General features: G+C 43.8%; 2 protein-coding genes and 1 long non-coding RNA gene across 3 annotated transcripts; 2 read left to right on the forward strand and 1 right to left on the reverse strand.

The window, feature by feature from the left end:
• Nucleotides 1-2657: 2657 nt before the first annotated feature.
• PAMR1 (peptidase domain containing associated with muscle regeneration 1) lies at nucleotides 2658-83384 on the forward strand. The gene is made up of 11 exons (XM_037522460.2): nucleotides 2658-2909; nucleotides 22212-22388; nucleotides 27703-27831; nucleotides 42950-43064; nucleotides 43543-43760; nucleotides 51307-51414; nucleotides 69846-70058; nucleotides 72031-72097; nucleotides 76005-76237; nucleotides 77219-77511; nucleotides 78651-83384. Exons 1-11 carry the CDS (start codon nucleotides 2837-2839, stop codon nucleotides 79185-79187), a joined length of 2163 nt encoding a protein of 720 aa, XP_037378357.1. The 5' UTR covers nucleotides 2658-2836; the 3' UTR covers nucleotides 79188-83384.
• Nucleotides 57834-80537, reverse strand: LOC119255363 (uncharacterized). Its single transcript, XR_005127449.1, has 4 exons — nucleotides 80299-80537; nucleotides 64374-64434; nucleotides 58525-58624; nucleotides 57834-58022 (listed from the first exon to the last, which is right to left on the reverse strand). It is a non-coding gene; the product is annotated as an uncharacterized LOC119255363 (long non-coding RNA).
• A 13028-nt stretch (nucleotides 83385-96412) lies between the features above and the next one.
• SLC1A2 (solute carrier family 1 member 2) lies at nucleotides 96413-235461 on the forward strand. Its single transcript, XM_037522462.2, has 11 exons — nucleotides 96413-96500; nucleotides 183533-183672; nucleotides 185275-185427; nucleotides 187321-187571; nucleotides 190376-190541; nucleotides 194500-194626; nucleotides 203721-203954; nucleotides 208489-208683; nucleotides 212587-212721; nucleotides 221664-221895; nucleotides 226421-235461. The coding sequence occupies exons 1-11, from the start codon at nucleotides 96484-96486 to the stop codon at nucleotides 226490-226492; spliced, it is 1722 nt and encodes a 573-aa protein (XP_037378359.1). The 5' UTR covers nucleotides 96413-96483; the 3' UTR covers nucleotides 226493-235461.
• The last annotated feature ends 16552 nt before the right edge of the window (nucleotides 235462-252013 follow it).

Genomic DNA, 252013 nt, shown 5'->3' on the forward strand with positions numbered 1-252013 from the left:
GCATTCTAGGATGGGGACTAAGGTCCTGACCCACTCCCCTGAGGCTGGAGAAGCAAAGATGTGACACCTTCGGGAGCAGCCAGTCAGGTCCATCACCCTGTCGGGCATACAGTTGCTATAGGGATATGGCTGACTCTGGGAGGTCAGGGTGGGTGGGATGCAGGACGTGGTACTGTCCCCTGGTGTTAGAAAGACTCATGAGAGGCTCTAACACCCACAGTTATTTGGAAACTCAGTTCCCTCTTCCCCACATACCTCCCAACAGAAGAGGGTTGGCTGACGGGCAACAAAGTGAACCTCCCTCTTCGAACCTCTGCCCTCCACCCCTTAGATATGCTGCTTTTGGGTCTTCCCCCCCTTTTAAAGGCTGCTCTTTTTTTTTCAAAGATTTATTTATTTATGCATACAAGAACTGGGGTACAGGCCAGAGGTGTGGGGAAGTGGGGAACAGAACAGGCAGACTGACTGAAATACACTGCTGAGGGGAGCAGCAGGCAAGACAGGCGAGGTCTGCAGCACCATGTGTGTTGCTCCCTGGCTGGGGATGGAACTCATGCTGCAGTGGCTGGCCATAGCTTGATAGCACTATCTCTAACCCCTGCACCACCTGGGAGGCCCTACAAAGCTACTCTTGATGATTGTTATAAAGAAATTCCACCTGAAAAGAGAGGTCAAGGGTGAGGAAGAAGGCCTACAGTGTGGGGTTTCCTTGATGACAGTTCAGATAGATACTTAATTTTTGAGCATAAAATTTATTGAGCATAGTATGAGCTAGGGGCTGTGCTAGTTCGATCCCCGGCCACCAGGCGAGGGTCCCACATGGTGTACAGACCTCTCCTGCCGCCCGCTGCTCCCCTCAGCAGTGTATTTTGTCCATCTGCCTGTTCAGCTCCCTGCTCTGGCTCTGGTGAATTCTCTCACCCTCCCACACTTCTGACTGTACCCAGTGCTTGTATAAATAAATAAATAAATAAATAAATAAATAAATAAATAAATAAATAAATAAATAAATAGTTAAAAAAAAAGAAAAAGAAAAAGAATAAAAATACAATATAAACATATAAAGACTCATTTTTGCCCCGTGGCACTAGCGCTAGCAGTGGTACTGCTCCTAGGAAGCTCTCCCACCCTTTCGAGGATTGAGATCCTACCTCTCAGGTCACAGGTCAAGCTCTCCCAACTCAGGGAACCTGCCCCACTGTGCCAGCCCTGGATAATCCCTTGTTTTTCCCAACTTTGCTTTTTCATCTAGGGGTCTCAACTGAGACCGAGTTAAACCTGGAAGTGAGTCACACTCTGCCATTTTCAGTTGTGTGACCTTGAGCAAGTCACTTAATCTCTGACTCTTGGTTTCTGCATCCATACTGTGTGGGCAATACTGCCTATTCTACAGCATGACTATAGTGGTTAAATAAAATCTGTATACACAGCCTCCTAGGAGGCTGTATAGCCTGGTGGCCAGGACTATAGACTCTGTGGGTTCGAGCCCTAGTTCTGTCACTTACCCACTGTGTGACCCTGGATGAGTTGCTGAACCTTTCAGTGACTCAGTCTCCCTATCTGTAAGATTGGGGATGATAGGTGTTTTATGAGAAATGAGTCAATATATGTAAAGTACCTGGATTTCTGGGCCAGAGAAATTGATTAAAAAAGAAAAAAAATCAGCTATTATCCAGTCAGTTGTCCAGGACTGACAGCCCTCATGGTGCAGGTCATGTCCTGTATGATTTTAAAACCCTGAGCCTAGGGCCTCCCTGGTGGCGCAAGGGGTTAAGCACTGCACTATAAAGCAATGCACAGCCTCTGCAGTACGAGTTCAATTCCCGGCCAGCATGGGAGAAACCCACATAGCTCAGCAGACCTCTCCTCTCTCACCTGCTGCTCCCCTCAGCAGTGTATTTCAGTCAGTCTGCCTGTTCTGCTCCCCACTCTGTCTCTGGTGAGTCCTCTCACCCCCTGCATCTCTAGCCTATACCCCAGCTCTTATATGCATAAATAAATAAATCTTTAAAAAAATAAAAAATAAAACCCTGAGCCTAATACCCTGCCAGCCATATTCCTATTTATGCTGCTAAACTTACCATAATGGGCGTCATGGGAAGATGAAGACGTTTTCCAGCAGCCTAGAGTACAAAGGATAAGAATTCCAAACAGGGATGACCTGTTTGGAACTCCACTCCAGCACAACTGCTGAGCTCCAAGATTATCCCTAGAAGAAGCACCTCAAGGATCCAGGCCAGAGGAGAGCTTGAGAATTGAGGGGGAGAACTTGAAGGTTGGCTCTCCCTCCCACCAGTACTTTGCTTCTGATCAGGTTATGTTGCAGTCCCGGTAGGCAGAGGGTCTTCCACCCCAGGCTCTTGATGTGGGTGGTGCCAATGTATAAGGGGTTGCAGGTACACCTGAGCGGTCCCCACAGCCCTGCCTACTTCTGTCTCACCCCCGCCCCCATCTGAGCCATCCTGGGACTACCAGACACCCGCACCGCATCCCCAGCCTGGCGTGGCTGGAGGGATCCCAGCCTGGCTGGCCTCCTACCCCACAGTGTCCCTTCGGGCCACAGCCCGGGCCTTCCCACCCCGGCTCCGCGTGGCCACACCTCCCGGGCTGCGCAAGGGTTAAGGCAGCAGTGAGAGGAGAGGTTTGGGCTGACGTCGCTCTGGCTGAAGGTGGTTCCCCTCCGATGAGGAGAGGAGAGCTTGGCGAGCTGAAACCCGAGCTCCTGCTCCGCTGGGGCTTGGGGAGGTCCCTGTAAGAGCCGCCTGCCCGCTGGCCTGCCTTGGTCCCTGGTCTCGCCCCAGCAGTTACTCCGCCACCGGCACTGGCTGCGGGAGCAATGGAGCTGGGCTGGTGCGCGAAATTGGGGCTCACTTTCCTGCAGCTCCTTCTCATCTCATCTCTGCCGAGAGGTACTGTGAGTAGCCTTCAGGGTCCCCCCTCTCCCCAGGAGGAGGCATTTCCCTCCTGGGGTCTGGTTGGGAGCAGGGCTGGGGAGTCACAAGAAGTGGGTGCATGGGGGAGTGGGGGGGGTTGGTGCTGCTTCTAGAGATAATCTTGGGGCTCGGCTGGTGTGCTGGAGTGGAGTGCCTGTCACCTTCCCTGAAAACGTGACTTTGTTTTATCATCCCAACTGGTGGGTGGAACTGCCTCAGGAAGGGATACCGGTTCTAATTTATTGGCTCATTTTATTTTATCCTTTTAAAACATAACAAACCCTGCCCATCACCTCCCCTCCCTACCCATCTCTCCAGTCTGTCATACCCACTTTGACTTTCAAAAGCTCAGTTTCCCTGGAAAGAGCCCACTTAGAGGTGAGCAGGAGGGAAGGAAGGGCTGGTGTCCGGGGTGTCCCTCCTGGTGACTCGTGTGCTAAAATCTTACAGTCGCGGTCTTTAGAACGGATTCCCAGCAGCGGAGGTTGACTTCCTGGGCACATATACACTTTCTCGGTAAGAAGGAGAAAGAAGAATAAGCCGAGGTTAAAAGTGCAAGTTGTTTCTCGGGGATGCGCAGTGTTTGTTTAGAAAGAGCTCTGCTCTGTGCCTTTCACTTGTCACTTCTGAGGCTCCGCTCCCGGGTGCCCCGGGCTCCCAGGGGCAGGAGGCTGAAAGGAGACACACAGCCCCTGGGAGCCCCTCGACTCCCTGGAGGCAGAGACAGGGGAGCCAGGCAAGGCAACAGGGGCTTCTTGGGAGTCTGTCTTTAGGAGGGGTCAGGAGCTGAGGTGAGAGCTTGGCAGGTAAGGGCAGGCTGGGGTGGGCAGATATGACAAAACAGAACAGCTGAGGAGAGGAAGCATGTGTGACTTTGTGCTGCTTCCCTGTCACCTGTGCTCTGCCTGAAAGGTGGCACTCGGTTGCTGCAATTAGCTGGCAACTGCCTGAACAGAGCTGGGTAAATGCTAAACCCAACAGTCCACATGTGGATGGGCATCAGGCACATAAGGCACATCCCTTCACGATGGACAAAAAAGCCAACACAGGGGCCTCCCTGGTGGTGCAAGGGGTTAAGCACAGCACAAGGAAGCTATCCACAACTACTGCAGCATGAGTTTGATCCCTGGCCAGGGAGGTGACCCACATGGCGCTGCAGACCTCTTCTGACTAGCCTGCTGCTCCCCTCAGCAGTGTATTTCAGTAGATCTGCATGTTCTGTTCCCCACTGTCTCTGGTGAATCCTCTCACCACCCTCCACCCCCACCCCGCCAACACCTCTGGCCTCTACATCCTTAAAAAAAATAAGCAAACACTCACATAACCCCCCATCTCACCTCCCCCATTTTGGGCAATATTTTCCAACTACCTGCCTGCCTCAGGCAGAATCTTCCATGGTGGTTGACTCTCCAACTAGAGTTTCATTTGAATTTTGCCACACCCCAGCCATCCAGAGAGCAATAAAGAAGGAGCCCATGAGTGGGTGGCCATCTATAAGGGCAGTCACTGGCCCCAGGTGAGCAAAAATGACTTTGCATTAGATTACTTGCTCTGTCTCTGCCCTTGGAACCAACTGAAACTCCAGGAGCCCAACTTCAGGGGAACCTGGTTCCTTCCCGCAGCGCCTGGCCCCCAAGGCTAGAGTCTCCTGCTGGATCCACGCACCCCTGCGGTTTTCTTAATACCCTGTCAGGTGAGCTGACTCTAACCCATAAACCTTAAAAAATAAAACTCAGCTTTTTTTTCTTGCCCAGGATCTGAAAAACCCTTTTATTCCTGACCTGAGAATCTATTTTACCTTTTGCTGTGAAAAAAGCTTCAGGCAGGGTGCGTGGTTTCCTGGCAGCCAAGCTGCTGACTGAACCAGGGAGCAACTTCACGTGTCTAGTGAGGGTATTTCAGTTGCTGAGCATTCACATTTGCAGGGAAGATGGAGGGAAAGTGTGGAGAAGGAAAATATTTCCTCAACGAGTTCACTCCCTGCTGGAATTCTGAATCTGGCCTTGTCAAAAAAAAGTTTGGAAACATATTTCCTCTAATTACTTACTTTGCTAGGGAAGAGCATTTGATGAAATGTTAAGCACCCACCGGAGTGGAACAGACATTGTTGCTCATCCGCATGGGGCACATGTTGGATGACAAGACTCCAAACATTCGGCCAAATGATAACACAGCATAAACAGCATGGGAGGGGAGAGACCCTGCTCCACTAGCTCCACCAAATAGCAGTCATTCTGCCAGCAGGGTTCTGCCTAAGAGAAAAAAAAAATTTATTTAAAATATGTGACTCTTGGGAACAAAACCTTAATATGGATAACTTCACGAGCGTTGCTTCCCACAGACATTAGCTGGTGGGGTGAGCAGAAAGGCAACTGGGGCAGATGATTGGAAGTACAGCTCTTTAGTGGGTAGGAGCCACTCGCTGAGAAAGCGAATGTGGAAAGAAAGCAAGGAAGAGGAGTGGCAAGAAAAATTAGATGTTGGTTTATAATGCGTTGTGTTAGCAAATTCCAGGGAGAAAGCTATGGAAATTGGGCCTTCTTGGCAGAGGCAGATTTTTGTGGGGATCGTGAAGAGGGTGTTCCCTGATACACACACTGAGAGCTCCTGGCTTCTCCAACAGGAAAATAATTTAATGGTGGGATCATGGATTGTTGGAGCTGGGAGTGATTTCAGAGATCATTTAGTTTGAGAGCCTCAATTCAGAGGACAATGAGATTAAATTTATGAGATTAAATTTGAATTGAGAAAAATTAGATTAAATTTATCTATGACTGTTTATGATGGGTCAAATCCTTGAGCCAAATGCTTTCTTTGCATTAATTCTCAGAACATGCTAATAAGGGAGGTGCTTTTAATCTCCCAGTTTTACACATGAGGTTTAGAGAGGTCCATGACCTGTTCAAGGATACACAAGCATGGTTCCTCAAGAAATTCAGCATTTGACCTAGCAGTTCCATTTCTGGGTATATACACAAAAGAACTGAAAGCAAGGACTCAAACAGGTATTAGTACACCAATGTTCATAGCAGCATTATTATTTTGGCCTCATAGCCACAAAAAAAAAGTTGGAAACCCAAAATGTCCATTCATGGCTGAATGAAATGGGACACACGCACACCACTTCCACCACCACCACACACAATGGAATATTATTCAGCCTTAAAAAGGAACAGTATTCTGACACATGCTAAAATATGGATAAATCCTGATGACATGCTAAGTGAAATAAGAAGACATGGTTGCCCAAAGACAGAGATGACCTAGAGAATGCAAATTCCTTAGAAATACCCAGCAGTCATTGGAAGGGCTTTGGTATGCCACAGGCATGGACTGTGGATTGGGCTTAATATTATCTATGTCTGGGTTACACTGGCCAGACAGAAATGGCCAACATAGTGGTGTCTGGGCGACCTAATCATTGGCATTAAGTCAGAAAAATATTTCCATCTGCCCCACTGGGGGTGGTCAATCCTGATAGAAGAGAAAAGCTCTCCATACCTTTCTGACACCAGCCTAGAAGCCGAGATTGGTTTGGGAAAACTGAGATTGTGCCAATTGGGAAAAGTTCCCTTCCAGGGGTGAAGGAGGTCAGGTTGTGCCCCACCCCCACACATGTGCTAGGACCCATCTCCTCACTCTGTGGTTATTTGAAAATCACGAGAGCCCAGCTCCCTCTACTCTGATTTCATTTTACAATAAATAGGGAGGGACATGCAGTGTTTACCCTGTCTGGTTCCTGGGCTCTAGGCTAGAGGACCCAGAGGCCAGTGGAGTCCTGAAAGCAAGCAGATCAGCAGCAGAAAGTCTATCGGATTCCCAGCCTGGTTTATGTTTAAGGAATCTGTTTATCAGTCAAAATCCAGGCCAAAGCAGTAGATTTACAGTGGAGCGAGTAAGATGTAAAAATGTAGGGACAAAATGGACATTATATCTGTAAACAAAACTGTTATGACAGGAACTTACCGGGACAGGAGTTACTCAGAGACCCCCATGGAGACAGTCAGGTAATCAGGTCAACAGCGTACTAGGCATGCCAGGGGCCTGCCTGGTGATACAAGCTATACTCCGTAGGGAGTCAAGGAATGCTCTGCCGGGATTTGTAGATAGCAAATAGGTCACAGTTGCCCATGAGTGGCCAGCTAGTGGCCAGCACCTAGGAACCCACACAAATCCAGTGAAGGTGGGTAGAAAATTAGAGGCTGCTGAATTAGAGGCTGATATTCCATCCTCTTAGTGAATGGGATGTGTTACAACTTCCTGCCCAACTCTATCTTTTTACTGTTCTAGGTTGCAGCGATCTGGGAAATAGGTGCAGCGCCCATGTGGGGTGAGAGTGGAGTAGATGGGTGGGGTGAGTATGGGGTATGTCGGGTTGTATCTCAAATTCTTCACCCTTGATGCTGGCAACACCAACAGTGGAATCCTCTTTGAAGGGAGCCCTCATCCTGTCCCACATAAGGAGCCTTATCCCTAATAATTTCTCTCCTTTATGGTAAATACCACACGCACTCCTACATGTTTACATATATCTACTTAATCCCCTTAACAAGCCCAGGAGGTTAGAAGGAACTTGAGGGGATTAGCCAAGCAAAGTAAGTCAGCAAGTCAGCAAGTAAGATAAAGACAAAGACTGGACAATTTCCCATCTGTGAGTAATATATGGACACAAAGTGAATGAAATGATAATGCAAAATAATTATAAAGTAGTGGACTTTGATAACAGCACTGAAGTTTCTGAGGTTAGAGGGAGCCAAGAAGGAGAAGGGTCACACATGGAGGCACCCAGGCAGCGAGAGGTGTTTTCTGGCCCAAGATGCCTTGCTGGTCATCCGCATTGTGAACCCAGATAGTCTGACTCTCTCAGGCGTGCCCTGAAGCATACCGTGACTCTGCGTCAGCAGTGGGTCCCACTGTGGTACATATGCCGGCTGTTTTGGCTGAAACCAAAGACCATGGTGTTAGTGGAAAAATCTGGTTTCCCCTGGAGCAGTCCCCATGGGCAAAATGGCCTTAGCAAGGTCATGTGGAGGCAGCTTGAATGCAGGAGAAAGTCATTAGGGACCCCCAAGAGAGCACATGGTCTCATTTCCTAAGGGAAGCATGAGTGCTAAGCAGTCATCCAGTCGGGGGGATGCCTGTCCACAGGGTCATGCAGCTCACTTTGATTAGACATGGAAAGTAAGACTTTCTCTGTCTCACGGTCAGCTTTTTTATTATCAAAATCATGTGTCTGTTTGCTAAGGGACAGAATTAAGGATGAGGCACGTTTCAAATCTGGCCCTGACACGAGGCAGCCTTGCTTCTTTATGGACATATTCGGTCAAGATCATCAATGTGAAAACTCTCAGGCTAGGGGAAGGGAGGAGCAGGCCTGGCATGAATCAGGGGAGGCATTTTTTCCCCTTTGACATAATGCAGTTGATGGCTATTGCAGGGGATGGAGAGGCAATCCCCTTCCATGCGGACTAAGATGGGTTTTTGCAAATTCATGTCAGCCTCTAATAAGCATCTTGTCTTCCAGGCACTGGTGTCCTGAGTCTTAGGTCAAATGTTAAGAGAAGTGCCCCCCTTGACAGAGCAGCCAATGAAGACACCTATTTCTGTCCCCCTTCTGCCTCTGGACTGGCAGAGCCTTTCTTCCTCAGTGCGGCCTCTTTCTCGCTGCCTTCTCTGAGGTTCTGGCTGTCTCCAAGAGTTGAGTTAGTGGTTTGGCAGCAAGTATCTCTGTAAGGAGAAGTCTGGTCAGTTGGTGTGATGATTGTAAAACCAGGACTGAGCTGCTCGAACAGAGGGAGCCACACATTCAGGCAAGTCGAACTCATGGGGAGATACAGCGGTGTCCTCATGTGCTGACTCCAGGGTTGGTTACAAAGACCCCAGCTGGTTTAGGGAAAGTCCTAGGTGGGAGGGAGAGGATGGGCTGCTTTGCTTTAAAGTGAAGTCATTTGACTAAAGTACCAATATTTTTAAACCCAGTTTCACGTCTATTTACTTCCTGAGATCCACTCAGGTGATCAGTAAGTCTCCTGTGTTCATAGGATCCCATCTCAGAAGTGAACAGCCATGGAGGAGAAGAGCCGAGATGTTTTAAGACAGTTGCCTGAGTTTGCTTCTAGTTGGGACTTCTCCAGTGTTTTCCAGCAGACCCTGGGCTCACCTGGACACACGCTGCAGGGAGGGCTGGGCTGGAGTAAAGAGCCTTCATGGCAGTGATTCTTGGCCTGGCTTTCTGTCTCCCAGTGGGTGGTTAACTGCCAACTTCTCAATGGTGCTCAGTCTCCCTTCTGTGCAAGCCTGGCTTCCCTGACCAACCCATGGGCAGAACAGAACAAGTGAGCATCCCAGGTCTCTGTGAAAATATTCAGCAATAATGGACCCAATGATCTCCCCATACTATAAAACAGAGACTCCAGAAAGGTCACAGCAAGAGATATTTTTAATATCACAAATGACTTTACCCCAGGAAACCACATGCACCTCACTTCTCCACATTGGAGCATGTGTTCAGCAAACTTTACATGCACCCAGCAGGTGCCAGGCATGATCCCAGCTGCTGAGGAGGCCATGATGAATAAGTGTCTGTTCCTTAAGGCACTTACTGTCTATTGAAATAACTTATGGTCCCGTTGGCATTTCTCAGCAAGGGTTTCATGAAGTACTAATCCTGGGAGATATTCAGCAAAAATTAAAAATGAAGCCTACCATGTTATGCTGTAAGTCTGGGGGAAAAAGCCATGATGCTCAAGCACATTATAGATTCTGCAAAGTCCTGCAAGAAATAAAGCTGTTGTTAGCATTTTACAAATTTGTTTGACCACAGAATCTTTTTTCACATAATACCTTATACCATCCGGTGGATTCTGTGCTCCATGGAATAGCTTGAAAAACTCTGGTCTCTTGCCCATAATGAATAAAACATTGAAGAAAATTTTACTGTTACAGAGGATAGGGCAAAAAGGGAATTTAAAAGTCTGCAAAATATGGGCTTCTCTTCAAACTTCTGCTGAAGTTTGAGCAGAAAGTCTGACATCCTTGTCTCTTAGCATTTGCTGAGTTGTTGAGAGACCCAGCATGGACCTGTATGGTTTATTAAGAAAATTCATTTCTTGTAGTCAAGTCCCTTACAAACAGTATGGTTGATCTGAAGTCATTGGATAGACTCAGATGTGGATTCACTTTTGAGTGTCCATGGTGATGTGGCAGTTCTGGGGTGTGATAAGTGCTGTGACTTCACACTAGATTGTATCCTATCTCCCCTTCAAAATTAAAAAGAACATGTGAGCACCCTTCTAACCCCCAGGAACTCCAAGGCCCATTCCAAGGTCCGTTCATCAGTTCATCGCCAATTCCCCTCTCCCCTCCTGCTCTTCCTCAAACACACACAAATCTCATCTCTTGTTCTTTACCCTGTGTTTGCCAATCCTAGTGTAGTTCACGCACTTTGACCTGATTTGCAGAACCCGGAGGTGGTCTGAACTGTTTATACTGGGGTTGTCTCCATAGAAACAGCATGTGAGTTTGAACTGTTCATCAACCCCTTGTTTGCTGCTTCTGGGAGCTATTTTATTCCTGATTTTGCTAAATATTGTTCTTGTTGTCATGCAACACAGTTTTTCCCTTGGCCATAGCATTGCCTCCCTCCTCCCTCTGCCCAGATTTGTTTCATGTTGGATGACTGCAGTGGCAATGGCTGGAGAGTCAAACCTGCTGTGCCTGTAATGGGCATCCTGCCTGAGTCAACTTGAGTAGCCCATGACCATCTCAGGAGAGTCAGCCCTGGCAATATTTTATACTCTGCTATATCTTTGATATAGATGTTTTGGTATGGATGTGTTCCAGTTTGAATACATATGTACACAGAAGAATGAAAGTACAGATGTGAATGTATATATATATTTATATGTGTGTGTATGTATGTTATACATATATAGTGTTGAATATTATGTTTTAAAATATGATCCAGGGGCCTCCCTGATGGCCTAGGGGTTAAGTTTCAGAGCTATTACCATGATGGCCTGAGTTCAATCTCTGACCAGGGAGCATTGGTGCAGCAAACTTCTCCTGTCTCACCTGCTGCTCCTCTCAGCAGTGTATTTCATTAAATCTGCCTGTTCTGTTCTGCTCCCCACTCTGTCTCTGATGAATCCTCTCACCCCTGCCCACGCACACCTCTAGCCTACACCCCAATTCTTCTGTGCAAAAATAAATAAAATCTTTAAAATATATATGATCCAGGGTTTGAGTCCTGCCTCTGTCATTTATGGCTTGTTTTCCAGGGCAAGTGACTTAACCTCCTTAATATGGCCTCACATCTTCCAACCTGTAGACTGAGGATAACAGTGTCTTTATTGTAGGTTTACTGCGGGTGTTAAGTGAAATAATCTGTTTTAAGTGCTTAGTAGAATGCCTTGCCCAAAGAGTAGAATGGAAATCATCTTCTCTCCTTTCTATGATTTTCCTCGCTAGCACATATTTCAGAAGATACCAAGAAAGAGAAATACTGGGTGTTCTATCTCTGGTAGGAAGGAGATTACGTGGTCTTCTTGAAAACCGTTCACCTTGATGCACAGCCCTATCCTATTCAAATTCCTTTCAGAATTTGAGTACAGCTACCTTTTTTGAAACTTGCCTTTAAATACACTTTCCAACTTTAGGAGAAATGCCTTCCATGGCCTATGCTTAATTTCTCTCATGTTTGAAATAGGGCTGGTGGTAGATCCTCGCGGGGGTGAAGGACGGTGTGTTGCAGAATACGTGATTTTTGAGTCAGTAATGAATCCCAGACATGACTTCTTGCTCGTGACCCCCTGCTGTGATTCCATGATGGCGCCAGCCAGGAATCTTCAGCAAATCAAGTGCCCCTTCATCTTGTTCTAGCTTGCGAAGCTGGGGGAGGTAACTGTAACGAGGTTCCATTTGGCCCAAAACTGCTGCCGGATTAAGGTTTAGGGAGCTGTCGGACATACCATTATAGATGCATCACCCTCGATAAACAGGCCCCCACACTTGACATCTGTTGTAGTCAGCTGCCTTTGGTAGAAGAAAATCTGGCTGCTGCCTCGCATCTGTGAACCTGTATGTACAGACAATCACTAATTAATTAATTCTGGAAGCTCTTGACAAAACAGGTACATGTGATACCTGTGTAGTCCTGACATGCTCTGACTCAGGTTTGAGAAGTATTGGAAGACTGGGAGCAGGTGGAGTACTTTGTAGAATTCTTGGGTCCAGGGAAATCCAGGTTGGAGTTTTAGGGTACAGCTTAAGTTTTATTGTTTTTGACTTAGCCATTTTCATGTCTTGGCTGATATATTTGCTGAGTTCTATTGCCAAGTTCTCTTGGATGCATTGTTAAATTATTTTTAAGTAGTCAATGCTCATAAAAACATCGGATCTATTCAGCTTCTACTCCAGCATTTGAAACAACCCAGAAGCAGCTGTCCTTTGAGGATTTCCAATACCACAGTTGTTGAAGATATTGGCTGGTGTGTCCCAGATGCTAGATTTTGGGTTCTTTTTCCTTTGGTTCTGCCTGTAGAATTTTTATTTCTTATGAAAAGCAGCAAGAGATGAGGTCTGTCTGACTTAAATAGGTGTCTGGGAAGGTTTATTAGAGGTAAGAGACTAGGAATTCTAGCAAAAAGGGGAAGGAACCCTGAATGCCTTGATATAAAAGTGCTTGAGGAGTGCTTGTGTGGGTCTCTGGAGAAGTTATTACTCACCCCTTTCACTCCCTTAACCATCTGTGTCTTAACCAAACATGTGATTTTTTTATTCTACAGAGAATAATGGTGATGTCTTGACAAATATATTTTTCTTCCAAAGTCCTTTATAGCCATTGCCTTCTTCAACTGCAATAGCTTCAACAACCCCATCAATCTATGTCCACTCCCTTGAGACGTGGGGGAAATACTGTGACAAGGTGTCGTGTCTTAGTTGTTCACTGACAAAAGACTAATTAATTGATTGATTGAAAGGGATTGATTCAGGATTCAAATGTGATGTTCTGATTCCCAATACCTCCACTTTACCAGTATTACATTTTTCTTGATCTGTAAGGTCAGAGGTGTGGACAGTGCAGGTAGTGTATTGGAAAAAATAAGACTCTGACCCCAGAAAGAACTGGGTTCTATATGTCTTCTTCCACTTGAAAGCTGTGCCGCCTGGGGCAATGTATCCTCTGTTCTTCAGTTTATTCATCTGTTAAGTAATGAAAATATTATCTATAGGGATGGGTGGTCATGAGGATTTAATGGGTTGATATATGCCAAGGGCTCAGATATATAACGTGGGTGCTGGGACCCCAGGAAGAGAGGAGAATAAAGGAAGAGCCACAGTGGGCTTAATAAAGAATGAGGAGGGAAAGGAAGTGATAAACTAATATATTCCCCTCTCCCCTCCCCATAGAACAGTTCTTAGAAACCAGATTTCTGAGGAGCCCCGTGAAGTCTTGTTTTTTCATTTGTCATATCCCAAGGGGGGGGAGGGGAAGCGTAATAAAGGCCTTGACTCTCCAGCTATCCTTATCTCTTGAACAAGAAGAGCATGACAATTTGCAGCAACATGGATGGCGCTGGAAGGGATCATGCTCAGCAAAATAAGCCAGAAAGAAAAAGAAAAATACCGATGGTCTCACTCATAGCAGGAATCTAGAAAACTTAAATAAGGGACCAGGAAAATGAATAACTATAAGAAAGTGAAAATCAAAATCAACAAAAAACTATGAACCAGAGACACTCTATGGGAGGTAGGGGGTGGAGAGGGGAGGGATTGGGGTTGCAATTGTATGGGGAATATAAAAATAAAATTAATTAAAAAAAAAAAAAGAAGAGCATGAGACGGGGAAGCTGGAGGTCACTGAGGCTGGGAGTCCAGCCAGGCTGGGACTGAGAGTCACATGGTGACTCAGGAGGAGACATAGAGTCACAGGGACCCAGTAAACATTCCATCCACCTCTGACTCAAAGTCATTCCCGCCTGGGATCTGCCTGCCTGTCATCGGCCTGTGGAGCAGGCGGTCAGGAGCATAACATGTGGGGTGGAGTTAACATGGGGGAATTCAGCTAGCATGGGAGGAGCTGGGGGAATGTGTGGGCTGAGAGATGAGCCCCGGCTACCTAATTATATATCTCTGCGATTCATGTGTCTTTTTCCCCCTCCCTCTGGTTTCAGAAGGGTTTCTAAAATGCAAGATGGTAAAACTTCAGTAGAAATTGTAATTAAATGTGGTTAGCTGGGAAAGCTGTGGGGCGTTTGGTGAGTGCAGAGGCAGATTCTAACATCAGGGAGGAAGAGGCACATCATAAATGTGTCTTTCTACGACTTCTGGGGTGGTCTGGGCCTGGGATCAATTTAGCCTGACAACTGATGTCTCCATCATATGTAGAACAGGCTGGGCCTTGTTTCATAAATAATCCTTTGAGTTTTTTCAGTTGACCTTAACAGCCATCGTGTCAGCATCTTTCCTTAAAATCTAGGGCTGCAAACATGGCACTTGGCAGCTCTCCTAAGGGGACACAGTTGCTCCTGTGGCCATTTTGCTGAGACAAGCCCCTGCTGTTGGGGGGATCAGATCTTCTCCATCTTGGAAGCGGCAAAAATCTCAGTATAAATAGTTTTAAAGCAAACTGCTAGATTGATGAGGGGGTATGGATATAATGAGGATGGCAATGATGAGGGTCAACTTTCTTTTACTCATTCGCTCATTTGTTCGCCACATAGGTCAAGAGAACTGGTGTGAACTGACCAGTATTATTATCATTGCCTTGGGATACTTACTGATACAACAGAACCAAGAGTCAAGTGTCTTATATTTGCCAAAGTGAATTCTGGAAAAGCCAGAACTGAATCAATAGAACTGGACTTGCCACTGTAGCTAGGAGATGCCAGGAGGACTGCCCTCTGCTATTGCCCTAAGCCTGGTGGCTGAGGGAAGGGATTTGGCAAAGCTTTGATACCCAGGTATGCTTGCGTGCACGCTTGTTTACCTCCTCCTGGGCCTGGAATTCTGTGGACCTTCCTCCCCCATCCCTCTACACTCCCACCCCCTGAATTAATTCTCTAAAATAGCTTCTTGGGCATTTCCTTTACTTGTCTACTTAGCCCTTTTCCTTACTGATAAAGTGAAGGGGCCGGACTAAATGATTTTAATTTAAGAGAAAGTGTGTTTTACCTATCTGACTGTCATTTGGAAGATTAAATTGCCTAAAGAGTATAAAAACATTTTAGCTAAAAAATGATAAAAGTGCTGTAGCCCACGTGTATGAACACGTTCATTTACTTCTGTTATCAGTGTTTGCCTAAATTGTAGTTTCTTGCATTGGCCTTTAGCACCATATTGACATGCCTTGAAATGTGTGCAACTGCAGCCAAATGACCTGTGTACCCGTTCCACAAATGTAATTCTAATAAGTGGAGGGAAAAAAAAATCCAAGAGATTGCTTTTGTCTGATCATTGCATTTTAAAATCTCTGGCTGGCCAACTTTAAATATTTCTCATAGGCTATTTCACTTATCTTTTTATTTCTTGCACATATATTTGGGGGGCACTTTCCTGTCTCTGTTTAAGCTGCAGGAGAAAAAAGATTGATGGATTTGCCAGATGAGAGGGTGAAGGGCCATATGATAAAACCAACAAAACCATCACCTCCTACATCCTTCCATATCCCTAGGAAATGGTGTTGTCTTGGCAAATGACTTTATTTCTGTGATTTTATTTAAACCTTTCTGACCTGTGAGTCCTATCGATTTGGTCCTAATGTCCCTTTGGGCGTTCATTCATTCTCAAAGCATCCTAAATTTGCTTTATCATAGTTAGTGATTATGATGGATGTTAAGAGTAGAAAAGTTGGAAAGGAGGCACCACGAGACCAGAAACTTGGCTCACACAATGCTGGGAGCAGGAGGTAAGGGTGGAATGGATTAACATAGCCATTAACCCAGCTATAGAAATTAAAAATCCTTAGCCTAGATTACAAGGCCACTGGGGCGCAGACCAGAGGTGAGGATATGGAAATTGAGGGGGTGTTGTGGAATCTCTGATCCATTTTAAATTCTACATAGTTATTCAAAATCAACAAAAAGGAACCACTTCATAAAGAAATGAGTCCCTCCCAAAGAGAAGTATCAGTGCAATTTCTGCACTGGCAGGGGGTAGCGGTCCTTCTGCCCACCTGTGCCTATGCAGGTGCTCCTCGCTGCTAACTCTGTCCCTTTGCAGGTCAGCGGCCTTCCTGCCAATCTGTGACCTGTGACTTGTGACCATGCCCATATTTCTCTTCATTGATCTTCTCCCTCTGCAAAGCAGCAGAGGCAGCTCTTCTCCCAAGACTGCCCACCTGTGACCATGCAGGCCTTTTTTTAGCAAACCAGTCTCTTTCAGGCGCAGCTCTTTCTGCCTGCTTGTGTCTATGCAAGTGTCCTTTTATTCTTCTCTCCCTTTTTCATAATAAACCTGCCCTTTTGGATAACTAACGGCTCTGTCTCAAGGAGAAACTCACCTGGGAAACTTGCCAGTGCCACTGTAAGGACATCTCTGGTGAAACTTCTCCCAGAGTTAACCCAAGGACTTCACTCTCTGAATCCAGCACAACTCCAAAAACTAACTCAAATATGTGACTATAGGATGATTTATCCAAGTCTTCTCTGCAGCTGTGAGTCCCATGAAGCCAGAGTTGGCCTGTTTTTCCTCTCCATTGTATACCAGCCCCCAACCTCCTGTTATAGGACAGGGAGAGGGGCAGCCCAAACCCTGCAAACCTGCCTATTCTAAATGGGTTCTGCCATCCGCCGCATCAACACAAAACATAGGAGACTTTAATGGGAAGGAACTTTAATAAAACTAGGAAACAATACAGGTAAGGCAAAGAGTCTAGTTTCTAAATCAAGCACCCAAAGTTACCCATCCCCTCGTGGGTAAAAGTCCATCCAAATGGGATTGGCCCAGAGCAAGGCCCCAAGGCCTGCCACAAGTCTAAAGCATCTTCCACTGGAGGAAGCAGGATGGAGCCAGGAGACCTGGAGGAGGCGCATGGAGCCTAAAGACACGTGAAGAAACTGCGCTTGTCTTTTGGTCGTGGACTGGGTGACCACGACCATGGGTGAGACCCATGGGGAGGTGACAATGGCAGTTTTTATCTTGATGTTGATTTTGCTCTTTTCCTTCCGGGCTTGTCTGGTTATTTCTGACCCTTTGCTGTGGGTCCCCACTGGAAGATGCTTTAGACTTGTGGCAGGCTTTGAGGCTTTGCTCTGGGCCAATCCCATTTGGATGGACTTTTACCCACGAGGGGACAGGTAACTTTGGGTGCTTCATTTAGAAACTAGACTCTTTGCCTTACCTGTATTGTTTCCTAGTTTTATTAAAGTTCCTTCCCATTAAAGTCTTATATGTTTTGTGCTGATGCGGCAGATGGCAGAACCCATTTAGAATAGGCAGGTTTGCAGGGTTTGGGCTGACCCTCTCCCTGTCCTATAACACTCCTACCTGGGAGATGATGGACATTTAGTAAATACTTGTGAAACGAAAGATGAATCATCCACTCAGGTACATTCTAATGTTGTGCTTAGTGGGGGAACTGAGGAACAGAATGGCTAAACTGTTACAGGGCAACCCTAATATGAAATGGGTTGTCCTGTGGGACCTCACCCATATGCTTAAAAGGAATTTATTTTTTTTAATTTAATATATTTTCTTTTATGTAATTCTTACATCATTTTTCATTTTTGCACAATGTATGCATTTTCATTTTGGTTATATTCCCCATACAATTCCCACCTCCCTTATTTTGACCCTAATCCCTCCTCTTCTCCCCCCCACCCCAGTGTGTCTCTCTGGTTTATAGTTGCTTGTTGATTTTGATTTTTTTCTTTATTATAATTAGTCTTTTTTCTGGTCCCTTATTTAAGTTTTCTAAATTCCTGCTATGAGTGAAACCATCTGGTATTTTTCTTTTTCTTTCTGGCTTATTTTGCTGAGCATGATCCCTTCCAGCTACATCCATGTTGCTGCAAATTGCATGAGTTTATCTTTTTTGATTGCTGAGTAATATTCCATGGTGTATATGTACTACATCTTCTTGATCCAGTCATCTATTTTTGGGCATTTGGGTTGTTTCCAAAGCTTAGCTATTGTAAATAGTGCTGCTATAAACATAGGGGTGCAGGTGTTCTTTGGAATTGATGTTTCTGTGTCCTTTGGGTAAATACCTAGGAGTGGAATTGCTGATCATATGGAAGCTCCATCTTTAGTAGTTTGAGGAATCTCCACACAGCTCTCCATAGTGGTTGGATCATTTTGCACTCCCACCAGCAGTGCAAGAGAGTTCTTAAAAGGAATTTATGATGAGACCAACTGCAGGCACACACAAAAAGGTTTAAAAGGGTTTATTTACAAAAAGGGGAAATGAAGAAATGAATACTCAGGGAGAAAGAGATAAATTGGTGAATGTGCCCTACTAGTTCCACTGAGCTGGAACCCCAATAGCACGCTGAAAGTCAGTGAAAAACCAAGGACTCCCAAGGCCCACATGTCTGGTTATATACCAAGCCTGGCTGCTTAACTCCACCCTCAGTTCCCAGCAAGCCTCCCTTCAGTGGTGATTACATTGTGGGAGTTGTAGTCCTTGGTGTCTTGGATCTCTTTGGTCTGGGTTGGGGGGTGTTTGCAAGCTCAAAGCTGTTTTATCTGTGCCCTTCCAGTGGGAGGGATGGGGGGTGGGTGGCATCTCCGTGATTCAATTGTCCACAGAGAAGCTCAGCAGGAAATGCTGGAGATTTGCTTAAGACCTTTTAAGGGAAGTTATATGTTAATGTGTTCATGATCTAAAGAACACAACTGAGTATTCTAAAGGTTGTGCTAGGAGGCAGAGGCCTTCTTCCCAGTTTGTATTTGTTTTGGCACCTTCAGGCTGGGGGATACATCTGACTACTGAAGGGGGAGTAACCTGGAGTTAAAGTCACATTCAGTGAGGGTTCATGGAGGGTCTCCTCTGTGCCAGGCCCTCTCCTAGGAGCAGCGCCTGGTTAGATATGGGGCCTGCCAGCTGTGGTCCTGTAAGGGAGACGGACAATAGGATTAAATGGAAGCATGGACTAGGATTACTTGTGATGGGAAGGGCTATGAAAGGAAACAAGTGAAATTGTTCATCGTTATGCAAAATGGTCCTTTCTGTGAAGCTATAATATTCTTGTAACCTGAGATGGAGGGTAAATGGTGATAGTTCCTTCCAATATCTATACTTGGCAAATTAAAAATGATCTATTCTAATTTTCTAATCAAACCTAATTTAATCTAGAATTAAAAAGTCTAGATTTAGGGGAAGAAAACAAGAAACGAAACTATGAAATTGAAGATGTTAGTAGATGCTGGAGTCATTGTTTGTGGGCCGACAAAGCATGTTGGGGATCCCTGCTGGGGATTTTTAGTGAAACCAGATTCTCTTTCTCTTTCTGATATCTGACCTATTTCTACTTCAATCATCATCTCTGCAAAAATTTTTAGAAATGGTGGGTGCAAAAGAGAGCAAATCTGTTTTCTAACCTGAGTTCCTCTGGGCAATTATTGACTGATTCCTTTTGTAGGTTTTGCCAGATGATTTTTCTTTTTTATTTACTTAAGGTATATTTTTTAAAAAGAAAAAAAAAAAGAACTCCTACCCCACAAGGAGTATTTTTTTCTCATGGGAAAGAACCCTCAGTTGTATTTGAGGACCGAATGAAGTTCTGCCAATGACTTCACCCTTGTGAAACATTGAAATTCTCCCAAACATACTAATTAAGATACTTTTGTTTTTTCTGTTAGTTTTAGCTTTGAAGATACCATAAAAATAGTGTGCTGCAGAACCAAGGAGCCTAGTTTGGAGGAAATGACATGGTCTCTCTACTTGGCAATCGGCCTTACTCTTGAACAGCCTGGTCGAGAGAGACCACTCTTTCCATGACCCAGATCATGGGTTGCGCTATAAGGTCATGCAGCTGAAAGGCTTCTACCGGGGTTGTGCAGTGCATAACCTACAGCACTGGCCTGCTGCACCTCTAAGCACTGGCCTGCTGCACCCCAGCAAAAACAGGAGCGAGCAAGCATCGATACTTAGGGACATATACTTGCTTATCAACTCTGTAGGCATCTGTGTATCAGTCCATGGAAATCATTCTTGAGAGAACATGGTTTCTTTTCTTTCTTTCCTATTTAAAAGTTAGCAATTCTTTTTTTTTTTTTAAAGATTTATTCCTGCATACAAGAACTGGGGTGCTGGCCACAGGTGCGGGGGTTGAGCGTGATACCTTTTTTGGAGTCAGTGGGTTTGGTGTGCAGGGTCCTTGGGTTCACCCTGGGAAAGGTTTCACCAGAGCTTCCCTTTCAGCAGCACGTGGTGAGTTTCCCAGGTGGGTTTCTCCATGAGACAGAGACGTAAGTTATATTTAAAGGGCAGGTTTATTAGGGAAAAGGATGGAAGAATAAAGGACACTTGCATAGACACAAGCGGGCAGGAAGAGCTGCCCGAAAAGGGACAGGTTTGCTAAGAGAGGTCTGCATGGTTGCAGGCGGATGGCCTTCAGGAGAGCGGCCTCCTCTGACGGAGATCAGTGAAGAGAAGTCCTGGCATGGTACAGGTCACGGGCAGGCAAGGAGCTGCTGCCCTGCAGAGAAAGAGAGTTGGTGAAAAGAAGCACCTGCATAGTCAAGGTGGGCAGATGGATTGCTGCCCTGAGCCTGTGCAGAGAGCCTGCACTCATAGAGTCTTCTGTTTGGGAGGAGTCACTCCTTGTGAGCCTTTGGGTTAGTCTCCGATTTTGGATAATTATGCAGCATCTGAAAGGGACTGGAGATTCCACAATGGGCTCAATCTCCATATCTTTTCCTTGGGCTTATGCTCTAGACACTCCCTACAGCAGTCTGATACCTGCTTGGGTCTTATGCTTTGTAATCTAGGCATTGGAGCCTAAGGGTCTTGGTTTCCATAGCTGTGTCAATGGCTATGTTAATCCCTTCTACCCACCCCCCACCTCCTTGTGTGAGCCAGGTTTCTGGTCTTATGGCACCTCATTTCAGTTCTTTCTATTTCTGTCCTCCATCAGGAGGATACACCAGAGACTGAGTGGGGAACAGAACAGGCAGTGATTGATGTACACTGCTGAGGGGAGCAGCGGGTGAGACTGGAGAGGTCTGTTGCGCCATGGGTCATCTCGCGCTGCAGAGGCTGCAGAGAGCTTCATAGTGCTACATCTTAACCCCTTGCGCCACCAGGGAGGCTCTAAAAATTAACAATTCTATCAAATTTTATCTGTGCCCCAGTGAATGGTTTGGAATACCCCTTGTGGGAGGCTACCCTGCTTTGGAGACATTGAAAGGAACTGAGACCAGTAGAACTTGGGGAACAGGAAAGGCTGAAACAAGGGACAGTGACTTTAAACAATATAGGAACAGAAGGAACAAAACAGCTCCCAGGAAAACAGAAGTGTTTTACTGACATGTTGCTGAGCCAGCCACCACCTAAAGTAAGATCCGGTTACAGGATAATTAGGGAATAGAAAACAACCACCATGAAACTTCCTGACCACCTAGTGACTAATCAATAGTCTGGCTCATTGGACAGCAGGAAGTCTGACAGTTTATAGTCATAGACAGGACTGGAGTACACGGGCATCCTCCTTGGGACCCTTCCTACTGTCAGCTCTTTGCTCTTGCTGCAATACATCCACACTTGCTTGCTCTCACGTTTGGCATGGCGGCTGTTATTCTTCAACTGGTGTGCACATCCGGACCCACAGCATCCACTCTCCTACCAATGCTGGCCTAGGAGGAATTCACAGGGTCTTCTTTATCAACAGCAGGGCACGTGGAGGTCAAGGTTGCTTCATAGCAGCAGCATACTTCTGGGTCTCCGCACAGAAGGTTAACAAAAAGTTTATTTACAAGGGAAAGGGAAATGAGGAAATGAACAACTCAGGGAGAAAAAGAGGGAGATAAATTCTTAAATGCATCCTACCTGTTCTGCAACCTGGAATCCCAAATGACCCACCGAGACCAAACCTGGCTGGCCAAGAGCATGAGCCAAGAGAGTGTGAGACCCCATTAACATGGCTGGTTATAGTCACAAGCCCCAAAAAAGGGCTGCTTAACTCTACCCTTAGGTCCTCACAACCTCCCCTTGAGGATCATGGGATTGTAGTTCCCAGTGTCCTGTTGGAGTGGGGGTGGCATCCACAAAGCCTGTCTGGAGTTTGCACAGGACATCCTTTCCCCCTGATACTTACCTGCTGGTTTCCATTTCAGAGTACACAGTCATTAATGAAGGCTGCCCTGGAGCTGAGTGGAATATCATGTGTCGGGAGTGCTGTGAATATGACCAGATCGAATGCGTCTGTCCTGGGAGGAAGGAAGTCGTGGGCTACACCATCCCGTGCTGCAGGAATGAAGAGAATGAGTGTGATTCCTGCCTCATCCACCCGGGTGAGTGCAGAATGGGCACCCCTGGGGCGGGTTGGGGGGGGCGTGCAGTGCATTTTCTGAGGTCATGAGTGGGAATGTTATAGGACAGGGAGAGGGGCAGCCCAAACCCCGCAAACCTGCCTATTCTAAATGGGTTCTGCCATCCGCCGCATCAACACAAAACATATGACACTTTAATGTGAAGGAACTTTAATAAAACTAGGAAACAATACAGGTAAGGCAAAGAGTCTAATTTCTAAATGAAGCACCCAAAGTTACCCGTCCCCTCGTGGGTAAAAGTCCATCCATATGGGATTGGCCCAGAACAAGGCCCCAAAGCCTGCCACAAGTCTAAAGCATCTTCCTGTGGGGACCCACAGAAAAGGGTCAGAAACAACCAGACAAGCCCGGAAGGAAAAGAGCAAAATCAACATCAAGATAAAAACTGCCATTGTCACCTCCCCATGGGTCTCACCCACGTCTGTGTCACCCAGTCCACGACCAAAAGACAAGCGCAGTTTCTTCACGTGTCTCTAGGCTCCATGCGCCTCCTCCAGGTCTCCTGGCTCCATCCTGCTTCCTTCCTTCCTCAGTCTCTTCTGCAGCTTCTCCTCTTCCTGCTCAGTTCCACCCTTCCTTGGGTGGGGCAGGGAACCTGGAACCTCCCCCTTTCCTGGGGACCACCCTGTTACAGGAACAGGGTGAACACTTGAATTCTGGCAGGTGGCCAGCAGGTGGCTGTGATACCATGACTCTTATAAGTGATATCATTCAGTCCCTTCTGCTGGTAGGCTAAGGAATTGGAGGAATTGTTAGGGGGAAATGATGTCCTGAGCTAATCCCATACAGGTTTTGTGGACCCCACCTCCACTCCAGACTAAAGCCATCAAGACATTGGGAAAGAAAAATCCCGTCACCACCAAAGGGAGGGTGGCTGGGACCTGAGGGTGGAGTTGGGCAGCCAGGATGGATATAAAAAACCAAACACGTGGGCCTTGGGGGTGCTCGCTGTCACTCGCCTCCTGGCTTCACGGCTCCTGGCTTGCAGCCAGCTCTCAGAGCACCATTTGGGATTCCAGATCAGCAGATCGGGTAGGACTCATTGAAAACTTTGTCTCCCACTTTTCTCCCTGAGCTGTACATTTCCTCATTTCCCCTTCCCTTGTAAATAAACCTTTTATTAACCTTTCGCGTGTGCCTGCAGTAGAGCATTGATAAGTCCTTTTAAGTGCGCAGGTGAGGACCCACAGTCAGGCACCCCGTTTTGTATCGGGGTTGCTCTACAACAGAGTGAGTACCTTTTTTAGTGTTAAGCATGTGAAGCTGTGGATTTATACACTTGTTTTGTCACTTCACAGTCTGGGCAGTTCTATGTACTGGGTCAGGTGCTGGGAATGCAGAGGTTAAATAAAAATCATTGACCACATTCCTGGCATTGTCGGCACTTGCAGCCCAGCCCAGCCGGTAGGGCAGATGGAGGAGTAAACAGTTCACTGCAGAGAGCATGGTGAGAGTTGTCAGAGAGAGAGATGGTAGGGCTATGGACACAGGAGTTGCTGGAGGGAAGGTCAGAGAAGGCAGAGGTGGTGATGTGTGTGCTGAGGATGCAAGCAGCAAACTATGAAAAGGGTAAAGAGGGTCTGGTGGAAAATTCTAGTGATAGCAGCATGTGCTAAGGCCCTGGGGCAAGAGAAAGCACAGAGTTTAGAGTATTGCAAATAGCTTTGTCTGGTAGGAGGTGTGTGGGGGCAGGGGGTATAGGAGAAGGAGGCAGAGAGGGAAAAGGAAAGAGAAGGAAAGAGGAGAGACATGGAGAGAAATAGGCAGATAGACAAAGAGAAAAGATTAAGAGAACAGGGCCTCCCCGGTGGCGCAGCGGTTGAGCGCTGGGTTGCAAAGCTGCCCGCAGCCTCTGCAGCACCGGTTCAATCCCCGGCTGCTCCCCGGCCACCGAGGAGGGTCCCACATGGCGCACAGACCTCTCCTGCCGCCCGCTGCTACCCTCCGCAGTGTACTTCGGTCCTTCTGCCTGCTCTGCTCCCCGCTCTGGCTCTGGTGAATTCTCTCACCCTCCCGCGCTTCTGACTGTACCCCGTGCTTGTATAAATAAATAAATAAATCTTTAAAAAAAAGATTAAGAGAGCAATCTGAGACTCTGAAGGGGGAAAACAGGGCTGGACTTTAAGGGCTTTGAAGCTGTGCTGTGAGGTTAGGCTATGTCCTGAAGATGTTTTAGTATCCTTGGAGATCTTTTAATAAAGAGGTGGAGGCTGATGTCTTCTTTAGATGTGCTGTGGGGAGAAGATTAGAGTAACGGCACAGCTGGAGGCTGAAGAAGTAATGGAGACTTTGTTGAATAAAGTTCTGCAGATGGAGAGGTCAAGGGATTTGAGAGATGCTGGAGATTGGGACTGACAGCAACCTGGGAGTAATTGGATGGGGAAAGTGAGTGGAGGGAAGAGCAGAAGTCAAGGATGATGCTTGGCTTCCATTTGGACACTGAACCTCAGACATAAGAAAATGTTTCCAGTGTAATAAGCAACTCAAAGAATGAGGCATACTGCAACCCAGAGCTTTCTTTGGTTCATGGGAAACTATAAAAATGGAGTAAAGAAAGTGGGACTCAGGTACATATGCAATGCTTCTAAGTCTTCCTGTGTTCTCCTGACATGACCACGCTTGTTTTTGAAAGCTTCCTTGACCTCTCACACATTAACATGCTGCAGGTTCCTTTTGCACATTTTCTGCCCCAGATCTGTGGTCACCTGTGTCTCCAAGGGACTCTGGTCCAAGGCCATGATAGGCATCCAAGCTGTTCTTCGGACTGTCATTGTGACTAGGTTTTTGTTTTTAAAATCTTTCTTTTTAGTGGATGAAACTGTTTTTTTTTAAAAAAAAAAAATGAAAATATGAGCTTATGTTGATATGCAAATTCAAATATAGTATCATCAGGTTGTTTACTGCCTTGATTTTTTTATTTCTATCTTTTTCCCTCTGATGGTGAAAATTCTGTTTCATAGTACTGTTAATGTGCTCAGTTATTTGCTTTATCTTATAAATTAGTTGTGCAGAATAACAATAGTACCATTAGTACTGACAGTAAGACCGGCGGATAAAAGTTACGATTTCTCTGTGGTGAGTGTTGAGCTTAGAATATATTCCTTTAAGTATATGTAGTCAAAAAACTGTTTTAAAGTCAGCTGAGATAGTCCTTTTCTTTGTAGTGTCTGCACCTATTTGATATACAGATAGGCTTATTATTTCCGTCTGTTTTCTATATTTGACATTACAAGCAAATATGTATATGCATTTATATGTCTTTTCCCTTCTTGCACAAAATATAGGCTACCATAAACATTGCTAACTACCTTGCTTTTTCCTCTTAACAACTTATGCTGGAGATCACTCACTGACAGAATAAGGCCATTGTTTTCAATTTTTATAGTTGCACATATCTACATTGTGTGGATTAGCCTAGTTTATGAGTATTTGGGTTGTTTCAGCCTTTTGCTATTACAAATAATGCTATAGTGAATCACCCTAGGCATACATCATTTAGTGCTTTTGTTACAGGGCAGGGAGAGGGCCCCTCCCAAAACCCCCAAACCTGCCCACTCTAAATAGATTCTGCTATCTGCCACGTCAAGACAAAACATACTCTAGTCCATAGGACTTTTAATGGAAAGGAACTTTGATACAATTAGTGTGCAATAAAGAGAAGAGAAGGGAAAGAATAGATAAAATAGTTTGCAAATCAGGCACCCAAAGTTACCCATGTGCTCATGGGTAAATGCCCAGCCAAATAGGGTTGGCCTAAAGAGGGGCCACTGAGGCCCGAAAGCCTGCCACAAGTCTAAAACACCTCCTGGTGGGGACCCATAGAAGCGAGCAAGAATGTGCCCATCATTCCTGGGACAGATGGAGCTATATCAAAATCAAGATGTCGTTCTTGACTTTGGCCTTTTACAACAAAACAGATAACAGGCAGTTAAAATTGAGTGTGATGCATGCAGTGGTAAGGATCAGCTAAATAAGGGTGAGGAAATACAAAATAGCAATAATGGTTCATCTTTTAGGAGTATTTACTTGGTGTCACATCCTATAAATGTGTTAATTTAATTTTTAAAACAACCCTATGGAGTAGATGCAATACCGAACTCCCGTACAGATGAGGGCACTGAGGCAGAGAGTTTCAGCAGTTTGCTCAAGGACACACAGCAGGACACCAGTAGAGCCAGAACATTGCTCTCCATTTTAATAAGTGGGGTTGAATGATGTCCCCCTTCCCTCACTATCCCACTGCCCATCAACAGACCATGTTTTACAAAAAATCCTTTCCTGGGAGCTGCTATCCCTATTTGAAACCATTAGAGTGAGCCCCCTAGAAATCAAGATTGTTGCCAATGGCATACTTTGGTTAAGGAAGTATATGGCATGGAAGAGTAAAGAAATGGGTGGCGATTTAGCACTATTAAATAAAAAAGTAAGTTACAAAAGCAGAATGTACAGTATATGGTGTAAGTCTAATTTTAAAAAAGTGTATATATGTGTATGTATACACGTGCTTGTGTACATATGTATGTGTGTGTATAAAGAGAGAGCAAGAGAGAGAGAGATTTACCAGTAGTTTTCACTGGCTGACGGAATTTTAGATGTTTTTAATTCTTTTTGCTTGTCTGAATTCTCAAAATAGTTCACTATAGGGCCTCCCTGGTGGCGGAGTGGGTTGAGCGCCGCACTGTGAAGCTCTCTGCAGCCTCTGCAGCACAGGTTCGACTCCTGACTGGCCGCGAGAATCCCACATGGCACAGCAGACCTCTCCTGTCTTGCCAACTGCTCCCCTCACCAGCATATTTCAGTCGTCTGCCTGTTCTGTTCCCCACTCTGTCTCTGGTGAATCCTCTTACCCTACCATGCCTCTGGCCTGTACCCCAGCTCTTGTATAAAAATAAATAAAAAAATTTAAAAAAATAGTTCACACTAACTGTGATATGATTATAAAGAGAAAAAAGTATACTATATTGGCAGATTCTCACTTTCACTGCAGGTTATCTCATGTTGCTTTAGATCATCAACCACTAACTAGAAGATGGTTCAAACCACTCTCCAAAACTCCTTAGCCTGAATCCTGGTGACTCTAGCATTTTCCTTGGAACGACTATTTTTTTCCTAAGGACTTCTATACCTTCCTCTGGCCAGGTGCCCTTAGTTGACACAAGATCCTGAGAAGGTGCAAAATGTCTCTCTCTCTCTCTCTCTCTCTCTCTCTCTCTCTCATAGCCGATTAGCACCTGCAAATGCTTACACTAATGCTCTCCTCTTGGAAATGCTGCAGGCTGTACCATCTTTGAAAACTGCAAGACCTGCCGGAATGGCTCCTGGGGAGGAACCCTGGATGACTTCTACGTGAAGGGGATCTACTGTGCAGAGTGCCGGGCGGGCTGGTACGGAGGAGACTGCATGCGTGAGTAGACCCTGAAGTAGCCCCAACGCTTGTGTTGTGCATAGTTTTCATGTCTCAGCTTGCACCTGACTAAGGTTTGCCTTGTAAGAACCTGAGTTCTGGAAATCTGACAGCCAGAGGAGTTTCTAGGTAAGACTATAGAAAACAAAGATGTGTTTCCATGTGCTGGGTGTGGATTATGGACATCTGCTTGGAACTGGCCACAGGAGGTTTATATCTGCTCTTCAATCTTCCCTTTCTCTTAAATGAAGCCAAGGCATTATGCACACAGCACGCCTGAAGTCCATTCCAGAAGTAATTGCACATTAGCATGGGTCAGCAAACAGTGAACAAGGCTTCCAACATGCTAAGTTTGTAGTGTGTTTTAAAAAAAACTGCTTATTGAGGTCACAGTTTACCACACTGTATGTTTCCAGGGTACACAGTCACAACTCTATGATGCTGTCAACCACACTCACCACCAAGCCCCAGCTTTTTAAATGGAAATGGAAATGGAAAAACTTGAATCTGAGTTAAATTCCTAGAACAGAACCCATATCAAGTGTCAGCCTGCTAATTGTCCGGGAAAGGAATTCTTTCTGAATTCCACTTGATCTCCAAGAATTGCTTCATCTTTATTAGGACTCTCTTCTGAGACTCTACATCCTTTGAAAGTGGAGTGGAAATCTAACTTTTTCCCTCAGTTTGAGATTCCCCTCGGCTGTGCCTCGGTGATATCTTCCTGAGAGTCTGGCTCTGCAGCTGTGTATGAATTTGTTAATCCTATTTTACACCCCTCCCTGAATCAGAAGCAATTGGGATGACCTGAGAGGCTGAGCAAGTTTATTGCTTATGGATGATATCCCCAGTTTGCAGGTACGGAGAATGGCCTGCTGTTGTAGCATTCCTTGTCTGTTCCCACCTTACAAAAAGCCATGATAGTCATGAGTCTAGGGCATAGGGCGAGGTGTATGCCGAGGAATTCAGCTGTACTTGGAGGAGGAGGAGCACTTTGTTGCCTAAATATCATCCTCAGAATTAAACTATCCAGAAGACAGAGATTTTAAAAAGTGCTGGGCTTGCCTGCTGATTTAAAACTTTAATGCTGTCTTAGGTGGTTTTGGGGAAATTGAATTTAGTCCTAGGTAGATTACTGTAGGACTTAGCCCTGATCTATCTTGGCAGCTGAAGACAGTAGAGCACCGTGATCAGGACCATGAGTTCTGGAATGACACAAGACCTGGCGTTAGGGGAGGCGCCATGTTCCCACATCCACGTACATGCACCGAACTCCAAATCCCAGTATGCCTGTGGACTTGCTGAGCAGGGGAGCTTCTGGGAATGAGGGGTGGCACTGAGTGGCCAGTTAAAGCTATAGATTGATAACACGAAGGCAGGTGGGCTTGGAAAGCTCTCTTGTTTCTGCTGCCTGACTTGTACCCAGGGACTTAGGTGGACATGAGAAGGAGACTCGTCTGTGAGAGACACAGGGGGCACCTGACAATGGCAGCTGTTATCTTGATGTGGCATCTCCTTCTGTCCCAGCTCTTTGGGCTCTTTGCTTCAGAACCCCTTTCCTACTATTCCCCACCAGGAGGTGCCATAGACTTGTGGCAAACTTTCAGGCCTCAGTCGCCCTGCTTTCGGCCAACCCTGTTTGGCTGGGCATTTGCTCATGAGGGGATGGGTAATTTGGATGTTTTAATGGGAAACTTTTATTAGGAATAGCCTCTCTTGGTTTCCCTCTCTATGTACAGTAATCCTTTTAAAGATCTATCAAGCAATCTGCTCCCTTTGTCTTTATTTGGCAGTTGGCAGGACCACACTTTATTTATTTATTTTTTAAAGATTTATTTTTATTTATTTATTTTATTTATTTATACAAGCACTGGGTACAGTCAGAAGTGCGGGAGGGTGAGAGAATTCACCAGAGCCAGAGCGGGGAGCAGAGCAGGCAGAAGGACTGAAGTACACCGCCGAAGGGAGCAGCGGGAGGCAGGAGAGGTCTGCGCGCCATGTGGGACCCTCCTCTGGTGGCCAGGGAGCAGCGGGGGATCGAACTGGTGCTGCAGAGGCTGCGGGCAGCTTCGCAACCCAGCGCTCAACCGCTGCGCCACCGGGGAGGCCCAGGACCCCACTTTAGAGCATGCACACTGTTTGTTTGGGATCCCTGGGTGCCCCTCAGTCACTTACTAACACTGGGCTTTGCCAGTCACTGGGATTGTGACCATGACCAAGTCATTTCAACTTGCTAATCTCAGCTTCCTCTTTTTTAAAATGGGAGGAATATTCTCTTCTGGTAGAGCTGTTTAGAGAATTAAATGAGATAATACATGAGAAGCACTTCCCACTCTGCTTGGCATTTAGCAAAAACTCAAGTAATACAATAAATAGCATTGGCCCTTGAGCTGTGTGGGCTTGAACCATGTGGGGCCACTTATATGTACATTTTTTCTAATATGCTCAACACATAAATAAATATGAGCTTCTTTTCATATTATCTCTTCATTTTTATGTCTAGTGTTAGTAATATTTGTGGCATTTATAGTGTCTTATATCATATAATATTGATGTAGGTATTTACAGATGATTCATCTTATAAACATATGATATAAACTTACAGTATTGATAAATACAGAACTGTAGATGCATTTCTCTTATCATTTTCTTAACATTTTTTCTTTAGCTTGCTTTATTGTAAGAATATGTTTTATAATACAGCTGCATGCAAAATATGTGTTAGTGATTGTTTATGTTATTATTTAGACCTCCAGTTAATAGCTGTGGGTCTCTTAGACTTAAGTGGGCTGTTTGGCCACCATTTTTTTGTAACCTGCAGTTCTGCAATCCTATACAAGGTCAGAACTTCCCAGTCAATCAGTTATAGGAGCCAAACCTTATAAGGTTCTTTCAAATCAACCAAGATCAGAAAGCTTGATCAGCCCTGGGAAGGGTGTGCATCATGAGGTATGACCTGCACTGTGCAGCCTCCTCCACAACTCCCGTTTATCAGTGTGGTGTTGTCGATGCTACAAACAGCAAAAGTTATCCTTGGATCTTTGATTATGCAAGGGTTTTGGTGCTTCTAATACCTGCATTGTTCAAGGGCCAGCTGTATATTATTATTATTATTATTATTATTATTATTATTATTCAATATATTCCTTAATTGCCATGCTGGTAAGTGGTCCAGAGGAAAAAAACTGCTTTCCATGAAAGTTTAAGAAAGGCATAATTAGAAATATGTTGCTGCAGGAACTTTGTTGTCACTTTGCAGCAGGAACGTGATGAGAGGCACAGCAGTCATGGAGCAGGTTTGCAAGGCAAGACTCTGCTACTTGAGCAGAAGTTCTTGTGCCATTTATTGAAAGCACACAGGCTGGTAAAAGCTGATCATGCAACAGTTGTATGAGGAATAAGGTCTGGAGGGTGGGATAGGAGTGGGAGACAAAGTTTTACGAGGGACAGAGAAGGGGACATCGTGACCATCTGTCAAGAGCCATTTGCGTCAGCAAAGTATGATGTTATCACAGGCAGAGTTATCCCGAGACCCCCACGGAAATAGTTATGTAATCAGGTCCACAGCAGCCTCGGCATTCCCGGGCCTGCCTCATGATACAAGCTATACTCTATAAGGAGTCAAGGAATGCTCTGCTGGGATTTGTAGATAGCAAATAGGTCCCAGTTGCCCACGAGTGGCCAGCTAGTAGCCAGCTCATAGAAACCCACAGAAATACAATGCACAGTTTTAGATTTCTCATTGACCTCTGAGGTAGATAAGTTAACTTTGGAGTTTTCTCCTCTTTGGAGAGAGGTGGCACTTTGTGGCTGAATGGAAAGGGTTTGTGGCAGGATGGAATAATAGGCAAGAGCCAGTACACTAGATTAAGAGTTCTAGATGCAGTGGGAAGTCCAGGGGAGGCTGTGAACTGGGGTGCAGCTAAGTGCCCTGAGAGCAATTAATTACAGGAAGTTGGGGGTAGGAGAGGTTCTAGATGGAGGTGATGGCTGAGCTGTTTTTTTGCTCAGGTGTGAGCAAACAAGAAGATTGCTAATCTGTGATTGCAGACCCCTGTTCTTAACCACAGAACTCTCCTACCTCCACCGGTGCGTTCCCTTTGAACATCTCGATTTTCATTGAAAAGTGAGCGGTGAGATCTCTGCTTAGAACAGAGGAAACAGGAGCCTGGGACTTGAGAGTTCCAGTGGCTTGGGACCATCACCTGAGGAGGAAGGAATGGCTCCCACATGTTCTAGAAGACCAAGGACCCAGTTGAAGCCGCAGCTCCTGTTGGTCCAGATCGACCTGCTCTCCAGCAGTGCTAAATTGGTAACAAAAATGAATTCAACCAATCAGTTGGTTGATCCAGGAGTTGGCAAAGACATGATTGTCCAGGTTGGGTAGGACATGAAACCACATGAGCCTGGTAGAGAAATAAGAGGGACTGGATGTCTCTGTGAGAAGCAGGCTCGGTGGTGACGCAACAGTGGAACAAGTACTGTGGCCACAGAACAGAACAGCAGTGGAACCTTTCAGGGTGCTAATGTGTTCATTTTTGCTACACAGTTTTGCTATGTTACAAACAGTCTCAAAACAGCAGATGTTTATTTTGTGACTTGGCTGGGTTTCATTGGTTCAGCTGAACTGGCCTGAGTTGAACTCCATGCTTCAGGGGTCAGGCTAAAGGGTCAGCCAGTTCTTGGGGTGTGCTCTTGTTGGGGTGCTTGCAGAGGCTTATATAAGAGGTCAAAACAGACACATTTAAGGTCTCTACGCATATCACATACATTCTTATTTCAAAAAAAGTCACATGACTAAGCCCCGAATCCGTTAGCTGGGGAAGTATACTGCATCCAGAGTATACTTGTGGAGGGGCACAATTCCTAAACAATCCTCCTAGCTCTCTGATGTGTAAGTGGGGGACAGGGTAGAAAGGGAGGAAGAATATTTGTGTGCAGGAGTTCAGTAAAGCAAAGAATCACAGACAGGATAGCAGTTGCCCACAGAAATCCCATGTGTATGTCTTTCCAAATAGCACCTATTGGCTGAGTCTTGGGGTTAGCCTCATTGTAAGAGCTGGCTGTAGGTAGGGTCTGATTGTTGGACTGGTGTTGGTATCCGTGTGTAGGATAAGTGGTAGCTTTCTCTGGGAAAGCAGAACTGACTCGGAACAACTTGTCATCACCATTAGGCAAGAAGAGTAGAGAGGCCAAGCCTTCATTCTTTAATCTACCCTTCTATGCAAAAAACATTCCTTGAATGGATGCTTTTAGGTGCTGGAGATTTATAATGATGACAAAGACAGATATAGTTCCTACCATCTTGGTCTTTGTAATTTAGAGAGGAGAGACCAGAAAAAAAAAAAAGAAATTGAAAAAATTGGAATGAAGCAAACAGGGTAATGGTCATATTCCTATCTCATTCTGTTCTGGTTCAGTTATACTTGTTCAATTCCGTTTTGCTTGTTCTGAAAGCTTCATTCCACACAGTGTACGTTATCTGGTTATAGCCACGAGTCTTTATGGAGTATTGGACTGGTCACGTGGGAAAGCAATGAGCCCTCAATGAGTTTACAATCCATTTATGGAAGCAGGGCTTGACCATCAGAAACATCAATTTGATGTTATTAGGTACCTCTCACCTATACCATATATTGGCACTCAAAAAACGTGAAGGGAATTCATAGGTGGAAGTAATTCTTCTCACTCGTGGTTGATTGCCTGTCCAGCATTGGGTGCTATGCTGTCTACCTCTTTTAAGGGGGAGAAGGGCACTTGGGTGGCCAGTTCCTGGCTGGGGCGCTGTGCTAGAGCCCCATGGCAGTGCAAGCATTTACCCAGTAGATGGCACCCAAGTGATCTGTTAAGGCTTGAAAGCTGAAGGAAAGGGCTTCCTGCTGAGTACCATTTGTAGAGGGCTGGCATTTTTTCCGGAGTGCCATATAGGACCTTAAGAAGAAGTGATGATAGGCAGAGAGCAGAAAGAGTCAGATTGTTTTACATGTGTGCTGTGGGACGTTCAATAGTGAAAAGATATAGGAGCACCTTCATTTGCTCACTGCCCTGCCAATGTTTGTGATAATTAGTATTAAACTAACTCATGACTGTCTTAAATTCTATTATGTGATGAATTCTTTCATAACCATTGGCAGGTTGTATTAACCAAGATAATAAGGAGAAGAATCTGAAGCCCCTGAGTCCAGGAGAGGGCTTTATTTACATCCTCTGTCCTGGAAAGATTGGTTTAGTAAGCTCAGAGTATCCAGACTTGGAAAAGGAGCTGATTCTTTTTCCTTTCCCCAAATTTTTATTTTGAAAAATTTCAAATCTCCAAAGAGTTGAAAGTATAGTACTTTCATATACCCTTCACCTAGATCCACCAATGATCATTTCCCTACATCTGACTTTCACTGCACTATGGACTCATGAATCAAATTTCCCCCAGGTTTCGTCATGTTACCATTTTTCTTTTTGGTACGCAAGTTGTCCCAGGATTGGCCAGTGAAAACCCTTTGTGCTGGCTCCATTGTGTCATTCTTTCCACAATTCCTGGCTCTCTGGGGGCAGCACTGTGTCAGGTTCACCTGCATTGTGTGTGTCCAGGTGCTGGGAGCAGCTCCTTCCCCATGCATCCTGCTTCTCCTGTGGGGAATGGCATCCAGGAGCTGCGTCTGGATACTGGCTTCCTCTCAACACTTCTTAAACAGGAAAGTTGAGTTCTTAGTGGAATCACTCTGCTGACCTCAAGGTTTTTATTTAACTTGGCCCTCGACTGAGTTCCTTAGTCACCAAATGAAATGAACAATGAGAGTGCCTGAAAACCACCCAAGATGCAACCCATGTAGCTGATGTTACAGAGATCCCAACCTTTCAGGGAAGATGTAGGAGATCAAAGAAGGTTAGGAAAGCAATCCAGAGAAGAGAGGACTTCTGGGATGAGATTATGGATGCTTGTTAATGTTATCTTAGTTATATTTTGGGTAGAGGCAGAGGAGCAAAAAGTGACCATAAGCTGCACCCCAGAATGAGGGTCTAGAATATAAAAAAGGGGATGATTTGTGCAGACTGATCCTTGAGCCATAACAACTGATCCTTGATCCAAAGCAAATGAGGAGAGAGGAGAGAATGAGAAAGAGAGAGAGAGAGAGAGAGAGAGAGAGAGAGAGAGAGAGAGAGAGAGAGAGAGAGAGAGAAAGAGAAAAGAAGAGTGAAAGGTCGAGAAAAGATCCATTAAGCAGGCATGACTGATACTTGGCACTGTCTTGTTCTGGGAAACCCTGGAATCACCTGGGAGGAGTTACTGAAATCTGGTTCCTCTTGCTGTAGCCTTTAGTGTCCTACCACTTCAGGAAAGGAACAGTGTCCCATTAAGTTCAAATTTGTGTCGGTGTTTTGTGATAGTTAACAGCTGGGCTAGGAATCAGTAGGACCTGAATTTGAATTCTATTCCTTCCATGACTTTAGGCAAAGTTATTCAATCTTTGTAAATCTCAGTTTCCTCATTTACCAAGTGGGGTTAATAATAGTCACCGTTGGAGGGTTTTTGTGAGGGTTAAAGGAAGTTCTGTCTCTAAGTCCATTAATATGGAGCCTGATACATAGTAAAGCTTACATAGGAAGGGTCAATAAGTGGTAGCAGCTACCCAGATGGCTACTAAACCAGCGTCATGAAGTGAGATCCTGCCAATGTTTTCCTTTCTCAGTGTGTGTGGTGGGAGGGAGGTGAGAGGGTGAGAGGAAGAATCAGTATAGGGGCAGAGAGGAAAAAAAATTAATCAGAGTTCCCTAAGGACAAGAGACTATCCACTGGACATGAGGATGTAATCTTACCTGGACAAGTATTATATGGTACATAGCATTTTACATTTTATATGCTAAAGCTCTTTGACTCCAGGGAATTCATGTTTGAACCTTTGCAGAAGATTTTATGTTGTCAAAGAACTCATAAGTCATTGTTTAGCTTCTGGTTAGGGGATAAAAAGATGTTAAAAAGACTTTCCTTCCTGCTCACACAGAAAGAAATCACTAGATAAACCACAGAAAATGCATGACTTTCTTTAAAGCCAGCAATTATCTGTGAACACAAAAGCTAAAAGAATCTAAACACCAGAGGGATGAGTACGTCCCAGGAGAGCACGTGATACAGGATGCTTCGTACCTGGGCCAGTCACTGTGGTCGGGGCAGGGCAGGTGAAGGAGGAGGAAGCTTTGTGATAACCTGTGGGTTGACCTGTTGAACTTAATTTGAGACCACAAAGCAAAGACAATCCTTTCCACTAAGTATTTTCTTTCTTTTTTTAAAAAAAGATTTATTTTTATTTAGAACTGGGACACAGGCCTGTGGTACAGGGGTGAGAGGACACACCAGAGACAGAGTGGGGAGCAGATCAGGCAGAAGTACTGAAATACACTGCTCAGGGGAGCAGCGGGCAAGACAGGAGAGGTCTGCTGTGCCATGTGGGTCACTTCCCTGGCTGGGGATTGAACTCTTGCCTGGTGATAGCTTGAGAGCGCTGAGACTTTAACCCCTATGCTACCAGGGAGGCCCACACTAAGTATTTTCTTAAATGTAGTTTTTCTGATCAAGCAGAAGCCAAGCTTCAGCTTGGATGCAGAGAGTCAAGGGATATTGTGGTTTTGCAACTTCAAAAACTTGTAATTCCAGTCTTATGGTGTCATAGGCTCATGGTTTTCCAGTCATGGAGGGATAGGAAGTTGAATGGAACAGGGGATAAGGGTTGGGAGCATTTGAAAATCAGAGACACATTTCCTTAGGATCCTGGTGCTTGAATTTAAAGACCTTTCAAAAAGGAATTATAGTCTCTCCCTTGCCTCACATCAGTTTAGTTTCTGTCTTGGATCAAAGTGATCAATCCCTCATCCTACTTGCCTAACAAAGAAAAATTAATCAAAAGGAAAATATGTATTTTCTGTTATGCAGAAGCAAGAGAATATGGTCTACAGTCAAGAGAATCAGTCAACAGAAACACATCCTGCATGATCAAATATTGGAATTTTCAAATAAGGACTTTAAAATAATTTTAAAATAAATTTATTCTATTTAATTTAGAAAAGATCTATAGGACAAAATGTATATAATGGATAAAGAGATGAAAAATTTCAGGAGAGGTTTGGAAAACTTTTAAAGTAAAAATAAAAATCCAAGAACTGAAAACTACAGAGAGCAAGTGGCACTTAACAGTGGGAATACCTTCTGAGGAATGGGAGATATTGTCCAAATGTCCTTGGGTGTAGTTGTGCAAACCTAGATGGTGTGGCCTACTCCATACCTACGTTGTGTGGTGTAGCTTACTAGGACCACTGTTGTATGTGAGGCTTATTGTTGACTGAAATGTTGTTAAGCTACACATGACTATACTTGAAATTAAAAAAAAAATAATAAGAAAGAAAGAAAAGAAATCATTGGAGGAGCTAAACGGCCAATTGGTTATAAGAGAAAAAAGGAGCAGGGAATATTAACACTGGTTCATAATAATCACTCAAACTGAAGCACAGAGAAAAAGACCTGCAAGCATTCAAATATCTAAATTCTTTGTACCCTAAGCTAGACCCTGTCTTATGGATATCTGAGTGTGCACTTCTGGAAGACCCAGGTAACTTTGTGGGGGACAGACTTTCTGCAGCAAGATGTTGTTCTTGCTAGAAAAATGTTTCAATTGAATGGACAGTCTCTTAGAGGAGGGGTTTTCAGGATGGTTTGATTAGGTAAACAGATGTTTGACTTAGTTTGACTTTGTCTTTCATTTACTTAATTAATTGAGCAGCTACTTGATGCATGTGAAGGTGTAAACAAGACAGACGAGGGCCCTGCTCTCACAGAACTGTGTGTCACAGGAGAGACAAACAATCAAGTAGCAATTATTATAAAGTGTCAAATTGAGGTTCACAGACCAAACAACAGGGTGAGACTCAGAGTCACTTCTTAAGCTCTAATTGTTCCTGAAAAGACCCAAACCCCTGATAAAAGCCCTCACTTAACGTTTTTCATGAAGCAGACATGGTTCTAAGTACCATCCTCTACTCATTAATCCTCATCACCATCACTACACACAGTTGGGGACACTGAGGCACCAAGATCAGTAACTTTCCTGCTGTCATGCAGCTAGTAAATGGCAGAGCCAAGGCACCAGTTCAGAAGCCAGGCCCCCAGAGTCCACCCTCTCATCCCTGCACTATACTGCTGTGCAAGGTGAGAGGCACTTGAGTCCTTACTCTGACTACCTGTCTGAGAACCAAGGAGGTCCTGGTGGGGTGAACCCAACCACAAGGAAATTTGAATCTCCTCCCAGGTCCTGGCACATATGTCATTCCCCTCGTCACCATCCAGGCCTCTGCTCTGCCGTCAACATCTGAGCTCCAGGACCTGATGGGCTTAGAGTGCAAGCCAGTGATGATAACATGAGGCTCTATGAGCCCTGGAGCAGGGGGCCAGCACTGGAGCCTCCTCTTAGTCCTGTGCCAAAGCAGGCAGTGTCTCAGGTCCAGGCAGGATGGAGAGACAAACAGTATTTGTTGTCATTTATTGAGAATTTCCTGTATCAGCACTGTGCTAAGTGCTTTGCATACAATATCTGTCTCATTTAACCCTTAAAACAAATAAGCAACAACAACATCAACAGCATATTACTATCATTCTCCTTTTCAACTCAGGAAAGCTCAGCTGAGAGCTCCTGGAGATTGTTTGGGGTCCCAAAACTAGCAAAGGGCTGAACAGTGATTCACCAGGTCTGGTTGCCTATGTGCCTTTAACCACGGGGAGGCCCCTGCCTCCTGAGTCATCTTTGAAAGAGGAAAAGACCAGGCAGACGCCTCTCTCTGCCTGCATGCTTTTTGTCCTTTTTTTCCCTCAGAGGAAGGATGAAAAGAAATAAACACCCCAGTCACTTCTCAGAAGAATGTTGTGTCTCTCTCCTGCTTCTCTGTCCCTTCCCCCAAGACTGGAGATAACAAGACTTTTGTCTGAATGCTGGGGGTGTTCATTTTTGTTGGGAACCTTCCAGTTCTCTTACTAGTTTGGAAATTAATGAAGATTTCCCTCCAGCTCTGCAGGATCCAGTGATTTCTCCTGCTTTTGGCTGATTGCAGTGGGGGCGGGTAGCATGACACAGTGTAGCTTCCCTGGCAGATCCCCCTGCTTACACACACACTCACACACTCAGCAAGACCCTTCAGGGAATCTGAGCACGTTTTCCGGGCCTTTTGCCGCCTCTGGTCTTTCAGTCTAAGGACCACCTGCTTGGTTGGCCGGCAGCACTTCCTTGGCGGGGACACTCAGCTGTGTTCACTGTTCTGGCCTGGACAGAGAGGTGCAGTTGGGCTGCCCTGCACCCAGGTCCCCCAATCCGGAGTAGAGGCGGGAGTGGGGGGAACTGAAGGAGGGCCTTGATGCTGGGAGGGGGCTGGACTCCCTGTCGTACCTCTCCCCTAAGGCATTTCTGAGAAGTGGCCTCTTTATCTCTGGTTGGTTGGAAGTTGTCCCCATCACGGGGCCAACTCTGCCCTTCCCTCAAGAGTGAAAGGAACAGCACCCTGTAGAAGCAAGCCATGTGTCTGGACTCCTGGCTCCAGCTGAAGGACAGCCCCGCAGCTTGCAGGAGCAAGTGGTCTAGCATTTGCCAGAGTAGGGGGCTGTGACTGGGTGGGGATGGAGGCTCTGAGCCCTCCAGAGGCTGGGTGGAGTCCCAGACTTGGCCAGAGACTGAATGATCTTGCAGAGAACTGATGGGGATGGGGGATGGGGAGGTGGTTCAGCTCCCCCTGAACATGGGAGGGGCCCAGTGACAATGTGGTTTGATTCCAGCTGCAGAGGCAGAGAGGGACCTAGAAGCAGGCTGGCAGCATTTGCTGCTAGTTCTGATTTGGGGTCCCCACAGGAGGTTTGCTCAGGAAGCTGGGATTTAACACCTGCCGGCTGGGAAGCTGCCAGTCCCCCAGGGGTGGAGGCTGTGCAGGAGGATTTCTTTTTTTGTCTCTCACAAGACTACGATCACTTCCCCAGCCCTGCAGCAGATGGGCAGATGAGATGGGGGCGATGAGGACTGTGATGTGTGCAGGAAGGAAAAACGTGCATTTCAAAAAGAGGGTGGGGGCAAAGATTCCATGTATTTCTTTGGGAGGGTCAGAAAAATCCTGCTGCTTCAAAATGGAGTGGGAGGGGGGTTAATTTTCCAACTGCGAACCAGTGTGGGTCCTAGACAGATTCAAGTTCAGATCCCTGCTCTCTCACAGACTCACAACAGCTAACACTGATTTTTCTGCAAAGGGCTTTCCATGCATAATCTGATTTAAGCCTCCCCAAACTATATAAAGTAAGTGCCACTTTTATTCCCGTTTGCTTCAGATTTACTGAGGTTCTAAGAGATGAAGTAACTTACCCAAGACCACACAGTCTGTGAGGGGTAAGCTGAACCTCCCACCCAGGGACATTGGGCTCTGAAGTCTTCATTCTTAACCCCTGGGCTGTCTGACCTTGGGGAATTTACCTTACTGTTCCCATCCTTCGTGTGCCACATCTGGGAAAAGGAGAGTTGAATTTTATGCTCCCAGGTACCTTCTGAGGATTAAAGGAGAGAAGGTTGTAAAGCTTTTAGCCAATACCTCACCTATAATATCATTCATTCAACCAATAGCTACTTAATGAGCACCTACTATATGCTGGGTGCCTTTATAGGTAGACAAGCTAGAAAATGTCCTGACTCTACCAAAGGGAATGAGCAAATAAACTAAGTAATTTCAGGTTGTGATTTGTATTCTGAATAAAACAAAGCAAAGGATGTTGATGGTAGAAATGTGAAGGTTCATTTTAACATGGTGGACAAGGCAGGCGTCGTTGAAGAAGTGAGAGTTGAGCATAATTCCCAAAGGCAGCAGAAGGCAGCCTGCTCAGTTCAGGGAACTGCAAGTGCAAGGCAAGGACTTGGGCACAGAAAGGTCAGTGTGTCTAGAGCTGTGTGAGCCTGGGCAGAAGCCTGGGGTGGGCAGTCAGTGGGGCGGGCTGTGCTCACACAGTGGACAGCTGTAGGAGGGCCAAATCAAGAGAGCAACGTGATGTAGATTATTGATTTCAGAAGTGACGCTGGCTGCTGTGTAGAAAACTTAGTGTTGGGGCACCTTGATGGGTGGACAGGAGCTAAGGAGGTGGCTGGGATTGCAGAGAGGTGATGGAGGCTGGGCCTAGACAGGAACCCCAGATGGAAAATAGTGGCTCATACTTCCGGTTGGCAGACAGGGCTGCAGCATGAAAAATCCCAGTGAAGAAAGAGATGAACATGCAAGCTGGCAGAAGTTTTCACACGTGATAACTCTCAGACCTCATGCTTACCAAAAGTAGACTTTTTTTTTTCCCTAACACCATCATCTTGCCAGGGAGCTGATATTTTTTAAGCAATGGGACTGTCTACTTTTGGGGGGTCAGTGAGTAAATATAAGTGCATATCCACAGTGTGTGAGGTTAAACTGGATTTCTCTATAGAAAGGGGTAGATAAGCCATTTCTGTAAAGGGGCAGAAAGTAAATATTGTCCTTTTCAGGAGCCTTGCCATCTCTTGTGGGAACGACTCAGCTCTGCTCAAAGGCAGCCATAGACAATGAATAAAAGAATGGGCGTGGCTCCGTTGCAATAAAAAAATTTTTTAAGTTTATTTTTTTTATTTATGCATACAAGAACTGGGGTATAGGCCAGAGGTGTGGGGGTGAGAAGATTCACCAGAGACAGAGTGGGGAACAGAACAGGCAGACTGACTGAAATACACTCCTGAGGGGAGCAGCAGGCAAGAGAGGAGAGGTCTGCTATGCCATGTGGGCTAGCTCCTTGGCCGGGGATCGAACTCAGGTGCTTCAGTGGCTCCCCATAGGTTGCTAGTGCTGAGATTTAACCCCTTGCACCACTAGGGAGGCCCGCAATAAAATTTTATTTGGGAAAACGGAGCTGGAATTTGACTGTGGATCATGGTTTGCCAACTCTGGTACAAGGTATGCATTTATACAACTCAAATAATTTTTTCCCCTACAAAACCATTTCAAGATGTTTCCCCTTAGCTCTTTTGTAAAACCAGGGTGCATCTCACATGCCTGCGCTTATCTCAACACTAGAAAATATGGTGGAATTTAATAGCCAATCAGTCCAGTGGTTTTCAGCTCTTAGGAATCCGTTAGTGGCAGCACTGGGGACGAAGGTGGGTGAAGGTGAAGGGGTTTGGGCTTCTGCTTCTGCTTCAACCAGAACCCCTCTCTCGGTCTCTCTTTACACACACACACACACACACACACACACACACACACACACACACACACACGACTCTAAAGAAGTCCTAAGAGTTGAAAACTACTGGACTGAGCGACAAACTACCATATATATTACATACATAAATACATACATATATATATATATACACACACACACACACACACACACACACACACACACACAGAGCGGGGGGGCGGGGTTTCATAAGCGTTTTGTATGAAAAAAGGTGTTGGGAGCTAAAAAAAATTTCAAACCGTGAATCCAGTCCAACTGATTGGAGATCATTTTTCTCTTCCAGTGCCATGCACTGGGAAGACATTTATTACCTGATTGCTCACAGAAGCCATTAATGCTGGATGGAGGGGAGCTCAGCAAAGAACTGCTTTGGGGTTATATTTGTGGGGTAGAGAATGTGCAGCAAACACAGATCAAAGGGTCACAGGCAGATTTAGACTCCAGATGAGGGCCGCAGTGTTCTGTGGCTAGAGCTGCAGCGAGCGTGTTCTCCTGAGCCCACTCGGGAGCAGGTGGAAGGTGGCCTGAGGCCGCATGCGAGAGGAGTCTGCAGAGGTGGGAGTGGCTTGGACTTCACGTTTGGACAGTTGGGTCTGAACACTCTGCCCTTTCACTGAGCAGCTAGAGACAAGTCAGTTGACTCTCTGGGTATCCAGCTTCCCAGCTGGAAAACAGACGCTACCACCTCCCATATGGGGATTAAATGAGCGCCCCTATCCACACTGCTAGCACATTGCCAGATGCTGGAGAAATACTAATTTTTTCTTCTGTTCTGGTCTCAGGGGTCTTCCATCTGAGACCCCTGGAGAATTTCCACCCTCTGACTCCATTTTCTGTGCCCCAATGTTCTCTTCTCAGGATGTGGCCAGATCCTGCGAGCCCCGAAGGGTCAGATTTTGCTGGAGAGCTACCCCCTCAATGCTCATTGCGAGTGGACCATTCACGCCAAGCCTGGCTTTATCATCCAGCTCAGGTAAAGGGTGGGGGTCAGGGGGCTGAGGGGCTTGGGAGCCTGAGGGTCTCAGGAGACACTGAACTAAGACTGAGGACCCTGAATCCCAGTGACCAAGCGTTACCCATCAGCACTTTATTCTCAAAAGCAGAAGAGGTATGGAGAAGCCGTTCTTCACCTCAGTCATTCTGTGGGATTAGGCCTGGTTAAAATTACAGTCAATGAAATGACTGTTCTCACCACCCTAGAACAATGGGGCTCGGATAGCTTTGACCCAAGGATAAAGCCAACAAAGCAAATTACTGAGAGCAATCTACCCACCCACACACCTTCACCAAGTCTTCCTGTCACAGCTCAGACATGTGGGGGGCTTGGTGGGTTTGGACTGTCTCCTTGCAGACCAGGCCGATTGCCACTCTTTTTAGACCTGTTCATCATCAGGATCAGGGGCCAGGGTCAGGGCCCATCTGTGTCCTGCTGTCACCTTCTCCACACACAGGTTTGTCATGTTGAGCCTGGAGTTTGACTACATGTGCCAGTATGACTATGTCGAGGTCCGTGACGGGGACAACAGTGACGGCCAGATCATCAAGCGTTTCTGTGGCAACGAGCGGCCAGCTCCCATTCAAAGCACCGGCTCCTCGCTCCATGTCCTCTTCCATTCAGATGGCTCCAAGAATTTCGATGGTTTCCATGCCATTTTTGAGGAGATCACAGGTAAAGGTCATGGAGACAAATGGAGCATTTCATGTCTGTGCTCCAGGCAGACATTTCTGTTCTGTGTACCTCTGCTTCTCCCTACTCAGTCTTGTTAAAACCTAGACTCCTGGGCCTCCCTGCTGGTTCAGAAAGTTAAGACGCAACCTATGAAGCTATCCACAGGTAATGCAGCACGAGTTCAATCCCCAGCCAGGGAGATACCCACATGGCGTAGCAGACCTCTCCTGACTTGACCACTGCTCCCCTCAGCAGTGTATTTCAGTCATTCCACCTGTTCTGTGCCCCACTCTGTCTCTGGTGAATCCTCTCACCCCCACACCTCTGGCCTGTACCCCAGTTCTTGTATGTATAAATAAATAAATCTTTAAACAAAAAAAAAAACACCCTAGACTCCTGAGTTTTCAGAGGCACCCAGCATGTGAGAAGGAAGAGAGAAATGCAAGGTGTGTTTCAAAAATGTGCACCCAGAGCCAGAACTGGGAATTATTCCCTTGTACAGATGCTGCAGCACAGAGAGGCTAGGTGATTTGGCCAAGGTCACACAGCTATGGGGGTTGGAATTAGGAATTTTCACATAAACAATTTGATCCAGGGCTCACACAAAGTGGCCTCTCCTGGCTAAGAGTGTTAGTTTGGGGTCTCCAGTAGATTAAGCTGTGTGGTCTTGGTAAGTTCTACTTCTCTAATCAGGGAGAAGAGAATGGATCCTGCTCCATTTAGGAGACTCAGGGAGACGATGTATGTAGAGCTCAGCAAGGTGTCTGGTACTGAGGAAGCATTTGTTAGTTGCTCTACTCCAGCAGTGCCTGAGCCTAAAATAAGTGGCAAAAGCCATTTATTTCATGAGAATGCAAAGCTTCACTGCAACGCCCTGTTCATACTAGGAAGCAGGAATTGACCAAAATGAACAGGATGCCCCATCCTGAGCAACCCCTCCAGCTCGTACCATTTTAAGATTGCATTGCATCGGGTTTTACAAAATAAGCTCAGGCTTGAAGTTCCAGTTTTTTAAAAATACTGAATTTAAAAAGTGCTGTTGTGGCACTTTGAACCCGAAGGCTTCCTTATGGAAGGTATGATACACACTCAGGAAGAGGGAGAGGATGTGACCGTGGAATCAGGCTTTATCCAGCCCTGTCCTTTCAGCAAGAGCTGCCACCCCAACTTCCCCAGCCTCAGAATGTTCCTCTGTGAGCTCTCAGCAGTTGCTCTTTGTGATCTGTTCCTGCCTCCTTCTGATCACATCCCTGATGGAGCTTTCTGGGGCCTAGAGTGACCTGAGGTTTCTAGATCTTAGCTGCCCTGCATGGTTGGCTCTGGCTGAAACCTCACTCCTTGAGGATGAGGTTGGAGGTGAGCAGGGTCACACTTGAGGTGCATCTGGGGCATTTGCAGCAGGCCAGTTGGGAGCAGCAGTGGCTTGCAAGCTTGTGACCCTCTGAAATTAAAGTCGGCTCCCCTACACCTGCACACGGAGCCCCCTGTACTATAGGTTCCTAATCAGGCTTCTCCTCCTCTGCTAAACCTTCCCTCTTGTTCCAGAGGGCTGTGACGTTGCCCTTTCTTGTACCTCTTGCAAAGCTTTCTCCTCTTTTCTGACACTATCTGTATTATGCTTCAGGTTATAGTCACTGTGTACTTCAAATATCTTTGATCTGGCAAGATCATCTTTATGTCTCTCCAGTGCCTTACCCAGAGAGAAGCCTCAATACAGGCTTGCTGAACTGGGTCAAGCAATAAATTTCCACAGGGGAGTCAGTGAGTGGAGATAACAAGCAGACTAGTGCTTCCCAAAATGTTTTCTGCAGGAAAAATGGTCCCCAAGACAGGCAGGTCAGATAAGCTTGGGAAAGGCTGAACATCGTGTACAGTCTTAGAAAGTTCTAATGCACATTAGGGCATTAAATGTTCTGAGAATGTCTGCAGTAGAAGAATCTGGTTCATTGTCAAAAATTAACTTTTTTTATTTAAATTTTTTTATGTATAGAAGAACTGGGTTGTATGCCAGAGGTGCAGGGTAGGGGTGGGGGTGGGGGAGAGGATTCACCACAGACTGAGTAGGGAACTGAACAGGAGGATTGACTTAAATACACTGCTAAGGGGAGCTGCAGGTGAGACAGGAGAGGTCTGCTGTGCCATGTGGGTCAGCTCCCTGGCCAGGGATTGAGCTTAGACCACAGCGGTGATAGTGCTGAGACTTTACCCCTAGGCCATCAGGGAGGCCCAGGTTCATTGTTGTTTAATACCAGAAATGTTTCTCCACCATATTTGAGCCCAGAATCGTTTTTCAGTTGGTCCCAAAAGCATCTCAAGGGACTAACATTTACAGGATGTGTATTTGGAAACTCTTGAGCATATTTTATTTCTTGTTTATTTCTTTTTATTTGTTTTTTTTTTTAATTTTATGTATTTTTACATCATTTTTCATTTTTTGTGCAATATATGCATTTTCATCTTGGTTACAGCCCTCATACAATTCTCACACTCCCTTGCTTTGATCCCACTCTCTCCTCCCCCACTGCAGTGCGTCTCTGGTTTATAGTTGCTTGTTGATTTTGATTTTTACTTTATTATAATTAGTCTTTTTCCTGGTCCCTTATTTAGGTTTTCTAAATCCCTGCTATGAGTGAGATCATCCGGTATTTTTCTTTTTCTTTCTGGCTTATTTCGCTGAGCATGATCCCTTCCAGCTCCATCCATGTTGCTGCAAATGGCATGAGTTTATCTTTTTTGAATGCTGAGTAATATTCCATTGTGTATATGCACCACATCTTCTTGATCCAGTCATCTATTTTTGGGCATTTGGGTTGTTTCCATAGCTTGCCTATTGTAAATAGTGCTGCAATAAATATAGGAGTGCAGGTGCCCTTTTGAATTAATGTTTCTGTGTCCTTTGGGTAAATACCTAGGAGTGGAATTGCTGGATCATATGGAAACTCCATCTTTAGCAGGTTGAGGAATCTCCACACAGCTCTCCATAGTGGTTGGACCAGTTTGCACTCCCACCAACAGTGCAGGAGAGTTCCTTTTTCTCCACATCCTCACCAACATTTGTTGTTGCTAGTTTTTTTAATATGTGCCATTCTCACTGGTGTAAGATGGTATCTCATTGTAGTTTTGATTTGCATTTCCTGATTACAAGTGATGTTGAACATTTTTTCGTATACCTGTTGGCCATTTGCATTTCCTCTTTGGAGAAGTTTCTTTTTAGCTCTTCTGCCCATTTTTTTTTTTTTTAAAGATTTATTTATTTATTTTATACAAGAACCGGGGTACAGGCCAGATGCATGGGAGAGTGAGAGAATTCACCAGAGACAGAGCGGGGAATAGAACAGGCAGACCGATGAAATACACTGCTGAGGGGAGCAGCGGGTGTGACAGGAGAGGTCTGCCATGCCATGTGGGACCCTCGGTGGCCGGCCGGGATCGAACCCTTGCTGTAGAGGCTGCGGACAGCTTCACAGCGCTGCACTCAACTGCCTGCGCCACCAGGGGAGGCCCTTCTGCCCATTTTTTGACTGGATTATTTACTTTGTTTTTGTTGAGTCTCATCAGGTCTTTGTAGATTTTTGTGATCAGTCCTTTATCATTAGTGTTGTGTGCAAAAATTTTTTTCCAATTAGTGGCGTGTCTCTTTGTTTTGGTTACTGTCTCTTTTGCAGTACAGAAGCTCTTTAATTTGATGTAATCCCAGCTGTTTGTCTTTGCCTTCACTATCACTGCTTTGGGTGATGAGTCTTTAAAGATGTTACTGAGGTGTATGTCATGTAGTGTTTAGCCTATATTTCCTTCTATATATTTTATGGTTTTGGGTCTTATGTCTAGTTCTTTAATCCATTCATTCTTTTGCATGTAGCAACCCAATTTTCCCAGCACCATTTATTGAACAAACTTTCTTTGCTCCATTGCGTATTCTTTGCTCCTTTGTCAAAGATTAGTTGACCATAAGTCTCTGGGTTTATTTCTGGATTTTCTATTCAGTTCCATCGGTCTGTGTGGCTGTTCTTGTTCCAATACCATGCAGTTTTGATGATTATAGTTTTGTAATATAGTTTAAAGTCTAGAAGTGTGATACCTCTGTTCTCATCTTTTTTTTCAGGAGTGCTTTGGCTATTTGGGATTTTTGGTGGCTCCACATAAATTTCATCAATATTTGTTCTATTTCTTTGAAGAATGTCATTGAAATTTTTATTGGAATAGCATTGAATCTGTAAATTGCTTTTGGTAGGATGGCAGTTTTGATAATGTTAATTCTTCCAACCCATGAGCAGGGGATGCCTTTCCATTTCTTTGTGTCTTCTTCTATTTCTTTTAACAGTGTTTTATAGTTTTCTTTGTATAGGTCCTTTACCTCATTTGTTCGGTTTATTCCCAAGTATTTGATTTTTTGGTTTCAATAATAAAAGAGATGGTTTTCTTGATTTCTTCTTCTTCAGATTTATTGTTTGTGTATAGGAAGGCTACTGATTTTTGTGTGTTGATTTTGTATCCTGCTACTTTACTAAACTGATTAATTAGTTTGATTAGTTTTGTTGTGGAGTTTTTGGGGTTTTCTATGTATATTATCATATTATTTGCAAATAGTGATAGTTTAACTTCTTCCTTCCCTATTTGGGTTCCTTGTATGTCTTTCTCTTGTCTTATTGCTCTGGCTAGGACTTCCAATATTATATTGAAAAGCAGTGGTGAGAGTGGACATCCTTGTCTTGTTCCAGATCTTAATGGGAATACTTTCAGCTTTTCCCCATTGAGAATGATACTGGCTGTTGGCTTGTCATATATGACCTTTAGGATGTTGAGGTATGTTCCTTATATCCCGAGAATTTCATAGGCCTTTATCATAAATGGGTGTTGTACTTTGTTGAAAGCTTTCTCAGCATCTATTTATATTATCATATGGTTTTTATATTTCTTTTTGTTGATGTGTTGGATTACATTAATTGATTTTCAGATGTTGAACCATCCTTGTGTCCCTGGAATAAATCCTGCTTGGTTGTGGTGAATTATCTTATGGATACATTTTTGGATTCTGTTAGCTAAAATTTTATTGAGGATTTTTGCATTAGTGGTCATTAGAGAGACTGGCATGTAGTTTTCTTTTCTTGTGCTGTCCTTGTTTGGTTTTGATATTAGTGTGATGTTGGTTTCATAGAATGTGTTTGGTATTATCTCTTCCTTCTCAATTTTTTGAAAGAGTTTATGAAGGATAGGTACTAGTTTGATTCTGAATATTTAGTAGAATTCATTTGTAAATCCATTTGGTCCTGGGCTTTTGTTTTTGGGGAGGGTTTTGATTAGAATTTCAATTTCACTGCTTGTAATTGGTATGTTTATGTGTTCTATTTCTTCTTTATCTAGCTTTGGGTGATTGTAAAGTTGTAGGAATTTGTCCATCTCTTCTAGATTGTTGAATCTGTTTGCATATAACTGTTCATAGTAGTTTCTGATTATTCTTTTGATATCTGCTGTATCTGTTGTGATTTTTTCTCTTTCATTTGTGATCCTATTTATTTGTGCTTTTTCCCATTTTTCCCTTGTGAGCCTGGCTAGGGGTTTGTCTATTTTATTTATTTGTTCAAAGAACCAACTTTTAATTTCATTGATCTTTTGGATTGTTTTTTTAGTTTCTATTTCATTTATTTCTGCTTTGATTTTTATTATTTCCTTTCTTCTACTGGTTTTGGGGGGGGTTTTTTGTTGTTCTTTTTCTACTTCTTTGAGATGTATGATTAGGTTCTTTCTTTGAGTTCTTTCTTGTTTCTTGATGTGAGCCTGTATTGCTATATATTTTCCTCTCATTACTGCTTTTGTTGCATCCCATACATTTAGGAAATTGGTATCCTCCTTGTCATTCAACTCAAAGTGTTTTTTAATTTCCTCTTTGATCTCCTCATTAGTCCAGTGGTCTTCCAGTAGTATGGGTTTCAATCTCCATGAGGTAGGAGCGTTCCTTGCTTTCTTTTTATGGTTTATTTCTAGCTTGATGCCTTCATGGTCAGAGAAGATGGTTGGTATGATTTCAATCTTGGTGTATCTGTTGATGTTTGTCTTGTGTCCCAGTATGTGATTGATCCTGGAGAATGATCCATGTGCGCTTGAGAAAAATGTGTACTCAGATTTTTGGGGGTTTAGTGTTCTATAGCTGTTGGTTAAGCCCATGAGGTCTAGATCCTTATTTAGAGCTTTAGTGTCCTTACTTATTTTTTGTCTAGTTGATCTATCCATTGTTGATAGTGGTGTGTTGATGTCTCCTACTACATATGTATTTTCTCTGATGTCTGTTGTCAGAGATGATAATAGTTGTCTGATATATTTTGGTGCGCCTTCATTTGATAAGTATATGTTAATGAGTGTTATGTCCTCTTGAAGTATTGTCCCCTTGATCATAATGTAGTAACTGCCTGGGTCTCTTTTTACCTTTTTGAGTTTGAAATCTCTCTTATCTGATATAAATATAGCTGTTCCTGCCTTCTTTGTTTGGTCCATTTGCTCGTAGGATTGTTTTCCATCCTTTTACTTTCAGTCTATTTTTATGTTTTGTGGTTAAATGTGTTTCCTGGAGACAGCAGAAGGTTGGGTTTTGTTTCTTAATCTAGCCTGTGACTCTGTATCTTATTATTGAAGAGTTTAGTCCATTTACATTTAGAGTTAATATTGATATGTTAACGTCTGTATTTGCCATTTTGTTTGTCTTTTATCTGGTTTTATTTTTTTTTTTAATTTTTTTTTTGGTCTTGTTTCGTTCTTATTCATCCCTCTATTGGTTGTGGCTTTAGGACTCCTTGTAGTATTTTTTGGAGTGAGGGTTTAGTTGTAATGAAATTCCGGAGTTTCTGTTTGTCTGAGAAGGTCCTTATTCATAGAGGAAGGAAAGCTTTGCGGGATAGAGTATTCTTGGTTGGCATTTGTTGTCTTGGAGTTTGTTGACTATGTCCCTCCATTCTCTCCTTGCCAGTGGTGTTTCTTTGGAGAAGTCTGATGTCAGCCTGATTGGTTTTCCTTTGTATGTTATCTGTTTCTTCCCTCTTGTCAGCGTCATTATTTTTTCCTTGTCTTGGATTCTTGGGATCTTTACTATTATGTGTCTTGCTGTATTTTTCCTTTCATCATGGAAGTTTGGTGATCTTCTTACTTCTTGTATGTCTGTTTTCATTGAGCACACTTAAGAAGTGTCACAAAGACCATCTTTCAGTTCCTTTCCCCAGCACCCAGATGCTGAACTTCCTTGAAAAGAGTTGATCTAAACTCCCCAAGACTGCTTCTTTCCCAGAGTCCTTATGGGGCAGGTAAGGTCATGGTCCTGCTTTTATCATGTGCTGTGCTGGCTTGTGTATTGCCTTTAGGGTCTTCAGACTAGAGGTTTCTGGAGCAAACTTCTGGGTCCTTCAGAAACTTGCAGAAAAATAGGAGTATGAATTCAAGAAAAGGATTTTAAAAACTACAAGAAGATTTTAATAGACTGTGAAAGACTGATGAGGACTCCAGACTTGAAGAAATCAACTCTCTGCAATTCACACTAATGGAAATTGCCTTTGTCTTTCAGCCTGTTCCTCATCTCCTTGTTTCCATGATGGCACTTGTGTCCTTGTGCAAACTGGATACTACAAATGTGCCTGCCTGGCAGGTTACACTGGGAAGCAGTGTGAAAACCGTGAGTGTGCCTCCGGAGTGGGGGTTAAGTTCCTGGTGGGGTGATGTGGGAAGAGCCTTGGGAATTTGCTGGGCCTGTCATTTCTTTGTATCTAGGGTGGGCTGTCAAATGTGGTATATGATGCAGACACACCCATGGGGTAGATCTCAGGAAGACAGGACTGCCTGAATCAGTAATTCTAGAACCTTCTTGGTTTGCTTATTGACATAATCATCCCTTACCTGCTGCATATACCTATCAAAGACACATGCCCTCAGTGGTCTTGAGTAATATTCAGAGCTCAAAAGGGTCAACAACAGGAAGCCACCTTCAATGTTCTTCAGAGTCTGAACTCCCTCTACATCCAAAGATCTGAATTTTGGATCGGAACTCTGCACGGTTTGTTGCACAGTTGAAACCCTGCACTGAGGGTGGCAAACATGTAGGGTAACTGTGAGCCTCAGTTTCTCAGGGACAGCCCCAGTGTATGCATTTTTGTTTGGGCATGAAACAGAGTGTCATTATAATCATACCCAAAGTGTCCTGAATTGCATCATCATCTGTAAATATGGGAACATGTTAGGGGAGTAACAAACCAGCCAACCAGCATTTACTGAGGGATCACTGTGTGTTGGGCTCTATGGGAAACAGGTGAAAAACACACTTTCTCTAAGTGAGCTTGTTTTAGTTGGTAGAATACGCCCCATGCTTTTCTAGTCGTTCTTGAGTAGGCCTGAAATGAGCAGGAGTTGTGGGGTTGGTACAGGCTAGAGGAGTCACAGAGTGAAAGGATTTTTCAGACTCTGATGTCACTCAGTTATCATTCTCCAAGTTAGCCCTCCTTACTCTGTAACCAAGTTCCTCACCACTCCCTGCCTAACCATACCTGACTGTCCCATTGAATCACCCCTCTTGGCCAGTTCTTGCAGATCGAAGTTAAAAGAACACTAGTCACCCTAAGTAACCTGGGATCAACCAAACAATGACCAACTCCAAAGCAGGCAGGCGTTTCTAATTCATGTTACGCAAAGGCAGGGCATGATTCTCCTCTGATATTAGATTCAAACTTTTTCCACAGAAGGGGAGAAACTAGAACTTGTTGAGTCAAATGGCCAACCCTTGCTTTTGGGAAGAGTGTCTGCAGACCACTGCATGTGGCAGTACCAGGACCGTCAGCCCTGCTGTGTGGTACCTCTGACTGTGCCTTTGGCGGAGAGGGACTTAGATACTTCAACAAGAAATCTTTTACCAGGGGGATCTGGTAACCAAGACCTTGTTTGAGACATAAACAGGTGTCACAAGCTACAGGTGTCACATATGTGCAGATCTACAGAAGTTGTGCAAAAGAACAAGAAGAATTGTAATTTAGGGTTGGAACCGAAAGAAGACAGATAATGATCTAGGCATGGATCCTCAGAAGCATGTCCGTAGGTGTGTGAATGTGTGTGCAGGTGATGCACTGAGGACATGTTCCCAAAAGAAGCAGGTAATGGAGAAGGGAAGCTGGATCGATAAGAAAATCCAGCAAAGGGGTGATTTCAGGCAAAATCCCAGCTGGCAGTAAGAGTTGGAATGTAAATACATCTCAAAGCGTGTCCTGACTTTAAAGCAGGGCTGCTGGGCTTTCATACCCCCACTGCAAATCAGCCCCTGGCTAAGTGCTGCCCTGGGCATGAATGAGGACACTCCTGGCTTGTTATGCATGTGCCCGTGAGCAGAAGGATTGCAGCTGTGGGCCTTTGGAAGTGAAACAACATAGCATGGGACAGGGGGGTGGAGAGGCAAGAGGTCCCCAGAAACAATGAAAAGGCATCTAAGCAGAAGCAATGGCTGCTTCAATCACTTCTAACTGGTATGCATAGGTACTTTGGGGTCCTTCTAACAGGGCCTGGTCTGACACGTTCTAGAAAGTTCATCCATTTTTTCAGTGAATTTCATCAGTGTTTTCCTGCAAAGAGTATAGATGAAGACATACTATTATGTCTTGAGTGGGCTTCTGGGTTCTTCCAGAAGCATCCCTTGCTTTGGTTGTGACAGCTGATCTGAATGTGGTGACACTGAATAGTTAGAGAATGATGTTCTGCTTCATGATCCTGCCTCATTTGTGGTACACAAGCAGAGAAGAGTGGAGCTGCCTTCTCTGTTGTGGGTATTTGTATGTAGAGTGATTCTGGAGTCTTATAATGCCAGATCTTGAGTTTTACTTTCAGGTCCAGAGGGGGAGACTAAAAAGGTTAGACTTGATTTCTAGATGAACTGACTATATGGTATTTGTGTTTTGATACACAAAGGTTAAAATGGAGAGAAGTAAAATATCAACAAGTAATGCAAAATGACTTCAAGAAGCTGGGTCAAATCAGGGCTGGAAGGTGGGGAGAAACTGGTACAAAAGTTGTGACTGAAATATTTATGAGTCATTTATGAGCCAAAATTCGACTTCCCAGCATTGTTATTCTACCCAGAAAACAAAACCCAAAACAAATATACATAATGAAAAAATGTAAGCTATGTCATTATGACCTGATTCATAACTTGATTCATAAACCATCTCAAATGACTTAATCTCAAAACAGCAGCTATAAACTCACAAGAGAATTCTTAGCCTCCTTTCGAAATACTCAAAAACCACAATTTCCTTTCTTCTCTATCATCAAAACTGGGGAGGGTGGTGGTGGTGGATAGTGGATACATCAGTTTCGTGGCATCATTGTGGGGACTCCACATGTTTTATTGTTTTCTGTAAGATTTAGGCTTGTTTTGCCTTCTAGGAAATTCATCACTCACTGCAGCTAACTCACTGAGGGAAGTCTTGCAATAACTGACTGTGGCAGTTTACCTTATAATTCCTGAACAAATCTTAGCCATTTTGCCAGAGCAGTCAATCATCTAGAATAAAAAATAAAAACTTTTTTTCCTTCAGGAATGGATTAGTGAAAAATCTCATTAAGGAAATTCTTTCAAAATGAACAAGAAACCCAAGCAATCTGGGGTTCCACAGCTATGAAATACCCAAATTGAATGAGGCACTTGTTTAAAACAATAGCTTTAGAAGCACATATTAATGAGAATTGCTTCTTTTATTTATGTAGTGCCAAGTCTGATGAGGGGACACTGCTCGCAGACACCTCTTTGATGGTCTATCAGAAAGTCTTTGTGGAAGGATTCCTTTTAGCAAATGAGAGATTAGAAGCAGAGAATGCAAGACACGGGTACCCATCAAATTAAAAATCAGAGGCCAGGACTCCACACTGCTCACTCTGTGCATGCTCTGTCCCACATGCTTCTCACCACGGGTCTGGGTAAGACTCCAGATGATAAGCAGTGAGTTCTGTTTGTGTCATGGTGTCATTATCATGTCGGCTCAAGGCCTCCCCACACCAGGTGAGGCTCTCCTGTCATTCCTTTCCATGGAGAATACTGACTATCTGTTGATATAAGATATAAGGGGATTCTCTTTATTTTCTGTGAGTCTGTGAGTGGGAGAAGAATAGAAATCAGTTCTCAATTCAATTATTGAAGAACTATATATTTATTTTTTTACATTTATTTTATTCATTTATGCATGCAAAAGCTGGGAGATAGGCCAGAAGTGTGGAGGGGGACTGTGAGAAGATTCACCAGAGACAGTGGAGAGCAGAACAGGCAGATTGACTTTAATACACTGCTGAGGGGAGCAGCGGGCGAGACAGGAGAGGTCTGCTGTGCCATGTGGGTAGCTTCCTGCCCAGGGATCGAACTCGTGCTGCAGTAGCTGCCAATAGCTTCATAGTGCTGAGATTTTAACTCCTTGTGCCACCAAGAGAAGAACTCTATATTTATAAAAACAATCAAACAGTACTAAGTATAAACAAAAAAGAAAATATTGTTTTGCCTGAGTGATGTATTTCCCAGCAGAACCTCGATTAAGAATTTGTGATATCCTTCCTGACTTTCTTGTGTGGTATACAGTGCATAGACATCATTTCAAACCAGTGGTTCTCTACTGGGGGCAATTTTTTCCTTCACTCCTAGGGCACATTTGACTATGTCTGGAAATATTTGTGGTTGTCATAACTGGAGGAGGCTGGCATTATAGCAGCTATTGGGTAGAGGTAGTGGCGGGCGGGGCTGCCAAACTCCCTATGATGCACAGGACAGCCCCCACAACAGAGTTATCTTCCCTAAATGTCACTTCTGCCAAGGTTGAGAAACTCCATTTTAAATGAAAGTGGATTGCAATATACATGCAGCTTCTCAGCTTGTTCTCAGGGTCCATATCATGGATTTTTTTTTTTTTTTCTGGGTCAGTCTGTGTTGATCTACGGCATTTGAAAAAATGATTGCTGAGTATCCCATTGTCTAGATGCATATTCGATCACATAGTCTTTCAACCCCTTACTATAGTTTCTTGATATAACTTGTAATTTTTTACCATTATGCAGAAGAGCTGCGATGAATATCCTAACCTCTATTTCTTGGTTCACTTGCAGGGGTATTTTCGTAAGATACATTTCTAGATGTTGAGTGGTTAGTTCGAAAGGTACAGGTATTTAAACTTTTGAACTGTTGTTGAAATAAATGGTCATGAGATTTCACTACTCACCCTACAAGATGAGCTGTTATAAACACCAGTTCTTAAAATAAGAATTGAAATGGGTATTTCAGAAATGAAGGCCTATTTTGTCAAGCTGGAAATGGATTTCTTTTTAGTGGAATTCCATGGGTCTGAGGGGAGATTTCTTGTTCCCAAGTCATAAAGAAAAAAATAGGCAAAGAGGAGGGAACAGGTAAAGAGGTAGGTAACAGGAGATGCTCAGGTTGGCCTTGTTCAGTTCAACTGGCCTTGGTGGGGTGTGTGACCACCTCAAATATACCCAGGCCTCTCCTTAGGTGCTCTCTCGGGGAGAAAAAAACTTTCCCCTGCTCCCAGGTGACCTTCTCTGAGAACAAAAAAAAAGGGGAGTGGCCCTCTCCACAACTTTGAGGCCAAGCTAGCTTCCTGCCAGCACCCTCAGCGACCCCCAGGCTCCCAGGCCACCATGTAGGAAACTGGGCCCCCTTTTTTCCTCTGAAGTTTCCTGTTTCTTTGTATGGAGCACAAGGACAAAATAAGTTCTTGAGTAAATGGTCGGAATCTTGTTTTGAAAAAGTGGAGCGTGAGGGATTCAGTGCCCTGCTCCAATTTCCATGTGGCCTTTGTTCCTCTGGCCCAGTTGACGATGCTGGGTCTCCCCCCTGCATCCTAATGAAGGACGATGAAATGGGCTGAATCTTGGGGCACAATACTCACCCTGCAGGCCCTGACGCGCCTTGGAACAAAACAAATCAGCTTCTACCAATTAAAGAAAAATGGTGAATCTGGATTCATTTGGATTTTGGAGCATCGGAAGGTTTCCCACTAGCCTGTCCCAGGGGCTGGGAAGAAAGGAGCACAGGCTGAGAAGCTCACTGTATCCTCCAGCTTCAAAGGGGAGCCCGTCTTTCTCAGCAGAACAAGGGATTAAGAACTTGGGAGTTTTCATGGAAATGTTATCGCAGCTGCAGTGAGAATGAGCTGAGAACTCACCTCTCCCATCTCAGACAGGAATAATGTGCTACGGGCTTGGTGGTATATTAATGCCAACTGCTCTGAGATCTCTTAAGGGAGGCATTATAAATTGACTTCTTACCTGGCTTTTTTCATTGTTCCAAAGCCTCATCTTGTCTTTCCTATATGGAAAATCTTCCTTATGAAAATGCTTTACAGAAGGTGTCCTTTTGTCCATGGTGAGATGGTGCCTGGCTTCTGGTTAGTAAGACCTGCGTTTTACTCTGAGTCTAAATTGACTGTTTGGGTGGCCTTGAGTAAGTCATCTAACTCCTATTTGCCTCAGTTTTAGTTATAATGTCCAGAATAAAACCATATATATCCTGCCACGCCCGCTGCTCCCCTCGGCAGTGTGCTTCGTCAGTCTGCCTGCTCTGCTCCCTGCTCTGGCTCTGGTGAATTCTCTCACCCTCCCACACTTCTGACTGTACCCAGTGCTTGTATAAATAAATAAAAATAAATCTCTTAAAAAAAAAATATTATCTCTGCTTGTGGGGATGAATGAAATGATCAACATAGCACTGGGCTGGGTAACATTATCATTTACAATGCTGGCCCCATGTTATGGTCATTTAAAAGTTGGTAGAGGGCCTTCCCGGTGGCGCAGCGGTTGAGCGCTGGGTTGCGAAGCTGCCCACAGCCTCTGCAGCGCCAGTTCGATCCCTGGGCAACGGGGTGAGGGTCCCACGTGGCACGCAGACCTCTCCTGCCGCCCGCTGCTCCCCTCAGCAGTGTGCTTCATCAGTCTGCCTGCTCTGCTCTCCGCTCTGACTCTGGTGAATTCTCTCACCCTTCCGCGCTTCTGACTGTACCGAGTGCTTGTATAAATAAATAAATCTTTTTAAAAAAAATAAATAAATAAAAGTTGGTAGAAAGCAGGGGATTTTTCCAGATAAGGGATTAGGGCATCAGCACTGGTTTTGACAGGTCAGGTGATCATAACAAACCATCCTTAGGGCTCCAGGGTTTAAGAAGATTCTTCCCAAGTTTTCTAAGTGTCCTCTGTATACTGACCATCCCAAATCATTGTTAGACACTGGGATTGCTACCAATGCACAGGCGCCTGGTAGAAGAAAGAAAGATATGGTTTTGAAAGGGCATATAGATACTGCCAGTGTTATTATACTAAAGGAACCCTGGGTTCAAGGAGAAGACACTACATTGGGTATGACAGATGAGCAGACTTTGAAGCCAGGGCAGCCTGGAGAAGAGCTGTTAGGATTGATTAATGAAGTCATGTCAGAAAAACTGGATTTCAAAACTCCAGAATAGTCTCGCAGAATATCCTGTTATTGGATCAGCCTCCCTTGTTCTCATGGGGTTTTTCAGGGGTCACTTATTTAAGGGACTCTGTGTCACCCCTTGGTGAGTGTAAGGGCCCCAGAACATCACTTAGGTATTTATTAGAGGCATGGGGCAAAAAAGGACAATGAACAGTCTAGCTTGAGAGGGTCTGAGGGGCACTGGGATAGTTCCATGAAAAAAATCCTGGGGAATTCAGAGAATCCAGAGCTTTCAGTGATTGAAGGAGCCCTGGGAAGCCCCTTAGTTAGTGAAGTACTGACCTCTTATGCCTCACTCCACTCTCCTTCTTGAACATAGAAATGAATCTCTGACATTCTTCTTGATATATTTAGCAAGATGACATCTCATTTAAATTTAGGTCTGAAAAGCAAAAGCTGTCACTAAACACCTTGTGTGGTCATCAACACAATTGTTTTTGTAAATCAGAGGGAAAGTTTCCCTTTTATTCATAATTCCTTGTTGGCTGAACCTGAGTTTTCATAGATCCCAAGCCATATTAGCATTCATTCTGTGGGGCTCCATGGGCCTGTGGCCACTTGAACAAGTTGCTTTGGCTCATTCAGGGTAAGAAGCTCAAGCGTTGGCCTCAATGGGGTACATTTTGCAAATCAGTGATTATTTCAGTTATGGACAGCATTCCAGAAAAATAACAAGAAGACAGGAGAGACCCTGCAAACAGACTTCCAGCTAGAATATCTCCAAGAACTCTGGATAGAGCCCACCAGGTTTGCAAGGCTCAGACACACCATTGTTTTGCTAAGAATTTTCTAGCACTTGTCAGTGCCCTCTTGGCTTTTGCTTTGGCAGATGAGGTCACTGAGACAGGACTTAGTGCAGGAGGTATATTTTATGTTGGGTCTGCATTCCATGGATTTATTGTAGCAGGAGTTGCTATCTGCCCATGGAGGGAAGAAGGAAGAGGCAAAGACTAGAGGAACATGAGAGCAAAGCAATTGCAAAGAATTAATATCAGCAAGAAACAGTCCTTTTAGGACTGAAATGTGCTCGAAAGCTTAGGACTCTGCTTCAAGGTTATTCTCTTCATCCCAGGACTTTTTTAAAAAAAGATTTATTTATTCATATAATAGCTGGGGTACAGGGCAGAGGTGTGGGGGGTGAGAGGATTCACCAGAGACAGAGTGGGGAGCAGAACAGGCAGACTGACTGAAATACACTGCTAAGGGGAGCAGCGTGCGAGACAGGAGAGATCTGCTGCACCATGTGGGTTGCTCCCTGGCTGGCCAGGGATCAAACTCGTGCTGCAAAGGTTGCAGACAGCTTCATGGGCTGTGCCTTAACCCTTTGTACAACCAGGGAGGCTCATCCCAAGGCTTTTAAACACAACAATGTTGCCCAGTCCAGGCTGAACATTTCTTATATTTTAAAAAGTTGACAATCAATTCCACTGTAGTTTAGCATTATTACCCACTCTCTACCCCAACCCCAGGAGCTGACTCAGAAACCCAAGACTTGGGGGAACCTTAACAAGGCTCTTCCCAAGAAGACCCCCTCCCAGGAAGAGGACAGCAAGTCTCTATTAGTTGCATGAGTTAACCACCTACTCCACCAACTAAGGATGTGTCAGATGGATTTGAACAAAAGTAAAATGGACAGGACTTTGCAAAGAATTTTCAAAGTTGACCTGTTCTTAAGCACAGGGGGTTTCAACTGTTTAATTAAATAGGCCATCCGAACACCGGAAAAGAGGCATCCGAAAGACACAGTGTACCGGGGCCAAGGACAATACCGATTAAGATCAAATAGCTAATTGTAAGTCTCGGCCTCCAAATTGCTGCCAGATGAATAAATAGCAGTGTGTGCAATCCAAGCATAATTTCACATGGATACTGTCTCATTCACACCCGCAGAGGGCTGGAAAACATGGGGGGGTGCGCAGACAGCAGAATTCCATTGGCTGGAAAGGGATCAAAAGCATTTTCAGTGTTGTTATTCTTGGTTAGGGAAGACCTTTGTGGAAGTAAAAGATATTTGGTTTGGTTCAGAGGCACTAAGCTCAAATATAAGCTGAGCAGGAGAAAGTGAGGGACAGATGAGTGTCCATCCAGGGTTTGTCTCTGGGTGCTGCTTTCATGTTAAGTCAGCTTTCCAGAAAAAACAAAGCTCCAATGAGAAAGTGAGTGCCTTTTGCAAACAGGACCAAAATTCTGTCACAAATGGTTTCTTTGATTGTGGTGATGAGCAAGAATGGGTGGGTACCAAGAGTATGCTAAGAGTTGAGGCTAACAGCCTCAACCCCCATGCCAGCTAGATAATGAGGTAATGAGTTTTGTTGACTTTGGATCTGTTTTCTTTGCTGGAACTCTCAGATGATCTTACAGCTCTGAAATCAAGCTTCTGTTAAATAGAATAAGACCCTGACTTAGTTCTTTTAGCTTTCGGGCTACTGTGAAGATTTCATTCGTATAAAACATGAGAATAGAAAAGTATGCTTTTTTATGTACTGTTTTGTAAATACTGTCCAACTATTCTGAAATCAAGCATGGTTTAAATAATAATAATAATTGAAAGAAGACACAATAACTTGGAAGCAAGACAAGAAGGAGCGAAGGAGAATACTAGATGGGGTGAGAGTTCAGTTCATTTGCATCAGATGAAATGATCAGCCCCAGATGTCTTTGATTCTGAATTTCCTGGCAGCAAAGGCAAAAAGAGCAATGCCTTAGATGATATCACCATAATTGCACATTAAATGAAAGTGAACACAAGTTCATTTGGAAATGCAAATATTGTCCATTTTACTATAATCTCTACTCCTTTCCTTTCTTTATTGAAAGATGGGTGCTGGGGAATTATTTTCCACTTCAATTTTGTAAGTGATAGAAATTTAACTTATAATATATATTTCTAAAATTAGATCTTTCTAAGTCCCTGGAAAAAAAAAGTTGTTGGACTTTATGACTCTTACACCATTACTGTGGTGCCAACCCACTGGCTCCCAACTGCAAGCTCCTGCCCCTAAGGACTTTGTCTAGACCCAGAGCCCAGTGACTCACATACGTGGGAGATCAGGGGTGCTGAGGACTTAATGTTTGTCACATTCAGCCTTCAACAGATGGTTGATACAGTTGGTAGGTAATAATTGCTTGCTCCCTGGGTGGGATAGCTCTGAGGCAGGTCTCCCCTGTATCCCCAAGTTTTCCAGTGGCATCCACCTCAGTTGTCCTCAGTGACAACTGTCTTGATAATGTGAACTTCCTTGTCTTACTTTCCCCAAACTGTTGGCCTCGTCTGGACCTGCCACCTAAATAAAGGACTTGCACTCAGATCTCTATGTCACAGCCTACTTCTGGGGGAAACCCAATCTAAGACACGTCATGAAAGTATTCCCATGAAGAGCCAACTTAGAGCTCGTATGGGAGCTTACAACTAGAGCTGAAGTTATCTAGATCACTGGTTGTTTCTTTAAAATATTCATCTTAGATCTATGCTGAATGCTATATATTTCAGGGTTGCAGTATGTGAAGAAGGCAGAAACTATGATCATCTATATTGTTAATTTAAAAAAAGGTCAATGTGAGACCCAAGAATTGATATCACATCCACTTCTCTGTGTACAGGAGCCCACCCACTTCTTTATAGGGTAGTGTGGTGGGAGTGAGTGGGGACTGCAGTAATGCAGGGAGAGAGCCTATAATACCTCCCAAACTGCTTGGAATCGTCTGAAGAATTTGGTCAAACCATTGCTTGGCATTTTTCAGACAGGAGTTAGAAACTAGCTGCTTCTTTCATAAGGAAGCATCACTAGACCCTCACTAATTGTTTCATCTTTTGTAATTGTGCCCTTCATCAAATTGTCACACTGTGTTAACTGGTTAAATGGTGGTTACTGTGTCAATAGTTCAGTCCAGTATCACAGAGAGAACACAAATATGGTAAAACTGGGAGCCTGAATTCCAACAAGCCCTCTGTGGTTATTCTTGGCAGAAGCATTCAAATTAGAAGGTGATTCTACTTCTCCCAGGTTCTCACCTGCAGATTTAGATGTTTTCTTTCAGACAACACAGCAGGCTAAGCAGTAGCAACACAGTTCAATCAATTTTATGTAATGAAATATTTGTTGTAATCCAGACTACAGTCAGTTGTTGCAGTTGACTAGTATTTGATGAGAACCCCACACCCCATTCAGATTCATATAACATACCCATGATACCTTTATTCCTTGGTTAGGATCCTATGTCCTAATGTTATTTTAAAACAAAGTTAAAAAAATTAGTCACTTGGGAAGAATTGGTACTATATCTTTCACACACACACACACACACACACACACACACACACACACACTCATATATATGTTGTCTCCACTCCCCCAAAGACTTGGGGTATAATAAGTAATTGGAAGGAAGACCCACCCAGACCATTTTTTTAAATGCTTAAGTGAGGCTGGAAAGATTCTTGAGAGGTCTCAACTACTTAAGTACAATAATCCTTACTTCTCTGACATCACTTCTATTTCTGGGTTTATATAAAATATTTCCATTTTAAACACACAGAAACACATCTGCCAATGCCTTGTTTTGCTGGCCACAAAGAAGACACTCATTAAATACGTGCCCAGGGCATGAAAAACTCTGACGTCAATAGCCAACAGCACTCTATCAACCTTTCTCTGCAGACACACTGGACTTCCAAAAGGCACAGGAGTCATTGGCTTCTTTGGTTTCTGGGTTGGTTTGTTTTTAATAGATCTTGTCTACAAATTTAAATATAGTTTTGAGATTGAAGTAAAAGGCAAAATAAATGGGTGTTTGGTGTATCATATTAAAATTCCAGATTCATTCAAAAAAGATATTTTTGTGGACAGGGATGTACTGATGGATAGTGATGGAGTGGAAAAGTGGTCTCTATTCTTGCCACAACTGCGATCTATGCTGCGAGTTTTGTGACTGTTAGAAGGGTCCACAACCTAGGTTAGGGACTTCCTTTGGCCATATTCAATATTGATCTGATCACAGGGCACAGAAAGGTGTGCATCAAAGAGCCACTTTCCCCAAGTGTGTCTTCACACCAGCCTGATCCTGCCTGACTCTCCATCAGCATAGCCATTTCTTATAGACCTTTGGACTATAAGAGGATCTTTGGACCTCTGATCATTTTAGCTACCTTATATCAAGTATCTTATTGTATCAATCAGAAGAGAGAGCAAACATATAACTTTATTTGCTTTACATCAACTTAAATTCATCTTCAACTTAAATTCATCTTCATCTACGTTTCTGAGAATTTCTGTCTTAGTGCTGATTGGGGAATCCTTTGTGTCCCAGGGTTGTAAAAAGGTCACTGACTTTATATAAATAACACCAAATCATCATGGATGGTGAAGTGCTGGAATATAGGGCCACACTGTTTAGCTTGGGGAGCCCTGTTCTTAGAGCACCTGCTCCCTTCAGGTATCAGGTGCTGCCTTGGAACTAGCCTAGAGCCTGAAAGAGTCTGTGGGGGGGACCCTCTGCTGAGATATGGTCTTTCAAATGTCCCACCAATCATCCTCCTAAGATCTTGCAGGTTCTTCAGATCTGAATGGCATGCAAGCTGGAAGCCCAGGGCTGATACAACCACCTCCCCAGGTTTTGTCATCTCCCAGGAATGCAGTCACAATTGGTAGGAGCGGCCCTGATGCCCAGGGCTAAGAAAATAATGGGGCCAAAACAGACTCTGAGCCAAGCATTGAGCCCAAGTGATTTATTAAAGGAAGTACTTCAGGGTCAACCTGTACATATTTTTTTGGGGGGTGGGCAGCAAGACAGGAAAGAGGAAGAAGCCAAAACAAGAGAGATTTTAACTGTACTGCCAGTCTCAGCTCAACCCCCCAGATGCTTGGGGTATAAATGACACCTTGAGAAACAAGAGTTGGGTTTTTGTACTTCCATACCCTTCATTCATTGCCTACAAGCAACCCGGGATCGGGCATGGTGAGGAAGATAAAAATCTAGACATTTTTTGTATGAACAAGATGGTACCCATGCCCAAGGTCACCTTCTGAAAGTTGTAGATACCAGTGCTCAGCAACAAAGCTGGTAAAACATGCAGAGATTGAGCTGGTAAAAGGATTTGAGGGGGTCTGGATGGGCACTAGCACTATACAAACCTTCTCAAAGCCATCGTGTATCTTCTTAAAGTGGTACAGCAAATCGCCTCATACTGTTACCCTGAAAAAGAAGACAAGGGTAGTGAAGGTCTTTCTTTAAATGTTTATCTGAAACAATATCCTGAAGAAATATTCCTCCCCAAGTACTGTTTTTGTTCACAAAATAGCATGTAAGGGCATGCTACACTTAATGTGTTTATGTCCCTAGGCTGAGTCCCAAAAGTGACAGGGAGATGTGCTATTTATGATTAATCATGGAATATTTTACTGAGCAAAGCAGGAGCTTGATGTTCCTTCCAGACCAGAGATGCAGATGTTGTAAATTTTCATTTGGGTTTGTGTGAAAACATCCATCCACTGAGGATAAATGATACACAAAGCCCTTAAAAAATCACACAGAAAAAAGAATCGTGAGCTTGTTTAATGGGGAGATACAAAGATTCTGAAATGAAAACCCATGAGGGGAAAAAGAGAGGCCTTGAAATCTAACCCTGGGGAGATGATCTGATGAGATGCAACTGGCCTGTGAACCCAACAGGTGGGTGTCTAAACTGGGAGAGAAAAGGATGAGCAAATTCTTAAAATTCTCTTCAAAAGCATCATAGGAGAGTGTCCAGCTTTGGAAAGTACAGGAAATAAATGAAAGGATAATGCCCAATAACAGTTTGATGCAGGAATGTAATTTTAAAGTTTCATTGTGCTGGAATAAAAGAGATAAATATACAGAGAACATGGTTGGAATCCAGAAGTCTGAATCATCATACTGGACCCAGTTCTGGAAACCCATCTTGGGTAGACATTACTAAGAGGCCAGAAAATAATGTGCAATATTGCTTTATCATAGAATCGGCCCAATAATGCACTTTGGATTTCTTTGTGAAGTGTTCTTTAAGTTGTCTGTATTTTGGATATTGATTTCAATGTGCATTGGGTGCTTTGTCCATAAAGGCAAACAAGGGAAAAGGAGATTGTTACTTACATAAAAATCAGTCCAGTCAGGAAAAATGTCATCCTGTTTCACAGATGAGAAAAGGAAGGCTTGGCAAGATTAATTTTCCCAGAGCCTTGTTTGTTAAATGGAAGAATGATTAAATTCATATTTTTTAGGGAATGAAGTACCAGATGATTTCAGTGATATGTGGAATATAGAGAAACTAAAACTAACAGAAACACTAAACTAAACAAACCCTCGAAATCTGACTATAGAATTGATGCTACCAAAGGGGAAGATGGGGGAGAGGCTGCATAAGCAGGGTGGGAATGCAGCAGACTGTGGTAGAGGATTCTGGATGTTTTGGTGGTAGGCATAGTCTTATACATTTGAAGAGGTTGTAAAAAATTGTTAGCTCAATAAAAATAATATAAAAATATGGAATGTAAAAATAATTATCCTTTCATTCTTTCTACCTACTAAAAAATGTTTATTGAGTACCTACTGTATGCTTATTCTGGACATCAGAACCAAATGAGTATTTGAATTTATACTGGTCTGATCCTGGAGACCACTCTTTTTCCACCAGAGTCTGGTCGCAAAGCTTCCTTAAATATGACTTTAAATATGAAGTCATGCAAATTTGGAGTACTCTATGATAATGTAAGGTGACAAAGAGATTTGCACCAGTTGGAAAGAATATAAGAACATAAAAAAAGCCATGGAGACAATGCTAGGTTCATAGGTTTAGCAGAAAGAACCCAAAGCCATTTTGCCTGATACTTTAAAAACAGAAACAACAGGGCTGCTCTGGTGGCGCAAGGGGTTAAGACACAACCTATGAAGTCATCCACAGCCACTGCAGCACCAGTTCGATCCCCAGCCAGGGAGATACCCATATAGCACAACAGACCTCTCCTGACTTGCCCACTGCTCGCCCGCTGTCAAATACATTATTGAATTGCATGGGGACTGTTTTATAGGGATGAACCCGTGTCGCCGATCTGCCTGCTCTGTTTCCCACTCTGTCTCTGGTGAATCCTCTCACCCCTTACACTTCTGGCCTGTACCTCAGTTCTTGTATGCATAAATAAATAAACCTTTAAAAAAAAAGTAACAACAGAAGCAACAACAAAAATATTAAACTTTCATGGTTACATTTTCTGATGATAAAACTTAGAGTGTAAAAAGAGCAAAAATTATTTTTCACATTATAAGCCAGAGATAATGGCTAAATTTTTTTATTTGATTTTGGTTTTTAACATTATTTTAAATATGTCTGATGATTTTCTTCATATTTATCAATCTGTAAGCTGATATCTTTCATCAGTTTTGAGAAATTTTCAGCTGTTATCATTTTACATTTTCTCTCCTCCTTCTAGGATGCCAGTTATATCAGTTTATCAGCCTGCTTATTGTATCCCAAATGTTCCTTACATTTTCCAGTACAATTTTCACTTTTTTATCTTTTGGGTTTCATTCCACATTTTTACAGGTATCTTTTAGATTATTAATACTCTTAAACTATATCTGATTTGCTCATAAACACATCCACTGAGTTTCTACATTTTTGGTATTATACACTGTCAGTTCTAGATTTTTCCATTGGCTATTTTTCAAGGTTTCCAGTTTTCTGCTGAAATTCCTAATCTTTTATTTCCTTGACATATTCAGTATGGTTTTGTTAAATAGTATCAGACAACTGTATTTTTTATATCCTTTATAGATCTGTATCTATTATTTGAATTTCTTTTGAATTTTATTTTTTTCTTTTTAAAGATTTATTTATTTATTTATACAAGCACTGGGTACAGTCAGAAGCGCCGGAGGGTGAGAGAATTCACCAGAGCCAGAGCTGGGAGCAGAGCAGGCAGAAGGACCGAAGTACACTGCTGAGGGGAGCAGCGGGCAGCAGGAGAGGTCTGCGCGCCATGTGGGACCCTCCTCTGGTGGCCAGGGAGCAGCCGGGGATCAAACCAGTGCCGCAGAGGCTGCGGGCGGCTTCGCAACCCAGTGCTCAACCACTACGCCCCGGGGAGGCCCTCTTTTGAATTTTAATGCTATAGTCTTGCCTTCCACTGGCCCCTAACTCAGAAACATCTCTGGACTCTATCCTGGTGACAATCCATGAATAATAACTTAGTCAAATAACAATTCACCATTCTAGGGTCTCATGAATTGGAGGTGCACCACTGATTTAATTATAGCTTTCTGGGGGCTGGGAGTAAAGAAATACTACAGAAAAAGTTCGTGTATGACCTGATTTCAGACATACCGCATTATTAAAGAGGATATAGCTAAGAATTACACAACTGTAGCAGAATTCTTTGACTTTGGGAAGACTTGCTATGTCCTGAGTCAGTTTCTCTTTAAGTATTCCTTTAAAGCCTCCTTAGTGAAAGAAAGGATGGACCTGAGTTGTCCTAAGACTTTTTTATCTCTAAGGACTTAAGAGCACTCCATTGTTCCTGCTAGTTATTAAATCCACATTAAATGTAATAGAAATATGATTCATGAGAATCTTGCACATAGAGGATCATGAGGGTGGAGCCTAGTGGACCATGGAAGAACTTACTTTGGAGGGGAGGAAAATCCAATGATAGGACTTAGGATAGAAGTGATTTTTTATCTTCTGCTAAAGTTATATGGTTAGAGGATATTCATTTTCTTTCAGCATTCTGGGACTGATTTTACGTATCACTCAAACCTTCTTGGCCATCATCTTCACTGAGCAAAGCTCAAAATAGTTGACGAACTACACTTAAATTACGCACGTCATAGCCCTTTGATAGGCTAACTAGCCACAGATTCAAGTACCTGCCAGAACCAGGCATTCCAGTAGGTTCTATGGCCAAGTGAAGAATCAGTCCCCATCTACACAGAGCAGTTGATGATTGTCATGTGGCAATACAGGCCCAGGGTTTCCAGAGAGGAATTTTGTCAAAAGCTAGCAATACAGATTTTTATGAGGCTATTTTATGAAATATCCCGATTGGCTACTAATTCCATTTTCTAAGACTTGCAGGATTAATGCACCATGTTTTTGAGATGATTCCAGCCTATGGGCTTCTGTTGTTTGTTTCTAGGCTACACGTTCAGCGCCAATGAGTCTGTACTATAAGAAGGTAGCCCCACCATGGAAGCAATATGGAGTGCTTTCTTTTCTTGCTCCTCCCACATCTCAGCAGTGTTCCTAGAAATAGAAGCACTGAGCCCACTTGAAGTTTCAAAAAGTGCATTGCCCTCCTTATAGCATCTCAGTATTTTTAAACAGTTCACTCAGTTAGATCGACTTTTTACACTTAAAATGGGAATTTGGAATCACTCACCAGGGAAATTGCTCATATTACACAGCCCCAAATCACCCAGAGTATCATGAGATCATCTTCCACATGGTCTACGACAATCTTAGAGTAGACAAATCAGCAATTTGGCTAATATTAGCAACCTTGCCAAATTACACATAGGGAAACGATCAGTTTATTTTTAGTTTTCAAATATTTTAGAAGTGTTATCTGAAGATTCTTTTCTTGCCAAGGGGCAAGAAAATAAGTTGCTTAAAAGATAATTGGGTTGGTTATGGGAAGAAAAGCATGTCAAATACATAATTGAATTGCATGGGGACTGTTTTATAGGGATGAACCCGTGTCCTAGAAGAAATTATTTAAAAGAGACTAGGAAGGCTGAAGAGTGATTGGTACCCATACTCAGTAATTAAGGGTTGAATTTTTCAGGGAACTTCATTTCCTTAAGCAAGTACTATTCGGTATTATGCCATAATCCATTTGAGGAAAATGTTATCTATCTGACAGAATATTTCCAGACTATATCTAATATCCTGTTCAGTGCTCAGAATAGCTGGTAATGTCATTTCTACTTTAAGTAACTGTCTAACATGAGCTAGAGAATAGAAATACCTTTGCAATGAATACCATTAAGTGTGTAGATGGAAAGTTGTATTTGAAGATCAAGGGAAATCTATTATGTCTCTGAATTTATATTGTCCTCTAGTACAATACTTTTATAGTACAACTATGTTCTTAAATATGAAATATAAAATCTAAATTCACTTCTATACTTGGCTGTTTCTCATCATCTTTACTTTCTGGGTATAACATAAATAGGAAACAGAAGAGTCTACTTTAATTGCCCAAGCCTTAGGGAAGCAAGGAGATGATACAACACTGAAATACAATAGCTTTGTATACTGATCATAAAATCTAAGTGAAATAGTTAATTTGTCTAGGCCTGTCCAGCACCCACAGTTTGAGAGAGAGATGAACATGATCATATGAGAGCCAATTGTGGTGTCAAATTTATTTATATGTGAAATGATATACTTCTCAATTTAATAATAAATCATTAAAGCCAGGGGAGACAGGTCCAATATATTCATTTTCTATTATGAGCTCTCTCTTGGTAATTCTTTTGAGTGTCATTCCAAGTAAGCTCCATGTCCCTGCAAAGAAATATGAAAAGATTTGATTCAAGGAGGGGGTGCTTCAGACTTGTCATAATTCTCCTTTTCTTTTCACTTTCAGTCCTTGAAGAAACAAACTGCTCGGACCCTGGGGGCCCAGTCAATGGGTACAAGAAAATAACAGGAGGCCCTGGGCTTATCAATGGGCATTCTGCAAAAATTGGCACAGTCTTGTCCTTCTTTTGTAACAACTCGTATGTTCTCAGTGGCAATGAGAAGAGAACATGCCAGCAGAATGGAGAGTGGTCAGGGAAGCAACCCATTTGCATAAAAGGTAACATGCAAATATTTCTGAAGTCTATAGAAGTAGCTGGAGTTGCTGAACTTTTCAGTAGCTCCCATACATGTTTTTGAGTCCCTGGAAAAATGCCTTTTTATCTTATGTTCTCACTGGAACTGTACTTAACTCACAGGTTGGAATCCATCCCTAGAAACATTGGCTTCCTTTTTGGATCTCTGAAGGGCCTGCTAATCCAAATCACATGTTGATGTGATCAAGAAGAGTCATGTAGTTACCAGAGCAGCTTAGGAAGATGACAGGCCTGAATTTTATGTATGCAAACCTCAGGAAGAATTGAACGAATTAATATGTATTTATAAAACATTTACCTAAAGAAATAATATTAGTGGAAGAAATAAAAACACAATAGACATATCATCCCTACCAGCTCACATGAAATGTTAAGATGTTTAAAAACATCTTATGAAGACAGGGGAGGATGGGTAAATTGTGGAAAGGGAGTCAACTGTGTAGTGGTGGATGGAAACTAAACTTTGGGTGGCATACATAATGCAGTATGTACAGATGTCGAATTCCAATTATTATTTTGCATAAAGAATTCCAATTATTATTTTGCATAAAGAATTCCAATTTTTTTGTATAACTAATTCCAATTATTATTTTGTGTAACTATACAAAAAAGACAGAAAGCCCTTGAACATTCAAAGGAGAGTTACAGCAAGAGATGACTTTGTGTTCATTTAGAGAAAGGAAACAATATTTCTTAGAAGAGGGCAGGTTGCAAGTAGCAGGTGGGACTGGAGCAGTTTGGGAAGTCAAGAAGGATTTGTAAAGGTGGAGAGAATTAGGATGAAATACTCCATTCGGAAGACAAAGGAAAAGAAGTGTAGGCAGATGTGAAAGAATAGTGCAAACTCAAAGCGAGGCCATTTGGGGATCGGGGAGGTACATTTTAAAAGGTCATTTGAGACCAGAAAAATGGAATGCGGTATAGAAGTTGGAACCTCACCCCTTGGCAGTGGAATGAGTAGTTCCCTCTGAACTCATTCACGCCCTGCTCCATGCCAACAGCCCCACGATTTGGGGAGCAGGTCACAATAATTTGGCTGTTTCCTGGAAGAAAAGCAATGTCCTTGGCCTAGATTATCCAGATAATTGCCTCAATCCCCCACTATCCCTTCTGGGTGTTTGTCAACAACCCAAATCTGAGGAAAAGGCATGAAAGAGAATGACTTGTGAAAGGAATAAATCACTTTAGACTTTAGCCAGAAGCGACCTTCAGACCCCACCAGCACAGACTCTGATTCTTGATTTCATTAAGCATGGAAATGGTGTTCCATACGTCCTTGGAGATTTTTGTCCACTCTTCTCTTACAAATTAATCCCACCAAAGTTCCCTGGGTTGCTAATTAGATGAATGTTGGCTGCTTGATTGGGAAAGTGAAGCGGGACGGGTTCCTTTTCACTGGTGGAGAAAGCAAGAGACTCCCACAAAGTTCAGCTGGGCTTTGGGCTGCCCTCGAATGGCTGTTCAAGCCTTAATTGCAGAGAAAGCACCTGGAGGAGCCAGTGGGCCAAGAACCACCAACTGTCTGGTTTCCAGTGAGAACCCTGGAACTCCCTGTGCTGGGCTATATTGTGGAACCTCCACTTTTGACTTTTATTCTGTCTTGGAAAAGTTCAATAATGCTTATTTTTTGTGAAAAGTCATCCTAACCTATTAACTGCCTTTATTTGAGTACCCCGGTGAGGCAGTACTAGGAAGAGGGACAAAGATGGACAAATTGCTTTTCAAAGGGATTGTGTTACTTAGGTTCTGCAGAGAGTTATTCAGGTGAAAGGCAGCATGTCCTTTTGCTGAGGGAGCTGTTGGCTGACCTGGGCGTGTGCATCCCATGTCTAGAGAAAGGTAGTTTCTCTACCTTTCTTATGGGGAAGAATCTGAAGTGACTGGGTTAGCAGTTCACCTGGAACAGGGTTATGCAGTGTTACCTTTTATTCCCAGCCTGCCGAGAACCGAAGATCTCAGACCTGGTGAGGAGAAGAGTTCTTCCAATGCAGCTTCAGTCAAGGTGAGTTGAAACACCTGAACTGTGCTGTAAAGGTGAATAAATGTTTCCCTCCCACACTTTCTCCACTCATGTTACACCAAAGATGGCTTGGGGTTTCTCAGGGACACTCAGAGTGACTGACTGTGAAAGAATAGGGCTTGTTAGATGGAGGCTTGCTAGCCAGCTGCCTCTAGCCAAGAGGTAGCAACAGTTGGAAGATGGGCAAACTGTACTGGCTCATGGAGAAGTAGTTGGTTGGTTGGGAAGTAAGATTTTAAGATGATCCTTGAGGACCCTCATTTTCATGCTTGAACCTTCCTGAAACGACTGTGTTTATTGTGGCAGCTTCTAAGGAGATGGCATTCCTGCCAAAGGCGGCCAGCTCTGGCTCAGGGGGATGTGCTGTAGTAACCAACTAGGCGAGGCAGGCTGTGGGGCCAAGAGTAGAGATCACTGACCAGCTCTGATGTGGGAGGTGAGCCTGCAGGTACCCCCAGCCTTGCTCTGGGAATTGAAGTGGTAATACCTGGAGAGAATAGCCCCTTTCCTTCTTCTCATTTCCTTAATTTGTAGGAAATACTGCTCTCTCCTCCCCATCCCTTCCACTCCAACCCACGGGCTACCTTGTTTTTCCTGTTTCTTCCAAGCCCATCTCAGCTTCAGAACCTTTGCTATTGTGGCTCTTTCTGTCTGGAATCTGCTTCCTCTGAATTTCACTGAGGCTTCATGTCTCACCTCCTTCCATTCTCTGCTCAGTCCTCATGTGGCAGAGAGACCTTCCCTGACTGTCCTTTAAAAAAACAAGTCACTCCCTAGACCCTGACCACCCAGCTGACTTCTCTACCCGTCATGCTTTCCTCTTCTCTGACAACTTCCATTTTCAACTTGGCATCGCTCTCCACAGCTGTCATACATACTTTTTAAAAATTATTTATCCATTTCTGCCTGCTTCCCCCACACTAAAACAAATGTAGAAGTTACAAGTGCAGGAACATTTTCTTTTTCATTCATTGTGAAGTTCTAGTGCCCAGACCAGTGCCTTGCACATAGTAGTGTTAGGGGGAAAGGATGTCCTGAGCTAATCCCATACAGGCTTTGTGGACCCCACCCCCACTCCAGACTAAAGCCATCAAGACATTGGGAAAGACAAATCCCATCACCACCAAGGGAGGGTGGCTGGGACCTGAGGGTGGAGTTGGGTAGCCAGGTTAAATATAAAAACCAAACATGTGGGCCTTGGGCTCTCTCTCTGGCTCGCAATCGCTCGCCTCCTGGCTTCACCGCTCCTGGCTGGCGGCCAACTCTGAGAGCGCCATTTTGGAATTCCTGATCGGCGGATCGGGTAGGACTCATTTAAAACTTTGTCTCCCACTTTTCTCCCAGAGCTGTACATTTCCTCATTTCCCCTTCCCTTGTAAATAAACCTTTTATTAACCTTTCACGTGTGCCTGCAGTAGAGCATTGATAAGTCCTTTTAAGCGCGGGTGAGGACCCACAGTCAGGCACCCCATTTTGTATCGGGGTTGCTCTACAACAGTAGGACAAATGCATTGGATGGATACTTGAAGTCTCCAAACCTGGCTCTGTGTTTTTTTAGGGTTGATGCAGGGCTTCTTTACACTCAGTATTTTGGGACAAGTTCCTAAACTTACTGAGCCTTTAGTTTCCTCTTTTATAAAATAAAGATAAATCACAGTACCTTCTGTCTCACATCACTGTCAGGATTAAATGGTACACTCGCTTTAGGATGAGCTCCTTTAATCCTCACCACAATCTCTGAGGCAGGTATTATTATTCCATTTTATTCTACTAGAGGTTTTATTACTATTTTATGACAGATGCATAAACTGAGGCTCAGAGAAGGTTAGTAACTTGCCCAGGGGCACATTGCTAGAAGAAGTGGCAGAAGAAGGGTGTAAATCCAGGGTGTCAGAGGCTGGGGTCTTCAGGGTCGCCTGGGTCTTCGAGGTCTGCTCCCTTATGCACTGAGCTTTATCTGAGCCTTAAGGAGTGGCACAAGGCTTTTTACATGTGAACGCTTATCAGCAGCAGCTTTTGTTTTTAGAAACAGTAAACATGGACCTCTGTGAATAAGATATTACTTCAACTAGAATTGACTCTAACCCAGTGACCTGAATTGTTCACAAATCAGGATGTTATTCGTGAGTCTAGTCCTTCCTGTGACCTTCCCCTTGTCCCCTTGTGTGTCTGTCTTTCCTTTTGTAGGCAAAGCATTTCCTCAGGTTCAAGGGCACAGAACCTAAAACATTTCCTCTTTTCTGATCCTGTCATCTGCCTGTGGCTGGACTTTCCAATAAGTGAGATAGACCTTTAATTGCCAAGGAGATATCTTATAGAAGAAACCTTGAGCAATTTAAAAAAATTCGCCCAGCTTCACACTATTTTTTAAAGATTTATTTGTTTATGGATACAAGAACTAGGGTATAGGCCAGAGGTGCCGGGGGTGAGAGGATTCACCAGAGACACAGTGGGGAGCAGAACAGACAGATCTATTGAAATATACTGCTGAGGGGAGCAGCGGGCGAGACAGGAGGGTCTGCTGTGCCATGTGGGTTACCTCCCTGGCTGGGGATTGAACTCATGCTGCAGAGGCTGCCGACAGCTTCAAAGTGCTGTGTCTTAACCCCTTGAGCCACCAGGGAGGGCCCCAGCTTCACATTTTTAGAGTGACTGTAACAGGCACTAACTCTGGTAGTGGCAGGGTTGCAGGCACTTCATGGAGATGAGAAGGCAGGCCTACAATTTGGGTGTAAGCATCTTTCTGAAAGACTTCTGAAGGGGACCACTCCTCCCTAGGGCAGCACAGACTTTGAATAGACGAAAGATGAGCTTGTTTGCAAGTGTAGAAGCTCTCTGAATTGCAGACATGGTTCTAAATAAGCTGAAGATTTGTTGTTTGAAATGTGGCCTTTGGATGTAAACGTGGATGCATATTTGCTCTGAGCAAAGCACTGCCGCAAACTGCAGAACATGGTGATGTCAGCTTGGTGTAGCAGGGAGCAGGGTGGGGCTGGGGGCTGTGCTGGCTGCCATTTTAGCCTTCTGTGTCCCCTTCACCCCGCCCCTCATCTCTCTGGATTTCTATTCTCCATTCATTAAACAGGGATGAAAACAGGGATTCCTATTCCTAGAGGAATTCTAACTTTTCAGTTAACAGTTGTGCACTGATATAAAATAAACACGAACACGAGCTGTACAATGTTCGTTGGTGTCCCCCAAGAATCTCTGAGAAGTCTCTCGGGGGTTCAGCTTCATTTAAAAAGCCTTTTTTTTACATTTATATACAATGCTCCATATTTCTCCCAATCAATGTGCCCTGAGAGAAAGTTCTATCCTCTAAGGTGTACTAATTACATCTGCTAATTGCTAAATCAAGCTACTGTATCAACACAGTTTAGTTCAAGTCAATTTCTAATATTGCCCCATTATGATAATAGTTAGAGAGAAAAATATCTCTGGATTTCTCTTATTCAAATTAGCTTCCTTTGCTGTTTCATTTCACAGTTAATTGTTGTGTGTGTGCACGTATAACGCACCTTCGGATAACAGCTATTATGTTAGATATTATCCTCTCTATTTAAGATCCTAGGCAGCTGGAGGACTGCCAGGAATGGAAATGGAGGAACAGAATGAAGGTTGAGCAATTTGTTCAGTGGTAGAGGGAATGTGTGTGTGTGTGTCTGTCTGCCTGTGTGTGTGTGTGTGTGTGTGTGAGAGAGAGAGAGAGAGAGAGAGAGAGAGAGAGAGAGAAGGGTGGGGGGTTGAGGGGGGAAAGAAATGACATCACCACTTTCCTTCTTCTGTAACCAAATACCCATGTGAAGGGGACTGGGAGATTGATGTGGCTCCTAACGGGGCACAATGGCAGTCACTCACCCTGCTCCTCTGGGTGTGTGTCCCCATGCAGGGAGACACCCTTGCACCAGCTGTACTCGTCAGCCTTCAGCAAGCAGAACCTGCAGGGCGCCCCCACCAAGAAGCCAGCCCTCCCCTTTGGAGACCTGCCCCCTGGGTACCAGCATCTGCACACCCAGCTCCAATACGAGTGCATCTCACCCTTCTATCGCCGCCTGGGCAGCAGCCGGAGGACATGTCTCAGGACCGGGAAGTGGAGCGGGCGTGCCCCATCCTGCATCCCTAGTGAGTGGAGGCTTGACTCCTTGGGAGGGAGAAGCCTGCATCTTCCCTAGCTGCCCACCAAAAGCCTTTAACACTGTTGAAGATGTTCTGGGGCCTTGCCTTGTCCAAATTGTTGGCTTGTCCTTTCTTGAGCTTGGTGATGTCTGTGATCCCACAGATAGAGCTTCCTTCCTTGGGCTTAAACTTATCACCCAGGAGAAATTAACTCATTAAATCTTAAGTGAATTTTTTTGAGGGGGAGGGCCCACCTTCTATCATACTGACTTGGAGAAAGGGGCGAAACAGTCACTAAACACTGAGTGGGGATGGGATTAAAGGTGTCAATGCCTCCAGGGATGTCATCTTGGTTACCCCATCTAAGCCACAGGTTTCATGCTCCTCATCCAATGATATCACTTGCGAAATTGTTATTAATCTGGTGGTGAAGTATTAATTACCAATTAGGTTATGTTGGCGATTACCACAATCATACCTGGAAGGGTCTTGCATAGAGTCAACCCTCTTTCCCATGCTCTTTGTCAAAGGAGACCAGCATGGCTTAGTTTGTTGTGGTCGTATTAATAATGAAGTCACCTGAGTCTGAATCTACTTGTATTTATCATCTCACTTGGTCTACCCAAGAACTTGGGAGGTAGATGTTATTCCTACATTCATTTTACAGGCAAGAAGACTGAAACTCTCAGAAATTAGTCAACAGTCCTATTGATTAGACTAGACTATCGATGATTGCTAGACTAGTCAGTAGGACTATTGATAGTGCCTCGGATTGGAAGCCTCCAATCTTAACCTCAGACTTAATCACTAGCTATGTGAAGGTAGTTGATTAATATCTAAAGGGGAAAGACAAACAGTTCGGCTGCTCAGTGGCCATCAGTACCCTGGGGCCCACCTTTCTCGCTTTGTACTCTGATGTCGAGTGACACATTCCCCTTTGTATGGAAGGTCTGAGTTCATCTTACTAAACTGCTGCTTTCTCCATAGTCTGTGGGAAAACTGAGAACGTCACTACTCCCAAGACCCAGGGGACACGCTGGCCGTGGCAGGCGGCCATCTACAGAAGGGCCAGCGGGATGCACGGTGGCAGCCTACACAAGGGCACGTGGTTCCTGGTCTGCAGTGGCGCCTTGGTGAATGAGCGCACAGTGGTGGTGCCTGCCCACTGTGTGACTGAGTTGGGGAAGGTCACCGTGATCAAGACAGCAGACCTCAAAGTCGTCCTGGGGAAGTTCTACCGGGATGACGATCGGGATGAGAAGACCATCCAGAGTCTGCGGGTGAGAGAGGGTTGCAAGCTGGGAACCGGGCCTCTAGCTCAGGAAATGCCAGGTGCTGGCAGAATGGTGACTGTGCCAGTTCTGTCACCTTGGCACCATAGCACCCTTGCAGAGCCTGGCACGTAGCAGGTGCCCAGTATTTCATATTTATCGATACCAGAAAGGGGCCTCTGAAAGATGATTGTTTTCTTTCCCTTTTGTTAAGTAGGTTTTGAGGACATAGTTTTTATCCAGGATACTTCTAATCAGTTTATGAAATCTTCTCTCCTAATCAATTTATAACCTTCTCTCTATGCCCACCTTCTTGCATCCCTCCTCGGATCTTGTATTAGCTGCACAACTATCTGCCCATCCATTCAGCAATCCAACAGTCTGTCCATCCATCCATCAATCCTTCCTTCCATCCACCCACCCACCCACTATCTGTCCATGAGTATTAGAGCTTCTAGAGTGTGCCAAATAATAGAACTTATATCTGAAAATTTATATATCTTTCATCATACAAACATACACACATGCATATGTATCACAGATGTAAACTCCTAGAGCCCCCTATCAAATAGGATGATCAGCAGCAATTTGGGATAATTGGGAAAAATTTTGTGGAAAAGTCTTCCAGAACATTCAGGGGTGTAGCTCTCAATGGCTTGAAGAAAACAAAATGTTTACAGTGCACCATACTAGTCTTGATAGTCCTAATACTATGTAGTATATTTTGATCATGCTAGCACATTTTTTTAAACAATTATTTGCCAGCATTTAAAAATCAGGAGGTTTTGGGTAAGAGATGGAGTCTATTCCTGGCAGAGTTAGAAGACTGGCCCCTTCTCTGCATGGCAGGGGTCAGCCATGGCACATGGCCTCTGCCCACGTGAGACAGGGACTGTGCTGTCATCCTCCACAGCCTCACCTGTCCACACCACTCTTGAACACTATTTGCAAGGCCCCAGGAGGTATTTCAGTTTGCAGCTCTGGAAATCGAGCAATTGCTTTCTCTGATCCCTGGAGCTCAGTATTTCCAAATCATTGCTGCTCTCTCTTAGACGTTTCCTCCTGATAACTCAGCCCCAGGGCTTGCCTGCTCTTGTGCACCCTGGCGTTGGCTGCTTACCATTGCTCTCCCTTTCTTGTGTCTGTAGATTTCTGCAATCATTCTGCATCCCAACTACGACCCCATCCTGCTGGACGCCGACATCGCCATCCTGAAGCTCCTTGACAAGGCCCGCATCAGCACCCGCGTCCAGCCCATCTGCCTCGCAGCTGCTCGGGACCTCAGCGCCTCCTTCCAGGAGGCTCGCATTACTGTGGCTGGCTGGAATGTCCTGGCAGACGTGAGCAGCCCTGGCTTCAAGAACGACACGCTGCGCTCGGGGGTCGTCAGGGTGGTGGACTCACTGCTGTGTGAGGAGCAGCACGAAGACTATGGCATCCCCGTGAGTGTCACGGACAACATGTTCTGCTCCACCTGGGATCCAAATGCCCCTTCCAACATCTGCACGGCAGAGACAGGGGGCATCGGGGCTGTGTCCTTCCCGAGCCGGGCGTCCCCCGAGCCGCGCTGGCATCTGGTGGGGCTGGTCACCTGGAGCTATGACAAAACCTGCAGCCACAGCCTCTACACGGCCTTCACCAAGGTGCTGCCTTTTAAAGACTGGATAGAGCGGAACATGAAGTGAGCTGCAGGCCACAGAGCGCCTTTTCCACGCTTCCATCTGGATATGTGTGTGTAAAGCAGCGTGGCCCTGATGTACGATTTTGCCCACAAATTGGGCTGTGCCCGGGGATCTGAGTTCAGGGACAAAACTCAGCAGAGGGGGAGTAGAGCTCCCTTCTGGTAAGCCACGGCCTCCCGGACATCTCGACCATATAGAAGATGCTGTGGCTTGTAAGAAACGTTTCTGCACAAAAGACTGTATGAATAGCTCAGTAAACGTCCCCCAGCCGCCTGCTGACCTGGTGGCCTTCCCTTCTGCCCGTCAGTGCTGAGAATGTCACGGTCAGTTCTGCTGGAAAGAGGCAGGGGCTTCACGAGGGCTCTTCCAAGGCTCCAGCCAGACCAAGTTCCAGAGTCACCCGCAGGCCAGCCCCTGCCAGCCTACTCAGATGTGGCCGGGCCTCGAACACACCACCTCGGTCAACGTGTTCTCTCCTTTCTAGTCCCCTGTGCACCTTTTAATAAGACGCAGGTTGACTTCTGACCTACAGAGAAGATTGCTACGACTCTGCTTCCTCTTTGCCCCTTCTCTCAGCTACACATCAGGTTGATGGTTTGGGGACAGCTCTTTAAAATAGATCCCATAGGTGCCACCCATAGGTGGCCTCCTATCATGCACTTGACAAAGCTGATGCCACCTTTTCAGTGCCAGCCCTTGCAGTTTGCTGGGTCATGGGCTGGGGGAGATAGACTTGGGGGCACCATCTGATAAGGCACAAATGGAGGAAAATACCAGGGATTCCATGATTTCTAGGGTGCTCTGGCTCTTGTGTTCTCGATCTAGCACAAACTGCTTTGAGCCTCTGTGAAACTTTGATATATTTTCATAGATTCTTCTGTTGGCTCACACGAGATTGAGACATACAACAAAACTATAGGTTCACTGTTTTCCATAACTTGTGTGCTTTTCCATTCAAGCCCCACTCCTGACTGCTTGAATAGCAGAGGAAAAAATGAACTCAATCCAATCCTATCCCTGCAGTGATCTCTTTTCAGTCAGATGGCTTTTTTTTTTTTTTTTTGGAGGGTGGGGTGGACTCCTACTTTTATTCTTTATGCCCTACTCTACTCACCGGTTTTCTTCTCTCCAATGTCACATGGAGGCTCCGGTGACTCCAAGCACCGGGTCACAGCATGCTCCACTGCCTCTGGCTCTTGGGTGTGTGTGCTGGGTCTTTCCCATTCCTGGGTGTTTTGCTGACATTGACATTGGGCGTAACTTGTGCCATTTCCTCTGCTTCCCTGGGGCGCAGTGACTTACCGTGCTGACGTGGCTCCTCTGCAGCCCTGGCTGGCACTGGCCCGCTTGAGATCTGGGGGTGACTCTTCTGTCACCCTGCTTTGAGTCACTTGGCCTCATTGTGACAGTGATGACTTTCCCTGGCGGCTACCCAATCAGACTCTTGGTGACCTCCTCCTGCTCCCTTGAGGGCTTCTGGGAACTTCTTGGTCTTTTCCAGACATCATGAGGGCAAGAGCGTAGGGTTGGCATGAGGTATTCTGGGAGACATTTGGCTTTCTTAGATTAGACCCAACCAGGAATATGCTCTTTCTTCAGCCTATTGGAGAGGACTCTGTCCTAAGACAGAGGTCAGGATGTTTGTTTCTCAACCTGCCTCTCCATCTCTGTATCTTTACATAATTCCTCAGCCAGAAGGAAATTTCTGGTACTTTCTCTTTTTGTCAGGCTTTCTTGGGGCTTTCCATAGTTCTCCTCCTCCTCCTTTTACCCCCCACTCCAACCTACCTGCCACCACCTCATAAATTAGTTTTCAACTCCTAAGTAACGATCACTCAGTATCATCTGAAACAAGAAATGTTTATTGACTTGCAGTTTCAGTGGGTCAAGAATTGGGGAGCTGAGGTCAACATAGGTTGCTCAAGAGGTTATCCAGAGCTGCGGTCATCCCAAGCCTTACTGGTGCTAAAACATTGGATACAATGCATATTGGTCAAGTCGCTCAAGATTTTCTTCATTTTTTTAAGCTTAGAAGGTTGGATCTTGAGATGTATAAGGGAAGTAAGATCAATGAGATGTAAATTAAAATTCCTGACCTTGGGCAGATCATCTAACCTCTCCAGCTTGGTTATGTCAACTGTTAGGTTGACAAACTGTCCTTTGTAGACTACGGGGATAGGGTGTGCTTGAGTAGTGAGTGTGGTATAGTAACAAAGTAACAATTCTAAAGGGGGATCCATTAGATTCTAAAACTCAACTATGTAAATCAATGTTAACTTAATAACATAAATTATTAATAATAAAGTTGGAATAGTAATTAAAAAAAGATAAAATGTCTTCCACCAGTTCAAAAGCAAAAAAAAAAAAAATCTATCCTCTGTGATGATGGAGATAGTGAGTAAGGCAATGAACATAGTGCCTGGCATATCGGGTGCTGCCCATGGTACCTGGCAGGGTTGGGACTGGCTAGCTGGGCTTCTGCCTCTGTAGGGACATCTCTGCTGGGTACCTGTGCTTCATCCTCTGGCTCTGTCCTAATGCCTCATCTGGCCATCATGTTCCTTTCTTTCTCGACACTCTCTACCATTCAGTGTCATTTTCTATCCTTGCCACACCACTCAGATTGGGCTCACATTTATGTCATTTCAGCTATGACTTTGATCCCTTCAGAAGCAGAATCTGGCCCCAACTCCAATGACATCATCTCTGCTGCTTGACCCCATAGCTGTTTGCTTCTCTCTCTAGTCTTTCCTCCCCCAGCACTGCTCAGTATACAAACACTCAGACACACAACACCAAGACTGCAATAGGACAAGAGAGTCAGATGATCAGAAAGGAGTCTGCCGCTTGGCCCCGTCTGGCTGCTATGGGAAAGCAGCCCATCTCCCTTCGTACCTTGGTCCTCGCAAACCTCTCATCCCAGGGAAGAGACACCACCTTTCCACTGGATATCTGGAGGATTTATTATCCTAGGTTTTTTCAGAGAGTCAGGGCCCAGAAAAGTCATCTAGAATAAAGGGTTACAATGGTCACAGTCAGTGGTGGGCACTGGTGGAGAAGTCTTTGTGAGGCTCTTGCCTTTGCATCTGGTGTTGAACCTGAAATTAACCAAGCTAGCAGTTGTGAAGGAGAGCTGGATGTGAAGTTGGCAGAGCCAGGACAAACTGGGACCCTCAAGGACAAGTGGAAACCCACGTTTGTCTCTTATCATCCCCAATTTCAGTGATATGAGAGGCCTGTGGGAGAAGATGATGCCCTTTGCAGGTAGCTGTGCACATCAGGTCCAGGATATCAGAGAAACCATGAGGATTTCTAGCAAGGGCTGGATTTGCTGTGCTCCTGGGTGCTGTTCCCATCCAGCCAGGGGAGCTAACAGATCGGTGACATTGTGCAGGAACTGCCACGGTGCTTGATGCGTGCTGTCAGCCTTTAGAGCACAATGAACACTGCCGCTTCACTCCCGGTCTCGGCACTCATGTAAGTTTCTCATGTGCCCACTCTGGCTTGGAGCCATACAGTGAAGGGAATTCTGCAGAGTTCCAGCTTCCCAGAAGAGTTAGCTTCTAATTTCTTTTGTAATGTTTTTTATTTTTAAGACACATGCAGCCCCCAAACATCCAATATTCTCTCAGTGAGGTCGTGGTCCCAGGGAGCTGGTCTGATGCTCAGGACTAGAATGTGGTCTTCTACTGGTAAGGATCAATAATTTCACAGAATGCCAATAGCAGTCAAGATCATTCTCTATGAGATGGATCAAGATACAAACAAGACTTTTGTATCTTGTCCATGAACAGACGAAAGCAAGATGACCGTACAAATCACAAAAATACCAAATACCCCCCTCTCCTGGTTAATATCAGTGACTGCTGCTTCTTTACCAATTGGAGCTTTAGCCTGACCTGATCTTCTTTTCTTCTAGATGAGATTTATCAAGACAGTCAAATATAGAATTACCCCATCTTTCTGACAGCATCCAATCCAGTGTAAAATCCCACTTTCCTGAAACCTCCCCCAACTCGCCTAATAAAAGCCCCAATTCTATACTTAGCTCCTCCTTACACTCTCTTAATGAGATATCCCGCTGTTCCCCATGATGTGTATTCTGGTTCATTTCAAGGCACAATAAACTCAACTTGTTCAATTATAAGTATGTTTCTGGAGGTCTTTGATTGGAGGATGTCGAAAAAATACACACACACACACACATATATAAATACACATATGTACACACACAATATGTCCTTGAATAAAACCCTCTCTTTCACCTGTTTTTTTTACAGAGCCAATGAGGAAAAAAAAATACAGTCCTGGCCAAAGGTGAATATAATGAGAACCTGCTTTCATCATCTTGTTTTGCTTAAAGCTGCAGTTTCCAAGATGATATTAAGTGAGGGTTGTAGATTCATATAGGTATATAAGTAAGTAATAGTCTTACTGAAATCATACAGATTTTATTTAGCATATAATAAAAGATGTTGATACTTAACAATTTAAGTTAATCTACATGATTTAGTCAAGACTCCCTTTGCTTGGTCAGACTTAACACGTCAACTGAACTTTCAAGGATAACTGAGTCATCAATTCACACTGTAATTTCTTACATAAACTGTAGCAGGGATTGAGCGAAAGGGACAATCCAAATAGATCAGTATCTTCAGCTGACTTGACATTCACAGGGTAGTAAGAATGTCAGCTGAATATTTGCAGAGGCAGATGGGATGGAAATAGGATATTACAGATACAGAGTTTGGAAAGTACTGAGATTAAGCATTGAGAGGCCTAGTTTGGAGAAGGGTCAATGATTTCCCAACATGAACCCTTTATGACAGTGACAACTCATGCTGGCCAGCCAAGGCAAGGTCAGTCAAGGTTAGGCCTATTAGTGGTGAGTTTCGAATGCTAGGATTAATAATTTGGCTTCTAAGGGCTTCTTTGCTAACATCAAGATCATTTTGATGTCTCCAGGAGAAAGAAAGGATACATGTAAAATTCTGGAAAGGCCCATCAGGCTAACTGTATGAGGCAGAGTGCTGCTGTAAGAAGGCTCAACCTGTGCTCAAGTCCCAGCTCTGTTGTTCACATGCTGTGACTTACAGCACGATATTCAATTCTCTCCTGCAGTTGCTTCACCTAAAAGTGGGAGCGAGATGATGGGATAATTCTGTGAGATGGTTCATGCCTGAGTTAAGTGTGCAGAACAATATCTGACCTCTATAAATATTCTATGATTGTTTTTATTTTGTTATTGTCCATTAGGAGAAGATTGCAGACTGAGAAAGTAGTTGTGTAAAACCTTAAGAGGGGTGGAAAGAGGAACAGAGGTTTCAGAATGCTGTTGAGGTGTAAGCATGGAGAAACAACTGTGACAATCCATGAAGTGGGATTAATAACAGGAAAATGTGGGCAGACATAATTGGGGGGCTCTGGATTAGTAGAATCAAGAAGATTGAGAGCAAGGACCAATGCTTCTGTAAGTGGGAATTGTCTGGATGAATTTCTGATAGAAAGTGCCAGGTCTTGCAGTCATTTTTTTATGTCTCCCCTTTGTATATGAGTGTATGTGGATGTGGGATGGGGGCAAGACAAGGTACCAGCTGGACTTATTAAAATGGATGAGGCTCAACTGAACAAGTAGAAAATTTGCAGTCAGCTCCCTCTTTTCTAGTATAATGCCCATTCTGAATTTACGGGTATGGGATTTGAATATGAATCTTAGAGTGCTTAGGGATTTGAGAATTTTCATGCTATCAAATTTGTCACCTATTTACTTCCTATATGGGAATATTATTGAATAGTTGATAAAATCTCTTCCATCTGAATGCAATTAAGAGTTATAAATTCATTGATTTTTTGGTCTGACATTTATTCTTCAACGAAGATTTATTGCGTGCTTTGTGCCAGAGATTGGAGACACTACTGGTAGACAAAATAGGCTTGGTGCTTGCCTTCAGTAATTATTTATACCCTGTGAATAGTTACAAGTTATAAGAAATACTAGGAAGGAAAATACAACATGATGGTAAGAATGTATAATAGGGGTAACTAATTTAATCTGGGGTAAAAGCTGTGCCTCCCTGAGGAAGTGATGGCTGAGTTGACTGCTAGGTGGAGAGGTAGGAAGAACATTCCTGACTGATATTAACCACAAAGATGCTGAGAAGGAGGGCTCTTGGGATATTTGAAGAACTTCTAGAAAACTGCTAAGGGTGCAGGGAAAAGTGAGAAGACAAGAACAGTGTGATATCAGGCTAGACATGGAGTCCCCTGGTGAATGGCCACCGAGGCAGCTAGGACAACCACTGGAGGGGACATAGCTAGAACCACAATATATATTTTAACTCCCATGAATTATAGGACTTATTAGTGAGGTCAAGTCATCAAGTATAGCCTTGGCCTTGACTCTGGCTCTTCGTTGGACATGATCTTAACCTGGACATGAAAGAAGACCTTGGGTCCCCTTGCACTGACACAACTGCTTGTTGTTCCTGCAGAGAATTATGGGAAGTGAAGGTGAGACGAGTTAAAGAAGGTAACTACAGACAACGCAAGATGTAACAAAGCGAGACACTCTTGTTTCTTCACGCCTGCTTATTTTTTTCCTCTTTCTTCAGTATCCTGTGAAAACTTTGAGTGAAATGCTTTGGAGCTCTTGGGTTTAGGGCCGTGTATCTTTTCAGGGCTGTTAGAAAGGCAAGAACATTTCAGAGTGGTTTGGTAGCAATTTGTGGTTCCTTTTGCTTTTCTTGGCAGCAGGACTAGGTTTGCCTGGCAGAGCTCTGCCCGGATGTGCGATTGAGGCCCTGCATTTTAAGAAGACTGGCTCAATGGCTGAACTTTTTCAGGGCTCACTTCACGATTGTATTCCAGTTCACCGAGTGTTGATCCAGAGGTTTGTGGCCTAGGTTTGATGGAAATCGTAGTCAACAAACTAAAAAAGAAAAGTCAGTAAAATTAGGGAGTAGCTGTCTTAGGTAAGGGATAATATTAGCAATTGAAATCTCAGAGGAAAAAAACAACATTGTGTTCCCGAACTTATGTTTTCTAAGAAAAGTTACCTCCAAACATAAGAGAAAGAAAGAATGTTGTTAATAATTATTTGGAAAGGGGAACAGGGTGTTAGGAATAAAACAGTATCCAGGTGCTAATAAATGATACTGCTAAGGAAAGTAGGATCCTTCTAATTCACTGTTTACTCAGCCTTTGATTAAAAAAAAAAAAAAATCTGTGAATCCCCAATCTTAATTTAGAACAAACACCTAGTTGCTATCTTTCTTTCTCTTAATAAGGAAAATAACTTTATAAGAAAAATACTTTTGGGATTTGATACAAGGCTTTTCTCAGAATTATCAAATAATTTCATAAAGAAATAGTGAGAAGAAATATTAATAGAACACACATCACTTTCCTGGATTTGTTGAGGCCACAGGGGCCTGGCCTGGGTCTTTGATTCAGTCCTTTAATTAAAACATTTAGCATCTGACCACATGAGCTGACATCAAACAAAGAAATTCCCATGAAGATAGAAAACTTTCTCTCCATCTTTTTGGCCATCATGAAGACATCACGACTGAATTTCATAATGTTCCACCAGAAAAAAGGGAAGGGAAAGCTGCTTAACTGGATTAATTCTTTGCCATGATTAGAAGAAATTGGAGGTAGAGATTAAAATACCTGCAATCACTCTCAAAAAGTATTTCTACTTCACATAGGATCAAAGTGAAAAAGAGACAGTCACTCTAATTCACATTTTTATGGCTTTTCTGTTGGGCATAAAGAATTTGCACCAACCCTGACATTCAGCCTCAAGTTATCTCCTGGAGAAGATGCTGACATATAAGAGTGATTTACCCAGAACTCACAATTCATCTTTTTCCATTGTTTCCTTTCTCTTTCATCTGCACTAAGTAAATGGAATGAATTCACACTCTTTTCATTAGAATTCATCAGGCAATAAGTGTAGCTAACAAATGTTTTAATCTGCCCGACCTCTCTACTTAATGAGACAGTTTCTGCTTCAAGAATGGATTATATTTAGACCGAGTTCTCAGTCTGAATTGAGATTTCTATGAAGTAACATCTCTTTTTCATCAGCATAGAGAATGGGATAAAAATAGAACTTCCTGACTTCTCTTTTGCTAATGCATGTTAACAAGAAAAGAGTGAATGAACTTGACTTGTAGCTTACTGCTCCTCACACCTGAGGTGGATGATTCCCTTTCTTCTCTATTCAGTGACACAGTTGGACAAACACAGCTCCGGACAGGCTCGCATGTGGCTGCACTGTGTTATTGGATACAAACCATCGTCACTTTTGAGTGAGGAGAACAGTAGCAGCCATAATATAGGACAACATGTTAAAGATAATAAGGAATCAGGTTTGAGGGGGCAGGCCCAGAGTCTGAGGACCCCCAGTGGGTTCTTTCTTGAGTCTTGTCTTCATTGAGGAGGGAATTCAACATTGAGACCAAAGTTACCAGAAAACGAGCTTTATTGATAGAGAGGAAGGAGGGCAGGAAAGTTCTCTGAGCCGAGAGGGGTCCTGAGTGGGTAACCACTGAGGGGGCGAGAAGTAGGTGCTTATATGGGTATAGTGGGCAAGGATGGGGTTTGGCCATTGGGTGTCTCCTTGTGTTTCTTGCTGGTTGGCTGGGCCCAATGAGTTTTCCCAGCCTACCTTTTGGAAACCAGCTTTGATCCGTTGCTACTGTGCTATTATGCCATTATGTTAGTGTTCTGAACATTCTATTTTTTAATTGTATTGGTAGGGGGGCCTTCCTGGTCTGCAATTATTTCTCAATCAGGCTGATAAATGCACTTGGGACTTGGGGCACCTGTTTCTTTTTTTTTTTTTTTTAAGATTTATTTATTTATTCATACAAGCACTGGGTACAGTCAGAAGCACGGGAGGGCTAGAGAATTCACCAGAGCCAGAGCAGGGAACAGAACAGGCAGAAGGACCGAAGTACACTGCTGAGAGGAGCAGCGGGCGGCAGGAGAGGTCTGCGCGCCATGTGGGACCCTCACCCAGTGAGGCCGGGGATTGAACCGGCGCTGCAGAGGCTGCAGGCAACTTCGCAACCCAGTGCTCAACCACTGCGCCACCGGGGGAGGTGGGGCACCTGTTTCTATCTGACTGTCTGCACCCATTTCCTAACTTCCTCTTTCAAGAATGGCTACGCTGTGTGCCAGGATCTGTGTGCTAAGTACTTTATGTAGCATTGCTTCGTCTGGTTGTCATCGGAGCCCAGGAGATGGGGTGATTACTACACCTACCCATGCCCAGCAGGCTTAGTAATGGCCTCCAGGACATTCAGAATGGAACGGGGGAATGATGAATTCAATTTGAAACTCACTGCTTTAAATGTGGTTCAGCCAGATGGTGCCCAGGTCGGTCTAATTCTGTAGACCATGTTACAGCATCTTCAGTGGCCACTTTAGCATTCTCTATTCGATAATCGGGGCTGCCACTGACAATTCTTCTCTTGCCAGTTACCACTCTAATCCTCCTTCTCTTTCTGAAATCTTTTCATTTTCAATTTAGTTGCAGGCTTCTTCCAATTCCACTCACAGATGCTCTTGACTTCAGGGCCAATGCTGTGAGAGAATAGTATCTTTCCTCTAAAATAGGAACATTATACAATACTTCTCATTCATGGTTTCCATTCATTTTAAAAATAGCTCACATGTTTGAAAAATTGGTGTATTCAAATTATTTGTCTTGATGAAAGGGCTCCCAATATCCCTTCTGTTTTATTTATTTAAAAAAATTGAAGGTATCTCATAATGTTAATGATTAGAGAAAAGTTTTAAAAGACAGATGCAGAAACACAGCTTATGATCCAAAGCTTATGATTCTTTGGTTACTTAGGAAGCGATGGGGCAAATATTCAGTGTGTCCACTATCACTGAGCTGAAGACCCTGTGATATCTGCTTTACAGGTAGAATTTTTGCAGCTATAAGAAAGATCTATTTTACAGATGAGGAAGGTTAGTCACAAAGGGTTTAGGTGACCCAATTGATGCCATGTAAAAAGAAGATGGGATTTGAACACAGACCTCTTTGACCTCCAGGCTGAGACTTGCTTAGCAGAACAGCTCACAGAAACAGAAAATACAACTTTGTTCACTGGGTCACTGTGACTTTGCAGAGAATCACACGTGCAATTCTACCGAATGAGCTGACAGTGTTTTTCTTCTTCCTAAGTTCTGGAACCTCACTAATCTTCAAGAGCAAGACAGATGAAACGGTGCTTGCATTCAGGGGGCAAAGATAAGTTCATATTTCTCAGATGTTACTGAATGACCATCCCTTTTGGAGGAACCCTTGGGTCATTTGGCTGCTATTTCTCTCTCCAGGCCACTTTCTTCTGATAAACTTTGAACATTGGAACATTTCTCCTCTGTTGTCATCTTGAGAGAAATGGTCTTATTTAACAGCCTTTTATGGGAAAACAGCATAGGAATTTTTTTTTTTCTTTTCTATATTAGGAGTTCCCCACCCCTCCCTACAGGGAGCTGCAATAACCAATCTCAACAGGAAATGAATTTCTTAGAAAAGCACAATAGGGGAAGGAAATGTCTTTATCCCTTCTTTGGTCCAACTTAGCTTCTATAAGGAGAAGAATGTTGGAAATTATAGAATTTAGGAATGGAATCTTCGAGGCCATCTGGTGGCTTCTTCCATGATATAAATACACCATCTCTTCTAATCAATAACAAACGTTCTGGTAGAGTCTTCTCTGCAGGAAGATGCTCCAGCAGAGATTGGGGTAACCTGTCCCAACAATGGTGGCATCATTACTACTCTAGGTTGCAAAGCAGAGAGGTTAAGGGCAAGAATCTGTTAGGATTGCCTGCACTCAGTCCCCATGCTCTTCCATTGACCTGCAGATTCCATTTTCCATCTTCTGCATCCTGCTGTATACCTCAGGGAGGCTTAACTGCAAGGACTGTGTATGAATTGTGGCAATGGTATTCTCCTACATTCCAGCTCCCAGCTGGCTTTGACCCATAGGGAGCCCCAGAAGGGACAGAAGAACAGGAGGAGAGTGGGGTGAAGTTATTTATTCCCAGGCCCCCTTCTAGTAGGTTGCTGTGGCAACAAAGCTCTCAGTTCCTATATGTCAGGTGATCTTACCCTACACTACTCCCCTCCAGTTCCAGCAACTTTCTTTCAAGCTAGGGGAGATAATTGAACCCCACTGTTACCAGTCCAGGTAACTATCTCTTAGAGTTCTCTACATCTTTCCCATCCCCTTTGAAATAATTCCTTTATTAAACTTTGTATAATTTACTTCATTTGAATGTGCCAGTTTTTTTCTAGCTGGGACTTAAACTGATATATGCATTCATCCTCTGTGTCTTACTCCCTCTTGGCCTAGATTTTCTCCTCTGTAAAATGGGGTCAATAACAATATCTTGTAGAGCCTCCCTGGTAGTGCAAGGGTTAAGATGCAACCTATGAAACTATCTGCAGCCACTGCAAAACTAGTTTGATCCCCGGCCAGGGAGAAACCCACAAGGCACAGCAGATCTCTCCTGACTCACCCACTGCTCTCCTCGGTAGTGTACTTTAGTCAATCTGCCTGTTCTGTTCCCCACTCTGTCTCTGGTGAATCCTCTCACCCCCCACGCATCTGGCCTGTACCCCAGCTCTTGTATGCATAAATAAATAAATCTTTAAAAAAAATAATATCTTGTATAGAAGGTCATCTTAAGGTCATCTTGCTGACTCATATTAAATACTCTGAGCATAGTAAGGACTCATAATTGTAGGATAACTGTGCTGCCATGAAGTCCCAGCCTAGACACAACCTTAATTCAAATTCTAATAGCTTAATCTAATGATCAATAATACAATGTAAAAAATCAATAAAATAATATAAAAACAACAATCCCTTATGGTAAATGCTATTTTTTGGTATAGTTAATTTGGTTTTTTTTTCCTTTTTTTGTATTCAGTCCATCCTGTAGAGCAATTCATATTCACTCTAAATTTGAGAACTCATAAGCTAGAATTAAGAAAGGTAAATCTAATGTCAAAGCATTTCACTCCTCCAGTTTTGGCCAGAACCATGGAATCCCAAGAGGAGACTGAGATGGTGGAAAATTCAGCATTCCTGCTAGTTTCTTCTGTTCTTAAATCAATGCTCTATGAACTTAGAGCTGGCTACGACACTTGCAGTTTAAGTTGACTGTGAGAAAAAAAAGCCAGTTAATGGGGATAAAGGACTGATCACAAAAATCTATAAAGAGCTGATGAGACTCAACAAAAACAAAGAAAATAATCCAGTAAAAAAATGGGCAGAAGAGCTAAAAAGAAACTTCTCCAAAGAGGAAATGCAAATGGCCAACAGGCATACGAAAAAAATGTTCAACATCACTTGCAATCAGGGAAATGAAAATCAAAACTACAATGAGAAACCATCTCACACCAGTGAGAATGGCACATATTAAAAAAACTAGCAACAACAAAGGTTGGTGAGGATGTGGAGAAAAAGGAACTCTCCTGCATTGCTGGTGGGAGTGCAAACTGGTCCAACCACTATGGAAAGCTGTGTGGAGATTCCTCAACCTACTAAAGATAGAGCTTCCATATGATCCAGCCATTCCACTCCTAGGTATTTACCCAAAGGACACAGAAACATTAATTCAGAAGGGCACCTGTACCCCTATGTTTATAGCAGCACTATTTACAATAGCTAAGCTTTGGAAACAACCCAAATGCCCAAAAATAGATGACTGGATCAAGAAGATGTGGTACATATACATAATGGAATATTACTCAGCATTCAAAAAAGATAAACACATGCAATTTGCAGCAACATGGATGACGCTGGAAGGGATCATGCTCAGCGAAATAAGCCAGAAAGAAAAAGAAAAATACCGGATGGTCTCACTCATAACAGGAATCTAGAAAACCTAAATAAGGGACCAGGAAAAAGAATAGCTATAAGAAAGAAAAAATCAAAATCAACAAACAACTATGAACCAGAGACAAACTATGGTGCAGGGGGCAGGGAAAGGAGAGTTTGGGGTCAAAATAAGGGGGTTGCAATTGTATGGGGAATATAAAAATAAAATTTAAAAAAAAGCCAGTTAATGGGGTAATATTTTAGGTGGCATTAAGGGGGGCTAGGTTTTCATGTGAGCTCATTGGTAAACTAGACTGTGGACATGTTGCTGTTCCTGCCTATCTAGAACGAAACTTTGTTGATCACTCTTGACAAGCCACACTTAGAACTATTTCCCAAATATTTCTCATTTAATCATTGTGATGACACTGGGGTGGCCATTAGCCCATTCTCTGGGTTTCAGATGAGGCAGCTGAGACTCTAAAGTGTGCAGCTTAAGGCAGTACCTATTTGGCAGGGACAGAATTGAGAGCAGGTCTGCCTGGTGCAGAGCTGAGTTCTGATGCACAGAGGCAGTGTGGTTTCATGGCTGACCCTCAGAGTTCCCTGCATATGCCAAACAAAGAAACCTGGGTATTTTGATCCTCCAGAATTTGGGGTCATACTTTAGATGTTTTAGGGGAAGCTAGAATTTCAAGTGGTAACTTGGGAGCAAGTAGCTGCTTCCTATGTCAAGAATGATCCTTTTCTGATCGCTCGGGACATGCCAGGAGTTGTGCAGTCATTTTGCCTGGAGAGATTTTTAGTTGCCTGTGTTTGAAGAAAGGAAGGTCAGCCTTGTATCATGCCTTCCTTGGTTTTGTCTTTCCAAAGGCTGACCATGCCAATTTGCCCCAACTACTATTCGGGGCCCCTGTTTTTGGAACCCTATCTTGCTGAGCCACCTCTAGCCTAGTGGTTCCCCATGCTGCCTGCACAGCTGTCAATCATCTGGGGAAGTTTTTAAAAATATGAAGTTAGGGCCCTCAAGCCCCACTTCAGACTGAAAAAAAAAAAAAAATCCAAATCTCTGGCAGGTGACCTGATCCCTGCTATTTTCTAAAAAGCTCCCTCTGCTTATTCTGATGGGCAGCCTGTGTTGAAAGCAATGCTCCAATTTGCTTAAGGATGGAAGAATTGGTAGGAATCTCAGTGGGCCTCCTCTGGTCCAAGGAAAGAGAACCAGTTCTTTCTGGCTAATGATTATTATCCAGAATTATCTGTGGCATACTCTACATGATTTAATAGGCCTTGTCTCCGAGGGCAGCTGAATGCAAATGTCTCTCAAGTGTAGGATGGGATGTCACGTTTCCCAGCAGAGCTATTTATAGACAAGGTGACAAAGGGACGCCCTGGCGCCCATCTACTCTGGCTGTGCTTCATGATTTTCCTGACCACTGAGAACATAATTAAGAGTGTTTTTAAAATGCATGGTTCAAAAAGTGAAAATAACCCCATCCATTTTCCCCTTTCAAGTCCACGGTGCGTATGTTCCAGCGGTACCTGGCTCTTGGCAGCGAGTGTCAATGAAGGGTGGGCTCAGCCCCAGGACTGTGTGCAGATATGGAGGGATTATGATGGAATAGTTCATTCTTGCTCATTCCTGCACATTCCAAAGGAGGTGCAGTGGTGCTGCCCACATCCCCTCCAGACCTGGGAGAGAGTCCCTGGCTTTGTTCTCCAACTGCCACCTCAGCAGAATGGGCAATAAAACCCCGAAAAGGTAAAGAGAAAAATGAGACTGTAGAGGCTTGTCCCCCCATAATTTCAGACACAAAGTCACACAGGTACCCTTGAAGGGACTAAAGACAAGGAAATGTTAGCCGGACCATCAAGGTGCAGGAAGGTAGTTTTTCATCTATGGGGTATTATTTTTCAATACATGTGCCAGATTACATTAATTGAACACAGATGGATACATTAAGAATTATATTTTTAAAAAGAAAATGCAAAATTAAGGGGTTTGCGAGAGTTCCGGGATGAAAATATGTAGCTCTGATTAATCTAATGGGGTAGACAGGAAAAGAAAGGAGGACAGGAAGAGGAGAGAGGGGGGCTGGCACAGAGGGAGGAAGATGTTTGCTCTCAGATTTGGGGAGGGAGCTTAAGGGAGGGAGTGAGTGCTTTCTTTGACTTCTACTTGGTTGTTTTCTGTTTTGTTGTTTCTCTCATCTGCCTATTCACTCTTGGCTATTGTACACAAGAACCTATCTATCAGCCCAGGGCCCTTAGATTCAACCGAAAAGCTTTGAGGGTTCACGGTCTAGTTTCAGGACTCTGCATAGCCATATAGTTCTCTTTGCAGTGGCGGGTTTGGGGTTTGCTATTCCCATTTTGCAGGTGGGATAAAGAGAAGTTGAGGAGTTTGCCCTAGCCCACCCCACCGGAAGGTGAAGCACTCAAATTCTCAGCATACCAGCACCAGGCACTTCACCACTTAAGCCATCCTGCTGGGAAATGGAGTCCCCTGGCATTGTCCCTGGGATGAGCCCTGGGGATTTCCATGTGACCTGCTGCTTTCCAGTTTCTGACAAGGGCAGCACAGCTGAGGGCCTGAAGAGACTCTTCCTCAGAGGAAGAAGACAGCCGAGACATCCAGGAGCAGATCCGACCCATTACCTGAGCACTGGGGCTCCAGAGACCCTGCTACACCCAAGCCCCAGGCTGGCATGGCGCACATCTTTGAAGCAGTGCTACTTTGCAGCACTCTTTCTAGGGGGTGAGTTTTGGTCCCATTTTCCAGAACAGCAAAGTGAGACTTTCTTTGCTCGGTGGTCACAGAGTTGGCAGGTGGTGGAGTCATAGGTGTCTGCCGTGTCCCACAGATAATAAAATCTGCAGGGATCTCGTTATTATTATGCAAAGACGCCTGGGAGGCTTGCACACTCTCTTGCCCAGGCCCATCTGTCTCTGCGCACCGCCCCCGGCTCTGAAGCCAGTGGCGGGCAGAGCCAGGTGGGCGGAGACACGTCCCGCGCCACTAGCCTGGGTTATCTCGCTGAGCTTAGCCAGCATCACCTGCAGACCGACCTCTCTGCTTAAAAAAAAAAAAACCAAGAAACTATCACCGCACCACCCCCCCAACCCGGTATTCAGCCCCGCCGCCCCCAGGGAGCCGAATTAATATTAATCCCGATGAATAATTGAAGGCCAGAGATTTATTCCGGCAGTGGAAAGAGGGGGGCGCGCAGCTGGGCTGCATTTTGGCCACGCCACCTGCGTGCTTAGGCCGCTTGGGTTCGTCTGGACCCTGTACGGGGTCGTGGGAGGTTGGGGGGGTGGGGGGGTGCCACTGTTATAGGGCAGCCCCAATGGGATGGGGGTGGAGCCCACAAAGCCTGTATGGAATTAGCTTTAGGACATCCTTTTCCCCCTAACACCACCTGTGAGGGAGAGCTTGGGAGAGGGTTTCAACTGTAGCAAGTGTGCCAAGGAGTGTGGCAAAGCACCCGGGGCTGCTCAAAGGGACGGAGGGGCATCCCAGGTCTCCGTGCCTTGGCCTGCGCTTAGCCCCGCGCAGGGTGACCCGGGGCCACGCGAGCCTGAGCTGTTTGGAAACAATAGCGACTCCTTAGATACTGGGCTCCAGCCACCGGTAACCCAGGCCTTCCCGGGCGATCACCGGGGCCTCTTTTCTTATTTGGCTAATTTATGGCGAGAAGCTGGGGGGTGCGGGTGAGGGGGAGGGAGAGCAGAGGAGGGACCGTGTCTGGAGATGGGGGGCGAGGAGGCGGCAGTTAAAGGAGTCTCTCGAGGCGGCGGCGCGGGTGATGTCAGCTCTCGACGAAAATAGAGAGGGATCGCCTGCAAATCCCCAGCTCCGGCGGGGCTAAACCTTGCAATCCCTCCCTGGCCGGCGCCGAGCCAGGCTTGCAGCCACCACCGCCTCCCCCAGGACGCGCACACCAGCACACGCCTGCACGCACGCACACACTTGCCTGCACACTCAGCACGCACACATTCACGGCCGCCCGGCCACCACCCTCCGCGCTGCGCTGCGCTGCGCTCCGCCGCGCGCCGCGCCCGCTCCCTGCAGCAGCGAGCACAGGTGGCAGCGGCCGGGGCGCCTGGCCCCTGCGCGCCCCGTGGCAGCCCCGGGGGCGGCGCTCGCGCGGAAACCCCCTTCCAAGCCCCCCCACAAGCGCTCCGCCAGGCACCACCGACGCCAGCGGAGGGGAGCCCCGGACGCGCGCGGTGCGGAGCGGAGACGCGGATTAGCCCCGGCTGCAGCCTCCAGCTCCCGTTGAGGCGCTAAAGGGCTTACCCAGGAGGGGGGTGGAAGGGCGGGGAGAGGCTCCCCCTTAAATACCGCGCGGACCACACTCTAGCGCTCACCCCCGCGCCTGCTCACTCACTTGCCCGCTGCTGCCGAATTGAGCCGAAGAGGTGGGGGCGTTCCCCAGACCATGGCATCGACCGAAGGGTGAGGGGGTTTTTCTCTGCGCCCACGGGGAAGCGGGATGGGGGTGCGGGGGTGCGGGGTGGTGGTCCCCTATCCGGGGTGGTGACTGGGAGGGTCGGCTCCAGGCCTCGGAGTCGGTGGTGGAGCAATGGCTTGGCTGGGGGGTGGGATGGTGGAGAGAAAATTGATTTTTCCCTTAAGAAGCTTGCTGCTTTAACCCTTTGGAGATGCAAGAGGCCGTGGGTTATTTCACTGTAATTGAAAGGGTACAAAGGAGGTGTGAAAAAGTGCGAGGGAAGAAAAGCCTCTTGTGGTTACTTTTAAGATTTAAAAACAATAAGGGATTGGGCACGGTGTGCGTGACAGATCCTGAGCGCGCGCGGGCTGGAAGGTGGGGACCATTCTGGAATGAATGGAGAAGCCGGGACCTGGGCCGGGGCGGGGCGAGGAGCAGCGCGCGCGGCCTTGAATGTCCGATATGCAAAGTCTCCAGAGTGCATGCCCCGCGGACTCCAATCGCTCCTTGCTCCTGCCTGGGGGAATCTCCCCATGAGCCCCTAAGGAAGAAAGGAAGGGATTTGGGTGCTTCCCGGGAAGAGGCGGGAAAATAAGTGGTTTTGGGCAGAGACCGGAGTCCCCAGACTCCAGGAGGGGAAACCTAGCTTCCCCATTCTTGCCTTGGCTTTGAAGTGGTCCCTTCCTCCTGAGGTTTCTCTTGGATGGAGAAGCTCTCGGTAATAAATAAAGACAGCTGTCTTTAGCAAGAGGGAGGTGGAGCTGCTAGGGACAAAAGGATCCCCTGAATACTCACACCTCAAAGGAAGGGTCCAGAATGACATGTCCAGAATGAAGGGTCCAGGTGGACCAGTATTTTCCAGAATATGTTTCCTGCTTGGTGGAGCCAGAGTAGGAGCGCAACCCTTTGGTTAATTCACAAAATTACACTAGCTACTCAGGCAAGTCGTCCCTGGATCCTCCTTATGGGGAAAGCTAATACTCTCAGCACAGAGCATGAGTCTTTGATGCTGACACTTTCCACAGTTTCTCTCCAATAAATTTTACCAAGTCCACAGTCTCGTTTTGGGGAAATGGATCTGTAAGTAGAAGTGAAGGGTCAGTTTCAAAGTCAGATGTCTAGATTCCAACCTCCAACAAAGGGAAAATGTCTAAAAATGTGCCCAGGAGCAGGGACTCACCCCTCTTCTGTCCCTTGGTGTCCTTCCAAACTGGTCCCTGGCAGTGACCATGAGCTTGTGGGAGCATGAGAGTTCTTCTCTTTTCATCCTAATAGTTTAGCAGGGTGGAACTTTCCCAATTTTATTTCTCCAAAAGATGCTTCAAGTAGGTAGGCACTTAGACACAGGGAAGGTGGAACATTGTCTAAAAACAGATCTCTAGAATTAAATATTGAGTCCACATGACTCAACCTCAGTGCCTTCCTGGCTTAATTAATCAGTCTTTCATATTAGAAAAGATATATAAAGGCATTTCTGGCTGCCTTCAGAGTCCTTCTAGACTTTATGCCTCCGTTAAAGACTAAGTTGGAAGACCTCTGTGAAAGACATGATTGGCAGTGGCCCTTCAAATCCTGCGTTCACCTCGCTCTTTGTTGTTGATGGCCGGATGGTGATGGGGGAAGTTAAGACATCAGCAAAAATCACCAAATTAAGTGTGTTTATCTCACCTTTGTCCTAAAGGAGAGCTGCCAAATGATTTAACATTGAATATAGAGCAGAAGTGATTTTCAGTAGTTTAAACCACTCACATTCAATTAATGCTGTATTTGCACAATGTGTGTGTTAAGATTGGCCAAGGGAACTTGCATTTAGATGAATGAACTGAAAAAAAAAAAAATTGGGAAACAACTGTAGAAAGATCTATGGCCCATTATTATTTAAAGCAGTAATAATGAACAGGTCGCATGCTCCTAAGCCCTGGTCTTTTCTTTCTTCTCTTTTTTTCCAGGAGTATTGACTAAGTAGTTTTGGGGATATTTCTGGGCTCTCTGGGGGCAGATACAAAGTCATAAATGGTCTGGAAACTGACTTTTAGAAGACTGGCGCTAGTGAAGGACTTTGATTAGTAAATTGTTTTTATGGTTTGGTGAGATTTTCTTGCCTTTTGAGATCTTGGGTTAATGTAACTGAGCTAGGGAAATTCACCAAGAATCCTCAGGCTGATCTCCCTTATTAGCCTTTGCTTTCTAACAATTTTGAGACTGTGTTCTTGAACTATACATAGCTGAGGGGGGGGAAAATGCCAACATAGCAATGTAATTATATGCTTTCAATGTATGCGTTTTCAGTTCAACTCTGTTGTTCCAGGATGTTTGGGGGATGGGTAGTATGGTAAATGGAACATTCTGTTTATCACTTGTTTGGTGATGTAGTTACAGACAACAACATATGTGGGTTATCAATTTTTAAAGACTGATCAGAAGCATTAGTGACATCTTATGTTTGTTTTGCGCTCCACTTTCAAAGCTCATTTGAGTACATCATCACATTTGATAGTTCCATTAACTGTGAAGAAGATGCTCCAATGCAAATGAACCTTAAGAAGAAACTGATATAAGATAAAGTGATATTGGGGTTATCATCAGGAAATGTCAGTTATCATTGAAGAGTGAACGAGGCGTGTCTGGAGAGGAGATTATTGACTTTCTTTCAGACCTTTGGCCGGCACACTCTGTAAATTGTCTTTTGGAATATTCATATTCTCAGTCTGTGCACTTGGTCTTTGCTTTTGCAAAGCATACTCAAACAGTGTCTGCTAATTTGAGATTTCTGATGATTTAGAATTGGGGTTATTGACATCCGGTGTCCAATAAAAGTCAACAGTGGACTCTTTGGTAGTTCTCAGGCCCTAAGAGGTATTTTCTTGCAAAAAAAAGGTCAAATTTGATAGTTGAACATTCTTTTTTCTGAGTCCCCTGACATGGCTAGAATTATAGTTTTAGGTCCCTGACTCAAGTTAGGAAAAGCTTATAAAGTAGTTGGTGGCAGACAGGCTGGTGTTTGTTATTGACTGGATTATAATGATGCACCCATATGCTGTGGAGATGGGCATTTTAGAAATATGTTCGTGGGGGCACGGGAGACTAGGTCACCATGTATGTCGGGGACCCCAGGCGATCTGTCTTCTGATCAACTCCCAGGAGTCAAGGGGTCAGGGCAAAAGCCAAGCACAAGGGCTTGAGTTTCAGTTTGATTTAGAAAGCAAGGGAAACAGAAAACCGCTGGCAGCAGAAACACCCTGGCAAGAAACACCCTGGATTTATTATTTCAAGCAAACAAAACAAAACATAACGATCACCTTCTCCCTTCTCCCCTTGGGGAAGAGGTTGAGGTCAGTTGGAGGAAGAGTCCAGGGAGTGGATTTATTGGGAAGTGAGTGGAGGGCATAGATAGGGTTTGAACTCTGGAGGGGTTGGGGCTTCTCTGAGGTTCTCATTTTCAAGAACATGAAAAACAACCTGCTTGGGTAAAATGTCTGGAACTATGAGAAAGCAATTTCATGCTTACTAAGAGAGCCTCTTGTGAGTGATTGAAAGCATGATTCTTAAGAAACAATTTCTAAACCCAAATGAAACTTGTGAAATGGAAAAGCCAGTATGTAAAAAAAAAAAAAAAAAAAAAAAAAAAGCCCAGACAGGCCTGCCATCAGTTTCAATAGCCACTTTTCCTTTTAGGCAACATGATGAAGTGTGTGTCCTCTGACTCCAGATTTAAGGGAATTGTCAGACAAGGAAAAGTCCCTCAAGAGACAGGGCTTGGGCTGCAGAAACAAGCAATATTTAAAAGCAAAGTCTGAGATTTCTGGGTCAGTGTGTCATAAATCCTACAGATCCTGGATTGCAAAGCTTGTTCACCTTATGAAGCTCAGCCCAGGTTGATTCCAATGAAATGTACCCCCCACCCATCCAAGTCCATTTTCCTCCAGCCTGTATCACAGAATGCCCAGATGTCTGGATTTCACCCTTTTAAAGGCAAACTGAATTGTTTTCCATACTGAACTCCCTCCCCCCTAGCACCTCCCCCGCCCCTGGCCTCTCAGAATAACTGAATCTGGTCTTCATTTCAATCTCCTGCTATAATTATTTAAATCAAATAAGACCTTGATCATTTAAAACTCTTCTAGTGGGTAAAAGAGTCATTCTCAAGATAAAACTGTAGTTTTTAAGAACTTGTCTTCGAAGCCTAAAAGATCTAACAAATGCCATTCACTGCCTGGCTGGCAGTCATCTCTTCTATGCTCTTAACAGCTTGTTGGGGGCAAGAAGGCTGTCTCATAGAAAGGGCTTTAGAATTCAGATTAGGACAAATCTCTTTATTTATCGAGATCGTGAGGCTCCTCTCTCCTCCCGCTGCCTGCCCCTCACCCAAGGCACCAAGTGCCAAGTCCTTGGAATGAATTAATTAAAGGAGTGTTTAAAAATATCCCATTGCTCCATCTCCACGTGCTCCATCATTGATTGGAGGCAGATGGGCCGCATATTTGTCAGTAGAATAGAGAAGGACTAGCATCTCGTTATAAATCTGTCTGGTTGGCTTCAAATGAAGGCAGAAAAGACAATGGGCCAGCAGTGTGACAGGAGAATGGAAAAAAAGGCTAGTGGCTTAAACTTTTAAAAAGAAAAACTCATTTTCTTAGTGCGTTTTATAAAATGCTGTTTTCAATGGTTCTGATATTTATTTAAGCTTGTCTTCCATTCATGTATTTATTTCATTTCTACCTTAGATGAGCAATCATCACAACTCTCTGCTATATGACAGTCAGGTGATTTTGTTACCGGATTCTGGTTCTTGAATTCTCTGAGAGACAGAAATAATGGAGATTCTAATCCTGCAGGTACCAAGCAAGAATTTTTTAAAGCTTTGTGCAATTTAGCACAAGGGATTCAGCATCAGGCAGTGTCTGCATAGGCTGCTACATCAGAAACAGGTGGAGGCTCTATTTAAGCAGTTTTATCCTGGCATTATTAAATGGCTGGGGTCCTTTCTCTGCTCTTCTTTCATGAGGTCCTTCCATCTCTCAAACTCATGATCTCCCCATGCCTGTGACCTCTTCATGATGGATTCCATATCATTAGCCTAGAGGTTTGTTGGCCTAAAGGGTTTATTAGTGGTGAAAACTTTATTTCATCTATGTATGTACTGGGGAGGAGTTCTTTCTTAGAGACAGGGACAGTCATTCTCAGATGAGGGTAGGTGACCTGGTCTTGTGTCTCCAGTGGAGAAAATGCTACTTTCTACTTTGTAATGACTCAGTCAGCCTCCGCCTGAGTTCATGTCCAGTGTCATGGAGTTTCCTGAGACTTACGGACACTCTTCTGTCTAACACAATTTGGACAATCTCAGGGGCTCCCTTTGGTGTGTGGACTGTCCTTTGACAATGGCCCTCAAGGAATCTACTCCATTTTGGTGGTGGGACTTGATCAGTGTCAATCCCATTGCGTCTGGGAGATGTGACCAGCGCATGTGAAAAACCTGGAAAGAAGTCCCTGGGGCTCAGGGGTAGATGTCCTCTGCACAACCCCATACCTCTCTGTGTATTAAGAGACTTCATTTCAATCACCCAGAGTACTTTTCTTCTCTTACACTTGGTCAGGACGGCCATCTGTCACCTGCTCTTCATAGTCAGACACAAGAGTTTCCCTTACGTGCTCCCGCCATCCTGGGCTTCCACCCGCTGCACTTGGGATTGCAGAGCTGGTGGCAAAGTTAGAAGTGAGTTCAAGGCCTGTCTGCCTCCCAAGTTTTGGTCTCCCCACTGCACTGGACCTCAGGTACCAGGGGACTGTAAGTGGCCCCCATCTTAATTATCTTGTGTGTTTTGGCTCACAAGATTTTGAAAATTCATGAATTATTTGTTTATACTTAAAAGTATTTCACCCCCCCCCAAAAAAAAAAAAATCCTGATTCTAGCATCTTTCAAAAATTGAGACATCTGATGATCAGCCCCTTTGTCTTGGTGCCTTTTATTGAGTGATTACAGCCATGTGTTGTTTTAAGGACTTAACATGTAGGAATTTACTTTACTGGCACAGCAAAGCAATGTGATTTGTAGGGACTATTATCGCCCCTTTACAGGTATGGAAACTAAGACACAGAAAGATGAAGTAACTTACTCAAGATTTCATAAATGTTGAATGGCAAGGGCAAGCCTTAAACCTAGGCAACCTAGCTGTGGGACCCATATGCCTAACCACTGGGCCACACTGCCTAATCCTGCCTGGCCGGAGTCTACGGGGCTGAAGAGCAGCTGTTCTCTGAGACGGCATGTATTATCCTCATTGGGCACAGTCTTTCCTGAAATGATCAATTACCTCCTTGAGGCAACCTAGAGAATGAGAAATGGGATGGTAGCCTCAGGGCAGGGCGCTCCCCACCTGGTGGGTGTGCACCGGAAGGAAGACTTCTTCAAACCCCCATTTCTGCGCTATTATTAGGTGATTCAAGTTACTTTTCTTTTTGACCCCTTAGACATTAGTTTCTTGTTACTCGGTGTTTGGGTTGTTCTTTTATTTTATTTATTTATTTATTTATTTTTCATAGAGGCATGTTTTATTTGTTTGTTTGTTTTTGTTTATACATGCACTGGGTACAGAAGTGTGGGAGGGTGAGAGAATTCACCAGAGCCAGGGCGGGGAGCAGAGCAGGCAGAAGGACCGAAGTACACTGCTGAGGGGAGCAGCGGGCGGCAGGAGAGGTCTGTGCGCCATGTGGGACCCTCCTCTGGTGGCCGGGGAGCAGCCGGGGATCGAACCGGTGCTGCAGAGGCTGTGGGCAGCTTCGCAACCCAGCGCTCAACCGCTGCGCCACCGGGGAGGCCCTGTTTGGGTTGTTCTTAATGAAGAACTCTTTTGAAGTTATCGGTGGTTAGGATGCAGCATTTTGAACAGATCCATCCTTGGGAATACTGAGCCCTGGGCCTGCACTTCTTAGTGGCAAGTGTAACTCAACATTTAGCAGGTCCTGGATTTTATACTTTCTTTTGTGATCTTCAGGTACAGTTGCTTTAGTTGCTGTTACTTAACTTATGCACTTTCCTAAAATAACTACTAGTCCTAGAGCTGATGGCTTTTTTCGCCCCCAGCATATGTAAACAGTGATGACCCAGAGATGCCTTCTAAATCTAGAAACATTTCCTTCTGAGGCCTCATCCTGTGTATCTTTGAGTGGCACTGTTTGCAGATTACCCAGTAGGTGGCAGTAAATGTTGGCTCTTCATCCAGCCTGGTGGTTTGACTCCCTTTAATTTTTTTTTAAGATTTATTTATTTATACAAGAACCAGGGTACAGGCCAGATGTGCAGGAGGGAGAGAGGATTCACCAGAGATAGAGTGGGGAACAGAACAGGCAGACTGACAGAAATATACTGCTGAGGGGAGCAGCGGACGAGACAGGAGAGGTCTGCTGTGCCATGTGGGCATCTCCAAGCTGGCAGGGATCGAACCCATGCTGCAGAGGCTGCGGACAGCTTCACAGCGCTGCGGTCAACCGCCTGTGCCACCAGGGAGGCCGGGTTTGACTCCCTTTAGAAGCTTCAGAGTCCTTAGGGAATTCCAATTCCCACAGCATTCCATTCTCTCCCCCCTCTCTCTATTTTTTAAAAAGATTTATTTATTTATGCATAGAAGAACTGGGGTGTAGGCCAGAGGTGCAGGGGTGAGAGGACTCACCAGAGACAGTGGGGAGCTGAACAGGCAGATGTACTGAAATACACTGCTGAGGGGAGCAGCAGGTGAGACAGGGGAGGTCTGCTGGGCCACATGTGGGTTAGTTCCCTGGCCAGCGATCGAACATAGGCCTCAGAGCAGTGGTGCTAGCCTGATAGTGCTGAGACTTAGCCCCTATGCCCCCTCCATTCTCTTTTAATTAAAATATATTGTCGCTCCAAATATGTCTTTTGGTATTTGTGATGTGATTATCAACAGTGTTTGTAGATGTCACTATGAGCAGCTATAAACAGGACCATTCGTTTGAACTTGCTCCTTGTTTGTGCTTGTACATATGTAACTTTGTTAGATCCTGGGATGGCCCCCATGGGACATGATGTTCATTGTGCGAATGGAAAAACTGAAGCTTTGCAAAATTTTGATTTTATGCTGTTATTGGGTGCCATGGTTTTTGTCATGTAAAGCTACTGTGTTTCATATTATCCATATTTGGCTATTAATTGACATTTCTTTAAAATTTTACAAGCCTTCTATTTGTTTGTCTTGGCTCCAGTGGAAGTCTCCAATCATTTTGGTCAAAGGAAATAAAATAGCTAAGTGTCTGGCAAAAAGAGGATAAAGAATTTAAGAGGCAAGGCACAAACAGGACAGCAGGGGTTACAGAAAGAAGTTGACTTATCTTTGAATGGGGATGTGACATTCAAAAGAAAATGCCACCATAAAAAAGGTGTGACTAAGTGCAGGCAGCTGAGGACAATGGTTAGACCCCAGTTTGTAGACACTCAACCAAGAATTGCAAATAGAAGAGCAGTAGCAAAGCATAAAGGAAGATAAGGTCAAAGAAAATAGATTAAAAAAAGAAGAGCATTCTTTTCTTGTCAATATCAGGCAAAACCAACTGCTGCAGACTAAATTGTATTTTTGTTTTTATCTCACTATTTGCTTAAAAGGACAGTTGTGATCTGATAACAGCTTTGTTAAGAAAGTGGATGGAGGTCAACATGAGCAAAGCACAATTAGATAAACCTGTCTAGGGATGAAATGGATGGAGATCAGCTGACAGCACTCATCCCAGACACTCCAGAGGGGCTGGTGGTCCCCGGAAGATGGGTTCAGTGATCGTGTTTTCTATTTAGATGCAACATATGGTCTAGAAGAAGTGTCACAAATAAATATTGGACTAATTTCTAAGAATAGAATAGAGACTAATGGAATTGTAGGCTGAATCTGTTCACCTAGCGTTTTTCTGGGATTCAAAGTCATCCATTAGCAGACGTTAGCAAAATCATCAGAGAACGTAGTGCTGAAGGGAATCATTGAATTTTTTGGATCCTGATTAATTGCTAGTGTTTTGATTGAAGGACTGATCATTTGTAGGAGTTTGTTCATCTGAGAATATTCAAATTGGACTCATTTCAAGACATTGGGTTGGAGGCATTTTTGCCAGTTGGCCCTGGGAAACACTGAGATGGATACGTATGTTGATGAAGATCACTGAGGGGGAACTCTTAGCATCAACCCCTGTGGAAGAGAGAAGAAAGCAAAGGTGGATGGAGGGAGCCCATCCCACAGAAAGCTCTGGTACAGGGATGGTCTTACAGGAAAGTCCAGAATTGAGAAAAGAGTTCTGACATTTTCCCATTGTACCAAGGAGCTGCTGGATCTGGGCTGTGCGTGGGTGGTGAGCGTGGCCTTGGGTGAGCATAAGGCAGAGCTTTGGAGAGAACCAGAACTGGTGAGTGTGGTCACTTTCCAGTCCCCCAGTCCTGAGGGTGGCAGCATGGCATCCATTCGAGGCTTCAAATTCAAATATTTGAGAGAAAAGAAAACAGGCAGTACAGTTTCTTTCAATTTGAATATCAAGGCTGCCACCAAGCTATCATCTGTAATAAAATACTATATATTAAAAGGGATATGTAGTGGGGGAAAAGTAGGGGAAAGTTAGATTGTAATGGGCAAGAATGGGGAGAATTAGCAGTCATCACCTTTTTCACTTTTAGCTATGACCCTCCCAGCCAGCAAGGACAGACGACAGAAGCCCTTCTCTTCACTCCAGACCTTCTAAGGGTACCTGTTCAATGGGAGGATGGTTATCTGAAATTGCTGCCTTAGAAAGGGAAATCAGTTCTAGTTAATGGAAGGGGCCAGAAGGAGTCATAGGCAAATACCTTGGGAATCAGAGGTATTATTGATTTGTCCTGTGTTAGCATAGCTGTTTCTATATTTGTGCCAGCACTTTTTCTTTATCTTGAAAAAAGGTAGAGGGTGAACTGTATAACCCCTGTCTGGAATATCCACTGCATCATTCCATTGATTCAAGAAGTCATGCATTCTGTCAACCTCCGGCGGAAGGTGCTATGTATTGACATTTCTCTGCTCTATTTCCTTGGTAAATATTAAGGTATGTTCAGAGATGAAAGAACACTTTTATGCATAATCCAAGACCTTTAGGTGACACCTCTGTGGGCCTGTCCTCTTATTTTCTCATGTCTCTTGACTCTGCTTTCTGAGACCAGAACATTGATCTCCAATGTGTTTTGTTAGCACAACAGCTTAATTGAAATGGCTCAATTGTGGAGTAATAGAAGTACTCGTCATAAAGCAAGCCATCATTGAAAACTGCCTTTCCTTTCTTTCCTTAGCTGTTTTTAAGAGTTGCAAATCTGTTATTTACTTTCTCAGATAGATATTGTGCCTATTTCCAGTGTTTGGGTAAAAATATCACTGATCACATTCAGTCTCCATTTAGAAAATACATTTTGTATGTAGAATATACTATCAGTCAAATCGAGGGGTGTGAAGGATTCACTATCCACTGTCAAATTATTTTTAACTTTTTGCCATCTGGATCAGTGGCTCTTTCCCATAATTAAAAAAATATGTGGCACTAAGAAAAAACTCCAAACTTCAAACATTACAGAATGGCATAAGGTAAAGAAGAAAAATGCTGCCTTTCACCTTCACCTTGTGTCCAGAAACTTGTTATTTTGGTCTATCCTTTGAGATATTTTTTGCATGCCCGTGTAAAACATCCTGTTCTTAATATGCAAATTGCGTCATTCTAAACAGACTATTCTCCATCTAGTTCTTAATACCTGTAGAGGTATATTCATATGTTATAGTTACCTGATATAGATATAGTGCATTGTACAGTTATGTAATCATTGATTTAACCAGATCCTGATTCACAGACCTTCAAGTTATCTTCATGTTTTGTTATAATGATACTGAGTGGAGTATGAATTGGGAGGGTGTGGGGAGACAGGGGCACTGAGACGTGTTAGAAGGCGGTAGTGGTCACACAGGTGGGTGATAATGGCCTGAAGTAGGCACAGGGGTGCACTCGAATTACCAGATTCCAGGGCTACATAGAACTTAGTGATCAAGGAAATATAGTGGGTGAACAGGAGTGAGACATAAATTCATCATTTGTGTTTCTGGCGTAAGCAAATGGAGGAAGAGATGAGTGCAGGAAAGCAATTCAGGAAAGAGATGGCGAATTGGAAGGAGAGGTAATGAATTTGGTTTAGAACACTGGGCAAGGATGTTTTGTGTTTGGTACATCAGGTGGAGATACTTGCTGGGCATGGAAACATGAGCATCTGTGGCTTTATGGACTGGCACTTATGGTTACAGAACAAACAAGCTTATCCAGACAGATCATGAAGATAGGAAAATAAATTGGGCTGAAGGAAGAAGCCCGGGGAACCTATTTATAGACGAGCAGAGGGAGGTGATGCAGGGTGTCAGGGATGCAGAGAAGTAAAACAGGGGAGTCAGGAAACAGCAGGTGTCTTGGAGTGGCCAACAGTGCCCCATGCCTTAGAGATGCCAAACAATGTTTAAAAACAGTCATTGGATGAATCCACTTTAAGGCCATCACTGATTGGTGCCAGAGCAAGGTCAGCAAAGTGATGATGACTGTTACCATGTTGGTTAGTTGAGGATGGGTGGAGAGAAAGTATATTTTTTTTTCATGAAGGGGAAAATGGTAATAAGGAAAGTAAATATATGAGAGGAATAGGATTTCATTTTGACTTATTTGTTTAATTTTTAAGATGGGCGCGATGTGAGCATGTTAAGATGCTAAGGGAAAGTTTGATTAGTGATGGTGAGGGCTTGAGGATACCTTTTGTGGAGGCCGCTGATTGCTTTGCAAGTTCCTGCAGGGGAAGCTCTATGAGACTTGGTTGGTGCTTTCTGTAGTCTTCCTGTTTGATCCCACAGTGTCCAGAAAGCAAACATGAAGGGAGCAGGAGGAAAAGGCCACCTGCTTACACTACCAGATCCCTGCAGCCACCCTGGTGATCTGTAGTGACAGCTGGGCAGACAGCTGGAGGGGGTGTGCTCTAGTGTGGTTTTTAGTGTGTTTTTTAGATGCACCATCCTCTAGTCTAAGTCTCCCCAGCTGTACTCTTCCCTTTCTCCACGAACCCTCCCTCGGTGCTCTTGCATTGCTTGTGAAACTTCTCATTCTTCATCCCTATTCTCTCAGGCTCTGCATTCTTCTTGGATCACATCTTGGGCATTTACAAACCACATGTAAACCAGTATCTTCCCACTGTCTATCTCTGTTTTTTTTTTTTTTTTTTTTCTCAAATCTCCAGATATTTATGTGCCACCACCTCATTGACATCTGCATGTGTGCAATGCAGACATCTTGAAATTACCAGGGATACAATGGGACTTTTTTTTTTTTAAAGACTACTTTTTTTTTAAGATTTATTTTTATTTATTTATACAAGCACTGGGTACAGTCAGAAGCGCGGGAGGGTGAGAGAATTCACCAGAGCCAGAGCGGGGAGCAGAGCAGGCAGAAGGACCGAAGTGCACTGCTGAGGGGAGCAGTGGGCGGCAGGAGAAGTCTGCGCGCCATGTGGGACCCTGCTCTGGTGGCTGGGGAGCAGCCGGGGATCGAACCTGCACTGCAGAGGCTGCGGGCAGCTTCGCAACCCAGCGCTCAACCGCTGCGCCACCGGGGAGGCCCTACAATGGGACTTTTGATATTTTTTTCTGCACGCTCAGCCCTATTCCCTCCAAAGCTTCCTCCTCCCAATAAGTGGCACTAACAGCCACCTAGATAGTCAGAGCTGCAAAGGTAAGTATTATTTTGGGGGTCTTCTTTTCTATCAGCCCCAAACAACCAGCTTTCTCAGTTCTATCTCCAAAATGTCTGGAGACCTTAAGTTGGACATTTTCTCTCCATTGCCACAACCATCCCATCCGCCCAGACAACTGTTGTCAGTCCACTGGAAATGGCACAACCTTCCAGCCTTCAGTTATTCAAATACCCCATGCCTTTGTCTGGATGACTTCCCACCCACCACCTACTGCCATTCTTCAATTGGCTGATAATCCTCTAGTCTTAGGGCATCCTTTGGTTGCTGGTTTGCACACCATTTTCCAGGGAGGTCTTCTTTCATCACTCCACTGAAAATGGGTCTTCCTTTCTGATTTTTGTTTATTTCTATATTGTTTATATAGAAATTATGACTTTTTATTTTTTATTGCTGTAACATTGCATTAAAACATCATGTAAGTTCAGGGCCTCCCTGGTGGCACAAGGGGTTAAGATACAGCCTATGAAGCTATCCGCAGCCACTGCAGCACAAATTCAATCCCTGGCCAGGGAAATACCCACATGGTGCAGCAGACCTTTCCAGTCTCACCCACTGTCACCCTCAGCAGTGTATTTCAGTCAATCCGCTTGTACTGTTCCGCACTCTGTCTCTGGTGAATCCTCTCACCCCCGACACCTCCAACCTGTATCCCAGTTCTTGTATGCATAAATTAATAAATCTTTTTAAAAAATACATTGGGCCTCCCCAGTGGCGCAGTGGTTGAACGCTGGGTTGCGAAGCTGCCCTCAACCTCTGCAGCACCGGTTCGATCCCCGGCTGCCAGGTGAGGGTCCTACATGGCGCGCAGATCTCTCCTGCCACCCGCTGCTCCCCTGGCAGTGTACTTCGTCAGTCTGCCTGCTCTGCTCTCCCCTCTGGCTCTGGTGAATTCTCTCACCCTCCCACGCTTCTGACTGTACCCAGTGCTTATATAAATAAATAAATAAATCTTTTAAAAATAAATAAATAAAAAATACATCATATAAGTTCAGTTGTGCATCACTGGGAATCAACATGTGTAGATACTGCATTAAGCTCACTGCTAGAAGTCTGTTCTATCCTTCACTCTATATTTTCTTTGTTCCCTTGCCTGTATCTACCTCTCTCCCTAGAATGTAAGCACACCGAGGACTGGTTCACCATTGTGTCTCCCTAGATCCCCTGTAAACATTTCTTGCTTGAGTGCTCATCCACCTCAGCCAGGGGAAGTAGGGCAGGCTTCTTCGAAGAGGTGACATTTGAGCTGGACCTCTTCCAGGGAATTTGTCCCCATTACATGTTGTTCAGACCTCTCTTACAATGCCTCATTTAGCAGGGTGTGCTAAGTGCTTTCTTGTCTGTCTGCTCCAATCCTGGAATCTCTCTGAGGATCGAGAGAACATTGATTTCTTCGTGCTCCAACTTATTACCATTATCACAATGCATGGCAGTGTAATTGGATTGTCTGCCTTCAGAAAGAAACATGCAGGGCATAGAGAGGACCGAAGGGAATAATTTTAAAGGGCCAACAGGGTACAAATTGAGAGAACATGTCCTTAGGATGTCTTTTTTAGACTCTGGTGGCCAGTTCAGCATTCCTGCCCACCAGTCAGTAACCAGCATTTGGACAGCCAAGAGTTAATAAAATTCAGGTGGGTTATAAGAGTAATCAGTTGGGCAGCAATTCATCTTGTGAAGTCAAAAATGCATTTATCATTGTCAATCATGGTGCATTCTGCTGTCTAGGAAAGATCACAAACTCCTATTTCTGCTACTATTTTAAAGCACAATGAACTTTAATCAGACAAGACTTTTTGAACCCATTACTCCCTCATTTCCCCCCTCTTTCCTGAGACTGCCTGCTGCCTCTCAGAATAATGTCTCTCTATTCCTTTTCCTTGTTCCTTGAGAAAGGAAAACAAGAAGTTAGCATGGATTTGCTATTCAGATACAAAGGATTTCTTAAGTCAGAGATGATGTGCAAATCGCATCACTGAATAAAACAGGAGGCTCAACAGTTCAAGTGCTTGTAAAACTGATTTAGAAAAAGTAATTATCAGAAACTGACAACATTGTTGTTAAATAAATGCTTTTAACTTTTAAAGAGATTCCAAGTGTATTTAATTGTTCCCAGCAGAGTTCCCTTCTCTGGCTTCCTATTGTGGATGGAAAAAAGAGCCATGGATGGAGAAATAATGTCTTGTAGTCAGTAGATGCATTTTCTGGTAAACAATTAGAGAGTTAGGTGTTTGTATTTCCTGCAGTGGAGTTTTTTTCAGAAGTTTTCTAGTGACTTGAAGTGTTGAGGGGTATTTATTGCATCCTGGTGGGATGCAGACCGGTGCCTCCTCTCTCCGTTCTCAGAGTCCTCACAGTGCACATCCTGTGACTGGCTGAAGGGCCAGTTTATAGAAGCCCCTTTCGGAGCCTTACAGGAAAGTCTTCACCTGAAATTTTCTCCTTATGGCAAACACTAGATTCCTCCTAGATTAAGGATTAGGGCATTCAAATGGCTGTTTTTGAGATGAACATGGACTCAAACTGTGTTTTCTAGTTACCTGTGACATTGATGTCATTGTTGGGAGACCCTAGCATGCCTCGATAGTATTTTCACTTTATTTGCTTTCTCCTTCTGAAGCCTCTCCACGGGTTTCAAAACAAGCAAACTCCAGGTCGCAACAGTCCACATATAATGGATTGTGTCCAGCAGGGGGCAATGTGGAGACTCAGGTCAGCTGGCTCTGGGGAAATAGTGATTTTCCTGTTGCTCTGAAGCAAGAGCCAGAGGGTGAATTGCCTCTTCCTCAGGCCAGTACCAGCTGTTAACCTGCTTCATAAGAAAAGAGACTCTACGGCTTTGACTATTTACATCCAAGTGACCTGAAATTGTTAAATGAACCAGAGGACCAGAGCTCTCTGAGGCTACACTGGGACCATAGGGGCTGAAGTTGAGTGAGTAGACAGCTGTGTGGACATTTTCAGCAGGGTCCCAGCCCTCCTTCTCCACCTCCTCCTCCTTGGTTTCTCTTGGAGAGTCAACAGCTGGGCTCGAACAACATTTGCTGGCTTCAAAGCTCCGGTATGTCCACCTTGGTTTTGTTTTGTCTTGGTTACTGACATACTTTTTAAGATGCTGGGACAGCCCTGGGGAAGAAGAGAGGCCTTTAAAGAGGGAAAAAAGATACTTGAGGGATGGAAGGATCCATTTTGAAAGGGTTGGAAAGGGCCCAGGATAAACAAGGCAAGAATGGGAGCATGAACACAGACATTGCTTGTTTCAAAACCAGCCACTCCAGAAGTCTAATATATGTTCCAACCCAATTAAAAGCAGGCACAAAATTAAAACAAGCGTGAAAATGCTGTGTTTTGTTCAAAGGACGCACTCCGTTAGGAGGAAGCCAGGGGAATCAGGACCTGTGTGTGTCCATATGTTTGTCTAGAGGACTTTCCCTTTGCCTTTGAGCTAAGCTGCTGAGAGGCCAGCAGGACAATCACAGTTTAGTCCAGCTGTGACTTTTGTGTCTCGTTAGGGGCATTTTAAATTAACCCTTGAGTTTCTCGTATTATGGAAACTCATAGGGTTTTGTTGAATAAGTGAAAAGAGTAGACACACTCACCACATGAGTTCTTCACCATGAGAATTTCTGATGTTTCCTTTGGGAGAATCTTAGGTGGTTAGTGTAAACAGAGGCACAGAAGGAAGCAGGGCTGACTTTACGGGCGTGCAACAAGCTCTCTCAGAAGGACCCTGCCCTTGGCTTAATGCCCTGCTGTCTCCATACAAAATTTCTTGATAGCAAGGGACCTTATGTTTCCATTTTGCAATGGGTCCCACAAATTTTGTGGTCAGTCCCACAAGGAAGCTACACGCAGGCCAGCCTGTATGAAATACTATTAATGGTGATGGTGACATTGACGAAGATGTTTACCTTGAGCATATCTGTCCTCTTGTAGTACATCAGAATATTTGGATAATGAGATACTTTGCATAAAACAGCTATGAGGAGCTAAGCTTACCCTGTGGTTAAAGGATGTGTTTCATGTTCAGAGAGACCCAAGCAAAGATTCCTGTTACAACAGCATGTGGGACGCAATATGGCTTTGGGGAAGTTATGTAGCCTCTCTGAAACTCAGTTTCTATTTCTGTTAAGTAGGGATGATATCACCCATTCGCTGGGGCTTTGGAAAGGAATAAGGTAGGATGTGTAGAATGGCTCAGCAAAGTGCCTGGGGACATGGAGGCTAGCCTGCCCTGCGACCCAATTCTCTTCTTTCTAGAATAGCATTGCTGCCTTACTTTCTACTGAACCTAGGTTGGGCTATCAGTCTTCTGGCTTTGTAAACCAGGCTGCTAACACTCAGCCTCATGCACAGGTATGTTTGCTAATTCTTTCTCATGGAGGCCAGGTGATAAGATTAGGAATTAGGTCCCGGACTTCTTTGATCATAGGAGTGGTATATTTGCACTAGCAAAGGTTTGATTTTTTTTTAGATCTCCCCCACTATGTGCTTTTAACCCTTGAACTATTTTTACTCACCACATTTCTGACTCATAATGCATGGTGTCTTTTCCACCATGGCTCCAGAGCTCTGACACTAGCTGAGTGTCCTAAAATTTAATTCAATTCTGACACCATCTGCCTGGAGTTTGCATCATCCCCAAAGTTAAAGGTTCAGTCCCACAACACTGGCCCCATTTCAGAGGTCAGTTGCAAGCCCAGGTGGTCACTGACTTGTGACTAGCAGACTCTCAATTCAGGGGTGTTCTACAATCTGTTCATCGGATTTGATCATTTGCTAGGACAACTCAGAGAATTCAGGAAACATTCTGCTTATGCTTTCTAGTTTATTAAAAGGATGCAACCCAGGCACAGCCAAGAGGAAGGGATGTATGGGGCAAGGCACTAGAAGGGACAGGGCGCCGTCTCTGGCACACCACTCTCCCTGTACTTGGGAGTGTTCACAGACTCAGAAGCTCCCCAACACTGTCATTCAGAGGTTTCTAAGGAGGCTTTATTACTTAGGCATGCTCAATTAAATCATAGGCCATCGGTTATTAACTTGATCTCCAGCGCTTTCCTGCCCATCCAGGTCAAGGGGTGAAGATTTGCTGTTTCCGTGACAGTTCCATTAGAAGCTATCAGTGGGTGGACCCCCCAGCCACCCCTCATCTCAGGAGCCCACAAAAGACACCCACCGCTTGGAGAGTCTGATGGTTTGGGGAGCTGTGTGCCAGCCAGGAACAGATCAAATATTATTATTATTATTATGACTATTATTATCGTATCACAATACTATAATATTTGTGTCTCCTTCAGCAAGAATGCTCTACTCCCCACTCAATTCCTCCATTCTGAGATGGTTTAAAGGTAAGACAGATTGTTTTAGAAGGCGTTGGGCAGAGAGATAGTGGACAGAGAGGTGTTCAAATCTAGGTCTAATGGGGTAGGGGAACACCATGAGGGCAGCCAGGTCTTAGAATGAGGGGCTGGCTAATGCTTGTTCATTCCTCTAACATTGAGTGTCCATTCCTCCTGTGAAATCACCCCCATCAACTCCAGCAATTGGTGGTTCAAGATTTCTACCTCCTTAAAGCATCTTGAGGGTATTTGAGTATCATCCCATTGTGAAGGCCCAAAACATGAGGCCAAATGTTCCAGGTGTGCAGGTATTCAGGGTCAGAGTACCCCTGTGTGTTGTAGAAAAGAATTTGTGTTTCTTCCAATAAAACAAAAAATTAACATTAGTGGGTGGAAAAATATTTTTTCTGATTATTATTTTTTTTTTTAAAGGTAATACACTTTTTTTTTTAAAGATTTATTTATTTATTTATTTATACAAGCACTGGGTACAGTCAAAAGCGCGGGAGGGTGAGAGAATTCACCAGAGCCAGAGCAGGGAGCAGAGCAGGCAGAAGGACCGAAGTACACTGCTGAGGGGAGCAGCGGGCGGCAGGAGGGGTCTGCGCGCCATGTGGGACCCTCCTCCAGTGGCCGGGGAGCAGCCGGGGATCGAACCGGCGTCGCAGAGGCCGCGGGCAGCTTCGCAACCCAGTGCTCAACCGCAGCGCCACAGGGGAAGCCCTTTTCTGATTATTTTTAAGGGCAGTCAAGTACAGTGAGTTTTTCAAGGACCTCGTTACAGTCAATGTTGTCTTGTTATAACATTGATGAGGACAAAAACAATCCTGACCAACGCTGAATGGAAGGATATTACTGCTTTCACTTTAGGTCATTTTTGCTTAATGTCACGGTTTCCAAGAATCTCTTGATGACATGAAGTAAGAATTTACTATAGTTAGAAAGACCTCAGTGTCTTTTTCTTTGAAATGTTATTTTTCTGTTATATATTTGAGGGACTCTGATTTTTTAGGGATGTACCCTTATGATTTGTGGCAGGATTAATCTTATTAAGGTATCGTTCTAGAATGGTGAGAGTCACTCTGTAACAAATTTATTCCTTATGAGTGAAAACTATACTGTTTATGTTACAGGGCAGGGAGAGGGGCAGCCCAGACCCCGCAAACCTGCCTGCTCCAAATAGGCTCTGCCGTCTGCCACATCAACGCAAAACATATGAGATTTTAATGGGAAGGAACTTTAATACAATTAGGAAACAATACAGGAAAGGCAAAGAATATAGTTTCTCAATCAAGCACCCAAAGTTACCCGTCCCCTCGTGGGTAAAAGTCCAGCCAAGCAGGATAGGCCCAGAACAAGGCCTGAAAGCCTGCCACAAGTCTAAAGCCCCTTTCAGTGGGGACCCACAGAAAAGGATCAGAAACAACCAGACAAGTCTGGAAGGAAAAGAGCAAAATCAAAATCAAGATAAAAGCTGCCATTGTCACCTCCCCACGGGGTCTTACCCACATCTGTGTCAACCAGTCAACGACCAAAAGACAAGCGCAGTTTCTTCACGTGTCTCTCGGCTCCATGTGCCTCCTCCAGGTCTCCTCCTGGCTCCATCCTGTTCCTTCCTTCCCAGTCTCCTCTGCAACTTCTTCTCTCTCTGCTCAGCTCCACCCTCCTTTTGGGTGGGGCAGGAAACCTGGAACCTCCCCCTTTCCTGGGGACCACCCTGTTTTATTTAGACACAAAAGAATCATAACACCTACTATCTCACCAGTCAATTACCATTGACTTTGGTATATTCCATCTCACTCATGTATCTGTATATGTCAACATATTTTTTATGAAAGTGGGAGCATAATCTACAGATGGTCCTACAGGCTAATTTTTTGACTTGTCAGTATGTAATGAATATGTATTAATAAGTAAATCTATAAATTTATTTATTGGCTACATATCATTTCTACTTTGTGGATGTATTAATTAATAACTTTAAAAAACAATTTCCTACTGTTAGATATTTACTTGTTCCTCATTTTTCACTCTTGTAAACATCCTGCTAGACACTTATGCAAACTTGTCTTATTATTTCCTTCAGGTAAATTGCTGGAAGCACAATTACTGGGTCAAAGGGTGCATGTATTTATCATTTTGACACAATTTCCCTCATGTGCAGTCACTGAGGGGGCAGAAGATTTGAATGAAGGAATGCAGTTGTCTTTTTGAGGCTACCTCACTGCTGGGTCTGTTCATTGTTGTCATTAATGTAGAACGACTCTAGGCTTAACTTTCATTCCTGGCCAAGAGCTGAACCTGTTTAGGCCAAGAAATGTCTTTCTACTGCACTAAACAAATTTTTCTTGTATCTGCTCTTTCTATTTTTTTAACATTTATTTATTTATGAATATAAGAACTGGGGTACAGATCAGAGGTATGGGGGAGTTAGGGGATTCACCAGAGACAGAGCAGGGAACAGAACAGGCAGATCTACTGAAACACACTGCTGAGGGGAGCAGTGGGGGAGTCAGGAGAGGTCTGCTGTGCCATGTAGGTAGCTCCCTGGCCGGGAATGGAACTTGTGCTGCAGTGGCTGTGGATAGCTTCATAGGTTGCGTCTTAACCCCTTGAGCCACCAGGGAGGTGGTGACTTGCAATCTACTCTTCCTACTTTATGTATCTTCTTTATATCCCACGTTTTGAAATGATCACGTCTTTTTGACTGGCACTTTTACACAAATTGTAGAATGGTCTCATGATTTCTTCATCTACAACTCTACAGAGTTCTCACTGCATTTCTAAGGGGTTAACTCTCCTTTATCAAATGCTTTCTGTAAAAAGGAGGTTCTCCCTCACTGCTATCTTTTCACTGTGGATAGGAAGCACTGAGTATTCCCTTTGTTTTGAGTAGAAATAGATGACCTGGCAAGCTGCATACAGTGGAATAGCTTACTCTTCTGCACTCACTGGCCTTGCCAGATTTGCTTCTCACATTCATAACCTCTGATCGCCAGACCAGCAACCTCCCTACCTCCCACTGTGATCCTCTGGCTTTTGTACCAAAATTTTAAGGAGGTGACATCTACATAACAATCAGCATTTGGATAGGTTAAGTTCAAGGTATTGGGACCAACTAATTAAAAGTACTTGCTTTAGTGTCCCTCAGGAAGATGCCTGTATGGAGCTCAGTTGATCTCCAAATCCTAACTTTTTTTTTTTTTTTGTGGGACCCTCGCCAGAGTCTGTGGGCAGCCTCACAACCCAGCGCTTAACTGCTGCGCCACCAGGGGAGGCCCAAATCCTAACTTCCTTAAGGATGAAGACAGATACATGGGGAGGGTGAGATCCATCGATTGGGGAGCAGGGAGCTGAGGAAAGGGGAGTAGTCAGGATATGCTTGAAGTTGATGGGCTGGTAGGGACAGATTGCAAGTCACAATTTTTTATTTTGGAAGCAACTTGCAGGCTGATAACAAGTGAACCCTCACAAATGAAATGTATCCCATAATTGGGTAACCCGGCTGTGGGCAGGCTCCGCTGGGCTGGTGTGGTGTCTTTCCTTCCCCTTCAGGAGGGTCTGAGTGGACCCTTCATAAAATGTTCTCTTCTGATGCAAGAGGCTCTCTTTTGATCTTCTGTGTTTCAGGGCCCCAGGAGCTGAGTAGGAGGCTAAACCTCCTGGTGTTTAGAGTAAGACTTTGCCTTTATTTAGCTCTCTTAAGATTAGGTAACTCACATCACCTTCCTGAGAGAGCTCAGCTGCGGCATTGCTTGTCTTATCAGATAGATGGTGGACCCCAAATATCTATTTGAACAGGCTTTCCTTGTCAAAAGGTGGAGCTGCTGTGGGGAGCACTTCAAGTCAGGCTGTGTTTCCTTGAGGTGTTCCACCCCTTAAAAACTAAGAGATATTAGTGCATGTGAAAGCTGCAGTTGAATGCTGAGTAGGATTCTATGTCATTAGCAGAATAAGATGGTGTTTCTACTTGTTATGCTGGACATAGACAGTTCCAGAACATTTGGCCCAGCCTTCTTGTTATCCTGAGGCCCATGTACAAAGTGAATTGAAAGACCTGTGTTTTAATCTCTGCTCTGCCTCGGGGTTCTGGATTAGAAATCTATCATATCTTACAATATGCCCTATGAGTACCTGATAGAAGATCATAGCTGAGCCACATTCCGAGCTTGTCTTCTTCCTGAGCTTTCGAAGATGTGTTGCCAGTTTTACCTGTGTTCATCCCTCCCACTTCCTGGCTGGCTGCTCTGGGTCCCTGGGATGGTTATTTTCCCTTGGCACTGTTCCTTCTGTGGTCTCAGCAGAGGGGTGACATGGGAAGAAGCCGAACTTCCCTTTGCTCCCCTATCCCTTAATTCCCCAGAGCTTCCCACATACAAGGGGGTTGTGAGTTTACAGACTTTATCAAAGACATGGGAATAACTAGAGGGAATAATGATTTTAAACAGATAACCATGAAAGTTACTATTCTCAGAGCTCAAGAGAAAAAAAATTCTGACACTTCTGACAGGAATTCTCCTGAGAGATTAGCTCATTTCTGGTGCTGACTTGAGGCTGAAGGAAACTCAAGGAGCCTCTTTCCATTCTCCATGAGAGAATCTTCTCTTGGAAATCCCCACTGCCACCCAGAGAGGATTCTGTGGTCCTTGGGTTCCCAGGGCCCTCCCTGCTCCAGGATACCCATAAAAATTCAGTGTGGGGTGCCCTGAGGTCGGAGTTCACACAGTGGATAGCACAGCTTTAGCATCATCAGGGAGGCCTCCCTCAGGCCACAGTGATAGCTCACCTCTTCCTGGGCCTCTGGGATCCCTTGAGTACCATGGTTTATGCTCACCACCAGGGGCACAGGAGCTCCCCGGGGACAGCAGAGGTCCTTGGGGCAGTGCCCCTCTGGCTCTACCCAGGAGAGTGATTGTCTCAAAGGCAGCCTACCTACCTCAAAGTCTACAGCCTCCATCCACCCCAGCAGCGTGGCTGTCTTTATGCAAAGCCCTTTCCTTATCTGCCTCCTTCTCTATCATGCCCAGCAGCTGAAGTGTTCAACAGACTGGGACTCAGTACTGTGCCTCTTCAAGCCCTGGGGCCATCTGGCTCTGATCACTCCCACTAACTAGAGAAGAACTAACAGATTCCCTCTCCTTCTTGGCTTTGGGGCCTGGCCTTCCGGTGGTTAAAGAGGAATTGAAGCTAAGGGGCACCCGCTCTCCCCACCTGCCCTGATTTGGCTTCTTTGTGCTGAGCCACTCAGGCACTTTCTAAAAGCAACCTTCACTCTCTTTTGGTCAAAGTTAAGAAATTTTTATTTTTCTCCAGGATAGTTAAATAGCTATTTGCACTTTCGTGTATTAGAAAAGTGACATTTGATCCAGAAGGCCCAGCAGCCAACTCTGCAGGTCCACTGTACAAGGGCACAGACACCACGGAGGTCCAACTGGAGGCTCTGGAGACCCAACTGATGTGTCCTCTATCCCTCCACATCTGGCTGAGGGCCAGCAGCCGTGGTCTTCATGGGGAGCAAAGCTGGACACCACCCTTTCTGCAGCTGGGGGGTAGGCGGAAAGATCATCATGCCCAGGGCCTTTTATAAGATAGTGAAGTTCCAAGTCAGCCCCTGGGAATGAGGTTGGGATTTGTTTGGAGGCTGGGGCAGGAGTTGGTTCTAGAAAGAGAGTAAACTTGCAAATTGCTGGTGAAGGAAGGGTCCAATGGAACAAAGCAGTCTCCTTCCTTCAGGAGAGGCTTGGAGATTGCACACTGTGGTTACAAAAGAGACTCAAGGGCCTCGGGACCTCTTCTGGCCATTCCCACGAGAAGGCAGCCAAGGGGAGGAAGAGGAAATGTGTGAAAGAAACACGCGCCATGATTAAAGGGAGACTCTATTCTCTCCCATCTTTTAAAACCGGAACATTTTAGGCAAACGAGGCTTTACAATGTCTTTTTAATATCTGCAATCCATTTTAAGATGCGTGTTTTATTCATATTTTAATGATTTTCTTTTTTTAAGGGAGGGGCACATATCACTAAAGGGAATGTTTAAAGCTCAGAGGAAGAGGGGCTGATGACTTTTTTCAAATTGGTAAAATGTCCTTTACATCTGTTCTGAATGCCTCTCTCTGGTCACCAAATCCTAATTTAGTGAAAGGTTTAGCAATGAACATGCATTTTGGAATTATTTTGCTATCTTTGCTCAACACAAAAGACAGTAGACAGAACTGAAGAATGGGGTTCTGTGGCTCACCTGCAACCATCTGACTTGGAAGTGACTGCCCCCCATACTAGTTGTGGGGTTGCAGGGAGATCGGGAGATCTCTTCAATGTAGTAGATTTAGATTTTGGGCGAGTCTCCCGGAATATGATAGGGACCTCTTACCTTGCAGTAAATTGTGCTGCCATTTATTACTTTAACAGATCCTTGTAGAGTGGCTAGGGGTTAAGTGTACCCCATGTGTGACAGCTATGCACACATGGGTCAACAGCAGCCACATGGGTCAACAGCCCAGGGCCCAGGAGATAATGCAGCTTGTTCTTCTACTATCTGCAATTCTTAAACCTTAGCCCAGGATACCTGGTACCAAGACGGAGCTAGACTTGCCCAAATCTAGGACCAGATACATACTGGATGAATGACTTGGCCTCTCACAGCTTCAGGATCCTCTTCTCTCCCATTGATGACATGTAGAGGTCCGAGTATCCACCTTGTAGGGTTGTAATAAAAGTTATCTGTCCTTTGACCTGTGCTGGAACAAATAGGTGCTCAAAAAAAAGGTGGCTATTTTAAAACATATTCATGCACAGGTGTACTTACTTTCCTCTGGAACATCTAATACAGCCTTTGAGCTCTATACACCCTTTGTAATGAGATATGCTGCATTTATGCAAGCTTTCCCTGCAAGCACCCATATGCATCTCATTGCTGCTGAATCTTCCTAAAGGGGGCTCCTGGGATGATAGGCCTGGATGGATGCAGTGAAGGACTTGGCATCCCCTCCAGGGGGCCTGCCCCAGCACTTCCACAGTGCCAAAGAGCCTGGGGAGTCTGGAAACCTTTCTTCAGACAGCCAAAGAGTGGGCCTTGGAGCTTGGGCTCTCACATGTGGGCTGGCAGCCGAAGAAGTAGAAATGACAAACTCAGTAAGCATATATTATGTGGCCCTGAGGCTGCCCAGCTCGGCCCCTGCCCCAAAGTCAGAACAGGCTTCCTCTGCCTGCTGCTGGTGACATCCACCACCCTGGACGCAGGGGGGCGCTGCAACCCCACTTTTCCTTATTGTAGGACCCTCTGCGTTTTCTGCTTGAGGCACGAAAGATACTAAGGTTTCCTTTTATCCTCGCATGATTGCACATTCTCAGCGCTTTCCTACATGGAAATCAGTGGAAGGCTGGCAGTCCCTTTAGAAACAAAACAGAAAATGGTGTAACTTCTCCATCCAGCAAACCTAAGAAATTTGTAAGCAATACATTTTCATTAATGAAAGTTTAAAAGTTCATATAAGCAAGAGAATTGTACACACCTTTTGAGAATAGTGTTCAGCACACACACACACACACACACACACACACACACGGTTATAAGTGTTTTTTGTTTATTTGCCAAAATAAATTATTGCTCTGCAAGCTATTTTGTTACTTGCTTTCTCATATAACAATCATTCCTGCGTAATGTCGCACATCTTTTTTTCAAAGTGATTTTGTTTGACGATCTAGGACTATCAACTCTGGGCTTTTTAGTTTTTTTTTTTTTTTTTTTTTTTTTTTTTTTTATAGAGGCATGTTTTTATTTATTTATTTATTATATTTGTTTGTTTTTGTTTATACATGCACTGGGTACAGTCAGAAGCGCGGGAGGGTGAGAGAATTCACCAGAGCCAGAGCGGGGAGCAGAGCAGGCAGAAGGGCTGAAGTACACTGCTGAGGGGAGCAGCGGGTGGCAGGAGAGGTCTGCGCACCATGTGGGATCCTCCTCCGGTGGCCGGGGAGCAGCCGGGGATCGAACCGGCGCCGCAGAGGCCGCCGGCAGCTTCGCAACCCAGCGCTCAACCGCTGCGCCACCGGGGAGGCCCCACAACTCTGGGCTTTGAAGTTCTAAGGCACTAGGGTTGAAAATGTAAAACAAAGCATCTTAATAAAAATTCCTAATTGAAGTAAGGAGAGGTTTAAAATGATCGTATTTTGGCCACCCTAAGAGCAGCATCTGAGCAGCACTTGTTTGCATGGTGGGTAGAAGGCAGATCCCTTTTATCAAAACTAAAGAGTGATTATAACCACTAAGTTCCTGCAGAGAGACCTTCTTTCCCCAGCCCTGTTCCAGTTCCTTCTGGACTGGTTGTGGGTCAGGTGGGCTGATTGATTCTCCCAGCTACCAGTTTAGCATGATAACTAGATGGGAAGGTGTTTTACTGGTAAGGACAGGTGTCCTAAGGAACAGTATAGCACAGATTTTGTTGTCTGATTAACAGGTTCAAATCACGGCTCTGCTACTTGCTGCCCAGCTGGGCCAGCTACTTAATTTCTCAAAATCTCATTAATAAAACTTTTGCAGGATTGTCATCAGAATCAAGGCTAGTAGCATGTATATGCCACCTAACACAATGGCTGGTAAATAATAAATATCCAATCTCTGTTAGCAGACAGGAGACTTTTTTTTTTTTTTTTTGCAAAGGACCAGATAGTAAATATTGAGGTTTTGTGGGCCAGACAATCTCTGTTGCAACTGAAGATGGTCCTTGACTTACGATGGTTTGGCTTAACAATTTTCCACTTTACAATGGTTGTGCAAGTGACCTGTATTCAGCAGAACCTGCTGGAAGATGTTATCTTGATGCTGGGCAGCAGTAACAAGCCATGGGTCCCAGTCAGCATTTTCAACTTCTGATATTTCCAGTTTCCAATGGGTTTATCTGGACATAAGCCCATTGGAAATCGAGGAAGATCTCTATGCCCGTCTGTCACTGCAGCACGAGAGAGCCACAGAAAACATGTCAATGAAGGAGTGTGGGTGTTTCAATAAGAATTTATTTACAAAAACAGATGGCGAGGTGGACTTGACCCTTGAACAATACTTTTCTGACCCTCGATCAGTCTGTTCAATAGAAATATAATGGAGGCCATGTTTGTAATATTGAATTTTCTCATAGCCATATTAAAAAAAGTAAAAAGAAGCCGATGAAATGACTTCTATTAGTATATTTCACTTTCAATGTATTTAAACTGTGATTGCTTCAACAGGTGATCAGTATGAAAAATCATTGAGGAGAGATATTTTACTGAATTATTTTGGCATACATTTTTTAAAATCTGCTGTGTATTTGCAACACAGGACACCTCTCATTTTGTACTTGACATTACAAGTGCTTGGTAACTATGCGATAGCGCAGCTTTGTGCTTCTCCCATTGCAGGTCAGAACCATTTAGTGGGTCAATAAGTCAGTTTGTTTTATTTGATATTTTGTTGATGTTACTTCATTAGAAACACAAAAGTTAAAACTTGAAATAGAATAGAAGTTATTCTGGTCTATATAGTACATTACATGTAGAAAGGATATGGGTTGTCTCCTGAAGTTTATGTAACTGTGTGTGCATGCATGTGCACTGAAGTGTGTGCATGCATGTGTGCTCACACATATGTGCTGGCAGATATGCATGCGTGTGACATGTGTGTGCTTGTGTGTGCACATGTGTGTGTGCCACCGCATGAAGAGAAACCTAAGATGTATTTCTCCCTTGGGTTTTTCTTGCCAAACATGTTGGAAACTCACTGCTTTACATCCAAAGTCATTTTTTTTTGTTTTTGTTTTCTAAATCAGGCTAACTGAGGTGCTTAGCCTCTTCCTCACTCAGACTATGTCCAGGCTGCACCCACATGTCTAAAACCAGCCTAACCAGTTACTAAATGTCATGTGGCCTGTTTAAAAAAAAATGCAAATCCCAAAAAAAAATCCCCGACTTTACACTTTATTATCTGTACTTAACCTCAAAGAATCTTTGTTTACAAGGTAGCAAACTGAAACCCAGAGAGGGGTACTGCTTCATGAAGACCCCAATCCCTCAGCAGTAGCTTGGGGATGAGAAAGAGGGGCTCCATGAGCCCAGCTTGAGAACAGATCCTTCCTCACCTGCCTCTTACCAGTGCACCTGAATGGGCGTCTGGGTCAGTTCACCCAGGGATTCAAATATCACAAGTGATTTTTGCTGGGGATTTCTGAATATGTGAAGCAAAAGCTAAAGAGGCATTAAAGTATTTCATTCTCTTTATTCCTTCACTGATTCTTCCATAGTATCAAAGTGTTTCTGAATAGCCAGTGGGGTAACATATGCTAAGAAACAAGAGTGAGCAGTATTCACAAGAGGAAACAAGAGCGAAGGAGGTTCAAATGCTGTCAAACACCTTGCCATCCCAAGTGGAAGTTCTCCTTCTATAAAAATATGTCTAAGGTTAGTCAGAGTGAAGTGGAGAAGAGCTGCATGTTTGCTTATAATTTCATAAAAGTTGAAAATGGGAAATTGATAAAACTCATTCTTTCCTGCCCTCTGTTCTTTAACTATGTGATGGGGGCATCTTAATTCAATGTGTGGTTCATTAGATCTTTCCCTTTTCAGTAAATACAGATGGTCCATCCAACTGAAATACATTCTGGGTAAATCTCAGTGCATATTTGGCTTCAATTTTCTTCTTTTTACAAAGGGCTGGTATGTAGAAAGAACCCAGACTATGGATTCAGACTGAGTTGGATACAGATCCTCCTGCCCCACTTCTAAACTGTGAGACTTAGCCATGCTCTCTTAGACTCAGCCTCTTCTTCTATAAAATGGGGAGAATTATGTTGACCTCTGAAGGTTATGGTCGAGATTAGTGGGGGAAATATAAGTTAGGAGAAAAAAAATCTAAATGTGGAAAAATTCTTTTATATAAGAATTTTTAAAAATTGAGGGAATATCAATTTACAATCTTCTATATGTCCAGGAATACAACTTCACACTTCTTCAAATGCTCAAATCCATACCTGCCACTGAAACTCTAACAACCATTCACCAACATCCAATAGCAGCCCTCTACCTGTTCCTCTCATACTCCACTCCTGTCTTCTCTGGAAACAACTTTTTTGTGGTTAAGAGTCTAAGTGTTATTTTTGGTTTGGTTTAGTTTGATCATTTATTCACTTTCTTTATATTGCACATAAATGTAATTATATATCAATTTCTGATACAAGTTTTCATAATAGAAACTATTGGTCTGTGACTTTTCCGACAACCCAATAGTATAGTGTAGAAATGAGATTTCCCCCACTTCTTCCTCCTTCCAGAAGGGTGCAGTGTGAAGCCAAGAAAAGCATCTTGTTCTGTATTTGGATGTCCTGGAGTATGATGACTTTCAGACTGCATTTTTAAGCTATCTTTTCTTCATCTGTTCACAACTCATTCTCACACATGGAGAGTTTCTGTTAGGAAGTCAACATTCATGAAAAACATGGCCACATTTTTTTGACCACATTTTTTTTTTTAATAAATAAGGCCTTTCAGTTGTTGCTATGACAGACAAACACTCTCCTATTATATTATTAATGAACTTTGTCAGGACATCGTCAGTAAACATGCCCATTATTCTCAAGAGGAAGGTACTGTGGCTCTCATGGCAAAGGCAAAAGTTGTCACAGGGCTGGAAAAGGGGGGCATTCTCACCTTCTCCTCCCACTCACGGGAAAGGCCCACTTGCCATTTGCATGGGCTTCTCTTCAGGGGTCAAAGACCCTATTTTCCTGACATTTGGGGTTATGTGAAAGACTGGGCCTCTGTCTGAGTCACTTTTCCAGAAGCAGGATGCTTCAACTGGTACTTTTTTTTTACTTCCAGAAAGATTGGACCCATTCCTGCTCAGTTCACCCCTCCCACAAATTGAGGTAGCATGTCTAGCATTTGATTGTCCAGGAACATAATACAGAGAATGGGGGAGGCCCCTGGAAGCCAGGAAAGTCAGAAAGTATATTTTTGCAACTTAGTTAGCTGTACTGATTGCCTTCATTTTTATTTAAAAATAAGAAGCTTTGCATGATTCTCAGATAAGCTTCTCAGATATGGTAATTTTAAAGCAGCTTGTTTAACCTTTCTAAGCCTCAGTTTCTACATATGTAAAATGGATTTAGTAATAAAACCAAATTTTTTAAGGGTTGTTGTGAGAATTAATGTGTTGAACATATATGGTGAAGCTCTTAGCTCACCATAAGCCCTTAGTTGTGAGCTATTATTATTAAAAATGGTTGATTTCTATACTATACTATATTAGCATGTAATATATAGTAACTCCTGAAGTCTGTTAGACTATTCAAGATGCAAACTTTTAAAGTTGATTTTTTTTTAATTTATAAAAATATAAATTGATTTGCTTTCTTTCAAAATAAATGCTTGAAATGGTCATCCAAGTTCTAACAGAATGATGTCTTCAGTGTTGAGTTGTGGTTTACACTGTCAACCCTAAATTTCACAGGAACTAGCCCCAATGGCAAGTGGCTAGGTAGCTGCTATACTGTGATTGATAAGAAATATAGCTTTTGGTCACCTGAATGTATTCTCATACTTATTTGGTCTTCCTCCACAGTCCTAGGTCTTCACAGTTCCCAAAAGCCTTGGAATTTTTTAGGTAACTAAAATGCTAAAGGTATCTCTTGTTATGTTAATGAAAGTTTTGGAAAAACACCTGAAAATGGGGGCTGGTTACCTGGGAAACCAACTTGAATAGAGGGTTGGAACTTCCTCCAAGCTCCTCCCACCTTCAGGGAGGGGGTGAGGGCTGCTAGTTGAGTTCAATTGCCAGTGGCCAATGATTCAATCATCATGCTTATTTAATGAAGTCCCTTTAAAGGCCCAAAGGAGGGGCTCCTGGGAGCTTCCCAGTTGGTAAATATATGGAGATTTGGGGGAAATGGCATGCCTGAAGAGGGCATAGAAGCACCTTGTCTTTCTCCCATGTTGCCCGATTCATCTCTTCCATCTGGCTGTTCACGCTTATCCTTCAGTATCCTTTGCAATAAATCAGTAATCTAGTGAGTAAATTAGTTTCCTGAGTTCTGTGAGCTGTATTGGAAAATTAATTGAAACTGAGGTAGATGTCATGGGACCCTCTGATTTATAGCCAGATTGTTGAAAGCACAGATAATAATCTGAACTTTCAGTGGGCACCCCAAGTCTGAAGAGAGGGTAATGAAAACCTCCAATCTATAGTCACTTGGTCATAAGCCTGGTGCTGGAACCTCCATCTGATTGAAGTGGAGGGCGGTTTCGGCAGACCACACCCTGACTCTCTGGAAGCTGACACTATTTCTGGGTAATGTCAGAATTGAATTGAATTTTCAGACAACTTGCAGGTGTCCAAGAAATTCTTGTCAGTGTAGAGAAGCCCCTTCCACGCCCTTGTTGGAATCAGGCTCTGGGTCACACCAATAACCAGTCATTCAGCAAGTGAAGAAGGGTCAATGATTCAATGTTCTCTAATCCTCTGGGCCTAACACTGAAACTAGGACTCCTTTAGGATTTTTGGCTCCAGCATGTACTTGTCATTTTAAATTATGGTCATGTGCTGTGCAGATGGCCTCTGGTTTGCTCTTCCTTGTTCGAGAAGGAGGAAGGGCTTATTCACTTATCTGTACATTACTTTTTTTCAATCTCCTAGGATTCAGAGGATGAGGTCAGAATTCAGCAAACCAGGAGCAAGCCACAAGGATGACACTAACCATCTTCTGTGTCCCACATGGGACCTGAAGTCATCCCAAGTTTGGCAACTGAATGCTTTTATGTATGTTGTTAAAAATGTTTATAGTATTATGGTATCATTTTAAAAATAATCATTCCCAGCTCTCACCTCCTCTGTTGATTAATCTTCCAACCACTGGTCCAAATTGTGTTTGACAAGAAAGCTTCTATTATTTTTTTTTCTTGTCCTTGGATTCCATGAGCTAACTACACCTAACCATACTATGCTCTCCGCCTTTGTTTGCACTGATGTGAGTGCATTTCTTTTTCAACCATCCCAAACCTCACTAGGACAGTGGAGAAAGATGGCCAGCCATTGCTAAGCTTTATTGTGTTGTGGGGCAGTTTAACCACATCATGTAAGTAAAAATAGAAGTGCTGTTGGCTTTGTGCAGGGCCCTACGCTATTGTGATCCCATCACCCTTCTCATCTTCAATATTATCATCATCAACATCCCTCAGTGGAGGGTATTGTATGAGAACAGGTTAGTACTTATACACTATTTCAGAACACAGAAACCATTGGGAAACTTTTGCTTTTCTAGGAAAGAAAACAAAAGGTGCAATATGACAGCTAAAAGAAATAAATGTTAGACTTTATTTTCCTGAAGGACAAAGTAGGCTTGACTTGGAATTCCCCATCTGCTTTCTAATGCAAATAAAATCAGTTGGAGGACTTTGTTATGGGGACTGTTAAGCCTCTAGATCAGCAGTGGACATAGTGGATAAATTTAGGGCCTGTATTTCAATATTTCTCTGGTTGTGTTTTAAAAATCCACATCTAGATACTGCCATGTTAAAGATTCTTTTGGGTGCTTGGTAGAACCCCAACTCAAAAGGAGTTTTACTGGCTAAAGTAACTGGGATGTCTGGGGCTTTAGTAGGCTGCACCCAAGCAGGACCAGATCTCCAGCTCCTCATGGGTAGCCCGTTCCCTACCATACACCTGGGTTGTCTTTAATTCAGGCAATGATGGTGCCTCAAGGATTATGGGATCCTCGCAATTAGTGAATCCAGCAATAAAGAAGCTTCCACAAAGGGCCCGGGGAACAGTCTCATTACCTGGATGTCAGCCACACCCATCCCTGGTCTGACCACTGCAGGAGAGGCTGTATATTGGGACAGGTCTGGGTCACTGGGGTCACTTCTAAGCAGCAGATGGAAAGGGGGAGCTTCCCCAAAGAGATGCTGAACAGAAAGGAAACAACAGGAAAGAGAAAATAAATAGAGAAAGAAGGGAGGGAAGGAGGACAGAAGACAAATGTGTATGGCTACTACAAACTCCATAAAAAAATTGGATGAGGGCCTCCCCTGCTGGCGCAGCGGTTGAGCGCTGGGCTGCCAGGCTGCCCGCAGCCTCTGCAGCGCCAGTTTGTTACCAGGCCAACGGCGAGGGTCCCACCAAAAAAAAAAAAAGAAAGGGAAAATTTACACCTGAGTTCTGCAAGGCTTAATTCTAGCTTACTTATCAAGGGCTCTTTTCTTCAACCTTCTCCACCGCCACATACCCAAGTACTGTGATTTTTCAAAAAATATTAGTTAAAGAAGACATTTTGTAATTTTTTTGCTGAAGTCACATTGGTTTACCACACTGGGTGTGCCTTAGAGATAGGAGATCACACCTTTCAGGTGTATGTTATCACATGTACCTGTGACTTTTTTTTTTTTTTTAATCTTAAATTTTATTTTTATATTCCCCCATACAATTGCAAACGCCCCATTCTGACCCCAATTCTTCCCCTCCCGCCCCCCACCCCCCAAAAAGTGTCTCTGGTTCATAGTTTTTTGTTGATTTTGATTTTCACTTTCTTATATTCATTTTCCTGGTCCCTTATTTAAGTTTTCTAGATTCCTGCTATGAGTGAGACCATCCGGTATTTTTCTTTTTCTTTTTGGCTTATTTCGCTGAGCATGATCCCTTCCAGCGCCATCCATGTTGCTGCAAATTGCATGTGTTTACCTTTTTTGAATGCTGAGTAATATTCCATGGTATATATGTACCACATCTTCTTGATCCAGTCATCTACTTTTGGGCATTTGGGTTGTTTCCAAAGCTTAGCTATTGTAAACAGTGCTGCTATAAACATAGGGGTGCAGGTGCTCTTTGGAATTGATGTTTCTGTGTCCTTTGGGTAAATACCTAGGAGTGGAATTGCTGGATCATATGGAAGCTCTATGTTTAGTAGGTCCAGAAATCTCCACACAGCTCTCCATAGTGGTTGGACCAGTTTGCACTCCCACCAACAGTGCAGGAGAGTTCCTTTTTCTCCACACCCTCGCCAACATTTGTTGTTGCTAGTTTTTTTAATATGTGCCATTCTCACTGGTGTGAGATGGTATCTCATGGTAGTTTTGATTTGCATTTCCCTGATGACAAGTGATGTTGAACATTTTTTCATATGCCTGTTGGCCATTTGCATTTCCTCTTCAGAGAAGTTTCTTTTTAGCTCTTCTGCCCATTTTTTGACTGGATTATTTTCTTTGTTGTTGTTGAGTCTCATCAGCTCTTTGCAGATTTTTGTGATCAGTCCTTTATCATTAGTGTTGGGTGCAAAAATGTTCTCCCAGTTGGTGGGGTTTCTCTTTGTTTTTGTTATTGTCTCTTTTGCTGTGCAGAAGCTCTTTAATTTGATGTAGTCCCAGCTGTTTATCTTTGTCTTCACTATCACTGCTTTGGGTGATGTGTCTGTAAAGATGTCTTTGATGTGCAAATCCCGTAGTGTTTCGCCTATATTTCCTTCTATGTATTTTATGGTTTCAGGTCTTATGTCTAGTTCTTTAATCCATTTTGAGTACCTGTGACTTTTAAGTCAAGTGTTGCTTTCACCTGGAGCTTCAGCGCTTGCTGTGAATCCAGCTGCTTTAAGCTCAGGGTGTCATTAGTAGCATAACCACCACCCCTGAAGCTTAACTTCTCCCTACAGATTCTTAAAAATACCCAGAGGTGCTCTAAACAAACAGCATGGCACGTGTGCGCAGGCGCCAACATAGCCCAGTCTCTAAATTGCCTTAGCGCTGTCATGGTAAGGAGAAGCCCTGGCGCACTCAGCCCCTTTTTTTTTTTTTTGGTTTTGGTTCACCTACACTGCTGCTTATGCAGAGGAAAATAAAAGGGTGATTGCTAGAAGAGGACTGACTTGGAAGAAAGGGAAAGAGAAAAGCCCTGAGCTTGTTCACACTGTCCTTTTGCAGTTCCCTATAGACCTGAACTAAGATGTGTCAAGAGATCAGACCAGTCCAGGGAGCAGCAAAGATTAGCTGGGATTTAAAATAAAACTCTTTAACAAGACATCACCTAGAATAACTCTCCCGCATGAATCCATGAAGAGGCCCAAGGACCACACTCGGAGAAGGTTAGTGCTCATGGGTGACCGTGCTAAGCCCTGGGTTATTTTTCAAAGGCAATGCAAAATCACCCCCTTTCTGTAGAATTGCTGGAGTTAAAGCACCCAGGGGATTGGGTTTCCTTGTTTTAAAGAGATACCCCATTGATGGGACTGAGGTGAGGAGTCAAGGGCATTGGTGTCACCAGCCCCTTGTCTATGTCTTGGGGACTTGCCTATTACCAGGCCAGCAAGCACCTGGATTGTTCACAAGTTGGCTGAGGGATTAAATGATGAAATCGGATGGGTTGTGAAAATATGTGAGTCATTACAGATATGACCTTCTGTAGTGTGCCTGAAAGAATCAGATGTCTCCTTAACAAGGTAGTGAGCCTGGCCCAGTATAAAATGCAAGTGAAATCTTTTGTTGATCATGCTTAAATGGAATCTGCTAGATATCACTCAAAGATCACAGGAAGGAGGAGAGAAAGTACAGCTTTTTACCAGCTTTTTGTATGTCTGAACTACATGGAACGTTTGTTTCAGCTGTTGGGAATTGCCACGCGATGAATAGATTGTCCAGAAGTTGTTGTCTGAGCAACTTTCAGTTGGCCGGTTTATGGCAGGATCCTGGGATTTAAATTAAAGTTAAGCATGAGTAAGTTCTTGGGACAGAATGTACTTAGCATTGTTTCCATCCATACGTGCGCGGAGGAAGCTTATGTTCCCTGGACATATGCTTCTCATTGGAAAAAGCCATCAAATATCTTTCTCTTTTCCTAGACTTGTTCTCATGGAAAGTCTTTGGCCTCTTCTCAAGCCTCAAGTAAAGGCTTCTAAGCTCCCAAATTGCTAGGTGGTCTCTCCCAAAGAACGTATCAGAGACAGGGATGCCTTACTCCATGTGAGTGGAAGATTCTTCGTCCGGGGTTTTATGTCTGCTTTTTTAAGCAGTCTGCTCTGCCTGTCTAAATAGAATTGCCTGCATGTGGGGAGGATTTGATGCGTTTTGTGAATCTGGGCAGCTTAATAGTAATATTAATAATAAAAATAGCAGTAGCAGTCACAATAAGGTATGACATTTGTAGAGAACCTTCTCTACCCTGGACACTGATCTCTGTGTCACACATTTTAGTGCATTTAAGCCATAGACAATGAAGTTTCAGATTTATTGCTCCATCTTCTCCCTGCAGAGCTAAAATTAGCCACAACGGCTATGTATCCTTTCCAAGATGGGCAGGTAATTGCCAACTTTTAATTGTGTCCATACAGACTTGACTTTTAACACAGTTTAGTTGAAAAGCACCCTGAGTATGTGTTTGTTGGGACACAGTCCTGTCTTTTACACACTTGTTGATTTTGAGTGGTTAAGTTCCCGGTGCACCATTTATCAATCCAACCCTCAGATTCACTTGCAATCAAAGACCCACTTTGTGTCCTGTCCTTCTAGCTGCTGACGCTTTTGAAAATTTCTTGCTTTATGCCAGGTAGTTAAATTTCATGAAAAAGGGGGACAGTGAACTTTTAGAGTCACTCAAAAATACAAATTGCTGATGTGAATGGAAAGGATGAGCTTTTGGGAGATAAAGATTTTCATAAATTAGCCCAGTTTTCTGGCCATTTTAAACTGCTTTAGATCAGTCAGTGTCATTGCTCTTTTTTGGGCTTTCTTCCGCCTTTGGTGATAGAGGTAAAATATGCAGCGGTGAGTTGCTCTCAGATCTCTGTGTTCCCCGGAGGCAGTCACTGCCCCTCTCCCCTGGCGTCTTGTGTATCATCACCCAAACAACGTTTCAGAATAATCAGTCCCTCATGTATTACAGTGCAAAGGCATCAGGCCACTTCCACTTGAGCCTGCCTCTTAGGATCTGGTGATTCTCTCTTTCCCTAAACGCACAGAATGCTCTCCCCTACCGAGTCTGGAATCCTAACCTGCAAATGTGCCTTTGGGTGGAGGCAGTGGTATTGCTGATTATATTTCCAAGTGTGAAACCCTCAGCTGAGGCTGGGATTTAGGAGTGCTTGCCTGAGTCAGCGTGGCTTTATTCTTCTGGTTGAAACAACTAGAGGGATTTCCAAGTGCAATGCTGGTTCCACTTGCCTCGTGCAAGTGTTTTCATTTAGAAATGGCCATTTAGTGAAATGGAGTGTGAATCTCGTTTTTTAAAAGAAAATCTTCACTGAAATGAAGGAGAGGACTGTTTGCAATTTTTTAGATAATATCGATATTGTAGGCATGACTTTTGGTTGTTCTGTCTCCTCCTACCTGTGACAGTTTCTCAGTCCATCCTCGCCTTTCATAATCTTGGCACTTTGAAGAGGATTGTTCAGTTTGTAAAGACCCAATTTGGGACTAGGGTGATATTTCCTTCCCTTCCAACTGTTTCATTTTGTTATAGGACAGGGAGAGGGGCAGCCCAAACCCCGCAAACCTGCCTATTCTAAATGGGTTCTGCCATCCGCCGCATCAACACAAAACATAGGAGACTTTAATGGGAAGGAACTTTAATAAAACTAGGAAACAATACAGGTAAGGCAAAGAGTCTAGTTTCTAAATGCAGCACCCAAAGTTACCCGTCCCCTCGTGGGTAAAAGTCCTTCCAAATGGGATTGGCCCAGAGCAAGGCCCCAAAGTCTGCCACAAGTCTAAAGCATCTTCCAATGGGAACCCACAGAAAAGGGTCAGAAACAACCAGACAAGCCTGGAAGGAAAAGAGCAAAATCAACATCAAGATAAAAGCTGCCATTGTCACCTCCCCATGGGTCTCACCCACATCTGTGTCACCCAGTCCACCACCAAAAGACAAGCGCAGTTTCTTCACGTGTCTCTAGGCTTCATGCGCCTCCTCCAGGTCTCCTGGCTCCATCCTGCTTCCTTCCTTCCTCAGTCTCTTCTGCAGCTTCTCCTCTTCCTGCTCAGCTACACCCTCCCTTGGGTGGGGCAGGGAAACTCCCCCTTTCCTGGGGACCACCCTGTTACAATTTGACTGTTCTACATGTACTACACTGTCCCCGGGGATCCACTGACAAATCCACTGGCAAGTTACAAGGCCTAAGACTTCAGCCTGTCTGGGTATTAGAGATCCCAGACAGACTGTATTCCATGCCTGGCTCTATGATTTACCTGCTGTGTGACCTTGTGAACATTACTTGACCTCTCTGTGCCTTAATGTCCTTGTCCACAAAAAAGGGGGATCATATAGAACTGACTCCTTAGGGCTGTGGTATATATTAAGTGAGTTAATAAAGCAGGAGGCATATAGGACAGTTTCCTGTGTCCAGTGAATCCTCAGCATGTCTTGGCCAATTCTGTTGCTAATCCTCTGAGGCCTTCTCCACCCCCCTACTCCCCTGCCGTCCAGGCCTAGTGACAGCCTCATGTCACCACTCAGGCTACAAGTCTTGGTGTGGTTCTGGCCAGAGTAATGTCCATGCATCAAAGTCCTGGGCTTTGGGACCTGGTCTTTGTGTCCCACCTAGAAAAACCATTTCTGCCGGAAAGTTGGTGCCGGCTCTTCTGGGGTTTCAGCTTCCAGGGCCTCCTGACTCTGCTCGGCATCCAGGATGTGCTGGTTGCATCCCCCACCTTCATCCAGGCCAGTGGCCAGGGATCTGCTTAGAACCCTCCACGCCCCTTTCTCTGCTTCTTTTATTCTGCATTCTTTGGGGCCTCTCCCTCAGACCTTTCTTTACCTCCTTGAATGGCGTGAGGCAGACCCATTATGGGTTTACCTTCCTGCTCTATCATTTAAAAATTACTAGGATCTCTGAGCTTCATTTTTTTGTCTCTAAAACGGGATAATGATAGTAATGATTGTTCAAATTAACATGATGGAGGCTTCATTCTCTGTAAGGCACCACTTTAAATGTTACCCCTATTGTTTTATTTAATCCTCACCACCACTGTAGCTACAGTTGACCCTTAAATAACTAGGGAGCTAAGAGGGCACAGCCCCAATTACAATTTATAGTCAGCCCTCTGGATACACACATTCTTCACCTGTGATTCAACCAACTGACTCTCGATGTTAATGAATCTGTGAATGAGGAACCCATGGACAGAGAAATATCCACCTATGAGGGGATCTGGACAGATCAAAACCCTGTTGCTCAAGGTCAGCTAATATGAAGCCAGTTGTACAGATGAGGGAGTGAAGAAAAAGAGAGTTTAAGTAACTTGCCTGAGATCACACAGCGAAGGCATGAAGGAGTTGGGGTTCAAATGCAGCTTGGCTTTGGGACTCTTGTTCTTGGTCACCATGTTCCTTGTCACAGGGTTTCAGGGGTTTCTGTGAGAGTCAAATAAGATAATCTCTGTCAAGCACGTCACAAAATGCTCAGTAAACTTTAGCTGTTGTTAACCCCTGGTCTGGTTTGTGTGGCCTCTGGCCTCTGGTCTGTACGACTCTGGGACTCAGCTTTTATCATTGTTGGCCAATCACTGACCTGGTGCTCTGTACACAGGCAGGGGGTACCTTGCCAAACTCCCACATCACTGCACCCCCTGCCTGTGCAGCTAGCCCGACAACCCTCACCCAGCAGCTGGGGCCGCCGTAGCCCTGCACCATGATGCGGTGCAGCCTCAGTCTGTCCTGGCCTCTGGTCTAGTTGGTTGCTATTGTCTTCATTTCTTTTGCCTTTCATTAGACCCCCTTGGACCTCTGGTCCTGCTTCTCTGGCCCTTGTTCCTACCTTCTTGCCTTTGCCCCCAACCTGGCCTCATGCCTACCTGGACCAGCTGCTTCCTGTCCCCATGCTCACCCTTGGGACCCATCGTGTGGCATACTCTGGGGCAGGTCCTTGTGACTGGTGCCCCTGCTGGCTTTGCCAAACCCACGAGGGGCCCAGCCCTCCCGGGAAACAGCAGAGCTTGGCCCAGAGCCTGGAGGCCTGAAAGGAGGTATTCAGGGAGAGGGGTGTGCAAAGGGGCAGCTGCAGCAGAACAGGGGCCGGGGCAGCCAGGGTTTTGTTCCCTGGTCCCGGGAGGCCCCTTGGCTTCCTCCAGGCGCCTTTCATCTCACTGAGAGGAGACCTTGTGATGCCCTAGACATGGCTCAGCACTGCTTTGGGGTTCCTGGTGCTTCTGAAGTCAGACCGTAGATTGTACATGGACCTGATCTGACCAGGCCATCAGGCAGGGAGGCTTTCTGGAGAGTCCACGTCCTCCAGCCAGGCAGTCTGATTTGTACCCAAACTAAAACAGTGCAGACTGGATCAGTCCTGGCGAGTGACTGCAGCCCTGTGCCAGCTTCTCCATCAGTAAGATGCAGCCCCGTTCTTGATTCTGATCTCAGCATTGGTATCCTCACTCTGTTTCCATCTCATGATGCTTGCATCTCTGACCTTTGGTTCTGCCTGGTATCTAAAGATCCTAAGGACACCTGCCTCATGAAGCAATTTTAAGGATTAAAGGATCGAAGAGCTTGGAATGGCACCTGGAACCTGGGACGAAAGCAAAAAGTGATGTTGGTTAAGTTATTTTTATAACTGGAAATGTCTTAAAGTCACACACAACATTATACTTGCATTCGTGACTGGTCCCAGGCAAGGTCCTTCCTGGTTATTGAGAATAAGTTTGCAGTAAATACCTGGGGATTTGAGTATAAATATCACAGGGTGTGTGGAGTGTGTGGGAGATATTAACAAAGGTAGAAGCTTAATGGATAAAGCACTGACCTTCTGAAAAAAAAGTAGAAAAATGAATAATCTAGCTCAAGTGTTTAAATATGGGCTCCATGTCCACACTTCAGAAGCAATGAAGCAGGGGAGATAGAACCAACACACATAGAATGGGATGGAGCTCTCAGCTGGGAGGTGTGAGCTACTGCCGAAGTGCGTATTTATTCCTATGTGGATTGTTTCCTTTTTAGCTTGGGATGCATATTATTCTGATTTTTCTTAGCACTAGTTATGTATTGGAGTTGCCACCATACCTGCCTGCCCCAGCCCACTGCCTCACACTATATATCCTGTCTCTGTGATTATCAGTCCTCAACGGCAGGGGTAGGGGTCTAGCCTTGTTTGGCTGTGGGTGGCTCAGAAAGCAAGCAATGAAAATTCAGAATAAATTTTTCGAATGATGAAGTAGAAACACCCAGCTCTTTTCTGGTCCCATCTATGACTCTGATGGTTCAAGGGATCTTGTGTTTAAGACAATGATTTAATTAGCATCAAAAAACCATTTTTTCATAAGTAGGAGAACATAAGTTTCCACCCCAGTTCTGCCCCTTCTGCTTCCCACTAACTCCCACATGAGGCTCCAAAGTCCCTAGCCAAGCACTCGTCTCCTTATGCTGCCAGCCTGCCGAGCCCTTCTGGGGGATACCCACAAACGTCCATCCAATCCTCTGTTTCAGAATCAAGTGATCAAGCCCAAGCCTAAGATTGTCCAGGGACACTGGGGATGCAGAGGGCTTTTCTGGACTGTCTTGCTGGTTTTGGAGCTCCCAACACAGCCTCATGCCTCAGCCAAAGACTCTTGGAAGGAGGCAGGGTGTGACCCTGTGGTGCACTGAGAACACCCCGGTACTGGCCTGCAGACCCTTTAGTTCCTGTAACCTGAAAGTCCCATGCTTTTGTGTTTCCACCCTCCTGTGTGTTTCCATTCACTCTCTGAGCATTTTGTTTTGCCTCAAGTTGGGAGGAGAAGAGAAGTGCCAGGCTTCTGGGAAATAGACTCTAGTCTTTGGATGGAATCTACTTATGACACAATCAGACCTCCAGGGCAGGTGATAGAGACAGAACTTGCTCATTTTTATGCTAAAAGACTCCCCATACCCTGCTCTGTACCTTGATTTCCATGACACCACCCCACACTGTATTTCCTTAGCCTAGAGTCACCTGTCTCTGGGGATGCAGCAGGACGGAAGCCATTCTTGGATGTGTTATTTCTGTTGCCCCATACTATTAACTGTGGAGCAGGACTTGATGTCAATGGTTAAAGACCATAGAATGACGCGGGAAGGAAAAGCCTGTTTTCTCCCAGCCTTGTGCTTTTCTATCATTTTAAACTCTTCTCTGCAGGTGGTGATCGGTAGTTGAGCTTAATTAAAATCAGGTGAGAGCTGTATAAATGGAACATTAAAAATAACAAGGCACAGGAATGACAACATCGTGCCCACTCCCCCTTTGGGATGTGAGTGTTAGGGTTCTGCTTGTCAAATACACCTCCTTGTGGTTTTAGGTGAACTCTCTTGCTCTCACATACTTTCCTCCATGAAATGGTGCATCCCAAGACAAGTGGGACCACTTTGGGGACCGAAGACCTGGCAGGTGCTTCACTAACTGGGCCTGAATCTCCCCAACCAGTTGCTGATGGTGCCCAAGCACCAGTGTCCTCGGTATCTTAGTGAAGAAAGGAAAAGAACTAAGGAAAGAACTAAGCAAACCTGTGGAGTTAAGCAAACTTGCAGCATCAAACAGGACAGGAGTAAGAATACCCAACTGAAACATAGACAAGTCTTGGCTGTTCTTTGAAGCAGTTGCTTGGTGGAATGGAAGAGGCAAGGCTGTGCGACCTTGACATGTTATTCTACTGGATCTTTCTTTCTTCATCTGCAGAATGGATATCGAAGTACCTACTGTACAGATATGATGATAATAAATAATAATGATAGACATAATTTATTGAGCATGACTGTGGGCCAAGCATTTTTCTAAGGTCTTCACATTATGAGATAGGGGCTATGACTATCCTTATTTTGCAAATGAAGAAATGGAAACTCAGAGAGGTTTAGTGACTTTGCCAAATTTGCACAGCTAGGAGGTGGTAGAGGATTCGATTCTGCATCTGACAGGCTGTAAAATCTATGATGTTAATAACTAAACCATACTGTGCTAAGGGCCCAGAGAAATAATACAGCTTCACTCAAAGTGTGAAATGGGTGGACTGATGAAAGATTATTTTAGCGAACACATGAGATGCATTGATGAAAAATTAATGTTACGGGCCTCCCGGGTGATGCCAGGGTTTGGGACGCAACCTATGAAGCTGTCTGCAGCCACTGCAGCACGAGTTCGATCCACGTCCAGGGCACTACCCACATGGAGCACCAGACCTCTCCTGGCTCACCTGCTGCTCCCCTCAGCAGTGTATTTCAGTCGGTCTGCCTGTTCTGTTTCCCACTCTGTCTCTGATGAATTCTCTCATCCCCTGCACCTCTGGCCTGTACCCCAGCTTTTGAAATGCATAAATAAATAAATCTTTAAAAAAAGTAATGTTACATTTTGTGGTGAGGAAGTGACTCTTTTCAAATGTCCTCAATCATTCTGATTATGATGAGATTAAGTTTTAGTTATCACTATCCTAAAACTTGTCTTTTACACAAAGCCAGGGCAGGGAATATTCAGCTAGAACTCAATAAAAGGGTTTGTTGTCATTCATTTTCATGCCTACCCATTTATGACAACAGCTACTGAGTTTTCACATAAAATTTCCTCTTAGACTATATTTAAGTGCAAAGAATCCATCACTATTAAACATTAAGTGAATGATAGTAGAAGTGGTATTCAGATACAGCAGAAAGAATGAAAGCTGGATGTGAATGACTCAAGCATGAGAAATGCCATGATAGACTACGGAGAGTTTTCAGTCTGATGTGTAGCACATTGTTCATAGTCAATAAATGTCAAGACAGAGGGAAGGGAGAATGCATCTCTCTTCCCATCTGCTAATAGGAGGAAAGAAATGAGCCACTGGTAAACTGAATGGGGCTGTCTTTCCCTTGAGATGTTGGGTCTGAATTAATTTTGTTCTGAAGGCTGATGAATAAAGCAGGGGATACAGAAAATCAGGTTAGTTCTGACCTTTGTTGACCTTTGTTGAACACACGTTGAGACGGTGTGCTGGTCCTGACACTTAGATGTCAGGGTCAGATCCTGCACACCTGTGAGAGGTTCTAGATGGGGGTGGGGTGAGGGGTGGGATCTCCCAGCAGTTGTTCTGGCTGAGAGCATCTGATAAATGACTAGTGTTTTCAATTCATTTCTATGTCAAGTGCCTCTTCTTCAATCTCTTTTTTCAAAAGAGCCACCACGTCTGAACCGGTCTGTGATAAAACATAAACAGCTCCAGGTTTAGTCTATGTATCTCTAGGTGTTCATCAATTTCCCAGCACTGCAATAAATACCATGATTTACAGGGAAATGCCACAAGGGGAAGAAAATAATCACCTCCAACTCAAGGAGCTGACAAGGCTCGACTGTGTGAGTTTGTGCCCATAAATGGGTATCATATGGAGGAAAGTAGCCCAGAATCAATTAGAAAAGTCCCCATTGCAGTGACAAGCCCTGAGTTAGCCAGCTTTCACCAGGTTATGCTTCAGTAACAACAAGCTTCAAATCTCTGTGAGTTACAACAACATGAGTTGTTTCTTGCATCTGTTACAAGTTGGTTGCAGGTGTTTCCTCCTTCGGGAACCCAGACTGAAGAAGCAGTCTCCCTCAGGGTCCTGATTCTTGTAGCAAGAGGGCAAAGAACAATGACAGAACTATGTGAAGGTTGTTTTTTTTTTTTTAAGATTTATTTACTTGTGCATTCAAGCACTGGGTTATAGACCGGGGAGGGGTGGGAGGAAAGGATTCACCAGAGAGAGTGGGAGGAAAACAGGCGGATTGCCTGAAAGACACAGCTGAGGGGAGCAGCAGGGAGACAGGAGAGGTCTGCTGCACCATATGGTTTTCTCTCTGGCCGGCGGGGGATTGAACTCGTGCTGCAGTGGCTGGTGAGAGATTCACATCGCTGTCTTTAGCCCCTGTTCCACCAGGGAGGTCCAAGTTTCTTAATACTTCTGCTGCGAAGGGACATGCATTCTATTGGTTCCTAGGGGCAGATTCTAGAACAAGAATTCCAGCACAAGTAATTCATTTGAGAGAGAGCGAAAACACCAATAGGGTAGTAGGGAAGTGGACAGGTAGCCAAGAGAGGGTGGGTTATTAAGCTTGCTAAGGCTGTGGCAATTCCACTTTAATCTGATGGGGAAATTGGTGGAGACAGGGTAGATCCCATGCTGTGAGTTATCCTCACTAGGAACAAGGGAGCTGCTATATTCATACGCCCTATACATGGTAAAATGTTCAGCAGCATCCTTGGTCTCTACCCACAAAATGCTTGTAGCAACTGCCCACCTGTAGTTATGACAGCCAAGAATGTCTCCCAGTTGCCAGATGTTTACTAGGGAGCAACATGGCCCTTTGCAGACACACTGCTGTATATGGTTAAATGCTGAATGTTTAATGAGTGCTGTAGATCACATGTGCGTTGCTGGCTCCCCAATATTAAAATAAATTGTAGATGCAAGCACTTGGATGGAGGAGCTACCAGCTCAATAGAAGAGATAAACATATAAGCTGTAGTGGCAAGTCACTCTGTGCTTCAACAGTTACATACATGCAAGGGACACAGCATCCTTTGGGAGTGGGAAGTAGCAGTTATGTGGAGGGGTGAGGATGTCAGGGAAGGCAGTGTAGAGGCTGAGACAGATGAGCAAGGTTTTGAAGGAAGGAGAGGAGTTTTCCAGATGCATGATACTACATGTAGACATTAAACAGAATCTTTGATGACTGTGAGATTGGAATGCTGTTTAATAGCTGCTGTTGGGCATGCTGACCTTGGAGCCTGCTCAGACTCAGGAAGGCAGCATTGTAGGAGGGTGGCTAAACAATCATGTATAAGGAGCAATGCTAAGGAATCTGGGGCCCACAGAGGAGGTGCCCAAGTGGCTAGACACAGCCCATCTTCTGAGGGACCACAATGGCCTTTTGTCTATTCTGGTATAGATAGAAGTTTTGCTATTTCGATGATCTGTCTCTGCATCATTTCTTGTCCATCCACTTTGATGTTTGTTTCAATGCTGTGCAAGGAAAACTAGACATGGTTTCATCATTTAACCTCTCTGCCCCAATTTCCTCACCCATGAAATGGCGATTGTCAGGTGTTCTCTATCGCCAGCCTCATGATCTTGCCCCAAAGACTGGGAAGCATGTGTGTCGGTTGTTCATTCAGGTGGACCTGGGTTCCAGCCTGCACATCCATCTGCCAGGTGTGGTTTCTCTGACTCTTCATTTGTGCAATGGATATAATAGCCAAATGATGGAGTGGTCTTGAGACCTCAGTCTGGCTGTGTCCTGAAGCTTTCAGACCAGTGCTGAAATAATGGAATAAATGACAGTCATTATGATTCATTCACTAGGCTGAATTTTCACAGTGCTAACTAGCTTGTATTGCCTGCATGTGACGCTCAAGGAGTCCCCATAAGGGTCAGTAAGTGTTCACCTATGAGTACGGGTACGAATACAGTAGGTATCGCAATGATCTCCATTTTACATATGAAGATCCTGAGGCCTGGGGTAAGATGAAGGGTTAATGAGCATTCAGTCGCCACCCAGCAGATTGAGCAAGTCATCCCTTTGCTAGATTGGTTAGTACTTAGTATTTCCCCATCACTTTTTGAGAATAAATCAAAGGCTTTGTTATAGAGTTACTTTACCAAATTATTGGAGCCTTGGTATAGCTCTTGGGTAAAAGAACTTTTCTCCCTGATGGCTGAAGATCCTTCAAACACTAATAGAATATTAAGGAGATGGGTGAGCAGAGATTTATTTTTTAACTATAGTATCTGAGTTGGCTTCTTAGAGCAAGTCTACTTGGATAAGTGATGAATCATCCCAAACTGACCCCTTCCAGAAATGTCTGTGAGAGCAACACAAAGAGAAACTTTCAGTTGCTTGTCTCTCCAAGGCCCCTACCCCCCAGCTAGTGAAAGAAAATGCTGAGAGCTGCCTTGTCCTGGACACTACCTCCAGAACAGCGGGGCGTTTGTCTTCTCTCCCTTTGTGTTGGGGACACATATGGTGTTGTTGGTGTTAAGAGGGAGCAGAATCTGTTCCAAGAAGGGCTTTAAACCCAGCCTCCATACACAGAGGCAGGGATGAAAAGAGGAGGAGGTCCGGTGTCGGAGGGACACCTGTGCCCCTGTTGCTTGCTGAGCTCTCATTTCTAATGGCCTCTCTTTGGGGGAACAGAGTCTGTGGACCTGGGGTGCCAGGTGCACTCTGTCTCCTCGGCCCATCGTGGGGACTCCAATCTGACTGAGTCTGTGAATGAAAGTCAGAATTCTCCTGTTCACACATCACTGTTGAGTGTCAGTGCCTGCTCCTGTGAGTTTCTCACATCTTTGGCTCAGTCCCTGGCTCCAGTCCTTGCCAGGGCCCTGGGGCAAGTTGCTTTCTTTCTCTATGCCTCATCTCTTATGTGAGATAATAACTCTGTGCAGAGGGATGCTGGAAGAATATAGCATGAAGCCCCCTAACTTTCCAACTCCAGAAGTCCTTTAAGTGTTAGTTCTGTTTGTCATTTCTAGCTAGACCCAGATTTGCTGGTGATGTCCCTGTGGAAACTGGCACCCTAGAATTCCACAGCTTGGAGGGATGTTAGGGCACCCCCTGGTTCTGTATCCCAAATGGTATTTGAAACCCTCTCATGAGTCCCTATTTTGCAAATGACAAAAACCTTTGGCAACACAGAGAAAGAGGCATCTGTTGCTGCTTTGGTCTTCTGAGCTGCGTCCCAGGCTTCGGCTGCCAGGCAGCAGCCTACTGTCTGCCTCCTACTCAGACAACCCAGAACATTCTGGGGGCAGAATGTTAATGCTGCTCAGGCTGTGCCTGACTAATTGATTAGCTGGTTGTTTTCTCTGTGTGACACCCAAAAGATGGTTTTCCTCTCCATGTCTCACTCACACCCACCCCTGCCTTCTGCACTTTCTACCCTGTCTTGCTTGCATTGTCATGCCACAGGCATTCCCTTCTCTAGAGACAGGGAAGCCATGTAGGGAGAGGCAGGTCAGTTCAGTGATGACACGCATGGGCTCAGGAGTCTGACTTTGAGACTTTGACTCCCAGCTCTGCCACTGACTTGCTGTGTGTACTTGGGCACATTACTCAACCTCTCTGTGCCTTTTGGACTACAAAAATGAATAATAGTAATGCCTACCTCACAGGGCTATGGAAAGATCTCACAGGGTTACAGAAAGATTTAAACAAGCCAAACATATACATAAAGCAGTTAGAGGATGCCTGGTCCAGAGTAAGTCTTTGATGAGGTCAGCTATTATCGCTATCAACAGTGATGTCATCAGAAGATGCAGATGCTGCAGCCTGAATAACTGACATGCAGGTGCGCTGTCAAGGAGATGAGATATGAAAATCCAGTTTGCTGTGCATGTTAAATTGGCAGTGAATTCTAATGGCCCCTCTCTACAAAACAGCTTAAAAGATAATAAAGACTTATAAAGACAATGGCTTTTTTTTGCCCAAGAAATAGTTGCAGGAAATATAAATAGTGATGATAATAGTTACCATGTGCTACATTCTGTCTGTGTTCTAGGCACTTTCACATACGTTGACTGATTTAATTTTCACAAATTTCTTGTGAGCTAATTTAATTATTTTCATTATTACCCTTTTTACGATGAGGTATTTGAAGTTCAGAGTTGTCAGGTAATCTGTCCAAGGTCACCCAGCTCATGAGTGGTGGAAAGGGGGTAGAAATCTTAGGTGGAGCTCCAAATGCTGCTTAGTGCAGACTGCAGCTCACTGTCATGCCCGACTCCTCCATGGCTGTAATTTGAATCCAACAAACTAGACTCCTCCTGACGTAATAGTTCGATTCAGTTGTCTTGATATGGCTTGACCGAACACTGCTCTGTGCTGCTGACCTCCTCAAAAACCTCAGGCCACCAGTGTTCATGGTGAGCCTTCAAGGGACAGTAGCTTGGCCATTCTTCTTTGGCACCCCACCTTTATATCCAGAAACATTTGGGGGGGATTGGTGTTCTGAGGCACCCAGGCTGAGAAACAGTGCTGTTACTGTGGAAGCCGTTGAAGGTGATCTGGGGCCTGGGGTTGGAATCTATCTTAAAACAATAATTTCACCTTTTATTTTTCATTTTATTAGAAGATAAAACAGAGTTTCCTCAACTAAATTCATGAATAAATTAAGCTCAAGAGCATCTAGAATTTAACAGAGTTACCAGGCTTGTGCAGGGAGACCACCAGCACAGGTCTGGGTGTGTAACTGGCCTCACGCTCCAAAGCCTGGGTTGTGACCACTCCCTGTCTAGTGCAGCACCTGTGCCGTGAAATAAGGTGGTCAGCAGGCAGGACCCATGGGTGCTTCTCTCCCAGCCAGCTCCTACATGCCCCTCATGTGCTAGTCACCAGCAATGGTGCTGCTTCTGGGAGAGGGAGCAGAAAAAGGGCCACAGCACATGACTGGAGTGGAGTCAGGGGAGGGAGACACAGGCCTGGGGAGGGAACGGAGGCTTCCAGGACACTGAGGTTTTAGATGTCCAGGCCTGCAGCCATTAGGTCTTTTCCCATCCTGAGGGTAAAGTCTAGGCTTCACATTTTCTTAACAACAAGGAGGAGGGGTAAAAAGTTACCTGGCTGAGGAGCCCGCCTGCCGCAGGGACAAATTCTATGAAGCTTTGAGTTTGGTCCCTGGAATTCAAGCAAACTTTATATCCTGCCCTGTCATCTAGTTGTTTATTTCTACATAAACACTATGTTGTAAACTACCTTGATTCTCTGGTTCTAATGTGTAATCATTTATAAGAGTTTTCATGGACTGATTTCATAGCAGCCTATTGTGAGGAAAAAAACTGCATTGAGTATAAGACACATTCCATTTTCAGAAATATTCAAGTCTGGAGAGAATGTGTATCGTACAATAGACGAAATTCAGTGAGTTCTGAGTGAAACTGCTGCTCCCTGAAGCTGTGTTGTGTCTCTGGTGGACAAGCGTGTGCCTGTGGGATGGAGGGACAAGCACCTCAGCATGAAATGTGCTGTGGAGGTGGGAGGGTTGGCTGGGGGCGAGAAGTGTGAGGAATTACCCAGTCATCAGACTAGATCCTCATGCCTCTGGCATCTGTTAGAGTGGGATTCTTTGACTTTGGCTTGGTTTGCATTTGGGGAGAGATAATTCCTTTCTGGTGGCAATGTCGAACAGTGACCCTGGCTTCTATCCATGAAGAACATCCCTTTTCCCTGTTGTGACAACCAGAAGTGGTCACTAGATATTACAATAATACCCCTGCCTGAGAGCCATTGTGTTAGAGCAAAAGAAAAACTTGAGGAAGCAGGTCAGTGAAGAATCTTGGGCCTCTAGCTTTCCTTTTCATTCCAGGGGGTCTGGTGTCCCAGTGTGTCTTAGCAAGACACCTGCCATCTTGTAGCAGACCCTTATCTGCAAAATGGTCACGGTTTCTAAGCAATCTCCTAAGTGTGAAATTTTTCCTCAGTATTTGATGAGGTGATGGAATGTTAAAGAATTTTAATAACCTATAGAACTATTCTAATACCTCTGTTGAAGTCTTCCTTCCTCAAGGCTTAAAAGGCATATTAATGGCTTTAAAATTGTTTTTTTTTTTTTCCCATCCTGAGGATAAAAACTTTACCTTGAACTAAACTTAATGTGATAGTCTTTAACAACCTTTATTTAACAACCTTTCAAGTGAAGCTTTGGCTTATAAGTGAAATAGGAATTCTAAGGAGTCAATAGGAGCCAGTAGAACAAAAAGAACCAATAATAATTAATGCCTGGGCCTCCCCTGGTGGCGCAGTGGTTGAGCACTGGGTTGCAAGGCTGCCCGCAGCCTCTGCAGTGCCAGTTCAATCCCCGGCCACCGGCAAGGGTCACACACACACACACACACACACACACACACACGCAAAATAATAATTAATGCCTGAAGATTATTTAACATGCACAGGTTAAATATCAACACTGTCCATGGTGGTAGGAAGATGGTAAAGCTTTCTTCCCTTCTGAAGGCCTAGCTAATGTCCACCCTTGTTGGCAATATTTGCCAAGAATTATTGAAAGTAATTTTTAATCATCTGACCAATCATGCATTGGGAATCCCAGTTTTAGTGATTGGGAAGCAATCATTTGTCTTCTAGCTATATATCAGAGACCCAAATTTTTTCATAAAGCATAAAGTTGTTGACGTTCCTATTGTGGTCTTGACAGATGATTGAACAGTAAGGGGAAATGGGCCAATCCTGACTTCATGGGGGTTTAGTCTAGTGGGGGGCAGTGAGCACTCATTGATCACACGGGCCAATTGGGGACTTCGACCTGATCTGTTCAGTCAGGAAGTGTTCCTGGAGGAGCAATGTTTGAGCCAATATCAGGAGAATGAGCAGGGGTCTGCAAGGAGAGGCAGAGGTGGGGGCTGCTGTGCACTTGCACAAGTGGCCAGAATAGTAGAGACCTTAACATGAAAGAAACATGAAGGGGAAATCAGAGCAGCTCCATTGGCTCGTATCACAGGTTCTTTTTTTAAAAATTATTCTGGCAGTCATTCACATGTTATATAACTTTGGGGTACATTTTTATTCTTCCATATTTGCACATACTTCACTCACCCTTGACCAAACCTCCCCTGCCAAAGGCCAGTCTCCTTCCTATACCTTTCTCCCTCCCCAACCCCCGACTCCTTCTCATAACCATTATATTTTTCACTAAGTCTAAGAATTGTTGTTTTGTTTTGTTTTTTTTTTTTTTTGCCACTACAAGTTTTTTGGCTATTTATATTCCACAGATAAGTGAACCATTCGGTATCAGTCTGAAGGGTCTTAAGCAGCAGCATTTACTTCCTTTTAAATCGCCCTTGGTTGTAAGCTGCACAAACAATTTAATAAGAGTTTTCAAGTAAAAAGAGAAATACCATAATCGATGTACATCTTGTCTATAATATGCCTCTCCATTTCAGAAACGTTAATTTTTTTCTGAAAAAAAGAAAAACCTTGCAACCAAGGATATAAAGTATCCAAATTCAAATGTCAGCCTTAAAAATCTCAAATATTCCAAGTTGGCATAGGATCCTATTGTCCTTTGCATTTAGATGAAATCTACTGGTAGCCCCATCTCATATTCAGAGGCATACAAGATTCTCTTCCCACATTTCCAGAGAGCCCTGGAAGCTTCCATTTCTCTGGGGGAACCTCCTGGTCCGAGTCTGTGGAAGGCTTGCTCTCTCCATTCTGGCCCCTCTGCACTGGTCTTTCTACCCTTCCTGACCAACCTAGAAGTCTTTTCTGATCCCTCACTCCCAAATCTCCATGGCCTTAACTTAGGCTGAGGATGAGGCAGCTTACTGAGGGTTGGAGAAGCAAGAGGAGGAGGTGGCTGGCACTACTGCCTTGAGTAGCAAATGGAATGCAATGGAACTGTTGCCAATTTTGTTCTTAGAGAAAGAGCTTATTTGAGTGGGTAAGAACCAAGTTTTAGAAGTTAGGCTGAGATTTTCAAAGGCCAGCTCTTCTGCTTATATGTCACTGCAGGCAGATTACTTTTGGGTGCCTCAGTTCCATTACTTATCAGTGGGGCTCTTGCTCATAGGACTGTTGTGTAGAATGCATGGAAGGATACCTGGAGTTAGTGCTTTGCTGCTATTGCCAGTGTAGTTGTAGAAAGTCCCTCTGTCACCACAGTCTTCAGTGCCTATTGTTTGCTTTCATGGCTTCCCACGGTGCTTTGGGACCTCTGGCTCTTTATTCAGGAGGCTTTTCCTTCCCAGGTACTTGTCCCTGATCTTCTGGCTCCCCATTTCTCCTGCCCTGCAGTGTGGTCATAGCGTGCGCTTACTGCAAGCACCTCACCACCTCCTAGAGAAATGTCACTCACCACAAAGGTGAGTCAGAACCAGGGCAGCTCTCTTCCCGGCGCTAGCAGAGCACACTCCACGCTGGGGTGACAATCCCAGGAGGAGAGATTGAGCCAGGTCTTTGGAGACATGAGCCAGAACTCGGCTGCTTCCTCAGGAGTTGGCCGTGGAGCGTCTTCTAGACAGACCAGCTTGGCACCACGACAGAATAAAAATGCCGCTTCCCTGTGACCTCTGAGGATCAGCCCAGGTAGGAAGAACAAGAAGCTAAGCTGCCCCACCTGCCAGCCAGAAATAGGCTGACTGCGTCCGGGAGCTTGTGGTAAATAAAGCTCCCCGCTGCAGCTGGCTGTGGCTAGGACAGGGAAGGGGTCATGTGCCGGTTAAGTTAATTCACTTCTAATGTGGACTTTCTTCCCCCACCTCTGAGGCAGGTGGGAAAGCCAAGCTGTGCTAGGTGGAGGTGTGACTGCATAACAGGGCAGGAAATATAAGTGCCAGAGTGAAGGAACATGTGCCGATGAAATTACTGACAAAGAGTAGTTTTTTGTCTGCACTCTCAATAAAGCAGACGTTTATTTTGTCAATTAACTTTTTGTTTCTTATTCTCAATATCAATTCATGTTTGTTGTAGAATGGTTGAACATAACAAAAAATGAATCAGTAGGAAAATAAAACCATGCATTGTGCTACCATTACAGATAGCCACTGGAAAACTTTTGACTTTTTTTTTTTTCTTCTTGATGCAAAGTTCAATTTTTACAAAATGAAAATCAAGGCATATATATGCAATTGTCTGTCTTGCATTTTATATATACACACAGTGTGCTCACAATGATATTGGGAGTGTCTCATGAGGTCTTTTTTTAAAGATTTATTTATTTATACATACAAGAGCTGGGGCACAGGCCAGAGATGGGGGTGGTGGTGAGAGGATTCACCAGAGACAGAGTGGGGAAGAGAATAGGCAGACTGAGTGAAATACACTGCTGAGGGGAGCAGCAGGTGAGAGGTCTGCTGCGCCATGTGGGTTGCTCCCTGGCCTGCCGGGGATGGAACTTGTGCTGCAGAGGCTGAGGATTATTTCATAGTGCGGTACTTAACCCCTTGTGCCACCAGGGAGGCCCTCATGAGGTCTTTAAGGAGTGTTTGCAAATCTAGCCATTTTTAGTTTGTAAACCTCCTTGTGGTTGATGCCGAATGGGGTGAAATGATTAGCTCATGTTCCCATAGGTAGGAAAATGCTCTGGTCTGGAGTGTTCTTCAGACAGACCCTGCATTCATAGGAGGAGGTGATGTGCCTTGTGGGAGAGCAGAGATGTGTGGGTCACTCCAGGAGGTGGAGAAGGAATGGGAAGCTACCCCCAGCCTCTGTGGAGAAAGCATTTCAGAGGTAATAGAACATGGGATCCTAAGGACAGTATTTCTGGTTTGGATTCTCTCTCTGCCACTAACCAATTGCCTGCTTTTGATTACCCCACTTAACCCTGCATAACTCACTTTTCCTACCTATCAAATAGAAGTGATGATAATTTCTATATCATTGTATTATTGGAGGGCAGTATTTGACCTGGAGACAGTATTCAATACATATTAGCGACCATTAGTAAATTATTATGATTAATCTTTCAAGTGGGCAGCTGATTACATTCTATGAAGATAGTGAGTAAGTGGGTTTTCTCCTTTAGATGAAACCCTTGAAAGGAAATGAATGGGGTTAAGACTCAACCTATGAAGCAATCTGCAGCCACTGCAGCATGAGTTTGAACCCCAGCCAGGGAGAAACCCACATGGCACAGCAGACCTCTCCTGACTCACCCACTGCTCCCCTCAGCAGTGTATTTCAATCAATCTGCCTGTTCTGTTCCCCACTCTGTCTCTGATGAATCGCCTCACCCCCCACAACTCTGGCCTGTACCCCAATTATTGTATATATAAATAAATGTAATCTTTAAAAAAAAGGAAATGAATGATAATGTTAGGTTTTACAATGTTCTCCCAGAGAGGTGATGGGTTCTGCTTTAGTGTGATCGAAAGAATGGAGCTCCTTCTATTACAGATTCCAGCTCATGGGTTGGTTGTGTCTCCAGTGCCTGATCGGAGGTCACCCACCACAATGTCTGAGTCCAGAGCAGAGACCTCAGCCCAGCCAGGCACCTTCCCACTCAGGCTGATGGAGCAGTTGAGTATTTGAGTAAATCATCAAAAGGTTTGTTCCCATAGTCAAGTTATTTAGGACTTTCAGTCAAAAAGCTGGGATAAAAATCTTATCTTGGTGTATATTTGGGAAGGATCTTAGACTCCTGGGTTCAGTTCTGGCTCAAGACAGGGCTCAGAAAGCAGCTGAACTGAGTGGAGTGAGCCTCAGCGGCAGTCGACTCGCTGCAGGACCTTGGTCAGATTTCACAACCTCAACCTCTCTTTACCTTCTCATTGAATCTGGGTTAAACATTTGCTCCTTTTTGGTGGTTGTGAGGGTTAAAGGAGATAAGATCTATTACGCATGTAGTATCGCACTGGACTGACTACATGCTCAGTAAGTTTTCCACCCTCTCCCTCCCATCCTGCAAGATAAAACAAAGTCAAAGAAGAGAGTCCCTTGGACTTCTCATCTGTAAATAATGAAATAGATTTTTCATCTGTAAATAAGGAAGTGGAACAAGAATTATTAAGAGTTAAAGATTCACTTGGCCCCCAGAGTTGGCCTCTTGTCACTGGATCGCCATTTCCTAAAAATCAGTATTGAGTCTCTAGTATTTCCTGGCACATCCTGGCCAGTTACTTTCACCATGTGCCAGGCGCTATACTAGACCCTTTCCATGAACAACACTTTCCGGGCTGTCATTCCACAGAGGAGGAAAACTTTGGCTAGGAGACTATGAGAAACTCACCCCAAATTCCTTAACTGATAAGTGGTGGAGCTGGGATTTGACCCAGGGCTCTCTGCCTTTAAAACCCACGTTCCTAATCAGTGCAAATGTGTCTCTAACTGCAGTTGATCCTTGAATGACATGGCTATTAGGAGCACTAACCCCTTGAAAAACTGAGAATCAGCATAAAACTTTGATTCCTCGAAACCTTAAAATTACTAACAACCTGCTGTTGACCAGAAATTTTTCTAATAACATCAGCACTTGATTAACACATATTTTGTATATTATTGCATTCTAACAATACACTAGGTTAGAGGAAAGACAATATTATTAAGAAAATCACAAGAAGAGAAAATCCATTTGCAGTCCCGTGCTGGGTTTACCTATGCTATGTGTTTTCACCCTGTGTTTGCAAGAAAAATCCAGGTTTAAATGTATCCCTGCAGTTTAAACCCTTGTCGTTCAGGGGGTCAGCTTTTTGTAGGACTTCTGCCCCGTGCTGAAAAAATTGGACAAAATGGCTTTCTCACCCACTGGGAGGTAAGCCTCCTGAGCCAAAGGCAACATGTTCCTTCCCAGGCAAGCAGCAAGGAGGAAATGGATGAACATACTGGAAATTCAAGCCTCTAGATCAAACTGCCTTTAAAATGCAGGTGCCCTAGGAGGAGTCAGTACAATAGGTACTTACCTTTGATTAGGGAGAGACCAGGACTTTGTGGTCCTGAAACCAGGAGGTACAGGACTTTTCCCTTCATTTCCCCTACAGAGGGAAGGGGGAAGAAGAGCCGAGTGAAGATGGCACTACAGTTTTCACTGGAAAACATTTTCTGAGTTACTGATGTCCAGGCCCTGGGCATTTCCGGACAAGGTCGTTGGTCTCTAGGTCATGTAGAGAATCCGTGTTTCTAAGGACTCCTAGGAAATTGGCACCTAATCAGTCATTTCCTTTTGTATATTGTTCCCAGTGGCCTGTTGACCTTTTATTTCCTCCTGATGTTACTGTTTCATTAGCCCTTGGTTTTTATTTTTATCCGGAGTCTCTTCACCATCAATCTCTTAGTCTTCACAATTCCAGTTGCACTGATGTGTGTCTGCATCATGAAACTGCAGCATGAAGGTGTATCTCTACCTTTGGCAAGTGATCACAAGCTTCCTCTTGTCCCCTCTCTTGGACTGTGACATCTCACCAGTGTGCTTTCCTCCCCATCTAAGCCAGGATTTCTTTAAAGGCAATGTTTGTGTCATCCTGAGTATCCTCTATGCTGAGTATCCACTAAAAGGCCCTGCTGATGGTTGAGGACAGCAAAGAGGAATAGAAAGGTTTGCTTATCTATAAATATTTGATGCAAGACCCCCATAAATGTGAGACCCCTTAGCTGGGCCCAATTCCAGATGGTTCCTTCACTAACCCAGGGGAGGCCAAGCCAGGCATATCGCTACTTTTGTGAGAACATTCCATCTCTCTCTTTGGTAAAAGCAGATGCCCAAGGAATGCTTTGGTGGAGGCCTGGCTTCCCAGACCCGCTGCTAGTGAGATCTGCTATCAGTTCCAGAATTCTTTGGCTGTGTTGTAACAGTGTCTCCCACAGAGCTGTACCTAGAAGCTGTGCCTGGCCGGTCCCCTTTCCTCAAACGAGAATAACCGAAACTTAACCCAGGTCATGCCCAGACCTGGGAAGTTGGGACTTTGGCCCTGGGCAGGGTTAGAATGAGAAACTGGCTTCAGAGGAGAAGCACTTTCCTGCATTTCAGGGGCCACAGCACCCAGCTTCTTTGTCTTCCTTTTTCTTAGGAAGAAAGGTATTTTATCATTCATTAACAAACAGTAGGTGAATTTAGTGATCTCTGTTTCCCCAGTGGCGCCCTGGCACAGTGCCTGGCACAAAGGTAAATATGGTAGCCTATGCTCCAAACGAGACCATATCTAAGAAATAGAATGAATACAAATTGCTAAAAGCCAAGATGGCAAGTCTGCACACCTATGTGGCCACTGCTCAGTTTTGTATCCTGTCAGCTCTTGCTAATCAGTCACAAAACTCAGTCTCTCAATTTACTTTCAGCTTCAGAATCTTTCTCAACACTTGGCTCCAGGCTGCCACTATTACTGGATTGAATTTACCCATGAGATGAAATTGGCTGATAATCCCTTCTTGTCTTTAAGGCAATGTAAATGCTACTGAATACAGAGGGAGGGGGTTCAGAAGAGCCCTGTTAGGGGGGAGGGGGGTGGGGGGTGTGGGGTGCTCAAGGCTAATACCGCTGTTGGGGAAGCTTCCTGATTGTCCTTAACAATAGTTTCCAGCTTCCCTGGCTCTCTCCTGGCTCTTTTCTATCAGAGTTTTGGGAGATTTTTCTCCCTTCTCTTTCCTGACTGAAAAAGCTGTTTTGCAAGAGTTAGAAAATTTTCCTCTACTCTTTAGGTCATTTCTGCTGGAAAAGGATTAAATGACCATCAGTTAGATTAACAGAAGAAAAATATAATTTCATGTGTGCGGGGGTTTCACACAGACAGCAGTGATCCAAAGACAGAAGGCCAAACTGAAGTATGTGTGCCCTTCTGGGCTAGGGAAGAGAGGGCAGAAGTCAGGATTTCAGAGGGAAGGAAGCCACAGGAAGGTGGTATCAGATGTTGGCTAATCAATGTTTGCCTTGCTGTGCCAAAACAATGGGACCCAGGAAGGAATCTGCACACATATGCCTTCCCAAATCCCCCTGGCCCCCCACCAGTCTATCACATTTAGTTAATATTCATTGGCATTAACTTCAGTAATGAAATTCCTTTAGGTAGTTAAAGGGCAAGAAGGTAGAAAGCACTTCCTGAATCAATTGGGTCCTAATTGCCTTTAGTTAAAGACAATGAACATGCCAAAGAGGGGTATTTTGGGGTCCCTGTATTCTGCTCCCCCTCACAAGTTCAATTCTTTATCCTTGCATCTTTTTTCTTGCCTGTTCTCTTAGTTTGGAGACCTAATTGAAATAGTTAACTTGCACATCTTTATTTTTAGATATGTCTTTTTTCAAAATCTAGCCCCCTCCTTTGGCATTAGAACACCTGTGCCTTCTGAGCTTCTGTGTCTTCCCAACTTCTCCGTGCTTGCCTGCAAAACCTCTGCCTTGGGTCTCCAGGTCTAAGTCATGGGAAGTCAGCCATGGGGAGCCCTGCTCCCTGCCTTAGCACACTCCTGCCCTTCCTTTCTGCTTTGTCAGGTCTGTCTTTGAGTCTCAGCTGACTTCTCACTCCACCTGGAAAGTTGTTCTGAATTCCTTTTGAGTTTAAAAGAGAACAAGCGCCACAGACTACTGAGGTTTCTTGCTATTTTAGTCTTTCATTCATTCAGCACCTCCAGTGAATGTGATTATGATCCTGTCCGCCAGGAGCTTAGAGTCTGCTCATGCTTCTGTTGTCAGTTGCTCTCATTTACCTGTCATGTCTCTGCCATTAGACCAACCCCTGTGGTCAAGGGCTGGCCCAGGCATTGCCTCCCACCAAGTCCTGTGCACACGCCAGATGCTCAGCACGTCCTGGGTAGCCTGAAAAGCAGCCTCCTTCCCTGTCTGGTTTGTGGTTGACTCTGGTGAATATGAGCTCCCCAGGGGAGCTCCCAAGGGCTGGCAGGAGAAGGAACATACTGCAGGACTCAGAGAGGGATGCCTCCCTGCCTGACACTAGACCCCTAAACAGCAGGCGCTGGGATAGAAACAGCTGCCTCAAATCTGAGATGAAAAGCAGTGTGGCAAAAATGCAGTGAGAACGTGAATCTGGGCTTAAATTCCAGCTCCTCTGCTGAGGAACTGTGAGAATTTAGGTAAGTTCATTTCCTCTGTGCCTCAGTTTTCTTGTCTGCAAAATGAGTCTTAAAATAACGTCACCCCTATAGAATAGTTCTGTGGTTTAAATGAGTAAGTGAGTTTCAATGAATGAAAAGCACTAAAACCAACACTTGGTGCAAGCACTGCTGATGACTGACACTCTCTTGGTGATGAGGTTTACTAGTGATTGTCCTTTCTTTTTTATATCTTTCCGTAAACAAGTGCATTTTATTTATGTCATCCGACAAATATGCAATAAAACTATTTCTCTTAAGAGATGAGGGAAGAGTCTGGCAGGTGAGGAAATAATATTAACCCGCTGTTGCCTGGCCTTGCCTCTTGCAGAATTCATGGTGCAGGGAAGGCACGTTTCAGCTCCCTCTCTCCTGCCTGACCCTCCAGGGTCCCAACAGTGAGGCCGCTCACAACAGAAGCTCCAATCTTCCTGGATGGTGTCATGATTGGCGCCCAACAGTCTTGCAGTGAGAACAGAGAATGAAATCACCCTGAGGTTCTTGCAAAGGGAAGATGTGATCATCACTCAGGCAGTAGCCATGGGCCGGGTCTCCACTGCACTGTGCAGATTGCTGAGACCAGCCAGGCAGTGCCCTCTGGGAGAGAAAGGAGGCAGGCCAGACTGTGTTTGCAAAAGCAGGAGCAAAAGCCACACGTTTTATGAAGTGTTTAATGGTGAAGCTGTAATTGGAACTCTGGTATTTTGCAGGAATTATTAGGTGTGATGGTCTTAACACAGAGCCTGGAGGGGTGGGGGGCATGAGTGAACTGGCATGAGCAGCAAGCAAAGGCAGCATCAGGGAGTGTGTTGTTGGGGTCTGTATGCTGCTTAAATCAACCCAGTCATTGCTTTTTAAATTGCTATTATTGGTTTGTGGGGTTTTTTTGTTTGTTTGTTTGTTTTGTTTTTTGTTGGTTTTTTGTTTGTTTTTGTTTTTTTGCTTTTGAGTCATTTGAAACTCAATTTAGAGACAAAACAAAAATATTTGTCAGGGACCTATTCTATTGGAAACAGAGCTACTAAACCTAATTAGATGGTTCAATTCTTATTATCTTTTGGAGACTAAAAGTGCCTCCAGGTCACCTCCAATTCACAGGGCAGGAAAGTCAGTCAGTTAATGAGGGTGCTCAGGACTCAAAAGCCCTTCCCAGGCGAGGATTCAGGACTGTGCTCCTTTTTTGTATCAGGTTAATATCTCAGTTTCCTAATCTGAGGGGAGGGTCGCCTATTCTTTGGAAATTCATAACCAGCTCATTGTCTGAAGAAGTTTTGTGGCCCCCTCTTTGCCTCTCTTACCAGGAGGAATGACAGGTATGACTTGGCCTCTCAGAGCCAAGAGTTATGTTCAAGGTAACAATCACCAATGGCCTGGGGCAGAACTTCTCACTCAGGGACCAGGGATAAAGAGCACCAGGGATCTTAAGTTTTAAAGAGAAATTTTCTGTATGTGCCTCTTCAGGAGGACATTTCCTTAATCCCATCAAGTACACATTAAGAGTTTTACCTTTGTGAATTTTGGTCCTCGACTTCATCAGCTTGTTTCTGCCTCAGGGTCTTTGCACTTGCTGCTTCCTTTCTCAGAATACTTGCTTTCTTCCAGTCATTGATTAAATGTTACTTCTGGCCACCTTTATATAAACTAGTGCCCCATCACTCTGTATCCCACTCGCCCCTTGCAAACTGCAGTCCCACCCTGGAATCCTGATGGATTACATTCTGGAGATGTCCTGGGATGAAACTTACATGACAGGCCTAACTTGGGACTACTGTTTTCTGATTCCTGTATGCCTATGTGAACGGGATGCAGTGACATCTATTTCAAAGAAATATGGAATTGAGACTAGGAAACAAGAGTCTATATTTCCCTCTAATTTTAAAGGAGAAAATAAAGGCACCATACTCCATGCTCATTTTTTTCATCTAGATTCACTCATTAAAATTTCCAGGTCTTTGCCAATCATAGTTATAACTTAAAAATATGTTTTGACAATTCGATATGTAAAACTTGTTTTAACTGATTTGTAAGGCACCTAGGAATCTTTTTATGTCTTGTTTGTGATGCTGCCTTTGTTGGTGGGTTTATAACAAGGTTTCAAACCTTCACACACCCTCTGGGAGGGCCTTTTCCTATGAGAGTTATAATTCCTGGTCTCTTCTGGAAAGATTATTTGCTTGGTTTCTTGAGCATAATTTTTGTCACGATGTGCATCGTGTGAACTTAGAAGAAAAGTCAGCACACAGAACTTACTACCTCTCCAATAACCTCCTTTGTAAATGCCAGCTTCTTAGTCTTATCTTCTGAACAGTTAATATTATCTTGATTTAAAAAATATACTGTCCTCTTCAAATGTTTTAGATGGCTGATTCATAACTCCTCAAAATAAATTTTAACTTTATTTCAATGTAAATTTAGAGCATGACACATGGACAAAACATTGTTTTAAAAGTCAAAACCTACAAAAATGTATTTTTAAAAGCTTACAGATACACCTGCATCTAAAACCCTCTTCCATTGCCAGAACGAACCCCCACACATTTTAGTTTCTCCTTCCAGAAGGCCTCTCCATGCATTACAAATGTACATGTGCATGTTCTGGTTTTTATATGTCTATATCTTGGACATTTTTTCATGTCAGATCCTAGATCCATACATCATTCCTTTGAACAAGTACACAGTCTTTCATTGCATCCGAGTGCATCAGAATTTATTCAGGCATCCCTTCTTGATGAAATGTGGCTTTTCAGTTTTTATTGTTACACATAATCCTGTAAAGAATATACATCTTTGTGGATGCACATATACATTTTCTGTGACAGATAGATATTAAGAAAAAATAATGGGGGATCCAAAAGGTGTCATATACTTTTAATTTTGCTACAAATTACCAAATCATCCCTTCTTCCATCCTCCACCTTATCCATCTAGACTTTCACATTAAATTTCCCATGTCCTTGGCAGACATAGATGTGATTACTTAGAAAAAAAGCTTAGTCCTTTTGATGTGCAAAATTGTGTTAATTTACTTTTTCCTGATTTCTAAGGTGGTTGAGAGTCTCTTTGCATATTGCCTGTGATGTGCCATATGTTGATGGGCTTTTAATGTCATATTAGACATTTGACAAATAGCATTATTTTTGAAATCCCCCTTTTCTGGGGTTAATATGAAGCTGGTAGTTAAAATACTGGAATCCTGGGGCCTCCCTGGTGGTACAAGGGGTTTAGTCTCAGCACTATGAAGCTAGCAGCTGCCACTGTAGCGAGAGTTCGATCCCCGGCCAGGGAGCTACACACATGGCGCAGCAGACCTCTCCTATCTCACCCACTGCTCCCCTCAGCTCACCTGTTCTGTTCCCCACTCTGCCTCTGGTGAATCATCTCACCCACTCCCCCTGCACCTCTGGCCTGTACCCCAGCTCTTGTATGCATAAATAAATAAAATAAATCTTTCAAAAAAATTAAAAAACAAACACTGGAATTCTTTCCTACTTGTTGGTAAATTGTTCCCCCATCCCCAGTCCCAATTACTTTTCTCTAGCCCCTGCTCCTCTGGCTCCTTGCCTGAACATCCCTGGGAGACAGCAATTAAGAGGTTAATAGACAGGGTTGCAGGTGAGCTGCAAGACACTGCTTGATTGCAATCTCAGCCTCTATTCAGATTGCTTGGTGCCCTGGGGTACCATCTGAAAATGATTTTGATGGTTCTCTCCCCCACTTTCAACCAAATGTACTCAAGCTGTGTTTCCTGACATTTAGCATCTTCTGACTTCTGAGCCATTCTTGTAACACATCCTTGGTTTTCTTCTTGAACTGGCCCCTGCATTCTTCTCCAATTTCCTAGGATTATGTTTCCATAATTTCCTTTTGACCTTAGCCTTCACACTGTAATCTGGAGGGCACTTTGGGGGAATAAGATGATTCTTATATAGCTTGTTATGTAAGATTCCAGTGATCTGAGTCTCACCGGGTGTCTGTGGAGTTTTCTAAGAAGTCTGAAAGTTCGTCTTGACAGAGGTTTATGTTCTCTTTTTCAGGCAATTGAAATCTTTAAAAAGCTTTCCCTTACTTCTGAGACAGCGGAAGGGAAAGGAGAAAGAAAAAGAACAGTGCTGTTATTATGTAGCAGGCTCTTAGCAGAAGTTGTTGCATCTAATTTAATCTTCCCTATAACCCTCTTTTCTTGTGTGGATAAGGAAACTGAGCCGCTCAGGGGTGAAAGTGAGTTGCTAAGGATCAGACATCTAGAAAGCAGCAGCGCTAGACTTTAAAGCCAGACCTAAGCTCTTGCTATGGGTGTGCGTGTATGTGCGCGCGCGCGCATGCATGCACGCACATGTGGGCGTGATGCATGCCTGAGGTCAGGCCCGAAGTTGATGGGAATCACACTGGACAGCTATTCATGTCTTGAAGTCTCTTGAAGTCTCAAACTTTGTCCAATGACTACAGTAAAGTTAGTAGGAGCTCAGACCTTTCCTGGGACTTGCAGTGTGATGGGACCTGGGCTGGGGCCAGCTCTTCCATGCCGTGCCAGGGGAGACCCCGTCCTGGACCTGACTGTACCAAATGGACTGAAGTCTTTTTAGTTGGCACTTTGGACTCTCTCATGCCACCTGTGAGCCAAGGCAGACCCAAGAGCAACAGGTCCTGTGTAACATGTTTATCTGGCCTGAGCTGGGCCCACTGCTGCTTCTCTCCATTTCAGGGAAGTGACATTTGAGCCGTGCTCAGGTCAGTGTGTATGTCTGTGATGGCAGGTGCAACAAACCTCTATGGGGACTACACCTGGGCGGGGGGCCTGGGGGGAAGTAAACATTGTTTAAAAATGAACAATGAGGGCCTCCCCGGTGATGCAGCAGTTGAGCGCTGGGTTGCAAAGCTGCCCACAGCCTCTGCAGCGCCGGTTCGATCCCCGGCTGCTCCCCGGCCACTGGAGGAGGGTCCCACATGGCGCGCAGACCTCTTCTGCCACCCGCTGCTCCCCTTAGCAGTGTACTCCATCAGTCTGCGTGTTCTGTTCCCCGCTCTGGTGAATTCTCTCACCCTCCCGCGCTTCTGACTGTACCCAGTGCTTGTATAAATAAATAAACAAATCATTTAAAAAAAAATGAACAATGATGTAAAATATGTATAAATTTTAAAAATAAAGAATTTTTAAAATTTGAGGGGGAATAAAACAGCCTCAGACTAAGGAATTGGGGTTCTGGTCATTCAACTTTTAGGATCATTGGGAGATGAAACCAGGAAGAGTTTTTCATTAACTGTATTTTTGGTACTTTCTCATTTTTAACCTGACATTGAAAAATAACACACATAACAAAACATTTATTTGTGCTGAAGAAAATGCAGTGAGTCTCCTTTCCACTTAGACAGATATTTACTCAGTTCTTCTTCCCAGAAATCCCATTACTAACAGTGTCCTGTGATCCAGAAATATTAGCTGTCATCTTTATATATACAATCATGTTTTTCTTTATCTGTACCTATCTGTGTATCATCCTATCTCTTATTACCTACCTACCTACCTCTATTCCATCTTCCATCCATGCATCCATCCTTCCATTCCAGTGTATGCTTAACTCTTAGGGTTGAAAATCCTTCAAATTTGTTTAATTCATTCTCTTGTCTTGATTGGTGTGCTCGGCCCAGTATACCCTGATGGAGGGTCTAGCACAGCTCCCCCCCACCATGCTTATCTGCGATCTAGTCCTTTGTATAAAGTCCTCCAGCTGATGAAAATGTAGATTGAGCCACACATTAACCAGTGACCTCCCTGAGGTCTATGTATCCATACCCTGTGCTGTGTTTCTATTCCTGGTCTCTGTCCTTGTCTTTAGGGTAGTCTACAAGAAAATACCCTGTGGAATGGGTGGCTCCAGTTAGGTGAGGTTAAGTGGAAGCTATACTTTAGCAAAGGGTGACCTGACTCATTCCTTGCTATAGAAGGGTCCTCACCCACAGTCCTGTTCCCAGCATGGAGACTTCCTGTATGCATGTCGACTGCTGGACAATTGTTTTCTTCAACAGAAAATGGTCAGTGTTCTCCCCAGCAATTGTTACCCTGCAGTATGACAAAAACAAAGAGCTGAAAAATGGCCATGGCACTGCTTTCTGTATAACTTCCTCCAAACTGCTACATGAGAAGCCAACACTCTAATGGGATTTGTCACAGGAGAGTCACTAGCAGAAAACAGATGGTCCCCAAAGACTGCCCTCTTGAGAGCAGTGATGTGGTTTGGAAGGTTCTCTCTTCAATGTCAGGAAAATAACCTGCTTCTGTTCCTTGGCTCGCTAGGTCTTCTGGAGGACTGAGGTCCTTTATTTTATAGTGTGCTTCTAGGCCTGCATCCTGGTCTCTGCTCCTTACTAGCTTTGTGACTTTGGGTAGGTAAGTCTTAGTGAGGAAAATAATTATGTCTCTTGCAAAGGACTGTTTTGTTTTAGTTACAGTAGAAACCTAACTTAATCTGACTGAAACCAATGAGAGAATGTTATGGCTAACTGCAGGCGGTTGGGTCCTGTCTACAATCTTATCATCAAGACTCAATCTCTCTCCATTTTTTGTTGCCTTCAAATGCAGACAGGTCATTTCCAGGCAGGCTCTTGGCAACTCTGGACTTGTTAAGTAGCTCAGAAAACTCGATGGAAAAAGAGAGCTTCATCCCCTCGTTATTTCCAGTAAAAGTCTTAGGGCTGAATGTCCATGCCTGTCCCTGGATCTTTGTGGTCCCAGGGGTGGGGATTGAGTATCCTGGTTAGAGGCCTGAGATGGACAATGGATCCTCTCCCCAAACCCCAGCAGCAGGTGTGGAGAGGAGGTACCCATAGGGAAGTCATGAAACTAGAGCCAAAAGAGGAACAAATGGCTACTAGATAGGCAAGAGCAGAGGTTTTCCATGAAGGGTCTATACAAGGGAGTCAGCAAATTTTTTCCTGTAAAGGGTGAAATAAATATTTTAGAGTTTTTGCTATAACTACTTAATTCTGCCTTTGCAGTGCTAAAGCAACCACAGAAAACAATGGGCCTGGCTTTGTTCCAACAAAACCTTATTTACAAAAACAGGCAGTGGGCTATGACTATAGTTTGCTAAGTCTTGGTCTAAAAGATAGAGTCGACACAGGGAACATAGATCCCTTTTTCTCACACATAATCCAGACCTCAGCAAATGGCCTCTGGCACAAAGTACTGAACAAATGCTGGCTGTTATTATTATATATGCTGTAAATAAGGATAACAGCAACGATAACGTTGATGATAATTGTAACAACACTAATTAGATAGAGAGATAGAATGAATTATGAGTAATATGTCAACAATGTATTCCAGAATTATTTTTCCCCAGTGACTGGAGTGTCCCCTTCCTGTACTCATGGAGCTGAAAGACACCAGCATCCAATTCAAATCTTCAATTTACAGATGAATTGCAGCCTCAGATAAGAGATGACATATCATATGCACAAGTTCATAATAGCAAACTAGCAGGAGCTTTGGAATGTGCAGCTGTTTCCTGCAGCCTGGAGTACAGGTGTACCTAGCACATTTGAGCATACAGGTAGAGTCGGGCTATAAAGATTCTTTGATTTCTTGGTCCAAACTGAGTGGTATGATGACTTAGTGTTGGGAGGATTCCAGGCATGTTCTTAAGCCTGCGAGAAGACCTGATTCTGGACCAGCTTGCATATGTGACTCATGAGAACTCCCTGCTGCTGAGATGACTCAGTTGTCTATTTTACAAGATTACTAACCACCTCTTACTACGTTTGAATACAATGAATACAGTGAATAGTTACTCATTGCCTCATTACTGTCCTTTTTTGTCACTATTTCAATTGACTTAGCTTTGCTGGCTTCTAAACAATTAGTCTTCAATTTGGCTGCCTGTTCGTGAAAGGGTTCCCCACAAGTCCCCCATCAGCAAGGACAGACAGAGGACTGTGGACCCTTTATTCTACACTCAATGGGTCAGACATATTGGCCAAATTCTTCATGACAGCCAAAACCCTTGTTGGGTTTTGGTTCACCAGTAGGCCTGCAGTCATCCAGGAAATGGATATTTTAGAACCACGGATCTTTAGCTTTTTTTTTTTCATTTCCCCCCAGATTTATTTCTGATGGTTATTACTCAGATTTATTTACGTAAGTCAATACAAATAATTATTTTTATGAATCAAAGACAAGTCATAGAGTCTTCTAGCCCCAGGAACTATGAGGACCTCAGGAAATAGAATGAAGCATTTGGGATTCAGTTTACTCTGCCACTCTGCCAAGGGTCAGTAAACGTTTCCTGCAAAGGGTCAGATAGCAAATAGTTTAGGTTTTGTGGGCCACATTATGGACTATGATTTCCTGATTCCTGACCTATGTTCTAGTTAGTTATAAAGAACAGACCAAAGAATAGAATATTTGAATTGGCTACTCAGTTACTTGAATGTAGTTTTTAAAAACTTGGAACTGGACAAATGTCAATTTAGCTATGCGATTCTATGGCTTACTTGGTGATTTTAGGTATGCTCAGTTTCCTTGTCTACAAAATGGGAAGAATAATAGTCCCTTTATTAAACTTGATGTTGTACAGACTTAACAAAGTAGTCACTCATGGCAGAACTGGTATGTTCTCTAAATAATAGAAATATGATCAGTACTGTTATTGAAAATCAAGCCCAATGGGGGAAGGAACTATTGAATAACATACAGTTAAGGAATTGATCTACGTGATAATCTTTAAAGGCTGGGGTTTCATAAAACCTTTTTCATTGTCACCTTCTGTGAGACAAAGTCTGAAGCTGGGGCAGATTGGCATGGCTTTGTCCTAGGGGCCTAGTGCTAACTCACAAAAACCAGCTTCCTCTCTGTGAAAAATGAGACCTCACATCCTTCAGAAGAAGATCTTCAATTAAAAATTCTTTTCTGAATATTTTCTTCAGCCATAGCATTAAGCTAAATGGCCGCCTCTGCCTGGGATCGCCAGCAAGGCCTGAGAAGAAGTAGGGAGGCGTGACTTCAGGCAACAGGGGCTCTGGGACCTGGGCTAATTAGTTCCCAGGACTTCATTGTGCTGCCCTTGATTTTGCAAGTTCTGTTGCTATGGCTGAAAGGAATTGGCCAAAAGCCATCTAGATTCTCAACATCCTGGGGCAATGTAATTTTCAATAGCTAAGTTTTATAGATATTTCTGAAGAATTTTATAGGTATTTTATAGGTATTTTATAGGTATTTCTGAGCCATGAGGTTGAGACAAGGACCCCTTCCTTCTAGACATATACTACCTGGGACAATTTAAGGCCAGGTCTCTGATGCAGTAACTGAAGAATAGTTGAGGATGTTATTCTCAACTTGAAGTTCCAGGTTCTTGAGAGCACCATATTATTGTGAAGAAGGACTGAGTTTTGAACGAAGACAGACAAGGTTTCTAGATCTGCTTTTTTCTGGTTACTTGACAACAAGCAAATTACTTAAGTTTGCTTCCTTACCTATTAAATAGCTAGCAGTCACATCTCACATTGTACAAAATGTCTAAAAAGATGCTTCAGGTAACTGCTATCCATTCTGACATCTAAAAAGATATTTCACATAACTGCTGTCCAGGATGGAGTCTAAATTACCAAATCTACATCCCCCTACACTCCCATTGTAGACTTGTAAAAAGAAGAAGACTGAAGTCACATCTCAGCATCTTAGCGTGTGCTCAGTCATTACCCTGGAGAGTTCTAACCCCAGGGCCATTGTTAGCAAGGAGACAAGCTGAGAAGACTCTGGAAACTCTACTCTACCCTCTAATCTGCTAGACAGTCATTGACCATTCCTTCTCTTAGGCAGGTGAGATCAGATCTCAGGCTACTTGCTTTTATGTTTTCATACTTGTCCCCTGGGAAACTTTGCTCAAAGTTGTAAATAACGTGGCACCTTTTGTAACAAAAACATAATTCACTCTGTTAAACTACACCATTCCTACTTTTTAGCCTGGCAAATAAATACGTTTCTTGTTTGGGGATTTTATTTAAGCACACATGGAGAGATCCCATCTATACAATGAAGAATTCAAATTGGATAGAGGCTATCAATTCAAGAGGAGCCAGGCGTTATGCAAATGAAATCAGGAGTTAGTTTATTTTCCTCTTACCATTTCTCTCAGAATATAGCAGTGCGAACCTGATGGCAAAGAGTAATTGACACTTGGGCTTTGTGTTTAGGGATGTATTAGGGACTGGTGAGGCCTGTGGCAAACTGGAAAATACATATCTATTGTTAGCCCAAAAATAAAGAACTGAAATGAAAGTCAATCAAGCATTTATTTGGGGCCAAAGAATTGCAATTTAAGGAATACAGTTTCAAGTAGAAACCTAAACTGCAACCCAAGAAGGGGTAAAAGCTGGGAGGTTTTTATGGGAAGAACTGAATTTGAGGTAGGTAAAGAGTTAATTCGTTTAAATATTTTTGACTACATGTAATTGGTTACTGATTCTATCTTCTGGCAAAAGTCCAGAACCATCAGTCCTTTTGATCGGATGTCTCTTCTGCTGGTTCTCAAACAACCATTCCTGAAACAATGGCTATTTGTCCCCGTCCAAAGGTCTTTGGCCCAGTACAAACAAGACAATAAGCAGATTTTCTGCCCTGGCTGCTTTGATCCCACTTTAAAATGTCTCCACCTGTGCAAGCTTTTCATTCTGTCTAAAGGACAGTGACTTCTTAGTTCTAGCTGATTATTGCCACTCAGAAACTATTCCAGGACAGCTAGATTTTCCAATAGTGAAAGGGAAGAAGTCTAGATTTTGATATGAAATTCATTAGCTTTTAAATGTTGTTTAATAATTTAAATTAAAAAATAGCAATGACAACAACCACCTCTGGTTACCTTGCGTTTGTGAGCACTCACACAGTCTGAAAGAGAAAATGGGTGGGAAAAAAATGAAGTTGAGGGGGTTAAATGGTTGTGTGGACTAACACCTCAAAAGTTGCATATAAAAATCAAAATCGACAAGCAACTATAAACCAGAGACATACTACGGTGGGGGTGTGGGGGTGGAGGAGGGATTAGAGTCAAAGTAAGGGGGGTGGGAATTGTATGGGGACTATAACCAAGATGAAAATGCATACATTGTGCAAAAATGAAAAATGATGTAAAAATATATAAAATAAAATTTAAAAGTTGCATATGGTATTTATAGCAATATTCTCTGAGTGGAAAAATTTGCTTATTTCCTTCAGTTTTCATCATTTTTCTTATATTCTACTTACCAGGGCAAGAAAGTTAACAAACACCTTTACCACTTTTCAGTTACAAAGTTGAGACGAAAAGCATAGATGTTTAGTTAAGAAAAATTTAAATGACTGGAAATTTATTGAAATTTATCACTGAAAATTGTAAAAGTTTATGGAATTAATACCTAAGTCATTATGATTAACATTTTAACTATTACTGCTTACTAAGTTTGCAATAGAGAAAAGACACCGCTAAAGGAGGTGGATGAATTCTGTATTTCTCTCCATTTTAGTTTGGTGTAACAACACAGGTTATATTTTCTTAAAAGTTGAGAAAGAGACCTCTTTGGGGAGTGAACACTTGATGAGCTCAGTAGAGATGGGGAGTGAGATAAACTCCAAGACACAGGCTTGAGAAACAGCAGCTGTTGGATAATCCACCAGGCCTTCATTTTGCTCAATGGGCTGAGCAAGTTGAAGGTGAAAAAGAAGTAAAAGAGTAAGAAGGGACACACTTTGGGGCATATGAAAAGGAAGAACAAAAGTGTTTGCAATGAACAAAGTGTTTGCTGGGTGGTGTTTGATGTAAAATCTCTTCCCCTTTTCCACATTTACTACAATAGAGATTTCTCAGTAATGAATTGAGTAAGAGACAAAGGGTTGAGTGTGGGTTAAATGGCCTAAGGGTAGACAGGAAAGGGGTTGGGTACAGGAAGGAGGCAAGATTGACCATAGTAAAAATATGCCTGCCACTTACATGTTAGTCTCAAAGCCCTAGAATGTACTGGAGTCTAGGGATCTCATTTCAAGGAATACTGTAGACCCAGCCCCTTTTATAGTGTCTTGTCCTACAACTTATTTCGATCTACCAGGTCTCACTGAACATCTATTATATAGCAAGTTCAAGTAAAGATAGGCCTTAATCCTTGCTTTGATATCACGATTTAAGAGCCTACCAGATCAGTCATTGATTTAGGAAGAAACCACACTCAGAAATAAATGAAAGATTTTACAAGTTGAGCAAGATTGAACCTTTTTTTCTGAGCTTCTGGTGTTATAGGAAACAATACAGGTAAGGCAAAGAGTCTAGTTTCTAAATGAAGCACCCAAAGTTACCCGTCCCCTCGTGGGTAAAAGTCCATCCATATGGGAATGGCCCAGAGCAAGGCCCCAAAGCCTGCCACAAGTCTAAAGCATCTTCCAGTGGGGACCCACAGAAAAGGGTCAGAAACAACCAGACAAGCCCGGAAGGAAAAAAGCAAAATCAACATCAAGATAAAAGCTGCCATTTTCACCTCCCCATGGGTCTCACCCACATCTGTATCACCCAGTCCACGACCAAAAGACAAGCGCAGCTTCTTCACGTGTCTCTAGGCTCCATGCGCCTCCTCCAGGTCTCCTGGCTCCATCCTGCTTCCTTCCTTCCTCAGTCTCTTCTGCTCCTTCTCCTCTTCCTGCTCAGCTCCACCCTCCCTTGGGTGGGGCAGGGAACCTCCCCCTTTCCTAGGGACCACCCTGTTACACTGGGATGAAGGGCGTCACCTCAGTCCCAAAGAGTAAAGTAGTATTGATGGTTCTGTGGACAAGACCCTAGATGACTTCCAGGAAGGTGGAGGAAAGACATTGCTGTGATGACTTTTGGAAGTTCATAAAGTCAATTATGGCCACTTATGGTAACCAGAAGCCCTAGTTGCTTTTGGTAAGGTCTTTGACATTAGTTTGAGCTTCTGTTAGACCCCCAGGCGGAGTCCATATATGCTTTCCTTGTGCTTTGTCTAGGTCCCTCTCCAGACCCCTGTCCTTGGAAAAACTTCTTACCTAGCACCTAAATTGGAAGTCTTTGTCACTTGCTGCCAATAGTACCTCCCGGATTTTGTAGACTGGAGTCTCTTTACTACCTTCAAATTGTTATCTCTCACCACCTTCTTATTAAGCACCTAACCTAGTATGGTTGATTCCTAGGGCAAATGTTGATCCTTCCTTCCGAGAGTCTAAGGACTGATGGGGAAGACACTCAGACATTAAGGAAATAACACACATGTGTTGAAATGTGAAGTACAGTATATTAGAGGCCTGAAAAGTAAACTGAGGATTCAGGAAAGGATTACTCAAAGAAGCAACATCAAAGAGTCCATATTTCAGAGCCTAATGGGAGGAGTGATATAATCCCCACATGCCATGAACCGCATCTGTCTAGTATTAAAAGGGGGGAAATGGATACTGAAAGAGGATGTCATCTACTTGCGGACTCTGCCAAGTGTGCGCAGAGCTGTGGGACCCAACCTGTCTCGTTGAGCTGGCACTGGCTGAGATGTACCTTCTTTGCTTAATAAGGAAGTCTCCTGGTGAGACAATTACCCATCAGTCAGTTGGGATTGATGGACTCAGTTTATCACTGGTAAATCTAGCTTGCCAAACTAGTTAAGCAGGTCAGTAAGCCCAGTTTGCTGCTTGAATCAACAGAGACTGGATGTTTAGTTGATTGACCAATAACCACAAATTTAGCGGCTCATTAAGAAGGAACCAAAGTAAGAAAAGACAAATACTCTGGGAGGGCCTGAAATGCCACCTTAGGTGATGGGACCATTTAGAGACATTATGTTGACCAGTCTTTGAAACAGATTGTTGACTGAAGAAAAGATGTAGGTGGGGCTATGCCTGCAGCTCAGTAGAGAAGGCTGAGAAACTCAGATTTGTGTGAGCATACTGTCTTTCTAGACAGAGCTCTAGGAGAGGAAATTTCTAGGGGAGGAGAGCATATTTGACAGAAAATGCTCAGTGTCTGCTGCCCTCAGGCTTATTGTAAACATAGCTAAAGTAATGTAGATACTTAACCTTAGCCTAGGGTGTGGTACTGCATCAGTTTTCTAGTTTTGCTGTAACAAATTACTACAAATTGAATGTGTAAAACCAACACAAATTTATTTTCTTATAATTCTGGAGGTCAGAGATCCAAAATAGGTCTCACTGGGCTAAAATCAAGACATCAGCTTGGTTGTGTTCCATTTTAAAGAAGGACCCACTTTTTTGTCTTTGCCAGTTTCTAGAAGCTGCCCATATTTATTCTCTTGTGGCCTTTCTTTCAATCTTCAAAGGTGGCAATGTTGGGCTGAATATTTATCATGCCTCCATTCTCTAGTTCTTTCTTTCCTGCCTTCCTGCTCCACCTGCTAGAACCTTCTGACTAATGTGGACCCACCTGGATAAGTTTATCCTGGCACATCTCAAGGTCAAGTTTGATATCGACCTTAATTATATTTACAACCTTGGTTCCCCTCTGCCAAGTAATCTGACATATTCACAGGGTCTAGGTATCAGGACATGGACATTTTGGGGAAGGGGCATTATTCTGCCTTCAGCTGGCAGAGAATAAGTCAATTGATGGCTCCTGTTTATTACCAGTGCTCCCTAATAACTCCTTTCTCAAGTTTGAAATTACCCCTTGAGCTCCATTCTTTAGCTCCTGCTATGGGGGAAGGTGGAGGCCTCTAAGTCAGCCCTTGGCTGATTCAGGGAGCTGGCCTGTGGCCAGACCTTCCCTGGAGAGCCATGACCTATCTGGGAGACCTGGGAGATTTGGGATGCTGCAGTTGGATGTGAGGAACTTAAGGAAGAGAAAATACTGAGGAAAGATCTGTTCATGTGCCTGAAAGGCTGGTAGTGAAGGAGTAAGGCTTGGTGTGTAAGTGCTGTGCAATGATTAAGAGCCTTGCTTAGGTCCAGCCGCATTCCCTTCCCAGCTCAGGCATTCTCCAGAAACCGGGAAAATGAGCTCACCTCACTGACCTCCAGTTTTTTTTCATCTGTAAAGAAGGAATAATAATTGTATCTACCCGTGAGAGTGTTGTGATGAGCCACTGAAACAATGGCTGCTTCATTGCCTGATGGTAACTATCATCATCATCATCATCATCATCATCATTAAGTGACTCCACAGGGTAGAAAAATAGCCTGTGGGTAGGAGCTACAGGGAAACAGATTTGGGATCCCCATAAGGAAGAGCTTTCTAACAGTCAGAGCTGAGCAATGGCAGATGTTAGATGTGAGAAGCAGTTCTCTTTCCCTGCAACTGTTCAGGCTTCAATCTACCAGCATGTAGCTGCTCCAACAAAGCCTCCCGGTGCTTTTGCAAAAGTCCAGAGGTCTAGCTCCCACCTAGATATGTGGAATTAGAATATGCAGGAATGGGGCTTGGAGATATTTATTTATTTATATATATTTTGTTTTATAGAGGCATGTTTTATTTATTTATTTGTTTGATTGTTTGTTTGTTTTGTTTATACATGCACTGGGTACAGTCAGAAGCGCAGGAGGGTGAGAGAATTCACCAGAGTCAGAGCGGGGAGCAGAGCAGGCAGAAAGACCGAGGTACACTGCTGAGGGGAGCAGCGGGCGGCAGGAGAGGTCTGTGCGCCATGTGGGACCCTCCTCCGGTGGCCGGGGAGCAGCCAGGGATCGAACCGGTGCCACAGAGGCTGCGGGCAGCTTCCCAACCCAGCGCTCAACTGCTGCACCACGGGGGAGGCCCTGGAGATATTTATTTTTTAAGATAGACTTTATAGGGCCTCCCCTGGTGGCGCAGAGGTTGAGCGCTGGGCTGTGAAGCTGCCCGCGGCCTCTGCAGCACTGGTTCGATCCCTAGCCGCTGGCAAGGGTCCCACATGGCGCACAGATCTCTCCTGCTGCCCGCTGCTCCCCTCAGCAGTGTACTTTGGTCCTTCTGCCTGTTCTGTTCCCTGCTCTGGCTCTGGTGAATTTTCTCACCCTCCCGTGCTTCTCACTGTACCCAGTGCTTGTATAAATAAATAAATAAATCTTAAAAAAAAAGAGGTAGACTTTATATTTTTTTAATTGAAATTTTATTTTTATATTCCCCATACAATTGCAACCCCCTTATTTTGACCCCAACCCCTCCCCTCCCTGCCCCCCACCTCCCATAGAGTGTCTCTGGTTCATAGTTTTTGTTGATTTTGATTTTCACTTTCTTATAGTTATTCATTTCCTGGTCCCTTATTTAAGTTTTCTAGATTCCTGCTATGAGTGAGACCATCCAGTATTTTTCTTTTTCTTTCTGGCTTATTTCACTGACCATGATTCCTTCCAGCGCCATCCATGTTGCTGCAAATTGCATGTGTTTATCTTTTTTGAATGCTGAGTAATATTCCATGGTATATATGTACCACATCTTCTTGATCCAGTCATCTACTTTTGGGCATTTGGGTTGTTTCCAAAGCTTAGCTATTGTAAACAGTGCTGCTATAAACATAGGGGTGCAGGTGCTCTTTGGAATTGATGTTTCTGTGTCCTTTGCGTAAATACCTAGGAGTGGAATTGTTGGATCATATAGAAGTCTAGATCATATGGAACATAGAGCTTCCATATGTTCCATATGATCTAGACTTTATATTTTATTTTTTTTTTTTTTTTTTTTTTTTTTTTTTATAGAGGCATGCTTTATTTATTTGTTTGCTGGTTTGTTTGTTTGTTTTGTTTATACATGCACTGGGTACAGTCAGAAGCGCGGGAGGGTGAGAGAATTCACCAGAGCCAGAGCGGGGAGCAGAGCAGGCAGAAGGACCGAAGTACACTGCTGAGGGGAGCAGCGGGCGGCAGGAGAGGTCTGCGCGCCATGTGGGACCCTCCTCTGGTGGCCGGGGAGCAGCCGGGGATCGAACCGGCGCCGCAGAGGCCGCGGGCAGCTTCGCAACCCAGCGCTCAACCGCTGTGCCACCGGGGAGGCCCTAGACTTTATATTTTAAAAGAAGTTTTAGGTGCACAGCAAATGGAGTGGCAAATATGGCAATTACTTCCATATTCCCTGCCCTGACATATGCACAATCTCTCTTGGTGTTTGTGAGTTTGGATAAATGTATAATGACAAGCTTCATTTTTTGTTCACTTTCTTGTAATCCAGGTTACCTTAAGCCCACTGATTTTGTTGAATTGGAAGGAGACTTATATGTTCACAGAGTTTAAGGTGTTTGGGGAGCAAAATTAGCACATGCTTTTCTTGCTGGGAAAATAAGAATCAACCATTTGGGAGTAAAATATCTATATCTATATCTACATCTATTTATATCTATAGCTGTAGCTGTATCCGTATCTGTATGTGTATGTGTATCCATCCATCCATCCATACATACATACATACACACATCCATTTAAAAAAAAAATCATCTCAATAAGATCCAATTGCCTTTATTAAACAATTTGTGGCATGGGCAGCATCCCATCCAGCAACTAGAATAGTGCTCCAAAGAGTTGAACAAAATGAAAGGTTTTTCTAGGCAGAAGGACATGGAGAAAAAGGGAGAGAGTTTTCAGATGAGGCCCCCTTCCCAGGGGGACATGAGAGGTCTCCAGACACCGGTGCTGACCAGGTCATTCCAGGTGGCCAGGTTAAAGGTTGGATATCTGGGAAAAGCTAAAACTGTAATTAACTTAGAAATTAAGTCCCATTTTGCTGATAAAACTCCATTAGGGGCCTGCTCTCTTTTTTAACACTTATAGCTCCATCATTTTGTTTGCCTGTTTATTTTAAAATATTTCTTCAAGATTAGCATACAGAAAAGCACACGAAGCTTCAGTGTCCAGCTTGAATAATTTTCACAAATTGGACACACATGTGAAACTAGCATCCAGAATGAAAAGTGAAAAAAAAATGTTAACATTTAAGAAACTCTGTTGCAGTCAGAATTTTGAACAGGGTTGACTTTAGAACTGATCCAGAGCAACACCATGTAGTTGGCAAAGTTTTTATGTGAGGACCTGATCCCTTTTGTTATTTGGCTTCTGGGTGTGTTTCTGGCCAGGACCCATGAAAGTGGCTCCCCCCAGCAAGTCAGCAAGTCGTGTTCTTAGAGAGATGTTTGAGAAGCTTAGACATACTGTTTGAGAAGCCGTGTCAGTGAGTGGGTTGCTTTGCATGTGTTTCTGCCATAAATCAGGGTCCTATGCTGGGATCTTAGAGACACGTGCTCAAAGAGGAATTTCAGGCCTCGAGTTGCCAGAGTGGGTGACTTTGGAGAATTCTGGAGAAACTTAAAGGAAGGCCTAAAACATCACCCCCCAAAGCATAATGTTGTGCTTCGTACCAGACCTAGAAAGCTCATTATTATTATATAGTCAAGATGGTGACTTGTTTTCGTGCTCACAACTGCACTGCTGGCTGCTTAGTCTAGAGAGGAAAGGAGAGGATTATATTGATGAAAAGCAATTGGAGGGTGTGACTCAAACTCCCAGGAAGTCCTGGCCATTGCGTCCCTTGCCCAGTTTCTGCTTGGTGCCTTGAGGCACAGCAGCCAATTTAGCCACTTCTTAGTAAACATCCCAGGCACTCCCCTGTCTGGGGAACTGGTGGGAAGGTTCAGTCTGGGAATCTTTGGAGACCAAAGGAAGATCCTCCCAGGCCCGAGGGCCAAAGGCAGAGCTCTGTTAAATAAGAGCTTTCAAAACCAAAACTCCATTGACTCCTTGAAAGTGGCACACTCTTTCGTTAGAAGAACCACACTTTGGAGGGTCCAGATTTAGAGATGTTGATGCTTGGCAACAGGGCCCTAAAGTGTCTCTTGGTGTCCCCTGAGTTTTTCTGGAAGACCTTGTTAGTAAAGCACAGATGGGTTCATGGGTCCAACTTCCCCTGCAAATGCTGGCAGCCCTGGGGCCACGATGTCCAAGGCAGGGCAGCTGGACCAAAGAGCCAGCCCAAAAGGACAGTCTTGCCTGGTGCTGACCTGCCCCGTCCCACCACGACTGGTTTTTCTGATCTAGGTATTTGTGCTTTTGCTCTCCGTTCTCACCTCTTCTCAGATTTGCTAGGCTGTCCAGCTCTGCTTCCGAGAGTAGTGTCACAGATAGGACATGGTTTTTCTCTAGTCACCCACTTCTCAACATTCACTTGTGCATTCATTCAAGATACAATGACAGAGCATCTCCTACATGCCAGCAACCCTGCTGGGTGCAGGGGGAGACAGAGTCAAACACGACCAAGTTTTACCCTCAAATAGCTTCCATTCCAGCAGGGAAGCAGACAAGTAACAAGTGCCTGAAGAGACATCGACACAGGTGAGCTGCAGGAAATTGAAAAAGTAAACTTAGGTGTCAGCAAGCAGAAGAAGTAGAAGCTGGTCTTTAAGCAAGTTGGGGTGGTAGCGAGAATAATTTAGCCAGAGGAGATAGTTTGCTTCAAGGCAAGCTGGAACTGGTGTCAAGTTCCCTGGGGCTTAAACCCTACGCCCCTGGCACTCTGGTCTCCTGTGGTTTATTGGAATTGTGTGAACTTCTCCAATGTGTTTTCATGTTGTTCCCTGAGCCAGAGGCGGGTAGCAGTGACTTCAGATCTGACATGCCTCTGGGGACTGGGCTGGCCAGTGTGCTCTGGCCCATGCTGTCATTGTTATTTTTAGAAAAAGTTCCCTATTTGGGATGATTGGACACCCCACCCTGGTCTCTCCACTAGGCCTGCAAGTTCACTTTTCCTTGGTGTCTTGTTTCCTTCTTGGGTGGTGAGCCTTTCTGGAAATGGGCAAACCCGTTGAGTCAAAGCCAACTCAAGTTTCTACCCTGGGGAGGTTTTCACAGAAGTCTAGAGGTGTGGCTCTTAAGACTGTACTCCAGATGTGCTTTCAGAGGATGTCCTCAGCATAGCCATCCCACAATGCAGAAGCTGACAGCAGTGGGAACTTCCTGGCCCCCACCCACTCTGCCCCTTTGGAGATTTTCCTTGTATAAAAAGGTATAAAAAGCACAAGCACAATTTGTTGCCAAAGTGGCTTACCAAAACTCAAATGTAAATAAACTGTCTTAATGGTCATTTTGCTTTCTTTGAGGCATTTAAGAACAAAAAGGGAAACTAAATTTAAATATCAATTACGTGTGAAATGCACTCCTGGCTTTCAGAAGTATTACCTAGTTAAAGCTCTATAATGACCCAGTGAGTTGGCTGTTGTTGTCCAAGAGATTAAATGTCTTGTTGCAGTCACAACTGGAAAGGAAGATTTAACCAAGAACCCAAAGGCTGTGTAATTAAGTACTTATGTATTTGTATTCCTCCTATGGCCTTCTGGAGGTTTCCAAACAGAGTGGGTGTTTTAATGTCTGTTTCTGGGTGAAATGAATGCTAATTTTGCTAATTCCTTCTGAATTTTGTCTCCTTCTAGTTTTTTCCTTCCTGTTTATTTGGGGACCCCAAAAGCCCCAACTGTTTCTGTTGTCCCTTCATGTTGGTAGCTCCTTTATTCATGTTGTTGGAACCCTTGGCCTGGGAAGTGATGTGAAGAAAAGACCCCTCCCCTCAATGTCTCACCTGAAATGTTTCTGTGCAGTCCACTTCTGCATTTCCTCAGGAGGTGGCTGAAGGACGTAGGTAGCCTCTTAATGATTTGACCCTGGCAGTTTTACCACTGGTGCCAATTGACTGGCGCCAATGCCAGCTCACCTGTTTGACTCTGTTCTCATGACATTGACTTGCCCATCTTAGAAATCTAGACTGAGAATTTGAAACTGTTGAAGGGTGCAAGGGAAGTTAAGAAAATGCCTGTCTGAATTGTGTACTGAATTTGACCCCTTACCTGGCTTTAGTGGTACTAGGACAACGTGCTATTGGAGCAGAGATAAGACAGGTAAACATGGAGGTTGTTATTGTTGTTTCTGGTTTCTCTTGTGCCATTGTCACCTCCTGCTTTTCCCTGTAAAGATTGTGATGCAGTGATTGTTGTGCCCCCTCATGGCTGCTACAATGAGCCATCTGCTACACTAAGTTTATTCAGTCCTGAGTATCTAGGATGGAGGCTACACCTCTGGAACAGAAGGCTAGTAATTAAATCCACTCTCCCCCCCCCCCAAGAAAATTAGAGAATCACAGAATTTTAGAACATTACAAATTTCTAATCTAACCCTCTTACTTTATAGATTATGAGCCTGGGATCTGAAAAATAAAAGTAAACTAAATATGATACCTAAACTCTATTGTTATCTTTGCAAAAGAGTATATCTTTATGATTTCAGAGTGTTATTGGGTTTGGGGGTTCCTTGGCATTTCTGGGTTTTGGGGTTCTTTGGTCCTTGACTTTTACCATGAAAGAATTCAAAGCCCTGTCTAGGCAAAGCAAAGTTTATTTAAAGACAGTACAAGCAGGAAGAGTCTGGGCCAAAGAATCCATGGAACAACAAATGCGAGGAAAGGTGGAGACCCCTGGCTCAAATGTGGTGTGAGGGCTGCTCTCTCTGCCTCTTCCTGGGGTTTATTGTGCAGGTGCTTAGTGCTGAGAGCCAACACCACCCGCATCTTTAGGATTCTTTCCCAAACATACTGTTACCAGGAATAAAAGTCTCAATGATAGTCAAAAAAAAATTGTTAGATCATCAAAGTGAGAATTTGAACCCAGGAAGCAGTTTGACAGATTTCCCCCTGTAAGAACTGTTCCAATAATCACAAGTTTGGATTTAGTTTCTATAGGTAGGAATAGTGAGTCATTGATATTAAAAATGTAATTATTCTTTATGGTAATGTAATTATTCTATGTTTTGAGGAAGGTAATGCTGGGATTTAATCTCTTCCCTCCTAAAGAATGCGCTGTGGAGATGCAGAACCTTTAAATTTTTATTCAGCGACTTAGTCTTTAGTGTGGGTTGAAAAAGCTGGTTTCCGGCCCAGGCGGTAAATGCTGCACATCTGGTTCATAGACTTCACGTCTATGCATATGGTTTGTTCTCTGGTCCACTAGAGTGGAGAGGGGTCGTTCCCAGAGCATGCACCGTCCATTCACGATGCCAACCACTTTAGCACTATTTTTGTTCTCGACAGTCTGACCTAACATTCCCCATGGGGCAATTTCAGGGCGTCATCTACTGTGTGTCTCCCCAGGTTTGTAGACTCAAACGGCAGAGGACCAGTTAGTTGGATGATGCCTGTTGCAGACCTCACATCCTCTAGGCAAAACCACTCCTCTTGTTCTTAGGTTCCCCCAGGAATTTTCTGTTGCCACCTCATTGAATCAGTGAAGTGAAAAAGAAACCGATGCCAGATAAGGCGCCACTGAAGTGTGCAAGCAGGAAATCTGAATCGACACCACATCTAATGAGCCTATTATTAGAGGCACTTGGCAGGGAGAGGGAACTAGAATGCTAATGAAAAGCAGGTTCTGAGAATAGTTGAAAACTTAGCACTAACCCCATTACACCTTCCCTTTTGAGTCACAGAGGATGTTTTGCACAATTAGCTGAGTTGGCCATTGAAACAGGACTCACGTGGATTTGTGTGAGAAAGAGCCAGGGCTGTGAAGTTAACAGCTGTTTAAATAATTCAATGGAGAGGTTAATGCTGAAGGAAATGATAGGGTGATTGTTATAGTTTTAAATGATCTAAACAGCTGTCCCATCACACGGTTACTTACCCTGTTGGACAATGGAGAGAGATCCAGCAGAAGCAACTTAGAGAAAGCTCCACTATTAAGGAACTGCATGGCTAAAGCCTCCATCCAAAAGGCACTTGTAGGGTAAGGTAAAAGTATCAGGCCTTTCTGCCCTCCCACCATTAGGATAGATGAGGGAACCCTGTGGGCCTGAATGCATGCCTGATGGCGGGCACCTGAAGTGGGTACACCTGGGCTGAGAGACTGAGTTTATAAGGGCGGCGTCACGGGGACGCCAGCAGAAGCTAAGAACGAACAAAAGCAGGAGAGCAGAGAAGCAGAGAGAACACCAGAGAAGGCTGGAGAGCCCAGATAGAGTGAAGACTTGCTGGGGCCTGGGAGGCCTGCCAGTCTCCCGGCCCCCCAGAACCCCTGCCTGCCGTGTGTGCCTGGTAAATCCCAATAATAGCTTGCAAAGCCACCGAGGGCTCCAGGACTCTTTCCTCCTTTACGCTGTCTGCTGGATCATAGAAAACCTGCTCTCTGTCTTCCCTTCCTGTCACTACAGCACTCAACAGAAGTAGAGGTGAAATCGAGTGTTGGAGAGCATCAGGCTCGGAAATTCCTGATTTGGAATATTCTCAGCCACACCAGGACTTTCCAATTCCTTATTAGAATACTTGGTTATATCCACACAGACCTTGGTTCTAGGAAGGAAGGATTCAGTAGCTAAGTGTGCACCCTTGAAAAAACTGTGTTCCTCTGGTGGGCTTATCCAAACCAGTTCCTGCCCTTTCTGTTCCACTGCCCGGGAGCAAACCTGCAGCTGCTGTGACTTTAGGCCGTTGGCCTGTGTCCAACTCACCTCTCCCTGGTAACCATTTCCTCCCTGGGAACTGAAGCTGATATATTACAATGGTGGTAGGACTCTGCGTTAGTGATGTGGCGTTCATTTGAATCAGTGCCTGTGCTAAACACCAACATATGGGCATTAGGAAATGCATTTTGAGGGAGCTTCTGGCTCTAATTTGGATATATAGCTTCCAAATGGTACCTATTCTGTTTCTTTTCTAAACTCTGGACACATTGCATAATTAATGTAGGAGACCCTGCCATTCCTCTAGGTTTCTGTTCAAATGTCTCCTTATCATAGAAACCTTCCCTGGCCACCTGATGCAAAAGTCTCCTTCCACAGGCCACCTCTTCCTAGCATGTTCTCCATTGAAATACATGGATTCATTTAGTTATTTTCCTGCTAAAACATCCATTCCACCACAGCAAGGGTTTTGGGTTTTTGTGTGTGTGTGATATCTTCAGTACCTAGAACAGAGGGGAGTCTTTAATATGTACCCCCACAGAAAGTTGTAGAATGTATGCAAGGATGGAAAGAGGCTTGCTGAGATGGAATGCTGTCTGTCTAGGTGCAGAGAGCACTTGTTCCAGAAGAGAGCAGGGTGCCCTTAGAGCTGCTCTCCAGATCTTAATTTCTTTGAGCAAACATTTATCAAGATCTGAGTCTGAGTGTAAAGCTTACAGTCCTGCTCTCCAGTATTTAGAGCCTTGTGGAGGATGTCGATATTGAGATGAGCTCCGTCCTTCAGGATCTGACACCAGCACCTTCTTGGTGCCCTTCTTTAACTCTCTTCTTCCCCAAAGTGGACTTAACAACTGCTCTTGCCATTTTCCACAGCATCCTGTGATGAGATCGCTCATGGCCAATATGTGAAGCAGACAAGTAGAGCACAATGTGCTTCCTGTTCCCCATCAAATGCTCCTTAAGAGCAAGGATTACATCTTGCTCATTACAGAGTATAGTGTCTGACACTGAGAATATTTAATAAATACCTGTTATACTTGTGCTTCCACTGTTACTATGTGCATTCAGCAACCAACATTTATATAGCTGTGCATATGTATAATCTCATTTTAAAAACTTCTGTCCTCCTGGAGATATATAAGACTTAGAAATAGCTCTATATTATGTTATATAATACTATGCAATGTTACATTCTATAATAGTCCCCATTTTAGACTCCCTTTGTGCTTTGGGGTACAGTGATCATTTAGATGGGTAAAGAATGCTTACAAAGAGCTCTTTGGGGGACTCCCAGTGCCCCAGTTGCAAGCTGAGGCCCTGAATTATATGACAAATGTCTTTCTTGGTATATCTGCAGGATGCAGGAGCTCCTATGAGTCTGGAACATTTGCTCAATTCCAAGAGAACAAGTTACAGGAATTCTCTCAATAAATACTTGTGGGCACATGACATTTTGATGCTGTCACTTTGATGTGGCTGTTTTGATTCAGAGTTTCAGAGACATTTTGTTATAACCTGAAAAGCAAACCATGAAGCATGCAGCAATTTTGTGTAACTAAGAAGGGTGTGCAACAGGCATCCAATCACATTGCTGGATGGGGTGTGTATGTTAACCTATATTTGTGTGTTTGTACTTTGGGATGGCTGTTTTGCTGCCTGACATTTTGGTTACATCACATGGATGTGGCCAGAATGTTTACTTTAAATGCTTGTTAGTCTCACTTAAATGCCAACCATGTGCCTGATTCTAACTTCAGTGGCAAGAGGGATTCAAGTGATGCACGAGGCGAGAAGATTACAGTCTCAAGAGAATCCTAGAATTTTGCCAAGAGTTGACTAATGGAATATATTCACCATTCAGAACACATATTATTTCCATTCTTTGTTGCCCGTTTCCTGGTTTAGAGCTTTAGATGACTGGCTGGAGAACTATTTAAAAGTGTAAAAAGATCCCAATGCAAATATAGAAATATGGTCTGTTCATGTTAAAAAGATCATTTTGATCATTTTCCCCTACTGGGTTGTAAAAAGAACTTTTCTGTCAGTTTCACTGAGTGATGAGAGGAAGTGGTTTCTGGATCAGAAAGCCCCTTGCCTGCATGCTGTGAATCGCCATGTCCTATTTTCTTTTTCAGATGGTGAGTGACCAGCACACACATAGATTAGAAGTCAGAGACTGCCCCAAAATCTCTAGAAGGAAGAGAAAATTAGGCCATTCATGGGTGACTAAAAGCTTACATTTTGTTTAGTATTTTCATCTGGATATCTTAACAGATCATGGAATATCCTAATTTTAAAACATTTTGGGAGCAAGTAGAATAAACAGCCTTTTATGGAAAAGTAAGTAGTTATATTTGGGTCCCTGATCTTAATTCTGAGACTGGAAGCAAAGCTTGGTGTCTTGTTGGAATGATGGTGCCACTGAGTAGGTGCCTTGAGTTGATCATTGACTTGTTATGAACTTGATGAGTATTATGTGTCTTCTTCATCTCCCCTGGAGAAGAAACCATCTGTGCCAGGGGCTATACCAGCTCTCCAACTTCCAGGATCATGTTTAATTTCCATGAGGTGGGCATCAAACCCTGTTCATTATATACCACACAGCCAGTGAGCAATGGAGTCAGAAGGTGAAATCCTGGTTCTCTGCTTCTAAAGCCTGTGCTCCTTCCATTATAACCAGTGACTCCAAACCACTGCTCTACAGTGTAGCCCAACTCCCCCCATCCCCTGCCAAAAATAAAAATGGTTTCTCAGATATGATGAGAACACTGGGTAAGACTAATATCTTTCTACCTTGGAAAACACTAACTTACTCAGAAGCTGTAGTCTGTCTTTCTAGAAGTTAAGATTTGTTTCTCTTTTATCAACCGATTATAGTGATTGTAAATAGCAGCTAACAAAAGCCCTAATCTGTCAGAGTAAAAAAATGGCCTCCCTGTGTCATTCCCCATACTTACATTGGAAATCTTACTGTTCTGGGAAAGGACAAAACCGGAAGCGGCTATCTACTCATTAGCTGGCAAGGGCTTCCACAGCCGGTTCTCAATACAACTCAGGCTCACACCAGATTTATCTGGAAGGGGGCTGGGCCGGATCTGGGGGTAAAGATTTCCTATAATCACACTTTACGACATGATAACACTGAGTGGCATTGAATCTTGGGTAGCTCAGCAGAGTCCTGATAATGTAAGTAACCTTTTAAAACTAAATGGATTGACTTTTTTTTTTTTTTTAAGATTTATTTATTTATACAAGAACCAGGGTACAGGCCAGGTGTGCGGGAGGGTGAGAGGATTCACCAGAGACAGAGCGGGGAACAGAGCAGGCAGACTGACGAAATACACTGCTGAGGGGAGCAGCGGGTGAGACAGGAGAGGTCTGCTGCCCCATATGGGTATCTCCGTGGCCAGCAGGGATCGAACCGGCACTTCAGAGGCTGTGGGCAGCCTCACAGAGCTGCGCTCAACTGCCTGCGCCACCAGGGAGGCCCTGGATTGACTCTTTCAACTAAATAAAACATTTCCCCCACCCCCAAAAGAGGTAAAAACATGTACTACCAGTATTTATAAGGTTCCTCTGTTAAGAATGCAGAAGATTTGAGCTCAGGGGCATCTTAATTGAGCATGACAGGGGCCTTCCTTGACTCTTCTGACCTTAGATTATTCAAAAGTCATCTTTTGCTCTTGTTATGGGTGAAACAAAGGTGAGGTTTGGACCCAGTCATAGCTGGTTTGAGTCGCCATTGCTTTTAGCTTTGTGACCTGAGCAAGGTACTTTTTGTAAAACAGGGCGGGATACTTTGCTCTGAGCGTTACCATAGTGGGCAACCATGGAAAAACCCTACTGTGGCCTGCAGGGTGCCTTTTCTTTTCTTAGATGGTTCAAGATAACAGGGCTCCTAGGTATTCAGTGTGCCCTAGTGCCCTGCTAATAGGTAAACTGGGATTTAGGGTCCTCTGAGCAGCTCAGGTTTTTATTTTCCTGCCACTACTGCTTCCAGATTCTCAGCTGTGCCTGGGGGAAGGTCCATTGACCTCCTGCTACTTGAGTGTCTCAAACTGCATAGGGGACATGCCCAGCAGGTTCTCACCATGGCCTTTGCTTCTGTTTTAGTGCCAACAACATGCCCAAGCAGGTGGAGGTGCGAATGCATGACAGCCACCTCAGCTCGGAGGAGCCGAAGCATCGACATCTGGGGCTGCGCCTGTGTGACAAGCTGGGGAAGAACCTCTTGCTGTCTCTGACGGTTTTCGGTAGGTGCCACCTGACTCACCGCCCTTACCTGGCTCTCTCCTGGCTCTGTGAGGAAGCTGGTTCTGGCAGCCAGCTGGAGAGGAAGTTACCTGCCACAGGTCCCACTTCCCCAGGGCCTCGCATGGCTGGCTCAGTGTTACATCTTTCCCCTTTCCCTGTCCTAGCCATTTGTTAATTTACGTGTTTCCAAAGCAGATGGTCAGCAGAGCCAACTTTAGATAAACACCTGTATAGAGATAAAGCAACAATTGCAGAAAACCCCACTCAGAGAGCTCCCAAGGCCTAAACTTCTCGAAACAGCCCATTCATGTTGGTTGTTTTAGCTCCTTCTCCAGTAAGATCAGTGTGGAAGCAACTTGTCCCAAGATGCCTTGATCTGCTCTAATTGCCCTGCTCCAGCCTCGCCCAGGCCAGGGCTGTCTTTTGTGTGGTTGATGACACACCACAGTCTTAGGTTTTCAACCTGGGTTTATTGAAAGTGGGGCCCACTGCAGCTTCTTGACATGACAGCCTTGCCATTTTCTTCCTCCAGACCCCCTGTGCTTGTGCTGTCACTCAGGCTCCACATGGAAACAATCAACAGCTTATCTCTCTGCCACCCAACCACACTCAACACTCCCTTCCACAGATTCTCCTTTGAGTCAGTCTCCTTGGGTGTCAACGACCGGGGGTACGATGAGAGTTCCCTTAGTGAAAGGTCACCACAAATGTAGAAGGGTTTTCTGGCTTACTCTCCACAGAAGCACATTGCATTCATCATAGGTCTTGAAGAAGTTGGACAATATGTCCTCACCTGTAAAGAAAAAAGGTCAAGCTCTTGGCCACATAGCTCCCTGTGAGTCCCCAGAGGTAACTCACAAACCTGGGGAGGTGTCCTTCCTCCTGACAGCCCATGGTGCTCTGACCTGCTTTGTGGTTTCCACAGGGCCATTTGTTTTGGCCACCCGCTGGGGGAGCTCTCAAGTTTTCTTGTGGTTCCCTGTGTGAGCAAAGTGCAAGACTCCTGCCAGCCTCTCTGCCCACATTGTTTCCTCCCAAATTATGTGTATTTTTAGAGATTCTCTTTGATCTCCCATAAGATCAGCATGTCTAAGGATTATGTAAAAGGACATAGAAACCTCCTTGAGGTTGAGCCATGGGAAATTGTTGGAGGCCAAAGAAAATAGAAGAAAAAAGGGAATTCACACCAATTTGGACAATCAGATATTCCTCTAGCTGGTATCTGGTTTAAAAGGGAAGAAGTACATTAAATACCAGGCTTAGGCTGGGAGGAGAAGCAATGCCAGGCATTGTGGGCTGTTTCTACTGATAATTTCTGACTCTATAAGTGGACAAAATCCTCAAAGAAGTCAGGGTCAGGTCAGGTTGCCGTGTTATGCTTCCCAGAAGCCTTGGGGAGGCTCTCCCTGACTCCCCCAAATAGCTGGAGGTACAAAATATTCTCTATCAGTCATCAAAATCAACTTCAGTTCCTTACACATTATTTATCATCTGCTAATGGAGAAGTATGAGACAAGTCAGTGGAACCAAAATATCCCCTAGAGCTATGCATATGACTAAGGCTAAAAGTAAATTCATACCTTCCTCCCCCTTCCTTCCAGGTGTCATCCTGGGGGCAGTGTGTGGAGGGCTGCTTCGCCTGGCATCTCCCATCCACCCTGATGTGATCATGCTAATAGCCTTCCCCGGGGATATACTCATGAGGATGCTAAAGATGCTCATTCTTCCCCTAATCATCTCCAGTTTAATCACAGGTAAGATGACCCCTGTGGTGTCTGGCCAAAGTGGGTGATTCTCCTGCTCTAGCTTGTGGGCTGACCATAAAATCTGAATGAATCTGATGGCCTATATTACGTCACTTTAGAGCCTTGGTTTCTCTATCTCTAAAATGGGAATATTCAATTCTAAGAAAAATGTTTGCAGTCATTGATCAGTCCATCTCTTTCTAGAAGCAAAAGATGTAAAAGAAACATAGCTACATGCTAATAGCAATGATGTCTGTGGTGATTTTAGTTTTTAAAAAATATTCTTTTCTTAACTTATATTTTGATTAGAAATGGATAAGGGCAATAAATAGAGAAAAATGTTCTATTTTCTATTTTATTGAGTATAGAGGGAAGTGGGCATTAAAAACAAATACAAGATAGGAAAGTCCTTTCAGTTTTATAAAAGAACAGCATCCTAAAAATATAGACCACATTTATTTGTTTTTGGCTAAAAGAATTGTTTTATTTGAAAGAATTTCTTTTTCCTTCCATGGGCTTATATTGGTGACCTCCTCAATAAATAATATTGTTCAAACAGGCTATAAATTGATTTTTTTTAGTGACTGAGCTCCATGAAGTTGGACTTTCATCTTATTTGGGAGCCTGTAACCTGGAGGACCTTGCCTTACTGGACTAGTCCCCCTTAGGAAGAAAGGAAGGCTCTGGTAACTCTAACAGACTCAGAAGCTAAGCCAGGCAGTTCTAGAAGCTCACAGCTGGTTGACCAGTGGATTTAATGTGAGGAAGGTCTCAGCACTTAATCCTGGATTGAGTAAAGTTGTGCTTTCACCAGAAATGCTCCTTTCCAACCCAGAGGAAATGTTCACCATGCCTTTTAAAACAGGTTGTACATTGGCCAACCTGTTGAGGAAACTCAGCTACCATTGGTGGAATTCAGACTTTAGTTGTAAGGAAAAGTGGGTCATCTTAATTCAGAAAAGTACGATTTGCTTCTCTGCAGCAAAAAAAGACTGATCCCCAGAAAGGGGTACAACTCTCGTACAAGAGGGAACTGAAACCAGGAAGTAGAAAAAATGAAGAAACAACTGGAAAATAAAATACCCAGTGAAGGCTGTGACTCACTTGAAATTCCTTCGCACAATCACAGAACCTTTCTCAGTGTACACAAATCACATTGGCTGGGTGCTCTCTAATTCCTACATAGGATCAGAAAGGCGGTCTCCACTGTGCTTCATCTGGTAGGAATGAGAGGACTCAGCAAGGTCACCCTTTCAGACTCTCGATTTCAGTGACCAGCACTGTGTACAAAAGGTGTTTTGAGACTTGGCATAGGGTTGCAGTGTTCTATTTTCCCAAGTGACAACCCTAAAATAAAGTAACTAAAACACTACCTTGTACCAGTACTGTCACTTCATGAAAGAAAGGATAGCTGAAACGAAAGGATACTTTTTTTCAATTTTCTTTTTATGGCAAGTTAACTTATTTTCATTGATTATAATAATATATTTTGAAATCTGCCATTTTACTTAAAGAGAAATATACAGCCATTTCTCTTCTCTTGCATTTTTGTGATTGATAAAATTTATTTTCTATTTTTTCCATCTATGAGAAGGCCACAACCTCAGAATTAAACATTGAATTTATTCAACTTCAATTTAACTCTCTTGCAGGCTGACAAAAGTAGTCACTGACCAGTTTATGAACCCTGAACCAGATGATCTCCACCTCTCCCTAGTTCCCTAGAATCTTAAAAATGTGTTTGAGAAATAGAATTAATTGTAAACTGTGTAGTTGACCAACTATTTACTAAAAGGAGTTTAATGAACCTTAATGCATTTGAGTAATACAAAGCCATGTTGTAGACTGGCAGAAATGGGTGATTAATAGAAGTTACTCCTTCTGCATTTCTTCTCCCTCCAGGGTTGTCGGGCCTGGATGCCAAAGCCAGTGGGCGCTTAGGCACCAGAGCGATGGTGTATTACATGTCGACCACCATCATTGCTGCCGTGCTCGGGGTCATCCTGGTCCTGGCCATCCACCCTGGGAACCCCAGACTCAAAAAACAGCTGGGGCCTGGGAAGAAAAATGATGAAGTGTCCAGCCTGGATGCCTTCCTGGACCTTATTCGAAATCTCTTCCCTGAAAACCTTGTCCAAGCCTGTTTTCAACAGGTAACTCTGATGATCTGGCCTCTCTCGCTTCCTAACATCTAAAGATGATGAAAACTCTTTCAATGAAACAGTTGTGGAATAATTTGCTTGATAACGAATGATCTCTGTCGATGGGTTATATATCTGGGACGGTCTTGGGATTGGAGTTGTGGGTTTGTTTTGTTATCTTTCCCATACCTATATCCCCACCCCCTTTTTAAAAATCTCATTAATATTTTTTTAGTTCTGGTCTTTGCATTAGGCAAGGACACATTTTTACCACCCTTGTCTACAACCCTCCAGAGTACTCAGTTGTCCTCAACCCTTGGTGCTGTAGCCAAACTACCTGGGTATATTTAAAAATATACATAGTGGGCCTCCCCCGTGGCGCAGTGGTTGAGTGCTGGGTTGCGAAGCTGCCCGCAGGCTCTGCAGCACCCGTTCGATCCCCGTCCACCGGGTGAGGGTCCCATATGGTGCGCAGACCTCTCCTACCACCCGCTGCTCCCCTCAGCAGTGTACTCCGTCAGTCTGCCTGCTCTGCTCTCCCCTCTAACTCTGGTGAATTCTCTCACCCTCCCGCGCTTCGGACTGTAACCAGTGCTTATATAAATAAATAAATCTTAAAAAAAAGAAAAAAAGAAAAATACACATACTCTACAGAATCACAATTTCCAGGGTGCATCCAAGGATTGGTTATTTGTCAAATTGTGGAAGTAAGACAGGGGCATCAGGAGACGTTTAAATAGCATGGATGCATATAAAATAAAACTTCAAGTCTCCACTGTCCTTCCCTAGAGTTGTTCTTGTTGAGGATTTTGTTTCCATAAATATATAATGCACATGTGCATAATCTTTAAAAAAAGTTGTACCCAAGTGGTCCTGAATTATACATACTTTTTTGTAGTTTGATTTTTCATTTATAAGTGTTTTAGTATCACCATCTTTCTTTTCCTTTTAAATAATTTCCTAGTATTTCTAGACAATAAACCTCCTAGCAGCTAAAATGTCTTGCCAAAAAACTTGAGAATCTAAACTTACTGAATATTGCAAAATGCCCCTACCGAAGTTTGCAACAATATATACTCTACCAACTACATGCAGGCATATCTATTTTTAAAAACTGGTGATTTTTAAAAACAGATGATTCTGCTGAGTGGGGCTACTGAGTTAACCCCTAGCATTCCCTGGCCTGTTGTTTAATCCCGAGCCTGGTTTAGTTCCCTTTAGTCCATTTCAAAAGAAACTAGAGTACCAAGCAGCCTCTTTCAGATATTTCCAGGAAATCACAGGAGAATAAACTTCAGTAACAGGTTCTTTACAGGACAAGTCTGTATTCCTAGGTACCCCCAAATCAGGTCTCTTACCTGATCCTTCAAACCAACATTTATTAGGTCCGTGACCATCACCCCTGTGAACTCAAGCCTTGGCTTCTTTAGCAATTTCAGGGTGAGTCTACAGTCCATTTCAGGTCCCCACTTCTTTCCTGGGAGCATGGCTTTGTTGCTCCCTTCTGATCGCTCTGGCAATCTCTTTTTATGCCAAGGTTGCCCAGGCCAAGGGGCCTATGAGCTGCCTGTCTCATCCCACACATCCAGCCCAAGCTGCTTCTCCCCCTTGCACAAGTGCACACGAGCAGGCTGGGGTAGAGGGCATCCTGGCTCATCTCAGAGAATGTTGTGTTCTCTTCTTCCCTGTGTCAGATAGCTGGTCAGTTCAGCAGTGCTTACTTGGGTCCACAGCAGTAGTATTGGGTCCATATCATTTATCATGCAGCACAAAAGGGGAGAGATTTTAGGGGCAGGTCATCTGAGTTGAAGCCCAGCTCTGCCGATAACTCTTTGACATCTTGTAAGTCACTTGACTTCTCCATGCTTCCTCTTCCATGTCTATTCAAGCTTCAGCCATCTGTTCCCTACTACACACGGGTGCTGACATTCTAGGATTCTGCATGAGTTCTATTTTAATGCCTTTGGGGGTAGTGTTTCTCAGGGCTTATATGTGAGTTTTCGCAGCAGTCTGCATGCAGGGTGCCTGGCACCTTTAAAAATAGAATGGCTGCCACAGATGTCGAGGAATAACATGGGAGGTTCCTGAGAGGCCATTTGCACAGAGATGCTTGGCAAACATTGTGTGAGGTTTGGCATCATTGCCCGGAAGGAATAGGTGTCTTCCCACCTTGCATCTAGATTTAAAATGTGACCCAAATTCCTGCTGTGGTGGCTGCTGGTAGCTGGCACATCTGGCACCCAGGCAGAAGTTCCAGAAGTACCTGACTCTGGAAAGTGCCCAGATAAGTTAGTCTGAAGATTCTTTCCAGGCAGAGAGGAATAAAAGAGAGGGATGGTGTGGTGCTGACCTGGTGCCAAACAAAACCCTGGTCATCCTATTATTGGCCAGTTCCAGAGCCAGGGGCCAGGAGCATCACCCAAATGGGTGTCACACTTATGAAGCACACCCAAGTTGGGAATTTGAGAGTGTCTCCAAGGTACAGAGCTGAAGTCACGGGAAGGAAGGAGACAGAGAGCCATATCCCAGTTTGAAGCTGGTGCCTGGGTCACACTGCTTGTAGGACATTTCCAATGAACATTCTCAATCATTTGATTATCATTTGATGGGGACAATTGTACCGTAGCTTTTGTGTAATAAAACACCACTTTGTCAAACACAAACATAAAAAACATTCCCCAATTTTCATCACCTCTCTTTGGCACTTCTTAATGATTTTTAACATCATTGGGAACATTAAAATATGTGAACAGTCAGGCCTTTGGTGACATTCGAGTCTCAACTTCATATTTATGTCTTTGCCTTTGCACCATTAGATTCAAACAGTGACCAAGAGAGTGCTGGTGGCTCCTCCGACCGATGAGGGCAATGCAACCAACGCTGTGGTCTCCCTGCTGAACGAGACTGTGACGGAGGCACCTGAGGAAACGAAAGTGGTTCTCAAGAAGGGCCTGGAGTTCAAGGATGGCATGAATGTCTTAGGTAGGTGCCCTGGTATTCCTCTTCCTGGGGAGGAGCCTCTGCTCCCAGCCTTTCTTGCTGGTCAGGACCCCAGGACCCCTCTCAGAAGACCAGTGACTTTGCTGGCCTGCAAGTGGAGCAGGCGGATTCCTCTGGGGAGCAAGTTAAGTGTCACTGGGGCTAGCAGATCAGAGTGAGGAAGAGGGAGATGGGCAGAAGAGGGAGCAGGAGGGGATGTGGTGACTGGAGGTTGGTTCTGGGGAAAGAGAGGGGGCTAACACCCCCTGGCTGCATTTTCTGAATTTCTGTGATGTTTGCAAGTCATCACTCTCCCTGACTTGCCATTTCATTAGGTTGCACATTCAATTTTCTCATTTCTTTAATATTTTTTGATGTTATCTTTCTCTATCAGTGCCTTGCTAAGCGTGGAAGATGTTCCACCCCAGATTTCCAAGTCCATAAACAAATGTAGTGTTGTCAGGCATAGAGAGTGTTGACTGTGGTGCCCAAAGTTGCTCATCAAAGGGAATTATCTTGTTTACCTTTCCAGGGATCCAGTGAGCCCTCTCCCCTGGCCTGTAGCCTTTTTCTGGGAGGGTATTCCCAAGGCAATTGGACAGGCAGTTAGACAGGCCAGGTTTGACTAATCCACTGGTTATCTGACCATGGCCTAGTTGCTCCACTTTTCTGAGCCTCATTTGGCAAGTGGGGCTGGGACTGGCATTTATTTTGTAGATTGTTAAGAGGATTTAATGAGATCGTACAGGTAGAGACAGTCACGCAGGCCATGTGTGCCATCCATGTGGATTACTCGCATTAAGAAAAGTTGGCAGGTGGGTAGAGAGCTGAAGGGATCAATAAAAAACACTTCCCTGGCCCCCAGCTGAGACTCCCATCTTGTGGGTGAGTCGAGTTTACTCCCCATCCACCACTGGGTCTACTACCCACCATAATGCCTAGCCACCATTAAAAGGTTATCCACAAGACAAGAAATAGGAACATTTGGTCATAAGGCTGAAAAAAATGAGCAATCAGGTATGAGAAATGTGCTCATCTTTGCACTCAGGATTTCTGATAATTTGAGTGAGATCTGTTTATAAATGGGTGAGCTCAGCGGTCCTTCCACTTTGTCATCCAGGAAATCAAATCAAATTCTCTGTGTCCTTGCTAGGGTTGTTGGATAAAATAGAGGATACCTGGTTAAATGTCAATTTTAGATAAACAAGAAATAACTTTTCTAGTGTAAGTAGGTCTCAAATATTTCCTGGGAAATACTTTTACTAAAACAAAGCTATTGTATTAATTGCTTATCTGATATTCAAAATTTAATTGGGTGCCCTATTTCTTTGTTTATGCTAAATTTGGTAACCTTACTCCTTACTCAGAATAGTGGGGGGAAGAGGTGGAGGGTGCAGGATTGCCCAGTCACGGAAAAGTGAAGGCCTCAGTGAGGTGAGGACTCCTTTGTGTGCTAGGCCTGGCGGGAAGTAGGCTGGGTAAGTGAGAGTAAGGGAGGAGATACCAGTCTAGGTTGCCAGGCAATAGCGCATCAGTAAACTGTTGACAATCAGTGGGACATGAGAGGTGGAAAGAGAAAGGAGAAGTAGAAGATAGCCTCTGAGAAGGGTTTGCAAATAACCTCAGCTTCCACCAGTATGGTTAAGTCCAAGGGAAATTAACCAAGTAACACTCCCACTGCCCAGATATCTGGGACCCTTTCAGGATCTTCCCAGTTCTCCGTGGTCCCTTCTGGCAGGTCATAGCTGAAAGATACAATCCCCATGGTCCAAGAGGTCTCACTGTCTTCTACACACTCTGGAGGAAGTTGAGTAATGAGGCTTGGGGTGAATCATTCAGTAGACTTCTGTGGTTGTTTCCAGAGTCTTGGTGGATTCTGGGAAGTCACGTGACCTTTGGCTCTAACAAGGAGTTTCAACATAACTCACCACTCTCTCAATCCCAGTGACCAAGTCTAAGAGAGCTTTGTTGAAATGGAACACCCCGGTTCCAGTGAGTGAGTTCAAAAGGCAATGTTTGCAGAGGGAAATGACAAGCTAGATGTAGGTTTCCAAGTGCAGATTAGACTCTGGAAAGCCAAGGGAAGTTAAAACTGTTGAAAAACTTCCCATTTAGAAATTATGATTAAAATAAGGTTCTTTCCATGTCTTCCAAAGTCTGGAGATGGTGGAATTTTTTATTATTTGGTTTTGGCTTTGGAAAGTCCCAAGGATCAAACATTGTTTCAAGTGAAGAGAACGCCTTGGTTCACTCTGACCTTCTTTAAGGCTCATTTCTCCCCTGAGAAAACCTCCAGATCAACTTCTGGGCTCTACCCTCACCCCCAGTTGGTTGCACCTTTAAATCTCCCTCTGTCCTCATAGATATGGTCAGTTCCTGCTGATCCTGTAAATGGAACTTTCTTATTCCAGTTCTTTGAGACATTGAGATTTTGTGTATTTTCTCTTAAAATTTCCAAAGTGAATGAATCAAATAATGCTAGCTCTTCTCAGCCAGAATGTTCACATATTATTTCTCATCACACAAATTGAGACAGGATAGGTATGGGGACAAAGTGGGAGAGAAGGAAGAGAGACTGGCCTATACTGCACTTTAAAAAACAAGTCAAATAGGTGAACAAGGTACTGTAGCCAAGGGGACAGCAATGTTGATTGATAGTTAGAATTGGTTATACTTTTGGTTAGAATTGGAGCCCCAAGATTGCCAATAATCAGTGGGCGGTAGAGTCTGGGAGATGCATGATGATGGATAATCAGAAATCCAGAGGACCCTAGGCAGTAAGCAGCCATCTGTTAGGCATGGGATTTTCCCCAGTCCCTGGGCAAGTCTTGGTGAGATTCTAGGCCAAGGGGGTGGTCACTGAGGGGAAGGGTGGAAAGAAGTGGTACAAGGAGAGAATCTTCCCGGGAGAGAAAAGTGCAGTCCCAGTCTCAGAGGAACTAGAGTATAGGGTAAGTCCCCGGGACAGAGACTCAGGTACAGAGAATGAGGAAAAAGCCAACACACAAATAAGACCCAAGGCTGAGTATTGCAGTTGGTCCAGGACTTGCTACAATTTGATGCTGACATCAAGAGATGGGTACAGAGCTCCTTAAATATTTCCTCCCTGAACTTAGGGTTGACCCTGGAGGCTGGCATGGGGCTGGACTTAGATGGAAGTTAAGTGATGTCCAGTGAAGGGAGAAGAGGACCAACTAAGGAAGTAGGAAGAAGCAAATGTTCTATTTTTATGATCCTGAAAAAATTCAAAGAAAAAAGAAAGCATTTAACTAATTTGACACTGAAAAGAATTAGGATGAATTAACAAATCACAGGTTAAATTCAAATGAATTGGGTCAATTGGGGTTTCCCAACTGTTTTGGATTTTTTATGCCTTTCCATCTGGATTTTTGACATTTCTCTCCCTTTCAATTTAGGCACATAGCAATAAAAAACATTTTTTTTTTTTTGTTTAAGATTTTCCTACAGTGAAACACACCAGCCATGCGTTAATTTGGGACAATACCCAACCAATATAGACAGAATTCTGGCAGACTCTATGGGCTAATTGGATTCTGCTATTCCAACATTGGCTCTAAAGTCTGCAGGATAATCCCCAAGTCCCAACAAGCCTTTCTTTGCTCATCTATGTACTGTTGGAATCTGTTTATACATGACTTCATAAGTGAGGAGGGAAAACAAAGAGCGTGCTTTTTAATGTGGAATGAAAATGAATTCATTTTCTTCAAGGAACTAACACTGTTTACAGTTCAACTTGTTCATGTGGAAAATGTTAAGGAAAGCCATAATTTTCCAGGGTGAAGTTACTTTCAGTGTGAAATATAATGTTTTTATCTTTTAATTCCAAATTCAGAGGGTAACAGGCATTGACACTGTGACTCCAGATGTTGGGAATGGGAAAGAACGAGGAAGAAGAAACAGACTTTTTAAATTGTCCTGTATGATGTGATTCACCCAACAGGTCTGATAGGGTTTTTCATTGCTTTTGGCATCGCCATGGGGAAGATGGGAGACCAGGCCAAGCTCATGGTCGAATTCTTCAACATCTTGAATGAGATCGTAATGAAGTTAGTGATCATGATCATGTGGTAAGTGGACACTTGTTCTGCCTCTGTAGTGGTGGGGAGTCAGAACGTCCTGGGGTCTCCATGAGACCTGCCAGCAAGAAAGAGTGCGTAAGTGTGGACCAGAGGGTTCTCAGAAGGAGTTCGAGAGAGGGATGAGCACCTCTTTTTTTGGAACTCCTAGAAATGTTTGGAAAACTATGACCTACAGGTCACATCCTATCTGCCATCTGTTTTGCATGACCTGTGAGTTAAGAATGGGTTTTCTATTTTTATTTTGCTGAAATAAAATCAAAAGAAGAAAAAGCTCACAACACATGAACACTATATGTAATTCACATTGAGTGTCCATCAGTTAAGTCTTATTGGAACATAGCCACATTCATTTGTTCATGCACTGTGTAGGCTTGATTTGTGCTAAGCAGCAGAGTTGAGTAGTTGTGACTGAGACCATGTGTGTAGCACACAAATCCTAAAATATATGAAGTTTCTCTTTATATAAAAACTTTCTTGATTCCAGGGCCTCTCTGGTGGCACAAAGGGTTAAGTCTCAGCACTATGACGCTATCTGCAGCCACTGCAGCACAAGTTCAACCCCCGGTCAGGGAGCTACCCTCATGGTGCAGCAGACCTCTCCTGACTCACCCACTGCTCCCCTCAGCAGTGTATTTCAATAGATCTGCCTGTTCTGCTTCCCACTCTGTGTCTGGTGAATCCTCTCATCACCCTACGCACACACCTCTGGCCTACACCCCAGTTCTTTTATGTATAAAAAATTTTTTTTTTCATATTCCCTGATTCCTTATCCTGGCGAGGAAGGTGTAGAGGCAAGGGGAGACATAGAGAGAGAGATTGGAAAAACCAACGAGGAGTACTGAAACTGAGTAGTTTCAGGAGCACTAAGATGAGCCAACAGACCAGGGAGCTGTCGCGACCTGGGCCATGTGGAAAGACAATTGCTCCAATGTTCTGGTGCCACACAGACAGCAATAACCACAGAGTGGCGGTAGGGGGTAGGGGGAGGACTCACATAGAAGGGAAGAAAGGCAGCTCACAGGCCACATGAGCAAAAATGAAATCACAGAGGGTGGATTGGAATTGTAAATACACTTGGAAATCAAGAGAAAACTGTGTTCCAGAGACATTAAATCTTGAGTCTTTAACAATATTGTGATCATGATAATAATAAAAATGTGATTTGCTGCTTTTTATCTGCCAAGAACCTTGAGGGGCCTTACTATCCATTAGAGTTACTCCTTCCAATAAGATGGTATTATTATTCCTGACTTGTGCAGATAAAGATCTTTACAGAAAAGGTAATGAAAGCTCACTGAGGTGAATCAACTTACCTAAGATGACAAAGCTAGAGAGAGGGAGAGCTGAAGTTCCTATTGACATAAAAATTCTTGATGCATTAGTGGGTGGGCTTTTTTACTTGAATCATCTAGGCAATGTCTCCTCTGCATTTCGTGTGTGTTTAAGGTCAGTGGTTCTGAAATCCAGGAGAACATGAGTGAAGGATGATTCCATCAAGGAAGCTCAACCACCTTCAGTCCAGAACCTTTTAGTATCCAGTACCTATAATCAGAACATGTATTTGTTGGACCCCCATGATGGTCATGTGTGCCTACCTTTATTAGACCAAACCTCATCTGTGTTCATTTTGTCAGAGCTCTTCTGGGGCACAAGTTCTCTGTCTCTGCATGCGTCTGTCCTCCGCACTTTCTCCCTGAATCCTTCTTGGATCCTCTTCCACATCTGTGTAGTGCCTTCCAGTGGTTTCCACCTTCTCTCTTCCTCCCCTGGGCCCCACCCCCACATTAGAAGGGCGAAAATCCACTCTTGACATATTTTTCATATCTCTAAAGACAAACATGGTGATGTGACTGTTGTCGATTCTCACTAAGACTTCAGGAATGAGTGAACTAGCTGAAGGGTCCAGGGTCTCGATGAGGAAAACGTTCCTCTTAATGGACTGGCTTGTTTGCATCCTGGCTTATTATACTTTTAATTTTTTATAAGATTTATTTATACATACAAGACCTGGGGTACAGGCCAGAGGTGCAGGGGGTGAGAGGATTCACCAGAGACAGAGTGGGGAGCAGAACAGGTGGATCTACTGAAATACACTGCTGAGGGGAGCAGTGCGCAAAGCAGGAGAGGACTTCTACGCCATGTGTGTCTCCTCCCTGGCTGGGGGTCGGACTCGTGCTGCAGTGGCTGAGGATATCTTCATAGGTTTTGTCTTAACCCCTCACGCCACCTGGGAGGCCCCTTATTGTACTTTTAAAATACAAAATGCAAGTACAGTAATGTGTCTTTTTGATTATTGTACTGGTTCTTCATTCCCAGACAACACTGGATTTCTTAATATGTGTTTTGCATGAAGATTTAAAGTAAACTCAAGGTCATGGTGTAAAAAAAATTTAAAGCCTTTTAGATCCATTCTGAGCCTACTGTGTGTTTAATACATAATAATACATAAAGCAGAACAGGCCTTTTTCTACTAAATATTAGGACCTGCTTTTGTTTCCTAGAATTTCTAACAGAGTGACCATCCTTGTTCTAAATGTGCAATTCATATTTCTGTATAATGAAGCCAATAATATGAGTAATGTATAAAAATTCATTCCTTCATTCATACCAATGTCATTTCCACTGCACCTTTGAAAGAAAGGAAATCATGTAGAATTAGATGAATTATAGGCTAGAAGAGTAGCCTCCCATCTCCCCGGGGATGGAGGGTGGTGTGAATCAAAAGTTCCCGCTTCACTGAAACCAAAATTCCTAAAGATTTAACACTGTATCCCAGGAGATGAAGAGCAATTTTGAGTCAGGAATAAGATCTATGGGATGGCTTCTGAGAGCAGTTCAGTTGCCTCATGGAGAGAAACAGCCAGAAGGGTATTAGAGACACGAGAGACCAAGACTACACGTTTCCTTCATTCTTTGGCTGCTTTGTCAGCATTAACATTTCATGATGTTTTATCCAGAATATTCTCTGGATAAAACAGCCAAGCACTCTTTACTGACCCCACGAAGCTTAACTATCATAATTAGTTTTTTTGGATTCTTCTCTCTGTGATAGTAAAAACAGCAACAATAGCAAAACAAAACATTGAGGTTATTATTACTTTAATAATTGTTATTAAAATATAACTGAAGAATTATTAAATTCTTATTTTAAAAGATTTATTTATTTTTATACAAGATCTGGGGTACAGCCAGAGGCGTGGGAGGGTGAGAAGATTCACCAGAGACAGAACGGGGAACAGAACAGGCAGATGGACTGAAAGCACTGCTGAGGGGAGCATCAGGTGAGACAGGAGAGGTCTGCCACCCCATGTGGGAATCTCCCTGGCCGGCCAGGAATCGAACCCACGCTGCAAAGTCTGCAGACAGCTTCACAGCACTGCGCTCAACCCACTGCACCAACAGGGAGGCCCCCTTAAATTCTTGCTTTATGCTCATTACCATTTCAGTTTCTATACTGTACATTTTATTATTCTATACTGTACATTTTATAATTATTATTTTAATTCTCATTAAATCATAAGATTTACCAAAATCCTCCCATGTGCTTAATACTATTCCAAGTATTTTATTTTATTTTTTTTTAATAGAGGCATTTTATTTATTTATTTATTTGTTTGTTTGTTTTGTTTATACATGCACTGGGTACAGTCAGAAGCGCGGGAGGGTGAGAGAATTCACCAGAGCCAGAGCGGGGAGCAGAGCAGGCAGACTGACCAAGTACACTGCTGAGGGGAGCAGCGGGCGGCAGGAGAGGTCTGCGCGCCATGTGGGACCCTCCTCCGGTGGCCGGGGAGCAGCCGGGGATCGAACCAGCACCGCAGAGGCTGCGGGCAGCTTCGCAACCCAGCGCTCAACTGCTGCACCACCGGGGAGGCCCTATTCCAAGTATTTTACGTGCATTAACTCATTTTTTCTTTACAGTAGCTCACAAAAATAGGGACTTTGTTATCTCCATTTTCTAGATGAGAAAACTAAGCCCAATCTTAGCTTGTCTAGCGTTGCTGCAGTAATAGTTTTAGGGAAAGAGGGTTCAAATCAACTTCTACTGATTCTGAATTGAATCTAGGATCTTCCTGTTATCAACTGTGAAAATTTAGGCAAGTTAATACACTCTAAACCCAAATGTCCCGATTTGTCAAGTGAATTAACTATGGAATCCAGGCATCCTAGGGCTGCTGTAAGAATTAAGTAAAATTGTGAATGACAGTCATGGAATATTTGCTGTGTGCTAGGAATGAAGCACACAGGATTATTATTTGTGATTACCATTATTATAATCAGTTCAGTCCATATCCTTTGTAAACCGTGCTTATGAATCCTTTACGAAGCCTGCATTGTCCTCTGATTCACCAAAAGATGAGCAGAAAGAGAAGAAAAGAAAAAGAAAGAACCTTAATTTCAGTGTGATTTCCATATCTTCTTTCCTTTGCAAAGTACTAAATTTTTAATCTGAAAAACTTGCAAAAAAGGAAAAATTTTATAATCTCACCACTATAGAAACATAAAGTGAGAAGAGAAATATTTTCCTAGTCTTCCAATTATCTCTCCGTTAACCCACCCACTGTGATTCATCCATCTACCCTTCCATCCACCCATCATTCCATCCATCCTTCCTTTCACTCCGTATATGTTTTTTGAGCACCACTTCTGTGTCAATAACAATTTTATTTTTTTAAAGGTTTATTTAATCTTTATTATTTATGCATACAAGAGCTGGGGTACAGGCTAGAGGCATGGGGGGTGAGAGGGTTCACCAGAGACAGAGTGGGGAACAGAACAGGCAGACTGACTGAAATACACTGCTGAGGGGAGCAGCGTGCAAGTCAGGAGAGGTCTGCTGTGCCATGTGGGTTGCTCCCTGGCCGGGGATCGAACTCATGCTACAGTGGCTGTGGATAGCTTCATTGGTTACGTCTTAACCCCTTGCACCACCAGGGAGGCCCTCTATAACAATTTTAGGTGCTGGTGATATAATGGTGAATAAAACATGGAAAGATTGCTGCCCTTACAGAGTTTGTATTCTAGTGAAAGGAGAGAGAGAGAAAAAAATAAAAGGAAGCAAATAAGAATACAAAGAGTAGCCAGTGCTACAGAATCCAAAAGCAGGGATGTGGGATAGAGTGATGTGGGCATGGGGGGAAGCCAAAAACTTCAACAGAAGAGGCCAGGGGAGGCTACCTGGGAAGTGACCTTTGACAAAGACCTGAAGGAGCAGGAGCCTACTCAGTGAAGAAAGGAGTGTTTCCCAAGGGGGAGGAAAGTATTGCTGATGGGTTTTGAGAGTCATAAGGAAGGTGGGGTGGCTGGAGTGTGGTTGATTGGTGAAAGGGGGGTGAAAGATGATGAGGTTGGAGAAGTGGACAAGGAAGATCCTGTTGGCCACTCTAAGTTGGGTTTTTATTTACTCGTGAAGGGAAGCTCCTGGAACAAGGGAAACTCTTTGAACTGCTGTTAATTCTATTCTGATGAAAATTTCTAATCCATATATGACAACACTTGGTATATATACATCACTCCCTGGATAGCCAGAAAACCCCTCTCTAAGTAAAATGGGGAACATGGAGATTTGTGTTAGTTCCTGGCCTGACACCCGCTCTTGGGATGTGTGTGTTTAACTCTTTATAGACATGTTCCTCTAATTCTGAATTCTCTGGGCATCCCTCCCAAATGACAGCTTGGCATTGCTGTTGGAACAGAACCAGAGTAAATTTATGGCAGGACTGAGAAGGTCTCTCCACTTATCTGCACTCTAAGCATTTGTCACATCATCAATCCTGTGCCTGAAAATTCCAAATTAATTGCTCTTGTAGGTTAAGACCCAAGGCCTTGAAAAAATTGCTATTAAGGTAAATGTTTTAAATGGCCAAAGCTGATCAAGTAACTTGTGCATTTCCTCAGTTGTACATCAGGTTTTGTTCCTTGAAACTCAGGATTCCAAAACTATCAGAATACCAGGGGAACTTGTGTACAATATAAAAGCCCCAAGACTACACCCAGGAAATTCTAGTTCCATAGATATGTGATGAGTTCAGGGAATCCTCATTGTGACCAGATAGGTGATTCTTAGGCATGTGTCTATGAATGCAGAGATATTGACTGAGTTCTGGGTATGTTAAGTTCTTTGTCAAAGTTTGCATTTGTGAAGCAAAGAAAAGACATGGAAATAGTATCTTCGTGGGAATCTTAGGCTGATGAAGACTGAGGGACCAAGTGGGCAAAGGCAAGAATGGAGGATGCAACATTCAGAAAAAGACTTAATAGACCAGTCTTGGCTGAATCAGTGACTTTGAAAATGTGTCCAGAGCTGAGGACACATCAGTCTATGGGCAGCATGGAAGCCATATCTTCCCTTTCATTCTTTATCATTTCCTTCTAATTTAGAATCTAGTCCAACAAGTTTCTGGACATCATTTGGCTTCAGAACACTCCCTGAAACTCTCAGCCTGTTTATGCACTCTGGATTATGCTTTCGATTGGAAGTTGTCAGAAGCTTTGAGTGGTAACCTTGGATCCCTGACATTTGCCTTTTTCTTTTCTATGGTCTGTCATTTCCAGTGAAATTATTCATTAATGGAAACCCAGTGACTCAGACACTCCAGTAGCACATGAAGTAATGAGCCTAAAGATATCATAGAACAAAAAGTCTTTTTTTTCCTAATTAATGTTCACCCTAATCCTGGAGCACAAAGTGTTTGGGTTGACTAGGGCCCCATCTGCCATCTTTGTTTAGTCTCAAACTTTACCTTTTGGCTTTTGAATAATACTTTCCATTTACAGTGAAGCTCATATTTTTTCCAGTAAGCTTAGCGATTTGGAGGTAGGGTTAAGATTAGGGCTCAAGTTAGATTTAGGCTTAATGCTCAAATTGTTGAGTCCTGGGGGGACTCAATACATAGGCTTCCTTGGCAAAGAGTCTTGAAAACACTTTCTCTCCATTCCACACATTACTTGACCCAGAAGAAAGGGAAAATTGATTGACACCCCAAACAGCTCATATTTGTTTTTCTGGACATCTTTAAATGGTGATTGGTGTGTGGGAAAGAACTGATTGCTTGGTTTAGGAAGATAAATGCTTGCTAATTTTATCAGAAGATGCCTTCTGCTCAGTCATTTACAATGCTAGTGTACAAAGATCCCACCCTTGAGATTGTTCACTGATCTATGAGATGTGACAAGGCACACCAGGAGAATGTAAAATGTCAGGAAAACCAAGGGCTTAATGACGTGACTCCCTAATGCCTGGGGAACAGTCCCCAAATGTTCAGCCCTCCCCCCAGGGAAAGAAGAAGTGGAGTCATAGGCTAGATGTTCCCCAGGGAAGAGACAGCTATGCTAATGTTTTAACTAATTAGTGTCAGTTACAAATCAGTTCTTTTTCAGTAGAAATTTCTTCTTGAGAAAATATTTTGCTCATAAAAATATCCACAGTTGGGTAGCATAGCCTGTGAGGCGTTTTGGAAGCCTCATTAACTCAGACTAGACTCATGATGCATGGGTGATGGCAGCAAGGGGTCCATGCGACAACAGAACATACAGGGCTCCCTTCAACAGGAGTCAGAGAACTAAATGCGCTGACAGGCCTGTAGGGCCTGACACTGCATACTTATGCATATTCAAAATGTGACCCTCTCAGCCACCACCCCCCCAAGGTCAGCTGGAGTTGGTCTCTCTAAGCCTCTACTTGCATGTCTGTGAAGTGGGAATAAATCACTAACCAGTGTCATGCAGCTGGGAAGTGACTAATTCCAGAATTATGTATAAGACTCATCTACTCCTCACAACTTTTTGTTATCCAGGAGGGCTTGCTCCAGGTATAACCGCAAAACAACCACATCTGTCTCTTTGCTTTACCCAGCTCCATTTCCTCCAGCTAGGCGCCTCACCCTGGGATTTTGTTTACCTCACAATCTTTCTCTCAACTATCTTCTTAATTCTTAGTAAGGTATCAACTTCCCATAAACATTTTCATTTCAATCAGAAAGTGTCACAGGCTGAACAAGTTCATGTACCAACAACCACCAGGTTGGGCAACAAATAAGGATGTTACCCAATGGGCAAAAATACACCCAAGATGAGTGAGAACATGGTCAGTTTACTCAAGAGTGAAGACAGTAGTAGATGGCAAATTAACTGTTTATCTACAAAGAGCTACAACTACTCATTAAAGGGAAGTGGTTTGGCTTTGTAGGGGAAAAAAATCCCAGTTGTGGAGTTTCACAGACCTGAGGGATTTCTCCTCCTACATTTTGGTTTCATGCTCTTGGGCTAGTTATTTCACTTTTCTGAACCTCAATTTCCTCATTTGCCAACATGATACCTAGATGTTAGGGTTGTGGTAAGAATTAAATGAGGCCATGCATGTGTTGCTCTCACCATATTGCTTGAAATGCAGTGAAGGGTGGCCAGCATTATTGTTAGAGTGAGTGTGGAAAGAAATATCTTCAGACTCAGAGTAACAAAACCTCATTTCTCCAAATGGACTCTTGAGTCAGATGGTTTTCTTGTTTTGGGAAATCTCGTTCTCTTTTTCTCCCTCCTTTTATTCCTCCCTCAGTTATCCTCACCCCACTCCTTGATTTCTCAAGCTCTCTCATTATTTTAATATATTTCCTTCAAGGCAAAACCAAATCAAATTTACCAGCACCAATTTACAGCTGGGAAAAAGTCTAAAAAGTCTAATGAGCTTTCTGAGAAACGCAAATTTTTCCCCTAATTTCAAGGAACAAAGATTTCAAGCAACATTCTCAAAGATATAACCAGTTTGTCTCTCACTTGCTGCTTAGCTAAGAGAAGGCAAAGCTTGTCTCTGCTATTCCTAAAAGTTGCCTTAGCAACAAAGTTTGCCTTTGGATTTTTTCGTCAGACCAGGGGCCGCCAGATCCATAGAGGAGACTTTAGATCATGCAGTTAGTCTGAAGTGAAATAGAGCATCTATTGAATCTCAGGGTGCTCTTTCAGCAAATATCTTTGTACAGAGATGTGAAGAGCTTTCCTTGGGGTGTGCTGCATTGGAGAGCCTGGATTTGAGTTCTAAATTCTATAATCATCTCATCAATGCTTTTTTTTCTTTTATGTTTTTCAGGTACTCTCCCCTGGGTATCGCCTGCCTAATTTGTGGGAAGATCATTGCAATCAAAGACTTAGAAGTGGTTGCTAGGCAACTGGGGATGTACATGATCACGGTGATTGTGGGCCTCATCATCCATGGGGGCATCTTCCTCCCCTTGATTTACTTTGTAGTGACCAGGAAAAACCCTTTCTCCTTTTTTGCTGGCATTTTCCAAGCTTGGATCACTGCCCTGGGTACCGCTTCCAGGTAGAGAACACAAGAAATCACCTCTCTTTCTCTCTGCTCACTCCTTTACCCTCTTTGCCACTTCCTTTGTGGTTGGTTATTTCCCCTTCCAAACACTCCCATCACAAGATTCAATGAGAGAATTTTTAACCTGTATGTTGTGGGAAGAGGTGAATGCTTTGTATTTTTTATTCCTTCTAGGAACTTCTGACCTTTCCTATGAAACTTTTGCTGTAGGCAACAGTATTGGACTTACAAGTTTATATTAAATTTCCCAGATGAATGCACACGATTCATCTGCACACCTAATTTGCCACATAGAACATTAGTTTAGTTTTATATGTTTTCTGAAAGGAAAATGTTATTCTCCTTAAGAAATTCTCCCACATGTGATTTCAAAAATGGCATTGCAAAATACCACTCTATTGGAGCAATTTTTCAAAAGTAGGAGAGTGAAGTTTTACAGGGATATGGTACATTAAAGAGATTAGAACTCAGTCCAGCCTTTGACCTCTGTTGGAGCCTCTCATGGACCATTCTGCCCCATTGATTTTGAGAAAAACAGGCTGATGTTGCTTTTACTTAATATTGACTGAGAGTTGGTTTCTTCTTTATTACCTAATTCCAGTGTCTTAGATGCCTATGAGATATCAAAGCTGTATTGGAAAAAAAATTCTTATAATATCATTTTAGGCTAAGCGAAGAAAAACAAAAAAAGAAACACAATAGATGAAACAACCATGTTTTGTTTCATTTTTGGTTTTGCATATGAGTGTGGTATTTGCTCATTCTGAAAAATTTCCAAAAGTGAATATAATTTTGAAGGAGAACATGAACATTACCCGGTGATCATTGACAGTCACCTCTTAGTTAATCCTTCCAGTCAGACAGCTGTCCCCTCCTAGTCCTACTCCTATTATAAATGGTTAATTTGTATAGGTCATCATAGCATGGAAGTGATATATTTTAATACAGATCTCTGCCACCAGTTTTTAAACAGCACAATAGCATGCTGTGTACATTCCAATACATCCACCCCACCACCATGCTATGCATTTAAAGCATGTCTTAGGTGGCGCTGAGAACCCTTTCTTGTAAAAACCCATCCGCAGGGCTGTGTGATGAGGGTACATTTCTAGAAGTGGTTTTTCTGAGTGCCGTGATAAGCGCATTGGCGATTTGAAAACGTCAGATGTTTTCATTGCTATTCAGCAAAGCACATGGCTTGTGTCCCCACTAATGCAGTGTGAGAGTGTGCTGCTTGCTGGCCCTGGACGCTGTCAGTCATTTTTATACTTTCCAGTGATTGGTGAAAAATGACCTCATTGAATCTGTGTTTCTTTGATTGCTAGTGAGGGAAACCTCTCTTTACAATCTTGACTGTCTTTCTCCCTCTTCCTGCACCCTATGACTGGTTTGTGATCTTACCTTCCTGGTGGGGCATTCATCCTTTCCTGATTGGTTTTCAATGTGTATAAAAATATTATAAAAATATTCAATATGTATAAAAATATTAACTCATGTCACTTACTGTAAATAATGTCCCTTTCTACTTGACATTTGTCTTAAAAAGTGCTTTTTGCCACTGAGAGTTCTTAACGTGTATGTAGTTGAAGCTGTCAGTATATTTCTTTAGTATTTAGAATTTCAAGTTTGCACAAGACATTTTCACCATCAAGGATGATGAAGTAGTACCTTGTGGTTTGATCTTTACACTATTTTTTAAAATATCTTTTTTTTTTTGAATGACTACACAAATCATCCCAGTAACAAGACAAGGTATATCTTAAAGGCATATGGATGGTCAAAATTTGTATATAAATCAAAGACAAATGTTTGGGCTTTCTGAACAAGGCCACAAATGTTAGATTGATTTCTGCCCCCTTGTACTGTATTTCATTTGAAAAAAAAAAAAAAAGTGTCTTTAATCTTTGGTTAAAATATGGCTTTTGCCTGGTTGTGGAATTTCTTTTTTGAAAATTCAGTGTGGCAGGAGTCACACACTAAAAATTAGCTCAGGATTTCTTTGCTGTTATGACTATAAGAAAAAAAAACTCCGAGTCCAAAGACAGCCAACTAAATATCCACCCCTTGGGCCTTGGGCAAAATGGGGAGGTGAAGGAGGGTTGACCTGACTTTCTCCCTGGACAAAGGACTGGTGTCAGGGAGGACAGGTTGAGGGGGACCAGCCTGGGACATCCTCTTTGCATCCTCTAACTCAGTGAATGCTGTTAAAAATAATCCAGCACAAAAAGAAGAATCTCAAGTACCTGATAGTTATTATTGCAACATTGCAACATTTGAAGACTGTAGCGGAGGCAGGAGCCAAAAAAAAAAAAAAAATTAAAAAAAAAAAAAGGAACAACAGGAAACCAACAACAATGTCAGAATGTCTGCTTGGCCACACAGGCAAGAGTTAATATGTCTCAAGTCCCAGTCTGGGTTGATTGGCTCTCTATAGACCTTTAGGATGAAAAATCTGTCCAGCAGAGACTGAGTTCATTTTCATGCTTTACCAATTATGTTCCTCCAGCTATTTAATTATCTAAAGACCCTTTGATGGCATTTGGGAAAATAAATTCAATGATAACAATGAACATAGTCCAGTCTTCCCAGAAGTGTCCTTCGAGTCATACCATTGAGAATTCCAAGCACCTCTCATAGCTGAGCAGCTATTTCAGCCCAATCATGGTGCCCTGGCCGCCCTTCAGAGAGACCCCAGGAGGGGGGGGGTAGGTGTGGGGTGAGAGGAATCAAGAGGTGTTAATTTCTCATTAAATCAGCTGGGGCAGCAAGCCAAGTATGATGGCTCATGTGAATATAGCTAGGCCGCAACTTTTCTTTTTTTTTTTTTTTTTTTTTTTTTTTTATAGAGGCATGCTTTTATTTATTTATTTGTTTGTTTGTTTGTTTTTTGTTTATACATGCACTGGGTACAGTCAGAAGCACGGGAGGGTGGGAGAATTCACCAGAGCCAGAGCGGGGAGCAGAGCAGGCAGAAGGACCGAAGTACACTGCTGAGGGGAGCAGCGGGCGGCAGGAGAGGTCTGCGCGCCATGTGGGACCCTCCTCCGGTGGCCACGGAGTAGCCGGGGATCGAACTGGTGCCGCAGAGGCCGCGGGCAGCTTCGCAACCCAGCGCTCAACCGCTGTGCCAACGGGGAGGCCCATAGGCCGCAACTTTTCACCCTGGGTTTTTAAGGTTTTAGTAATGAGAGGTCTCTAATTTCTTCTCCCTACCTAAGACCAAGGAGGGAGCATGAGGCAGACCACTGACTCAAAATCACAAATAATATTCTTATAAGGACTCTGGTTTCCTAAGGTGGTTATTAGGATCTTGTAGGTTTGTAGTTTGATATGATGCATATTGAAGTGACCCTAATTTTAGAACTCGTGGTTCCTGGAGTCTGAGTAGGCCCTGGAGTATGAATTTCAGGTAGAGTCCCTGAAACTGGTGGTCTTCTCCCACTAACTGAGAAACCAAGACCTCTTCAGTTGTCTATGTCCACCTTAGAGTCCTGATTCTGACTGGTAGAAAGAGGGAACAATATAGCAAAGTCTGTAAGTATAAGAGAGAAAATGTGCTGTCTGCACTGGAGGGTTCTGATTCACTTTTCTAAGGTTTGAAAAAAAGAAAAGAACAGACCACTATGCAGTCGTTGGCAGTCTGCAGGTTCTGCATTGCTTTCCCAATTATTCAGACTTTGAAGCAAATCTACCTCCCCTCGCATGCACCTCAATCCATATGGAAATAATATTCTGGTCTTCAGCCACCCTTGTCTTTATAGACCTCCTATTTTAGATGACACATGAATATGTTAGCATTCTGGCTTTTGAAGTTGGATCATGTGGTCAAGAACTCCCATCCCATGTCTGGGAGGAGTTGGGGGTGAAGTCACTCCCTGTTGAGTTTTTGATGAACAACAGAGCGCATGTTTTTCTGCCCTGTGTTGTTGCAGAGACTGGAGAGTTGGCTGATGACTATACTGTGAGGGTCCCCAATGAATTGCTACAAGCTTGGGTTGAGGCTGAGTGGTGCTTAACATATTTGTCCAGCAGCCTCAAAACTAGCAGGCTCAGTTTGGCAATTCTCAGGGGCTGGATGAAAACCACGTAATCATCTTGCAGGAAGGAGTGTTTCTGGCATGAACTTAAGGGTCATTCAAAAATTTCTCATTCTCTTTCACTGTTGACAGCTGATTCTTTTCTGACAATTTTTTTATAACCCAGTTAATAAGGGCAATCAATGGACTTCAATATTCAATCCAAGGTGGAAACAGTGGCTGGAAGAAAAATAAAGAATACTTGAGATTCTGAGTAGATTTCAAATACCAGAACCAACCCAGTATATTTTGCTCCCTTTTAGCATCTTAATAAGATGGAAATTGAGCCTCCAAGTCACTGGGTTTTAAGTTGGCTCCACATGCTGCTTTTTTGCACATCACATGCTTGACTGGAACAAAACTTTGTGGTGCTATTCCAGGTTGTGTTTTGCCCTGCTTCTGTAAAGTGGACATAACTCTTCTCTCCTCTTTGTCTTTCTCCCTCTCTTTAGTGCTGGAACTTTGCCTGTCACCTTCCGTTGCCTAGAAGAAAATCTTGGGATTGATAAGCGTGTGACCAGATTTGTCCTCCCAGTTGGAGCAACCATTAACATGGATGGTACAGCCCTTTATGAAGCAGTGGCCGCCATCTTTATTGCCCAAATGAATGGTGTTGTCCTGGATGGAGGCCAGATTGTGACTGTGAGGTGAGTGAAGGTGGTGGGATGAAGCACCGAAATAGTCTTTTACTCTGTCCCCTTCCACACTAACTCCATTTCACAGGAGCCACTTGAATTTCAGGTCTCCTTATACACTGATGAAGAAAATAACAGCAAAGAACTTATTGGCAGATTCAAAGGGAAAAGATCGTGACAGGAGAGAAGCAGGATCATACTAATGCCTTCTGTTTGTATTGTACACATGGAATTGCTTTGGAGCGTTAATGTTATTTGGTTTTTAACAAATCTGTGGTGTTGCATGGCTGCTAATTCTATGCCCATTTAATAGATGGGGAAGGAAAGACTTCAAAAGGCAAGGTGGCGTTTCCAAGATAACACTTAGTAATGAGCCAACAGGACTGAAACTGGGGCTGACATCAGCTGATCCAGTTTTTCTGTCCTTAAAACATGTTCATTTCAGCATTCCAGAGTGTGTAGGCAGAAATGATGAAGCACTGGAAGGAAGAGATTCCTCAATATAACATAGATCATTTCAGTACAAGTAAATAGCAAATATTTTTTTGTTTTTACTAAAGCTAATTTTTTGTAAGTATTCATCATTTAAAAATTTCATAAAAAATATTCCCCAAGAGAAACACATTGCTTTTCCATTACATAACAGAATCATACCTGCTAGTATATATTAAATTTATCAAGTCCTCACAACACCTAGGAGGTGTCTCGGTCAGCTCAGATAACTATAACAAAATATTATGGACTAGGGAGCTCAAAAAACAATTACTTCTCACAGTTCTGGAGGTTGGGATGTCCAGGATCAAGTTGCTCATAGATTCTGCTACTGGTGAATGCCCTCTTGCTGGCTTGCCCATGACATTCTTCTCTCTGTTATCTGACACAGACTTTTCTTAGTGTATGGAGAGAGAGAGAGAGAGAATATATGCACTTAAGTCTCCTTTTGTAAGACGACTAATTCCATCATAAGAACTCTCCCCTCAAGACCTAATTATTTCCCAAGCCTTATGTCCAGTGCCATCACATTGGAAATTAGAGATTCAGCAAATGAATTTTGGGGGAAAGACCTCAGTCCTTAGCAGTATTGTAGAGGAGGCCCTGTTCCCTCATCTGTATAATAAGGACAGTAATCACACATCCTGGGGACTTGGGGGGCACTGTGCCTGGTACAGTCACTTGTCAACAAATGTTAGCTACTACTGTTATTACTGTTATTGATGGTCAATAAAGTTTACAGTGTTCCTTGAATATGAAAGAACAATGTGACCGTGATATAATGAGTACCATGATGTTATCAGTGGAAAACACGCTGGGGTCAGATTATACAGCCTCTAAATCGTGTCCTAATAGACTGCATGTGAGGCTGCCAGCCTCCCTTGCTTAAAGTACAAAGAGGAACAGGGCTTCTTTTTTTTTTTAAAGATTTATTTATTTATTTAGACAAGCACTGGATACAGTCAGAAGCACGGGAGGGTGAGAGAATTCACCAGAGCCAGAGTGGGGAACAGAACAGGCAGACTAAGGCAGTACACTGCTGAGGGGAGCAGCAGGAGAGGTCTGCGCGCCATGTGGGACCCTCACCCAGTGGCCGGGGAGCGAACTGGAGCTGCAGAGGCTGCGGGCAGCTTCACAACCCAGCGCTCAAACTCTGAGCCACTGGGGAGGCCCATTAAGGAAGCTCCTTGTCAGACAAAGATGACTTTTGGTCCCTGAATTCTTAGCCTTGATGGCAATGACATTTCCCATCAAGGTCATGTATTAGAGGAGAACATGGAGATGGGCCAGTGACCAAGTGATGGAGTTTTCAAGAGGCATCAGGATCAAGGGGCACTAGAAGCCAACATGGCACTGGAATCAAGCAGACAAGTGTTCAGATCCTAGCAGATCATGTTCAAGTTGGGTGCCCCTAATTTTCCCTGCCCCTTCACTCCATAGTCTCCTCTTGGGTATAGCAGGAAGCTACTATAAGCACCTTGGAGGGTTCTGTGAGTTTCTGCTGTTCTCATGAGCTGTGTGGTATCCAGCACAGCATCCAACAAACATCCTTAGAGAAGTGAGCTTGGGAGTAGAAAGACAGGAATAGTAGAAAGTCATAAAGGGACAGAGAGAAGATCGCTGTCCAGGGAACTGTGGCAGGATTTAGAAATCCACAGACACTGTACCCACGGTAGTCTGGGATTTTATTGGGATCGAGGAAAAAGGGGGACTTATCTGTCAGGAAACATTCTTTTTATAGAGTTTTGTTTCTTACAACCAAGGGTTAACCAGGCAACATGGTCTCAGTACAAAAAGATGTGTGAGAATGACTCATAACAGAAGCAAATGATGTTGTAAATAAAACGGTCAAGGCCAAGATCGTTGGACCTTGGGAAATTCCCTTCCCTAGCCAGCTCGGGGAAATAGCTGAGAATTCCCACCTTCCAGCTCTCAGGGCTGTAGGGAAGTTTTCATTGCAAAGCGGCCTCACGCTGAGCAGATTTCAAGAGAATGACAATTCACATTTATTGGGGGAATGACAATATGCCGGCCTCTTCTAAGTGTTTGTTTATTAACTCCTAATGGCTTCTGAGTGAGACACCATTATTTTTTTCATTTTTACTGATCAATAAATCAAGGCACAACGAGGTCAATTGAGTAAGTTGCCCCATCTTATGTGTTTAAGAAGTAGCAGAGCTAAGATTTGAACCCAGGTCGGTCACTTCCAGAAACTTGACGGATAACCACCAGACACCACTACCTCTTATGACCCAGAGAGACCCAAAGAAAGTGGAGTTCTCTAAACCCTGACACCAACTCCCTGGCATTCAACTCTACCCAAGGAAAGAGTTGAGATGTGTTCTGTATATTATACCCAGGGGAGGTGCCCATGTGGTGGCAGGACTAAATCTGGGCAGGATGGTAGGAAGGGATAAAAACAGTGTAAACCACAAAACTCCCAGGATCTTCATTCCCTCATATGTGGGATTAGGTAATTTAGGTCCCTCCCAATTGAAGACCCCAGGATTCTAGGCTTGGTTACACCAATGATCTGGATTTGGCTAAGCCAGTTTGGGAGTCTGAAAATGTACTCCAGAAGCTATAGAATTCTTGAACTGCAATGTGTCCTTCATTTAGAAATGACAGCTTTTGTAAATGGAATCCAGAAAAGGGGAAAAAATCATTACCCTTTCCTGGCCATAGAATTCTGTGATAGACAGGACACTTGGACCCTAAGCCATCTCTCTCCCGGTGACAACTTCACAGTAGTTCTGGATGTGCCCTTGGCATCGTTTGGAAAGAAAATGATGAAATGCTTCAGAGCGAGAGTCTTCTGCTATTTCATTATCATTTCTTGGCAACCCTTTTTTTCTGAATAATGTATTTTTCAGCCCAGGGTGAAACATCCAGACGTCTGAAACTAAATGTCATTTGGATTCTGTTGATTTGTTCCCCCGATGTTCAGTCAAGTGGGTCTGGATATTTGTTATTCTGAGCCCTCATGTTAACACTGGCAGTGACCTCCTCAGACTCGCTGCATAGTTAGAACATCTCTGGTGCTCACAGAGATGTAAAAAATAAAAGCAGAAATGAATGCAGTGCTGGTGTCATGGGAGAATTAAGGGTGACTTGTTTTTCTTCCTTAATATCCCTTGCCTACTCTTAGAGCCATGCTTACTTTATTTGAACCCTGTGATGTAGGAGCTCACTGTATATCATGATTGAAAAGGCTCCAATCCATGAATTTATAAGCTTCTATCACAACTGAGCAAAAGCCAAGTAGACCCTAATTCCTGGGTCTTGGTACTCTAGATTTCTCTAGTCCTTGGAAGGGAACAGGGATTTTATGACTGTTGGGAAAATTCGAGCTTAAAATTGACTGGAAAGGTTTTACCAAGTTCTCTTTCTCTTCCCATGACCTGGCCTTGTCTGTTCTCACAGCCTCACGGCCACGCTGGCGAGTGTTGGTGCAGCCAGTATCCCCAGCGCTGGACTGGTCACCATGCTCCTCATTCTGACAGCCGTGGGCCTGCCGACAGAGGACATCAGCCTGCTGGTGGCTGTGGACTGGCTGCTGTAAGTGCTTTTAGATGGGGTTCTGCTGGGAATGTGAGTCCTGCCTCCCAGAGTGGACAGGATGCGAGGTTATTGCCAAGTTTTTAGCCAATCTCTATGATAATTCCTTCACTGCCTCCCTCCCTTCTCACGCTAACATTGCTGAATTCCTACTTGGGAACCAAAGAAGAAAAAGAATCTTTGAGGGCCTTATATTCCAGTAGAAGAATCAGATAAATTATAATACAAAGTTAAAAGCATAACAATAAGGAACCAACTACTGATGCATGAAAAGAATCTTAACACATTGTGGTGAGTGCATGAAGCACAATGTATATTCTGTATGATTCCATCTATGTGAAGCTCTCAGAAAGGCAATGTAACCTTTAGCAATGGAAGGATATCAGTGGCTGCCTGGGTCTAGTGATAGGGGTGTGAAGATTAACTGAGATGGGCTTCAAGGAAACCTGCAGAAGTGATGGAAATGTCCCATATGCACAAGTATGCACAAGTGTCTACATTTTTCAAAAAATCATCAAAGCATGTGCTTAAAATGGGTACATTTTGTTGTGAGTAAATTATACTTCAGTAGATATTTAAGAAAAGCAGACACAGAGTGGAACACATCCCAGTCTGGGAGGGAAGGAAAGAAGAGAGACAAGAGGAGGCAGTCAAAATGGCCATTGACTTTGAGTACTAAGGGCCTAGACTGAGCACTTGCATCTTCTTGTAACAACCTAGATGTTTGGTATCATTACTCCTATTTTATCGATGAGGAAACCAAGGTTTGGGGGGTAAAGTGACAGGAGAATGAACAATGATTGGATTATAGCTCTGCTTGGTTTTAGAGGTCACCATGTTTTGAATCATAGCCCTGTTCAGACTTCTAAAGGCAGTGATAAATGAGATGAATCATAACTGATAGGTAGAACTTACCAGGTGTGCACAGGTGTGTGGTGCAAGGCCAGCCTGCACAAAGGCACTGAGGCAATGCACGGCATAGGGACCGGAGAGCACTTCAGTACTGCTGGAGCACGGAGTGTGTGGCAAGGAATGGCAAAAGGTGAGGACTATCCTCCAGGGCCAGGCAGGGAAGTTTGAACTTGACTGTGTAGGCATTGCCCATCCACCTTTCCCAGGGAAGGACATTTTCCAGTAGAGGATCCTCACTGCCCCTCCCCAAAGTTGAGCAAGTCAGACCAGGCAGTTGCTAATGGGGGGCTGCAGTGGATCCTTGCTAGGACCCACTGGGGCTCTGGCATTCTGGGGCCTCCTTTCATTCTCAGGAGGGGACATGTCTTTGGCTTCTATATCAGATGTGCACAGTGACAAGGGCTGGTGCAGAGGTTCAAGGCCAAAGTGCTCACGGTTATTCTTTAAACTTCCCCACGTGTGGTTTTTCTGACATTTTCTGGCATTTATTGGCATAGATTTCTAGGAGCCAGAAGGCACAGTATATGGACATGAGTTTTCTCCATTCACAAAAATAGTTCCTTCCCTCCATGTTCTTCCAAACTGAGGATCATGCAGTGGCTGAAGGGAAGAGGCACTTGAGGGAAGGCTGCAAGGAAGCCTGATCTCCCTGTAAAACTTGCCTGCTGCTGAGTTTAGGTTAGAAATGGAAAGTATCCATGGGCATGATCTGTTCTACCCCAGAGGGCTGTGAGGAAGGCTGTGGAGCTTCCACATTGATACTTTCATCACCAGAGAATCTCTGGAAATGCCTTTAATGGGAAGGTAAAGGGCAAACCGAATAACCTCTCTGTGTCTGCCAGTCTTTCTCAGGTAGTGGAGGCAGGGTCATCCCATGCTAGCTGGTGTGCTTTCTCTGCCCTGTGCACAGCACAAGAGACAGCATTTTTCATGACCTCTATTCAGATGTGGTCATCATGGGGCAACTGAGATTTGATAGAAGGGTTGGGAAGGAACTGGAGGAAGGAGACAGGGAGTCGGTGGGATTTGATAGGAGGGAAGGACAAAGGGAAAATGAGGAGATTGGCATCAGTGGGGGGACAGAGCACATAGTAGGAGCTCAGGAAATGCATACTAATTGTGTGATAAACCGGCCCTGTTCATGACAAAGACAGTGGGAGCTATTAAATTTCTGTCTGCTTCCCCTGTGACTCTGAGGGCTCTGCCTCTTTGCTCCTTGAGCTCCTGGAACCCCTGTGGTGTCCTTGCCTACTGTGACATTGCTTAGTCTCCTCTTGGCTTGGTTCTGAGGCCAAAAGTCAACCATCAGAGATTTATCTTTGTAAAATTATTATTATAGAGGCTGCCTTCCCCACCCTTTAGGATGCAAATACCTTTGATTGAGGAAGGGTAGGGAAATGAACTAATAGCATAGAGAATGAAGTAAAAGGAAGCTCAGTTTTCTCTACATCTGTTGGCAATTAATCCCTAAAGAGCCCTGTGTTTTCACAGATGAGGAAACAGGGGAGTCAGAAGGATCAAGTCTCTTGCCTGAGGCACAAGAGAGCTTGTGTGGCCAGTGTCACCCCACCCCACATAGCTTCCTAGTTAGAGCAGATCTGACAGTGGGAAGGGAGCAGAGAGTCCAGAGTGGAGGAGACAGCGTTCTCTACCTATCGGGTCACCCTGGGTTCTACTTATTAAGCAGGGAAATTTATGTTTGACCTGTATTTATCTCCTCCTATGATTAAACAAAACAAAACAAAAGACCTACGTAGAGACAAATGGGGTGCAATCAAGGTCTCAGACCCTCAGAATTCAAGTCCTCTATGGCCCTGATCTTAGAAGTCATTTGCCTCCAAGTCTGTTGGATGAGAGTAATATTTCATGAAACATCCAAGACCCTGCCTATTCCTGACCTAAATGTTAGCAAATGGAACAGGGCTGGGTCTCCCCCCATCTCCCCACGCAGGCCCTCACGTGCTCACACTTGCAAGGAGAGCAGGGCGTCCCAACTCCAGGGCTGAAACGTGCTAGCAGAAGGGAGTTGGCTGAACAGAAACACTGATGATACATTTGGATTAACTACATTGGTGAAAATGTATATGAGAAAACTCTATCCCAGGCTAGAGCTGGAAAAGAAGGAGGGAATAAGAACACTCCTCCTGAGTCTGAGCTCAGAAGAGGGCCACATAGCCAAGAGAAGAAGGCAAGGAGGCAGGAGCCCTGGGTCTATGCTACTCTTGGTAGAGCTATGGGCTAATTCCTTTCTCTCTGCTTGTGCCATGCGTAAGATGGGAACAATAGCTTATCAGCTTATCAGTTTGAGAGCAGAGTCTAGACCCAGTGCCCTTGAATGCCCTTTTGGTTTAAAGACTCAAACCAGGATTCTGCCCTGATGGATGTTTGTACACAAATAAGCATGAACATTCCTTTTAAGAAGAGAAGAAAAAGGGAGTGCAGAGCATCCTGGGAAAATGTGAACAGTGGTCTGTAGCTAGGTCAAATCTGCTTTGAATCAGTAATGGCAGCACATTCTTTCTCAAAAGCTAAAGGAGTTCTGGAAACACACTCTTGGTCATGGGCTCCATGGCTGCTGGGTGTTCAGTGTGAGAGTGAGGTCAAGGGGATAAGTTGTGATAGGGTCTGGGGGCAGACCGGCCATTCCCTGGTACGGGTCTGTAAAGGAAAAGCAGAGACAAAGAAAAAGGGGGATTTTTTTTTTTCCTCTCTAGGCAAGATTTGTAAGCTTTCACAACTCCAGCAATCTTTCCATTTAAAACCAAACAAAGCCTTCAGTGACATTTAATGTGCTATTGTGTTTGCCAATGGCTGGAGACCAGCCAGCCTCATTACTGCCCGCCAGGCCCTGGCTGCTGTTTAACAGGCAGGCTTAGCCGCTCTGTAATGTCATGGTGAAACCCATGTTCTGGACCCTGAAAAATGCTCGAGTCCTGCCACAACAAATGTGCAGGGCTGGTAAACCAGAGCCTCCACCAGGGTCCAAGAAGCCCTTCATGTCAGGAATCCTTGGCAGATATTTATAAGAGACCCCCCTAGATCCCCTTACTCAGAAGGCGAGATGGAGCAGAAACTGGGAGAGCACCAGGGAGAGGTAATCATTGGGTCTGGCCACAGGTAAGTAAAGAAAAGCTGAAAGGAAAGGCAACCCAAATGGATCTATGGCCGCTTTCACATAAGACTGCTGGTAAGATGATTTCTGGGGACACGTTCGCTAATTGAGGGGATGTCATTGAGATGGCAGTGTTAAGGAAGACCTTAAGTTGCCTCCGTCCTGCAGGGTGCATGCTGGAGCTCCACACGATTAGCATGCCTCCCTGGAAGGAGGAGAATACTTTTCTCAATCTTGAATATGCACCCAAGTGTCCTGGACATTCAGGAGGTCTGGGGCAGGGCCCAAGAATTGGCATTTCTAACAAGTTCCCAGGTGATGTGGATGATACAGTCCAGGAACTAACTTCCAGAAGATATGAACTTGGGGTAGGGGAAGGGGAGCAGGAGTTTCTGATTGTGGATATAGGTCCTCTTTTTAGAGTACCAGTGGACAGTTCACATCTCTACTCAGTAAAAATCAAGATCAAAAGAACCCAGGAGACTAATAACTAACACATAGTGAGTGTGCTCTACATGTTACGCATTCTTCTCAGCACTTTACATGGAGTTTTAAAAAGTCACAGCAAATTACAAAGCAGATGATAGTATTATCCCCATTTTACAGTTGGGGAAAACAGACTTTGAATGATGAAACATATCCCAATTTCATAAATTATAAATTATAATACTGGAATTCAAATCCAGATGTTTTGGCTATCCCCTATGTGTTCCAAGGATGCCAATTGAGGTGGTGAAAAAGTAAGCTGATCCTACGTTCAGCATGTATCTGAAGACTCTAGCTCTGCACATCCACATCTCCATCCAACTCTCGGGATGCCTCACATTTTCTCATTCAAAATAATTTGGGCTCGCCACGTTTCCCTCCTCCTTGTAGATCTTGCCCTCCTTCTTCACTTTTCACCACCAAAAAATCCAATGAGATGCTTTCACGGAACAACTCTCTGTCTAGAGTTAATCTGCTGGTGCCTCTTAGATAAACCATCCGTCACCTACCCTACTTCACATACCTGCCCACCCCAGCCTGACCATGTCACAGATGGATAAAACAAAACTTTGACCTTCAAGGGATTTTGACCATAGATGTGGTCAAAGTGAGAAAGAGCTATGTGCAAAAGAGGAATATGTAAGACTTGGTGGGGGAATGAGAAGTGACCTGCTTTTCTTTTCACTTGGACAAATAGGGACAGTAATAATGGTGAGCCACTGGGGCTTGAGCACTGAGGTGCTAGGTTAATCTTTTTTTTTTAAAGATTTATTTATTTATTTATACAAGCACTGGGTACAGTCAGAAGCTCAGGAGAGAGAATTCACCAGAGCCAGAGTGGGGATCAGAACAGGCAGAAGGACCGAAGTACACTGCTGAGGGGAGCAGCGGGTGGCAGGAGAGGTCTGCGCGCCATGTGGGACCCTCGCCGGCAGCCGGGGATTGAACCGGCACTGCAGAGGCTGCGGGCAGCAGCGCTCAACCACTGCGCCACTGGGGAGGCCCGCTAGGTCAGTCTTCCTGTGGGACAGTTCAGCGGAGGGCTTCTCAGATGGCAGTGCCTAGTTCGTACAGGCAGTTATCTTCTCTGTACACTTGGAGGGGTTATGACTTCTTTCCATATTTTACAAGTGAGGATAGCTAAGCGGGAAAGCCTAAATGATAAGTCCCACCAGAAACAGGCTTTCCACTCAGACTCGAATCTTAAGTTCATGCTCTTAACAGACACCTCCATGGGCCTTCCTGCCCTTCCTCATGGCAAGTGGCTTTAGGCCTCAGCTTTCCACAGCTGGGTCAGCCTTCCCAGCTCTGAGGCCTCAGAGACACCCTCTCTCCCCTGTGTGCCCTGCATTCTGAGAGGCATAGCAACGTGGTTTTTTCCTATTTACCAGTATTACCAGTATTTTACCTTTTTGTACCTACATAAGTGGCAGTTTACAGAATTCAATCCAAATATAAGGAATCAAATGAATTTGAAGTTCTCCCTTAACCCTGTTGTTTTGTTGTTGTTTGTGAGAACCAGGACTTTCAGACCATCCCGCTATCTTCCTGTGAGAGGGTTTAGAGAGGAAAGAGCAAGAAAGAGAGCAAGCACACCTTGGCGATTGCTTTCTGACTGGGAACCAGCTCTGTCAAGCCCCTCTTGTGTTCCTGGTGGGCCCCCAAAGCTTTGTCACCCATAGTGAATTCATTCAACTAAAGCTTCTGCTCTCTACCTCCTTCTCAGTCCCCACACGCTGCATCCAGACCCAAGGACAGCAGTGGACTCTCTAAAAGACACTCTCGCCTACAAGCTTTTGATAAGAGCAGGATTTCCTGAAGAGTCAGGACTGGGCCTCCCCTGGTGGCGCATCGGTTGAGCGCTGGGCTGCAAAGCTGCCCGCAGCCTCTGCAGCGCCGGTTTGATCCCCAGCCACCAGGAGGGTCCCACATGGCTCAACAGACCTCTCCTGTCGCGCCCACTGCTCCCCTTAGCAGTGTATTTTGTCAGTCTGCCTGTTCTGTTCCCCACTCTGGCTCTGGTGAATTCTCTCACCCTCCCATGTTTCTGACTGTACCCAGTGCTGTATAAATAAATAAATAAATCTTTAAAAAAAAAAAAAAAAAAGAGTCAGGACTGGTTGTAAGAGAAAGTGAAAGTATTTGACTGTGAAGTTTTCCACATGTGCACCATAAATTCCCATATCCTGTTTTTCAGTGAATTGTACTTCCCCAGAATTGGTCAGATATTTCCCTGGTGGCCTCAAAAGCAAACCAAAAAATCTGTCTTCTGCCTTCTCCATCTACAATCCTCTTTCTTTACCTTCTCGGTCCATGAATAAGTGGGTTATGCATGATGTCGTCACTTCCTCTCCTCTCATTCAAAAAAAAATTTTTTTTTTTTTGGCCTGTGGTGAGCTGCTTTCTGTTCCCGCCTCTTTAGCGAAACTCCTCTGGCCAGGTCAATAATGGCCTTTGTGTTCCTAAAACCAAGAGAAACTTCTTTTCCTATTCTTACCTAACCTCTGGGCAGTAGTGGGCATTGTCTACCACAGTCTTCTTGTTGAAACATGCTTCCCAAACTCTTCTAGCACCCACCTTTGCAGACTCTTATTCCTTTGCCCATTCCTTAAATATTGATCATCCTCAAGGTTCTAGACTAGATTGTCTCTTCAAGGATAAACTAAACCATCCATCCATGGTCTGTGTAGGTGAGGACTCCTGGTTCACTACCTGTAGCCTCGGATGTCTCTCTTGATCTTTAGTCCATATTCCAAACTGCTTGTTGGACATCTCCCCTTTGCTGGGTCACAGACCTCAGACCAATATGTTTGCTGAAACCAGAATCTTTTCCACCCCAGCCAGTTAGGCCCCATACATATGGCAGCACTGCCCAGTGGTTACCAAAGCCGGAAACGTGAGAAGCTGGAAACTCTTTTCTCTTTCATTCATTATAATCTGTCCTCAAGTCCTGTAATTCTGCCTCCTAAATTCCCCTCACAGTCATCTTTCTCCATAGCCACCACATCTTCACTGAGTGGAGTTTGCTTTTACAGCCTTCATTTCTTCAATGCATTCCTCATCATGGAACAAGTGTGACCATTCTCTTCAATGGCTCCTCATTATACTTGGGATAAATTCTTAACTCCTGAATTTGTGTGTTAAGCACATACGTGATTCAGTCAGTTCTTAGTTCCTGCCTCTCCCTGCACTCATTAACTATCCTGAATGCTTCTGTTTGCTCCTACCTCTTAGAATTTGCACTTTTTATTTCTCTCCTCCTTCTGGCTTATCATCTCAGACTCATCCTTAGGCTTTAAGTGAGAAACAATAGTTCCTGGGACCCAAGTATTGATAATACCTTCTCTACAGAATTCCATAGCACCCAGGGCTTATTTCTATTTGAACTTTTACCTCTCTCTAGTTGGGGAAATAGGCAAGGAAAAAGAGTGTAGGTTCTTGAGGGGTGAGGGAATAGCATGGTAAGAGTCTGGTCTTATTCACTGCTGCCTGGACAGCTGCCCACAGCAAGAGGTTATGCTATGTCTATCGAATACACAAATTGACAAAGAATTCAGCAGATGTCAGAGTTAATGTTTTCTTATTTCCAGTTCACTATTTTCATGCTCATGTGCTTCTACAGTCTTTAGTGAATATTCAAAGCATGCTGAGTATTTGTCTCATTTCATTTAATCTTCCTAATCTCCTGTGAAGTGGTGCTTCATCCCACCCCACAGTTCGCTGCTCAAATGAGAAGTGATTTGTTCAAGGGGAGTCAGCAGGGTTAGGGTTCATGCCCAGGTCTAAGGCCCTTTTCATCTTGATTTTGGTATCCAATATCAGTGTGCGTGTTTGTGTGTGTTGTGTGTTGTGTGTTGTGTGTGTTATATAACATCTGTGTCTGTACCACTGTGTCTATGTGTGTTAGGGGAAGAAGCGGGGGGTGGGGTGTAGGGAAAAGGCTCTAAGATTAGTTTTGACCCTTACAGAAAAATGAATTTTCTGCTATGGGAGAATTCAGAATTGGTTACTCTTTCCTATAGGATTAATGAAGAAGTGGCAGTAATTTGGAGTCTTGAAAGAAGTTTCTTTGGTTGAAATTGCTGGACAATTCCTGGAGTCTGGGCACTTATTCTGAAATCTGGCCACATTATTTTCCTTTAATTGTTCTTTCCCTCCTCCTCCATTTTCTTTGCTATTGTTTATTGGGTGTTTACCACACATCAGACATTTTATTAAGAACTTTATATTTTTTGTCTTATCTGATTTTCCCACAAGCTTATGAATGAAGTACGGTTTTTGTCTCTAGTTGACAAAAAAGGAAATCAAGGCACAACAGTTAGTACCTTGCCCCAGATGGGGGCAGAGGATCTCTCTGGTTCTAGACCTTAATCTCTCAACCATGACATGATAACCACTTTTCCACTAAACATTTTCTGTTCTTTGTCCCCAGGGACAGGATGAGAACATCAGTCAATGTTGTGGGTGACTCTTTTGGGGCTGGGATTGTCTACCACCTCTCCAAGTCTGAGCTGGATACCATTGACTCCCAGCACCGAGTGCATGAAGATATTGAAATGACCAAGACTCAGTCCATTTATGATGACATGAAGAACCACAGGGAAAGCAACTCTAACCAATGTGTCTATGCCGCACACAACTCTGTCATAGTAGATGAGTGCAAGGTACCGCTCCCATTCATGGATATCGAGACCTGTATATAATAGTGCATGCTCGTTTCTTTAAACAAACACAAAAGTCCTGCATGTATTATTGTCACGTTTAATTTCCTAAAGGCTCATGTAACCCAAGCTTCTCTGAGTGCCAGATCATCTAACTCTGTATCTAACATGGCAGGAAATGAATAGTTCTAGCAGAGAAAGAGCCGATCATTGCTTATTACCCCCCAGGTGATGCCAAACAACCATTTTGATTCCCCCACTCACTCACTCCATTAATTTGATTGGTTTTCTTGATGATTTTGCCCAAGAATTTGTGGTGTCTATGGTTATGTGGCCTTTCAAATAATTTGTTCCTGAAGTGAAACACCAAGAGTAATAACCAGAATCATTTGATTTATGTAGCACAAGTGTCCTTTCTTCCTATGTGACCCACAGCAAGTATCTAAGTGCTGTATCAAAAATGTGCCCACATAGCCATCATGCAGCTTTGTCCTCATTGTTTTTGTGGGAAGGGTAACTTTTAACCTCACAGTCACTTTGCTCCAAGAATGGGGGTGTTGTTTCAAGTAAAGGGTGACCACTCTTAGGGACAATTATCTATAGATTTATTTTTTAAAATATGACATCTCAGACACTACCTGGTAGCACCAACTTTCCTGAAGCATGGATGTTCTGGACTCTTCCTAGCTGTTGGGTGCTAGTCTTCAAGCTTGATGGGCTCTGTCTAGCCTACATTGTAACTAACCTGACATTGTCCAGACAGAGTGTCATGACCAGAGTGAAGCAAACTTGGAGAAACCCTGGCAGGTGAACACAAAGACAGCTCTGGGAGTTGGATTGCTAAAATGCTTTGAGGGAACAACTGTAGATAATCCAAACCCAACACAGATTTCTGATACCTTTTCATTGCTATTGACAAGACATCATGTAATAGTTAATTTCTCCCTGTGTTACTTCTGAGTCTTTCTAAATATACACCATCACTTCCATGAGGCAATTGAAAAGGAGACACAAGTAATTTTCTTTACTGGACTATTTAAATTAGGTCTAGAATTCTTATGGACCAGCCATCTCTTTTGCTCTTCCCCTTTATAACTGGTATATGTGTGGATGAACCAGGGCTCTGATATAAATTAGGGAGGGACCCCACCCATTAAGAGGCAATTGTATAATTAATTGACTCTTCATGAAAATGATTCAAATTACTGGACATTCAGATGTACTTATTAAAGGGCATACTCCATTCTCCCGGAAAGTTGGTATTTCCTACATCTAAATGATTGCTGGATTATTCCCCATCAAAATGTTTGTGGGAACAGGGGCTGGCATTCCTATGCAGTGATTTCTATTATATTTAAAAGATATTTATTGTGCTCCTTGTGGGGTTTATTTGAGTGCCCTGTCTCATTCCTATCATTTTCTATATTTTCACCATTAATCAAGTGTTTATTGAGTCTCCATTATCGTCAAAGCCCTGAATTAGGTACTGGAGGACAGCAAAATGAATGTATAATTTTGTAGTAGAGATAAAGCTTTAACCCACATGACTACCATACAAGCAAAAATGGTAATATGAAACAAATGAAATCACCATATATATTTTTAAATTTCACAGACATATATATATAAAGAATCCTAATGTTAATTAAGTGTGATTAGATAGGTATGGTCCTTTTGGAACTTCTCAAGGAGCTTCTTAACAAAATTGTATAGGACATGTTTTAAAGAGGATGGTAGGTGTGCAGATAACTTTAGCATTTAGACTTCTTGAATTGATTTTTCTTAAAGGACATCAAACTCATCAGGAAATATTTGTCTCATGTTTTTAAGCAAAACTATTCAAATGCTAAAGGGAAATATTTGTGAATTATCCCTATCACTAGGAAGTAAGGCCCCAAGGAGAGATACTATGTCTCCATTTATCACTGCTGTGTTCTGGCACCTAAGACAGTGCCTGGCACATAGTAGGTGCTCTATAAATATTTGTATTTTTTTGTCATCTTAACCATAGGCTTTATTTCAGAGAACTTTTTTGGCTATACAGTTCTGCAGTTAGTGGCTCAGTCTCTATATAATTGGCTGCCTAACCAACCATCTCTAAATTCTGAATTAGCCTTTAGAGAATCAATTAGTCAAACTGAGCAGGTTATGGAAGTAACGAAATGGCCTTGTTGATTTATTTTTTTTAAAGATTTATTTATGTGTGCATACAAGAGCTGGGGTACAGGCCAGAGACGCGGTGGGTGAGAGGATTCACCAGAGACAGAGTGGGGAACAGAACAGGCAGACTGACTAAAACACATTGCTGAGGGGAGCAGCCGGCAAGACAGGAGAGGTCTGTTTCGCCATGTGGGTTGCTCCCTGGAGGGCCAGGAATTGAACTCGTGCTGCAGAGGCTTCGGATTGCTTCAGGGTGCGGTGCTTAAACCCTTGGTGCGACCAGGGAGGCCCATGGCCTTGTTGATTTAAAAGCTATCCTGGTTGTTAGCCTTTTTCAATGAAGTGATGGTTTCAGCTCAGTTATGATGAGTTGGTCATTAACCTTTGATAGGTAGGGCAAACCAATCCCTCACTGTAGACAACTTAATTGAGTTGACACTGATATGCAAAGAGGCAGCCAAAGCTGTGGAGATAAATTTGCACACTTTTCCCAGAATATCTGAGTCACATTTATCATGCCTTTGAACTTCCTTCTGGTCCATTTCTAGTCTCACTGTCTTATTTATTTATTTATTTTTAAAGATTTATTTATTCATGCATACAGGAACTGGGGTATAGGCCAGATGTGCAGGAGGGTGAGAAGATTCATCAGAGACAGAGTGGGGAACAGAACAGGCAGACTGACTACAATACACTGCTTAGGGGAGCAGCGGGCGAGACAGGAGAGGTCTGCCGTGCTTTCTCACTGGCCGGCCAGGATTGAACCCGCGCTGCAGAGGCTGCGGACAGCCTCACAGCGCTGCACTCAACCACCTGTGTCACCAGGAGAGGCCCTCTAGTCTCACTGTTTTAAAAACTGAGATGGGAGACACCAAAGCTTACTACCAGTCCTTATCCATTTTTTGCTTTTCTATTACAGATTGTGATGGGATAGATTGGGGAGTGGAGTCCCAGCTTCTTTAACCTGGCCAGAAAACAAAATGACAAAACAAAACAAAAAAATTGTCTCCCAGATACTTTTTAAACAATACCCCAGTATTTAAAAACAACCAAAAAACTATCTCCCGTCTGTGCTGTCAGGTTTTCCAAAGGTACCCCAAAGTGATTTGCAATTTTGCACGTCTCTTGATCTGGGTCATCACTAAAAGCCAAATAGGCACATTCAAGGGCAGGTTGGACAGACATACGTTAGTCTCTGGCCATCTTTCCTGATGGTTCACTTCAGGGGAAACAAATTTGCTGCAGCTCTGGTCACACCTGAACCTCTTCAAGCATTGTTATGTCATCTGGATCTCTCTATTTTCAAACTCTTGCCTTGTAACAGTAGTTTGAAATGGTGCCTAGGTTTTTTATTTTCATCATAGTAACTGCATGCACTATGGTCTTGTTTGTTGCATGGTCTTGCTAATAAAAAAATGTGGGGGCCTAATGGAAATGGGAGGAATGAATAGTTTTTATTTTCACTTGCTTGGTTTGTGAAGGGCCCTTAGTTTTCCCTTCCTAGCATGTTGTGTGTGTTCCTAATGCATGCATGTCACTTCCACTTGGGGAAGAAGAAGGTCAGATTTCTTTCAAACATTGCTGCGTTTGTCATGTCTCCATATTCTAATGCTTCCATAAATCCAGTCTCTCCATTATGTGGAATATCAGTCGTGGGTTTAAGTTTGCACATGACGTTGAGGACAGACAGATGGAAGGTAAGCTAGGAAAATTACTTAGAAGTGGAGGGAAAACCTCCCATTCTGTGTAAAGGTTCAGTTCACTTATAGCCAGGGAAGTCTGGTCATTCTGCTGCATGTCTACATTGAAATAAATTTAGATCTTCATGTCACTGATCTCAGATTCTTCTTCTCTCCCTTTTAATTTTTAAAGACTGGAGAGCTAATTTGGTAGAGTCAAACCATCATGATTTTTTTACTGTAAAATTAAACATGAATAAAATCCACCTGGCCTTGTTGCAACTGAACCTTTCACATGCATGAGGACAACTAGCTGCCTAGTTCTGGTTTGTTCTCTGTGGTTGTGTGGAGCAGCACACAGGCACTGCTGTTTAAGAACAGCATTCTGGGGTGGCAGGTGTATTGTCCTCAGACACCCCCACAATCCTAAAAGCACAGAAGTTATCCTCCACCTGGTGAAGTATCCCTTATCCCTCAATGTCCCCCACAATCAATGTGTCTCTTTAATGTTCACAAATCAGTGGCGAAAACAAAGACCAGCTCAAAATCAACTTGGAAGGAACACTACTTGAAACTAATCCATTTTTAAGCTGCTCCGCACACCCGGGTCTGGTGCTACTCCACATAGCCCACGGGGTGGTGTCTGGTTGGAGGCCTGTAAGGTGGATGTTGATGGCAATTACTTTCAGGTGACTCTGGCAGCCAATGGGAAGTCAGCTGACTGCAGTGCTGAGGAAGAACCTTGGAAACGTGAAAAATAAGGATATGACTCTCAGCAAATTCTTGAATAGACTCCCCGGCGTGTCTTATGGTAAAAGAGGATATAAACAAGCTTTCTTTAAAAAGGAAAAAAAATGCATATATTTCTCTGTTTACTTAATCTGTTAGCTGAGGCTTAGAGGACCTGTTGAGTCAGTGGTAGGCACGGTGCGTGTCTTTGCCAAATAATGCTTTGTAACTGTCTAATGTTGTCACTTGTATTATCGTTTGATTGGATGCGGCTGGAGGAATTGGTTTGAAGTGAAGACACATTCTTGCCAGCTTCCCTTTTCTCTCAGGAGGCAGAACCGTGGGTGTTCTTTTCCCAGGAGACACTACTAAAGCAGCATGGCACACCCCAGTGGCTTGGGGCGATGAGCAGACACTCAGTGTGTATTCCTTCCAGTGTTTTCCATGCCTCACCTTGTGATGCACATGAAATTGTTAGAAGCCTCTAGACCTAATTCCCCTTAAATGTTTGGTAAATGCAAGTACCTGTCTTAGGGAAACTTGGATCATACAGTATATTCCTTAGAGCAGATCTTCAAAGAGAGTCTTAGTGGCAGCCATACTCAAAAGGCAGCTGATTATGGCACCCGTGGAATCTCTCCCCTGCCCTTTGTAGTTCCAAAGTGTGTTTCATAATTTGTTCTTCATTTGATAATGAATTAGGAAGTAATTTGCATATAACCACCTTATATATAAAAAAAAAGGGAACACAGTCAACGTAAATTTTAACAACATTCTAATACTCAAATTTGTCTCTATTTGGTTTGCATTCACCATTCGTAGTGAAATCAAGCTCTGAAGTTATTTGATCTATGCTTCACTTTCTTGGTTTCACCCATCAAATTCTTGTTTGGGTTTCTAACATAAAATTCAATTTTTAATCCCCCAATTATTTCCATCGTATTCTCATCAACCTTGAAGGCCTAATCATTTTACTCTCCTCACACATGGAGGAGAGTTGTGTTGACTGTTTCTCTTTTGATGCCATTCTCTTGATAAGAAGAAAAATGAAACATGGTTATCCATCGAATATGTAGAAAGCTATTTGTTACATTATATCAAAGCACATTAAAACCAGTTGCAGGACACAGCTGGAAGCAGATCCAATCTTCCTCCTAGCTCTCTCTATGGAAAGGAATAGAAAACAAGTATATGTGCACAATCCTATAAAGGTGACATTGCTATAGCAAGGTCAAGGCAAACTTGAACCATGAAGCAGGAACAAGAGATGGCTGTACCCAACATCATAGATGGAATCTTTTCAAGGCTGTGAAAGTTGGAGGGACTGAACATATCCTTGGAGTTGGCACAGTGCCTTGCAGACTGTGGGTAAGCAGTGGATCCTGAATGATTATGCAAGCTACATTTGTTAATGTCTCTACTATTATTTTTTATGGAATAACTCACAGTATTTTTGTAAGGTTGTTGGGTTTGGGAGTTTGTTAAGGACTTGAACCTGAATCATTGAGACATAAAGCACACTTGCCTCTAAGAACTATGTAGAACCACATGAGAGTGGGGTAGACATCTGAGACCAGCAGACAAATGCTGAGATTTTACTGAAGAGTCATAAGACCAGATTCTCTGAGGAGGGTGTGTTTATGGACTTCACATACCCTTTCTTGTTATCCCTTGTGACAATTTTTACCAAATCATATACCTTTGGAACATATAAGAGACATTAGATTCCATTTGTTTTTGCCTCATTAACCTTGTCTTTTTTTTTTTTAAATAAGGATCACTACTAATCAGTATTAAGCAGTTTTTTTTTTTTTCTTAATGACATTGGTCTTCATTTTTACCAGATGGTCAAGAACATAGCAGTGAAAATAACATCCTTATACCAAATGTTGTGGGTCAAGGGGACAGTTCCTGGATTTAGTTGTGAAGCTGCTGAGGATGGGCTTTGAGTTGTGCTTCCAAGAGCTTTTTATGGTGAGGAGAAGGACCAAGGCGAGGTATCTAGAATCCTGTGTATTTTGCCATGGCCAGCTTAGCACTTGTGCATGCCAACATGTTTCTTGCAGGAGTGGTTCCAGGTCGGTCTCCCCAAGACTGACTCCAAGTTTCCCAGTTTTCTCTGTCTTCAGCTCTTCCTAAAATACATAAAGGGACAATGCCTTTGAAAGAAATAAGGTGCACAACTTAACAAACAGGTTTTTCTGGTTTGAGACTATGCAATGTTTCAAGAGATTAAATAGACTTAGGATTTATATACATTTATCTGTGAATTCAATAAAACCCCAACATTTAAAAGACCAATTTCTCAAATTCAGGATTAGCCTGAAATTGCAGGGTATATGTAGAACTGACATGTATGACTGTGTCATCTGTTTTTTTATAGGTCCCAGTAATTCTTCTCATGCCATGTCCATTGAAGTTTTCCTCACCCAGTATATATGTGCCATAAACAGAGAAAAAATATCCAGAGTATACCTCTTACAACTTTTTTCTAAATAGGATTACCTGATATATATATATATATATATATACATATATATATACACACACATACATACACACACACATATGGAGAGAGAGAGAAAGAGAGATATTGATCTGAATAGGGCCAGCAGAGATATGAATGCTTATAATAATCCATTAATATTTGATAATGCAAAAACAGATGCATTGCGCCCTCTAAGGTATGTAAGTCAGGACTTTGGCATTACCATTTTGTTGTAGACTCATTCACTCATTTTAGGAATCAGAATCATTTCAGGAGAAAACCAAGTAAGTAGACTTCAAGCCTCCTTTCTCACTTTTTGCCTGTTGGGAAACCCTGGCGGAATTATTATTTGATTACCTGTTATAATTTCAGTGAATCAAATCCAATGAGTAAGAAGAATAACTTTATCTTTCAAGGTAAGAATTTACCTTAGATCTTTGCCTCCAGACAAAGAGCAATCAGAGAATCAGGAGATGGTCTAGATCCCATAGACCTTCTATATAGAGGCTTTCAGTGAAGAGCTCTGAAGTAATTGTCTATTGGTTTCAATTATTTTCTTCCCAGTGGGTGTGAGAATATGGTCTATCTTCTTGTTGCCTGTGGAAGTGACCATGTGCCATTAAAGATAAATATTGACTTCTCTCCAACTACTAGTCAGCTTAGATATTCATGAAAGTCAACAGGGCACCCAGATTCCTACTGGATCCTGAATTTAGACTGGTAGGAGGTGAGAAAGGGTTAGGGGGAATTCAGTTCAGGGGATGATGTACTGGTAGGTGATGACAAGAATCCCAATGACCAGTTGAACACAGGACCTCATGCTTGAACAAGTATATTATTTGCAAGCATATCTAGTCAAGAAGCTCTTTGGGAGTTGGGTAACTCATCTACTGGGCCCCCCCAAAAAACATGTTTTTGCAAATATCACACTTCCCTTTGTTTCCAAAAGCAAAAGTTGGGGTACAACTTCACTTTTGTCAGAACCAAGACTTCTATCTGTTCTGTATTTTCCCTGAAACTATAGCAATAAATCCAAATAGATATATACTGACTCAGAGATCATCTTCTGTAGTTCAGGCTCTGGACAAACAAGTCTCAGCAGCTCTTAGCTGGATGACTGTAAGTACTCAGCAGTTACACCCAGTGAAGGTGGTTCTTCACGTTTTTCTGGGAATCTTAGCTGCTCTTCAACTCTTAGAGCCATGCAGTTGTCTGAGGTTGCTTTGCTTTTATCCAAATGAATTTACTCTAAGCCAAGAAAAGGACCAAATGGAATTTTTCAGCTTTTGTAGTATTTGCTCTTTGAATAAGAATGTGGGGGTCTGGGAACCTAAGAAGATTAAGTATAGAGCCTGAAGGTGTTCTGAAGTGACAGTTTTGCAAATCTAATTGTCAAAGAAGATGGATGGTCTTAGTATCTGTCATTTCTAGCTAAAACACAGAAAAGGGCCACTGAGTGCCAACCAAGACAGGTTGGCACTAGAGATTGTCTTCCTTGGGTGGAGTGAGTTTGAAGCTGCTTGTGTCACCTTTGCTTATGATTTTCCTAAAATACCCAGTTGCCCACTTGTTCTCCTCTGTTCTTTATTCCACTTATTATTGTTGCTGCTTAAAAGACGTTTTAGTAAACAACTGTACAAATTAGTGCTGGTTGGTTTAGAAGAGAAAAAGGGAATTTAATTAAATAGTATCTAATCTCATAGCATCAATAGGTGATGACATGGCAGTTGGGTAGAGGAAACAGGTCACAGATTCTGCCAAGCTTTGTCTGTATAACTTACACAAGTCACTTTACATGCCCAAGGCTTGTTTCTTCCCATACATAAAATGAAGGCATTGTTCTGAATGATTAAAACCCCCTTCCAACCCTAAGAACCTATGACATTGTGATCTCTGTTTTAATCTCTTCTTATATATTAAGTTGAGGGGCCCAACATAATGCATTCTCAATTTGGATTTTTTGCATCCTCTTTAGGGAAAGTTACTTTCAAGTCTCTCCTAATTCGATGTTTTACAACAAACTTAGAAGATGGCCTTGTTAATCCACAGTTTGGTGTTGGTGGGACGCAGATATCCTTTATAAAACTGCCCTTTGCTTAAACTCACTGTCTTACTAGAAAAATAGCAATTCAGCTCAGGGAACAATGCCACAGGAATCTCCATGAGGAGATAGGACAAGTCTGCAGCTTCCCTTAAGGTCTTGCATCATGCCTGCTATGGCAACAGAGCCCACGCCAATGCCCACAACACACAGTTTTCTCCAAACAGTCCCAATTACCAACCCAGTATGGGAATTTGGGAGCCATTGGCAAATTGTCTTGAATGTGCTTATGAAATTTGGTGCAAGACTTACACAATAACAGCAACTGGAAATACCTTCCCTCTCTGTCTCTCTGCCTGTCTGTACACAGACACGTACATCTACCACTCGTGAGCTGGACCAAGTCCTCTCGCTGAAGAGTGATGCAGGGATATTTGATGGATTTCCTTTTCAGATTTTCCTCTTCACTTTTGTTGTGGCCAGCACATCCCAGGTAGAGAAGCTCTTTCTTATAAGAAAGGAGGGCTGGCGCTCTTTGACCACTTCAATGCTGGAGAAGTTTCTAGGTGGATAAAATGCATGGTCTGTCTGTAAATGTAGGGGTCATGAGTCATGGCTTTTAAATAATCTCTTGCAGTTTCTGGTATTTCTGCAGGAAGCTGCTGCTTGCTGCCTTACTAAATGCAGCCTACCCTTGCCAGAGAAGACTTCAGTGCTTCAGATTTGGAGGAGATGTTAGGCCAGACTAGGGTTTGTGTTAGAAAAAAAAATGTTGAGTTCAGAAGACAATGCAAGAGCAGCAAGAAAAAGGCTATCTTACCCATAAAAGAATCTATGGAGAAATAAGACACTCCTGCATTTTTATTTCCATTCACTGTAATATCCTGAATAGTTATTGATCAGTTTTTTCTGTGTCCAACCTTGCTTCACCTTCCTACCTCCAAACCAAGTATCCATTTTGATATTTTTATAAGTCCTACTGTTGGTAAACAGGGTCCTTTTGTGCTGAGACTACAGAGAGCTACTAGAACAGATCCACTGCTTTGCAAAGCCAGCAGGTGACCTGGAGCACAGGTAGCAACAGGTTCCCAGTTACTCTAGAGACACCATGGATCCTTGGGTGTGTGTTGGAATGCAACAGCTGTCACTCCTGCCACTGTCCCCTGCGGAGATGGGGCTGATGCAGTTGGAATGTCTCTCCTCCTGGGACTCTGAGTCTTCTCCTGGCAACCATTTAACCAACCTGCAAAGGGCCTGCTGTCTATGGTGGAAGAAGGTTGGTCTAGCACATCTCTGGGGGTTCTCCCCATGGAGCAAATTCTCTGAGATGTGTCACCAGAAAGCTGGCACTCTGGTTGCTTAATATTCCAGGAGAGTTATTTTCCTTACTAGGAACCCTACCTTTGGCATCCAGATTTTACACATTACCCTAATTCCCCCCTTCTCCTCTCCCTGGGAAACCTGGGCATTGCACCCCCATGTTGCACAACACAGATCAGATTATCTGGTCACTATAGAGATTTGTATATAAAAAACTAATTTTGTGAGAATTTTTGTACATTGTTTTTCTATTTGTTTTTTACAGCTTGAGGAAAGAGCTAGCAAACTGTGAATCTAATTTGATCTTGCAGTCAGCAGATATATTTTGGCTTCCTGGTAAGAACCTATGTTACTGGGAATGAAACATTGCTCTCTGATCAGTATTGCACCCCAAACTCACAAATTTCTCCAGCCCATTCTTATATTCTTCTTAAATCCCAGGGTTTCTTTGTTATTATTTATAAAGAGCATGAGGAATGTATTTATAGTCTTGGATGTTATATGTTTGATATTACGTTAGTCTTTAATAATGTTATAGGTTTGTATCTATTCTTCATAATTCATAAAGAACTCAGTATAGACTGAACGAATCTATTTAGTATCTGTAATTTTGCAGACAGATATTTTCGTATGGTGTTTTCTATATAATCACAGGTGTAGAATGATAACTCATACAGAACAGGACATTTCTACAGCAATTTAGAGTTGTCAGTTCTTCCCTGAGCATATAGCCACATTCAAAAGATTTAAGAACCTAGTCCTTTGTGATGCAATGAACAAAATGACCATAAAGAACAGGAATCCTTTAAATCCCTTAGCTAGCTAGAATGTGCATTTAAATAATTAGTCTTTTTAATTTAAGGAACGGTACTGATGCCTCTGTTTAACACCAGACCTTGCTTTTCCAGTTAAGCATTTAAAATTTCACTTTTTTCTCTAAGAAGATGAAAACCAAGGTGATGATAGTGGGGTCAATTCTGTCTCAGAATTTTCTATGCCTTCCTAATTATTTATGTGACCATCGAACTAGGAAAACTCTTAGTAACAGAGACTGAGGGTGATGCTAGGAAGCAAATCAGGACGGATTTGTTGCAGTTCATTTTTGCCAAGCACATTAGTGGTAAATGTCACATTGTAATGTGAATTGAGCACATATTTTTAATAAAAAAATTATTAGTACCAGCTGTGAAGCAATACTCATCACTGGGACTGGAGGTGGAGGCTTAGAGTCACACTGAAATTGTTTAGAAGCAGCCCAGGTAGATTCTGTCCTCAGGTGAATAACAATCTATGTAACTTCCCCAAACGGCAAATCATAGCCACTGCAAAGACAAGGGGGGGTCTTCCTCCCGCCACCAAACACACTTCCTGAAATGGTTGTAGGGCTCCCATATTTGCCACTTGTGTAAAAAACAAAAAAGTTACATAGGAAGTGTACTAATATGTCTTTAAACCCTACCCGAACAGATTAGATGTGCCCTTAGCTGGCAATGATGTATCTGTGGTTTTCCAGTACAGATAGCTGTCAAAGCATGAAGTTCTTATGTGTGCACAGTAATGCTTGGTTCACGCATGAAGAACAGTGCCTATGCACTTGTGTGGCTATAATGTAGGTATCTATGTGTAATTTCAGTGAAATGGTGTATAGATGTTTCATAATTTAAGTTAAATGTTATTTTTGGCTGTTCATCGAAATGCGGTAGATATGTTGGTTGGTGTTTTTGAAAACCTTTCTTTTCCTCCTTAGATACATAGTAGTGAATCTTTTCCCCTCTTCTTTGCTGTGACTTGAGGATGTATATCAGTGAAGAACTTACCTGTGAATCCTGTGTATTGATGATTGAAAATCTGTGTGTCCGCATCTTTGTAAATAAACATTTCAGAGCAGGCAAGGGTTAGATGTGCGTTCTGATTCGTAGCGAAAGGTCATATGATGCCTGTGCACACACAGCAGTGAAACTTCTGATTATCTCGGTGTAGGTAGGTTTAGAATGAGGACCTCTCCTTACGGTTCTCCATGGCTTGGTGGATTGGACTCTGAGAGACAAAAGGTTAACCTGTTACTGCGTGTGGTTGAATCATGTCCTGAGGTCTGCCTCTTTGGTTGCCAAATACTGATGAGGATGCTCACAACTTAGAGGTTCTAAGGGGCCCTGTCCTCCTTGCTTCTTGAGTCAGGTCAATAATTGGTGAATAGCTCTATTGACTGTCAGTCACTGGCTAACATCCATGCAGGTCAAACTCCATAAAAGCACAGTTCTGCTAGAAACCTGCACAGTCATCTGTAGGAAGATAGAGCTCTAGAAGTAAAGGAATGGTTAGTGTACATCTTGGTGTGCAGAAGGGCAACTGAGGAAGAACAGATCCCACCTATGTTGGAATATGACCTTGACCTGGTAGGCTCTGTGTGCGTGTTGAGTGGTTGAAGATGTTCACGAATGCAGTTGTACAACTGTCTCTTAAAACACACACTCTCTAATTATCCCGAAGTGGAATGCTGTGAGGTCTATAGTCCCTGCATCCCCGTTTCCCCTGCAAGGACAAGAAAGGCCCTGTGCAGTGGGGAACACTGTGTGTCCCTCTTTTCACATGAGCTCTCCTGAGGGCACAAAGCACATTAATTTGCAGTGACTTCTCGAACAATCAGAATAAGGGGATGTAAATGGTGGACAAACGCATTTTCCCTTGAAAATGTGGCTTCTTCAACGCCAGTCAAATTTAGGTTGGAAAATTTTACTGAAAGAAAACTGGCCTTTAGGCAGGATTCTCTTTGAAGATTCTTCTATGTCCAGAATGAAAGGTAATTGTTTCTCTTCATTCACAATCCCCATTGGTCTATAGTCACGTAGCATAGATTATCTACAGCACATAGTGTTTAAAGACTAATGAATACAGAAAGATAAAATCTTCAACTAATTTTTGGGTTATTTCTTACCTATGGACTAGTAACCGCCTTGTTGGCAAAGCACATTTTGGGTAATCAAGGTCCTTTGTTTTCACCTTTAGCTTTCTAAGCTTTCTTACAATGTGGACTGATGACTGTAACATTTCGTGTATAAAATAACTGGACATTCTTTATATACTGGAAATAATCTGTGAATCCAATATTTCACTAAGTGTTTTAACTTTTGTGTATATATCTCTCATCAATAAATGTGGATTCCAACTTGGTTGTTGCTTCTCCTTCAATTATTATCTTCAAACTTTGTTGCTTACACTGAAAGGGTCTCCAGTGTTCCTGCTGGAGAAATTTATGGGTTGAAAACTGCAGTGTCTCCAACTCAATATATTTAGAAAGTCTAGATTTATGTGTAGTCACATCTTATGCTCCCAAGTTAGTAAGTGGGACAAAAAATGGTGTAAAATCAAAATTATCTGCATGAATCAGTATACTGACTCTTAAAGCTCTCTTCCAAACATTGCATATCTTATTTCTGCTCATATTTCAATGGTCAAAATAAGTCACATGGCTCTACCTAACTTCAAGGGAATGGAGACGTGCAACCTTTAAAGTGTTTGGAAAGAAAACTGGAAATAACTGGTGCTCAATTGACTATCAGTTCATTTAAAAAAATAAAAAGACCTTCAATCATTCATAAAGGACAGAATCTTTCAGTAAGCCCAACATAGCAAGTTTTTCTCTAGCATTGGAAAAATCATTACTGTGGAATTAGGTGGCAAGCATTCAACAGTCATGTTGTAGAAATAAAATGTAGGGTCTTCAAACTCAGATCACATAGCATAATGAGATTCTCATACCAGGGATAGAATGGAAGTCCAGAGAAGACGCCACACTCCAGAGCACCCACGTAATAAATAGAAGGGCTTGATAGAGTTGAATTGTTCTCTTTCTTCTGGGGAAGGAAAGGAGGCAAATGTGTTAACTTAAATGAGTAAAATAAATAGATGTGAAATATCACAACTCTTCACGAATGTCAGCAATTTCTTTAAATTGTGGTGAAAATGGACACTTGATTTAAAAAGATACTTTCCTCTTCCATTGGAGGCTCTGTATTACATCCAGATTCAAATGCTATCAGATCTTTTAAAAAAATGATTAATGAAACAGAAAACACAGAAATCAAATCTTTAAAAAAAAGTGATTTTAAAATTTGAAAAAAAAAAATGCCATCAATCTTAATTATATAAAATATACTCATCAGTAAATTTCTGGGCTGACATTTTGTTTTAAGATAACAACGAGCCACAAATCAGAGTTGAGAGCCACAAATCAGAGGTGAGACAAACATAACACTTCAGTATTTTAACTACCACTGGGTTCTTACCCAAGCACTTCTTCAAAGGAGATAAGCAGAAAGAGGGCCTCCCCGGTGGCGCAGCGGTTGAGCGCTGGGTTGCGAAGCTGCCTGCGGCCTCTGCAGCGCCAGTTCGATCCCCGGCTGCTTCCCGGCCACCGGAGGAGGGTCCCACATGGCGCGCAGACCTCTCCTGCCGCCCGCTGCTCCCCTCAGCAGTGTACTTCGGTCCTTCTGCCTGCTCTGCTCCCCGCTCTGGCTCTGGTGAATTCTCTCACCCTCCCGCGCTTCTGACTGTACCCAGTGCATGTATAAACAAAATAAATAAATAAAACATGCCTCTATTAAAAAAAAAAAAGAGATAAGCAGAAAGAAACTTGACTTTGCTTGCTCCAGGAGGGAGTAAGATCCCCATATTCTAATTTTTTACCTTTTCTCCTAGAAGAGAGGTGATTTACTGATTCATCGTTTTTGTTAAAGTCAGTTAAATGTTGCTTTCACTTACCAGTTGTTTGTGTGTTGGGGGGAGTCGGGGTGAGGGACAGATGAGATTATGAAAAAGAATTTTGGGGGTGATCATGGAAGAAGGAATTGTGGCCTAGGAGCTAAGAGGCAGGAGTTTTAATCTTCACTCAGTCACTAAAGAATTGTACAAATGAGCCCAAGCCCCTTTTCACTTTGGAAGTCATTTCAGACTATATAAAATTAGGAGTTGCATTAGATAATTCTAAACTCTTGAACTCTGAAATTTGATTCTGTCAGTTTGGTAAGTCATATAACTACAGATAGTTTTACTTTTTTTGTAACTTAATATCTCATACCTACAAAAAAAAAATACCATATGTAACGCCAGCTATAAGATATAGGTTATATTCGATCCAGGCTATAATGTTATAATGCCACACCTAGAGAAGACAACCAACCCACTGCCCAGGGAAGAAACCAATGTCGCCCACCACTTCCCTTGACCTCTATGTTCCTCCTTTGTCTCCATTCTTCTGCTTTACCCGCCTGAGGAAACTGCTACTAGGAATTTTGTGGTTTTAATTCCTCTCCTTTTAAAAAATTTTTATTCCACATGGATTTATGCCTAAACAAGTTTAGCTTATTTTTGTGCCTTATAAAGGGGCATCACCCTGCTTGTGCATTTCTCGAACATTCCTCTTTTCTACTAAACATTGTGTTTCTCTGTTTATGTGTATTGTTTCAAGTAGCAGCGGTGTTTCTTTTTACAGCTGTATATGAAACACACCACATTTCTGGTTATTTTCCTGCCATTGGCCTCATTTCCAGTGATTTCTCTGTGTCAAATAACACCACTATGACATTCTTGAATAAAACTTCCTCAATTTATGATGAGGTTCCATCCCAATACATCCTTGATGAGTTGCAAATACCCTAATCAAAATACACCTTTCCTACTGAACGCAGCCTCACCTGGCCTACCTTATATGTAAGAACACTTACATTTGCCTACTATTAGACAAGATCATGTCACACAGAGTCATCTTTATTATAAAGTGTGACTACCTCACATCACATACTGAAAACTGTACCGAGAGTGAAACACAGTCTGTAGAGGTTGGTTGTTTCCCGTGGTGAAGGCATGGCTGGCCTGGGACTGCACCTCAAGTCGCTGCCCAGCATCAGAGATAGCGGCCTACCATACGGCATCAGCCTGGAAAAAGATGAAAATTCAAAATTTGAAGTATGATTCCTGCAGAATGCATATCACTTTCATACCATCGTAAGTTGAATCATTGTAGGTCAAGAATCATCTGTATGTTACTGGATGTGTAGCCTAGGAGGCTGTCACACATGTACTTCTAGATACAACCGAAAAAGCTGTGTGTGCACGTGTGAGTGTGTGTGCATGCATGTGATTGGGAACCTCCTGACCAAACCTACCTGTTTGTCCTCAGTCCCTCAGGGGCCGTTGTGGATCACCCACATGCTGCTAATTGTTTGAGTCTATCTCTCTAGGGCAATGACTGAGGCAGGCAAACTCAGAGTACTTTAAGGAGGGGACTTTAGAGCTGAGGCCTCTTTCCCCGTGCTTACCCGGGAGGGCCTTACAGGAGAGCTATGAAGGTAGCTGGACAAGACCTACAAAGTCTGATCTCTTGGCACAAAAATGCACCAGCCTAGCAAACTGCCCCTGGCTTCAGCATGCTGCTTACTTTGATGCCAACAGAGAAAGTTACAGAAAGTCTCCCCAGATTCCCCAGGAAGCACCCATAGCCCCTTTAACTACACAATAGTAACCCTCCTTGCACACCATGGAGGATTAGAGAGTCATAAAGGGCAACGTCTCTAAAAGGAAGAGCTGTGTGGCTGCCACCCAGGGCACTGAATCTTCTGGGTACCCCTTCTTCCAGGCACGGTGATGTAAACAGGAAACCAGGACTCTGTACATCAAAGACCCACGACTGGCAGGAGGTGTGGGCACTTCTTGTGAATCTCCATGAGGCCCTCTCCCCACTTGTCACCTCTCAGCCCAGACAGGAAGGCATGGGTGGAGATGCCCACACAACTGACGTGGGCCATGCAAGAATAGAAGACTGTAGAGTCCCTGACAAAAATGCCAACGTTTTCCATCTTAGACTTTTATTCCTGGTGTTTTTTTTTTTTTTTTTTTTTTTAGGTTCAGTTCATGTGTCCTCCCACTGCGACAGTGAGAGGCCATATTCACTTCCCATATTCTGTGTCATTAAGCCACAGAGTTGGGCTTAAATTCAGGAGTGCTGATTGGATTCATGCCCCTGGTCCAAAAAGACTATGAAGACAATGAGCATCCAATGTAAATACTGTTTTTACTCTCACACACTGAAAAGCAGCAACTTCAAAGCTCTAAAAAATTCCATATAGCAGATGAATGAAATGTTCCCCTCAGGTCAGCATGAATATGTAAAATCCTGAAATTTGTTTTTGTTTGTAATTTGGAATAATCGGATTTTAGCCTTCCAACTATTGTCTGGAAAAATCTAGTGCCTCCAGTTAAGGGGTAAAAAGGCAAATGTAGAACCACAGTAGTCTCTGGGACACTCCTTTGCTTGCAATGACCTGGCTCTCCTGGAATTTTCTAACAGCTTCCGTCATTTCTTAGATGTTTTCCAGGCCTGGATAACACACTGTTCACAGAGGGAGGGGCCACAGAATTTCCAAACTGCCTTCATCTGAGTGAAAATTTCATCTAGACTGTAGTCTCCCTTCTCTAGTTGCTTACCCTCCCTACCCCAACATTGCTCCCATCTTGGAGAAGAGGACAAAGATCATTCCAGGCTATAAGGCTAGGAAAAAACCTTAACAGGAGAATCTTTGAAATTCAGCTGACCAGGAAATGGATACCCAAGGGTAAAATGAATTAGAGGTAACGCAGAGGCAAACCAAGGGTAAAAACCCTGGTTCTGTTCCTCTCCTAGCCAAGAACCACTGGATTGTTGACTAAGCTTCACTTTCCTCATCTGTGCAATGGGCTAAGTATGCCTATGAAATACAGGATTTGATGAGAGAATATTTATAAGGTACTTGGCAAGAGTTCAGCCACCAATAGCCACCACCACCACCATCATCATCATCATCATCACCATTATCCTTGGCATTATCAAATAAAACTTCTTAGTGACTAAGCTGGAAGAAGCCATGCTTCCTCTTTCCTAGTTTGGCCTCTTTTCCAATCATATCCTACAGATACCAGCATGTAACTCAGAGTTCAGCTGGCCTCCCCAAATCTGAGTTTTGTTGATAAATACAGTCTGACTTGACCCAGCCTTTACTCTTGGACAAGCCTCTTGGACATCATGAGCCTGGGCTATCTGATATTCCAGATACCCCACTGTAGTTTCTTGTTAAGATCCTGAACAGCCTGAGATGTGCTTCCAATGGGAAACAGGACTTCCAGAAATGAAGCAACTCTTTTCTTCACAGAGGAAGTCCCTTGGGGAGTCCCCAGCTCACAGCATTGCATGTACTGGTAGAGACAAATGTCATGAGAAAGACCATTTCTATGGAATGTGCCCAACCCAGCAGGGCCTTCCAGAACTCCCTGGCTGCGTCTATTCCCAGAACTTTCCCTTCCCATATCCCTTTCTCTTTTACCCTTTCTTCTTTCACAAATAACATTCACTTTGTCTCTTAATAGTTTCAAGACCAGAAATTGGGATTGAGTCAATCAAAATGGCACCTCTCTACAATATTCAGTAGCTTTAGAGCATGATCACAGTCTGTTACTCATGATTACCAGTGGTGATTCTCTTTGGTGGGGATCTTTAGAAATAAAACCTGAGACCAGATTCAAGTTCACAAGAGTTTTTGAGGGATTACTCTTCAGGAGACCCTTTAAGGGCATGAAGGACACAGGAGAGAAAAGGGAAAGAAATGAGCAAGAAGATAACCTAAAGGAAAATCCAAGTTTGATTGTTCCCTTGAGGGAGGGAGACTTGTCTTTCAGCACCATAGCTGTCAGTCATTAGCTGAGGGCTGCTTGTGGGAGGGGTGAACCATCTGAGGGCTAAGGCAGCCCCCATTAGCAGGTCATTCTCTAGAGAAGGGGCACAGCTATGAGTTATGAGCCACCAACCTGTTAAGGAGGACGGAAGCTCAGGAATCATCAAAATCCCTCTTCATTCCCAGTGCTTTCCTTAATTTTCCCAGCCTTTCCTGTGAACCATCAATTGCTTTTCTCTTCTTTCAAGTTACTATGATTCCAGAGAGAATGGTGGGCTCCTCTGGATTCCAGAGAGGTGAGCACTTGTCTCTAGGACCTAGAGGGGTAGGAGGAAAAATTTGGTAAGGGATTTCTACCTGGACTGTGGCTGAGATTCCCTAGATTACCTAAAAGTAAGCATATCACTACCTCAAGGATTAATTTCTTTCAGAAACCCCCTGTGTAGGCCTAAAATATAGATACCAGGGCCTCCCCAGTGGCGCAGCGGTTGAGCGCTGGGTTGTGAAGCTGCCTGCAGGCTCTGCAGCGCTGGTTCGATTCCCTGCTGCTCCCCGGCCACCAGAGGAGGGTCCCACATGGCGCGCAAACCTCTCCTGCAGCCCGCTGCTCCCTCAGCAATGTACTTCAGTCCTTCTGCCTGTTCTGCTCCCCGCTCTGGCTCTGCTGAATTCTCTCACCCTCCCGTGCTTCTGACTGTACCCAGTGCTTGTATAAATAAATAAATGGATAGATAGATAGATAGATAGATAGATAGATAGATAGATAGATAGATAGATAGATAGAATCTTTTAAAAAAATAATAAATAAATAAAAAATATAGATACCATTTCTTCCACTCTTCTTGACACTGCTCCTAGTGGAGCTAATGCCCTGAAATTATTATTCCAAGAGAGCCTTGCATCCCCCTTGGCTCTCAGGCAATTTATCACACACCTTACTATTAATTGCCAATAAAGAATATCTTGTGCAAATCATATTTCTAAACCCTGAGATAGGAGTGTAGGGTCAGGAATGACACAGGGCAGGTTTTCTGATCCAACAGACCTGGTAAAGGAGGAGTCCTGGAGTCCTCAGTGGCTTTTGCAGGTCTTTTATATAGATTTACCAGGTACTTGGCAGGTAGGGGTGCCAGGGGGCCGGGAGGCTGGCAGGCCTCCCAGCCCCCAGCAAGTCTTCACTTGCTGGGTTGGGTTCACTTGCTTCACTATCTGGGTTCTCTGGCCCTTTCGCTTTCTTACTCTCTCAGCTTCTTTCTCGGCTTCTGCTGGCGCCCCTGTGACGCCGCTCTTATAAACTCAGTCTCTCAGCCCAGGTGTACCCACTTCAGGTGCCCGCCATCAGGCATGCGTTCAGGCCCACAGGGTTTCCTCATCTATCCTAATGGCGGGAGGGCAGAAAAGCCTGATACTTTTACCTTTCCCTACAGAGGAAAACTCACCCTAATATTGTTTGAAATTGAACTTATTTAGCAATAAGTTAGTAAACTTAGAGGATACTTTTTGCGGAACAGAAAACATTTCTACCATGAGGGCCGCCCTGGTGGCCTAGGGGTTAAATCTCAGCATTATCACCATGACAGCCCACCGCAGCGACCTGAGTTTGATTCCCGGTCAGGGAGCTAACCCACATATGACACAGCAGACCTCTCCTGTGCGTATTTCACTAAATCCACCTTCTCTGGTCCCCATTTTGTCTCTGCTGAATCCTCTCGCCCCTTGGGCACCTCTGCCTTACACCCCAGTTCTTCTATACAAAAATAAAGTCTTAAAAAACAAAAAAATTTCTACCATTAAACTTCTGGAAATAAACGATTTTTTCAGAAAACATGTTTGATGGTTAACCTTTCTATAGAAACTGAGACCATTAATTTTATATTATTAATATATTTTAATTAAATAATTTTAAATTCTTTTTAGGGAAAGATAGTGACAGTAAATAATCCCACCTCTTTTTTAAGCAGTCCTAGATGCTTTGTGAAAATCCATTCACCCAAAAACATAATTCTAAACCAAAATCAAAAGCCAACATTTTGTATGAAATTGAATTTTCCCCAAAACGCCAAACAGACAAGTCATATGTGCTGCATTTAGAACCAACTAATAGGCATAAACTTCTTTAGAGTCCCAGATGATTGTGAAACTCACTTAACAGTCATCAGTGCTGACGCCAGCCCTCTTTAGGAGCTGTAATGAGACTCATTCTTGTTAAAAGGATCAGTATGTCCAAGCAGAAGCTGGATGGCTTAGAGGTGACAAGGAGAGGCCTACCTCTGGGGTAAGCACACTGTCCCCCTGGCTCTACCACTTACTAGCCAAGTAATTACTGTGCCTTAGTTTCCCCATCTGTGAAACAAAAATAATAAAGTATTTTATCTCGCATGAGTATTGAATCTTATTTTAATTTTCTCATGTATGCTCTGTCAGGCATTCTCCTGAGATGTTCAAGATTTTAATTCTGGTAATCCTATAAACTGTGTTCTTTTTTCTATTGTCTGTTTAACTATGGAGAGGTTGAATAACTTAATGGAGTTAATACATGTAGCGTGTTTAAAGCAGTGCCTGTGTAGGGGCAGGACTGGGCCACAGAGCAGGTTTTCTGATCCAGCAGACTGGGTAAAGGAAGAATCAGTCCTTAGTGGCTTTTGCAGGTCTTTTATTGGGATTTACCAGGCATATGGCAGGCAGGGGTGCTGGGGGGGCGGGCAGGGAGGCTGGCAATCCTCCCAGTCCCCAGCAAATCCTAACTCTGTCTGGGCTTTCTGGCGTTTTCTGGGTGTCTCTTCTTCTCTCAGCTTCCGCTGGCATCCCTGCGATGACGCCCTTATAAACTCAGTCTCTCAGCCCAGGTGTACCCACTCCAGGTGCCTGCCATCAGGCAAGCATTCAGGACCACAGGGTTCCCTCATCTATCCTAATGGCGGGAAGGCAGAAAAGCCTGATACTTTTTACCTTACTTGACAATCCACCCTCTCAGGGTTTTCTGCCAGTCTATATGTTTCTGTTGGCAATAGAGCACTGCAGCCATGGCCCGCAAAAACAATATACATCATAATAGAACAACAGAATACATAAAATACAACAGAACACAAATAATTTCAGGCAGGGCACCAACCTAGTGGCAAAAGACAATTATTGGCACCAGCAGATGAGCCACCAAATCTGCTGCCGAAGGCACTGCTCGTATGAGGGAGGGGAACCACTCATGGCATCTATTGTCACACACCAGGAGCCGTCAGGCTTCCTGGCCTTCTCTGGCTGTAGTCTCGGCTACAAGCCACACCCCGCATCCACCCCCAGGATGCACTCACTCTGGGACTGGGGATTCTATTCTACTGTTGGGGGTAATCGCCAACCCTCAGGGTTTCTGTCTGTGGTCGTTCCAACACTCGGCCTTCATAGCCACGAAAGCAACACGCAGACCCCCGAACTCAGGCCAACCCACTGCACAAGCACATGGGTCGGGGATCCAAACTCCACATGTGGCCTCTCTTGGGTCCCCTCTTCGGCTTGGGCTCCACCCCAAGCCAATTTCCCCACCTGTCCCCTAAGGATGGGTTCCTCAGCTCCTCACCCTCACTCAAGAACGAGCAGGGCATCACCCACAGGTGATTTTAAGAGACTCACTGGTCTCCAGCACACTCAGGCTGCTTAACAGCCGCTCGGGGCTGCTCAACTTAGCACCAGCTTTTGCCTTCTCAGTTGGCTTTTCTCCTCCGCCTGGCTGCTGGGCATGCACAGGCTGCTTTTGGCCATCAAGGCCTGCTGGCCACCCCCAGATTCCCATCTCCTGGGGTGTATAAACAATAGCATCCTCCCCCAGAGTCCCAAAAACTTAACTTGCCAAAGGTCCTCCACCTTCTGGCAGGATTGTCAGTCCATCAGTCCAAGTCCATTAGGCCTCTCCCTGCCATCAGCACTGGCGAGCTCTAAATCACGGTCCTCTCTTTCCCGATGATTCTTGCTGCCTCGGGGGTCGTTGGCTGGTCCTCTCGGGCATCTCCTCCAGCTGAGGTCTCGTCCCGCAGCTTCCAGACCTTGTCCATCTCCTGTGTCGCCATGGTACATCCAGTGTTATCACAGGCAACCAGTCTGCTACTCCTCAGTCCCTCCAGGTCTTCGGAGGCTCCATACCCATCTGCATGGATCAATCTTGCTGACTTACGCCAATTGTAGGGGCAGGACTGGGCCACAGTGCAGGGTTTCTGACCCAGCAGACCGGGTGAAGGAGGAGTCAGAGTCCTCAGTGGCTTTTGCAGCTCTTTTATTTAGATTTACCAGGCATATGGAAGGCCTCCCATCCCCCAGCAAATCCTCACTCTATCTGAGCTCTGTGGCCTTCTCTCATGTTCTCTCTGTTTCTCTGCTCTCTTGCTTCCATTCGTTCTTGGCTTCTCTCTCGGCTTCTGCTGGTGTCCTGCCCTTAAAAACTCAGTCTCTCAGCCCAGGTGAACCCACTTCAGGTGCCCGCCATCAGGCATGCGTTCAGGACCACAGGGTTCCCTCATCTATCCTAATGGCGGGAGGGCAGAAAAGCCTGATACTTTTTACCTTACCCTGCAGCCTGGTAATAAAAAACACTTGATGACACCTCCCTGCCCTCTCTCACCCCCTCAACCCCCTGCACTTGTCAGACAAGGCTGTGGGACATAGAAGAACAGTGCCTAGCACCTAGTAGGTGTGCAGTATTATGATTAGATGGCACCGAATTAATTCAAAACACAAGATATTGGGCCTCCCCGGTGGCGCAGCGGTTGAGTGCTGGGTTGCGAAGCTGCCCGCGGCCTCTGCGGCGCCGGTTCTATCCCCAGCTGTTCCCCGGCCACCGGAGGAGGGTCCCGCATGGTGCGCAGACCTCTCCTGCCTGCTCTGCTCCCCGCTCTGGCTCTGGTGAATTCTCTCACCCTCCCGCGCTTCTGACTGTACCCAGTGCTTGTATAAACAAAACAAACAAACAAACAAATAAATAAATTAAAAAAAAAAAAACAAAAAAACAAAAACACAAGATATTGTTTAAAAACAAAACATGAAACATGAACTGTACCCTGACCCTTTGGCCCATCATATAGGCAACCCAGTTTAGCTGTCCAGTCCACTCTAAGCCTTTAGGGCAAGGACACCTATCTTCACCCTCTTCTTTCTGGTTTTACTTTGAGCATTCAAGGGCTGGAGTCAGAGGGCAGAATTTCATTTCCACCTGGACCGGGCATGTTTCCCAGCATCCGCTAGGGGGCGCATGCTCAACAGAGCCGAGAAGGAGTACAAGAGGGTTTCAGAAGGAACATCAACTTAGATGGGAAAATTCCCACTGATATCATCCTTGGCCTGCCAGATGAACACATAGGAATTTTCTCGGTTACCTTATATTTGAGGTTCATAATTTTGTCATAGGAGAAATTTTGTCAAAGAACAAAATGATCTAGAACAAGGTATCCGATAGTCTTTGCCTATTGAGAGAAGCCATAGCCTAGTGCTGTCTTAGGACAAGGCCCAACATTGGCAATGCTTTGGCAGCCCAGGATAGATCTTGTCCTTCAAAGATACGTACCCCAGGCCCAGTGACAGTAACTTCAAGTGTGGCAGGTCCAACCTGCCCTGGAGGTGCAGCCAGCAAACCTTACTGAGAATTACAGGAGAGATGTGGTCCCTGTCTGGAGGTTTTGGGGGTTTCTCTCTACCTCTTATGGTCTCTATCTCTCCCATGATCTGTAGACAAGGGAGGCCCTTAGCAAACAGGTACTAACTTTATTTCTTTCAGAACAACTGTTCAAGTCTTACTCTTCTTTGCAGTCCCTGAATTCTATCGTTGTCCTTCTTCAAGCTTGACACTTCTTTCTTCATTTCTTAATGTGACTTAAAGAATCCAGGAGGAAATAAAAAGCAAAGCTCTTCCTAAATCCAGTCACCTCACCTGAAGTTTGAATTGCCCTTAATGCTGGAAACCTGTCCTGCACCTCCTGTGAGGATAATGTGCTGAGGTGCAGAGCCAGGATCTCTGGAGCTTTGCCCCTGGAATTCCAACCCCTTCCTCTTTCCCTCTATCTAAGAACCGCCCTGAAGCTTGGCTCTGGCCATGCCTTTGTATGAAAGGCATTGGCAACAATAAGCCTGCATATTTCACCCTCCTCCAGGAAACAGGAGGGCCGCCTCTTCTCATTTCTCATGGTTTTGTGAGAATCTCAGGTGGGAGGGATTTCAGGATCCCAATTCTTAGAAGGGCTCAGAAATTCTTAGGATAGCTCTGACTTCCCCTACATGATGGTTCATAGTCTATCGAGGTCCCTGTTAGATATGCCACACAAGGAAAAGGAAAAAACGACCTTGAAGACAGTAAGAGAGCAGGAAACCTGTTTACATGTATTTTATACACATTAGCTGATTACCCCAGCAGTGGCAATTCCAATTCCCATTTTGCAGGTGGAGAAATTGAGGCACAGAACTATTAATTAGCTGGTGTGAGGTAATGTGGGGAGTAAGCGGCAGGGATTGGATTTAAACTCAATCTTATTTTAAAGGCCACCCTTTTTTTTAACTAAGCTTTAGGGCTTTTCCTGAGGCTCTTATTTTTTCTCTTTAGGGAGAAAGGAGGAAGTGGTTTGGACTAAACTTCTGGAAAACAGTAGTCATCACAGGATGAGACAAGCAGTCTGGAAGCCTGAGCGGGGTGGAATGGAGGAGGCGGGTTATGGTAAATCCTGACGGGCAAACATGGTGTTGACGACCAGATGTCAGCGCAAGCCAGGAATGGGGCTGGAGGTTGGGGTACTGGGGATTGGGAAACAAGTGTGGCTCAGCCAGTCTTTCTCCCCCAACCCCAAACGTATGCCCAGGCATCGTGGCAAAAAGAGGATTTGCACACGGTCCATTCCTTCCCCTTCCAATAAACATGGCACCCATCAGGACGTTGAAGTCTCCTAAATTAATTCTGTCATCAAAATCGTGTAATGGTGATTGCGTCTTTATTAACTCATCCTCACACTCTTCCTGTGGTTTCTTGAAGCTGTGTTTGGTGCTGTCACACTGGCTTGGTTTGCAGCGAACAGAGATGATCTCTTCACTTCAGCGACCAGTATACCAAACTTGACAACAGGCAGTAAAGCCAAGTCAGAGACTTTGCACAGAGCTGAGTTCCCTTTCAGGCTCTTCACTTTCTACTAGTGGCCTTTGGGACCATCATTAACTTCTCCGCACCCTTAAGAGCCTCCCATTTTGAAAATGGGACAGGACTTTTTCATCGGAGGGGTGAGAGGGAAGACTCAAAGATGTGTGCAAACCCAGGTATCTGTAAGAGCTAAGTCAGCAGTAACTGTAGAGGCTGTTGGCTGAGCTGGACCTTCCATTGTGTGCTGGAGATGCAGTGCAAAATCCTGAGGGCATGCTCTGTAGTGAAGGGATAGGCTCACGGGCCATGTTATGAAATGGCAGAGTAAGACCTGCTTCCGTGAAAGGTGGACAAGCAGATTGGTATGGTGAGAGAGTGGAGCAGCGGAGGGGGTGAGACAACTTCCTGGAGGTCGTGATCAAAGCCATGGGTGGAGCCCCATCTTGGATTAATCTGCAACCACGGCATGGAGGGCCAAGTATTCATCAGGTGATGCCAGTTAGTTCATTACCTGGGCTGCTTGTGCCTAAGCCTTGCTTTGAAAACAAAAGTTCTTTCTGTTCAAATCAAAGTGCTTCCTTCACAAGGAAACTTAGAGGTTAAAATATCCTGACTCCAGGCACCCTAGGTTTAAAGCATCACACACTTAAAAGTTTGGGAAATTAGAAGGGATAGTAATGTAAGAAGTACCTACTGTGGGCTTATAGGGGATAATTCAGATGAATTCAGGTAAGAATCAATATTTTTGAGCACCTGATATATGCCAGGCACTGCCACGTCCTTATCTCATTTACTCCCCATAGTGGCCCCATGCAAATTTGATTACCTTTCTTTTGCAGAAGAGAAAATTAAGACTCAAAGAATTTAAGATGAGTGAGCAGAGTTGCCCAGTTAAGCGATAGAGTCAGCACTAAAACGCAGGTTTGTCTCAGTCCAAAGTTCATGCACTCTCTGCTGTACCAAGCGATCTCCAGAACATATATTTACACAGGCTCCTGCTCCTTCCTTTGCCAATAAACATGGCATTTATGAAGCTGCTTATGGTTTTCTAAATTAACGCTATTGCCAAGTTGGCCAAAATGGTGTGTGCATCTTAAACATAAATATGAGAGGTGCCCTGAGCACAAGAATCTTTCAACACATCTGTCATAGGCTGATTGTACTAACGGCCCTGATCAGTGTCACACAATGCCCTCCTTGTAGTCACACCTATTGTAATATGACTTTGCAGCTTCTCTTACAAAGAAGTAGAACCTATTTCCCTTCCTTTATATCTGGGCTGCTCTGATGACTGTTATGCTTTAGGGCAACTGAGTGCCGGTTTTGGGTCTATCTGGAACTAAGCCCTGGGGGCATCTGTCACTTGAAACTCTGGACAAAGCAGCTGGGGGCATGTGAGGGACATATAGAAAGAGACTCCACTTGTCCCAACCATCATAGCAGACACCTGCATAAATCCAGTCATGCTCCTGTGAGTCCCGCCCAATTCAGCAGAAGCACCCAATCAATGGGTCAACTCATAAGAAATAATACATGTCTGTTGTGCTAAGCTGCTAAGTGTTTGAGCGATTTTTAATGCATCAATAGTTAACTCATATAACCAAGAATAATCTTTTTAATTAAAGGCCAATGGAGCTAAGCCATGTATTGTTTCATCTGTTAGTCAGTCCTCCAGTTTGGCCTCATTGTTTCTGAGACCTTAGCCTGTCATCGCAGGCTCCTCCTTTATCATCATGTTAGAAATTCCCATGACTTTATTTTATGCATCTCATGCCTTCTCTTTTGTTGGCAACTCCCTTGTTTTGATGAAATAAATCCTTTGGGAGTTGCCCAGAGGTTAGGAGGCAACACAGATCTGAAAAGTCTTCATCCTACCCTGGCTCTTAATGGCTTAACTAAATTAGAATGCTGGTTTGAAGACATTTCAGAATTTTGCAGGCACTGTTTCAGTCTCTGGCTTTTGTTGCGACTGTTGAGATGTCTAATTCTAGTCTGAGTCTTGATCCTCTGTATATCAATTTTTCCTCTCTAGAAGCGTGTGGGATGATCTCTGCCCTGACTCTTAAGTATTTTTAAGATATGGATTTTTAAACACTTTTTTTTAAAGATTTATTTATTTATACAAGAACAGGGGTACAGGCCAGATGTGCGGGAGGGTGAGAGGATTCGCCAGAGACAGAGCGGGGAACAGAACAGGCAGACTGACGAAGTACACTGCTGAGGGGAGCAGCAGGGGAGATAGGAGAGGTCTGCCGCACCATGTGGGAGGCAAGCTGGGATCAAACGGGTGCTGCAGAAGCTGCGGGCAGCTTCACAGCACAGCGCTCAACCAGCTGCGCTACCAGGGGAGGCCCGATTTTTAAGCACTTTTCATGTGCAAAGTGCTCCCTTGGTTCCTCTAGTCTAGATAATCACCTTTAATTCTGGGACCTTTTCTTGATTTATTTCTTCCATGATTTCTTCCTCTTCATTTTTTTCTTTTTTCTTTGTTTATAACTCCTCCTGCTTGCTTGCTAGATTTCCTAGACTGGATTCTCTTCTTTTTTTAATCTTTTCTTCCCAATTTCCATGGTTTGCTTTTGTTTCATTTTCTAAAATATTTCTTCCACTTTATTTCCCAAACCTTCTCTTGTGTTTAATTTTTAGTTCGTCCTTTGGTGTTTGAATTTTGAGAGCCCTTTTCTGAGGTTTCTCTGGAATGTTCATTTTAACACTGGCATGGTATTTTTATTTTAAGATACACTATCTCCTTTTGTCTTACTGTGATTGTTAATGATTTTTTTTCTCTTTTAAAAGTTTTCTTCTCTTGGGCCTCCCTGGTGGCGCAGCGGTTGAGCGCTGGGTTGCAAAGCTGCCCGCAGCCTCTGCGGTGCCAGTTCGATCCCCAGCTGCTCCCTGGCCACCGGAGGAGGGTCCCACATGGCGCGCAGACCTCTCCTGCCGCCGGCTGCTCCCCTCAGCAGTGTACTTTGGTCCTTCTGCCTGCTCTGCTCCCCACTCTGGCTCTGGTGAATTCTCTCACCCTCCCGTGCTTCTGACTGTACCCAGTGCATGCATAAACAAAACAAACAAACAAACAAATAAATAAAACATGCCTCTATTAAAAAAAAAAGTTTTCTTCTCTTGAATTATCTCCAATTCTCATGTGTAAGGTGAGTCAGAGAAAGCTTGCTAAGAGTATTCAGTGCCTGGTGGGGCAGGAGGAGTTGTGATCTGTGCTGTATATTGTTTTTCTGGGCCATTTCCTTGGAAGCTATTACATTAGTATCTTTAGGGTTTTCTCTCAGGTTTTCTGATTCCTTGGAAAGACTGAACTTTTTTCTGGAGGGCATATGTATGGCTGTTGGTATTCTGGACACCAAGTTGGGAGAGAAGACTAAGCAGTCTCTACATTCCTCATATCTGGTCTCATGCATGCACTTCTTGACACGGTGTTTCCAATGTCAACATTGGGGGTCTCTTGTCCCTTGGTTAAGATGGTCTATTTTGTTCTGTCCAGGGAATAAGCTTCTGGATTTTTGGGGGGATTGGATAAGAACAGTCACACAGCTCCTTCCCTTAGAGTAGGGAAGAAGACCTGGAGTCCTATTGCTTAAATAGACTTTAAACCTAGCCTCCTAATTTTAGCCTTGCCTTCTCTACCGCATCCACAACTAGCTAATGCAGCCAACTCCTGAGCTTTCTGGGGCTCCTGCTGTATGCATCTAGTTGCTCCTCAACTTTCCCCACCACTGGCTTAGGAGTCAGTTTTGCTCAGTCAGTTACCAGTTAACTGCCACTTGCCAGCTTCACATTTTTGTCACTTGCTTCTCTTTTTTCCATTCTCTTTGTTACAGGGCAGGGAGTGGGGTGCCCCAAAACTCCCAAACCTGCCTGCTCTAAATAGGTTCTGCCATTTGCCGC

The sequence above is a fragment of the Talpa occidentalis genome, unplaced genomic scaffold, assembly GCF_014898055.3.
Source record: "Talpa occidentalis isolate TD23 unplaced genomic scaffold, MPIMG_talOcc4v2.1 talOcc4.3, whole genome shotgun sequence".
Taxonomy (NCBI): domain Eukaryota; kingdom Metazoa; phylum Chordata; class Mammalia; order Eulipotyphla; family Talpidae; genus Talpa; species Talpa occidentalis.

Coding starts and splice junctions, on each gene's coding strand:
- PAMR1 (XM_037522460.2), top strand. CDS start 2,837: ATGGAGCTGGGCTGGTGCGCGAAATTGGGGCTCACTTTCCTGCAGCTC. Junction 22,389..27,702: donor TTCCTGCCTCATCCACCCGG/GTGAGTGCAGAA, acceptor GAAATGCTGCAG/GCTGTACCATCTTTGAAAAC. Junction 77,512..78,650: donor AGACCATCCAGAGTCTGCGG/GTGAGAGAGGGT, acceptor TTGTGTCTGTAG/ATTTCTGCAATCATTCTGCA.
- SLC1A2 (XM_037522462.2), top strand. Junction 183,673..185,274: donor GCTGTCTCTGACGGTTTTCG/GTAGGTGCCACC, acceptor CCTTCCTTCCAG/GTGTCATCCTGGGGGCAGTG. Junction 194,627..203,720: donor TTAGTGATCATGATCATGTG/GTAAGTGGACAC, acceptor TATGTTTTTCAG/GTACTCTCCCCTGGGTATCG.